The sequence below is a fragment of the Ochotona curzoniae genome, unplaced genomic scaffold (genome assembly GCF_017591425.1).
Source record: "Ochotona curzoniae isolate NIBS_2020 unplaced genomic scaffold, NIBS_Ocur_1.0 contig_4645, whole genome shotgun sequence".
NCBI lineage: Eukaryota > Metazoa > Chordata > Mammalia > Lagomorpha > Ochotonidae > Ochotona > Ochotona curzoniae.
The window spans coordinates 8,739-297,096 of NW_024466353.1; the positions used below are offsets into that span (position 1 = coordinate 8,739).

Here is a 288,358-nt window from a genome sequence, read left to right on the forward strand (position 1 = left end):
GACTGGACCACTGGACTCAAAATTTCAGCCTCAGGGAAAATTACAGGATTTGTGGTCTGACTTTGAAATGTATACACTGGGACTAAACTGCCTCAATTGCTGATGCCGGTTCAGTGGTTGGCATGTTCAGCTGCACATGGAGGACATGTCAGCCGGTTCATTTTGGGCTGCAGAGGACACTGAGTGCCATGCCAGAGGGTAGAAAGCAGAATAAGTTGGACAACTCTTCATGGCCAAGCTTTGGCAGCAAATGTCTTGGGTGTTGTTAGCCTTTAGTCCTTGAAAAGAAGTTTTCAACCTTGGAACCATGAAACCAACAATGTCCCGCCCACCTTCTGACATGCCTTGACCCTCTCCACCCTAATTAGTAGTCCTCATAGGCATACATCCTTCTCAACTATGTAAATAACATCCAAAATAAGTAATTAAAAATAAGATAAAGAAAAAAGTGCCCTAGCACTTGTGCATGCATATTTACTGTCACCACCTCTTCCTGTTGAATTGATTTCACAATCATTACATAATGCTCTTCTTTGTTTCTTAACAACTTTTGCGTTACAGCCTGTTTAATCGGACATTAGGATGGCTACTTTTCTGTTTCCCTTAATGTGGGGTATATATACTTCCAGGCTTTTACTTTCAATCTGTGTGTATCTTAGTTGGTGAGATGATGTTTCTTGTAGGGAGCATATAGATGAGTGATATTTTTGTTTTTCATTTCTTGTTTTTTAATTCAGCCAACCAGTCTGTCTTTCAGTTGGAGAATTAGGAGCGGGATGTTCAAGGTGGTCATTAATGAGTAGCAACTGGGTCCTGCTGTTTTTCCACAAATATTTCATTTATTTTTGCCTTCCTTTGTGTTTTTACAAGGCTTTCTGCTTTCACTATCTGTTCTGTATCTATGCGTAAAACTTTGAGTTTCTTAGCAGTAGCCAAAATTCATGTGTGTATATACGTGTACATGCATGACACTGAATGTAATTTGTACATAGAAATGAATCCTATACTGGGAGCAGTTGCCTTTGGGAAATACAACTGTGATAAACTAGTGGAAAGAGGGAAAGACATGAACACAGATACTGTATTCTCCTTCTGCAACCTTTATTCCCCACGCGACTGGGTAAGCTTAAGTCTCCAATTTCTCATCTATTTCATGGGTTTGCTAATTTGATCTATTCCATCAGCCTTTTGGAATCAGATGATTGGGAGTAATTTTAGAACTATGAGAGACGCCCAATCATGCGGTTACGATGATGCTCACACTGCTAACTGTGTTCGTTGTTTCCCCTGGTTCTCAGTGCACTCAATGCGTGCATTTGGTAATTGAATACGGCATGTACTAACAAGCCTGCTTTGGTTTGAAAAAACTGATCTGTGCTTAGAATTCTCTGGAAGAAATCTTGGTGCTTTCTAATGTCTGTCGGTCTCTCTCTCTCTCTCTCTCTCTCTCTCTCTCTCTCTCTCTCTCTCTCTCTCTCTCTCTCTCTCTCTCTCTCTCAGGGAGAAAGAGATTTTCCATCCATTAGCTTACTCCCCAAATGGCAGAAATGGCTAGAACACCATCTGCATCCCCAACATGGGAGCAGGGTCCCAAGTATTCAAACGGTTTTCTGCTGCTTTCCAAGCTGAATTAGCAGGAGGCTGGATTGGTAGGGTAGTGGAGCAGCCAGGAATTGCAGCAGTATCAATATGGGCTGTGGAGTGGCAGACAGTGACCCAACCCTCTGTTCCACAATGCTGGCCCTCTAACTTATGTGTTTGAAAGGAGGAAAAAAATCCTCTGAGTGTTCTCCTGAAATCCATGTCTGTGTCCCCTGTAGCAGTAAATTTTCTCCAAGAAAGTGAAAACCATGAATCCTCTTACTCCAGCACGTATGGACCTGTGGGCAGGACTAGAGGGGTTGAGTGAATCTGAGAAGCAGCTAAGTCCTGCCTGATGTGACCTGCGGTGAGCCCCCATTAGCTGGAGCTCTGCTTTACTTGCTGGCTTAAGTGTGGACAGCAGATCCTACAGAAGTGTCACTTTGAGGCAGGATGGCAAAGTTCTCTGTGGGGTGGAAAACTGGGCACATTTGTGAGGATTCAGAAATGTGTTTTCGTTCCTGCAATGATTTTGTAAAACCCTGTGCTTTTAGCACAGCAGTGTCCCAGTGGCCCGCCTTCCATCTGCTTCCTTTTCAGATGCAGTTGCACACATATGAGGACACTTTGCTTAATAAAGATGCAAGCATACGGAAGGTTGGTACCATCCCTCCCTCATGGGGGCCTGTGGGATTGGCTGGCTCTCTCCCCGTCACAGGTCATTGGGGTATCTGCACCAATGTGGAAAGATATGACTCTCTTGTGATGTCACAGGCTTCCCTTTTTAGACCTTCACAAGCGTGTTCTGAGTGATGACTGCTGGTGGCTTCTCCATCTGGGAGAAGTTGGCACGTTTCCTGCCTAAAGTTTGGTGGTGTTCAGACATAGATGCAGCCAGTATTAGATGCGTGCCAGGCTACCGGTCACTCGCTAGAAATGGAGGTAGAAATTTAATGGAGAACTACACAAATACACAGTCGTTGTTTTGGGAAAGATTATATCCCGCAGGTTATTGACTACCTAATTTGATTGGCTGCTGAACAGCCGGATAGATGAATGGCAACATTCTGTTCTTCCCTGTATCCTATGACCTTTTTCTACCTGGTCACAAAAAGTGCTGGCTGCAGAGTTGCTGGGTGTAGTGGCTCAGAGACAGAGGAAGAACACAGCCCAAGGCAGGGATGTAAAGAAAGAGTGTCATTAGTATTCTTCCCTTCCCTGTGTATTATGTTTCCATGTCAACCTTGACCAGGGTACTGAATATGGTACTACTTCACCTCTTCACCATGGTATTCTCTGAGTAATGCTGTTAAGATAGCAGTGGCTAAACAGGTTCTCCCAAATGTGGGTCTTTGCACCTTGCTCCATCCTTGCCAGCCCTCATTAAGCATTGACTAAGCACTTCTCTTGTCTCCGGTACTGCTGGTCTTAGGGTGAAATTACACCTCCAGCCTTCATTGTCTGGACCTTTTGCTCAAACATTACAAAATGGCGATTTTTACAAAGGTGTCAGTTGTGTAGGTGGCAAATGAGGCGATGGCAGTACCCACTCAAAGGCAGAGGAGGCCACTCTGTCCAGCTCCACTCTTTGTTACATCAGAATCACATGGCCCTGTGCGCCAGTATCTTCTAATCCTGGAAGATGAATTAGAAATCTAGATTTTTAGTGAAAATCTCTAATTTTTAAGATACCTAGCTATATCTATCTACCTACCTATTTGTATATCTGAAAGGTAGAATTAGGGGGAGAGACAGAAATCTTCCACCTGCTTGTTCACTGCCTAGTTGGTAGACATGGCCAAATCCAAACCCTTGCACCATCTCCCACTGCTTTCCCAGGCGCTTCAGCAGAGAGATACGTTGGCAATGGAGCAGCTGGGACTTGAACTAGTGTCTCCATGGGATATTTGTGATTTTACCTGCTGTGCTCTTGCTGGCTCTACTTCTACTTTTTTTTTTAAGTGGGGAGGACACTTTTCTTATGACCTCTTGGAGTCTCTACTCTGTATCACCTGGACAACAGCAACTGTTTTATTACCTTTTTGTCTTTAAAAAGGATTTTTCTTCCTATTGTCTAGTGTCCCCACACAGTCCTGGGCACACATGGTGCTTGCTGATGGCTGGATGATGAGCACTCGCTGGTGACTTCACACAGAATGTCAGCTGCGCCCCTAATGCAACTTCGCTACTGTCTCTATTTTCCAGAAATGGAATCCAGCTGTCTGTTAGCGGAGAGACTAGCAGTATCATCTCGGGAGGAGGAAAGTCTTTGCATGCCGAGCTTGTTCTCGCTCAGTTTGCACAGGTAGGTAGTACCAGTAGAAATTGCTGTCCAGGTCATCTGCCTCCCCCACCAGGCAGCAGTGTAGTGTTCAGTGGAGGTCCACAGCTTGCTGATTGCTTTAGAATCCATGTCTGTAGACTCGTAGCCTGAGGGAAAGGTTTGTGTTCAAGCTATGGCTGAAAGCTACAGCCAGGCTCTACTGTGGGTTTATGGAAGTGTGTGCTCTATGAATTGGAACTTCAAAAAAAAAAAAAATCTGTATATTCTTGGTTGTTCATAGGATCAACCATGTACATTGAGCCTCAATCTGAGGTCTCCATTACTCAGTTACTACACATCCTCTTAATGAAAAACCACAAAACAGAATCAACAACAGGAAGAAAAAAATTTGCAATGCTATGAAGTTAAATACCTGCTACTGAATGACTAATGTACCGCTAAAGAAATGAAAAAGAAAATCAAGAACCTTCTTGAAGAAAGTGATGCTACTATATGATCTATGAGTCATTGAAGAATTTAGTGAGAAGTGTTTTGAAGAAATGAAACTAAAAACAAAAACATCAAAATCCATGAGTTTCTGCTGATCTTTCTTAGATGTGTCTCCTATAGGCAACAAATAGATGGGCTTTGTGTTTTTAATAGTCTACTAAAATGTGATGTTTGAGGAGTTTAATCCATTTACATGCAGGGTAAATATAAATAAGTGGTAATTTGGTTCTGTCATTTAGAAATATGTGTTCATATTTTACTGGAATGTTCTTCGCATTTGCCTTTGGTTTTGGTGGGTGCTATTCCTCTTCTCTATCAAGAGAACATCTTTAAATATTCTTTGTAGGGCAAGTTTGGAAGAGGCATATTCTTTTAACTTTACTGTGGAAGAATTTTATTTCATTTTCAAAGACCAAGGGAAGCTTTGCTGGGTATGTTATCCTGGACTGGCAATTTTTTGCTTTTAGATTCTGGAATATGTTGCTGCACTTCTCTTCTGGCCTGTAGCATTTCCTGTGGGAGATCAGCTGTACATTTAATTGCCACTCCTCTGTGTCAGTTGATATTTTTTTTTCACAAGCCCATTTAACGGTCTTCCTCAAGCTCATGTTTGATTGATGAGAACTTGGTTATCATATGTCATGGTGCAAACTGCTTTACCCAACCCTGTTGGGAGTTCTGTGCCCCTCCTGGATGTTGTTTCCAAATTCTTTCTCCAGATTAGGAAGGGGGTTTTAAAAAATGATTTCATTAAATACATGTTTAAACCCAGCTTCTCTTTATGCACTTTCTGGAACTCCCATAACTTACATTTGGCCTTTTAATAGTGTCTTTTCAATTCTTGAATTTTTTTTTAGCTTGACCTAACTCTGTTTCCAGCTTTTTGATTGTTTCCCCGTTGTGACAAGAAATGTCTTCCAATTCTGAGATTCCTTCTTCTGCATGCTTCATTCTATTATTGAGACTTTCCACTGAATTTTTAATTTGTTCTGTTGTGTCCTTCAGCATTGCTATTTCCTGTGAGACATATTGCTTAAATTCCTGCATGTGCTTCTCATTGTTGATAAGAAGCTTTAAAACAAGTATTTTGAATTCTGTAACCCCTATTTTCTCGATGTCTTCCTCTGTTAACTCTGAGGTTGGCAAAGGCTTTTGCTCCTTTGCAAGGGAGTCTTCTGTAATATTCATTGTGCCTTTGTCACATCTATTGTTCTTGGTAATTACACATCTGGCTAGCAGATTCTTCTCCTTGGGGCAGGTTTCTAAGCTGTGTCTCAAAAACAGGTCTGTAGTTCAATTTTACTCATTGTAGTTGGTAACCGGTTCTTTGCTTGCAGTTACTTGTGCTACTCTGTCCAACGAGTTTCAGAGTTTGGCTCTTATGTTAGTCTTCCACCATAGTCTCCATAGCCCCAGCTCCTGGCTCAGCACCCTACTTCCTACGATCCTGTGCTGAGGATGCATTGTTATCTGTACAATGGTTTTCCCACTTCTTGTTCACACAGTTCTCAGGATTAGGAGACACCAGGCATCCTAAATAGCTAGATTATTGTTGGTGCTGGGCTTGCCAGAACCTGTTGGTCATTAGGTCTGAGAGCCACACGGACCTGTTTTGGACCTGTATGATGCCAAAATCAGTATTTTCCCCATGGGACTAATGCAATGTATTGAACTCAGTAAGTTCTCTCCCAGCTCAGTGTATGTGTGGCTTACTGTTGTCCCTACATTCTCAATGCCTTTGCCACACTGTACAAAATGGTGCCTGAAGTGTCACTGCTGGAATTCTTGATCTGCTGGCCATTAGATCTGGGGGCTACCCATACGTATTTTGGGTAGATCCTGCTGGATGCCACATCATTGCAATTCATTGAGCCCAAAATGAATTCACTCTCAGCATAGTGCATACACAGTCCTGCCCCATAGCCTTTGCCTCCTTATACAAGATCATGGTGATTCAGCTCTAAGGGGCACACTGGGCTGTGACATCCATCCTGTTTCCACACTGCCTGTTTGAGATCTGCTCTTCTGTTTGAGATCTCTGCTCCTGGTTAAATCAAACAGACCAGCAGGACAGGCAATTCTTTGTCTGGGTTTCCCTCCTGAGTTCCTGGTGATTTTCCCTTGCCATGTGGGGTTGCTGGTGGAGTTTTGGCCAGTGGCACAGCTCAGATCCCTGCTGCCTGAATGCTACTAGGATGTCTGGTCACTGCAACACCACCTCTTTGCTTCTGCTGCTTTCCTGTGTCCATCAGTCTCCAGATGCCCCTCTGCTGTCATTCTGTCCTCTCCTGTTTCCTGGAATGTGCCCTCTCTGCTTCACCCTGGCTAATGTGTCTCCGTCTGTTCAGACATGTCCTTACGCTGTTCTGCCATCTCAATTCTTCCAGAAACTTCAAAGTGGCAGCAGTGAGTTAGGACTTTTAAAACCATTTTCTCTTTTGCAGATTCAGTAATTATTGTTACAACACTAGAGAAAAGAGTCAAAAGCCTTTTGGGGGATGAAACCTTGCTCTTTCCCGTCCCAGGGACCCATTCATCTTGCTCTTTTGCATTTTCTGCTCCCGTTACTTGTTATCTTAGGAAATGCTTTATTTAGCAGGTTACTTTTTGTTGGTGTAATGGTCTCTCCACATCTGTGGATAATAGATATATAGGACTGTCCTCTTATTGACAGCTGTGACAGACCTTGAAAGGAGAGGAAGGATGCCTTGTGGGCAAAAGCTGTTGTGAGCCAGGGATGCGGAGGTAACATATGTTGTCTCTCTCTCTGCTGCTGTCTCAGGAAGCCCTGGACACTGCCGAGCCCCATGCTTCTGTGACATTTTGTTTCCACTGCTCATCATTTCACTGTGTTTCTGAAAGCAAGCCAGACTCACAGACTGTGGCAAATCTGTCACGGGCTGTGTGTTTTTATCCTCAGTCCTCTGAGATAATGAAGTCAAGATGCCCACTCAAAGTTTTGGATTTCCAAATGAGGGGTCATCAGCCAGCCAAAGCTTTTGCTCTGAAGTTTATTCCTGGAGGAGTTCAAAGTTTGCTTTCCAGTTGGCATCTGGAAATAAGATTCTTAGAGTCCTTGATTTGACAGATAGGAAGAGGAAGGGTGAACACAATAGACACGCGAGGGTCTTCAGTTTACGGAAAGTGTGTAGTGTGAGAATACAGGGCATGGGGTTTGTTTTTTGACTTCACAGTAGATGTATTTTAATTCCATTTTCCACAAACTTTTTGAAGGAAGATCTCAGACTGAGAAAAGTGTGGGCGGATGTGCTTTGTGAATCATCTGGGAGTCTGCAGGGTGTGGGAGGGAGACGAGAAAGCAGTCTATTTCAATGGATGGGGCACCACCCACTTTTCTTCCCTCTCAGTCTTCAACTGCCCCTGTTATCAACACCTGGTTCATAACAGTTTTTAGCTCCCACTTACCAACGTTATCCATTAGATAAATTAGTTTTCCTTAAGATGAAGTAAGTGGTTGGGGCCAACCTAGGCAGAAAAGACGGATGGCTTTTTTTTTTTTTTTAGAATTCAGGAGGATTCTGCAAGGCTCCTCAGAGGTACTCAGTGAAGAAAATCCCAATTAGAAAAATCCCTGAGCTCTGTTTTCATAACAGAGAGAATTCTTTGTGAGGGTGACAGGGGTATGGGCCTCTTGGGAAGAAGAGGAGCAGCAGTGCAGTTTAATCAGCTGGTCATCTCAGGGCATGAGGATGGCTCCGGAGAGGCTGCTGTTCGTAGGAGAGACCAAACGAGAGAGAGGCAGTCACAGCTGCACCTGAAGAGCTGCTACTACATGCCGTGTGTGTACTGGCAGATCTAACATCTGTGGATGATGGCCTCCCACCCGTTTGCCGAGTCCAAATGCTTCCCAGTGCTGGAGACCCAAGTGAACCCTCCCAGGCAAAGAGGAGGCTCTCCCCCAACCTTTCCAAAGTTGATCCTTTTCTAGCTTAGTCTGTACAGAGAAGTCTTTACTGCCCAAGTTTGGCAACAGCAGCTTCTGCTGCACTCCAGGAGCTACTATGCTGAGGCACCAAAATCAGGGATCTTCATGCTCTCATCCTCCAATCAGATTAAGAGCCATACAGAACAACGTTTCCATGCATTAAAGTGTGGGAGGCAGGAAGGGAGCTGCCATAGGCCGAAATTTTCCTGTAGTTAACTATCCTGACTTAGCACAGTAGGGGGCAGGAAGGGCCAAGTGCATGGGGCCATTTCCATCTGTCAGTGAAGTTGATTGGCTCAGGAGGCAGGAGGGGAAGGGCACAGGCAAGGAGCCTCTGGACCGGTTTCATGCATTAAGTTTACTTAAATGGCTTGGGAGGAGGTAGGAAGGGCAAGGTTCAGAAACACTGTTTCTGTGCTGTCAGTTACCCGGAGAAGCAGGTGTGGCTGCACCCCATCACAGATTATTGCGTGAAAGTCTGATTCCTGTGCCAGGTGTTGAGATGCAGTGGGGTAAGTCTTGGGAACGTATGTATCCTACGCCAGAGTACTTGTTGGAGTCCCAGGTACTTTACTTCTAATCTTGCTTCCTGCCAGTGTGTCTGGGAGCAGGGATGACAGCTCAGGTTTTTGGGCCAGTGGAGGATTCCTGGGTGGAATTCGGGCACCATGTTTCAGATTGTCCGGCCTCAGCCGTTGAAAGCATTTGAAGAACGAGTTGGTGGGTGCAAGATCTTTGTCTCTCGATCGGTGTCTGTCTCATCTTCTGCCCTTTAAGTATGTGAAAGTTGATATATTAAATCATACTCCTCAGAATAGTTTTATCATCTAAGGATCAGAGTGCAGGAAAAAGGGAACTTCATAAGTAGCTATTTCCAGCTTTATTAGAAAAGAAACGTGTAAGAAGACATCTTAATCTATCCATCTTCTTTGATCTTAACTGCCTTTTAGAAACTTCACAGAACAAAAAGAAACAGATTCCCTCGATCTCTGGAGCTAGGTGGGTCACAGCCCAGGTCTGCTGTGGGTGGCAGGGACCCAGGTACCTGACCCATCACTTGTTGGCTGCTGGGGTATACCTTAGCAGAGCACTAGAACTGGCAACAAAGCTGGTCCTTGAACCTAGGCACTCTGCTTTGGGACACCCTGATCCAACCAATAATGGAACAGCTAGACCAAAAGCTCCAGTCCTTTCTCTGTTTGTGGATTGATGAACTACTCCTGAACTTCCATCAGCCACTAAAGTGAAGCTAAAGAAAAACTCAAATTCTGGAATATAAATTTCACATATTTGCTAATGTAAATTATGTCCTTAAATGTTACTTTTTCAGGATGATAACCCACAAGGTTAATTCTATGGCACTCTCTTGTTTCATTCTTTTTTGTGGGGGTGAGTGTGGGTGGGGGGAAGCTCAGTGTTCGCTTTTTTCACAAATCCAAGACACCTAATACAGCAGGGGAGGCCTTTATTTCAGTGAAGGAGATAATGTGGGGCAGAAAGAGAGAGCAGAGCAGAGAGAGAACAAAGGGGAGAGGCTTGTTTTCTGGCCTTGGGGTGAGGGGAGAGGGGATTGGTAGATGGGGCTGTATGTGACTACCAAGGATACATGCCTGGGGGGGGGGGAGGGGTTGACAGAGCACAGTTTAAGCCTGAAGGTTACTAAGCTTAGTTAGGCTAGTGGGCCTTAAGGGGGTTGAGATCTAGGAGGTTTATGGTAGTGCTGCGTAACCAGGTATTCAAGGGGACGGAGACCTAGGAGATGTCTGTCAGGCAGTACTGGCTAAGCAGGCATTCAAGGTGGCACTGAGTCCTGGATGGTGGGTTCCATCCTCCTTACACTGTGTGGCTGCAGCTGGGGAAATTCAGGCCGGATCAGACCTGTAGCTTGGGATTCTTGCTCTGTCACCTTGTCTGATTTGATTCTGAAGCACCTCTCATGATTAAAGGAAGGAATACTCAGGAATCCACCGGAGAAGAAGCAAATGAAACCCAATTTTAGGCACTTAAGACACCCTTGTTAAATTTCAATAATCAACCAGTAAGATAATGAGTCTTGCGATTTGATACCTCTTTTGATAGGAATTAGAAATCCAATAATAGTGACAACCCTGGGGTTGTCCAGCATTTTATTTTGCTTCTGTGATTTGCTCTGATTTTAGTATCGGTGTGATGGTCTTTGCTTTCTGACTTTCCTTGTAGGAATTCCAATGTGGCATGGAAGAGAAGCTGAATCTGTGCTGAATAATGCTGAGCAAAGAATCTCTTGAGAAAAATTTCATCAGACTCGCAGAGATTTTGAAGAAATTCCAGCTGGAATATTCCTGTTTCCGAAAAGAATTTCTTTCCAGGTAATGGTCATGTATAAATCAGGGACATACAGTTTTGTGTCATGACCTGTGGACAATTATATCGTGGCATTCAGCTCACTATTTACATAAGTATGCATATTGATCTGGTAATTTTTCAGAAAAGACATTGTGTTTGAAATGTTCAACTTATAAAAATATAGGAAATTGAGTTAGATGTTCAAAGTTGCAGTTGGTGGACTTTGTAAAGACCAGGAACATGAGTTATTTTTCCCTAGGGCAGAAATTTGGTATGTGGACTTCTATCTAGAAGGGGCCTTTAAGGGACTGCGTGGTTTGGACATGATTTGGCTTCTACTCCCATTGAGTTCCCAGAATCCTGTGCTCATAGTACTAAGAAGGTAGAAGCTTCATCTAATTGAGGTAGTGGAACATTTGGGAAGTGGTTATGTTGGATTAGATGCTAAATAAAGGTGGGAGCCCAGTGACCATGGTGGCAAGAGAGCGACATGATACCTTGTGAGGAACTCCCAGCCACAAGCTGATGAGCACTGGAGGTCAAGGCAACGGAACCGCTCCATCTTGGACTGTGGGCTCCAGATCCATGAGCCACAGCAAGCTGATTCTTGCTAGATTCTTGTTAGGCATTCTGTCATAACAGATACCTGACAGAAGCAGGAAAGTGGTACTGGAAGTGGGGGCCTAACTATGCACAGGACCTGGAATGTGGGGGAGGTTTTGAAAGCACACACCGGAAAAGGTTATGTGAGTGTGAGGAGCACTTAGAGAAGGCCTGGAATGCTGGGAGTGGAGCATTACGGGTATATCTGAAGAGGCTTTAAAAGCATAAAATCCTGATGTGCAGAACAGGCCATATGGACAAGGTTTGAAGTGGAAATGTGGATTGTCTTGGGAGTTGAGCCAAAAGCCGTCCTTGTCTCACCATGGCAAAGAAGCTGACTTTATTACGTTCATGTCTGCGACTTTGTGGGAGCTCAGGTTGAAAAATAATGACTATGTTGCTTGAGTGGTGGTGATTTGAAAAATAGCCAAGCATCCAGATGGGGGCATGTAGCTTGTCCACTTTTGGTCCATTTTACATTGAGAACTAGCAGCAGGAAAGAAAGATTGGGAATCAATTGGCAGGCTGTCCAGGGAAGGAATGAGGAACAAGCAGTGTGAGCAGGATTGGAACCTTATAGTAGAGAAACTGCTTCCTAAAGAGATGAGTACAGTTAGCAGATGGCTGCATGCTAATTGGCAAGACAGTGGGATGAAGATCACAGTCAAGGAGGCAGCCCTCCCAGTGTAGCAAGGAGCCTGAAAGGGAGGTGCCGTGGCACGAGCTTAGCTGGCCAAGACCACCTTAGCAGGGTTTGCTGCCTTGTGTTGGATCAGTAAGTGAGGCAGGTGGGCCCAGCAATGGCTGGCGCAGGCAGGCGACCTTGGTGGCAGCTTGCATGCAGTGCTGGTTTGCAGACGTGCAGGATCCAAGAATTATTGCATCCTTGCAGCTTCCACCTGGGTTTCAAAGACAAGCCTGGGAAGCCAGGCCACATTGTGCCACAGCATTGTGCCACATGGGGCCCCAATGGGACTACCCCTAGTGAAGTGATGGGAGTGAAAGTGGTTGGAGACTCAAGGATGGTTCAGCAAAAACAGCAAAAGGCAGTCGGCCAGGAGAAGCCAGTGCACAGCCTCAGAAAGCAGCAGGGTACAGAGACAGGCCTGCACATAACTTTCTGAGGATGTCTTGGACAAGCTGGCAGCCCAGACAGGGACCTGCCCAAGGGCTAGAGCCATTAAGCAGAACCCCTTTGGGGAAGTTCCCCCACTGGAGCAGTGTCCAGCTGCAGAGCTGACTCTAGCCCTGAAGAACTGAAGCCAGAATAGGCTATCTAAGCCCATAGGAGCCTACCCAACCGAGATGTCAGCCATGGAGCCTTAGGGTTTAATGCCTGCCCCACTGGGTTTCCATGTTGCTTTGGTTGGATTACTTCTTTCCACTTGTTTGCTGTTCCAGTTTGGAAGTGGGAAAATATATGTACTGTGAGTCTGTTCTGCTCTAGTGTGCTGGAAAGTGTGGAACTTGGGTTTGTGTAGACTCACCGATCAAAGAGTTTGCCTCGAGTCTCACACGAGACTTTGGAATTAAGACCAGACTGAGATAACACCTTGGGATTATTAAAGACAAAATGAGTGTTGATTTTGCCTGAAGAGGGTATGCACTTTGGCGAGCCATGGTCAGAATGCTATTGCTTGACAAGTCTGTGCCTCTGAAAATGATGCACAAGTCCAACCCCAAGACACATGTTAATGGTACCAAGAGGTGAGGCCTATTTGGGAAGCAATTGCCTTGGTCTACCCCATTAGAGGGAACCCGTGCTTGAGTCCTGGTGGCTTTACAAGGGATGACATGGTCCTATGCTCCCTCTTGCCACCTGGTGTTCTGTGCTGCTCTGGGACTTTGCTCAGAAGGAATGCCATCACAGGAGGCAGAACCTGTTGGGCTGCTTGGTCTTGGGCTGGAAACTTGCAAAACTGAGTCTGAATAAACCTCTTTCTTGCATCAGTAGTTTCTTAGGTGTTCTGTTGCAGTGATGAAAAGCTGGCCACTGAACAGCTCCTCAAGTGACCTCATAATTTCACAGAGGATGGAGACCTAAGGAGCACACTGAGCTGCTCAGAGCATGCAAGCTAGTAATGGGAGATTAGAACTAGAGACTGGGTTTGTGGATCTCTAGGCCCTCAGGGCTTTGTGTCACATGTCTGCATGCAATGCATGACACTGGGCAACAGAATTTCAATTAAATGAAGTAGGAGTATATAAAAGAATAAATGTGAAGTAGCCTGTCACCACAGTTCTTACGGTGTGGAAGCTCTTGAAGCCTTCACACTCACTGAACCACATCCTAAATAAGGATAGTTGATGCCAGTTTGATTGCTGTTTACATAGTTATTGATACCATGTAAAACTTATGCTTTTTAAATGAACATGGTTGTGTATCACTCAAACACGGTACCCCCAAAAATGTAGCTAGGGACTAAGGTAAGCTAAAATTCCCTCAAACATCAGCAAACGGGGTACCTAGAGGCAAATAGCAGAAGGAACTCTCCAGAAAATGAGTTTCTGCTATCCCTGAACAGCAGGGCGCCCAGACTTCCCCATAGTGGTATGATGCGTGGGCTAAGTGGATATGCAGCTTCCTGCCACAGATACCATCTCCACCAAAGGGAACAATGAAATTCTTTTGAGCAGCAATGAACTATTTGGAGAGAGGCCTGCCTTATCGCCCCTTCTAAGTGAGTGAATTTTTCTACAAGACAGATAGCAGGTTAAATGGTAATAGGTGTCATTTGTTAGTGCATGCGGTATAGAGATAACTGTACCAGATGTAGTGCTAAGCATTTGGCTGGTGTTTAGAGAGGCTCAATAGCTTGCCCAACGCCACCCAACCGGGAGTAAGTGACAGCTGGGATTCAGACCTAGAAGTGTCTGACTTTGAAGCCTGTGCTGTTTCATTTATTCCTCCCCCTCCCCTTAACAGATGGGATCTAACATCAGAGATTGTAATCTGGGGAGCCTAACATTGGGTAAAACACTTCTTATCAACTTTAAGATAGCTATAGCTCTGACTTCTAGACCCAATTGAAAACACTTGGATTTTAACTACAAGGGAGAAAATGAGCAGAATCTTTTGTGGGGGATGAGAAGATGAGAATTCCATGTTTCCATGAGGTAGGGAATGTTCATTAGAGGTGAGTTTGCAGGGCTGTTGGCCAGGGTGGAGAATGTTTCCAGTGTGCTGTGGGACACGTGGAAAGGATGGGAAGGTCAAGGAGAAGCAAGCAAAGCCTGCTCTCAGATGACGTGGGGAGGAAAGTCAGTTATGAACTGTCCATCTGAGTGCCTGCCATTGGCCAAGCTTTCCTTGCACCTTCCACCACCCTCACCCGCACCCAAGTGCTAGGCAGTTACAGGAAAGAAGGCAGAACTGCCTGTCTCTAGGAATTAAACACTAGTGATGGACATAAGCAATGAGCAAATAATCTATTTCATGCCACATAGTGGGTAGTGATATGGAGCAAATGAAAGGATGAGAAGACAGAGGACATGAAAGTCTCCTTTTAGGAAGAGTGGCCAGGGGTGTCCTGTGTGAAGGGGAATAGAGTGGAAGGCTGAGTGACCTGAGATGTGAGTGGGTGTTGGTTGGCCGTGCGACTGTATATGCTGTTTTTCCCACAGAATCCCTGGGACCGGGGGGGGGGGTGGGTTAGGAGGAGATTGCTTTGGGCACATGGTTTTAGTAGTCTGAGAGCATGGCATTGGCACACACTCAGCTTCTGGCGACAGCTGCACGTTGCTATCAGTTGGCGAAAAGTAGATGGGTAAGCAGGTGTATCTGGAAGACAGGAGAGAGGGGCCAGTGTTGTCATGTTTCGGGTTAAGCTACCTCCTGTCATGCTGCTGGCGTTCCATATGTGTGCCAGTTTGAGTCTTGGCTGCTCTATTTCCAATCAGTGTCTTGCTAATGTGCCTGAAACGGCATCACATGACCCAAGTATTCAGGACCCTGCCAACTAAGTTGCAAATGTGGGTGGTGTTCTGGCTCCTAGGTTTAGCCTAGCCCAGTTCAGGCTACCGTGGCCATTTTGAAGTGAAAAGATTCATCATGTAAAAGCAACTGCCTATAAGGTTATCAGCAATTTTCTTAACAAGACCCTGGCAGGTCTGGAAGCAATGTGGTAGTAAATTTACAGTACTGAAAGTAGAACCTGATTATCCCTGGGAAAAAAATGGCATTGAAACAGAGAGAAAAGGCTTGGCAAGGAAACAGAGGCTGTGGGATTTTCTCTTCACTAGATCTACCTTTCAAAAACTGCTAGTGAGAGTTGTTCAAGTGAAAACAAAATGTTGCTCAGCAGCAAGATAAAGCACGTGGAAATGTAAAACGTACCGATCAAGATAGACAGGCAAATATGGAATATTGTGATGGTATAATAGTGGTAGGTAAGTGGTAATTCTACTATACAAGTAATAAGAGAAAGTATTGTAGATGACTAGCTGTAAACACATTAATTCATATTTATCATAAAAAGATGTAAACTGTGACATCAGTAACAAAGTGTATACAGGAAAGAACAAGTATCAAGCTTATGCTTATGGTTGAAATTAAGTTGTTTCTGGCTTAAAATAGACTATAGTATCCATAAAATATTTTACATAAGCCCCATGATATCACAAAATGCTTCCAAAAATACACATGACACAGGGAAAGGAATGACAACATTGCAATAATAAAGAATCCACAAGGGATACAAGACAGTAAAAGAGGGGAGGGAATCAATTTTGGCAGCAGGAGTGCTTCCGTATGCATAACTGTGCTAAATGTAAATGGATTTAACTCTGCAAACAAGAGATGTGAAGTGACTGAAAGTGTTTAGGAAAGTAATCTAGTACATACTCTGTATAGGAGGCTGGCTTTAGATTTAAGGATATACATACAGATGCTGAAAAAGATGGAAAAAGGTGCTCTGCAAAAATGGTAACCAAGAGTTAAGATTAACTATCCATAACAGACAAGATTTGAGTCAAAAGTTGTTAGACACAGACATGTTTTAAAAGCTTAGTTCACCAGAGACAAAACAATTACAGCATATAAAGGAAACATTGGCAAAACTGCAATACACAGGAGTATTTTAATAGGATGCTTCAGTGTTCCATTTTCATTAATAAATTGAGCATATAGACACGTCAGTGAGGAAATGGACTTAAACAACAGCTCAGACTGCATGGACATAACAGATACCTACTGATCATTCTACCTCTCTGAAGCAGAATACACGTGTCTCTCATTTACACTTGGAACCTAGTCTAACACAAGTTGGACACAGAGCAGCACTAACAAGTCTAAGATGTTTGGAATCCTATTGAATATGTCTCCTACACAGTGCACAAAACTTCAAGGAAAGCTAGAACATTAACAAATATCTGAAAAAAATGATACTTCTGAACAGCCTAGAGATCAAGGAAGAAATCAAAATGAGAAATATAAAGTATCTTGAAACAAATGAAAACAGAGACTGCAGGACAATGAGTCCTAAGAGGGAAGTTAATAGTGGTAAGCACATCCAAGCAACAAGAGCTAGAGAAGAGCTTAAGGACAAGAAAGCAGAAGGAATGGGATAACAAAGGTTACAGCAGAAATAAACAAAAAGAAGCAAAACTCAGGATTTTTTTTTTTTGGTGGTGATGGTTTGGTTTTGGTTTTAAGAAACCAAACTTCTAAATTAAAACAAAAAGAGCAGACTCAATCAATGGACAGATTAGGAAGTAGACTTTCAGCGCTGTGATTCAGTTGTTGCTTGGGCTTTACTTTCTCAGCAAGGTGTCTTTGAGGAAATTCTCCACTCCCAGATGTGGTCTGTGGGCTCCGCACCCTGGAAATACAGCAGCAGGTAGCATAAAAATGTGAAGAGATTCCGCAAGAATGACTGCTCCGTGTCTGTGCACTGCACGGCCTTCCTGCACTACAGGCCGTCACATTGTGTGGGAAGTGGCAGACTAGGATCTAAGGTGAACAAAAGGTAAGCTGTGGGGACACATCGTGGAGCACATAGACCCTTCAAGCCCCCTGCACCTTCAAGGCCTTTGTTGAGCACATTGATCATGAGCACAAAAGATGCTTCTACAAGAGTTGCTGGGATAAGTCCAAGAAGATGGGCTTCAACAAGTAGGTCAGGAAGTGGCAGGGCGATGTTGACAAGCAGCTGGAGAAGCATTTCAGCAGCATGTCACCAGGTCACCTGGATCATCACCCACACCTGCTGCAAAGCAGAAGGCCTATGTAATGGAGACCCAGGTGAATGGGAGCATCGTGGCTGGAAAACTAGCCCAGGTCTGGTGACCAGCTGGAGCAGCAGATCACTGTGATTCAAATGTTTGGACAGGATGAGGTGAACAATGTCATTGGGATGACCAAGAACAAAGGCTACAAAGGGATCAGCAACTGTTGGCACACCAAGAAGCTTCCCAGCAAGACCCACTGAGGGCCACACAAGGTTGTCTGTACTGGGGAGTGGCACACTGCATGTCTGGTCTTCTCTGGGAGCAGGCAGGACAGAGTGCTACCATCACCATGCAGAGATCAACAAAAATCTCCAAGATTGGGCAAACCTGTCTGATAAGGGGTAGCTGGGTGATGAACAATGTCTCCACTGGCTGGCACCTGTCCAGCAAGAGCATCGATCATGTGGGTGGGTGGCTTTGTCCCTTACTTGAAGTAACCAATGACTTGGTCATGCTAAAAGGCTGTATGGTGGGAGCTAAGAAGTGGCTACTCACCTTGCACAATTGTGTGCTCATGCAGACCAAAGGGTGGGCTCTGGAGAAGGTTGACCTGAAGTTCATCAACATCACCTCCAAGTTTGGCCATAGCTGCTTCCAGGCTAGAGGAGAAGGTGTTCCTGGGACCACTTATGAAAGGATCACCCAGGAAGGAGTGTCACGTGCAGCTGATGACATTGCAGTCAAAGTGAGTTTCCTTGGAGCGTGCTTGGCACAATGCACATCGCATACAGGCATGCCTGGGTTCAAGTCCAGGCTCTGCGTCTGGTTCTAGTTCCTTGTTTTGGCACAGCTTGGAAGCTGGCAATGTCCCTCTCCAAGCATGTGGAAGATCTGTCTTATTTCTGTGCTCCTGGCCCAGTCCTGGTTTTTGTGGGCTTTTGGAAAGTGAACCAGCAATCAGAACAATCAGTCTCTCCCTCCCTGCTTCACTTTGTTCTTTGCCTTTTATATGAAAAACAAAAATAAATGAAAAAAGATACAGTAACTGAACCATAGAAATATTGAGGGATTGCAATGAAAGACTGTTAAGAATGATTGCGTGCCAACCAAATTCATAATTTATAAGAAATAAGTTCTTCGAGACCTCTAACTTCTAAGACAATCTTGGAAAAATAGAAAATCTGATAGTCATGTAACTATTTTCTTTTTAAAGATTCTTTTATTTTTGTTGGAAATGCAGATATACAGAGAGAAGGAACGACAGAGAAAGATCTCTGCTGGTCCACTCCCAAAGTGGCTGCAACAGCTGGAACTGAGCTGGTTGGGAGCCAGGAACCTCCCCCAGGTCACCCACACGGGTGCAGGGTCCCAAGGCCTTGGCCTATCCTCTACTGCTTTCCCAGGCCACAAGCAGGGAACTGAAGGGAAATGGAGCAGCTGGGACCTGAACTGGCACCCACATGGGATTCCGGGTTTGCAAGGTAAATATTTAGTCACTAGGCCATCAGGTCAGGCCCTAGATCTGTAACTTAAAAAGACTTCATGAAACATCTTCCAACAAACGTCCAGGACCCAATGATTTTCCTGATGAATTCTATTTTTATTAAAAAATAAGAGTGAAATCCTTTTAAGACTGTTTGAAAAATGAAAAGGAGGGAATACTTCTAAATTCATTTTATGAGGCCAGGATTAGTCTAATAACAGTGAAAATACAAGAAAGATCTCCAGGCCCATTTCTCTGATGAATATACTTAAACATGTGAAATCCTCAAGAAAAACATGAACAAAATAAATTCAATAACATGTTAAAAGGCTGTCATCCCATGAGCAGGTGGGATCTATTGCAATGAAAGATGGTTCAACATGTACAAGTTACATAATGTGATATAGCACATTAACAGATTGAAAAACCTCACGTGAACCTGATTTTCTGCATTGGATACTTTGAGGTAAAAACAAAGAGTTGAAGGATGCTAACTCAACATAAGGAAAATCAGAAATAAAAATCCCAGAGCTTATGTCTTACTTGACCATGAGAAATCTTAAAGTGTTTTGTTGAAGATCAAGAATAAAGCAGAAATGTTCATCTAGCCAGTTCTTTTCAACATAGCACTAGAGGTCTCAGCAAGAATATTTAAAGCAAAATGCAAATTGGAAAAGAGAAAGTGAGATTGCCTACTTCCCAATAACAGTCTTACATGTAAAAAGCCCTAATGATGCCATTGAAAACTTGATATAAACAAACTCAGGCAAGTTGCAGATTAGAATGTGAACATATAAGGATCACTTTCATTTGTGTACAAAGCCAATGAGCTATCTCAAAAAAAGCAATCTCACTTTTAGAATAGAGGAATAAAAGACCCAGATACTGGAAACTACAAAATATTGGTAAGAGAAATGAAAGAAAACACAAAAAATGGAAAGTTTTCTTTGTTCCTGCAGTGGATGACTTAAATTGTTCTAATGTCCATACTGCCTAGTCAGCCATAGATTCAGTGTAATGCCCAGCAAAACACCTTGTGACGATGAAAGCGAGAAAAATGTCTGACGTTCATACAAAAGAATCCTGCATAGCCAAAATAATCCTGAGAAAAATAAGCATGGAGGAATTATGTTTCCTGTTGGTATCAGTGTCACAGCATTACAGTAATGCCACCGATGTGGACTGGCATAGGGACAGGCATGGAGCTCAGTGAACAGAATAGAAATTTGTCTCAGGCTCAAACAAATGCATTCAAGGGGTCTTCCAGAGAGGGACCAAAAGTCCCTTTTCTAGGATTTGGAAAAGATATACAAAATCACTAATTATTCAGGAATTGCAAACTTAAAACCACACTTAGATACCATCTCCCTCCCATTAGGGTGGCTATTACAAGAAAAACAAAGGGCACGTTAAATGTTGGCGGGAAAGTAGACAGATCGTGAACATTGTATGCTGTTGATGGGATTATAATAAGGTGAAGGCGCTGGGGCAAACAGTAGGGGGCGTTCCTCAAAATATTAAAAAAATCCATCAGTTTCGCTTCTGAGTATCTGTCCAAAAAGAATGAAAACCAGAATCTTAAAGAGAGAGTAGCATTCCTGTGTTCTTGGCAGGATTAGTCTCAGTAACTGAGGTGTGCAAACAAATTGTCTATAGGGCAAAGATAATGAAAATGTGATGTGTTCGTAGGATGGAATGTTACACAGCTTTAGGAGACGTAATGCCGTGTGTCACAGCATGGAAGGATGCAGGAATGTTGTATTAAGTGGTAAGACAGGTTTTGCTCTCATGGCACCTAAACCCATGGAAGAGTGGAGCAGTGGTTGCAAGGGAAATTGGGAAGGTGGTGGAGGAGTTGCTATTTAATGGGTTTAGAATTTCAGTTACCGAAATGAGTGTAAATGTACCATACAATGTTCTACCTGCAGCTAACAGAACGGTACTGTACGTGAAACATTTAAGAGGGTGGCTCCCTGGTTAGATGTTCTTAACCCAAGTAAACAAAGTTATTGCAGACTCCTTAGTATGTGTGTGCTGGCTTTGTTTTGTTTACAGTCTTATTTGCTTGTTCCCTATCCTAGCAAAGCAGTCCGTGAGCCCGTGCTTGACTTTGATATGGGGCATGCCATCTGATGTGGCTTGATTTATGCCAATGTACCACGGGAAGTATGAGAAAGTCCTAGACCTCAGGGTACTGTCCTCCTGTTTTGAAATTTCTAAAACTCATTGTCCTTTTGAGCTGAGGTACTTTAAGTCAAATTGTTTTCAGATAATGATTGGTATGTTGCTGTGTGGCACAGTTAAATAGCCTCATCAGGGTGACAGAAAGCAGGTGCGTTTTCGTGTATTTGGCAGATGGGTATTGGAGGAGTGTGAGGAGTAACATGTTAAGATCGGAGGTGGGGAAGGGCTGTGGTGGCAAGACTCCCTGCCGGTGTTCATCTGTGTGTGGGGGCGGTGCTTCCTGTGCGCATGCATCGTGACTGACAACCACATAAGGAGAAAGGCTACAGTCCTGGAACAAAGTTCTTCTTCCTCCTCTTTCTCACTCTTTTTCTCCTTTTCAGATTTACTTTTTTTTTTTTTTTGAAAGGTAGATCTCTAGAGGGAGAGAGAGCTTCTGTCAACTGGTTCACGCCTCACATGGTCACAGCAGCTAGGGCTGGGCCAGGCCAAAACCAGGAGCCTGGAGCTCCATTCTGGTTGGCTACATGGAGGAGAGGGGCTTGAGTACCTGGGCCACCAGCTGCTGCCTTCCCAGCAGTCTGAGCATACAGCTGGATCAGAAGTAGTTCAGCTGGGACTTGAACTGGCTCTCCGATGTGTGATGCTGGAACTGCAAACAGCAGCTTAACTTGCTGCACCACAGCACTGGTCCCTTCTCTGTTTATTTTACTTTATTTCTTCTAAAATTGACCCAGGTGTGTAGCTACTGTGCCTGTCATCCTGACCTCACTGTAGAACCATCCTCTAGGCTGGAGCCAGCACTAGGAAGTATGATGGTAGCTTGTGGGGAGCTGAGCACACCACCGTAAAACAGGAAGCAAAATGTCCTTTTGGCTAAGTGATCAGTATGATGGCGCTGCTTGAAATTCTGCTCTTACCAAGTCTATAGCGACTTTCACTTTTTTCTGTCCTCTCTGAGGAAGTATAGATGCTTGAAGTTCTCACAGTTTCCCAGAGTGACTCTTAGTTGAAATGTCACTGACAGCTTGTGGTTTGCACTTTTTTTTTTTTAATCTTCAGGCAGAAATGACTAGAAGCCATGCAGCAAGTGCAAGAAGATGCTGCTGGACAGGAAGCTGTTCAACAATGGGAGGACACAGGGGAACAGGTGGGTCAACCCTTCACTGCCTTAGATTCGGGGGGAGTCTTCCGGGTGCCTCAATCAGGGGTAAAAAAATGGAGGAGGAACAAGGAAAAAAAAATAGGAAAGAAGAAAAAAAAAAAAGAGGAACTGTGCAGCCCGGTCCCTAGCGACCAGCAGTGAGCGGAGGAAGAAAACGGGGAGTTATAAAAGAGGGGGGTGGTGACAGGCTGCTGCTGACAGAGGCCACAGTGCAGAAAGAGGCAACTTGACATATGAGGACTTGGTGGCTGTGGAAAGAGCTCCGGCACCCCGAGCCCGTGCAAGCACAGAATTGCAGAAGTCGAGTGGAGGCTTATCACTTCCCTGAGAAGGAAAGCACATTTTTAGTTTCGTGTGCATAATAAGAGCGAGCGCTCCGTCGCTGCTGTCCTCCGTGGCTACAAGGCTGAAATCAGACTTTAACTGTGTGCGTCCAGGTGGAGGATGGAGATCGGGCAGCCCCGGCTGCCGGGAGACAGACGCAATCTTTGCAGCGTAAATTAGAGGAAGCTGCTTCAGAGCAACGGAACCGTCAAGCTATAAATACCAACTTACGAACCCTTGCCAGATACGGGAGCAGAAGAGGAGAGCACTGAGAAGTGAGTAGCAGGAATGGGCTCCTGCCCCAGCTCAGCCCACCCTGAGGTGGAGCAAAGGGACTCTTGTTTTTCTAGCTCCCAGCAGCTGTGTTATTGCTGAATGTAGGACAGTGCACGCTGTCTTGGGGGGTGAGCTCTGCCCCGGGGGCTAATATGTGGATTTCACCCTTTCTCTTCCTTTCTGCTTGATTCGTTTGAGTTGGATTTATCTATGATCAGGGCTTCTTTAAATTAAACTCCTGGGGTGGTAAAAAAATAAGCCAAATCAGCCTTGTCCACGTGACGTAACTGAACTTCCAAATTGTTTACATAATTTATCTTGATTTTTATGAACTACTTTTTAACCCCTCATATGGGAAAAAAAAAAAAAACACTGCCCTAATCCTCATTTTCTTTGACAGTTTTAGGAGACAAGTATTGCCTTAGTGTGTATCAAAATACTAATGATGTAAGACAATATTTTGACATTGTGACATCTTTACAGACATGTTTTGCATTTTAAAAATTGCAGTATTTGGCATTTGTCTGCGTTACCTAAGAGGGCAGAAGGGTTTGTGCGAGAAGACAGTTGTCAAGATAAAAATGTCAGCTTATTTATAAGCCTGTTTTAGAAATACAATAGGGTAGAAATGGCTGATGGAAGCATTTATCAGAGCTACTTTGGCTCAGGCAGCTTCTTGTTCTGGGGGAATCTAAGTTCTTTTCATAGAAGGTTATTTGAGTTATCAGCTAAATGTGAGCTTTCAGGTAAGCTAGAGATGAACATTTCCAGGCTCAGGCTTGCTTTGCATTTATCCTACCCTTTGTACTATTCTATGGAAAGCTGTGTAAGGCTGGAAGGAATTGTCTAGTTTCAATATAGCAGACATGATTTGAACTTTTAAAAATTATTTTCTAGACCTCCACAAACCACTAACGTTTCAGAAAATCTTGAGTTGGGATTTGTCCTGTTAGTGTAAGGCAGGCTTTAGACGATGTGTCTTCCATGGTGTTTCATTGCTGCTCGGAGCGAATTGGAGAAGGTTCGTTTGTGCTTAGAGCAATTTGCACTGCGATATGAGTAGTTGTTGCTCCAGATTTGGTGTGAAGCACGCTGGCCTTTGACACTGCATGTGGAGGACGGATCCTGGGCTTCACTTGTATTTATCTTTTGGTCCACGCGATATTGAACCACATGGTTTTGTAAACTACTAAGATTGTGTCTTACCCCTCCCCCGTGGTTTCCATGTAGTGCTTGGCTCACCGAGTCACTTTGGAAACCCATTCCAAAGTGTGCGTTCTTGATGATATGAGCTCCTAGTTGTCTCCCCAGATCCTCTGTAGGGAATGACTGGTTCAAATGGTTACTACAAGCAGAGCAGCAAAACTGCCCTGTGTTGAATGCCTGTGAAGTTGGTTTTTCTACCTGAATAACGTGGGAGGACACTTGCTTTCTCTCTTTGGTTGCTACCAGCCTGCCTGGATTTGTGCCATCCCTAACTTGTAAGTACCTTTTGCTATGCAAAGACGGATGTACGTGAGGGTTTTGCTGCTAAGGCCATCTGCTTGTGAAGATGGAGAAGAGGGAAGTTTAGGTAGCCTCCTCTTGCCACTGCGTGACACAACAGTTATTGCAGCTAAGCTATGAAGAAATGTCAATAAGGCAGGGCAGTTATCACACAAACCCACCACACGCATCTTGCTGAAACCTCTGCCACCCCGTGTTGTTTCAGTTCTGAGTCAGACATTTGAGTTCTGAGTCAGAAAACAACAATATTTAAATGCATTTGGGCTCTTCTGGAACTCTCTGGCTCGTTGAATAAATGCATGAAGTGTTTAAGACAATTGCTTTCTGATTCATCAGAGACTCATCAGCAAATTGTGCGGGGTTGCAGTTGGTTTGTCCAAATGTTCAGGACAGTGGCAACATGCATGATGTTCACAAACTGAAGCGAGGGAGTTGTTCATGACATTGGGCCAGAAATCCCAAACTTGGTGACGGGGAAGTGATTTTGTAATATTCTAGGTTGTCAGTTGCCACCAGGACTCGGCTGAGGGGTGAGGAATGCTTCCTTCTCAGAAATGTGCCTTTAGGAGAGTTAAAGTTCTTGAAGGGTTACATAGATATTTTCTTTCATCTGTTCCTTGATTTCTTCTAAGAGTCTTGTTATTGTGAGCACTACGTAACTTTAAATAGCTATTTGCTTGAATTGTTTTTTTAAAACATTTTTTATTTGCAAGGCAGAGTGGCAGAGAAGAGAGGGAGAGAAAGGGAAAACAAAATTGAATGAGTGGGGGGAGAGAGAGATCGTCCATTTGTTGGTTTACTGCCAAAAGGGCCACAAGAGTCAGACCTGAGCCAATCTGAAGCCAGGAGCCAAGAGCTTCTGCCAGGTCTCCCATGTACATGCAGGATCCCAAGGACTTGAACCATTCTTTGCTGCCTTCCTAGGCCACAAGCAACAAGCTGGATGGAAAGATCAGCAACCAGGACACAAACTGGCGACTATATGGGATGCTGGCGCCATAGGCAGAGCTTAACTGTAATGCATCATACAGACATATTTTGAAAAGTTTCTCACATGTAAGCTATATGTGTAACTTATTAGGCTGAAATTCATCTTCAGGAAGCCAGACTGATCCAGTCACCCATTGTTCACTGTTCGACAACCCTAGTTAATGTAAAACCGTCAGTGAACCACTCACTCAATACACAGTGAAGGATTTCCTTTTAGGAACCATAAATATTGTCTTGATGAGATCTTAAGATGCTGCTCTGTATCATTATTCCTTATTTGTTAGTGTGTGCACATGAACTTCACAGCCTGAAAAGGCACTCTAAGCTAGGCGATCTCCCTAAAACTCTCCCAACCTGGACTTGTCAGCCTGGGAAGCGCAGGGTATGGGAGATGAAATGGCTTTGGGGATAGATGCAGGATGTGAACCGTGTGTCCTGACCTGAGCATGCAGTGAACGCGAGGAAGATGAGCCAAGGGGAGCAGCATGGGACATGTGAGGATGACAGGAGTTGGGGGAAGGCTAAGGAGAAAACCAAAGCCAACTGGGTTCTAGAGCTCCTGTGGGGTGAAGAGTACAGACCTGTCTAAACGGCACATGCAGACATGGGTGAGATAATCTGGGAATGATCAGAGTTGAAGCGTAAGGGGTTTGAAATTAACCTAACCTGGGTTCTCATTCAGAGGTTGTAAAAATAATAGCTGGGGAAGGGGGAATCGCTTTATCACTGTTTTCAGTTTCTTCTTGCACTGAATGCCATTTTGTGAATTATAAACCAGAACCAATACAAAATGGTAACTAGTTCATGGGCACAGGTGGTAAACATGTTCTGCCAGAGGCTGTTTCTGTATTGCAATGTTCCTTAGTTGTGATTGGTTAGTGAGGATGGACAGGCTGGAGTCATGGGGGAAGTTCAGCAGAATTTTCTTGGGGATTGGATTAGGACTGGTGGGAATGCAACAGGAAAGGCCCAGGCTGCTTTGCTTTTTGAGAAAATGTAAACAAATGTTTGCACCTGGCCTTTCCTCACCTGGGAAACTCCACCCCAACCGCATGGAGCACTTGGCAGGTGGCAGGCCACATACCCTTTCCTGCGTTCCCCTTGGCAGCCCCCTTTCCTCCGCGCTTCACAGTCCTGTCCCAATGTGTGTGTCTCCAGCATTTCCACTTTGCTTTTCTAGCACTTTGTGGCATTTTTAAGAGCATATCTGGCTGACCTACGTTGTCTCCCTCGAAATAATTTACTGATACTCTGATGTAAAATTCACTGTATTCTAATGTTAAACATGCAAGGGTTTTTTTCCAAATGTTCATGGTAAATGTGCATTGTGATAAAACTGGGCAGATTTCCAAACTTTTGGGACCAAGACACGTTTTTTTTTTTTGTCATTTGAGAGACAGGTTTATCCTGTAAGTTTTAAAAACAAAATCATATCAAGGTACGAACCAAAAGTAGTAATTCTCCAACAGTCATTTTTATCAACCGAATGCATGATTTGTCCTTTTTCCAAGATGAAATTCTGTATATAAGCATGTTTCTATTTAGTATTTTATTCTCTATAAACTTACATTTCAATTCCTTTTGAACATGAACCTTGGGAGGAGGAAGCATTCTGGTTTTGATTGTCCAGTGATTTTTTTTTTCCTCCTAACACTGTATTTCATCAGCCAGGTGCTATTTTTGTTCTTTGCACATTTTTGGCGATTTTTTTTCCCTACACTTCCTAACCAGTGAGATAAGCACACATCAAAATCCAGAACTTGTGTTACCCTAGAAAGTTTTCCTGAGTTACTTCCAATTCGAGGCTCCCCTCCGTCGCCATCACACGGGAGAGCTGCCGGTTTAGTCGGTCACGTTGACTGTACTGGAACACATTTCCACAGTATGTTGCTTCTTTTGTCTGTTTTCTTTGGCTTAGCTCAGTGTTTTTGAGTTCATCTATGTTGTTTTCATCAGTAGGGTTTTTGAAATATGAATTGTCTTCTTATATGTATATTCCACAATTTCATTTTTTTTATTCTCTTATTGGATACCTAAAGTACTTGTATCTTTGGTTACAAGGGAACCTGAGAAAGCTCACAGAAAAACAGAATTAAAACAACATTATGTTGCAGAAAAATTTTGAAATCTCTATAATCCAAAAAGTTTTTAAAGAAGTTTGATGCTAGTAGGTGAGTAGTGGCACTGGTTGTTGTATTGGCGTCGTCTATGGCTGTGTCCAAGCTGTTCCATTTTGGAATTAGCTTCCTGCTAATGGCCTGGGAAAAGCAGCACAAGATGGCTCAATGGTCTGGTCCCTGCTGCCTGAGTGGCAGACTTGAGAGAAACTCCTGTTTCCTGACTCTGGCCTGGCCAAGCCCATGTCCTTGTGGCCCTCTGAAAAGTGAACCAGTGGATGAAAACCTCTCTCTGTCCCTCCAACTCCAAATTCAAGTTAAAAAAAATCTTTAGAAAAAGTTTGTGAAAAATGTGTATAAGGATAAAATCACATGTGCAGTTCACAAATTATTTGTACCGAAATAAACTTTAATTCCATTTTTGATGAAATTTTGAAAATACCTTCTTTGTTTTTAAAATAAATATGTAGGAGTAGATTTTTTAGATCAGGGCATAGTTGTGGTTCTATGTTTTTAAGAAACTGACAAACAATTTCTGTAATGTTCATAGCATTTTGACACCCAATAGTGTAAGAGTTCATTGTTCCAGCATTTGATGGGACTGGTCTACTTCAGCCTTGCCACTAAGTATTTCATTGTGGCTTTAATTTGTATTTTTTAGGTGGCTACTGATATTGGAAGTTTTCCTGTAGGGATGTGTATCTTCTTTGTGAAGTGTTGAAGTCTTTTGCCTGTTTTAAAATTGTTTATTATTGAATATAAGCACTTTGACAGGCATACTCTTAAATGTTGTGCATATTTTCTGTTAGTCTGGTTTTGAGTGAACTGCTTTTAATACACAACTTTCTAGAACATTATTTTTTGGTAATACTGGTGTTATAGAAGTTGTGATTCAATGCCTGCTGTCATTGATCATTAATATTGCCACAGCTCTCGTAATATCATAGTTCTGATTTTTAATAGCCAATGAATTGTGAGCCTTTGCCGGAAAGTCTCCTTGGGTGGTCATTTAGCAAGTTGTTTCCTCTGCAAGAAATCTGTAGCGCAGGTGACAGCAGGGACTGATACAGTGGTCATTGTTTAATTCACTTCTGTAGGAAGCCGGACAAGCCTGGAGATGTTGCGGGCTCAACTCCAAACACACAGAAGAGAATGCAAAGGTGAATGCAAAGTGGGTTCATGGGCCAGGCCAGCTCCTTTGTCTGTATGGAAAACAGGGAAATAGTTGCCCAGGACAGCTGGTAGAGTAAGCTTTTCAATTTGAATGGCTTGAGGTGGACTGTGGCTAAAACCCAAGACCGCCTGAAGGGCGAAAGATGGGCAGTGATGGGGCAATGCATTGTTTTTCTCAAGGACAGCGGTGGTTTGGCAGTTCTCAGCCAGTATTCTGTGTTTGTGTTTGGAGTTACGTGGCCTTCACAAGTGGATGATAACCACTTCTAAAATCTTGGGTTGCTGTTCTTCAGATACAGGTTAACTTCAGATACAGGTTAAAAGGAGGCCTGATACCATGAACACAGAACATCTGTAATAGTTGGACCTTTGTAAGAATCTTAAGTATTGTTGGGAAAAATATTTTTAACTTCAAAAGCTTAGAAATTTAAAAATACATTTTCTTGACTTTGTCAAGTCTAGTTGGGTTTTTTTAAAAGATTTTATTTTTATTATTTTTTCTTTTTTTTTAAAGATTTATTTTATTATTATTATTATTTTTTTATTGGAAAGGCAGATATACAGAGAGGAGAGGCAGAGAGGAAGATCTTCCGTCCGATGATTCACTCCCCAAGTGAGCCCAGCGGCCGATGCTATGCCGATCCGAAGCCAGGAGACTCTTCCAGGTCTCCCACGCGGGTGCAGGGTCCCAAAGCCTTGGGCCGTCCTGGACTGCTTCCCCAGGCCACAGGCAGGGAGCTGGATGGGAAGCAGGGCTGCCGGGATTAGAACTGGCGCCCACATGGGATCCTGGCGTGCAAGGCGAGGACCCTAACCACTTGCGCCCGGGTTTTTTTTTGTTGTTGTTGTTGTTGTTTAAAATTCTTATAAAAAAAAGGATGCTTCCATGGATAATTGAAGCTTTTCACTGAAGACATTTTTATTTTTAAATTAGAGAATTTCTTTCCACATGTATGGGCGTTATTTTCATGGCTCAAAATGCTTCAGGTCGTTGAGGTAGAAAACTCTGCTCTAGAAAGTTCAGAGGTTCCAGATTCCCATGTGTTGTGTACAGCAGAGTGTGTGCTGTCCATCCTTGTTCACTGTCAGTGAGAAAAGCAGCTAAGTGGTAGCTGTGAACATGCTTCCCTCCAACAGAGACCCCTCCCACCCCCACCGTGTAAGTTCTGTTTTTAAGCTCCTGTGGGCTGAGAAAGCCATCAGACGGGTGAGAATGAGGTCTATATTCAAAGCCCCATCGGAGTCTAAGTGTGAGGCTCGCCTCGTGCATTAAAGGCCTGGGTGTTGGCATCCATTTTTGTCTTTGAGAAGTTGGGAGCTTGTTTTCTCATCCTTGGCCATATTGCACAGGGTGGGCTGTCAAGTAACAGTACTACAGAATGCTAAGAGTTACATGGGCACTCACTCCCATTTCCACCGTTCCAGAGATGGGATTTTGGAAATTATTGGGAAACAGATTTTAGTTAATACTATGCTGAACTGAACGGTGTCTCGGCTGATTGATTTACATAATCGTTTCAATTCTTGGGACCCCTGAATCTCATGATCTTACCTCATGTGGGTTTCTAGGTTTTCAAGGCAATTGGGAAGAATTTTACTGAAGAGAGATTTTCACATCAGTGGGAGGGTGAACTGCATGACCTCTCAGGTGTATTTTTACTTTGAGATTGAATAATGTGGCCACTCATTTCTACAAGACAGTTCACTTGAATGCATCCAGATTAGTTCTAAAAATCCGAGGGAAAGGGTAGTTGCTTAGCTCTTGCAGGGTTTTCCCATCTTAATTTGAGAATGCCAATGATGATAAGTGTCATCATTTACCTTCTCATGTTTTGAAACATGTTTTCATGTTTCAAATTCATTTTTAGTTTATAAGACTTATTGACTTACTTGAATACAAGCCTGCTCTCTCTGGTTCACTTTCCAAATCGGTCCAGGTTTCCCACCTGAGTAGCAGAAACCCAAATCCCTGAGCTGTTCTCCTGCATCCTGGACTCTGTAGCCAGCCAGCCAGTAGGTGGGGTCAGGAGCAGAAGGCAGGTGGTGAGCTCAGGTGGTCTGTTGTGGTACATGGCCATCTTTGTGTCTTAGTCACTAGACGAAACACCTGTTCCAAGACCCCTAATGTAAAGATTTAGAAAATCTTACTAAAGAATGTAATAAGTTGAAGGATGCAGGAAAACCTGTTCCTACTGAGCTGCTTGTAAACTCTCTTTGTAGCAACAACTGAGTCACTTCGAAAGAGGTTACTTGAAGGGCCCCGATGCCATGGCTTGCTGTTTCAGGTAATAGCTCTCTGTGATCTGGGCTTACGGGGGCTGTGGGCATGCTGGCCAATCAGAGCTGAACTCACAAGCTGATTGATACGATTTTCTGATTTCGATCCCTCCCTTCAATAACCATTGGTAGAAGAAGATGCTTTGCAGGCTAGTTCTCTTAGAGGCTGAAAGCACTTAGCAAAACAAAAGAGGAAGAACTGATAGGAGTGGGTGGATCCTGATAGCATCTTCCAAGGAGAAGCTGTTTCTGAATTTGCTCAATCAGCAAAGATCCTGGTTTGTAAATCTTAGGTATCTCCTTTCCCATTGCAGGAATGCATCCTTCAATGTAGGGATATCAGATCCTCTTGAATAGGTGTGAATGGTTCCTGTGCCTTTTCTCCTGCTTGGTCTTATTTGAGTTAAACTTTTAATTCTTTGCTGTCTGGATGCTTCAGGATAGCTGTGGCAGAGTTGACTATATGTCTTTCCCCTATGGGGCTTGCTGAATCCCCTCTTTGTTCGTAAACAAGGAACATATGGAGATAGCCAAGTTGGCGCTGGAGGAGAGAGATGGAGAAGGGAAAGAAGGAGAGGTGGTACTTGCATGTGTCTGTTTCCAGGATATAATGCAGACACATCAGTTTAAGCAGGGAAAAAAAACACTATTCATGTGAAAGATTAAGCTAGGCAGTGAGCCTAGAAAGTCTCCTGCAGCAGCTGGAGTTGGAGGAGCTTCCATATCTGAAGATAGAGAAATCATCTCCAAAAGACCAGTTAACTTTCCCTATGAATAATATTGTCAGCCTCTAGGATTAAGGTCGTTGTTAGGCTAGTATAAACTTCTTGTAGCCACCATTTCGACCATTCTGTTACATCTCCAGCAACTTTCTTTGGCCCCTGTGTAAAGATGTCAACGACCAGGCCCTTCAGTTTCTTCTTCCTACTCTTTGAAACTCATTTTCAGATTGAGTAATGGAGAAAGTAGGAGGTTACTGAAAAAAAGTTCTTGGAAAAGTGAAATTCAAAGGTAAGCTTATTTTACTGCAGAACAAGTTGATCTAGTTTTCTTTTTCCATAATATACACTTTTCATGAACTTTTTTGACGACCTGTGTAGTGGGCTGTTTGCCACGATCTGTGCTCCTTGAAAGTGGAGGACAAGATCAAAAAGAGCTCAATGTGTATGGAGTCTCCGCTTGTCTCTCAAGTGTAAGGTTTCGTATCTCAGACTCTCTGATCCTTTGGTGTTTATCCTGTGCCCCCGTTTTTTCATGCAGAGCTTTTTAGATGAGAGAGTTCCTTGCTGTGCCCATTCGTCCTGGACAGATACTGTTCAACCGAGTCTTCAAGAACAACTGGTAAGTATAAGCTTTTGGAAATTCTTCTGGTCGGGATTGTGGGTGAATTTCTATGCCACAGTAGAACTCTAAGGCCAGTATGTATGAGGGAACATCAGAGCATTTGTGGGAAGGACCTGTGTAGGGCTGTCTGTAATAAGCTAATCCTCTACCCGCAGTGCTGAAATCCTATATAGGTGCAGGGATGGAAGGTCTGTCTCTCCTTTTTGTAAATCTGCCTTTCCAATAAAAACAAATAAAATTTTTAAAAAGTTTGTAGAAAAATGGAAGTTACAGGCAGTGATTTTGTGCAATAGGACTTTAAATGCATCCGTATTCACTTTGAAAAATATATATTTATTTGAAAGGCAAAATGACAAAAAGAGAGGAGGAGGGACAGAATGAGAGCCCTTCCATCCACTGACTCACTCCCCATGTGACCACAAGGTCAGGACTGGACCAGACTGAAGCCAGGAGCCCAGAGCTGCTTCTGGGTCTCCCACCTGAGTGCAGTCCTCCCACCCCCCGAGACTTGAGCATATTTCTGTTGCTTTCCTAGGTGCATTAGCAGGACACTTCATTGAAAGTAGAGCAGTTGGGACTAGAACCAGTGCCCATATGGGATGCTGGCAGTGCAGGCAGTAACTTTACCTGCTGGTTCAAAGCACCAGTACTGCAGTCTTTTTGTAATACAGATTTGCAAAAAGTCTTTGAAGATCTCTTCTGTTGGAAACATTGGGATGCTAAACCACACTGTTTTTCTTTGGAAAATTATCAACTGAAGCCATGGATCAAGCATACACATGTGCATATACACACAAGGCCCTGGCTGGTCCTAAGAATAGCAGTTGTTAAAGCTTAATGAGTGTAGCATGAAGAGTTATGTAGCTATAAACTGCCCTTCACCCATCACTTTTTTTCAAGGCCTTGGTTTGTATCAATGTGTTCATTATTTGGAATTTACAATGTTCGTGTTCTATTAGATGATTGAACTGTGATTTGAAAAATTTTTCTTCTAGCTACTTATATGGGATACTTTTGATTAAAGGCATGAATGCCTTTTTACCTGATGCCATGTCTTCCTGACCTTTCTCACCTCTTCCTGGCATCTGATTTGACAGCATATTGTTTTATGCTGTTGGGGATGCAGGAGTAGCTTATGAAATGTGTTGTGTGACCCTGCTTTAGACAACTAACAATACTTGGTTTTCTGTTCAGAAGCATTGTTGCCACAAACTGCATAGCAACCCAGAAGAAAGAAGCCATCTGACACCCCTGACCTTGAAGTCCACGAACTGGTGTACTCCTCTGTTGGGTAAGCCTGGAAGCCTTTTGCACCTGCTCAGGCATAGCTGGGGGTCGGTTCTTTTTGCAATGGGAAGTAATGAACATGTGCATAAGAATTGAATGGTTGAGTTCAGCCAATCCATAGTTGAATAGATATTGGATGTCTGTATATGGATATATAGCTATATATTTATATATATATGGATACTTTGTGCAAGGCACAAAATTCTGTGTATAGCCAAAAGATTCCTGAATTGACTGAAAGATGGGTTAGATTTGGAAAAGTAAAAAGCATGAGAGAGTATTCCAGTGAATATCTGAGAATGATATGAGCAAAAAAACAAAAGAACAAGAAAGAACGCAAGAATGCAGATCCTCAAGTGTTTGATGAATCCTCAAAGCTGGAGGAGTCATTCCAGAAATAAGATTTTAGGTTTTGATAGCATGGAATGCAAGCTTGGAGAAGGCAAAACTGATTGTGGGTCAAACTGTGGATGGTTACTCAGCGCCATCGTCAGGGTCTTGATAGTTCTTAGCACAACATGGTTGTGGCTGAAAGCCAAAGTGAGTGAGTGGTTCTGGAGGGATAAAAGAAATGCAGTGTTGTGACTTGTAGGTTGTTTAGCAAGGGAAGAGCCAGCACTGCTGACCGAGTGTCCGCTTGTATTAGAGGGTGGATTAGTGTTTTATGGGGACTGTTTCATTCACAGTTCCCGAGAGATAACCAACCACGATGACATACAAGAGTGCTTGCTGTATATCAGGCCTGGTCCCATGTTCTTAACCTAAGCATGAACTCATTCAATCCTTATCACACAAGGTAGATGCTGATGTGATCCCCGCCTCCTTTAGTTTATTTGAAAGGCAGAGAAGGATACCATGCACATGATGGTTTACTACCCAAATGCCCACAAAAGCCTGGGCTGGGCCAGGCTGAGTTCCAGTCTCCCACATGAGAGAGAGAGGGGCCCACGGACTTGAGCCTCCCTTGAGTCTGCTACCTCCAAGGTGGGCGTTAGTAGGTTGCTGGTGTTGGGATCAGAGCCAGGACTCCAATCCAGGCACACTAATGCTGTGGGCATCCCAAATGATGTCTTAACTCCCACACCAGTTCTCCTCTTAAAGATGAGCAAACAGGAAATGTGAGTTAATCATTTGCCTGAGATCACATGTTGCTTTCTGATAAGGAGATCTCAAGAGTGGCCCAGCATTCCAAGACCACCAAACCAGTGGTGACAGAGCCAGGATTAGAACCCAGACATTGGAATGAATTCTGAAGCTTATGGTTTATTTCCATTTTTAACTCCACTGCTTCCTCTCCTCAGCAATGCACAAAGTAAGATGGTGTCTTGGACAGAATGGTTTGTCCCTTCCATCTGTGACCCACAGCACTCCCTCGGGTTCTAGCGTGTGCCTTCAGGAGCCTGTGGTGCCATCCTGTAACGGGCTGCGCAGTGAGCAGGCTGCACATGGATTGTCAATTCTGCTGGTTGTTGAATGAGTTTCCGTTTTCTCCTGCCTTTTTTTCTTTCCTCATCCCTGTGTGAACCGACATGAAGGGGATTCAGATGAAAAGGTTAAAAGAACTGGGTTGACTTCTGCTTTGTCAGAAAGGGTCCAATCTTCCATGAGGGCAGTTATGCTTTCACACGGTTTGAACTGGAAATTGTGTCTTTGCTCTCTGCAGATGCCTTGTGTCTGGATGGTGTTGCGACGGCCCGGAGAGAGGGATTGCAAGCGTTTCTGTGTGTAGCCCACCCAACCCCTGCTTTATGTAAAAGGCTCGAATGTAAAGAAGTCCAAGATGGTGCTTTGGGCGTGACGGGATGGCTTAAGTGAGTACAAGAACCGATTTTCTCCTAGCTCCCTGTCAGGAGGAATTTGAGGAGCTCTGTTGGAGCTGCGTTAGACAGCCCACAGTGCCACAACTGCATGCTGCTTAGTTAGCGTCGTTCTGATCAGACTGCTATTCCTCTGACAGTGAAGATGAACTACCCCCTGCAATGTGTCCTCTTCATTTACTCTCAAAATGCCTGAGTTTTTTGTGGCAGGAATTAGACATGTCAACAAGAATGTGTGAGGGCTGTTCACCCCAGGGAGGGCTCCTTGTGGGACTCAAAGCCAGGAAGCCAGATGTGTTAAAGTTGCAGATCCCTTGTGTTCAGTTTTGGCTAGATATTATCTGTCTGTTGGATGGAGGGGAGAGCTGCCCTTTTCTCTGTGTTAGACCGTGATAGAATTGGGAGTGGAGGTAGAGGTGGGGCCAAGAGCTATATCACACGTGACTCCTTTTGCAAGGTGGGTCTTGTGGAAGCCATGATGGTGTGCACACCACACACCGGAGTGCCTACAGTCGTCCAGTTGAAGCTTCCTGCTAACGAAGGCGCTAGAATGTAGCAGGGAGTGACTCCTATCTGTGTTCCTGCCATCCATGTGGGAGGCATGGATTAAGATCCTGGCTCTCAGTTTTAGTCTGACCCAGGCCTGGCTTCTGCAGGCCTTTATTTCTATTTCTCTTTTTCTGCTTTTCGGATAAATTTAAAATTTATAAAGTTTGTGGAAAAGTGGAAAGAAAAGATAATGCTTATTTTGGTGCTAAAATGTTTTTGAAATGCTTGCATTTTTTATTTTTCAAAATAACCACTTTTCATGAACTCTCTGAAGATTCTCCATGTGCCTAGATTGCAAAGTGTGTGTGTGTGTGTGTGTGTGTGTGTGAGAGAGAGAGAGAGAGAGAGAGAGAGAGAGAGAGAGAGAGAGAAAATCAGCATCTCTAAGTTGAATTTCCAGCAAACTTTTTCAAGTGCTCTTATAGTCTGGTAGCTGTTGAGTCTTGCAGTTTGGTCCTGTATTAAGCAACTCTGCTCTGTGTTGCCAGGTGCCCACTCTCCACAAGTGGTCCAGCCCCAGGAACAGATCTTTCAGGCCGTGTCAGGATGAATGATGACAGAAGCATGGGAGTAAGTGTTGACTACTTTTCAGTTTCATTCTCAGTGTCTTTTCATCACTCGTGTCTTTGTGCTCTGTGCTGGGTATTCTTTTTCATTAAAGCATTCGCTCTATACTTAGCAAGGGTGAATCTGACAGCAAAACAAAACAAAACAACAAAAAACAAACAACAACAAAAAACCCAACAAACCCAGATGCATGAGAAATACAGTCTTGGAAACCAGGAAATTGAAATCCAATCCTATGGAAAACTTTAATTCCCTTATCTAGTGTAATTGTTGGATCAAAGGACAATAACTAAAAGGTTGTTTTCTTTTTCAAAGCTCAAAGCAAGTTTGGTTTTTTGGGTCTGTTTTTGTGGGTTTTGCTTGTTTGTGTTATTGTTGTTAGGTTTTTTATTTGAAAAGCAGAGTGACAGATTTTTATCTGTTGGTTTACTCTCCCAAATGGCCTTACAGCATCAGGGCTAAGTCAGGCTGAAGACGGGGCCAGGAACACCACTGAAGAATTCCATGTGGGTAGAGGGAACCCAAGTCCTTGAGCCACCATCCAATGCCTCCTAGGCACATTAGCAGGAGTCTGGATTGAAAGCATTGAGAACCAAGACTCGAACCAGGGCTTCTGATACGGGACATGGGTGCCCTAAGCAGTGGCTGAAGTTGATTCATGTATGAAAGTGCCTGCCTCAAGAACACAATTGTTTTTGTCTTGACATTTTGGTACATGAGAAGGTATTGGCAAGCTGCCCTCTCTGCTGAGCGCTCTGGGTACCACACTGCTGTGGACTTGGGCCAAATCACATCCTGTGCGATTGTGGAACTGGGATCCCCATATACTTCCTTCCTCTGTTTTTTATGAGTATGCAACCTATGTACATTTGGAAGGTACAATGCAATTGATCATTGGATCAGTACATGTGCATGGCATATCCTGATGCTAATGGGATGTTAGCATTTCTATTTTCTGTTTTCTTTGTTTCCCATTTACAATCTCCTGTCTTCTTGTTCTTCACGCACTCGGTGGATAACACATTACTGTAAACTACAGTCCCCTCACTGTGCTGTGGGACAGTGGGATTTACAGCTTTGGGATCCATGACCTAACATCATCACGAATCACTTTTGTACATTCGAGCTGAGCTTGTTTTTCTCTAGCTGGCTTATTTTACTTAACACAATGGAAATCAGTTTCATTCGTGTCTCTGGATTTTACTCCTTTTTTAAAAATTGCTGAATATGACTCTGATGTTTGTATAAAGAGACTTCGAAACATTTGAGAAAAATGGAATTAAAAGTTCAGTTAAGGTGCTGGTGACATAGCATTGTGGCTTGAGCAGCCTCATGCAACAGGTGCATCCCACATGGGCACCAGTTCCTGTGCTGGCTGCTCCACTTCCAATCCAGCTCCACCAAAGCAGCAGCAGATGACCCAAGAGCTTTGGTCCAAGCCACCACGTGAGAGACCTGCATGAGGCTCTTGACTTTGGTCTGGCCCAGCCCTGGACCTTGCAGCTGTGTGGTGAGTGAACCAGTGGTGATTTTCAAAATAATTAGACTTAAATCAAACTCAGTTGGGTTTTTTTATGCAAAAATCTTTGAAATTCATGCATAATATCTTGAGAATATACATTTTTGGTGAACTTTTTGAAGATTCTGCTTTTTTTTTTTTTAACCTGTTCATTAATCAGTGAAGACTTGGTTGATGCCATATGTTGGCTGTTGTGAATTGTTGTAATGGAAAGGGAACACAGTTGTCCTTTTCTTAGGCTGCCTTTGTTTCCTCTGGATGTACAGAAGAGCCAGGTTACCTGGTAGATCTGGTTGCTGGTTTGCTCAGAAACTTGTGTGCGACCCTCCCTAATGGCTGTGAGATTTTCCTATCTCCATCCACAGTGTGTTAGGGTTCCCTTGTCTCCATATTTTTGTTAGAACTTACTACTTTTTGGTGATACTGTTTCAACTGGAAGAGCGTGTCAGCTTCCTGTGGTTTTCATTTGCATTTACTGGGCATGACAAGGATATTGAGTTGTTTTTTTTTTTAATTCTCATAACTTAATTGGCAGCTTGACTTTCTTCTTTGAGAACCAAAATGACTTCTCAGCTCCTGTGTTCGTTTCTTAACCAGGCTGTACGGATTTTTCTTTTTTGTGTTGAGCTTTCAAAATACTTGATACATCCTGGGTCTTAATCCTTTGTCAGATGTCTGGCTTACAGATATTTTCTCCCATTCTTCCAGTTGTCTTTATTCTGTTCCTTTTTTTCTTTTCCTTACGCTAATTGGAAACATCCGAGTTTAATATAATTTAGTTTGTCTAATTTTACTTTTGTTACCTGTATTCTGGGGGGTCTTTAAAAAAAATCATTGTGGTTAAATTGTGTTGTTTCACCAAGGTTGATATTGCTGATAAAATGATAACCCATTAGCTTTAATGGTGTGAATTTTCATAAAGCTCTTGAATGGCACTAAGTAAACCAGAATTCATCTTGTTAAAAAAAAAAAATTCTTTGCCTTGTCTCAAAGTGTTTACCCTAAGTTTTTCTAGCAGCTTCTTGTTTTCGGTCTTCCGTTGAAGACACTGGTCTGTTTCGAGTTGATTTGTGCATGAGAACAGCTCCAGGGTTTTCTGAGTGAGGTCCCCTGTTTTCGCATCACTTTGTATTGCTTATCTTGGTGACTTCGGTAGAGACTCGCATGGCTGTGGATGTGTGAATTTGTTTTGGGGATCTCCGTTCTATTCCGCTGACCCATGCACTTGCCTGCATGCCGTCACAGTGGGCTAGCTCTGTAATACACTTTAAAGAATGCTTTTCTTGTTCTTTTTGTTGAAGATTGTTTTGACTTTTTGGGTTCTTTTATACTTGCATATTAATTTTAGGTTCCTTTCCCCCCTAGTTCCTGAAAAATGTCTTCAATATTTTATTAAATTTTGCTTTGAATCTGTACATTTGGTTTGGGTGATATGAACATTTTTAACATTATTTGTCCAACCCACGAATTCAGTGTTTGTATTTACTTTCCTCTGGTCCAATTTATTTCATCATTGGTGTTTTGTTGTTGTTATTTAAAGATTTATTTATTTTTATTGGAAAGGCAGATATACAGAGAGGAGGAGAAACAGAGAGATCTTCTGTCTGATGGTTCACTCCCCAAGTGGCTGCAATGGCTGGAGCTGAACCAATCTGAAGCCAAGAGCCAGGAGCCTCTTCCAAGTCTCTCACGTCAGTGCAGGGTCTCAAGGCTTTGGGCCATCCTCAACTGCTTTCTCAGGCTACAAGCAGGGAGCTAGATGGGAAGTGGGGCTGCCAGGATTAGAACCAGCACCCATGTGGGATCCTGGCGCATTTAAGGTGAGGATTTTAGGCACTAGGCTACTGTGCTGGGCCCTTCATCATTGTTTTGTAATTTCCAGTGAAGGTGTATTTACACCTTATGTTAAATTTATTTCTAGGTATTTAATTTCTTTTCAGTGGGATTACTGTTATTCCTCTCTTAGCAAGTTTGTTACTGATGTATAAACATGCTACCAATTTGTCAGTTTATTTGTGGCATCTTTGTTCAATTTGCTGAGCAATTTTCAGTCTTTCGCTGTAGTAATTCGGGTTTGGTACATACACACATGCCAATTGCAAACTGGCAATTTTGACTTCCTTCTTTATTATTTTGTGCTATCTTTTCCTTGCCTAATTGCCCTCAGCAAAACTTTTCTACAGATTGAGAAAGAATGGACTTCCTTTTTAGTTGTGAACCTCACAGATAAGGTTTGCTTTTGTATGTCTTCCTCATTCAGTCTGTTGCTGCATATGAATTGAGTGTTTTGGGATGAGTGGATGTTGAGCGCTATTGAATACCTTTTCTGCATCTGTCACACTGATCCCGCAGTTTTAGGCCTCATTATGCCCATGTGATGTGCTTTGTGTTCGATTTGTATTTGTTGAAGCTTTGGGACGAATGCCAGTTGATCTTTTGGATGTGCTGTTGGAGCTAATGGCCTCTGGCATTTTGTTGGGAGTCGTCCTGTCTTTGAGGGAGATTGGTCTGTTTTTGTCCTTGTGTGATCTTGGAACCAGGGTAGTGTACCTCAGGAAATGAATTTGGGAGACTTCCCACTTCAGTATTTATTCCTGACTCATTCTTGTTATTTATTATCATCTGGCTTAGTTTTGTTGTGTCTTTATGATTCAGTTCTCATGGGGTTGTACTCCAAACTTCCCCATTTCTGTGCTTTCCATTTGGTAGATGTACAGTTTCTCTTTATACTTTCTAATGATCCTTTTTCATTTCTGTGGTATCAGTTGTAACATATCCCTTTTCAAAAATGATCCACTTACTCTTACTTGAAAGACAGGGATACGGAGAGACAAGGAGACACTAGACGGAGGGAGGGAGATAGAGATTTTCCAACCTCTGGTTCACTCCCCAAATGGCTGCAGTGGCTGGAATTGGGCAGGTCCAAAGGTAGGAGCCAGGAACTTCATCTGGGTCTCCCACATGTGAGTGCAGGGACCCAAGACTTGGAGCATATTCTCCTGGTTACCCAGGCTACCATAGGGATCTGGATTGGAAGTAGAGCAGCCAGGACTTGAACCAGCACCCATTTGGGATGCCAGTACTACAGGCAGAGGCTTAACCTAGTCCACTACGATACTAGCCCCAATATCTACTTTTATTGTGAAGATTTATTTATTCATTTATTTATTTAAAAGTCAGAGCTCCTTGAGGTGTTGGCTCACTCCCCAGATGGCTTCAATGGCCAGGAGTGGGCCAGACTGAAGACAGGACCAGGAGTTGCATCCAGGTCTCCCATCTGAGTTCATGGGTCCCAGCAACTGGATCATCTGCTGCTGCTTTCCTAAGTACACCCTCAGGGAGCTGGATGGGAAGTGGAGCAGCTGGGAATTGAACCCCCGTCCACATGGTATGTCAGCATTGCAGGCAGCTACTTTACTGGCCATGCCACTGTTCCAGCATCGAACATGTCCTTTTTTTGTATCTAACTTGTTTTAGTCTTCTCTCTTTTAAATTTCTCTTGGTCAGTGTATCTAAAGTTTCATTGATTTATATTTTCCAAAAAATTGTTCATCAAACTAGTCTTTTCACTTCAGTGGATTTCTTCTAACTTTGACTTGTTAGCTCTTACTTCTCCGTGTCCTTCAGATGCACTGCTGTCAATTAGATGCAGTTCTGTCTGTTTTTAACGTAGGAACTTACTGTACACACTTTCCCTTCATATCAATCTTATTTCATCTGCATGAATTTGCCTATGTAATGTTTCCATTCTCATTTGTCTCCAGAAGTATCAAAATTCTCCCCCGATCCTGCATTGTTTACCCTCTGTATGTTTGTGTGATCCCTGTGTAAGTTCTTGCACTTTAATTTTCCAGTTTTATTCCATTTTGTTCAGATAAAGATACATGATGTGATTTTTGAAAAATTAAGATGTGTGGCCTAATACATGATCTATCCTAGAAAATCTCCCATGAGATCACGAAAAGAAGGTATGATCTGCAGTGGAGTAGGATGTTCTGTAAGCGTTGCATCCGTTTTGTAGTATACTTTAATTCCTGATGTTCTTTCTGGGATATATTTTTTTTTTGGCTTTGTTTAGTGGTGAGGAACCTGGGAGATGAAAGTGGAATGGTGAAGTCCGTTACTGCTGTTGCATTGGACTCTGTCCCTGCTATGTCATTTTGAAAAAAAAAAAAAAAGAAATTGCATGTTCTGGCAGTAGGTGCTTATATAGTTATTATTGTTAAATCTTTGTTGAGCTAATCCTGTAGTCATCAAATGACCTTGTCTTCTTGTTCTGTTTTTGCCTCAAAGTGTATTTTGTTTGATGTAAGTTTAGCCACCCTTGCATGTTATTCATTCCCTTTGCATGGGATGTCTTTTTCTATCCTTTCAATGTCTATGTGTCTTTGCTGGTGAGGTGACCTCTTGAAGCCAGCATATTGTTAGGTCATTTTAAAAAAATCTGTTCAGCCTATATGTATCTTTTAATTGGTGGAATTTAATCCATTTAATTTTTAAGTATTTGTTGAGAAATAATGACTTAGTCCAGTCCTATTCTTTATTTCATTGCTTGCTTTTCATAGCCTATGTTCTTATTTTTCATATTCATTCTTGTTTGAAATCCTGTGCTGACAATGATTCTTTCTGTTTGTATGTATCTGTTCTTCCAGTTGGTTTTGTCCTTTTATGTGTCTTTACGACCCGCTTCAGTATCTTAGGTAAAGCCTAAAGCTGACTGGATGGTGAATAATTCCCTTGCCAAGTCTTTAGTTCTGCTTTATTTATGTCTGGGGAGGCTGTGGCAGAGGGGAGGCCGCGTTCTGCCCAGCACATGTTCGCTGTCCTTTTGGTGAGTCCAGGTTGCAGGCTGGCCTCTGAGACCATCTCCATAGGAAGAGGCTCAGGATACAGGATACCTGGACCCTGAGTCCCTATCATCTAGGGTAGGGGAGGTTCACTTGGCCCCTGGCTGGTTCAAGACAGCCACTTTGGTCCTCATACTCGGTGAGGTCTGGCAGGTGACTGGACCTGGAGGAGATGGGAGGGCTCAGGCTTCATCCCTCAGAATGTGCTCTCTGCCACGCCCTGCCCTTGCTGGAGTCAGTGCCTGCTCACTGTGTGGCCCAGCTGGGCTGTAGGTGTGCAGTATTCCAGGCCAGGGTGGGGAAGACACAGATCCCTGGTGACAGGCGCCTTGGCTGGGCTCAGCTGCCCTCGTTGGCACCTGTCAGGGGCCAGTGATGGCCACAGACTCTCAGGAACTAGCCTGGATCCCACAGTACCACCAAAGGCCTCATCTCCATGATGTGGAGTGGTCACCCAACTCTTTGCTGGATGTTGGAGGGGCTTTGCAGCCAGTGGAACAATGGTCCCCTGGCCTGCAGTTCTGTTGGAGCCCAAGGGTGCAAGGGACTCCTTGGGTGCTGTCCTTGCCTTGTGCTCAGCCCTATGGGAGCAGCTGGCCTGTGCCATGTGGACTTGTTCTTTGGACATCTAGTCCCATCTACATGTATTTTTTTTTAATATATTTGTTAACATTGCTGTTGATATTGTGTTTTGAAACCTACCCATTTAAAACAAGAAAATAAAAGGGCTTTGGTATTATTGATTGGTAGACAGTTTTTTTTTTCCAGAACTTGAAATATGTTACTCCATTCCTTCCTGCCTTGAAAGATTTCTGCTGAGGAACTTTTCATTATCCTAATGTGATTCCTTAGATGTGACTTGTGCTTTTCTCTTACATTCTTTAACATCCTCTGTGATGTGCTTTGGAGGGGTCACCTGCCTTGTGTCTCTGTGAGGGTCATTTCTGCTCAGGCCTGTTGGAGTCCTTAGCATCCCCTGCACTTGGATGTCCAGTTTAACCTAGATGGGGGAACTTAACAGCTATTTTTTGTTTTAAACAACTCTTCTTTGCACATCCCAAATTCAAGTATTTGCTCATTTAGGGAATCTCACTGGTCTCTGAATATCTTCATTCTTACTGATCCGTGTGGCTGGAAATCTTACAAGCCCTTTCTCCAGGTTCAGCTAAGCTTTTTTCTGTTTGATCTCATTGATGAGGTTTCCCATTGGATCTTTGATGTGTTGCGTTCTTTCCTAAAATTTGCTTGTCTCTTAAGCTCTTTATTTCTTTGTTGAATTTCTTATTAATATTGTGCAGTTTTCTGACTTTTCTTAATGTCTATATGGATTTTTTTGTGTACCATTCAGTTTCCTTATAATCATTGCTTGGACTTCTTTGTTGAGGATTTTGTCAATTTTCTTGCTAGGACTGTCACTACAGCATGACTACTTTCCTTTGGGAGTGTGCCATCATTGTACTTCATACTTACTGTGTCTTAACGTTGATCTTTGATGATTTGGAGTTGTCCGGGTCACTCTGTAAAGATGAGCTTGGTGGTGGGTGCCTGAAACTGGCTGAGGGTGTCAGTTTGGTGGTGGAGTGTTCGCACGTCTCCTCCTGCTGTGGTCGGTGGCAGTGATGGCAGGCTGGCAGCAGTCTTCCCCATCCTAACAGGAATGTGTGGACCTTGGTGGCAACCTCCTAGGAGGTTCTGATGTTGCAGGTGGACCAGCTCTCAGTGTGCAGTAGCTGGAATCATGACTGTGTCAACCCAAAGTAATGGGGGTGTCATGCATAGCCTTAGCTGTAGTGAGGGCGTGACTGGGGTTATGGTAACACCAACCGATGGAGTCCTGCAGTACCAGCCCCATGTTGTTGTTTTATTATTATTTTAAAATTTTATTATAGATGATGTTTATGTAGTTGATCAGGGTGGGAAGGGTCAAGGATCAGGAGATAGTGGGTGAGACCACTGTTTACATATTTTCTTTTTCTTTCCATATATGGGGGGAAGGGGCACACAGAGGAGCAACCACGGCCAGCCTCCCAACCACCACACTACCTGGGATGGGGAACTGCCACCCGATGTTATCCCAGGTTCCCCGATGTGGAGCATTTTCTGAGGGTTCTGTTCGTGTGTTTTCTGTAGTTCTGAGATGTTGCAGCTCCAAGATCTTCCTTCCAAGGTTGATTGGCTGTCCTAGTCCACCTCCAAGTCTCCGTTGGCCCAGACATTTGCTGGCAAGCTTCACTGGGGTAGCTGATTCAATTTGCTCTGCCCTCCATCCTTAACAAATCAATGTGTGCTGTGGCTCCACCCAGCCCAGCCTAGCCCTGCCCAACTTATGCTTGCCCCTCATGCAGCACAGTGAGGAGCTGCAGCCTAGGCAAAGCAACCCCTAATAATCCCATTGGACCAGTTCCCCAACTCTGACTCCTGTGCCTGCCGTCATGGACAGTGGGCTGATCTGGTCTGCCCCACATTCCATTGAGACCTTGTATACATCATTGGGCATTTATGCCTAACTCAACACAACGAATTCCACCCTCCAGTACACACTCATGCCAGTGGGTGCCACCACCTGTCCGGCCAGTCCCTCCCCCAGTTCTGGTTCTTATGCTCACCAGTGGGAGTTGCAGCCCATCAAAGAGGAGCCCACACTACACACACTCTCCCCATCTCAGATCTTGCAATCTTGGATAGAATTTGCCCCCGAGTTCTAGCACTTGCCAGCAGATGCTGTGGCAAAGCCCAACCCGCCTGCCCTAATTATGGCTCATGCCTATACCTTTGGATACAATCGGCTATCCCAGTCTGGCTTTCCCCCTAACCCAGTTCACATATAGGCCAACAGGTATTGTATCCCTGCCCAGCCTGATCTGCTTGTCAATATGAGCCATGGCCTAACAATGGGGTCCCTACTACTCCCCTCCCAGGCTCAGCCCACTGCCCTGGTCTCGTGTGTGCTGATGGATGCTGCAGCCCAGTCTGGTGTGGCCTGTCTCAACTTGGCATTTGCTGGCAGGTATTGTAGCCTGGTCTGACAGTCTGCCCCCATACCAGCTCGCACTGGTTGGCAGCTCCAAGTTTCAACACAATGTCTTAACACCAGTAGAACTTTTATTCATCCAAGCAATTGCTTTGTTCAAGCTATGTTGCATGGTATTGGGAGAGAGGGGGAAAGGAGCAGGTAGTTTCGGGGCTACATGTAGTAGTATTAAATCTGGAGCCTATACCTTATTGAGTTCAGAATAGTTCAGGGGTAGGGCCACTGCCCATGCTGCAATGGGCTGCCTGCCTCTGAAATGGATTTATGGTCCAGCCATAGCTGAGGCTAAGAGATCCAGCCACAGATCTCTGCCTGGTCCTGGGGAAGGTACAGAACCACGATTCATTGTCACAGACCTGTGGACCAACCCTGTAACCATTAGGAATGACTCAACATTACATTTTATCAGTCTGGCATTGAGTTCTAAGGTATGATTTTGTGTGTACTTTTTTGTTCTGCTTTCCATACGTTCTGATCACGGTTGGGGGAGTGTTGGTACAGGCAATGCCCCAGCTGCCCATGCTGTCATTTGGCTGGGTTGCATTTAGTTATTCATTGATTGGGCCCTGCTTGGTTTGAGGTGCATGCAAGGCTTGTGCAAAGCTGGCAATGAAATAGTTAAAGCAAGTCTCTCCCAGGGGCCGTAGGCCTCTACCTGATGTTGGTGCCCTGCTGGTGAGCTCTGGCCTGGAATGCAGGCCTTTGAGTTTTAGCTGATCCAAGATATTATTGCTATGGGACCAGCCCTGTGCTCCAAGACACTCTGCTGAGCCCGGTTTCCTGCTCTGCTTCTCAAAACCTGGAACCTCTGCTCTCAGAGGCCATGGGAGTTACTGGAAGCCAGTCCCTGGGCTGTCTGCTGAGGCAGGATTCTGAGGCTCAGCTGGTTGGTACGAGTTTGGGGCCAGGGACCATGGTACGCTGTGTGTTGGCGGATTTTGCAAATTCAAGCCTGACACAATCTCATGATTCAAGTCTGGGATTTGGGTTTCATTGCCTGTCTCGCCCCTAAGGAGAGTCACTGAATTTCTCACAAAGCTGTCTTGCTCAGAGCTGGAGTAGGGGTGATGTGAAGAACAGTTGTGTTCCTGTCATCTCTGCTGTTATCTTTCATACTTAAACCAGGCTCTGCAGTCTCTCACCAGAGAGCTGATGTCTTGGTGGGGAGATGGTCCCTGGAGTGCTGTACACAGCCATCGTCAGCTGTTCTCCCCCCACAGGGGCTTGATGGAGCGTGCTGCCTTTGCTGTGTGAAAGGCAGGCTGGTTTGGGACTTTGGTTCACTGATGTCTGTGAAAGCCTCCAATACCATTGATCTTGCAAGAATTGAGGCCAAGGCTTAGGTCATGTTTGATGGTAGAGTTTTGTTAAGTACCACAACCCATGGCCAGACCTCAAGATTTCTCTTGGCTGAAATTGAATGCTAATGTTTTTTAAAAGATTTATTTTGCAAGGCAGATTTACAGAGAAGGAAAAAGATCAGCTTTGCATCTGCTGCTTTGTTCCTCAAATGGCTGCAGAGGCTGGAGGTAAGCCAATATGAAGCCAGGAGCTTATTCCTAGTCTCCCACATGGTTGCAAGGGCCTCAGGAATTTGACTATTCTCTACCGCTCCCCCAGAGCATGAGCAGGAAGCTGGGTCCCCTATGGGATGAAGGTGCTGCAGGCAGAGAATTAGCCCACGGTACCACCACACTGACCCCTCTAATGTTACTTCTTTACTATAAAAGGTAATAAGTCATTGCCTGAGAAGCGGTTGGGCCCTTCCCTAGTTGGCAGCCCGAGCCTGAGCTCTTAGTTTCATCAACCAGTTGGAACAAACAGCTGTGTTTTAGGATCTTGGAATTGGCCATTGCTTTCCTTTACTTAGTACAGTCCACATTTGAGTTTAAATTGTTCATTTAAGTAGTTTAGAATGGTTTTACATAATTGAGCACCCATCACGATAGTCAATTTTAGAACTTTTTGATCACTCCAAAAGAAACTCTGTCTCTCTGCAGTCTTTTCCTAATCCACCCACCCCCATCTTCCCTTGCATCTTGCCCCTCTGCCAGCCCCTGGACAACAGCACTAATTCTTTCTACTCTGTAGATGAACCCATTCTGCGTGTCTTGTGTAAATGAAAGAAGATGAATATAAGTCCTTTGATGCCTGGATTCTTTCAGTTGGCATAAGATTGTGAAATTTCATCCATGTCATTACACGTTATAGAGAATGTCATTCACTGTTAGGAGTGAGTAATACTCCCTTGTATGGAACTACGGCATGTTATTTATGCATTTGAGTCAGCTTTTTGGCTATTGTAAACAATAATGCTTGGAGCATTTAATGTAGAAGTTTTCATGAAAACAGGTTTCTAGTTGTTTTGGATATATACCTAGAAGTAACAGTTCTGTGCCCTAAGATGAGACTAACATTTTGAGGAACTGCAAAAGTAAATTTCCTGTATAGCTTCACCCTTTGATAACCTCCCCCCATTCCTGTGTAGCCTCATCCTTTGATATCCCCACCCTCATTCCTCCACAAGGCTCCTTGACCTAGCTTCTCTTGGATTCACAGTCTCTGTGAATGCCAAATGTGGTCACGTGGTGACTCTGATTTGCATTTCTCAGATGTTGGGCATCTTTGCGTGTGTGTGTTGGCCATTTGGGTATCTTTTTTGGGATCCCTTGCCCATTTTTTAAAAATGGACTTAAATTTCTTATTACTGAGTTACATAAGTTCTTACCCTTCCAGTGTTTGGATCTGATGGTTATTTTGTGTCCGTTAGCACCTGTCTTACAGAGTAGCTAAAATGGAGAAAGAAAAAGGAAGTGGATGTGTTTTGCTGTTCCTTCATCGTTTTCATACAGTTGTAATAAGGGAAGTTGGACCTGGAAGCTTACAGGATGTTCAGTTATTAGTAATTTCCCCTTTCTGCGGCACCGATTTCACTCAGCAGGGTCGGAAGAAACGGGCCTGGGTTGTGCAGCAGGCTCTGCATATTCGGGAGTGCATTTCCCCTGTCCTACCACTGATCCCCTCCACTGTTTGAGTGATAAGAGCTCTGATGGCTTTATGCATGAGCTGCCTCAAGTTGGAGCAGTTAAGTACCTTGCCCATCACCACTCAGCTATGAAGTAGCAAACCCGAGATTCCCATTCCAGTTTATCTGGCTTCAAAGGGTATGGCCCCTTCGGTATGGGTCAGTCCCTCTCAGTATGCTGCTGCTAGATATTTCATTCCCAAGAATCAGAGTTCCCTTCTGAGTGTTTTGTCTCTCTTCGCTTCTTGCCTTGCACATCTACAAGGATCTCCTCATCCATTCTCATTAGAATATGTGGCTGAATTGCTTGGTCCATGGTCTTGACGGCCATTCAGGAGGCTGTGCAGGAGCTGTAGCTATTGCGGTAGAGAGGCCCATCGGTCAGTCCTAGGGAAACAGGCAGGCCCCCTCCTGTCCGCTCCTGCTCTCCTTTCAGTGTCTTCCCTCATCCACTGGCTGGTCTTTGTGGCTAATGTTACCACGTCTCAGCCTGACTTTTGCTAGTGTGTGCTTCACTGAACTTTCTGTGTCATCATTGTCCCCTAAGCAAATCCCCACGTAATTCCCTTCATCCCCCTACCTTGAGTCCTGAGCAAGTAGAAAGCTCACTTTAGAACACTTTTCTATAGAGAAGGCTAGTGTTGTGGCTCAGCGAGGTAAGCTGCTGTCTGTGATGATGGCATTCTGTATTAGTGCTGGTTCGAATCCTGCCTGCTCCACTCTAGCTCACTTCGGACGCACCTGGCAAAAGAACAGATGGTAACCGGAGTACTTGAGCCCCTCCCACCCAAGTGGAGATCCAAGCTGGCGTAAGGGTCCCCTGGCTTAGCCTGCCCCATCCTGTCGCCTTTGTGACCATTTGCTGGAGGTTGGAAGAGTGAGCCAGTGGAGGCAAGATCATTTCCCATCTCCTTGTCCCCTTTCTGTTGCTCCGCCTTTCAAATAAGTACATCTTTAAAAAAAAAAAAGTATATATTTTTCTAAGAATTTTCTTTAAGGTGGATAAGTATCAGATATTAAAACAAACTGTAATGATACTTCAAAAGTTTCTTGGAAAATGGAATTAAAAGGAAAGTTTATTTCAGTGCGGCTTTTTAAAAAGCCATTTATTTCCTGCTACACATTTTCCAGGAATTTTGGATGATCCTTCATATAAAACTAAAAAATATATGCAATTCACATTCATCCCAATGGACTTCAGCATGAGATTTTTGCTTAACCCTTTTTTGGTGGGTTTGGGGTGTATAACCTTTTAATAAACATTTTGACCTCATATTTGAGTCTCCCTAATGCAGCCATTACCTACGTTTCCTCCTTTATGGTTATCAGCCAAACCCGGGAACGTAGAATGTTGGACTGTATCCCACAAACCTGTCCGTGCTGTTTCCCCACCCAGAACTCTCCTTGTCCATTCATCAGACTTCTGGTAGACCGTCAGGGCCCAGGTCAAAAAACAACTGTTCCACTAAACTCTTTTTGTCATATCAGAAAATGTTGACAGTCCAGTATCTCCAGTTGAGCAGAAAGGATCAAAGATGAGGAGCTGGGAAAACAGTTTTCCCTGGCTTGGTCTCTGTGATTCTTCCAAAGGAGCTCCTCACTTCTCAGCTATTTGATTCGAGCGTCCTGAGTTCACTCCCCGCTTCGAATGACACTGTCCTCCTTTGCTGTCTTTTATGTCCCGGTGCACCATGTTTATTTGTGCACTGGGTCATGACCTGGCAGAGTGTCTTTAGCCAGGGTGCCTTCAGGACCTTGCATTGTTTTGGTGTCCCGGATAGCTGTCCATTCATATTTTCAGAACCGGCAGGACTTACTTAAAACATTTAGAGAAAATAGTGAGTGAAAAACTATTCAGAAAACTGCTTTCCAACACGTGTCTCTGGAGTGGTGTTCTTAAGGACTTCAGATTTGTTATTTTTAAAGTTAACAGGGACAGGGGAGTTCAGATGGAGTTCACGTTCTCTGAGGTTTGTCCATTTTTTAAACCATGTTTTGCTGAGTGCATTTCTGTGAGGTGCAGTACATTTCACGCGTGTATACGGTGTAAGCAGCATTTCCAGTTCTTCTATTATTTTGAAGCTAGCAGCTCATCTCTTCTGCTTCTTTGGATACTCTGGCAGCATACTGCACATTCGGGCAAGCTGTGGTCATTTCACTAGGCTGCAGGGCATGAGGGCCTCCTCTCCTGGCTTGGCTGCCCTTCACGCAGCTCCCTCTAGGGCGTGGCTCCCACTCTCCCCACTCCCTAGGGAGCACTTTTCTAAGTTCAGACATGATTTTTTTTTTCAACTTCCACACAGGAGAGAGAACATGCAGTACTTGGCTTTGTGTGAATGGCTGGATGTATTTTATATTTATAAAGGGAGTGATACTCTGGCATCCTTTTCAGAATGCACAGTACAAGCTAATAATGAAGTATTTATAAGAAGCTTTTAATATCCCTTTTGAAAGTTTGTTTTTACTTATAAGGCCAACAGTGACAGAACCCAAGTACCTGAGTAGTTAAGCTGTGACCTGCTGCCTCCCAGGGGGCACATTATCAGCAAGCTGGATCCCAAGGGGGTCTGGGACTTGAACCCAGGCACTCCAAAGTGGGATACGGACATCTTAATTCTTGAGAGAAGACGGGGACTCTTAACAAGATGATTTTCTCCAAAAAGGACATCTCATAATCACATAATTTGGAGCCCAGCTCGGGATGTTCTTTATAAGTTCTTAATTGATAAATTTGGGATATTTTGGTACAGAGATGAAAGAAACAGTATGTTATTTCAGGTCACCATCTTTTACACACTCATACTGAAATATTGATGGAGGCAGTGTTTTGATACCTGAAATTTCCTTCAAAATTGCATGGTGAAAGAATATAGATGAAACAATCGGCATGATTGGTGCCCAAAGAGGATCATGCTTTTCTTTGTATTTTTGTGTTCCTTGAAGTCCTCCCTGCCTCAGTAGCGTCTTTGAGTGTTTAGTTACGTGGTAGAGTCTTGGGAATCAAGAAGTAGACTTAAAGACGGTTGATATTTCTTGATCACTTTGTGAACTTGAACAAGTGGCCTAATTTTGAATGTTAGAATCCCCATGGAAGAGATGCTACTTTACAGGGTTCTACCGAGGATTTGAATATGCACATACTCGTCTTGTGTTATTTACATACATATACATAAGTGGCCTAAGCAGGGCATGGAAACAAAGCCAGTGGGCTACATTTAGAGAAGCGTCTGCCTGGACATTGGTGATGAAAGGAAGGCCTCTCTTTTCATGGGGCTCCTTCCTCTTTCTCGTGGGTCCTGTGGATGCTTAGCCTTTGAAAAATTGTGGGATCAGAAAACTGGTTTCACCTCTCGTATCTCTGCAGTTCTCTTTGTCTGCTATCCACACTGCCCACCCTGCCTGGCACAACTGACTTTCCCGGAACACACAGCCTGGCCTTCTAGTGATGTTTCTTCCATGGGACAGAAAAGGACTGTACTCTCCTGTTCCAGAATATTCAGGGAGATCATCTGAATATTCTGGTGTGGTGTTGGTGGGCTCCTTGTCTTGTGGTTGCTAATGTGACTTCTACTGTCTAAGCCACAGAAATAATCTTGCAGGACTGGAAGTTGGAGGGCCCAGCAGGAGAGTCCTTCACTGGTTTGGGTATGGGTCCACTTGGAGCAGTCCCTCCCCAGTACCCCTGCTTTTTCCTAGTCACGGTCAACCTCCCCTCTCCCCCGCCACCCCAGCCATTAAAGGGCATGCAAAGACTTCTCCAAACTTGGATGTGTGTAGGTCCTCGTTTGTGTCCCAAAATACTCTAAAATTCAGGTTCATGATCCTTTTCAGGCATGCTTGTTTTCCTTTCTCTCTCACTGCAGTTTCAGAAGTGACTGCACCAAAATGCTTTGTGACACACATACAATGCCTGGATCACAGTAAACTGCAAAACCCAGCAGCTGGTGCCATGGTACTACCCAGAACCAGAATAGGCAGTGTGAAGCTGAGCCGCAACCTTGAGCAGGTTGCTCCAAGTGTCCCATGTCGCCAGTGCTAGGTGTCTGGCCTCCCTTTGTGTTCTGTTTCATGTTACTGCATGTTGTCTAAGATTCATTACTACCAGGATGAAGAGATTTATTGCAGCAAAGAGCAGGATCAACTTAAAAAGATCTCTCTAGAGTTCCTGGCCAGTGTCTGTCCTGTTCTTTCCAGCTGTGTGCAGATACAGCGTGAAGAGTCCTGGGGAATAAGTAGCATTGCCACTTGCAAAGCTGGGACATGGAGGAGCTGAGTGTGACCCATGGATGGGAGGGTGTGGTGAGCTGTTAGACAGACATGTAGAAGTGCTTACAAGGAAATGCAGTTTTGTTTCGGTTTCAGGCGAGCTAATCTTTTCAAGGTCAGCTGAACATTCCCACTCTTTGGAATGAACCCAGCGTGTGGCCTGAAGTCACTCTAGATGGACTCTAATTTTTCTCTTGCTATCAGAAAATGATACTGATTTATTTCACTAGCATTGGGTGACACCGGAAATAAATGCAATCAGAGGTTATAGTACAGGCTGGTGGCATAGCACAGCAAGGTAATGATCCACCTGCAGTGCTGTTTCGTAGTAGAATGGTTAAAGGTTTCTGGTTTCTGGTCATAGACTATGTAGTTAAAGCAGCAATACATTTAGAATAGCAAAGATAAAGTGGCCCTGGGATTTTGTGCAGGCCAATTAATTGCCATTCTCGACATCTTAAACATTACTTCTCACTGTGCTCGGTGTTGTTCTGTGTGTGGGAAAGAGTGGCCTGCGTTGGCGAGCTCAGCCCGTGGGAGGTTCTGTCCGGCTTGACTGAGTACCGTGGCTACTCCACCCTCCATCCGGCTCTTTCTGCCAAAGGCAAATGGGCTGGATCGTGGATTTTCATAGAAGGCTATGCAGGTGAATATTTGAATGGCTTGGGCAGGAGGCACATTTCTCCTGTTCTGTGCTATCAACCTGTGTTAGAATTCATCTACTCCAGCCCATCTTGTAAGTTGAATGAATACTTTTTTTCTTCTTTGTTCTTACTCAGCTTCTTGAATTTCCCTGTTTTTTTTTTTTTTAAAAAATACCTGTAAGGTTATCCCTTTGATAGTCTGGGTGAGTTCCATAGTTTCTCTGCAAGGGTGCCGTGTGCCTGGATTGCTGGTTACTAACGCGGTGACTGTCAGCCTGGGAGAAGGGACAGGACTGCAAAGTGTTGGCTGAGCCACTGCAACTCCTTCTCCATACTCACAAGACACCTTGGGCCAGGGGAGCTGTTTACCAACTTGCATGAACTATCAATCTAAATTGGACATGAAGTTTGAAAAACACTTCTTGCCCCTGGTGGTTTTCATAAAGGAGGAATAAAAGGAGCCACAAGTCCAAATGTACAGAGTCAGGGGAATTAGTGTGCTGCGCTGTGACTGCTCTGTGAGCAGAGATTTAGAGACTGGTGATTTGGTAGATATCTTGTTGCGTATCTTAGAACTGTTTAATAAAAATGTAGCAATGTGTGGCTACTGGGTAGATGCGATTTCTTCAAAATCACACACCTTTCTTTGTTGAATCAATAAATAGATTGAGCAAAAGCTTCTATTGAAATGATCACTCGTAAGGCATGGGGAAACACAACATGGTAAACCAAATTCTTCTAGCAGAGTGAAAGTAAATTATTTTTGCTGTGGTTGTTACTTTGACTTCAAAGAACATGGTGATTTGACTGTTTGATAACATGAAATTTGCAAAAATCTGTGTTCCCTTTTCATTCTAGAGAAGAGTTTAATAGGACAATATTACCTTGTGTTTTTTATTTCTTAATAAGTATCCTTGGCCCTGGCAGATAGAAAAGGAATGCTTTTCTGACAAAAGTTCACTTTTTATAAAAGTGTAATAAAATCATTTTAATTTACATGGGGAATTTTTCTGTTGTGGACTATTACATGTACCTTATTTTTTTTTATTAAGTAACTCATTTTGATATTTTTGCCATACTCAATGAAACTGAAGCAGTCCTATTTTCCTTCCATTTTTATAACTTTGTTATGTAAATATTGAAATATAAGTAAATAAATATAATTTCTAACCTAGTAATCATGAAAGATTTAGGCTACTGTAGTTGTATTGAAAACTACAAAACCAGCAAAATCTTATTTAAACTCTAGCTTTCTGTGGCAAATATTTTCTTGGATAGCTATTTTTTTTAAAGAGATTTGAAGAATGTGTGTCCCTCCATTCACTGATTCACATCCCACATGCCCAGATGGTCAAAACCAGGACCTGGGAACTCCGTCTGGGTCTCCCATCCGGGTCGCAGAAACCCAAACACCTGAGCCAGCATCGCTGCCTGTCAGGGGCCCCAAGAGCAGCAAGCTGAAATTGAGAGAGGAGACAGGAAGTCCAGGCATCCCTGGAGTTCCTAAATGCTGTGCATGACACAGAGCATCCCTCTATAGAAACGTGTTGTTGGTTGTGGTGGTTAACCATAAATTCTATGTTTCACTATGGAATATTTCACTGTCTTCATTTTTTGGTTACCTGCTAATGATTTCAATGTTTCTCAAGTAAATGATGAGAATTATTTATAAGAAGGTTTTTAGGAGGGGATTATGTTCCCACTTTTTTTGTTGTTGTTGTTGGTTTTTACGTAAGTGTGCTCACAGGGTTTCCAGCGAGTCTTCTCCAACATGTGCCCTGGCAGGCTGGAGCACAGGTGTGTTAAGCTCCCTTTGAATGCCAAGTAATGGGTGCTGCCTTAGCTGTAATCCCTCAGATCTTTGAGATGTGGATTAAGTTTCAGATGCATGATTTATCTAGATAGAACCAACAGTCATTTTGAGGCGAGAAGCTTCTGGTTGAATAACACTCTCATGAATAGAAATACAGGTTTTTATTCCCATGTGTAGAATGTTCTGGCTAAAGAAATCCTAGGTTCGTGAAATAAATCTCGATCTGCCCTTTGAGTTTAGAATTTGTTTTGCTCAGGAATTTATCAGATTTCCCTTTGAATAGCAAATGTGTAAATACACGTACATTTGGATACCTTTTGTAAGTACAGCTCTGGAAGGTTGTCCAGCAGAGTGCCCTATACCATCCCCACGCGTATCCTCCCCAGGAGAGAAAAGTAAACAGTGTCAAAATGTTTGATTAAACTAACCTTTTGAGACAGAAAAATGTCAAATGCTGGATCTTAAATCTCCTTGTTTTCTTTTTTTTCCCCCTCAAGGAGCATGGTGCTGGACACTCGCCCCCTGAGAATCCGCCACAGCCCAGGTCTGCTGTCCGCGTTTCCCAGGGATGGGTGTGCCTGCTTCGCAGGGCTTTACGGGAATCCTCCAGACCTGACATTAGTCTAAGATATTTCTTCCACTTTTTGGACAGGGAACATCCCACACGACCATCGCCCAGACAGAATTCATCTGCAGACAGTGCAGTGACTTCAAGTGGTGAGTGGACTTGGCAGAGGTCTAAAAATGGGGTGTTGGACATGTATGTTTAGGGATTCACTGTGTTGATGGAAAAATAGGATGCTTTTTAAAAATATTGTTATTTTCCATGGAGCAGTTTTGTAGGAATAGGGATTCCCTCTTCCTCCTCTGCTTGCTCCAATCACATCCCCCACAACCATTTTTCGCCATATTATTACAATAGTATAGTCCTAACTATTAAAAGCACCCATTTCTTAAATTTTTAGGCATTCAACATGTTTCTACTATCATTTATCTGTGCGTTCCAAGAGATGTTATCTGGTTGTAATAAATTCTGAATCAGTATTGAAAAAAAAAAAAACAGGGTGTTAGAACTTTAAGCTTCATGTTCTGACTGCTGGGTTACATGCAAATGAGAAGTTAAGCAAACACTCCTTTTGTGTATTATTCAGTATTCGTTTCTTCCTGTCGACAGACTCTGGATCAGAAATTGTGACTATGGCTTCTGGGGAGCTTGACTGTAAATCCATCTGTGAGAAAGAAGAGAATGTGAGGTCGGCGTGCACCAGCGTGGAGACGCCAGGTGAGCGTGGCGGCCTTCACGGGCAGTTTCCACCCAGGGCGTGAAGCAAACCTCGAAGGTAGCACAGCCACTCTCGTCAGGAGCGTGGTGATATTATTTAATCATATCTTATAAAATTCTCATCCAAGAAACCTGAAGACATAGTCTACATCAAAGAAATACAAGTGATAACCATGGCCTTCCTGTCTGAGGATGTTAAAATTCATTTTCCGTTTTGTAGCTAGGAGTTACAATGTGCTGAGAGTAAAATGAGACTTAGCACAACTTGGAGAACAGGAAATTCTTTGGGTACTAATTAGACCCTGTTAGGTTGGAAGGATGAACAACTTGGGAGACCAGAGAGTCAGCCACGTGATGTTTTATCCGACTGTGATAGCACAGTGGTTACTCTTGACTCTTGCCAACAAGACATCACAACAGTGGACACTCCCTGGAGTCAGAAATTCTGACTCCTACGGCCTCCCCCTCCCAATCAAGGAAAATACATCCTGGTGTTGGAACTTGACATTTATATTTGAGATGCGTGAGAAGTTGGAGTATACATAATGTTGCTGAAATGAAATCATTCCATGGGCTAAGTGAAGAACATGTTGATATTTCACTCTGTACCGTGGCAAGAAAGGGTTTTAATTAAAATGACTTGAAGATGCCATGTTTCACCTGTCATGCAGATTAAAGAGGGAAAAATGCTCCTGTGTTGCTTTAGGGAATGTCAAGTTTCACAATCAACATGGAAGGAAATTTTGAAATATCTACAGCTTTGGTAAATGGACATATTCTTTGATAGAGCAACTTCATGAGAATTTGTCTTTGTATATATATTCACATACAGGATGATACTGTGGCATTGTCTGCAATAAGAAAACAATAATTATGGTTTAGCTATCGCCTAAAAATGTATATGGAATACCCAAGTTAAAAGATACTGCTCTGTAGGCATAAAGAATGTATAGAACTTGTTTTTCCTCTTATATATCAAGCAAGATGAAAAATAGCAAAGGAATTTTTTAATGCATAGAATGTTATATGCAGTTTGCACAGTTGTGTGAAAGAAAGAGGAAGCAAGGTTTTGCATATGTGTAAAATATGTCTGGAAGGCTAGGAAAAAATCAGCACGATCAGTGCAGAGGGAAATTGTTTCTGGCAGATGTAGATGGAAAGGGAATTTTTCCCTGTTAGATGTTTCCTGCTTTTTAATGCATGGACTATATGAACCTATCATCTGTGTTCAGACTTCAAGAAAACTAAGGGAAAATTTCTTCAGAGGAAAAATTGTGCCACTGAAGAAATCAATTCCCATTTTATTCATATTTCCACATGAATTTTAACAGCATAATACATGTTTTAAACATGTGGTTTCGTAAAAGCGAGGCAAAACCTGTTGGTATTTGTGCTTGTACTGAGCTAACTACAAGACAAAGTACTGCGCTGGCTCAGAGGAGAAGAGTCAGTCATATTCCAGTAGAAATACGGTATGCAAAAGGAAAGGGAAGTTAGAAAAAGAACCTTCACAAAGGTGCACCTTTTTAGCCGTGTGACATTTGACTTAGATGTTTTATTTAGACGGATATCCTATTTTGGTATAGCTTTGCATATGCAAGTGTTAAAAATACTTGTCAAGGTAAAAAAAAAACAACGGAATTACTAATTGTCCATCCTTCCTTTATCCAGTTTCTATTGTTTTACCACTAATATACTTGATTAAAAAAAAAAATCAGCTGTGTAAGAAATGATAAGTGACAGCGTACTGTTTGAACCCACTTACACAGATGGGCATTCAGAACTCTCACAAGGACCTTGGCTCCTTACAGCCTGACCTGCTCCATCCCTAATCCCAGATCCCAGGGCACATTATGTTGATAATGTCCATGGTTTTGTCTTCTGTGTCAAAGCCTTGGTTACTAGTTTGCTACCCTCACTATAGCATTCTCTTTTGCCTGTTAATGTTCCCACAAAGCAACGTGTCTTTGCCTTTCTCTTACAGCCACCAGTCAAGCTCAAGAAAATACTGCCTCGCAGGATGTTCTAAGTACAGAAAAATCCACATTAAATCTGGTAAGGAAGAAGATACACATGGCAACAATAAAAAGCAATGATGCATTGTAATGCTAGATCTGTCTTAAAGTCTGCAAAGTATGCTTAAAATTTATCTCATCTTCTCCTTTAAAATGCCACGAAGCTGCTAGATGTTAAGTGAATCACTATTCTGTAGGACATGGGTGAGAAACTTATTTTCTTCCTGCCAAAAACCCTTTGGATATTAAAAATAAGATTCGCAGGCCACTCAAAATTGTCAAAATTTAGCCTGCTGTAGATTGTGGAATTTCAGGTCCTATTGATAGCTAGCATGGCAGACAGATCATATGATTTTTGTGGGCCTTATCTAGCCTTCAGGTTGGATGTCCATGGCTCCTGCATAGACAAAAACAAACCGAGGCCAAAGTATCCCGTTACCTGCTGAGGCTCACACAGTGAAGTTGGCTGTATGGCCTCCTGGCTCTACCTTGATTTTTTTCATTCACTTAACTCATTTCATAAAAGGTCTGTTGGAAGCAAGCCAAGTATATCCCAATTGAAGGTCTCAAACAAATGAATGCATTAAGAAAATTAAATACAACACTGATTTTTTTTAAAAGTATTTCTCATCAGGTAAAGAAATAGATAATTGCTCAAGAATGTGATTAGGGATAGAAAAGAAAAATTGCTTGAGATGGAAGACTGGAAAAAGATGCCATGCAAGAGGCAGCACGTGAGTGGCACTGAATCTAGTAGACTTGCATAACAAAGCTCTATAAAAAATTAAAACTCTGAACACCTCCAGAAAAGATTCCTGGTCATACTTGACAATAGGATGGTCACGTGTGGTGGGTAAGGAGTTAATTTGGAGGGTCAGGGGTAGTTCACTGATCAGGAATGGGAGATAGCCGACTGGAAAGGGCGTCTGTGGACAGATTCTCCCAGCAGCGGGGCTGTGGAGGCACACAGGAAGGGGAAATGACACGACTCAGAAAGGTCATGGCATTGAAGAAGGATGCAAGAAAACCTGAATATGGAAATGTTGATGAGCATGACCCAGTACATTTCCTGTGTTGGGTGTGTGGCCTGTCATGGAAATCAGTTGTCTCAAAGTGACGTGGCATGGTGTCTAGTTAGACTTCTGTAATGGAAAATGTCTCTTGCTGTGCGGGTTTCTCTGTGAATCTGAGAATGATGTGGACTTATTTTCAAAAAGCATACTTCACGTTTCCCTACTCAATTTCCCCGCGAAGCACAGTTTAGCCCTTTGCTATGATGATCTTTGTTACACAGACAGTCCTAGGGCAGGTGGCCTTAAGGCATGTTGGCAACCACAGTCTTTGCACCTACTTTGTCACAGTTCCCCCAGATACCCTTAGAGGTGTCTCTTGATCGCCCTTCCTTTACCTCCTGTGCCATCCAGTCCTACCTTCTAACATCTGCAGCTGCTCCTGTCTACACAGACTTAGCATGTTCCTCAAGTCCCACTGTCTCTCCCCCTCCTGCCGAGAACACTGATGTACCTATCTCATTTATTTGGTGATCCATTCTAGTTTGTTCAATGGTAAGCTGCACCGAACAGCTACATCACTTCTCTTGTACTGATGCTCTTTCGGCCTGAACTAGATTAGCAACTGCCTTGGAACAAGCCTTGCCTTTCTTAACCCCTGCTACAGTTCCTTGAATACTCAGAGTGTCTGTGACCTCATAGGGATAAGGGTGGGGGGGGGTGCTACAGGAATTTGGGAAATGATAGGTTATGAAGAATTTCCATTCTATGCACAGTAATAAGATCTTTTTATGATTTTAGGAAGCCAAAGAGGAACCCCAAACAATAGAAGAGCATAAAGAATGTGCTACAGGAGGTAAGAAATGTTCCCAACCCTCATGGGAACTTCTGCTCTGTTCCGATATTGCTGCAGGTGAAGCTGGGCAGAACTACTCCCCCTGCAGATGCTGCACTCCCAGATAAGATCAGCCAACAGGATTGCACTTGTCTCCTGCAAAAAAGCTACATTCCCATTGCATTTGAGTACACTGCTCTGATTTAATGCCAGATGATCTGAAGTAACTGAGGAGTAAGAAAGCCAATGTTCATAGTCCATTTTAAGCTCTGCTTTGAATCCTGGATTCCATCTAGGAAGTGAAGAATTCAGTATTTCTACAGTAAGCACTAAGAATTTTCAGACTTTTGGGGTCCCTCCGATTCCAGATTGTGAAAGTTACTTAATATCAACTCTCAGTTCTCCCATCTGCAAAGTGGGAATGATGAGCTGAAAGTACACGTTGCTGAAATAAACGCTAGGTCACAATGCTGAATTCTTCAATTGTGTGATTTTATTGAGTCTTCCAAATGCTATGTGAGTCAGTTTCCAAGTCAGCGAAGTACAGACAATAACAGTATCTGCACATACAACTGCCACGAGGAATGAATACATGATAATGTATAGAACATGTGCTTGGGGCACATGCTCTTGACCCCGAGGCTTTATGATACACTAATGAAGATGCATCTTGGGACACTCTTATCCCATGGCAGTGTCTGGTTTTAATTCCTGCCTCTACTCCCAATTCCAGTTTCCCTCTAATGTGCATACTGAAAAGAAGCAGGAGATGATGGTTGCATCCCTGCTCCTCACGTGGGAGATCTGAATTGAGTTTCTGGCTTCTGGTGTTGGCTAGGTTCAGCTCCAACTATCGTGGGCTTTGAGGCAGTGAATTAGGAGATGGACAAACCTATTCTGTCTGCCTGCCTGTTTCTCTCACTGGGACTCCAGCAGAGGTAATAAATGACTGGGTATTTTCTCTTTTTTTAAGATTTATTTTTATTATTTTTTCATTGGAAAGGCGGATATACAGAGAGGAGAGACAGAGAGGAAGATCTTCCGTCCAATGATTCACTCCCCAAGTGAGCGCAACGGCCGATGCTATGCCGATCCAAAGCCAGGAGCCTCTTCCGGGTCTCCCACGTGGGTGCAGGGTCCCAAAGCTTTGGGCCATCCTCGACTGCTTTCCCGGGCCACAGGCAGGGAGCTGGAAGCGAAGCGGGGCTGCCGGGATAGAACCGGCGCCCATATGGGATCCCGGGCGTGCAAGGAGAGGACCTTAACCACTTGCACCACTGTGCCGGGCCCATGACTGGGTATTTTCCACAAAGTTTTTGGAGACTGTATAAAAAGCATTAAAATGCACACAGAACAAATTGCAAACTGGGCTGGTCTTTGATCCTGAGACATCTTAGGGTCTCAAAAAACGATTACCAACTCAGGTGTGAACTGATGATTTTAATGTCTTTGTAATTTCAATGACTTAATATTAAATTGCAATTTCAATAAACACATTAGCTGGCTATCACCTGATTTAAAATAAATGCCTTTGTTCAGTGGAGATAACACAACATATTTTTTAAAATACACATTTAGATATTATTAAAAAAAATAAGGCTGACTTTAGAAAGATTGTTTCTGCTGGTCCATTCCCCAAATAGCTACAATGCCAGGCAGGCACTAGGTTGCAACCAGGAGCCTGGAAATCCATTCGGATCCCCCACATGGGTGGCAGGGTCCCAAGTACTTGTAGCATCTCACTGCCTTCTCAGGTACATTAGCAGAGAGCTGGATTGGAAGTGGAGCAACCAGGACTCAATCGGTGACCCTGTGAGATGCTGGCACTGTAGGCGACAGTTTAACTTGTTGTACAGCTCCAGCCCATGGGTATTAAGTCTCCTTCACTGTGTTGTCTTGTAATAGATGCTGCGGTTTCCCCTCTTCCTGGAGCCACTGTGAAATCAGTTAATTTCAGACAAAGCGACAAGTAAGCTTTTCTTCACGTTGCATGTTAACCCCTCCATGTTACGGTCGAACTGCGTCTGATAAAAGGTCTTTGTTTTATTCCACAGTACTTCTGCTACTGAGAAGGAAGTGGAGGTGAGTTTAAACCAAGCGTCATTTTCTTAAAAAACAAAAACCACCACCACAAAAACTACCACCGCGTGCATGCGCACACACACACACACACACACACACACACACACACACACACACACACACTTAAAAAAATAAAGTGTTTTGGACTCAGTTGCTGATGCAGGCACGTGCTAGGTACAAGCTCTCCTGTGTCTGCACGGTCTGCTTGGGAACCGCTAAGTGCAGGGAAGGCCCTTGCGTTATGACGGTGGGAGGGGAAGTCTGCGTGCAGCTCTCTGTTAACCCCACGTTATCTTGATGACAGGCAGAATTTCTCCGAGTCTCGCTGGGGTTCAAGTGTGACTGGTTCACCCTGGAGAAGAGGGTGAAGCTGGAGGAGCGGGCTCGGGACTTGGCAGAAGAAAATCTCAAGAACGAAATCACCAACTGCTTGAAGCTGCTGGAGGTGAGAGTCGGACACCGGGTCATGTCTTTAATCTTGCTTTCGTAAGAGCAGGTGGCTTTTACCTGTCTGATCACAGCCAATGCCGGGTACCAAGCCCTGTCTGACTCACATGCAAATTGCTGGAAGGTTGAGAATTCAGGATTATGCTGAAGTGTTTCATCAATAGAGAGAAGTAACACTCCAGCATAGAACCGTCTTTTTCAGGAGGGGACTGAGTCATCTGCTTTCTTTCTGGATTTTCAAATAGATTTTAGGCGGAAGAGCAGTCCTGCCAAAAAGCTAAGCAACAGGAGTTAGGCATCAGTTTTTGTAGAAGACTCTGCAAAATCTATCTCCATGTACGATTAACTTATGAAAAAAAGAACCGTGGCTGCCTGAAGTGTTGTCAGGTGACATCAGGTCCTCCCCGAAGGGGCTGAGGAGCAGCAGGTGCACAAGACTGTGACAACGGGGATTATTTTTGCACGTTGTGAAGTTCTCAAAAATCAGATGTATTGGAACATTAAGCGGCTTGATTGAATGAAGGAAATCAAACATTTTCATTGTCATGTAAAATGGGTATGGATTATTTTTTTATCTGAAAAGTAGTGTTAGAGAGAGGTAGAGACAGGCGGCTCAATCTTCTATTCGCTGGTTCACTCCCCAGATGGCCAAAGTGGCTGGGGCTGGGCCAGGCTGAAGCCAGAAGCCAGGAATTCCACGTGAGCTACCCACATGGTACAGGAGCTCGAGTTGATGCCATCCCCCGTTGCTTTCCCACACACACTAACAGAGCTGGATTGGAACTGGAGTAGCCAGGACTTGAACTGGTGCTGAAGTAAAATGCCAGAGTCGCAGGTGGTAGCTCCACCCTCTGCACTACAATGCTGCCTGCTCTTCTTTTTGGTTATTGGTTTGTCTACCTGCTGAGTTTTGGGCTGTGTTTCTATTTCTACAAATTACAGTTGAGACTTTGATGAAGGTTTATTTCAGTCTAGATTGCTGGGGAGTTGTATCATAATCAGGTCTATCAATTCGCAAACATGTTATAGTTTATTTGTATCTCTTAATGTCTTTTAACAGTGCTTTGTACTTTTTAACGTTTAAGTTTTTCACTTCATTGATGAGGTTTATTCCTAAGTGTCTGTTTTGTTCTTAAAGATTTATTTATTTTTATTGGAAAGGTAGATCTACAGAAAGAAGGACAGACAGACACAGAGAAAGCTCTTCTATATGCTGGTTCACTCCCCAAATGGCTGCTGTAGCCAGAGCTGCGCTGATCCAAAGCCAGGAGCCAGGAGCTTCTTATGGGTCTCCCATGTGGGTGCAGGGAACCAAGGTTTTGGGCCGTCTTTGACTGCTTTCCCAGGCCACAGGCAGGGAGCTGGATGGGAAGTGGCGCCGCCAGGATTAGAACCAGCGCCCATATGGGATGCTGGCATTTGAAGGAGAAAGATTATCCAATAGAACCATTGTGCTGGGCCTCGTGTTTGTCTTTCTGTTGTTACTGTAGATGGAGCTGTTTTTCCTACTTTGTCAGAAATTACATATAAAATGCAACTGAATATCTGAATATTGGTGTATTGGTGTTAACTGTGCACCCTTCAAATTTGCTCCACATATGTATTCTATGTTTGGGGTGTTTTGTTTTGTTTTGTTACCAAAGTAACATCTCTAGTGTTCAGTCTATCGAGATGATTTTACTTTCTTCTATTTCTTTCTTTTTTTTTTTTTTAGTTTTGAATTCCTTTGTATTTTTCTCACCTAGAACTTGAGCATACTGAATAAACAGGGGTGGGAGCAGGCACCCTGGTTCGTCCCTGATCTGGGAGGAAAAGCGCTCAGCCTTTCAACACGGTGTGATTTTGCTACGACTTCTTCACAAGTGACCTTTATTCTATTTCCTTTTGTTCCTAGATATTTTTTTGGGGGGGAGAGATAATTTTTTTAAATGAGGAAAGGATGCTGAGTTTTGTAAAATGTTACTTCTACATCACTGGAGAGAGTCCTGTAATTTTAGTCCTCCTTTCTCAATGTGGTAGATGAGACAACTTCAGAAAGTTCATGACTAATACTATGAAAAAGCCCTTATGAATGGATTTCCAAAAAAATTTTGTACCAAAATATCTTTTAATTCTATTTTCCACCAACTTTTTCAAGTTCTTTGTATAGCATGGCTAAGCAGAAGCTATTCCTGGAATGTTAGGATGGTCAGATAGAAATAGTAGGAGAAAACTTGATGAAGTTCATGGAGAAATGGAGGGAAAAGGTGAGCTTAGTGGGACCAGCACAGTGGCTCAGCAAGCTGCCTACAAGCACCAGAATCCCAAAGGGGCACCAGTTCATGTCCCAGCTACTCTACTTCCCATCCAGCTCCCTGCCTGTGGCCTGGGAAAGCAGTGGAGGACGGCCCAAAGCCTTGGGCCCCTGCACCTATGTGGGAGACTCAGAAGAAGCTGTTAGGTTTGAATTAGCTCAGCTTCAGCTGTTGTGGCTTTTGGGGGAGTGAACCAGAGGCTGGACAGTCTCTTTGTCTCTGCATGTCTCTGTTAATATGTCTTCCACATAAGAACAAATAGATCTTTTAAACAAAAAGGTAAGCTCATAAGGCTGGCACTGTGGTAGAGTGAGTGGGTTAAACTTTTGCTTGAGATATTGGCAATTGGAGTGAAGATTCAAGTTTTAGCTTCTGACCCAGCTCCCTGCTGATACACCTGGGAATGCAGTGGAAGGCGGCCCAAGTGCTTGGAGCCTGGATTGAGTTCTGGGCTCCTGGCTTTAGCCCGGACCCAGGCAAACCACTGCAGCTAGCTGGAATGTGAGCGAGCAGATGCAAGATGGATTTCTCTGTTTCTCCCTTCCTGTCACTCTATCTTAAAAAAAAAAATCTTTTATAGACACAAGCAATGTTACTTTTGTGCAAAAAATATGAAAATCATGCAAAGGCTTTTTTGTAATAAGTATTTCCACTAAGTGTTTGAAGTTCAGATTGTGTTTGTTTTGTTGTGCTACAAGCCCATGGCACTGGCTGTATTTCCACAAAGGGGATAATGGTTTCTGTTTGATCAGGGTACAGTCTATCAGAAATGACAACGTTTTAATTGTTCCAAAATTATGCGATGCAATTTACAATCAGTGATGCCTCATGATTTTATTGGCAGTACTTTTTCTTAACAACGTACAAAATAATGGGTACAAAATAACATATTTTGCCGTGCTTTAGATTTGTGTGTTAGAAATTTGCTCATAGCCACGTGGCTAATGAACTTGTTCACTGTTTCAGATCTATCCTAGTGAGAAGGATGGTTCTAGAAAAAAAGAATGCAGGTTCAAAATGAATATTCATAAGGCAAAAAAAGGCCTATCTATCCACACCTATCAATAGGATGGCGAGTGTCATAACCACAGCCGATTCTAATTCTAGTCTGCTTTGCTACTTCCTCAAAAATCCCACCCTGTGAATTCCATTGTCATAGAAGAAACTGGATTACCAGTGTTATAAGCTTGCTATCATTCCAGTGAATTATAGCTCACTGTAAAAATGATACAAGAAACACTATAAGGTACATGAGGGAGTGGTGATTTTGGAAAGTATAACGAATTGATGACTAGCATTTGTGAGCATGAGGTAGCTGATAAAGATATTAATATTTCAGTATGAGGTTTTATTGCTCTGTTCTCCTTTTCACCGTCCGTTACGATCACCGAGATTGGGTTGTCATGCACAGGTGCATATGACATTGATGTTGGAATCACTTCAGGAATGTGTGCCTTGAATAGCTTACGATACTTGCTTCTCTGTGCAGTCTTTAACGCTGCTGTGTGAAGAGGACAACCAGGCCCAGGAAATCATCAAGAAGCTGGAGAAGAATATCACGTTTCTTAGCCAGTGCAGCACACGAGTGGCCAGTAGGGCTGAGATGTTGGGAGCCATTAATCAGGTAAGCACGCTCCATGTTTCTGTCGCAATGAAATTACCAAAAGGATCTGTTCGCCCTAAGATGATGGATTATATTTCCAAGAATGACTTTCAAAGACCCCAATACATACAACTTTAATAAGGAACAATGGGGGATATACAGATATTAAGAAAACATATTTGTAGGCTGATATCCATGACACTATGGGCACTCCAAATGTCCAATAGTGGATGAATGCTTAAAATCTTTGTAGCACGTCAACCAAACCTTAGCCATCAGAGGAATGCAGCATTGGCATATGCTGGAGTGTGGATGAACATGATGATGAGCAAGAGAGGCTGAGGCTACCTACTGGGATTCATTCATTTGAAGCTTTGGGTAAAGGTGTGGACTCAGGGAGCAGACTGGAGGCTGCCACCAGCTGGGGCAGGGGACATTGTGGAGTGGCTGCTTGATGAGTGGGGGGCATTCGTGGTAATGTGGTGAGGTACACTGGCAGTGCGTTAATGGCCTTGGATTTACAGTATGAAATTAAAGTGTGCATTAGCATGGAACAGGAAAAGCAGCATGTATACTTTATCAGAGTCCAATTAGAACTTGTTTCGGAGATGTCAAGGAAAATTGGAATCATTGTGGTAGATGTGATCATTGGTATTGAGGCTCTTTAACATTACTCCTATTTTTTCAACAAAAATTGTAATTGAAATATTTAGGAAGAGCACAATCCCCCCTTTTAAGTGGAATTGCATTTTTTTTTCTTAAATTGCAAAAAAGGTGAAGTGATGTAATTTACTTGGCCAAACATGGACGGTTCCTGACGCTGACTAGCAGGTAGATGCAGGATCATTCTGTGCTTTGGGTACTAGGAAATTTTCATGAAATTTCTAAAAAATTAAAAACAGTATTATTTGTAATACCCGTGCAAACATTATGAAGACAATGTCAGTTCTACTAGTCTGTTAGGACTTTGCCTCCACTGGGCACATTAGCTTCTGCCTGGAGTTGACCATTTTTCACTGTTGTTTGATCATTTTCTATGTGTGGATCTGTAGTTCATCTCGACCTCTTGCTGGGAGTCGAGGTCTCACGAGACAGTGACGCTCATACGTGTTCTGCGCTTGGCTTCTTGGAGATGGAGGCGTGTCCTGATCTCGAGTGGGGGTGGTTCAGGTCTCCATCTCTCCCCGTCCGTTTGTTGGCTTGTTTCTTCCACTCGGGCGGGAGGTAAGCTGCTGGAGACGTCAGGAGGCTGCGGTGCCTTTATTCTTAAGCCGAGTCGTGAGTTTGGCTACGTTAGCGGCCCAGGGGACACATGATTTCCCTTGGGATTTGCTCAGCCAGCTTTCACTGATTGCCTCAGTCACTAAGTTTGAGCCTTTGTTTATAACCTTTTTTCACTTTCTAGAATCTTGTAGGATGTTCTCTCTTCCCTGTCGCCCAGCTTTAATAGTTCTATGGGCCATGTCACAGCTTTTGGAGTGGCACATTATGGTTAATAAGTTCTGATAATATTCCTGGAGAGTTTTTCCTAGCCTATGTAATTTTTTTCAAATGCTTTTAATAGTTCTTTAAATTCTGTTCTTTGGATGGTCACTCTTCTGAGCTGAACCTTTCTGATCTCAGTGGTCTGTTTATGTTGTTGCTCTAACTTCAGGGCACTGAGCCCAGTTTTATCTGGAAACGCTTTGAATTTCCAACACTTTTAACATCCAAAAGTTACATAGTGCTGCCTGTGTGTTGTGTGTTCCTTTCTGCCTGAGGATATTTCACTCGGGTACAGGAGTGTTCGATTCCCCAGAGAGGAACCTCCCAGCTGCCCACTCTGCAGGAAGAACCAGGCAGGCAGGGCCTGGGGGCTGGCAGGATGAGGGAGGCGGAGACCCAGGAGTCGAGACGTGTACAGCTTGTGTGCAACGCTTTGCTTTTATTTGTGGGTTTCAGTATGGCGCATGTGGCAACAGATGTTCTAATCATCTGCCACTAAAATAGTGAAGAGGGAAGGTATCTGGTGATGAGAGTAAGGGAGAATATCTGCATTTTGAACAGACTTTTCACTATTTCTGTTGTTATATAGTAGGCACATCAACCTGAGACCCACATGCTGTTCCCTCTGAGGCCCCTGGGGCTTTCTGTAAGTGCAGCACTAGCTTGCTTCTGACCTATTCTAACCCACCTGCCCCCTTTAAGGATGTAACTTCTCCCTGTCTCATTTATTCCTAGTGCTTATACTGTCCAACTTTGAAAAGCTTGTTGCCATGACACTGTCTGTCTTCTGTTCTCTATGCCCTCATTGCTTCATGTCCTTTTTAAAAATAGTTTATTCTCATGTTACTGGAATTTACGGATGGAGTGAAGGTAAGTTTCATGTATTCAGTCTATTGACTCTGAATGCTGAGAATTGTATTTTCAATGTAGCTTTGTGTTTTTCCTATAGGAAAGCCGCGTTAGTAAAGCTGTTGAAGTGATGATTCAGCATGTGGAAAACCTAAAGCGAATGTACGCCAAAGAGCACACCGAATTAGAAGAACTGAAGCAGGTTCTTCTTCAAAACGAAAGGTCCTTCGACCCTCTGGAAGACGAAGGTACTCAAAGCTTTCAGATTACGTGTTAGTGATGTTTCCTCATCCGTGCGCTCTCATTAAATGTCACCGTCTCTTAGAGTAGGCCCCTTAGGTCAAGGTCAAGAACTCATTTCTTTGTATCATCAGAAAACAGATTGGGAGATACGAACACAGTCTGTTAAATCAATTTGGATTGCTGCAATGAGAGAATATAATTAATCCAACTGACCGAGCTGACCTTAGTGTTTGTCTATTTAAGGGATGTTAGAATTGCTTTTTCCCCCAACATCCTAGTGAGGTGTAGTAACTACAGAGAAATAATCTCACGCATGAGTTTTAAAGACCCCGAAGGTGGCAAGACTCTGGCTCACTATGCTGACTGAAGGGTTGGGAAGACACGTGATGCCATGGAACATTGCATAGTTTGTGTCTGTAGTATAATAATTGTATCTGAAGGAGAATGAGTTTTGTGACAGTACCTGTCAGCCCTGGTTGATCCTAGTTACAGCACTCATCCATGTGGTGCCCATCACCTGCTAGGTAGGCATGCGGACATCTGTGCTGACACAAGCATTAGGTGCTTTCTGTCCTTCCCTTTGTAAAGAATTTTGGCCATCGCTTTCACATGCATCTCATGAGTCATCTCTACAATGTGCTTCCTTTCAGAAGGCTGCCAAATTAAAAAGCGTTCAGCATCTCTCAACTGCAAGGTAATGACCAGCTTACTAAGTATATGTCAAATGTTTGTAAGCAAAAGGAGTTTGAAAGGGGGAACCTGCCTTCAAATCCCACCACGGTGATGTTCACTCATGCACATGTAGGTATGGTTACACTGCGCATGTGTAAGAATGCTTTTATGCTTCCTGATCCATTTGTATAACAAGCTGGGTTGACAACATAAGGAGAGCCAGCATGTACTGACAAGATTTTGTCTGTCCCATGCAGCCACGGTGGGTTGTGAAGCAGCCTCGTGGTAGAGCACCTATGGCTTCTGCCTCACAGTCCCTGAGCCATTGTGACTGACCCAGGTTCTGAGGATTTGGCGTCTTGTCAAGTCACAGACCAAGGAGGAGGAAGCAGAGGGCACTCCGTGTTCTGGGAAGGATGTGTCATGGAAGGAAACACATTAGCCTTGGCATGTTCCTTCTTGGACGGCCATGGGACTGAAAACACAGGGTTAGCTGTTTCCACACAGCTAAAATTCAAGTTTACCAAGTAAGAGGGGAAAGGAAAATAGGGGGAGAACCAACAGTTTCTTCCACCCTTTGCAAATCAGGATTCCACAGCTATTGAAAATGTTCGAGAATTTTTATTATTCCATTCAAATCCCTATTTTTTTACAGATGATAAAAGGAAGAAGCATTTAAGTTATACAATAAGTTGTCATCAGATAGTAGAGTCAGGATTAAAAGCAGGTTCCTTGGGTAATGCTTGGTAGTCTTGATGTTTAGGTATGCCCTTTCATTTAATTTCATAGATGAGTTAAAGCTTGTTGACTTGTTAAATTTAAAGTATTTCAGTTCTTACCTCGTATCTATTTAAGCTTTAAAAACCGTGCAGTTACATAAAACTTGCCTTTGGAATCTCAAGGCTGACAAAAGACTGCAGGGATGCATAAAAATAGCTTTAACTGCATTAAAGGGGAAAAAGAGAAACCATTCCAGTAAAAGCTATAGATGAACTATTAGCTCTTCTTGAGCTAATGGAAAGCTCTGTAGGTATAAGGCAACAGTAGCCAAAAGAGAAAGGCAAGAAAAATAAGGCATTTAATATCAGAAAGAGGACTATGGGCAAAAGTCAAGGTGACTCAACATAAAAAGTGCAAGTCACACTGCTAGAAGCTACGCTATTAATACCCTAACATTTTTTTTCAAATTTAAAATTGTTCTAAAATGCTAAAAAAAAAAAAATGGGATAGGGGGGAGAAGCTTGAGGTCAAGAAAAATCTAACCAAGAAATCTTACATTTCTTACTTGACAGCCAAACTTAAAATAGTCTATTGAGGTCGGTAGTCCAGAAATTGGTTTAAAGAAAAAGTCTTAGAAGGCAGTTTGGTTAGACAAAGATGTTTTACAAATATGCTTGTGGTGTAACTCAGCAGTGGTCCAGGGTGCAGGCTCTGTGTGTGAGGATATCCCTTCAGGGTTGCCTAGCAGGGACTCTGAGTTCACCTTTGCCTCTTTCTGCAGCCATCTTCCCTGCGAAGAGTCACCATTGCCTCTCTACCCAGAAACATTGGAAATACAGGAACGGTAAGACAGCTCCCAAGTGTTCTTAGCACAAAACTCATCCTCAGGGCAGCCTCACTCACTCCATGTTTATCATCCTGTACCTTTAAGGCGGCCGGCGTGGAGAACAATGACCGTTTCAGCAGGAGATCCAGTAGTTGGTAAGGCATTATTTTTTTTAACATTCTTTGGGGACTTTATAATTAGGCTCAATGAGTGCCTCAGATGAGCGAGCCAGTCATTTTGTGTGGAGTATGTGAAGCAAATCATACACCACATATTTTACTTACTCCGTAATCTTTAAAGCCTTAAAGCTTACGGAGTAAAGAGGTGACTTTGCGGGGAGGAGAGGTTGTAAGTTTCATATGGATTCAAACTACAAGTATATTTTGTTTGACTATTTAGGCGCATTTTGGGGTCAAAACAGAGCGAACACCGCCCCTCACTACATCGGTTTGTTAGCACCTATTCCTGGGCAGACGCTGAAGATGAAAAGGGTCCGCCAAAGTAAGTGATGCTTGGGCTGTTCATCTTTTTAAGGATTTATTTATTTGGAAGACAGAATCTCACACACATACACACACACAGATGGGTCTGTCATCCGGTGGTTCACTCCCCACACAGCCACCGTAGCCAAAGCTGTGCCAGGCCCCTATTCCTGGTCTCCCACATAGGTGGCAAGGGCCCGACTAAGCACCTGAACCACGTACACTGCATGGGATTCCAGCCCAGCAAGTGCTGACTTAACATGCTGTGCCACAATGCCAGCCCTCCACAGTATTCACTAACCCAGTGACAGGAGGAGACCAGCACTGCATCGCTGAAAAGATGTGTGAATACAGTTGTTTTTGTAGCTTTCAGGTTTAAATTTGCAGAGACGGTGGCCCGTAACAGCTTACAAAAGAGGCTTGTATTCTATTTTGGCCACGAGGAAGGAACGGGGCCCCAAGCAGGGGAGCCCATGGACTTGGCATCTTCTGCATTTCTCAGGGTGTTCTCCAGATGCATAGTTTTGTGCCAGAAAAACCACACCATTTTTTATTGTTGTGTGGGTTTTCCTAGTGCCTCAAGGGCACTGCCCTCTCCCCCCACTCCCCCCCCACACACACACACCCAGAAAACTCACATGATTTGCTAGCTGCCAAAATGGAAAGATGACTCCAGCACAATGCTGAGGGCAAAAAGGCAGGGCATAATGCAGTGCTGTTTCTAAATCCTTGGATGACACTGCATACACCGCTTGACCTCAGGTAAGTTCGGCACAATGCCTTTACGTGTGCACATGCGCATGGAGTGTGGAGTGTGATAAAAGAGGAACAGGACCAAATGGCTTCCCTCAAACTATATATGTTTGTATTACATGAAACAACTCTCAGAATTTAGTTTCATGTAATACAAACTCTTTAAGCTTAATCCGGCTAAGTAAATTTCTGAGCTGGGTGGGGAAAGAATCATACAAAAATTATATTCTAGGTTTTGCTTTTTGTTTAAATGAAGTCTGCAAGCAACCGACTCAAATTTATAAAAAGGTAGCTGATCCTGGTTTTAGAGTCTTCAGTTTGAAAGGCAAGAAAACTCAAACACTGGCGCCACAGTTCCCTTTGGCAACTGTTGTACATGATTTGGGATTTTGAAATTCATTTATGTGACAGGGAACAGCTTAGCTACATCACAGCGCCAGCTCCAGGTAATCAATGTTTGCAACTAGAGATAAGATCGCTTCTATTTATCAACTATCTGAGAGCAATTTATTTACAGAACTAAAGACGATGCTGAACCATTACCTGGGGAAGAAACGGTGGAGAAGACAAGGAAATCAAGTGTGTCTGAGAAGAAAAGTAACTCCCCCAAGTGGGAGGTCTCTTCCATGTGAGTTGCGTCCTTGCTCAGCGGCACCCGGCTCAAATTCCAGCTTCTAGCAAGCTGTGTGATTTGGGTGCTCCACATTGGACAGATGAACCCATTTCATCCCCCTTGAAACAGGATAGAACATACGTTCTTCTGTTACACATACTCTATGCCAGACAGTGATTATTTTCAAAGACTTTTTACACAGTCCTGTAATACCGTGGGCGGCTCTGAAAGAAATACAGGTTGTTTTCCTATAGTTAAAGTATACCAGGAAAACATGACATGGTGCATGATTATATACACAGCACCATACCCAGTTGACTAAGTATTAACAAATGCATGCGCTCGGTTGTACCCAAAGTCTAAATCACATGATTTTTAGAGCATTCATTCTAATGAGGGTAGCTAGGCATGGTACCCCAACCCAGGGGGTTAAGTGTAAGGCAATAGTGGTGGGACTTACGGAATGTTGCTGATGTCAGTTACCATACCACGTGCTGTGTTTCCCTTGTAGTTCTGACATCGTAGCTTCCTGGGCAGCGTACCTCAAGACCTCCTTCCAGAAGGTACGCAAAACCCTCTGGCTCTCTGCCGCCTTCATCGTGTTGTTCGCAGCTCTGATGAGCTTCCTCCTGGGCCCGTTCTTCCCCAAGTCCGTGGACGCTGCTCCCACCCACAACGGGGACTCCTGGCACTCTCTGGAACACATCCTGTGGCCATTCACTGGACTGCGACACGATGCGCCACCTCCAGTGTGAGTGCAGCGTGTCTACCTATCTGTATGACTATTTTAAAGTTTCAGTATCTGAACTGTGCTAATCAGTAACTTTTACCTGGGACAATATCCAAATGTGGAGATTGTCAGAATCACTAAGATACTCTACATTCCCTGCTCTGCTGATTAGTGCAGCTAGAAGAGAACAGCGGCAGGCGAAAGCCTGGATGGTGTTTCAGTGAGCTTTTGGGGGAGGAAATAGTATATTATTCTGCTAGATTTTATTGAAATAAAGAAGCATTGAGATGCAGTGACCTTGTTGCAATTCTCTATAAGCCCCACTTTCAGTAGGAAACATGCTATTCATTTGCTTTATTGAAGACATACCTGATTTGTTCGCCCCACATTTGGTTCTTGAATCAAGGTTGCATGTGGCGATTAAGAGTAGCTAAGCACTCTAGTCGAGAACAGCATGTGACACACGGCGTCAACCAAGAGGCACGGGGGATCCCTAACCACCTCCATCGCTTCTTTGGAAGCAAAATCCTTAACCATGTGAAACACAGTGGAGTGGAACTCGGTGTTGTCTTTGAGGGCTTCGGAGAAGGACTCGCTGTCTTCGTCCACCTTGAGTCTCTGGGCTCTCTCCCCGCTGAAGAGCAGAAGGTCCCACTTGGGACTTTCAGCAGCTGCCTCTCTAAGATATTCTTTCACCTGCATGAAAATCAGACAAATCCATCACCAGGGTTCCTCCTCTTTCACAGAGCTTCAGCCCTTCCGGTTCAACTCTAGCACTGGACGACTACGTTTATAAACAGTCTTAAGTCTTGTACTTTTTAACCAAGATGCTACTTTTCTATCTAATTTTTGGAGGCTAGCACCAAGGATGTATCGACCTTGTACCTGTTATGTACCTTGCAGGTAGGGGCTAACTCAAGTGAAAATTCCAAATTCATCCATCAGCGAGTTATTTCTTTACTGTTCTTTTTAGTTGGAGGGGTCACAGTGTACATTTCATTTTGGATACTGTACCTTAAACACAACCTTTGTAGAATTGCACAGCATATTCCACCTGCTCCAACCAAAGGCAAAGGCGGGACTCAGCAGGGCTATCTGTCGGTAAGCTTTCATTTCTACTACAGGAACCTGTCAACGGAGAGACAGCATCAACCCCAGTGTTTAACAAGCGTCTGCCAAACCACTGCTAACGTTGGGTTCTTCTCTAACAAAACTCTCCAGGACCACATTACCTGCTCCTCCCTTCTCTGCTCCTCCCTCCTCGCAGATGCAGGCTGCACCCTTGCATGCTCTCCAGCAGCTGTGCTGTTCTCCCTGCACATGCCCATTTGGATCCACTCCTCGGCCAGAGGCTTTGCGTACAGCCTACCTTCTCGTAACCTTAGCACTCTTGTTAACTCTGCCCCCCACCCCCCGCCAGCACTTCTGCTTTCCTTTAACCATGGTGTGCTTTGTCTTCCTAGCAACATCACTGCCTTTTTGGTTTTGTTTTCCCTCTACTACAGTGGAAGCTCCACACAGGTAGGCACCGGTGTTTCACTCACTACTAACATCCCGCTCATCCAACTGGTGCCTTGTATATAGGTGTTTAACAAAATATTTCTTTCTGCAGTCTTCTGTAAGCCTGACAGGCCCTGCAGAATAACAGGCAAGTTCAGATACTGAAACCAGGCGGTCTGTGGTTGCCATGCATAGGTTACTGTTGCCTTGGCTACAAGGTTACCTCCCAATGCCCTATAAAGGTCTGTCTCTATGGCTTGTTATTTTCTAGTCTACTGCCAACAAAGTGCAAGAACATTACTGGGAGAAGCTGTAAGTAGAAGTTACTTTGTGTTTCACACATTGACTAGCCAGGTGTAGACCAGGAATTTGCTGATTCTAGAAGAATTTACATTGGGGAACTGCTGCTGTCCTCAAGAAACTCAATTTTAACATAGAAAGGACTCTATTTAACACCCTATGGGCAACGCAAGAAACCTAGAGGCTGGGCCAAGTCCAAGGAAGTCGACTTCCTGTGGGGGTGACCCTTGCAGGCGTTCAGTTTTGCCTGACTTGGGAAGACGCCAAATTACCTGGTCTTCTAGGAAATCTTAGAAATATCCCTTCTCCAAATATACAAACTGAGAAGCTGCTCAGACTACCTTGGCACCACACTGGCCAGGTGCGGAAGTGCCCCCCGACCTTGTCCATAGGGCGAGATCTTTCAGGTCTGTGTTCTCCATGAAGTAGGTTCAACTTCAGAGAACCTTGGATTCCTGACTTTTCACTTACTCTTTCCTACCAATGCTCCCTGTAAGAGCACATAGAATCGAATGTGGGGTGCACCTGAACAGTCACATAAAATAGTTGCTAACATTCTACACGCCTATATTGAATTTAGACATTTTCTTACCTTATTGTTCATGACAACATAAAAATGAGAGTATTCAGAAGGGAAGATATTCACTCCAGCTTCTTTCAAAGCGTTAATGAAAGGAATAGGAGTCATCCATTTCCCTTCCAAAACCGAGAGGTGCTTCCTGTCTTTCAGTTTGATGGATGCTAACATGCAGAGGTTTTCCTGGTGTAAAAAAGAGAAGAAGTTATGAATTAAAGCAGTACACTACACTATACTCTACATCCATCATTGAGGTGGGTACTTTTTTCAAACCCTTTCACTGGACATGAAGAACACAGGGCAGGAGCTGCCAGGCTGCTCTGACAGCCCCACGCATGGGCCCAGGGCTCCTGTGCTTCAGCTGGGAGTGAAACAGAAGGTCTTCCGTCTCTTCCTGTTGTCCAGGCCTGTTAGAAGCTGACAGTCGTGGCTGTACAGTAAAGATGCTGATGCAAATAATCTAGTTTTAGAATTCGGCAAAGTAGCCATTGGAAGGTGTACAGAATGTGTGTATCATTTGCAGGATATTTTACTGATAATCAGACATATCTATATGTAATCAGTATGAAAATTAGCTAATTTTCATTTCTTAGACCAAGTATTCAAAACTGGATGTGCATTTCATGGCTCCAGTGTATTACCTTGGGCTACTCACTTGCAGGCAGCTCCATGCCCCAGGGAACCTGCACTCCCCTGAAGCCTGATCTGTTAAGGGACTCTGGTTCCTGGTGTTTCCTCCTTCCTATTGATAAACAAGCAAGTAAGCAAGTATTGGTGTCCTCCTGTGAGGGCTGTGGGGACACAGGCAACTTAGCAGACACAGCACCGCCTGGGTCCATGAGCCCCACCAGGCCCCAGCCCTAGAATCCCCTGAGCAGCCTTAGGGGGCCACTCAGCCTGCCAACGATAGAAAAATGCAAGAGTCAATTACAAACATTTGTAGGGTCTGTGTCACATGGAGGATGCTGTGCCCCCATCTCCAAGTCTGGTAATATTCTAGCCAGCTCTCACACTCAGAGTTCCAGGCTCCCTTTTCAGAAACGGTTATACCTTTTATCATAAAATTCACCCACTTTAAATATATTAACCCTGTGATTTTGAGTAACTTCACTAAGTGGTACATGTGTCACCAGATGCCAACTGGAGAACATGTCATTCCCCCCTAGTAAGAACCGCTACACCCCATTGACAGTCAACCTCCAGTCCCACATTGATCCTGACAGCCAGGATCACCCTCTATCCCTGCACATGTAACCCCATGGAGGCCCTTTCAGGAAGGCACCAACCTCCACTGAATGACAGGGATCAGGAAGCCCTTGAGCAAGGCTTCCGAAATTCCTGATGCTCCTGCTGTAACAAGGCTTGTTGAGCCCCTCACTGATCTACCCCTAGTAACTCTGGGGTACAACTTTGAGCCTCTCTACTTCTATCTATTTATTCAAGTAGTCTTCTAAAAATGATAGCTCAAAGTACATTTTTATATGCAGCCACAAAGGCTTGCATTTCAATAGATAAATCGACAGTGATTGATGCATGAAATGAAAATGTTAAGAGTTGCCCCTTTGGGACTCCTGGATAGCTACTCACCTTGATTTTTATTTGAACCTCCGTGAACACAGTAGTCACGGTGAGAAGTACCGTGTTTGATTCAAGTGGTCTCAGCTCCCAGGACTGGTACGGCATGTTAATGTGAGTGTCTTGGATCAAGGTAACGGGGCCAAAAGTGTCCAGGCTGAATGTCACAAGTCTTTCTTTCCGTTTGTACGAGATATTGCTGATGCCATCTGTTGTCCAGTATTTACCTTCATCAAGAGTGAAGTGCCGTTAGTGATGGAATCACCCAAACACTTGCAATGTGTACAAAACGAACTCCTCTCTTTAGAAGCTCAACAAACAGCTTGGCTGCTTTTGCCCTCCCCACAGGATCCAGTCCAAGCTGCTCAGCATGCAGGACGACCTTCAGGATGAAGCTTCCACTCTCTCTCGGCTTCATCGCTTGCCATTTCACATACCTGTTTCCAGCCCTAGTTTAGTTCCTCCCTTTCCACCCCTCCCCGCATCAACACCCCGCACCTCTGGGCCTCTGCACGTGGAGTCCTCTCTTCCTGGTAGGCTCTGCCCTGTTTTTTCAGAAAAATCCCACTGGCCATGGCTTTCGGACAATATCAACTTAACTCACCTGTCTTAAGGACGTCATTATTTTTAGTTAAGTTTACTTAGTTATGCAGTAGTCACACCACAATCGACTTATGGAACATTCTGAGGTGGTTTTTAAAAACTTCCACCGCATCTGAAAGGCAGTGCAGCACAGGGTAGCAGTGCAGCTGCTGCCCGTGGACTGCCCATCTGCAACAGCCGTGGCTGGGCCAGGCCAGAGGCCAGGAAACTCCATCCTGGTGCTCTAGGGAGGAGGCAGGCACTGAGGTCCTTGCTGGCCTCCAGGGAATACACGGAGAAGGCGCTGGTTTGGAAGCCAGACTCTTTGCCCATAGAACACAGGCCTTCTAAGGGGCAACTTCACTGTAGCACCAAGTACCTATACCTCAGCTATTGGACATTTTTATTCCCCCAATAAAATCTACTCAGTTTTTATCTTTAATTGGAAAGACAGATTTACAGAGAGAGGGAGAGACAGCAAGATCCTCTGTCCACTTGTCCACTCCCCAAGTGGCCGCAACAGCAAGAATTAAGCTGAGCTGAGCCAGGAGCTTCCTCTGGGTCTCCCACATGGGTGCAGGGTCCCAAGGCTTTGGGCCATCCTCGAATGCTTCCCAGGCTACAGGCAGGGAGCTGGATGGGAAATGGAGCAGCGAAGATATGAAGAAGTGCCCACAAGGGATCCTGGCACATGCAAGGTTAGGACTTTAGCCACTAGGCCACCGTGCTGGGCCCAAATCTATCGACAGAAAATTCTCACTCCCCTCTCTAGTCTCAGATAACCATTAGCAACCTCTCCATGCCCTGTCTGGGCTTTTGCGATAAATGCAATTACATAATACATGATTTTTTATGTATCTTACAGCTCAAATTTTAAAAAGCCAATTTAGAAGTACGTAAGGGATTGACATAAGCATTTCACTATAGCTATGTGACGGTCTAATAAGTTTAAACAAAATTCAACCATGCTAGTCAATTAGGGTAATGTATATTAAAATAACAAGATCCTGTCCACACCCACTACGGATGGGTATAATTACAATCACATAACAGATGTGGGCCAGGAAACTTACTCACGGCAGACGTCTAAGATGATGCAGCCACTTTGAAAACTGCTTTGGTAGCTCCTTCAACTATTATATATAAACTTACCAAGATAAGTAGTAAGTCCCTGTCCAGGAGTATGTGTGTTGACACGGCACCTTGTCTGCAGCTTTTCTGTCTCCGCGAGCCCTGTAGAGGATCCCCCCTTTGCAGACGCCTTCCTGGCCGGTGAGGATGGACCCCAACAGCATCCGCAGCTCCTCCCCCCACCCCATCGTGTTAACGTGTACACTCAAGTATTACTGACTACAGTAAACTCTCCAGGGAAGGCCTTGCGCAGTGGTCTACTGGCCCCTTGGAACACCTGCAGGCTTCATCCGAGTGCTGATTCCAGCCCTGGCTGCTCTGCTTGACATCGGGCTCTCTGCTGCTGCACCAGGCAGGAAGCAGATGGCTCGTGTGCTTGAGCCCTGGGCACACCCACAAACCACCCGGCTGCAGCTCCTGGCTCTAGCCTGACCCGAGCGTTTAGGGAGTAAACCAGTGGTGGAAACTTGCTCCTGCTCTCTCTCTCCTTCAACTACATGGAAATAAACATTTCATTCAAAAAACTACCAATTCCCACTATTTTCTGGCCAACAGTTTCCCCATAGTTTTAACATCATTGGAAATGTACATTATTCCTAAATTGTGCACAAATTGTACCTCCCTGGATTGTGCAGGGTAACTTACCTTGTCTACTTCTAATCAAGTGATGAATTTTCGATGTAATGAACACTTAAGAACAATGACTAATACAGTGACACCTTTAAAAAGCAGTATCCAAACAGAAATTACAGAACTATATCATTAATATATGAACTATTTGAAATATACACAATCTTGTAGCCCTATCTATAGAAGTAGAAATGTGGAGCACTGAGTTATTTGTAAAGAAGCATAAACTACTTTTGGCAGAAGTTCCTCAGTTTTTCTGAAAGTAGCTGAAAGTCGATGAAGAAAGAGCCCCTTGTCTTAGTTCTCCAGCCAGTCTCTGTCCTTCCCCCAGACCTGGAAATCCCTTTACAAAGGGATGAATGTGAAACAATTTGAAAAATACCACCTCGCAGCATTTATTTAGAATCCTCAAAACTACGTAACTCAGCCATCACATGAAGGCCTTTCTGTATTCAGCCGGCCAGACTGGCGAGAGGACACCACAGAGGTGCCCAGGCTGGTGCCTTCTCCTGCAGAAACTGGAATGAAGCCACTGAACAGCTGCGTTTGTGGATGGGCATTGTGGTACAATGAATTAAGCTGCTGCCTGCAATGCCACAATCTCACACAAGCGCCGGTTCAAGTCCCAACTGCTCTACTTCTGATCCCGTTCCCCGAGACCTGTAAAGAGAGCAGCTGAACAGGGCCCCAACCCTTGGGCCCTCGCACCCAAGTGGGGCACCCAAATGAAGCCCCTAGATCCCAGCTTCAGCCTAGCAGCTACAGTCATCTAGAGAATAAACCAGCAAGTGAAATGAGTGTGTGTGTGTATGCGTGTGTGTGTGACTCTGCCTTTGAATTAATTTTTTCAAAATAGCTGCGTTTGGGGCTGAAGCAAATCGAGACACACAGTGCACAGGAACCTTTGCAGCACGTGGAGGTGTGTCCCAGTGCAGGGTCTGCACAAAGCCAGTAAGAAGCAATGGCTCTGCTGCACTGGCCAGGGCAGTTCCACCATGTGGAGGGACTGGGTCTGTGGTGAAGTCTCGGTGGCACCCACTCTCGTGGATGCCAGTGACTGTCATGACAGGAGAGCTGTGCACATGCTGCTGGCCTTGAGTCCACCCCTGACTCTCACTTGAGGGCAGAAACTGGCACCGTCTATTTCTAAGCCTCTGCCATAGCAAGGGGGTACATTTCATGGGCCGAGCCACGCTGCGTGCTTGCCATTGACCTCACATATTCACTGCTGGCACAAATGATGTGATTTCCCAGTGACAATCACTCACAACCAGCCATTGTTAGGCCAACGGGTATGTGCCACCCTCCCCCTGTGCCATTGCTGTGACACATGACCAACATAGAACTAGCCTGAGCCCAAATGTACCACCCCTCTGCCTACCTGCTGCATTATTGAAGAGGCACCCAGCAAGCTCAGTGTTTCTAACGCCATCACTCAAACTGCTCCAGTATCACGCAGCATATGCACATGCTATGCTTACACACCCCTCAACCCTGGGTCTCGGAATCAGAAGAGCTCTCTGATCCCACAGTTGTAAGGCAACTTCCTGAAAGACAGGATTTCACATCGCTACGCCGTACCACCCCAGTGTAACCAAAGCCAACATGGCCTAGCAAACCAACATACTAAGATGCATCCTTGGGGAGAAGTTATTATAAAATCCGCCTGAGAAAAGTGCAAGAGAACACTGCTATGTCCAATGTGCACATCTCATGACGGGAAAATGAAAGGTACCAGAACAACTAGGAGCAGAATTCCAAACCAAAGGAGATTGAGGAAACATTTGATTACAAAAGTGAAAGAAAAATTATAAGGAAATCCCACGATACAAGAATATGCAGACTGAGGGAATTAGGAAATGATTCAGGACATGAATGAAAAATTCAAAGAGATAAAGAGCCTGAAAAGAGAGCCAAGCAAAAGTCTTAGAAATGAGTAATGCAATCACGGATTCAAAATACGCTGATGAGACAGTGACCATCAGGAAAGATGGAGGAGATTCCTGCATCCCAGAGAGGAAAACCTGGAGATGTGACTGCTGCCTCAGTCACTGACTCTCTCCCTGCCACCCACATGATGCACCTGCATGGTACCCATACGCATGTGAGGAATGACGCAATGAGTGAAGCACTGTTCCGCTTCCCCCATGTCTCTAGACCTCTCAAATGCATAAACACAAGACAAAGAAACCACAGCTAAAAGCCTTGAAATCATATAGAGCAAACAGGAGCACAGGATAACTGAAGTTGGGAAAGACGTAATCTCCCGGGTAAACACACCCCTACGCCCACACCACGTAAGGATGATCTCTAAGACTTTAGGATAGCACGGAACGAACAAGAAGCTGCTTTGGGGGGGATACCTGAAGGAGAAGAATCAAGGCACAGAACACCTGTTTCATGACACAAGGGCTGCGTACCAGCCAGATGGACCACATACACACAGGGACAGGACCTCAGGGAGACAGAGAAAGTCCCCAGCAGACCTCTTCAAATCAAGCCATGAAAGCGTAACAACAGATTCAAGCCACAGCAGATAACTCAACTCACACTCTATAAGCCACAAGGGAAAAGAATGGCGTCAGTTATGAAAGAAAAAAAGTCTACCAAGATTAGCAAAGCTATCCTTCAAAACCAGGGAGAAATAGATTTTTTTTTCCCCCAAGAAAATCAAATCAACCCTCCCCCTCCCCGCAACCAAAACATAGCAAAACGGCAATAGTGAAAAATACAAAAACAAACAGAAGGAATTCAGCACCACCAAACTGGTCTTTCAAAAGATGCTCAGGAGAGTTGTACACCCAGAGGTAAAATAAAGGTCGCCACTGCCATGGAGTGGGCGTGTGCCACACCAGTCAGGCTGCTTGTAACGCCCACATCCCACACTGCAGTGGCTCCCTGGAGTCCAGGCTGGTCTGCTCCTGCTCTAGCTTCCTGCTAAGGCCCATCCCAGAAGGCTGCAGGTGATGGCTCACGTATCTGTGTCCCTGCCACCCATATGGGAGACACAGATGGGAGTTCTAGGCTCCTGACTCCGGCCTGGCCCAGCCCTGGCTCTCGCAGGCATTTGGGGAATAAATCATGAATGGAACATGAGTGTCTATATATCTGTTTCTCTATCTTTCAAATAAAAATGAAGACAAATTCTAAAAAGATAACTAGAGACCATCAAAGTATAAAACACATTAGGAAACAGCCAAGTATAAAACCCTGTAGGGCACTGGTGCAATGGCTCAACTGGCTAATCCTCTGCCTTCTAGCATCAACATCCTATATTATCACCAGATCATGTAATAGCTGCTCCATTTCCCATCTGGCTCCCTAAGTTCCACTTCCCATTCAGTTTCCTGCCTGTGGCCTAGGCAAGCAGCAGAGGGTGGCCCAAAGCCTTGGGCCCTGGCACCCATGTGGACACACGAACAAACCTCCTGGCTCATGTCTTTGGATCAGCTCAGCTTCAGCCACTGCAGCCATCTGGGAAGTAAATCAGCAGATAGAAGACCTTGGTCTCTCCTTTTCTCTTTAATTCTGCATTTCCAATAAAAATTTTAAAAAGCAATAAAAAGAAGTTTTAAATGTTATAACCTGTCCATTCAACAAACCAACAAACCACAACGGTGAAAAACTGAAGAGGAAGATAGCATTGCAAGTAGTTTAACTTGATAGGTCCAGCTAAGTCTTTAACCATACAATAAAGAACTTGATTGTAATTAAAACAGACTGAAAATAAATTAAAATGACAACCTGGTTACAAGTAACTAACTTCACCCAGCAGAGACACAGATAAAAAGTTAAAGAACGGCACATCATAGTTCTTGCAAATAAAAGCCAAAACTAAGAAGTAATTGCACTTAACAATTAGCAAAAATAGACAAAGATAAAAACTATTTGCAAAAAGGAAAGTTCCACCCATGGTGCCAGTATCCCATACAGGTACTTGTTCCAATTCCAACCCAGCCCCTTGCCTTTGGCCTGGGACAGCAGCAGAGGCTGGGCCAAGTCCTTGGACCCCTGCACCTCCACAAGAGACCAGGAGAAGCTCTGGCCTAACTCCAGCGGTTGTGGCCATTGGAGGGAGTGAATCAGTGAATGGAAGAACTTGGTTCAGTTCTCTCTCTCTCCCTCTCCCTTCTGTCTTTCCAATAAAATAAACAAATCTTTAAAAAAAATGCAAAGGTCATTAGTTAATGCTCAAAGGACTACTTCAGCAAGAAGATATTTCAGCTCTAAGTATATATGTATCTAATACCAAATCACTCACTGTAATGAAACATGCTCAGATCTCGGGAAAGAAAGGGATGCCAATGCAATAGAGGAGGACTTCAACTTCCTCCTATCAACAGAGTTCATCTTAGCACAATTATGAACAAAGAAACAGAGTTAGACTGTGCTCCAGACCAAATAAACCTAAGACACATTTACTTTACCTCTCACACAGAGCTGCAGAAAAGGTTACTTTCAGTACATAATCAAGCAGGAAATCGACAACAAAAGAAACTTTAGGAATTACTCAAATACATTAAGAGTGAACAACTGTCTTTTCAATGAACAGGTCATTGAAACTAAAAGGGAAATTATTTCTTGAAATCAATGAAAATGCAAATGGTATATACTCAAATTTACTAGCACTGAGAGGGAAGTTTAAAATAGTAAGTGCCTGCATAAAAATAACAGGTATCAAAGAACTCAATGGTGCATCTCAAGGACCTAGAGAAGACGACAAAGTTAGGAGGATAGAAAGTTTTAGAGTAACTAAGTGAAAGACCAAAAAAACATTCACCAACCTGTAAGCAAAACTAACCTGTAAGCAAAACTAACCAAGAAAAAGACTCGAAATCAGAAATGAAATCTCAAGATACACAAAAGATTATTAATGACTATGAAGAAATGGCCAACATGATAAATAAATGGCCAACATGATGGAAAACTTAGATAAGGGTACATTCGCAGATACAAATAACCCGCCAAAACTGAGCGACAGGAAAAAAACTTAGGAGGTCGTTAGTAAGTAAGGAGATTTGACCAGTAACAGTCTCCCAACAAAGGTAGGCTCAGTGCTGGACGACATCATTGCTCAATTACATATTCCTTTAAAACATGCATTTCCTTAGTTATTTATTCATTTATTTGAAAGAGCTACAGAGAGGGAGAGATGGAACAGGTCAGGCTGAAGTCAGGAGCCATCATCAGGGAACCAGGTCAGAGCAGGGCAGAGAAGATACACAGCAGCACTCAGGGGACCCTAGTGTCTCAGGCTGCAGCCTAAGCTGCCATGCTGCCACCTACCCTGCCCTTGAAACATTCTTCTGGGAAAAAACATTAGTAGCGTGAAAGAAACAGAAACAGAAACAGAAACAGAAAGAGAGAGAGAGAGAGAGAGAGAGAGAGAGAGAGAGAGAGGTGGGATGATTGATTCTATCCATTGGTTCACTTCCATGTGGCTCTAACAGCCATGTTGTAGTAGGCTGAAGATTCAGAAAGTCCATCAGGGCTTCCCACACGGCAGTCAGGGACTTGAGTATGTGGGCCATTTCCTGCCACCTGCCCAAGCATGTGAGCAGGGAGCTGCACTGGAAGTGGAGCAGCGGGAACGTAGACTGGTGATCCGACATGAGCTGCCACGTAACATTCATCATTTAAACCCACTCACTGCACACTATGTGGCTCCCCCACCTACTATCTAAGGAAGAATTAACACCAAACTATTAAAATGAATCACAGGAAGGACACCTCCAAATCTCATTCCATGTGGCCACATTTTCCTGATGCCATAACCAAAGATACAACAGACAAACCAATCTTCCTTATGAACACATATGCAAACATCCCATTCTAACAGTAGAAAATCAAAATCAACAATGTATCAAAAGACCATTCACCATAATCAAGTAGGATTTATCCCAAGGATGCAATGATGGTTCAATATAAGGAAAATAATTTTTAAAAATACCCTATCAATATAAAGAAACATAAAGTCCAATGATCATACCAACAGATAAAGTATTTGGTAAAATTCAATATCGTTCGATGGGCTAAAAGCCATATAAAAATTGGGTGGAGACAAACATGTAGCAGCATAAAGGCCACAGACGGCAAACCCACAACCAACATCAAAATTAACTGAAAGAAACAAAAAGCTTTCTCTCCCCTTTAGGATCTGGACCTGGACAAGGATCCTTCTCTCACTGCTCTTATTAACCATAATGGAGCGAGACTGACTCAGAAAAATCAGGCAAAATATAAAATCAGGCAAGATATAAAAGCCTGTACTGATGAATGAGCTCAGTAAAGGCAAAGTGTACAAAAATCAAAACAGTAGCCATAAATAAAACTCTATCATTCGCAGACAGCGTTACATGAAGCGAAATACACTAGGCACAATAGAGACAGATACCCCATTCCCATCAATGTGTGCAAGCTAAGGAAAGGCTCGTTCCCACCCGGCAGTCATTCCTCAAGGCCAGAGGAGGTGCTGGGCAGGGGATGGCAGGGGAAGGTTCTGGTGTTCGCAGCAAAGAGCTGACTACAGCCCCCAGGGACGCACAATGCATGCCACGGAGCGCTTCAGGGCAGGAGCAGTAAGAAAAACAAGCGGATGAGAATGCTAAGCACCGAACTTGATCAATACATTCTGTACTCATGCGTGGTGGGGTCACACTGGGTGTCTTCAACATGTGCAAGGGATACATTAACCCACTCGAAATTCAGCGAGCCTGCGGCTAAGAGGGCGTGTTTATTAATGATTAATCACTAGCCTACATTTACTGATACTGAGGATTGTTAGTATTTAATACTTTGAAAGAACAGTAATTTTCCACACTTCAAGAATCAAAAGCACAGAACATGTGGTGGCCAGTTATTGTCGTTCTCAGGTTTCTGTTTGTCCACTCCCCACTCCTAGGACTTGTTGGCAATTTGTTCCAGATGAGAAACATCAGCATAATCAAATAGGAATTGTTCATCTTACAAAGGTAGGCTCTTTTTGATCTACTAAACTACCTTGATATTTTCATTCATTCCCTTTTAAAAATCAAAACGCACTGACGTAACTATAAACTAAGGGCTCACAGTTCAGCAAATATAAACAGTTCAGGCACTACTACTTATAAAAAACAAAACCTAAACTCCAACATATCGATAATTTCTATCAGCAACAACAAAAAATCCTACCGTTGGCATGGGAAATGTATAACACAAGAAATTCTTTACATACTGCACTTGTTTAAAGTTGAAGATTTATCGTTAGTATTCTCATTTTTATTACATAGTTTATGAGATAGTTAAGGCATCACCATACCTTCAGCATCCCACCTTGCAACCTCAGGATCCTCAAAAAAAACCACGTTTTTGTGAACTTCAATTGTGACCTCTATGGGTGGAAAAGAGACTTCCGTCTCATTGTCATCCTCGGTCTCTGGAGGATAGGTGAATCTCTGCAGTCCTTCTTTGAGTAGCTTTAAAAAATAACCAAAACAATACCAAGGTAGAAAATGGACAGGCAATTGCTAAAAATATAGTTACTTTTAATAAGCACTGAAGTTTGATTCAATTGATCTATAGATTAACTAAATGTCAACAAAATGAAAAGAGAAATGATTGATGAAGGGGGGGAAATCATTACAGTTCTGTGTAATTACTCAACTTCCTACTGATCAACTCTACACTGGGAACTTTAAGCTTATCCTCCCTACAAAGCCTGTGTGAGTATGCAACACAGAAGATAACTAAGAGAAATCAGGTAATTTTCCAAATATTTCAAAATTAACTTCAAGGAGGCGAGAGAACTCAGTAACCTACTCATCAGACCCCAACGTTACAGGCTCCATGCGACATCGCAAAGATCAATGTTCCAAAAGCTCACATTTTAAACACCTGGTTCTCAATGATTGGATTATTAGAAAGTATGCTTTTCATTTTTTATTCATTAGTCTAAGGAAATCTAATGATGCAATCATAAGATTAATGTTACAGACTACAGCAAACAGACAGTGTAGACACTAACACGTACAAAATTCAACTCCATTTCACAACCTATTCACCTCCATCTGGAATAAACATCCTAGAATTGACCTGGAAACATATAAGGGCATAGAAAAGGAAGCCCGGAAACCTGCTGAGAAAAGCAGGAATGAACGGGTGGGGGTACTGACAGCAAGCACAGTCCCCCGGGATAAGTAAGACTTGCACATTATTACAAGTAGCACAGAAAGGTCTAGAAAAGTGAGCCAGATTAGAAGTGCTGGAAAATAATAATAATGACTGGATGGGGCACAATTCTAGACGTAAGAAGTTACTGAACACTGCCTTGGCGTGGGGAGAAGAACTATCACTTTTTTTCTTGCAAGGGAGAAAAATACAGGTGCAAAGGAGATGTTCGGGGACTTATAGGAGAGCAGGGAGTGATGGTCTCAGCTTATCCCCCCAAAAATGACTAAGTAGAGGGCTTTGGATGGATCCTGGAAACCTCCAGCTCAGCTGCGACCTGCTGATGGTGGTTTTAAAAGGCCACGTTACCAGAGGCATGGCTTTCTTGGACAACCCTTCCCCACACAGCATTCCTGAAATATGGAAGACTGTTCAGAGTCTCAGGTAGCTATAAACCAGACTACCTCCCCTGCACTTGCTCCAATAAATGTATTCTTTCCTGGGGCGGGGGGGAGCCAAGATTAGCAACATTACCTTCACAGAGGTGAACGCTAGTTGGCAAACTAAGTGAAAAACGTCCTGCTGGGGGCAGGCATTTGGCCCAGTGGTTACGACACTGGTTAGGATGCTCATGTACCACACTGGAAGCTGAGATGGGATTCCCAGCTCTAGTCCTGACTCCCGTTTCCTGGTTAACCTCTAGCCCTCTAGAGGGAGCGGGTGACTGCTCAAATAATTGGGTTCTTGGATTGCCAAGGTCCAGCTCCCTGCAAGCGTTCTGAAAGTCAAACAGCTTGAGAGCTTGCTCTCACCATGCCCCAAAATATTTTGGTGAGGCCAGGCCAAAGCCAGGAGCCAGGAGCTTCTTGCAGGTCTCCACGTAAATGCAGGGACCCAAAGACTTGGGCCATCTTCTGCTGCTTTCCTGGGTACATTAGCAGGAAGTGGAGCTGCCAGAATTCAAACTGGTGCCCATAAGGGATTCTAGTATTGTAGACAAAGGCTTAACCCATTATGCTATAACGTTGCTTCACCATACTCCCCTCCCCCACAAAATTTTAAAAATGACTTTCTGTGGAGAAAGCTCAGGTGCCCATATAACCATAAAATAGATAAATAGTGTATCTGTGGGAATAAATTGCTTGAGAAAGAACTGAAGAGGAGACAGCAAAGACAGCATGGAGAGAGGCTAGGGGGATGTGAACAGGGATGGGATAGAGGGAAGGAGAGAGAGAGAGAAGATAAAGGGAAAGCAGGCTTGACCCACAGTATGTGAGTATACTGAACAGTATGTGAGTATGCTGTAGGACACGAGTTACTCCAAAGGTAAAGTTCAAATAAAGTCAACAGCAAGCCAAGAGGACTGAGATGCTCTGTGACAGGTGATCTGCCAAGGGCTATTGTCAGTGTTGTCACCCAGCTGTGCTCCGTGCACTGGCTGTGCTGGTACCACCTGGACCACTGCTTCTCAGACTAAGCTCAGACTAAGGGACCGAGACCAGTGCTAACACAGACTGCGCCTTCTCATCCAGTGGTCTGAAGCCACACTCAGGGATTTGCATTTCTCCAAACCCCAGATGATGCCAGGGGAGAATGATGCTGTCTGCTCCAGGGACCACGCTCAGGCAATTTCTGTTCTACATCAGAGCACACGGCCCCTGGTCCTCGGCAGATACAAGCTGCCACTGTTTTTGCACATCACTTAGCTGGATCTTGGCTGTCTTCATTCATGTAGTAGCCTACTGACTAGGGTCCTTGCCCTGCATGCATGTGAGATGCCATATGGACACTGGTTCCTGTCCTGGAGGCCCCCCTTCCCATCCAGCTCCCTGCTTGTGCCCTGAGAAAGCAGATAAGGACGGCCTTGGGACCCTGTACCAGTGTGGGAGATTGGAGGAAGCTACTGGCTTCGGATCAGCACAACTCTGGTCACTGAGGCTGCTTGGGGAGTGAATCATTGGATGGAAGATCTTCCTCTCCATCTCTCCTCCTCTCTGTGTATGACATTGCAATAAAAATAAAATACATCTTAAAAAAAAAAAAAGAAAAACAAGAGTGAGGGACTTGTGATTATTGTTGAGGAACTAAACCATTGTAACAATACAGGGCAAAACAGTGGAGGAAGGTGAAAGGGGAAATTCCTGAGCCCAAGGAACGGTATCATAAAAAATAAGCAACTAAAAAAAAAAATAGAGTTGGAATATCAAAAAAAGTTCATTACATATTAGAGACTTGAAATACAGTCAAACGAGAAACTTATTTTGAGGTGTCTATTCAAGAAGCAACCTACCTCCACGATCATCCAGCCCTTCACTGGTCTGCACTGCGGAGGAAGCTGCAAGATCTCCAAGTTGTACACGCCGCCCAGGGTTGTGAACTGCAGCAGGTCCACCTCCTTGTCTTCGAAGAGCTCAGGCTTGTCCGGCGCATTCTTGATCAGCATCAACTGCACTAAAGTTAATGACAGGAAGACAGTTTCCAAATGGGTCACTGTGCTTTCTTGGGCGAGAAATGAAAACAAATCCTCAAACTGGTTCTTGCTCAGCTAGCCACTAAAACTTGTCACCAAGCTAAGCTTAGAGGTGGGAATAGCCACATTGAATGGGAGGTAGGCTGTAGGGGACGACTTCATTTTATTCCATAGTAACATTTTAGAAATTTGCAAAAAAAAAAATTGTTTAAACATGCTTAGTTGCCAAATTAAAGTTAAACTTTATAGAACTACAAATGCAACTGAAGTATGACAAGGAAAACACAGATATTGAAAATGTAAGCGGATTCCACCTGCCAGACAAAACTAGGCCCTTGCTCACAGAAAGACAAAGACGGAGGCTTCAAAGTGTAGATACTGGATCGGATCATGTGGGGTGCACAGGATTCTAGGAGGGTGTCTATGATGTCATGGTTCTCAGACACAGTACAAATGAAGTGCTGAAATGGCAGTTCACAGGGCCACCCAACCTTCAGGGAAAGTTACATGAGCTCAGAAGGTATGAGTCAAGAAAGGAAACTCAGACCAGTCTTTCTCGTGCGTGTATGTGTGTGTGTGTGTGTGTGTGTGTGTGTGTGTGTGTAAGTAAGAGGCAGAATATGCTAATTATCATCTCAGTCCTCAGTCTCATCCACAAAATGAGACCGACGGTGTCCTACAGATATCACAGAAGTGAGTTATGTCAGGAGCTCAGAGCTGGGCCGAAGTCGGTGAAAGCTTGGGAAAGTTACTGCTGTAACTTTTTTCACCCCGCCAAGCCGCCCTGGGATAGAGAAGTAACTCCAGGAGATCAGGTGCTCAAAGGGATGGATGGAGCCAAGGAAAATGAAAGGCAGTAACATCCTTTACTCCTTGTGCATAGTCCAGAAATTGCAGTCTGTTTTTTAAAAAGTATTTAATTCATAAATCATTTACCTGAAAACAAAGTAGGGAGAAAAAAAGCTGTGTGAAACTTTAAATAATTATTTTTGGGAAGTTCCCATGTAGAAAAACTTGGCATCATCCAGAGAGTTTCCTTATCTGACTTCAGTGTCATGTTTTTAGCAGAAAATTGACCTGGTAAGGACTACTGTTTTATTATTAAGATTTAATCTCCTGGGTGACTGCTAAAACAATGAAAAAGTAGCAGACAGAAGGCTCTTACTAAACATGCCACGAAGTACGCGGATAGATCCCTTGGAAGTTACAAGGAAACAACAATCCTGACTAGGTTAATGGGCAACAGGTATCGAAATCTCCAACTGGAAGAGTGATAAAGGAGGCGGCGTTCACCCTGACATGTCCACATTTTATCCAAGACTTTCCCAGGACAAGATGAAATGCAAAAATTTGGGATTACTCGAAGTGCTGAGAAAGTCTTAACAGTGCAAGCATGCCCATGAAAACTTACTAAAATATTGTAATAAGACACTGAAAGAAATCATATCGTCCTTCCTTTGGGATGTAAATAACATTCCATTATTGGATAGAATTAAAAAAAAAAACAAATGCAGTTACCAATGTGGTGTTAGTTCAATGATGAATATTATTCATTTATGTAGAATATGTAGTGTTTGGTGTTTTGCTGTAGTAACTAGGAAGAAAAATTACCTTTCCATAAAATATTTATGGAACATGATACATAGATCCATAGATCCATAGATCTATTAAAAATCCAGACAGTGAGAATGACAGAGAGCGATAGGTTAAGCTTGGTTATTCCGACGCAGGACAATGAGGACTTCTCTGAGTTGTTCTTGACAAACCTGTCTACTTTCACAAAAACAGGACAATCACGTGAAGTGTCAAATAGGCACTTCAGAATACCTGCTGAAATCTTCCTACTTAGTAGCTCTATCTTCGGTTCCCGTTTTGGAGCCTCAGGTTCCTCCTTGACGGAAACCTACAAGCAAACACACGGACAGGCAGGTGTGACAGCTTTCGGGGGGGGGGGCAGCACGCAACCCCTCCCTTCCCGCTCCAGCGCATCTGGTGCCCGCTGCCCTCCACGCTGGGACCCCACAGCACCATTTTCTCTGGCACAAAGGCAGCGATTTGAAAAGCAATTCAAGAGCGAGCACATTTCCACAGGACATAGATCCTCTGCTGAAAATCCTCAAGTGCAAAATGCAGAAGTAGGAAGCAATGCAAGTGGTAATATCATGTGTATTTCCATTTTAGCCAATGAGCAAATCTGTTTAAATGTGATAAGAAGCTCTCTGGTTATTCTAAAGTCATTCTCTTCTGGGTAAAGATGCTGTGCTCTAAATAATACACAAGACATAATAGAAGGTACCATCTCATTCTACTCTATCACAGTCAAAATAACACCACATTGAGAACAGGGGTTAAAAATGTCTCAACTCACTCACCACCATGCTGCCCTGTCTACCTTTTAACAACATCAACTTCTCCTCCAACCCTTTCCATCATGGACTGAAAGCTCTCACGTATTCATTGAAATAATACGCTTACAAATCCCAAGTTGTACTGGCATTGCCAGAACTAGGAATTAAAAAAAAAAAAAAAGAATGAAAAACATAAGGTTCTTAAGGAAATCTCAAGCCTGTTAAGAAGGCAAACAAGAGGATGCCAAGCACACAAAATGGTCAGCTGTGTTTAGGCAAGGCATGCTGGGAGGAGACACAGGCACTGCGCATGTCACTCTGAACCTTTCCTGGGGTAAAGGATGCCCATAAAAGGCCGTTAATAGGAAACTATCATGAGGAAATTTGCATAGTCTAGAACTGTGGTGGCCAGAGGTGAATGGATTGCTGGAAGCCCAGGGCAGACAGGATCGGGGCCCAACACAAAACAGTAGCAACTGGGGCCACTGCATGACACACACACACACAACTGACTGTAACAAGAAAACTAACCCAACTCTGCTGGTGACTGGATGCAGAGCATGGCAGCGGATGGCCAAAAGCTGATTTTTCAGGAATCTGACTTAAATGAGAAGTAAGTGATAATTAGGAAAAGGAGCAGAAAGCAGAGGTATTGGAAGGGGAAATGGAAGTAATTTGCTTGCATGCATGTTGAATTGGCCATGAACAACCAGGCAGCTGCTGTGCTATTATTTATAAGTCATACTTCTTTGTTTGTAGGATGGATTAGTATCATTAAAAATACCACAGGAATCAGATCAATACAGAAATCAGGCTGAGCCCAACAAGATTGCCTAGTGGCTAAATGCTCGCCTTGAACGCACCAGGATCCCATTTGAGCATCCCTTTATGTCCTGGCTGCTCCACTTCCCATCCAGCTCCCTGCTTGTGCCTGGGGGGTGGGGTGGGGGTAGTCGAGGACAGTCCAAAGCCTTGGGACCCTGCGCCTGCATGGGAGAACGGAAAAGCCTCCTGGCTGCGGGCTTCACATTGGCTCAGCTCTGACCTTTGCGGCCACAGAAAATCTGTCTCTCTCTCTGTAAATCTGCCTTTCCAATAAAAGTAAATAAATCTCAAAAATAAATAAATAAAAAAGAAATCGGGTTAAGTGCGATCTTCAAGAAGTGAGAGCTCATGTAGGAATTTTGACCAAACGGATCCGGTAGGTATCTGATCCAGCAGGAGTGTCACGAGCGCAGACTGTCTCAAAACTCTCCTGACCACTACAGTCCTTCAGCATCCCAACTCGGGAGTTGCTCAGTATCAATAACAAAGCGAGCAACCTCATACCTAAATCACTGCCTTTACATTGCTAAAAAATATATTTTATGTCGTCTTTTATCTGAATTGGTTCATTCTAGAAGTTAAACTACCTGATGAGGGTAGGAGTGGACTGGTTTGCATTCTGGTGCAAGCTCCCTAACCTTGACAATGCCTTCCTGGGGTGGCTGTTTGGGGCTGCGGCAGTCACGGCATGTACTTTGCCACAAAGGAGACCCAAAAGCCTAAGCAGCCACCTCCCCGACTCAGGCCCTCTGGCCTCTCCTCCCTGTGACCACAGAGTGTTCTCTCAAGTTCTGTTTCCTACCTACACACTAGCAAGCCAGCCACCACATCTGGAGCCCTGGGGGCTTTTTCTGGGGCCATTCACCTCCCTGAACACATGAGCCCCCTCCTCTACATTGCCACATCTGTTACTCTTCTCTCTCTCCTGCCAAGAGGACGTTTAAGCTTCTACCACTTAGCCTTTTTTTTTTTCTGGTTTTGTGTGGCTCTGGTAACACACACACACACACACACAATTGCCTGTCTTTCTCCTATTAATAGTATCTGGCTGGTTTACTTTAGCACACTCGAGTATTAAGTTTTCAGGGAAAAAGTTTGAATTCTCTCATAGCAGCTGTGCCATCACGAACACACTTTTGTTCACAACAGTCTCGTTTGTTGACACAATCCTCCACAGTTCTTTACATCATAAAGCTGCTTTCATTTGCAGGCAACAAAGCTAAACACCTGTTCCTTTATTCCCGTTTTCATCATGTTTATATTTGATAAAGTCCTCTTATAATTTTCATCTAAAATTGGCTGGTTCCATCCACTTTTTTCTTTTACATATGCTTCAAGAGTGTTTAAGCTTCAAAAACGGCAAAACTGCTATTTCTATTACACTAAATTCACAAATTCATAATAACAAGCACTTTCTCAAGCAGGTTTTCTTGGAAATATTAACAAGGATGTGAAACTGACAAAGTAGAGGAAGTAAAAGTTTTCAATAATGTTTTGACTCAATCTCAGATCGGCTTATCATGTGGAACAACTTCATGGGACACGAGCAAAGCATTTGAAAGATGCTCAGTTATTATAACATGGGCATGCTTTTAAAACGCATGCAACCTGCATTTGACATAAAGACATCACCTTGCCTATGAGTAGGTAGGTCGGTGAAAAGAGATACAGGTTCCAAAAACAGATGTAGGAGTCACTTGAGAATTCAGCAAACAGCATTTCAGATGAATGCAAACAGCCCAGGTTCACATGCTAAGTATTTTAAGACAGCGGGCTACAATCTGCAATCGAATAAATTTATATTCATTCTCCCCCACTTTCTACTAAAATAAATTCCAGATGGATAAAACATTTTACTGCAAAAATATTACAAAATCAATAAAAAGCCATAAAAAATCATAAAATTGTTTGAATATAGGAGCTTGAGGACAATGATTCATGAAGCAGGTGATCTTGACTCGGCCATATGCAAAATGTCAGCATGAACGTGTTTCGAATTTGATTCGATGTGAATTTTATCAGTTATCTAAAAAGGGGCCACACAAAAGAAGTTCAGAGATGAATTCCATTTTCATCATCAAAACATAATTTACAGCATTCTCGAAGATGTAATACTTGCTGCATTTGGGACCAACACTGAATAGCTATCCTGACAGGACGGCTGGGCGTTTGGCGCAGTGCTCAAGGCTCTGCTTGGGGCGCCCACATCAGGGTGCAGCGCCTGGGCTCCAGTTCCCGCTCTGCCCTCAGCTCGTGTTTTCTGCTAACCTGAGCCATGGCGGGCAGCAGGTCATGGCTCAAGTAGTTGGGTCGCTGCCGCTCGGGTGGGGGACCCAACTCCTAGCTCTGACTTAGCCTGCCTCTAGCTGCTGCAGCCATTTAAGGCAGGAAAGCAGGTTCCTCTCATCTCTGTTTCTTAAATAATAAAAAATGATTAGCTTTGAGTCTGTTGACATCTTGTTATTTCCAGTGGCTTTAAATGCCATCTCCCGGGCAATGATTCCCACATAAACACCAGCGAGATGCTCCGGGCCCACACAGGGCAGCCCCCACCTGCCCATGCACATGGCAGGTGCACTGGGGGTTCCTCTCTATTCCAGACTCACATCTGTCTAGCTCAGATTTCCATCTGTGTGTTCCAAACGTGCATGATATTCCTGTTCACCTCCAAGTCACAACTGGTTCACTTTGTGTCTATCACAGATATAACATCATCTTCCCAGCTTCTCAAAAGAAAATTCAGCAAGATTTGTTTGTTTTGCCTCCAAACATATCTTTCCTCAGCTTTTTTTTTTTAAGATTTTTTTTTTAATTGGAAAGGCAGATAAGACAGAGAGGAAGACAAGACAGAAAGGAAGAACTACCATCCAATGATTCACCCCCTAAGTTGCCACAACGGCCAGAGCTGAGCCAATCTGAAGCCAAGAGCCCAGAGCCTCTTCCGGGTCTCCCATGAGGGGGCAGGGTCCCAAGACTTTGGGCTGTGCTTGACTGCTTTCCCAGGCCACAAGCAGGGAGCTGGATGAGAAGTGGGGCAGCCAGGATTAGAACCAGCACCCATATGGGATCCTGGTGTGTGCAAGGTGAGGACTTTAGCCACTGGACTACTGTGCTGGACCCTCTTCTGCTCTTAAAAAAAAAACATATTTTGCCTTTATTTGGAAGGCAGGCATGTGTGCGCGCGCGCGCACACACACACACACACACACACACACACACACACACACACAATTTTCCATCTGCCGGTTTATTCTTTCCCCAGGTAGCCAGTACTGAGTCAGCCCAAAGCCAGGAAGCAAGAATTCAGACGAGCTGGGTTTCCCAAGTGGGCAGCAGGGTCCCAGCTGGCTGAGCCATCATTGCTGCCACCCACAGAGCACATGAGCAGGAAGCTAGAATGTAAAGCGAAGCCATGACTCAGCCTTAGGCACCCTAATGGGGGATGAAGGGGTCCCCAGCCACAATGTAACTGCTGGGCCAACCTAACCCCTCCCCCCACGGGGCCAACATAGTGGAAGAGCAGGTACTTCATTTCCAAATTAGCTCCCTGCTAAGTATCTGGGCAAAGCAGCGGAAGATGGTCCACATACCTGGAGCCCTGTTACCCATACGGGAGAGCTAGGACTGCTGGCTCCTGGCTACAGACTGGCCCTGCCCAAGTCATTAGGGCCCCCTGGGGAGTCTGACCCAGCACAGGAGATCTCTGCAAACAAACAAAACATCGCCTCCTGAGAGTTAGGTAAGTAGATACTGCGCCTTCAACTGCGATGCCTCGCCACCTGTCCTCTCCCAGGAGCCAGCATCACACCATGCCACTCTCCGCTGCCACCTGTACTTCCCTTAGCAGCCAAAGCTCTCGCCTGGCCCTGACAAGCCCTGGCTTCTGCCATCTCCCACTCCATCAGACCGCTCTCCTCTCCGGTAAACCTCAGTCCCCTGGCTTTCTGCCTGACATCATTTCTGTCTCACCACCGTCGCTGTCAGCATTCCTAAAGACTGTTTTTTACCTTAATCATTATACACCTGATTCCTTCTTGTCATCTGGGTCCAAGCTTAAATAATATCTCGTCAGGCAAGCTCAACCTGACTGCTTAATCAAAAGTTATCAGCAGATGCTATCTTTATGGCACAGCCAGCTAAGCCTCTGCCTGTGGTGCCAGCATCACATATGGACACCAGTTTGGCTGCTCTGCTTCCCATCCAGCTCCCTGCTTATGACCTGGGAAAGCAGTGGAGGATGGCTCAAGTCCTTGAGACCCTGTACCTGACCTGTATGGGAGACCTGGAAGAAGCTCCTGGCTGCAGACTGGCTCAAGTTCCAGCCATGGTGGCCAACTGGGGAGTGACCCAGCACACAAAAGATCTTTTTTCTCCTGTCTCTCTGTAACTCCTTTCTAATAGTAATAAATCTTTAAAAAAAAAAAAAAAGCTATCAGTTTAATTGTTTAACTCTATGCATGGCATTTATTTTAAGTGGCTTCTGTTTTTGCTTTTTTTTTTTTTTTTTTTTTTGGTTTACTGATGTTTCTCCTGACTTGTATTCAAAACAGGACAACAAGAACCTTACTCGTCCCTGCACCCCTACACCCCTACAGCCTGAGGACCGGCACGGCCCTATCACACAGCGACAGCATCTGTACATATCTGCCGAGGAAGGAAATAAGAGCGCGCGGAGGCTGGGTAAGGCCGGTGCATTGGAAGGAGCTGCGCTGTTGGGAGGTCTTGCACGACCGCATAGCTCCAGTTTTCAAGTGGCCAGAGCGACACCAGCAAGCACCCACATCCCAGCGCTCTCTCCTGTGACCATGCCTCCCCCTCTTCACCAGAGGAAATTGTTTTTTCCTTCTTAAGTGCCTCTATGTCAAAGATAGCTCAAATTTTACTGCACAAGTAGCATGTCAAGATGTTCACCTTGGTTTGTGTTTTATGTTTTGGATTTCATCAGTCCCCGAACATCATCTGTCATTGCGTGGATCCAAACGTGTGCCTGGGTTTTGCTCTCCGCTGCTCCATGCAGCTCCTGCTAATGCAGTGCCTCAAGTGCAGCAGGCTAAGGCTCCCGCAGCTGGGTTCGTGGGGGCCGTGTGGGAAATCCCTTCCCAGTTCCCTGCTCCCAGCTGTGGGCTCCTGACTGTCCCAAGTATTCAGGGAGCAAACCAATGCTTGAACTATAGAGGACCCATTTCTCTCTCTCTTGGCCAAACTATTTCTTTTCAATTGAAAGACCCATGTCCCCTTAAAACATGAGCATATTTCTGAAAGTCATTTCAGAAACACATATTATAGAAGATTTTTACTCTTATGAAAAACGATTTTTCAAAAGTGCACTCGACTTAAAACTAGCTTTCCCAAAACGTTTTGCATGATATAGTCATTGGGAAGACATTCAATCTATATTATTAATGATACAGGCTTAAATGAACTAATATGTGGTATTAAAGAGCCCTCTACTGGCCATGGTCTTAATAGACTTGTGTGAAAAAGAACTGTATCAATGTCTAATGCAAGATATTTAATTTTTAAATACTTGTTATTGTGATTGTCTCACATATTAAGTTAGGCAATTTCCACGCAAAATCATTATTATTATTATTATTATTATTATTATTATTATTAAAAGTCGAGAAAATACAGTAGTATTAATAAACATGCCAATCTGAAGGGAAGGTGCTTGTGGATGGGTCCCGCCAGCCCAGTGAGCGACACGGACTGCCATCCTGGCACCAGGCCACAGTCTAGCCGGGTCCCAGCTGTGGCAGCACCAGTGTACATGTGCCAATGGGTGCCAATACCAGCCCCTCTCCAGCTACCTGCTTCTCCAATGAATACACAAAGCTCTCTAAGATCCTAATTTAGTGAAGTGCCAAAGTTCAACTACAGCAGACTGGGAATATTGACAGAACAAACCCCCGGACAGCAGTGGCATACACACTGTGAGCATCCAACAGCAAACACTGCCCAGGCAGGTGGCGTACCAAGCCAGAGAACAAGCCCCCACAGAGCCTGAAATTGAAAAGCATGTCTCATTTCTGGCTAGAAGTCACCAACAAAGGAACTAAAAATTATATAAATCCGCGGTGACTAAACCTGACTCTGAATGAATCCTGGGGCATTTGAAGAAATCAAAAGGGAAACTTAAAAAAATGTTTGGGACTAGTAACAAACACGTAAAATCTCAGGGGCTACAGCAAAAGCAGTGCTGAGAAGGAAGTTTATACCAATGACTGCCTGCACAGAAGTATCCAGTGAGCAAACCTAGTGACGGTCTCAAAGAAGAAAAAAAAAAGAAAAACAACAAATCAAGCCCAAAGTTAGTAAAGAAATAAAAACCAGAACAGAAGTACACTACAAAAACAACAACAACAAAAAAACCCAAGTGAGTATTTGGTCTTTTTCAAAGATAATTTAACCTTCCACTACACTGAGAAAATAAGATTCAAATTCAGAGATCAAAAAAAAAAATAGATTACAACTAACATTGCAGAAATATAAAGAATCATTAGGAACAACTATTTGCCAACCCATTGAGAACCTGCCAAAAATAAAATTTCCGATGAGGAAATGACCAGAGCCAGACAGCCTTGCTGCTGAATCCGAAGAGGCTTTTATGGAAGAACTAACACTCAAGTATTCCACAAAAATCAAAAAGAAGACTTCCACACCTGTCCTACCCAACTAGAGTGATCCCATACCAAAACCAGACAGGGTTCCAACAAGGAGAAAAAGACGGACCACTACTCCTGGTACTTAGCCCCACGTGCCATCAGGACTACACAGTGTGTTACTGCAAGGATATTCAAAACGGAAATCTTTGGTCATGTATGTTCTTAGAATTGGTATTTAATAATTACTGTTTTAACCTCAAATTTGTACTTTTAATTCTTAGTCCTTTGCTGTGTCTGAACACACTGAATTTCACGTGTTAGACAATTCTGAGGAAACCTTAAATGTCTGGTCCCTCCTAAAAGTTTGCAGCTGAACAAATAAGCTACTGAATTCTGAGAAAGCATTAAATCCTCAAGGGGATATTTCTAACATACTAATTACCTTGAAAATTATGGCAATGGATAAAGAATAAACCAATTAAACGTGTGAGATTATTTAATTGCTCAAACGCGTTCTATCAAACGATGTCAAGTTTTCAGAAAGGAGTGCAATATTTTAAGAAAATTTAAAATTCTTTCTTCAGAACCGACACTTGGATGTAAGTTGGACCTTCGGTCTGAGACAGACAAATCTACTGTCAGTTTCCACATAGTTGCCTTGAGTGGGCAATACACAAAAATCAAATGGCTTCCGAGATTTTTCAGCAAAAGCACCTAATATAAAGTGATTGTTATCTGTCACGGGTTTTGGGATGCCAGAACAATTGGCTCAGCCATAAAAAGTGACATTCACTGAGCATTCAGACGAGGTGGGCGTTCGGCCCAGGGGTTGGGATCCTGCCCTGGGTGCCTGCATCCTGCACCAGAACACCTGGGTTCGAGTCCCAGCTCTCTCCAGTTTCAGCTTCCTCATAACATACCCTGGGGTGGACACAGCGTGCACCAAAGGATGGCTCCATCCCTAACAACCCTGCTGCCTGCCTGGGGGACCTGGACCAAGTTCCCAGCTTGTGGCTTCAGCCTCGTACAGTCCTAGCTCTCGGGGGCATTTGGGAAGCTCTTTGTCTCCCTCTTTCTGCCTTTAAGGAAAAGAATATATACATAACATACAATATTATATACATTCTATATATTATAATACATAATATAATATATATATCAGGCACTAGCAAGAAAGTGGCTTTCAGGTGACTTTTAGTAATTCAGGAATACTGAGCCTGCATCAAGCAAATCTTACAATACTGTGACATAAATATACATTTAAATGCATCCTACCACGTGCACTTCAGGAACGGGTTCTCCTTGTTCCTCAACTCTTATTTCTTCTTCGTTAACTAAATTACTTTCACTTTCCGGCTCTTTAGCCTCTTGTTGGTCCTCTTGGCTGCTGCTTTCTTCCACATTCTTCAGTTCCTCTCTGACAGGCTCAGCCGCAGGCGCGGCGTTGGGTTCTTGGTCACCGTCTCCGGCTGCAGGTGGCGTGGGCAGCGGACGCAGTGGAGTCACGTGATCATAGTGCGTGTGGAGGAGGCGCAGAGCAATGCCACTTGCTGCCAATATCCTTGGAATTTCAAAACCAACCTTGGTTTCAGAGAATCTGACAGTTCTGTACCTGTTGGGTGAGTAATAATTTTAACGCAAGGGATGAGACCCTGGGAACCTCTGGATCTAAGTTCTCCCTAGAGCGGGATTTGTCCCACCTGGATTCTGCTCCAGTTTTGCACCCTGTCCGTCCTGAGTTCTCTTGCCCTTGAGATGGATAACTCTGCTCTCTCTTCCGTTTCCAGCAGTTCCTCTGTGGGGTCTCTTCCTCCCCATCCCGTAAACACCGCTTTTACTCAGCACCCTGCCCCAAGGTCCTCTTCTCTCCTCCCTCTGCACACGCCCTCAGCAGCCTTCTCCAACCCCTGAGCTTTAATTCCCTCCAAGAGGAATCCCGGGTGAGGTCCAGACATGCCTCCCCCTTCCAGCTGTGTGATCAGATGCAACTGGCTGATGCTCAAAAGCCTTTCTACCTCCTTAAAACCTAGAAGCCACTGACTGATATGCTGTCGGCTCCCAAGAACTCTCCACCCCAGATCAGCCTCAAGGCCTCAGGCAGTGAACACTCCCACCCCAAGTTCTACAATCTCTACCAAGTCAAGCTCTCCAAGTCATCATCCTTAAAACTTGCACCACCACCACCACCTGACCACCACCACCACCACCAACTGACCACCACCTGACCCCCACCACCACTACCAGCACCACCACCTGACCCCCACCACCACCACCACTACCACCACCACCACCTGACCCCCACCACCACCATGGCCAGAATGCAACCGACCCTGCCCTGCCTCCACAGTTGCTTAACAGGTATGCAGCACCACCCAGGCCTCTTCTTGTACTGGGGTATAAGTACAAACTTCACTTGTCTTACCTTAAAACTACACAAATTCATTGCCCTTTCTGTACATATTACAGCACAGCAGGTTCACCTGTTGTCTAAAGTTAGGTGTAACCCAGAATATTATTTTGGTAGACAGAAAATGGGAAAAGAATGTGTTCCTTTTTTTTTCTAAATAGACAATAGAGTCCAAATATTTTTCAACATCATTTAACTAGTCTTTTCAGAGATAGGATCACAATCTAAAGTTCTTTTTATTTCCCCAAACTCACTGACACTCTGGCTCAGCTCCTTTGAGTTGTCTAAGGTCAAACAGCAATTGAAAGACTATGATTTTATCATTTGTCACTATCATTCCTTCCAGAAATATTTTCTTGAAAATGATTGGGAGATGGTCACTTAAACATCTCAAATATAACGAATATGAAAAACCAGTTACTTTTAGTGTATTGTAAAGTCTGCATACATATATATGTATCTATACCCACCCATATATGTATTTTATATATACATATATTAGATGTTGTTCCAGATTGCAGTGTGGAAAGCACCTACCATTTCTCCTCTCACTGTGACAGGAATAGGGGTTAAATTAAGACACTGGGGAGACTCTGTATTAAGCCTTATCTTTGTACTAGCCACCACACCAGGACTTTCGCATGTATTAATGTTCAATCCTCGATCACACTGCATTAAGTAACATTGTCGTCATTCTTGTAATGATATACTGAAGCTTGTGAAGGCTGAGTGACCCTGGCCTGATGCAATGGCTAAATCTTCGTCTTCGCCACGGTTCAGGTTCCAGGTGCTCCACTTCCCTTCCAGCTCCCTGCCTGTGGTCTGAAAAAGTGTAGTAGCCAATGGCCCAAAGCCTTGGGAGCCTGCACCCACATGGGAGACCCGGAAGCAGCTCCTGGCTCCTAGCTTCGGATTAGCTCAGCCCCAGCCATTGTGGCCATTTGGGGCGTGAACCAGCGAATGGAAGATCTTTCTTTCTCTCCTCTAATAAATCTGATTTGTCTTTCCAATCAACATAAATGACTCTAAAAAAATTTTTTTTAAGAACCCACTACGTGACCGACCTGAAGTCAGTCAATGATAAGCCATTCGAGCCCTGACCAGCTGACTCCCTAACCTGGGTTTCCCAAGAACACCACGCTGCCAAGCAACAGGCACCTGCCTGGAAACGCGTGATGCGAACGTCTGTCTACAGGAAACCGTCCCCAGGTGGTACCTTGGGTTCTTCTTGAGGTTTGCCCATATGTACAGCGTGATGTTTTCACCGCGGATGATCCTCTCCATGTTTCCACTGTCCAGATCTGCTAAAGTGCTAGCATTCTGTTAGAAAAAATAAGAGGGAGAGAACAGTTGGAAGGCCAGGAGCTTGATACATTATACACTTGAGAGAAGTTACTGAATTACAAGTTGTATTCCTTCCAAGGATCACCTTAAAGGAAAACTTGGGTTTAAGAGGGTCAACCATAATAGCCAAGAATTTAGCTCTCCAAAGCATAGAGATTTGTACCGTTTCATCTTTTTCTTTTTAAGACTTATTCTTTTAATTGGAATGTGAGATACACAGAGAGAAGAAGAGAGAGAGAGAGAAAGATCTTCCATCCAATGATTCACTCCCCAATTGGCCACAATGGCAAAAGCTAAGACAATCTGAAGCCAGGAGCCAGAAGCCTCCTCTGGGTTTCCCATTTCTGTGCAGGGTCCCAAAGCTTTGGACTATACTTGACTGCTTTCCCAGGCCACAGGCAGGGAGCTGGGTAAGAAGTGGGGCCGCCAGCATTAGAACCAGTACCCTTAATGGGATCCCTGCGTGAGCAAAACAAGGACTTTAGCTGCTAGGCTACCGCACTGGGCCCTGGACTATTTCCTCTAAAAATGTCTAAGGATTAAAGCTGTTCCTACCTTCCTTTATATTATTATTACATCTTCTTTAATCTTCACATCAGAATCATGACTTTTCATGTCTCTCCACTGCATCTTATTAAAATAAAATGTGTCCATACTGTAAAACTTAGCCTATCTCTGAATACAACAAGTTCAGGAAGCAAAACAGGCAGTCCACAGGATTCAGCCAAGTTATGTGGTTGATTTACTGTTTCAACACGTGAACATGAACATAGAACCTATTTGGTTTTTTTTAATATTTTTTATTTTTATTGGAAAGGCGGACATACAGAGAGGAGAGACAGAGAGGAAGATCTTCCGTCCGATGATTCACTCCCCAAGTGAGCGCAACGGTCGATGCTATGCCGATCCGAAGCCAGGAGCCTCTTCCGGGTCTCCCATGAGGGGGCAGGGTCCCAAAACCTTGGGCCGTCCTTGACTGCTTTCCCAGGCCACAGGCAGGGAGCTGGATGGGAAGCGGGGCTGCTGGGATTAGAACCGGCGCCCATATGGGATCCCGGGGCGTGCAAGGCGAGGACTTTAACCACTGCGCCACTGCACTGGGCCCAGAACCTATTTGTTTTTATTGGAAAGTCAGATTTACAGAGAGACAGATTTCCCATCTGCTGGTCCACTCCCCAAGTGGCTGCAATGGCCGGGGCTGAGCCGATCTGAAGCCAAGAGCCTCCTGCGGGTCTCCCACACGAGTGAAGGGTCCCAAGGTTTGGGCCATCCTTTACTGCTTTCCCACGCCAGAAGCTAGATGGGAAGTGGAGCACCTAGGACACAACCGGCGCCCACATGGGACCCTGGTGATTGCTATTAACTCTGAGGTGTCCAGGAGAGTCATGGATGCAGTTGTTTCTTCCTGGTTTTGTTTCAGCTGCTCCTCTAGATTCTTCACTTTTCCTTCTGGGAAGATCCACGAGCTTACTCAGATTCGTACCGGCCCCTTTCAAGTAGGAAGGCAGCACAGACTGGGTTTCATCCGTCATCAGGGCGCTCGTGTCACCTCACTGTCATCACCTGGTGAAGGTGTCTGACCACTATATGATCTCACTGCCAAGTACCTTTTCCCCAAGCAATTAGTAATCTGAGGATGAACACTCTGACACCGTATTGATGATGTGCTCCTCAACTTCCCACCTTGTCATTTAGGTAATCACTAAGCCTTCTGATGTGAAGCAATGATTGCAATACAGAGTGAAAAAAAAATGGTAATCTTGGGGCTGGCATGGTGGTATTGTGAGCTAATCCTCCAACTGCTGGTGCCAGCCTTGCGCATGGGTGTCAGTTCATGACCCATCTGCTCCACTTCTGATCCAGTTCTCTGCTTATGGCCTGGAAAGGCAGCAGAGAATGGCCCAAGGTCTTGGGTCCTTGTGCCCACAAGGGAAATCAGCACGCAGCCGCTGGCTCTCAGCTTCAGCTCAGCTCAGCTCTAGTGACCGCAGTCATTTGGGGAGTGACCCAGCACATGGAAGACCTAGCTGTCTTTCTCTGTAAAACCTGTACTCCATGTAAAAATAAATCAATCTCCTGATAGTTTATTAGCTGACATTCCTCTGCAGATTGGTGTCCCTGCAATCCACCTTTTCCCTTCCTTTGTGATAGATGAGAACTCCCTATTCACTGCGTTAGGACTGAGAGTCACTGTTCTTTAATGTACTCAAATTAATCCAGATTTGCTAGTGTGACCTCATAAAGCTAGTGTCCATCCCTCTGACGTGACCCTATTAGTCTCTGTGCAATCCCTTCATTTCCAGCCCAGACCATGATCCGGCCTCAGCTCTCACTTTTCTGGCCTCTGATCTGGAATTGGCCATTTACTCCCATTAGTCCTTGTTCCTCTTTATGGAATAAACAGAAATCCGATTCCTACGGATCTTTGCATTTCAAATTTAACATCGCAGTATTTTTAAAGACTTTTATAGTTTTGTCTCTTAAAATTAAAATCTTAATAAGGCTCCTTGTTTTGTTCGTCCTACAACGTATACTAAGTAACTACAAAGCTTTCATACACTAATAACGTGGGTGAAGCCTACTTTGCAGTACTTTTATAACTAGAACATCTCTCTTGTTTAAAGATTTTTATCTATCTCTTTGAAAAGTTGAGTTAGAGAAGTAGACAGAGAGAGATCCTCTATCCACTGGCGTGCTTCCCAAATGGCCTCAAAGGCTGGACCAGGCCACGCCAGGAGTGGACTTTCACTCAGGACTTGCCCACGGGCAGCAAGGACCCAGGGGTTTGAACTTTGTCCCACTGCTTTCTCGGGTGCGTTAGCAGGTAGTGGGTTAAGAAAGGGAACAGTCAGGGCTGAAACTGGCACCATTCTGTAGCCAGTGTCACGGACCGTGCCACAATGCCAGCCCCATTTAGAACATATTCCAAGGCTACACAATACAGCGTGCTCTGGGCCACGAGAAACATCCAAAAACATCCAAAAGCCATCTATGAATGCAGATCAGTTTCAAAATAAGATCAACTTAAATATATCTGAACTATTAAAGATATTCACAGGAAGTTAGGAAAAAATGTGAGTGCAGGCTAGATATTAGAAGAAACTATAGAACTAGTTATTATATATAATTTTGATTTTATACTTCTTGGTATCTGAACATTACAACTGAGGTATTTCAGATGGATCACTTTCAATGATACAAGGAAAAAAACGTAGATAAAACAATGAACTGATTTTTGTAGATCAGCTCTATTGCCTCAAAGCTAAGGACTGTAAAATCTAGATTGAATTATTATGAGTATTCTCAGTAGTAATCTTTTAACCTCACATCTCAATACAGTTTTTCAAAACAGAACGTTGGAGGGAAAAGCTAGTAATTTCAATCTTGTGACACTGGATTTGTCCAGAGTGATTATATAGACTTTATAACTTTGTTTCAAAAATGACCTTGGCATGTATTAGTACATAATGTTTTATATTGGGGGAAAAAAAAAAAACACAAAGTTGTTAGCTCTGGATAAATATATACATACATTCCTTAAATTCTAGCTTTTCCAATATTATTATTACTGGATTATTACATGGATAAAGTCAATCTTAACAGTTAATAACACGGGCAAAGCCTCACTCACGCGGAGCAGTATTTCCGTGGCCACGTTGAACTTGAGCTGCAGGAGTTCCTGCAGCTGCAGAATGGACCCCTGGTACTGCTTCACACTTTTCTCCTCCAACTCGTACAGGGGAGTCTCCGATAAAATCAACTTCAACTTCTCAATTAACTGTAAAAGAAAAGAATGCTGACCTTAAAGTCAACCAAAACCAGAAAAAGTAAAAAGAGGACCTAGTCTATCATTTCTGAATTAACATTTTATATTTAAGAAAACAACCTTGTCCTGCATTGATTTTGTATCTTAAGAGCACAGAAAAAAAAAAATTCCTCCAAAACCCCCCACATAAATATTCCTAACTATGTACAATACAGCGTTTGTTAGCAAGTTGGTGTCTGTGTCACAACTCATTACCTGATACGATCTTGTCTATTACATAAATAAGGAATGTGAGGCATCACATCCTTAGGGAACAGAGAGCAAGTGCAGGAATTTAATTGTGAGCACTCAAATTCTAGATAACACACAGGAAACTGTCCACTAAGAGAGGCAATAGAGCAGCAGATGTCACATGAACTAACACGAGAACACTACTCTTAAACCCTACCTGTCTCTCACCGATCATGTGAGCGTGGCAAAGTTAACCAATATCCCTGGGCCACAGCTTCCTCACTTATAAGCCGACATTAACAGTGTCAACTTAGAGTTGCTATGAGAACTCGGCAAGATTAACGGCTACTTTGTTAAATGAAACGGAAAGGTTTGAAATTAGGATTCGGTATGGGATCATATCTTTCTGCTTTGGTTTCTTATGGCTCTGATGACTTTCTTGGGGGTTTTACTGTTTCTTTTGCTATTTTTCCCTACTGTGTAGTATTCCATATTTCACTTTTTTTTTTTTTAACAAAAGTCTGTCCCATCAGTGGTGTCAGTTGCCAGAATCAAAACAAAGTCACTCCTGGCAACCGTAGAAAAACGTAAAACTGAGTTTTTAGGCATGACTACCTGCTATTCTCTAGTGATAAAAATCCAATATACCCAAATATTCTGAGTATTGTTTGCATATTCAGAGAAATTCAGGCATGAGGAAGTTTTTACAGACAAAATTGAGACATTGCACAAGATACTTTTAAGGGCCAATGTGATGGCTCAATTGGTTAATCCTCTCCAGGAGCCAGGATCCCACATGGGCACCGGTTTGTGTCCCAGTGGCTCCACTTCCCATCCAGCTCCCCACTTGTGCCCTGGGAAAGCAGTGACGGAAGAAGCAATCGAGCAGGGCCCAAAGCCTGGGGACCCTGTATGCAAGTGGGAAACCTGGAAGAAGCTCCTGGCTCCTGGTTTTGGATCAGCTCAGCTCCAGCCATTGTGGTCACTCGGGGAATGAAACAGCCAGTAAATGGAAGATTTTTCTTTCTGGTTTTCCTTCTCTCTGTAAATATGCCTTTCCAATAAAAAATAAATACATTTTTGAAAAAATACTTTTATACCATTTCTTTTATTCACAATGTTCAGTAGCAGGTGGGGAGATCAATCTGGGATTGAAAGAGTTGCTGGCCAATGCTCACACAGAGGTACTTTTTGTCTGAGCAGCATATCAGAAGTGACACCTGACCCAAAGATTCCTCCTCATCTTATACAAGTACTTCCATAAGGGCACCTGCCAGCAAGCTGCCTTTTAACCTGAGACGGAGCTCTCCCTTGCTAGTACTCACTGTGGGCCAGTAAAAAAATGTTTGGGAAAGTCAGCTGAAGAGAGGAGAGAAGAAGAGATCTTCAATGCAATGATTCACTCCCCAAGTGGTTGCAATGGCCAGAGCTGAACTAATCCGAAGCCAGGAGTCTCTTCCAGGTCTCCCACATGGGTGCAGGGTCCCAAGGTTTTGGGCCATGCTCTGTTGCTCTCCCAGGCCACAAGCAGGGAGCTGGATGGGAAGCTGGGCTGATTAGAACTGCTGCCCATATGGGATCCTGGCGTGTGCAAGGTGAGGACTTTAGCCACTAAGCTACTGCGCTGGGCCTTCAATTTCATTTTAAAAACTTTCTCACACCTGAATTTCTCTGAATTTATCCATTAATTGCTATTGAGTTCATATTCCTCATTGTAGTGTCTTTGTGTATCTCCCGTTGAACACTATGTCAACTTCAGCACTACTTCCCCCTGCTGAGCAGCAGGTTCCTGAACTGGGATGGCCAGCAGGCAGAACACTGCCTTGGGCAGCTCAATGGCTCCAGCTGTGAGAGGTTCTTGGCAATGCTGGGGTGCAGGAAAATATGCCCCAAACAATGGCTTTTTGGTTTGTTTCATTGGTTGGTCATTTTACTTTGGTTTTGATTTGTGGCTGGGGAAGACCCCTTCTGCACAAGTGAATTTTTCCCTGTTATAGGGAGATAGGACAGATAATCTTTGAGTGTCACAGCCATACTGGTTCAGCTTACCACCTCATGGTCCTTTGTGTAGTGTTAGCATTTTGTTTTGTTAAGATCTATTTGAAAAGCAGGGTTTGACAAGGGGGTGTTTCATCCTCTAGTTCACATTCAAAATGACCACAGCAGCGGGGGCTGGGCCAGGCCAGTGCCAGGAGCCAGGAGCTTCTTTCAGGTCTCCCACATGGGTAGCGTCGACCTAAGCGCGTCGGCCATCTTCTGCTGCCACTAGCAGGCAGCGGGATCTGGAGTTGCCAGGACACAAACTGGCACCGTTATGGGATGCTAGCCTTGCAGGTGGTGGCTTCACTTGCTATGCCACCATGTTGACCTCTGCTGTGTTCCTTTAAACGAATGAGGACATGGCCAGTGTTGTGGCAAGTGCGGTAATCCACTGCCTGCAACACTGGCTTCCCACTTGGGTATTGATTTGAGTCTCAGTTGTTCCACTTCTAGTCTAGCTCCAGGCTAATGTGCTTAGATGACCCAAGCGCTTGGATCCTTGCACACATGTGAGAGACCTGACTTTGCCTTGATCCAGTCCCAGCTTTTGCAGCCAGTATGAGCCAGCAGATGGAAGATTTTTCTGTCCTTATGCTCTAACTCTTGGAAATTAAAAAATATATATACATATTTTTAAAAATGCTAAAACATTAGGGTTAGCTGAATCTTTGTGAAGCCAATAGCTTTTTGACTTTCTCAGTTCGTAGACTATTTTATAGTCCTAGGATTTTATCTTACCTTTTTGTGAACTGGGCAATAGATTTGAAAATCATTAAAAATTATGCTCTTTAAAAAAAAAAGGTTGCTTATTTTTAAAAATGGAGAGAGAATACACACACTGCCCTATGGTTCACTCCCCAGTGCCACCACACCATACTTGAGGCTGGGCCAGGCTACACTCCAAGTCTGCCAGGTGTGTGCAGGGAGCTGCTACCTGCTGCCTCCAGGCTGAGCAGCAGCAGGGAGCTCGAATGGGAGCAGAGCCAGGAGAGAGCTGGACATTCCAGAGTCACACGTGAGCATCCCAGCTGCCGCCTTCACCACTGCCCAGGATTGCACTGAAAAACGCAAGCTGACGAGGTTAGCTCATCCAACTTGGGACTTCTTTACCTTGGCACCCCCCACAGCCTAACAGATCAGCTACTTAGCACCTTGTAGACATTACACATCATGGGTACTGAATTACTGAGTAGTGGATAATTCCAGTTGAGGGGAAAAATAATCCATTCCTCCCACCACTAACTCATTTAAATTCACAAAGCAGATGCAGTTCACCTGAATTAGACACTGGATGTGCTGACAGTACCTAAGGGATTTTCAAAAAGTTATATAAAAGTACTTCTGAAGCTAAACAAATAGATTAATATTACCAATGACCTCCATAGCCATGGATCCAAAGCAGTGAGGCTATTAACTGACAGCTAACATATGTACACTCTTTCATTTTACAGTCAATACCAGGCGCGTCGCAGCATTTACACACAGGTCACGCCTGAGTACTTACACTCAGTACTAGTTTGCTCTTCTCGATCACTTGCTCGAAGTTCTCGTTGGTCTCCTCTTTCCACAAGCTGATGAAGGTGTTGAGTTCCTGGGATACTGAAGGGTCAGGACTGCCATCGCACTGAATGTAGTGCTTCCACTAGGGGAGGACAACGGGCGAATCTTCAGTGCAAAGCTCAAAGGCTCACATTCCAGTTCTCGGATGGAGAAATTCCCACCATGGTATGCCTGGTTTAGACAAAAGCTCTCGATGACTTTTTAAAGAGTCACTTGATATAAGCCGAACGCAGCTCGGTCAACAGATTCTTAACCAACCAACTAGTTTCCAACCTTAACCATTCAGAGAAATGGAAAGTTGGCCTTAATGTTTCATTTAAGATCTAGGCTGGTCTTGTTTTTGCAAAAGAGCTTATCTTCAAAAAGCTGATGGACATGTAATTGAACATAGATTCCGATGTTTATAAAAGATTTGTTTTATTTGAAGTGTAGAGTCATGGAGAGAATTGGAGAGATACAAAGACAGAAGGAGAGAGAGAGAGGGGGAGGGAGGGAGAGAGAGAGAGAAACAGAGAGAGAGAGACAGAGAGAGCGAGCTTTTCCAGCCACCTGTCCATTACCCAAGTAACCTCAGTGGCATTAGTTGGGCCAGGCCAAAGCCAAGAGCCTAAAACTATCCATAACTCCTACAAGGATGCAGGAGCCCAAGTGGCTCGCTCATCTCCTGTTGCTTTTCCCAGGCATTTAACATTCCCATTTATATGGGAAGTGGAGTAGGGAAGGCTTAAACCAACATCCATTTGGAATATCAGCACAGCAGAGAGCATCTTAACACACTATGCCACTATGCCAAACCCCTCAGAACTCTCAAAACTGTTCAGTAAGCTTTTTTTTTTTTTCTTGCACTTTATGGTACAATTCCACAGGGTCTGGGATTTCCCTACCCCATGTTAATTCCCATCCCCCCACTGATTTTCCCCATATTATTACAATAGTATATCCTTCATAAGCAGTCATAAGTCCATCAGTCTGTCAAAACCTTTTTATGGCAAATATTAAAAGGATAGGGACTAGCACAGTGGCACAGCACACTAATTTTCTGTCTGCAATTTCAGCATCCCATAAGGGTGTTAGTTCATGTCCTGGCTATTCCACTTCTGATTTAGCCCCTTGCTTATAACCTGGCAAAGCAGCAGAGGATTGCCCAGGGCCTTGGGCCATTGAAGCCATGAGAAGCTGGGAGGAAGCCTTTGGGTTTGGATCGGATCAGCTCTGGCCATTGCAGCTATTTGGGGAGCAAACCAACAGATGGAAGGCATTTCTGTCTCTCTTTTCTGCAAAAATCCAGCCTTTCAGGGCCCAGCACAGCTGCCTAGCAGCTAAAGTCCTCGCCTTGAACATTGTGGGATCCCATATGGGCACCAGTTCTAATCCCGGCAGTCCTACTTCCCATCCAGCTCCCTGCCTGTGGCCTGGGAAAGCAGTCAAGAATAGCCCAAAGCCTTGGAACCCTACACCCATGTGGGAGACTCATAAGAAGCTCCTGGCTCCAGATTGGCTCAGCTCCAACTGCTGCAGCCACTTGGGGAGTGAATCAGTGGACAGATCTTCCTCTCTGTCTCTCCTCCTCTCTGTATATCTAATAAAGATAAATCTTAAAAAAAAAAAAAAATGAAGTCATCCTCTGAACACCTGGAACAAGTCTGGATTCATCACAAATATCTTTTTAAAAATTGGCCTTTCAAATTAAAAAAAAATTTAAAGACAAAGGATAAATATCTTTTCAAAAATGTATTTATCTTTCTATAGACACACACTCGTGCACATGCACACACAGCTCCCTAGATGGGATTAGGCTGAAGCTGTGCGTGGGAGTACTACCCAGGGAACACATGCGAAAGGGACTTTAGGAGATTATGCAACATCTGAAGCTGAAACATACTCCATGCAAAGCTAAATCTGGGCCCCCGAGCAGTAGCCATGCATGGGTGCTGATTCATATCCTGGCTGCTCCACTTCCATTCCAGCTCCCTGCTTCTGGCCTGGGAAAGCAGTAGAGGACAACCTCAAGTCGTGGGACCCTGCACCTGCGTGGGAAACCCGTAAGAAGTTCCAGGTTCCTGGCTTCAGACCAGCTCAGCTCAGCTCAACTCCAGTCATTGCGGCTACTTGGGGAGTGAACCAGCAGACGAAAGACCTTTTTTTTCTGCTTTCCTCCTCTCTATACATCTGACTTTGCAGTTAAAATCTTTAAAAAAAAAAAAAAAAAAAGCTAACACCACATTAGAACAGACCAACAGCAGAAGTGAGGCAACGGAAGAACGAACCCCTGGGCTCACACACACAGTCGGAGGAAAGGAAGAAACCTAACCAGGGGAAGCAGAACAGCTCAGGTGGATTCCAGAAGGACTAACGGCACTCAGAGGGACTTGGGCAGCTCAAAGGGCTCGAAAGCAAATTCAAAAAGGGGACAGACAGAAAATTCCCCAAACCTGAAGAAAACCTCAACTATCCAAACACAACAAGTCAGAAGTCACCAAATACAACTCAGCCCAGTCCTTTCCTCCAAGCGCTCTCCGATGTCAAGAGTCTCAAAGTTGCAAGAAACCTTACAAGTTAGGAGGGGGAAGCCTTCCCCTTCCTGAATAAAGACAAATCCTGCCCACCGATCATGCCATACCCGGCCAAACTGTCCTGTAGAGCTGAAGGAGAGAGGCATTCTCAGAGAAACAGCAGCTGGGAGAACATCAAGTTACAGAGATGCTGCAGGGAATCTGCAAACCAGGAGATGACCACCCGTAAGAAGAAAACATCAGAAAGAGGAAACGTGCGGATAGAGGAGCCGTGCAGGTCGATTCTACATGCTCTCCTTCAGTATGCAGACAAGGCATGTCCACATAGCATTCAGATCTTTAGGAAGGAGCGTAAAGAATGAAACATAACTAGAGTAATATGCCGAGACAGGCAGTGTGGAAACGTGCAAGTTGCATCATTAGAACTTCAAAGCGCAGGGAGGAACGGAGTGCAGCTATGGGGGCTTAGTGCCGTTTTGTCTCTTTGCACCTTTTCCCACCTTTATAGGTAATGTTAAGCTGCTATCATTTCAATGCAGCTGACACTTCTGTAAGTCTCATAGTAACTGTAACAAGTGTAGAGCCTTACCAAAAGCAGAAAATTAAGAAAGCAACCACACTACAGAAAATGTAACCACACAGGAAAACTTCAGTGCGAAAAGCCAAAATTAAACAAGCATCAAAACACAGGTAGTAAGGCCCTAGCTTCCAAAACCATGTTGCATGAGAATGGATTATTCTCCAATGAAAAGCATAGGATGCCTAAAAAAGAATTCAAGACCCAAATACGTGCCTCTTAGAGGATACTCTATCATTAAAGACTCTTTCCGAATGAGAATGCAAGGATGAATCAGATATCCCATGCTGAGAACGGCATTGTGGCATAGCTAGTAAAGCTGCTACCTGTTTGGGTGGCGGTACAAGGCCCCCTGGCTCCATTCCTGAACCAACTCCAAAGCAGTGGAGGACGGCTCCTGAGTTTGGCGTGATGCCACCCAGGTAGGACAGCTGGAGGAAGCTCCCGGCTTGGGCCTGGCACAGCACTGTTGCAGCCATCCGAGGGGTGCACCAAGATCAAACATCCCCTTTGCTCCCTCTCTTAGTAAGTCTTGACTTTCAAATAAAGCCATTTTCAATAGCTACAAAATGAACCCCCCAAAATTAACAAAATTAAACAAAATACCCGGAAATGTTTAGTCAAAGAGCCGAAAGATCTCTGTACTTACAACTATAAAATGCTGACACAAGATATCGAAGAGGACCCTGAAAAACTGAAGACATCTCAAGTCTACGGACTGGAAGAACCAATATCATCAAATGTCCACATTATCCGTAATGATCTAGAGTCCATGTAACCCCCATGGGAAACAGAATCCATGACATGTCACAGAACGCCAAATTAAATATTGTCAAAACACTGCACAAAAGCACAGATGACCCCACCTAGCCAGAGCAAGCTTGAGCAAAAAGAACAAGGCTGTAGAATATACTCCAAGCCTAGAATTTAAAATAGTATGGCATTGTCCTGGGACAGTAGTCTAGTGGCTAAAAGTCCTCGCCTTGCACACACTGGGACCCCATAAGGGTGCCAATTCTAATCCCATTGGCCTCACTTCCCATTCAGCTCCCTGCTTGTGGCCTGGGAAAGCAGGCCTGTCTGTCTTTCCTCCATATATCTCACTTTCCAATAAAAATTGTAAAAATATATAGCATGGCATTATCGTAAAAAAAAAAAGTGCACGCACAGAACAAAGAAATCAGGCAGACATAAGAAACAAGTCTATGAATCTGCAGCCAACTGGTCTTTTGAAAATATCTTCATTTTATTGGAAGGCAGGCAGAACAAGCAGGGGGAAAGCAGGGAGGATGGAAAAGGAAATGGACAGAGGGGCATCTTCTACCCAGTGTGTAATTCCCCAAACACCTACAACAGGCAGAGCCAAACCAAGTCAGAGCCAGGAGCCAGAGACTCAACATAGGTCTCCCACATGGATGACAGGGATCCAAATGTCTGACCCTGCTCTCTTAGGGTGAACATTAGCAGGAAGCTGGATCAGAAGCCTAGAAGAGTGATACGTGGTGTGGGCATTCCAAGTGGCATTCTAACTGCTGTGCCAAGTATCTACCCGAGACTTCTGGCCCTCAACAGTGGTGACAGAAACACACACTGCAGGGCCAGTGTCGTGGTGCAGGTAGTTAAGCTGCTGCCTGCGATGCTGGCATCCCATGTGGGCACAAGTTCAACCCCAGTTGCTCCACCTGCAATCCAGCTCCCTGCTAATGTGTCGGGGAGAGCAGCAGCAGACGGCCCAAGTGCTGGGGCCCTGCTACACATATGGGAGTCCTGGATGGAGTTCTGGGCTGCTGGCCTCAGCCTGGCACAGCTTGGCTACTGCGCTCATTTAGGCAGTGCATCAGCAGATGGGAGATGTCTCTAGCTCCGTCTCTCCTCCTGTCTCCTCTTTCCTCTCCATAACTCTGCCTTTCAAATAAACAAATCTTTAAAACAAACAAACAAACAAAAAAAACCTCACATTTTGGAGGAATGACAGTTTTCTAGAAAATTATCATGACAAAATTGGATACTCTCAAGCAGAATGAAACTAGGCATAATTAGACCCTCACACTTAGAACATTCAAAAAGCACATTAGAAAGGTTAAAATGCTAAATGTAAGACATAAAACTACGAAACAACTTCAAGAAACCATGAGCAAAATATGTGAGAGGACTGACATATTGGTATTATCGAGTTAAGCCCCCACTTGTGACTTCTGCAGCCCTTATGAGTGCTGGCTAAAGCCCAGGCTGTGCCACTTCTAACCTGGCTCCTTGCTAACGTGCCTGGGAAAGCAGCAGAGCGTGGCCTGAGTGCTTGGGTTGCTTCGCCTGTGTGAGAGAACTAGGAGCTGTTCTGAGGTTTGCTCTGGGAGGTGGGCCACGACAGATTAGGCTGTAGCATCCAATGGCAAAGGCCAAGATGGGGGATGGGCTGTGCCAAGCTGAGTCAGAGAAACCACTGGCATGTACAGATCTGTGAATGGAAACAGGCCAGGTTGGAGGGGTGAGGGGACGCCTTGACTGGGTGGTGATTCCCACTCGTGGGCGCAAGAGTAGAAATGGGGATAGCAATCTGGGTGGGACATGGCTGCAGTGTCCCTCAGCATAGGTATGGACTGGATCTGGGGCGAGGCAGACCAGGCTAGACCCCAATACCTGCTGGTGCTCACAAAGGCAGGGAAGGGATAGCATGGGCTGGGCTAGGTCTCATTATCTACTGAACCAAGCAAGAGCTATGTCTGGTGTGGGCCAGGTGTGGTTGGGCTATAGCACCCAACAGTGAGAACAGAAATGGGTGCGGGCCACTTAGGCAAGGCCAATGTCCCTGCCAGGATGGAGGTGGATGAAGTCAGTCTGGGCCCAAGAACCCCCTGGTGTGCACAAGATCTGCCAATGAGAGGAGACCTGAGAGAGGAGCTTGAGGAACTCCTCTGTCAGGACATAGTCACTGCAGGTGAGTGCAAGAACTAAGGCTGGGCGTAGCCCAGACAAAGCCAGGTTGTAGTGCCCACCAGCGTATGTGTGGGTCAGGTCTGGGGGCAGGCCAAGCTGGGCCAGTTCATAATACCCACTGGCAGATCTGAGAAGCAGGATGGGGTGCAGGGCAGGCCAGGTTGGGCCGCAACACCAGATGGTTCACATCAGGGCTAGGACTAAGGGGTGGCCGGGCTGAGCTAGGCTGCAGCACCCACCAGCATGAACTGCAATTGGGGTCAGACCGGGCTGGACCAGGCTGCCGCACCTGCTGGCAAAGAGCTAGGTAAGGCAGGCCATACCGGATTGTGCCGCAGCACCTACCAGCACACGTGAGACCCAGGGGTTTAGGGTGCTTAGCAGGAAGCTGGATGGGAAGTGGAACAGCCAGGGCAGGAACATGAGTTGCCAGTACTTGAAGGCAGAGGATTAGCTTGTTGAGCCATCACACCAGCCCTGAACTAATCTTTCACAAACAAGTTAACAACTGTAGCTGGAAAAGGACAGTCTCTTCAATAAATGGCACTTGGAAAATTGGATCTCCATGTGTGGAGGTATGCAACAAGATCTCTATTTTATATCTTATTCCAAAAATAACTCAAAATGGATCAAGGATCTAAATCTAAGACCTAATACCATCAAATCACTAGAGGAAAATACCAGGGAAACTGCAAGACATTGGAATAGGCAGAGATTCTTGCAAAAGACCCACGAAGCACAGGCAAGTAAAGCAAAACATAGACAAATGGGATTACATCAAGTTAAGAAGCTTCTGCACAACAAAGCCCTTAACAGAAACACTGCAAACTACTAGCTGATAACACATTAATCTAGAAACTAAACCAAACGATCCAGCTTTAACAACCAGGCAAACACTAGGAGAGAGGTTTCAAAGGATGACATTCAAATGGCCTACAGACACGAGAGAATGCTCAGAATCGCCACTCCTCAGGGACATGCCCATCAAGACCACAGTGCAATTCCACCTCATCCTAGAACGGGTATCATAAAGAAACCACAAAATAATGTTGGGGGAAAGGACTATAGTCTGGTGCTGGTGGCAATGTGAACTAGTGCAACCATTATGGCAAGCAGCTCAGAAATCTGAAAACGCATCTACCGTATAACCCAGCCATCCCACTCCTGAGGATCTAACTAAAATGAGATCAACATATGAGAGTTACCTGTGCCTCCCTGTTAACAGCAGCTCAATTCACAATAGCTAACATGTGAGGTCAACCCAAGTGTCCCAACAGATGACTAGACAAAGAAAATGTGGCGTGTGTGCACTATGGAATCCCATTCAGCCATAAAAAAGAATGAAATACTGTCTTCTGCAACAAAAAAACACAATTGGAAACCATTATGCTTATTGAAATAAGCTAGCCTTAGAAAGACAAATGTCATATGCTTATACTGACCTGTGGTAACTAATACATAGTCTAAATATATATACAAGTACAATAGACATTCTGAGATGTGATTACTGTACACAGCCCTTGTCTAGTCTCACGGAGCAGTGGATTTTCTTCCATACCTGTTATTTGCTGAATTGTTTACCCAATCAAGTACTAAGCCTACCATTATGAGGCATGTCACTGTAAAAAAAATGTTTTTAATCAAGGAGGAGGGGGGCCAGTGTAACAGCTCAACTGGCTAACCCTACTCCTGCAAGCACCAGTGGGCACTGGTTCATACCCTGACTGTTCCAGTTCCCACCCAGCTTGTTGCTTTCGGCCTAGGAACTCAGGAGAGGATGACCCAGCACCCTTGGGATCCTGCATGGGAGATTCATTTTCTGGCTTCAGCTCCAGCTGTTGCAACCATCTGGGGTGTGAATCAGTAGATTTACTATGTAAATCTGCCTTTCCAATAAAAATAAATCTTTTTAAAAAGAAAGTGAACAGATCTAGAGACATTTGTAAAAGATGAAATGCAGATCAAAATCAGCAGAACACCCCTTCTAGCTAGGCTAGCTATTATCACAGACAAAAGTTGACAAGTGCTGGCAAGGATGTGGAGTGAAGGAGAATTTTATACGCGGCTGCTAGAAATGCTAATTGGTACACAGCCACTGGGCACGGGAGAACCAGCATGGAGATCCCCCAGAAATTAGCCAGGGAGGGAAGGACATACAGCATAATGGTTAAGTCACATTCCGGGCTGGCATGCTAGCTCTGAGCCCTGGCTCTTCCGAGTCCAGCTGTGTGATAAAGCACAGCTGGCGGTCAGTGGCGATAACTCAAGCACTTGGGTCCCTGCGACCTGCACGGTGACCTTGGATTGCATTCCAGGCTGTGGGCATTGGCCTGGTCCGGCTTTGCAGCCATCTGGAAAGTGAACCAGTGAATGGATGATCTCTTTGAAATAAAAAATCCTAATATAGGACTAAGATAATCCAGTACTCCAACTATTAGTTATACAACAAGAGCAGTAAAAATCTGTCTGTAGTAGACATTTATATCCCTGTAGTACTATTTACAACAGGCAAGAATGGAAATACTTGTGTCTTAAAAACCCTCAATAAAATGTGATATATAACACATATGTAATGGAATACTATTCAGCAAAAAAAAAAAAGCCTTGTCATTTACACCACATTGATGGAACTTAAAGTTATTAAATGAAGTCAGTCAGGAACACACACAGCCACCACACGCTCTCACCTAAGCCTGGAGTCTATTGGAAGCAGGAGATCCAAGGCACAGGGAATAGGGAAAGGCAGATACCAAATCAAATCACAGAAGAGTTACAATCTGTTGGCACAGCAGGGTAGCTATTGACAACAAAGGACAACACAAGCAGAGGAAGTAACTACAGAGGACTTGGAAAGTTTCAATCACAAGCAAGTGCTAACTGTCAGAGGTGATGACAATGTGGACTCTGACACATCGCGATGTATGTGGATGTCAGGACATCACTTGGTACCCCATAACAGTGCCATTTGTACATGGCACTGAGAAACTTAAGACACAGGTGAGCATCAGCCTCACGGTAAAGATGCTACAGTGGTCAGAGGCTCACAACCCACTTCAAGTGCCTAGGTTCAAGTCCCAACCCGCCCTGGAGCTCAGCTTTCTGGGAGCGGCCAATGATGGCTCAAGGATGCAGGTCCCCGACACCCCAGGTGGGAGACACGGGTTGAGTTCTGGCTTCCTGGCTTCAGCCAAGCCCTGCCTTGACTACTGAGGGCAAGATGGAGCAAACAAGTACCTGGGGGTTCTTTGTTTCTTTCAAATAAATGAATAATTTGCAAACCAAAAACATACGCATCAAGGGCACTGCTATATACACTAACATACATCTGATCTCTCCCTCAGACTTCTGCTGATGGAGGGTCTTGCCTCGATGCTGACGACTGCTACAGTTGGGGGCAGCTGCAGAACTGTCTTAAAACAGCACAACAATGAGATCAGCCACGTGAATGGATTCTCCATTTGATGAAGACTTCTCCACAGCATGCAGTCCTGTTTCCCAGCATATCAACCATAGCACTTCTTTCAAGACTGAAATCAGTCCTCTTGAATCACACTAACTCTGCTTTACTACGTGTTATGTGACCATCTGAATCCATTGTCATTTTAACAAACTACAGAGCTCCACTATTTAATTCCCTTGAAGTCATTTATGATCTGGAACCAATTTTTATCAAACTGCTATTAACATTATTTGGGCCTGGACTCAGGAATCCGAAATAATTTCAGCGACATCCAAAATGGTAAACCCTTTCGCAAGATTTGGTCATCTACTTTGCCCAGCAGAAGGAATCACTAGTTGAAAGCCATAAAATGACTCTGGAGTTGAAATCACTCCTTGATGTCTGGGTTATCACATGGATGTCATCTTAGAAGGCATGAAAGCAGCATTCATTCCACCGTGCAAGCCCCACCTGGGCCCTGGCGTGATCAGGTACAATAGGAAAAGCACCTTTTGCTGCTCAGCAGGTTTCAACTATGTTGTAAATAGACAATGCCCTCTGTTAGCCAAGCTTTGGTCCAGGCCGAGTCGATTTAGAACAACTCCTAAGCATGTTAGGATTTTTAGAACTGATTTCAACTAAAGCCCAGGTGTCCTGGCCTCCCACAGCGGTCACCATGACCCTGAGAGCACTGAGGCCAGCTGTTACCTTCTTCCCTGTTAGCAAAGCCCCGGATGGCATGTTCCATCCACAGATTAAGACACCCATGAATATCCGTTCAGAGGGCCACCTCCAGACAAACCAGCTACATCTTCATTTGTTTCAGCTCCACACCAACCCTGGTGGCATCCCCTTGCACTGTTTAAGAAGGCCAAGTCCCTTATGCCAATTACGTTAAGCAGAACTTAAGCAAAAACAAACGAAATCAAACCAAACTCAATTTACAAATTCAGCCATAACCCAAACCACACTCTGAGAACTCCAGCCAGCAGTATTATCAGACAGCATTTATTGAAAAAGAGGCGACATGGAGAAATAACTTCATTGGCTACAGCTGTCAATAATTTCTCAATGCATTAGCTGGCTACCAGGCCACCTGCAACTCACCTAAGCCCAGTGACTGGGATTCAACTCTACAACGGTTTGGTTGAGTCCAGTTCAGGCACCCAGTCCAAACCCCTGGCACTTCAGCCCAAATCTATCACTGAGTAAAAAGAAACTCATCAATCCCTAGGGTATCAGCACAGCTCTCCATCACCTTCACCCTGGATTTCAGTCTCAATAAGGCACCCACAGATTCCGGTGTCCCACAACAGTCTCATGTTTGAGTCCTTACATCAGCCAAACAGTGACTGTTCCGCGGAAGGCAAGTGGCCGCAGGTAGACACGGAAGAGGTTCAATGTCAGAGTGCAGCACACCGGAGATAGACTATCACAGCTGCTGGGATGATTCTAGAACTTTGCATCCTCTTCCTCAGTGTATCCACAAACCAACCATAACAAATCAAGTAACAAAATTACACCTGGATAATCCCTTCCTGTTCAGCTACTAAGTAATCTAAGACACCTTAACCAGGTTCAATTTCAAACAGGGAAGGAGAGTAAGTGTCTAGTCTGGTTACAACATTGTCCTGCTAAATGGAAAAGGAGGGCCTACACAAGGAAAAAGAAATTTCCCCACATTCAGACAGCCCTCCATCTTGGACGCTTCCTCGGCCTGGCAACCAGCGGCTCTGGACAACATTCTATGTTCCCCTTCATGCCCCGTGCACTCATATCAAGGGAGGTTAAAACAAAACCGACCCTGACTCACCTGCACCATGATGGCCCGGAATGACAACTGGAGCTCGAGCTTAAAGAATAACATCTACTGAGCTGGACCAACGTGGAAGAAGCCAAGTGGACGCCAAGAGGCCCGACTTGAATCTTTCTGCAGACAGGGGGACGGCCCTACCGTCACAGCTTTCTTTACTTCAGATAAATTTCAAATTATCTAAATGTCGGCAGTCTCCCAGTGCAGCCTGGATTCTTTGAACCAAATAACTGAGTTCAGGGTGGACTGAAACACCTTCCTGATGGCTCTGAGCTTAAGGTCTTATCAAAGCCTAAAGGGGGCGAAGGAAGCCGACCCCCACTGAGCCCAGGGACTCACCATTTATGAAACACACTTGCTGCTTCTTGGCAGTCTCTTACAAACCTCTCCATGCTAACTTAGAAAAATGTAGCCTGTATCTGGTTCCTGTTGAAGGTTTTACACCCTCCTTTGGTAATATGCCTCACCAGTAACCAATTTTATCCAAATTAAATTTTCCTCTTTATAGTCATTGCAATTCTAAATTGTCACTGGTAACGTTGAGCAACTTGTTTAAAAATACTAAGAGTACTGGGAATTTTTTTTTTTTTCACGAAACTGGCAGCAAAACCAAACAGAGGAGCCCCAGAGCACAGACCCAGGCCAGCTTCCTGCACGCCACACAGCCACCACGGACCACAGCACAAACCGACCCTGGCCCCGACCCCCACCACGGGCTCTTGAGCAGAGCAGTCTAACCGTGCCTGGAGCTGGAGAGCGGGTATTCCAGGCGCCCGACACCCAGCCCAACACACGGTTCCCTGTCTTCTGGTCACTGCACTTACACACCGACCCCAGGCTGGGCTTGTCTGGTCTAACCCCAATGTGGCACCTGACACCTTCGAACAGAACCTGGTTCTGTTGCCGCTGAACCCCTTCCAGCTTCTGGCCAGCCCTGCAGAACTCAAATCCAAGCCCCCAAACTTGCTCAAACAGACTCGGCACAAAAACCCAAATTGCAGAAGCTTTCAGAATCCAAGAGAGAAGCCACCCGCCCGCAGGCCAGAGAGCATAGCGGACCGGTGGGGGCTCCCGGCCGGGTTACCTGACATCCCGTCGCCCAGAGAGCACCTTGCGGACCAACCTAGAACTGTTGCCAAGTGGAAAACACCACAGCCCAAGGAAGTCCAGTTTCCTTGAGCAAAGGAAAACAAGACCAAATCACGGAGGAGCTGAGGAGCTCCAGCCACGGGGCTTATCACGCAGTCGTTACAAAAAACCAGAGCGAGAGGCCCAAAGAGCAACTTAATTGGTTAGGGTCCAATCAACCCGTCAAGTGCGCACAGCCTTGCTCGGTTGGCAGGATACTGGCTCTCCCACAGCCAACCAGAGCTCAGTTACTCTGATTAGACCCATATTGACTGGGCCTGTGGGGCCCAGCTGGAATCTATGTCCTCTGGCGAATGCTAGAGAGAGAGAGAGAGAGAGAGAGAGAGAGACAGTGAGTGAGTGAGTGTGTGTGTGTGTGTTTGTGTGTGTGCACTAGACATAGCTTCTTCCTTCTAACCTCATCACCTGCTGGCTTCCATCGTTTCCTCTGCAGCCTCTTCACAAGACAGAGCGGGTTCCCGGCCGAGGGGAATGCAGCCAGCCGCGGGCTTGCTGTTGGCAGGAAGGCTGTCTTGCTGAGTGTGTGTGTGTGTGTTCGCTAGAGTGGCATTGCAGGTTTCCTCTGCTTGGCACCAAAGACCGATCCCCCTACTGGCACGTGCTTCTCACCGAGCTGAACCTCTGCCTGCGTTTGTTTTAAAGCGAGAAACGGGTGTGACTCTTCCTTTGGGTTATTAATTGGCCTGATTTCAGCCTCTCAGGAAGTCAGGTGGCCCTAGCAAAGGGAGATAGCTAGGTCGTGGCCAGCAACCGAAGCTCATACAGAAGCTATCAGTAAAGTCTGTCGTGACCAGGACAGTTAGTGGCACCCTTAGACAATTACAACACTAACGTCAAAGGTTGTGGGTTACCATAACCAGCATGTCAGTAGCAGAAGAGTCTGAAATACTGTGAAAACTGCTAAAATGCAACACAAAGTAAGCACAAAACTGTTAGGAAAAAAATGTTGCCAGCGTTCAGTTTCTGTGAAGCACAACAGAACAAGAGGCAATAACATGAGGCAGGCCTGCAGAGACTCCCAACACCTGAGTCCAGAGTCAAGAGACCCGAAGATTTCAACGGACAATGAAAGCAACAAACGGAAACTTTTTTGAATACTCTGGTTTCTCTTCAGATCGTATAAATCTTTCGCCTTTTACTAAAGATTTAAAGAGGTTATGATACCAAAATGCGTATCAGGGCACAGCTCCCTCATGTGGTCGCACATGAGATAGCACCACCAACAGCCCCCTTCATCCAAACCCCGCTCCCTTCCCCACTCCCTCCCCGCCAAAATAAAGGGAAAAAAAAAAACCAGAATCACTCTTACCCGAGAGAGCAGTCTCATCTCCCGTTTCAATCTCTCTGCTTCAGGAAAGCACTCCTCTAATAAAGAGAGTTCTTCCAGTTCTTCCGTTCTCCTTTGTAGATCCTGTTACATAAGGATAGATGCATTGATCTGCTCCACTCCATGCTTCATCAAGAAAACTATTTCCTTGTTGAAGGAAAGGAGCTAGCTGAAGCAGTGACAATTACGGATACTAAATCTTAATGTTCACTATTTCTTTTTAAAAATATTCTGTGTCGGGCCCGGCGGCGGCATAGCCTAGCAGCTAAAGTCCTCGCCTTGAACGCACCAGGATCCCATATGGGCACCGGTTCTAATCCCGGCAGCTCCACTTCCCATCCAGCTCCCTGCTTGTGGCCTGGGAAAGCAGTCAAGGATGGCCCAAAGCTTTGGGAGCCTGCACCCGTGTGGGAGACCCGGAAGAGGTTCCTGGTTCCCGGCTTCGGATCAGCACAGCACCAGCTGCTGTGCTCACTTGGGGAGTGAATCATCGGACAGAAGATTTTCGTCTCTGTCTCTCCTCCTCTCTGTATATCTGACATGTAATAAAAAATAAGTAAATCTTTAAAAAAATAAAATAAAAATAAAATATTCTGTGTCAACAAAGTATGCAAACAACATACACTGGGTTTTTGTTTTACCGGAAGGCAAAGTTAGAGAGAGGAGGCATCCAGACAGACAGAGACAGAGAGAGAGAGAGAGAGAGAGAGACACACACACACGTGTCTCCCATCCACCTGCTAACTGCCTAAATGGCTGCAGTGCCTGGGACCAAGCCAGGGTGAAGCCAGGAACCTGGAGTGCCTGGCAAGTCCTCCCTACAGGTACAGGGGCACCAGAACCTGGGCCACCTCCCACTGCGTCTCCAGGCACAGCAGCAGGAAGAAGGATCAAAGTGCAGCAGCCAGTACCGGAACTCCTGGCCACAGGGCATGTTGCCATGCAAGCAGTGGCTTAACCTGCTGTACAACAATAGCGGGCCAAACACGTCTTGACAAGTAAACAATCAGTACTATAAACGGTTCAACTATTTGATTATTCTGGCAGATATTCTCTCAAAAAAAAAAAAAAAAGAATGTATCACTTCCAAGATACAACTCAAAATATGTCTTTACCAATGATAAAATTGAAGCTTTCAGGTAAGTTCAAGTTATAGAAAACATCTGTCTGCCACGATGAGTTTCCCAATCCTGAAGGAATTTCTGATTTGATTAGCGATCACACTGCCGTCTACGGTTTTTCTGATGACGAGCAGTGAGCTGCATCAGCTGCTCTGAGTAAATGATTTAGGAACCAAATTTTTCCAGACAAGCCATGCAAAATATTGCAAAAATCATGCATGGATACAACTTATCTTCAGAGTAAAGACAAGGCTAACGCTTTTAACATAACAAGGAATGGGGTCTTGACGCCGTGGCATAGCAGGCTGAGGTCCCATATGCGTATCAGTTCAGTCCCGGCTGCTCCAATCCAGCTCCCTGCTTATGACTTGCTAAGTTTTTGTATAGTATCATAGAACATCCACAATTATCATCAATCATCAAGTGCCATGATCCTCCCTATAGAACACCGTAACGGTAACACTGAAACAAACAGTACAACACTGAAATGTTTCCAGTATTTAAAACTTGAGATTTGGGCCCGGCGCGGTGGCGCAGTGGTTAAGGTCCTTGCCTTGCACGCCCGGGATCCCATATGGGCGCCGGTTCTAATCCCGGCAGCCCTGCTTCCCTTCCAGCTCCCTGCCTGTGGCCCGGGAAAGCAGTCGAGGACAGCCCAAAGCTTTGGGACCCTGCACCTGCGTGGGAGACCCAGAAGAGGCTCCTGGCTTTGCGCTCACTTGGGGAGTGAATCATTGGATGGAAGATCTTCCTCTCTGTCTCTCCTCTCTGTATATCCGCCTTTCCAATAAAAAAATAATAATAAAAATTAAAAAAATAAAAAATAAAACTTGAGCTTCAATGGGATAAGGGTTATCAAAATATTCCCCTCCTCCTTTTTTTTTTAACCATCTGTGTATCTGTGTGAAGCCACAGTATACATTTCAAACACATTTGCACTTCACGGAATACTGGAATTGATATGGAATTCAACTGTCTTAAGTCAAATAGTACGTACATTTTTTAAAAACATAAGCTATCATTAATATTCCTAATTTTAAAAAAGTCTTAAATGCTTCTTTCTAGTGTTCATTAAAGCTTAGTGGCATCAATGTTTATTTCATGTCTTAGTAAGTGTTTTAAAGCCTATCATTTTTTAAAAAAGATTTATTTTTATTGTTTTTTCATTGGAAAGGCGGATATACAGAGAGGAGAGACAGAGAGGAAGATCTTCCGTCCGATGATTCACTCCCCAAGTGAGCGCAACGGGCTGATACTATGCCGATCCGAAGCCAGGAGCCTCTTCCCGGTCTCCCACGTGGGTGCAGGTTCCCAAAGCTTTGGGCCGTCCTCGACTGCTTTCCCGGGCCACAGGCAGGGAGCTGGAAGGGAAGCAGGGCTGCAGGGATTAGAACCGGCGCCCATATGGGATCCCGGGCGTGCAAGGCGAGGACCTTTAACCACTTGCGCCACCGCGCCGGGCCCAAAGCCTATCATTTTTAATTGCTAACATGGTAAATACTGATAAATGTGACATAAGCAAAAAATTCCTGAGGGTTTACATTTTTAGGACTTATTTATTTAAAAGGCTGGGTTACATAGAGAAAAGATCTTTTCAGCTGCTGGTTCACTCCCCAAATGCCAGCAACAGCCGGAGCTGTGCCAGGTGGAAGCCAGTAACCCGGCATTCCACCCGGATCCCCTGTGTTTTGACTATCTTCCACTACTTTCCTGGGCACCTCAACATGCACCAGGATCAGAAGCAGAGCATCTGGGACCCAACCAGCTCTCATAGGGATCCTGGTGTCACAGACAATAGCTTAACCTGCTATTCTACAATCCCCACCCATGATGTCTTCAAATTTTAATATTGTAATGAGTTTTGTCCTGTGAACCAAACATTTTTGAGTCAATAATCTGAAACTCTGGTTTTTAAAAAAAAAAATGGACTGGGATTATTTTACATTCTGCCTTCCAAATAAAATGAAAGTGCATTATCAATGCGTACTTACTTTTTCCTCAAGTCGACGCCATTTCTCCTTCTCAATTCGCTGTATTTCAAGTCTTTCCTGTTCTTCTCTCTCACGTCTCAGACGGGCTTCCTCTAAAAAAAAACAGACGAGAGAAATTCTCAATGGTTAAGGCACTACGTCTTCAAATATTAAAATTATCTCCCCATGCTTTTAAGGTGTAGTTCTGGCGGGATAGTTTGTGGACGTCATCAGCTTAGTAATGTGGTGGAAATGCACAGCGGGCTGACGCTGTGATACAGCGGGTGGAACTGCAGCCTAGGGCACCCACATCCCATCTGGGCCCCAGTTCAAGTCCCGCCTGCTCCAGGAGGCCATGTGAGGAGTGAACCAGTAGTAGATGGAGGACATCTCTCCCTGTATCTCTCTATGACTCATCTTTCAAATAAATGAAAAATAAACAAAAGAGTGGTCACTTTTCCTTCCCGTAAAAAAAAGCAAGACATCCAAATTTTAACTTTAAAAACGGTCCCATGGTGCCATTTTTCCTCTCCAGAAAGCTTATTATGATCCAAGAATGACTTTAATTAATAAAATATGATATCTTTGCCATGGCTAACTATAGGGAAGTCACGTCTTCCAATAATTTCCATAACCTGGTTCAATTATATCATTAGAGGCAGCTACCATACATTTAACCTAATGAAACGTTGTTACATGTCCTGATATTATATTCTAATTGCTAATCCCTAAAAAAGATTTATATATGGCTACGCATTTTTTAAAAAAATGGAATTTGAAAGAAAATTTTTCAAGAACCTAAACCTGAATCTAAAGATATCCTTTATGTTATTAGCTAAAACCCATATGGAATAAAATTCAGATTTTTAAAATCATTTTTTGCTATGTTTAACCAATATTTTTATTAGTGCTGAATTGATTTTTACAAACAAGTGCAACTGATATTTTAACTGGTAAATAGATTTTACTGAGTTGTACAAAATCAAGGTGCATATATTTCTTTTTAAAAGAGATTTATTTTGTTCAAAGGGCAGATCAGATTTACAGAGAGAAGCAAAGACCATCCGCTGGTTCACTCCTCATATGGCCACAGCGGCCAGAGCTGAGCCGATCTGGAGCCAGGAGCCAGAAACTCTTCCTGGGTCTCCCATGTGAGGGCAGGGTCCCTAGGTGTTTGGCCCATCTCTGTGCTTTCCCAGGTCAGAAGGAGGGACTTGGATGGGAAGAGGAGCAGCCGGGACACAAACCAGCACTCTTATGGAATGCCTCACTTGACAGTGGAAGATGAGCCAACTGAGCCATCACGCCAATCCTGGTGTGTATTTCTTGCCAGTGTATATTTCTCATATTCCATGGGTTTGCATTTCAGCACTCTGCTACTCAACCAGTGGCCCTAATTTCATCCACAAATAAAAATACTTCAAGATAGAGGCCAGAATCATCAAATAAAAACACAAGATGCTCAGTTGAGTATAAATTTCAAATAAAGAACATTATAACCAAATACTGCATGGGATGTATTATCCCAAATTAGCAATGGTTTGTCTGAAACCCGTATTTATCTGAGTGCCTGTGTGTTTTGTGTGACAACCAACCTTGCTTCAAGGTATAGCTAAATGGGATTGGTGTGTCCTAACAGATCTTTTGGGTATCCTTGTGAACAGTAATTATGTATTAGTTCTAAAATCAAAGAACTTGAGGGCAAAAAAAAAAAAAATCACCTGGTTTCCAAAACTACCAATTTATGGTTAACAGTACCTGTTTACAAAGACAGTCCGTGTCTTACCCTCCTCTTTCAAGCGTCTCTCCTCCTCCTCCTGCAGCTGCCTCAGTCGTTCAGCCTTGCTGATTTTCTTTTTCTTATTGCCAGCCTTAACAAAAGCCACAATCCAGGAGGGGCGAATTAACATGTACCCACGCCACTTAGAAACACAGCTCCTCAAACAGCAATTACAAAGAGCACCTTTGCTTCCACACAACGAACCGTTCATGCCTTCGCTCAACAAAGAACACCGCCTCTTACTGCAGAGCCTTGACTCAGGCACGGAAAGGCAAAGCTCCAAGCAAATAACTAAACATGGACACAAAGTTGTTCATGGGCAGGGGTGACTGTGATAAGCATAGGCAGTTTACTTAATCCCCTCATCCCTCATCTCCACATTTTCAAATGGTGCTAAAACAAAACAAAAACCAAAAAAAAACCTTATCCCGTGTCATAAAGTAAAAAAGAATTTGAAAACTTTGCATCTACAAAAATGGAAAGCATTTTCATGGCTAACAGGCATACATAGTTATTCTGCAAGTTTATTGCAGCACGGAGAACCGGGATCCAGGAACAGGTATATGGAGATCATTTTTAAGGTTGCAGTATTTGAGGAGATGACTGAGCGGGCTGTACATCGCGTGGCTGCAGAGATGAGATGCCGTCACGTCCCTGTCTTCCAGGCTCTTCCATGTAATTTAGATTCCTCTCCCTGCTTTGACGAGAGCATATCAGCCCCTTGGTAAAATCAGTGCCTGAATTGAGAAGTGGGGCAGCTGGTTCCCAAAAGGTCCCCGTCACCCAGACTAACAAGGTAATGCATTACCCTACAGATAAGCTCTTGATATTTCGCCTTATCTGAACGGCTTCTTTTTCCAAGAACCTCAAGCAAAAAAGTAGCTACTGCCTACACACAGCCCCAGACTGACTGGAGCCCCATCTGCTACGATGACAATCCCCTAACGGCTATGAGATTGCTGACCAACCAGCAGAGGGCCAGGAGCACTTTGGGCCAGCCAGGAACTGGGGACAGGAGTGAGCACGCCTCTCTGTCCCAATTAACCTTCACCTCTAACTCCGTGGTGACACACGAGTTAAGACACAGCTGCCCGGCTCCTTGCTCTGTGCTTTCCAACAAGCATTGCCTTTCCTTGCCACCTCCATGTTAGCAACCGGCTCTGTCATCAAGTGTGCTGCTGTCCCAATCCTGGAGGCCCATGGCATGTCTTCCACCCAGGTCTGGAGACCCTTCTGCACCCAAATCTTATTTATTTGATAAAGAAAGAGCATTGCATGTAAAACTTTGTCCTCAAGCAGACCGAGTGCATCACTTTGGTATGGAAAAGGGAAGCGCACAGGATAGGAAACAAATTCAGTGGGCCCCTGGACACATTCCAAGAAGAAAGAGAACAGGAAAGAGACTGGAGCCCATGCTAGAATCTGGAAGTTATTGTCAGAGAAATGGAAAATTCCAAAGTTTTTAAGAAGGGCTGTGGCCATTAAGAATATAATTTGGGGGCTAGTACCATGGCATTGTACATTAAGCCTCCACCTGTGGCACCAGCATCCCATATGGGCACTGGTTCAAGTCCTGACTGTGTCACTTCTGATCTAGCTCCTTGTTAATGGTCTGGGGAAGCAGGGGTAAGATGGTCCAAGCCCTTGGGCCCCTGTCCCTGTACTCAAGCCCAGCTCCAGCCTCTGTAACCCTTGGGGAGTGAACCAGCACAAGGACCATCTCTTCCTGTCTCTGCCTTCTCTAACTCAGCCTTTAAAATAGATAAACAAACCTTTAAAAAAAAAAAAAAGAATGCAAAATCAGATTTCTGAATGCAAATAGCTTGGCAACTAATTTTTAAATTTTTCTTAATTTTACTTTTGATGATGTTTACACAGTTGGTTAGGGTGGAAAGGGTCAAGGACCAGGGCAAAGCGGGTGAAATCACTATTTCCACATCTCCCTTATCTTTTCCTATATCGGGGGAAGGGGGATGGGGAAAAAGGGTATTGCAGACTAGACTGAATTAACATTTTAACATAGCACAAAAACAAAAGTATGAGCTAACCCGCTTAAAGTCATATTAACTTAGGGTGCACTTTTAAGCATAAAAACAAAACAAAACAAAAGATCCCTGCTTCATTATTCCTAGATTGAATAAAAATATCTAGATACAAGTAAAAACCAAAGGCTATCGTAAAATCTTCCTAAATCTAGAAAGTTCTTTGTCAAACTAGAAACAGGTCCTGTTACTGTAAAAAGCTATTCTTTCAATCGAATCAAATCAATGTTTATAAAAGTCCAGTAAAAACTGTAGAAACTATAATGAAACGAACTGGAACAATACTTTTAAATCCTATCCACACAATATAAATGTTTCAAGCACTTTGGGAAAAACAATTTCTACGTACCTTTTTTGCTTTGGCACCCTAGAAGTTGAAGACAAAGGTATTGATAAGTTTTTTAGAAGAACTTAGATAAGGTTAATGAAAATATGTCATCATTGCATAACATGTTAAAATGAACAGAATCTGGGTAAAATGCACAGGAAATGTTCTGTACTTCTCCATGGATCTCACATTCTTCCAGGGCTGGTGTTCGTCACAGTCCTTTACCACATCTCTTGAGATGTTTTTAGGGTTCGAATCCCTGCTCTGCTTCCAGTCCCAACTTCCTGCTACCGCCCCCCCTGCCCCGCCCTTGGAGGCTGCAGGTCATGGCTCACGGCTTGAGTCCCGCCACCCATTTGGCAGACCTGGGTGGATTCCCTGACTCACAGTTTGGCCCAGGCTCAGGTGTTGTGAGCATCTGGGGAAGGGAGGGAACCCAGAGAGGGACAGGTTTGTCTCTGCCTTCTTTTATAAGTAAATTCTATAGAATTCCTCATGGCTATCAATGTGCATGTTTATTGAAAAACCCTGGCATTAAACAGAATACTAGTCAAGAAAATACTAGCTGAAAGGGTTTCAAGGAACAATAAATAGCCACTTATTCATACTAATGTCAACTTTACAAGTGTGGGAACAGTTTCACAAAGAAATATCTTTCCTATAAAATTAGACTGATTTTTACTGGAGGGGAATTACTTACATAAAGTATGACAAAACAACTATTCTGCCTCATCCATCATTTATTCTAGAAAGCAGAGAATTTAAATATAGGTGTATCACTGCACTTTTCATTATACGTTTTATTGGAAGGGCAGAGAGAGTGAAAGAAATTTCTCAACTGCAGACCCAACTTCAAAATGACCGCAAGAGTCGTTCTGGCCAGGCCAAAGCCAGGAGCCAGCAGCTCAGTGTAAGTCTTCAGCGTACATGTCAGGGGCCCAGCTACTAGAGGCCTGACCTGCTGCCTCCCAGGCGGCAGCAGCAGGAAGCCGGAATGAATGCTGCATGTGGGTCTGGAACCCAGACGCTGTAACACACATCACAGGTGTAGCACGTGACAGCCCAACCACCACATCAAAGGCGGAGCCCCGTGAGTATTTCTCAATAACATTACTTATAACTTCCTGATGGTGGCTACATGGTCATCAACTGGTAGGAAATCATGTGACTGTACATTTCTGAAAGCTACACATGGGAAATACTGGTTTAAACTAGATAACCATCACTGTAACATCAGATGGTATCATTTTGAAAAGTAAGGATAGGTCACTAATTCATTCTGCAGCTACTTGGTCATGATTTCTACACAAGGCACCCTGAAGTGTTAGAGATAAGAGGAATGACACAAATTACTCTCTTAACTTTTACAAATGGGTTTCCTTCCATTTTCTATTAATACTCATCAACATACTTGTATTTTAAAATCAGTTGCAGAGTATGTAAAGAGCACAGCCTGGCCCTCCTGTCCAGTGGACACGCATTTTTGCAACTGAATCCACTCACTTGTTTTATCTGAATGGCACACCGACAGTGGAGAAGAGACACAAAGGGGCATAAACATTGCGTTGAAGGGGAACTCAGCAGCTGGAACGTCCTTTGGGTCCACAGAACAGACATGGGGTCGTTGACGATTCTCCATGAGATCAAAAGAAAAGTCTGTTTCCAGTCTTCCTTCCCACAGTAGGAGTGTAATCACCAGTGGACAGGGAATTTCAGTAAGACCAAAGGCAACACTGTTTATTGGAACAACTTAGCCCGGGGACTTCAACTGTGGTCTAGATATAGACCTAAGATTTATGTCCTAGATTCCTACCTCCCACCTAAAAAAACACAGACACCACCAACACGGCCTACAAAGTGATAAGGCTTATTTAGAAGGTGGGGAATTCCCAGACATGCTCGGTCCATGCTGAAGGACAGAGGGGGCCAGGAAAGGAAAGGTGGGGGAAGGGAGAGATACTTACTTCCCATGGGTCAGCTGCATCCGCGGAAAGAGAGAGCAGGCACTTGCCACTTACCAGGCTTCTTATATGAGCTTGGAAAAGGGTGTGGTTACATGATCCCACCCCCAGGTCACAGGTAAGAGGAAGTACTTTCATGTGACTGACAGACAGGCAGATGGGGTTCCATGGGTCCGGGGTGTTTGTGGTTTCTTACTAAACTAGCTACCTACTATCCCCTATCAGTTCTAAGGCCTCCCGCAGCAGCAAGTCAGAGCACCTGTGTCTGGAGTATTTTTGCAGCCCCAACTTCACCTCTCTAGTACTTTGAATATGAAGCAGGTGCAAGGCATTCCTCCCCCTCAGTAGCCACGAAACAGTCACACTAAGATACAGCTGGGCACCTGCTAGGACTCGCACATCCCAGGTGTGCTTACTTTCAGGCCCGCACCGCCATCCAGGACGTGTACACACGCTGAACTGCATCCCTCTAAAATTCAGACGCTAAGCCCTAACCTCTGGTATCTCAGAATTGTATCTGACCGAGAAGACCTCATTGCTCATCTACAGAAAGCAGAGATCCTTCTGCAATGCAATAGCTCGTTAATCCGTTAGGCCTGGTGGGTGTCCTCATAAAAAATAAAAAAAAAAAAAAAAGAAAAGAAAGAAACAAAGAAAAGAAAATCATGCCTGGACACACTGGGTAAACACCAAGCTTCACCCTCTCTGGGTCCTGAGACTGTGGTGCACACTAGTAAGGCTAGTCTACTTGTGGTACTCCCTGGCCAGGCAGCCCTCAGAACCTAACACAGCCGACTCCCAGAATATGCCATCTCTGGTAAGTGTTCTGGGAATATGCCATGGTCACACTTGAGGAAACGTTGCCAGACAGATCCAAGAAAGAAGAACCCTCAGCACCAGCTCCCCACCTTATCGGCACTTCTGAACTGGCTTAAGGCTTATCTGCACACTGTCAGCAGTGCCCTCCCTCGGGGTTCAGAACGAGTGGAAAGGCACAGCTCTTTCCGCGTCTGCCCTTGCAGTACCCATCTCACTACTCCTAAATTTTAGAGACTTGTACTCTTCACAAAGCTACACTGTATCATTCCTCTAATGTCTCCCATAACAGGCTGGTCATATTCATCTTTGTATCCTCAGCTTCGAGCACAGCATCAAGCAAAAAAAATGCACCGTTTTTCCTTAATGAATTAGATTATGCACGAAGTAGTGACATTCTCCACTGCCCCTGGCTTTGCCCTTCCAAGTGGTCTTGAACGAAATTACATTCACTCAAGGAGATTCACAGTTCTGTGGTGGCCCATCTCTGGAGAAAAGAGAACAGCTGAGGAATGAAGACAGAGGAGAGAGAAAGAAAACTCAGCTGTAGAGTATTTCATTAATGCAGGCCGAAGACCCCGGATCACAGAACAACAATTCATTCTGCCATAAAACAACTTTTCAAAGTAGAGTACCCCGCAAGGTCTTTGGCACGGAGAGGGGACGCCCACCGCAACTGGTCACTAGGTGGGGCCAAGGCTGACCACGTGCGAGGTGCGGTCACTGCGCGGCAGCTTCGGCCGTCTCCCCGTTGGGACTCCGGGGGGACAGGGATGTCCACCCCGGGGCATGAGTCTGTCCCTCAGCCTTTCAGCCAGCTACAACAACAGGGGCTCTCACGACACCCGTCCACTCCGCTCAGGTCCGGGCGTGCCCCTGGCCCGGTCTCCCTCGTCTTCCCCGCTCACCATGAGGCGGAGAGCGCCGCGTCCGCAGTGGCCACGGTGGGAGCTGGGTGCGAAGACAGAAGCTCCCGGGTCGTCGTGACGACAGGCCACGCCCACAGCGGTCTGCGCAGTCGCGCCGGGGCTCTTCCGGCGGGCGCTCCGCCCCTTGGGCTGACAGGTGCGTCCACGCCCTGCAGCTGGGCGGACGGACGGGCGGACGGAGTGGAAGTGGACCGAGGCCTTCGCGGCTGCGGAGAGCCGGACAGTGCGTGAGTGGCTCCGAGCGGGGCAGGGCGCCCTCGCTGCCTTCCCGGTGTGTGCATGTCGGGAACTGCCGTGTGATTGGCTTGCACCCAGGGGCTGACAGCTCGGCCGGCTGCCCGGGCCCCCTCGGGTTAGGCCAGAAGAGGCAGGAACCCGGGTGTCCGTGTAGATAAGGCGGGGTGCAGCCGGCTCTGAGGCCGGTGACCTTCGGACTGCTCGGGGTTCTGTGGACTCTGTGTACGGATGTGTGTGCCCCGCTGTTCCCAAGGGCAGCCCCAGCACCGATGGTGAAGGAAGCAATTCCTGGACCAGATCTTGCCTCCAGAGGGAGCAAGCCGCCCACCGTGGGCCCGGGTTACAGACAGCGCGCAGCAGCCAGCAGCCTCCTCCGTGGTCCGGAGCCCCGCTGGGTTCTCTCCATGTAGCCGCAGGGAACCCGGGCCTCGTTGCTGAGTGGCAGGGTTTCACAGTGCTCCCTCCCTTCCGACGCCGTGACTTGACGTGCTGTGATCCCCCAAGGAGTCGTCTCTGGGCTAAAGGGCTACTAACTTGTGCAATAGGACAGTTGCACCAACAAGGCCATTGTTGTTTGTTGTTTGGACTCGTATGTATTTTTTTTACAGCATGTATTTAGAATCCAGGACGATGGCTTAGTAGCTAAATCTTTGCCTTGCATTCACCGGGATCCCATATGGGTGCCGGTTTGTATGCTGGCCGCTCCACTTCCCATCCAGCCCCCTGCTTGTGGCCTGGGAAAGCAGTGGAGGATGACTCCAAAGTCTTGGGATCCTGTACCCACGTCAGAGACCTGGAGGAAGCTCCTGGCTCTGGCCATTGTGGCCACTTGGGGAGTGACTCAGTTTATGGAAGATCTTTCTATCTCCTTCTCCCTATAAATATGCCTTACATAAAAATAAATCTTTAAAACAAAGGTGTATTTGAAAGGCAGAACTATACAAAGGATATAGAACTTCCATTGACTGTTCGCAAATGGCCACAAGCTGGGGCCGGGCCGGTCTGAAGCGAAGAGCCAGGAGCTTCTTCCAGGTCTCTCACATGGCTTGAGGCTGCTTTCCCAGGCACATTAACAGGGAGTCGGATTGGAAATGGAGTAAATGGGACATGAACTGGCATCCATACGGCAGGCCAGCACTGTAGGCAGCAGCGGCTTAGTCCGTTATGATGTAACGCTGGCCCCGGTGTTTCATAATATAAAACTTGTCAACACAGACTAGGATTGGTGGGGATAAGGAGGTGTGAGAATAACCCCAAGCTAGCCAAAGATGCTGGGTCTCCAGGAGAGAGGACTTTGTAATCAAACCGCCTGTCGGGATGAAGGAATTGCTGTGGATGTGTCAGAACTAGGCAGTGTTCTAGGGGGCACGCTGTTACAAAAACTACCAGGGAGCTTCATTTTCCTCCAGTACTCCTTGAACAGGTATGACAGGCATAGTTATCTGTCCCTTCTAAAAATATATACCAGTTTCTTTTCGGCTCACTGGTATAACCTGGCTCTTGGGCCTAGGAGCAAGCAGTCTGCAGTGTTAGGGGAGAAGTCTCGGCCACTTACCTCCGATCACGCTCTCCACATCTGCCAAGTGTCCTGGAAGAGCTTGAGTGGAGATGCCTAAACTTAAGTTTATTTGGGGCAGTTTGAGTCGTCTCACTGCAGCACAACATGAGGTCATATGGAATCCAGCAATTTCGCCAGTTTTCCTTCTGTTCCAGTTATCATCTGACCTTAGTGGGAAAGCAGAACTTTCGGCACCAGGACCACTAGTAAAGTGACAACTCTCCTTTAATCCAGCACTGGAGCTAGTTTTCAGTCCAGAGTCGCTGGTTAAAAACAACAAACAACCACCACCACCACCAACAACAACAGAGGGAAATTGCACCTGACTGTAACCTCCTGCACAAATTCCAAACTCTCACAAAAGCTGGGGACGTCTCTCAGCCTCTCACTCACTTAGCTCTTGACTTAGCGCAGTAACCGCTGCCACTTCAGGCAGCGTTAACGAACAGCCCTGGGTCCCCGCTGCTGTTATTCTCCAAAATAGAGACAATCTTAACATACATGTGACATAAACATATCTCAAGCTGAAGGTACAACTGTACATCACAGATAGACCCAACACTGACCACCAGTTTAGCCTAACGTATCCTAACCTTGTACACACTTCTGATTTCTCAAGCGTAAAACCATAGAACACAAGCCCTCCTATGTAATAAAGTGCAGAGTATCTGAAAAAGGGGAGGTTTTATTAATTTAGAAGCAGTGTCACTTTCTATGTGATCTTTTTCCACTAGGAAGGAGTCAGAAAAGCATATTTATGAACTCCAGCAAGAAAAGGTCATCCCGTAGCCACTATACTGGCAACATTTGCCTTTTGGGTATAAGCATTATGACAAAACTTCATGGTTTTCATGATTTCAAAAAAAATATATTTACTTTAGCTGCTAGGCTACCCAGGCCCTCGTGTAGTATTTTTCAAGACTACAGAACTATGGTTAGCCAAAAGGAAGCCAGGAAATTTCAAACATTACAGAACTGCTAATGCAGGAGTCAAAAGGCGTTTCTGGGAGAAGGATAGAGCAGGATCCCACCATGAAAGCTGAGCCCCTGGACATGGAGAGCAGCTACCCTCTGCAATGTCTGAGCAGTGAACAGGACTCACCAGCTGGATCCCTGCTGCCAAGGTGCCGCCTCGTTCAGCTCCCCACAGTGTGCCTGGGCACCCCCGGTCTCAATCTTGATCGGTCCTTTCTTTGTCCTGACCATGTGGTGATGAAAAGCCTTCTTCCCTGATGTGCAAGCAGGCTGGGACCTGCAGAGGGCACCCACTTGCTACCCTTGTGTTTCAACCTGTTCCTGCAAGCTAAGCTGGGCTCTAGTGAGAGTAAAGCAGCAACTAGCCTTCTCCTAGCCTCTCTTCTTGTGTGCACTGGCCAGAAATCAGCTGTCACAATCCCCTCATGACGCTGCAGTTGAATTCTCCAGGGGAGCCTACTTCTAACCCGCAGAAAGGGAAAGCAGCCTGGATTGCTCAGCTCACAGCAGGTTGGCTGCCCCTTTCCTTAGGCTAGTGCTTGCTGCTGTCAAAACTAAATGTGTCATTCAGAACACAGCTCATGGTGGGGAAAGCCACAGAGCAGGTCCCCAGGGAGTCAGTGCCATCGTGGTAGATGGGGAAGGAGCGGCAGCTGGAGGGGACACAGCAGCTTCCGAGACTTCTATTTCTTAAATGGTGGGTACTCAGATGTGTATGTTTGACATATTTCAAGCACCATTTTTCTTATGTATTGTAAATATCATAAAAACTTTAAAGTGAAGTATATGAATAGCATTGATATATTCTATTTTTTCAAATTATAAGAGATTTTGCCCAAATGCCCCCAAAGATGTGGGGTTTAGGAGGCTGCAGGGAAGTCAAAATTGAGAATCTACATTTTTTTCCTGTAGGGCGAGGCCAAAATTAACAGCAATGAAGGGAAGGACACTATTCAGCATCACTATTTTTCATTGATACGGTGCTGTAATTTTCAGCTACAACTTCTGCCGCTTAACTGTAAAATAACCATAAAAACAGACTGAAAGGGCCACAATGCACATTGCTTCCAGGTCATCCTTCAGAATCAGTCAGTCCTAAAGCCACCAGGTGAGGTCAGGCAAGACAGGCACCTGGGAAAGGGGGAGGAGGAGATGAAAGGTTGGCAAGACGGTAGCCCTGCCAGGGGTGATTGGGGCCAAGTGGCATGAAGGTAGGGCTGGGGACGGCAATAACCGAGCACCAGGGAGGAGCAAGCAGGCACACAAGTGGGAAATTGGGGTAGCGGGAAGGGTAGAGTTTGGAGAGGCAGTGATAAATGTGGTCTAGTGCTAGGCAGCAGGGCCGAGTGGTGACCCCGACAGGAATCTGACTACACAGGAAAAGGTGATGATGAATCACTGCTGATGATGGAATCAGAGTCCTCGTTATTGGACAAAAGTGTCAACACTGTGGGCAGAGAGGAGACGAAAATAAACCCCATGAGGTTGGAACACATTAGGTGTCAGATTATAAACTGCCAGATGGCCCTCCATCCCTACCTGTACATATGTGTGCAGCACGGTCTGCTTAGCGAACCTGGGAAGAGTGGACATGCAAAGTTAATAAGCATTTCTGGAGTCCAGATCTTGGCTTCTAAAATATTCCATCCAGATTGTAGTTTCTAAGCACAGCATCAAGAATTTTAGGATTTAATTCCAAATAATCATGCAAAGTAGTAGAAATGATCTTCTAGGTTTAAGCTGTCAAGGTGTCTTAAGCAGCCTTTTCCCATCAAGTGCATCAGCAAGTTTGACCCAGTGCCCAGGATGCTGCTGCCCAAGATGGCTCACTAGCCCCTGGCCATCTGCCTGCACCCGCTGCCTGACTTGGACTGACTTGGACTGTCTGTGTAGTCTTTTGCCGCCTCTTGAATGTCTTCCAGACTTGACCAGGCCTCTTTCCGACACCTTCTAAATAGATCTGGCCTTCTCTCACGAGCAGGTAAACAGCTGATAAGCAAGCGGGTTCAGTAAGATTAGGTCACTTATAAAATGAGGCAGCTGGCAGTAACAGGGTCAGATTTACTGATTTGTGGTTATACAAGGAGATGAGCTGAGAATGCACTTTCCAATCTCGAATCCTTCATAGGATCTGTTAGAATTCCTAACTCTGCATTTCTGTCTCCCTTACAAGTCAGTTCTCTAACAGAACTCGCTCACTCCCAGCTATAACCGGCATCTGAAACACACAAGCAGTCTACAAACATTGAAAGTAGAAGAAATTGCCACTTCCCCATATGCTTTTTTCTTTAATTTTTAACTACAAAGCAGTTATTTGAAAACAATGTATCTTCTTCAGGTATGTGGTACATGAAGAAAGTGGAAAGCTCCCAGGGTAAATGAACATGGCCAATTCTCTGAGAGGAGAAGTACTGAATCTTTATAAAAACGTAAGTAGTAACTGCGCTGCCAATTTTACAAATCCTATGTAAGACATGAATCATTTAGACATATATAACTTCTTTTTTTTTAAGCTGCTGTACCTTGGACGAGACTATCCAAAAGGAGCAGACTACTTTAAAAGGCGTCTGAAGAATGTTTTCCTTAAAAACAAGGATGTGAATGACCCAGAGAAGATCAGAGAACTTATTGCACGGGGAGAATTTGTAATGAAAGAGCTGGAAGCCTTATACTTCCTTAGGAAATACAGAGCTATGAAACAACGCTACTATTCAGATACCGACAAAACTGACTGACAGTTGCTATCATAATTGGCTAGAAGTGTGAAACAGTTCTGACTTAAGACAGTCATACACAGGTTATATCAAAAAATACCACCCTATTGTAGCTGCATTTCAATTTCTGCTCAAACCAAAACCCTGATCATCAGTTTACCCAATTTTTATTCTAAAATAGCAGTTAATCGTGCTACCAATTACAAGTTAATGAATATCCAGTTTTGAAAGATGTAATACACTTTAATGTGACTTAAGATTTTACCCAGCTATTCTGCCCATTTCCCCATTTTACTGACAAGATATTGCTTTTTAATGTATACTTTCTAAGTAAAATAACTTCTTTTACATTTACTCCTAATTTTATTTTTGACCCATTTTCATAAATTAACAGTACGAAGTTCATGCTAAAGATCTAAATGTAGTTATAGAAATAATAGGATGTACAGAGTGAGACTATTTCTGACCCTCCAACTGTTGGTGACAGGCATTAGAGACATAGGTACTCAGTTAACTCCAGAATAAACTCTGCTGCCTGCTCCCTTGGGGTCTAAAACCAAACCAGCAGGTGTGCCTCCAGCAGTAAGTGCTGGCCCCTTGTGCCGACATCTACTTCTCAATGAGTGAACAGGCAGTGGGTCGAGACCCAACATGGTTTTACACTACACATTAAACCTCTACATAATGTTCACAACAACTTTTATAATAAAGAGTATTTTTGCACTTACAACCTGGTGTACTCTAGTGCCTGTGGTTTGTAAAGTATTCCATTATCGATTGTGAAGCAAATGTCTCAAGTTTCCATCAAGAAATACACACTCTCATAGTCACCATAACTATTTTTATTACATTACAATAATTAGGAGCAGTACAGTTCATGACAAAAATATTACAAATTTCAGATCACTTCACAGCACATACTCCTATAAACATTTAAAAGTTAATTTTAATTAAAAGAGTGGTCATTTTAAAATTTGATGTTTGATATGACCAACATTCCTAGGTCAGCGCAACCAAAGGATGGAAAATGACTGGATCACACTGCATATGTCCCACAAAAAAAAAAAAGCACAATGTACAAAATGTGCATGTTTCAGTTTACACTATACAAAAATAGTTAAAATACATTCCAGGTAAACATGTGACATTAAGAAATAGTACTAGTAAGAAATTGGCACGCAAAGGAAAAATGCAAAAGTATTTTCAACATGAAAACACAAGACAGTGGACCTGGAAACTTGTGATGAACGTCACGTAACCGGTCAGCTCTGGGGGTGGTGGGCCCTCTGGGATCGCTGTTTCTGCAGGTTGGAACTTTTGTTTTTATAAAGTCCTTCTAAATTGCCTATCATCATCCCAAACAGGTACTGCAAACTATTTAACTAAAACACGAATCTTAATCTAGTTATTATGCCTCAAAAACTAGCATGAATATATCTTCTAAGAAATAATATCCACTTTCTGACAGATTTACAGTTGCCAGTTGTTTATTGTCCAGTTTCTCAATGCAGGATTCATGCTACCCAATAGTAGCCAGAAAATCACTAAATGTAAATTCAGTTTTAAATCAATTGTTTGATTTTAAGAAACACTGCAAAGTAATGACCAAGAAATTATTATATGACAAAATGGGAATTATTTCAGACAGTTCTTATTGTCTCAAAAAAAAAAAAAATCCTTAGGTGTATATGTATTCTTTCAGGGGAAAAATGGTTACCAGGGAAAAAAGAGAAAGTCACTGGAATACAAATGAGATGAATTTGTGCAAATGATAACTTAAACATGCCTTAGAAAGTTTATACACACAAATATTTTAGGACAAAATTGTGCACTCGTGGCAAAAGTTTTAACAACTCAAGAGTTAGAGTCTAAATTCCTATGCAGTGTGACTCAGTTAACACAGAGCTTAGAATCCCTAATGGGGAATATTCCACCCAAATTACGCTACATGTCAGCTAAGTTCCTCCACAAACATATTAATACTAAGACTATGTAATTTAGCACTTTTTCCAACAAGGATTTATCTTTAAAGCTATTATAATTAAGTAACATTTACATTAATTCCTAGAATTTTCACCCTCTCTGAAATCTTTAAGAAAACCTTTTGTTAAGCTATTCAAAATTTACCTAACAAAAGATTATTACCACTACCTTAAAAAAATGTGCCCAGCTATATCAAACTCAGGAGTTTTAAATTTACTGCCCCCTCTGTCATGCCCTACAGTTGCTAAGTGTGGTCATGTGTCTGTAGATTTAAGAGGTACTTGTTCAGTCACAGAACTCTGCCTAGACAATACTCCCAAACTCTGTACTTTAGCACTGCACTTCAGAAATTGTATTTTTACACAAAAGTTTCCTTTTCTGTGAACTGACCAGATAAAACTTTTAGAAGTCAATCTTTAATTTTTAAAAGTCTATTTTAACTACAAAGAACATTACACACTTTTGAATTTTAATATTAGTATGACAGAATGTAATACTATAATTGTCTCAATAAATCAGTTATGCCAAATAAAGATCAAAGTTTACCCTTTGAAACAATGTAAAGTGATCTATATATGAAGTAACTTGATCAGTCACAATGGAATCATAGCAAAACAATTATTTTAGAACTGGGAGAAGCCCTCTCTGAGGAGCGGAGCTCCACACTGGTTACCTGCAGGTCCTGTGCGGGGCCTGACACGGCCTTTGGGAGCACGGCAGCACGGCTGAGCAGTGGACAGGATGTCCCTCCTGGAGGATGCTTACACCTCATCATTGTTGTCTGTACGCTAGCTGCCATCGGATAGACACTCACTGTATTCACAGAATAAATGAGTTCTCATAAACAGCAACGTGCATTAAATCCCAAAGTACTTTTCATTGTAATGGAATGTACGACTGGCAGCAAGGCTCGCCCTGGCTGCAGACTGCAGCACTACCTTTATTAAGTTCTCCTTCCACTGGACAGCACTGTCTGTTCAGACTTCGGCTGGTTTGGAAATTCCTCCTTACTGGGCTACAAAGAGATGATGGTCAAGGCTCTTGATTAAACTGCTACTGGTATCACCCACCTCGCAGGTCACATTCCATCACTGTATCTGTCAGATTAGTCAGAGCCCTGAGGAAATAAGATGTGGGGCATTCTGAACGTGACCTACTGGGAAAACATCATGGAGACATCCATAGCAGCAAAAACACAGGGAATCAGGAGAATGGGAGGATTGAAAGAAAGGTGCATCGTGTCATCTTGTGGAAGGATGGGCAGGTACAACGGCATGGGAGGGGAGTCCTGAAACTGGAGAATGAATATAAACACAAATATAAACTTCACCCTGTGCACAATTTTGCCCAAGACTGGCAATGAAGATGGTAACACAGGTAAAAACAAGTTGGAGATTGTGCAAAGCGGGACAAACAGGTGTAGGCTTACGTAAGCTTAACGTAAACCACACGGCTGTGGAGTTACAGGGAGCTTTGAGATGACTTCTTTTAACATGGAGACATGGACAACAAGTGATTAGTTCAAAATCTGGATTTGCGCAGGAAGCACACCTAACCCCTGAGTCCCCTTCCTCCTAGGCTGCTATTTTCATCTCCCTATGCCATCTCGCCTCAAACACTTTCAATAACACTTTAGATGCATTGCAAGGACTTTTCAGTAACGCTTATACATCTGTTCTTTTAGTAATAGCTATTCAAAATTTGCATCAAGCATGGAAAGTGCTCATGATGCACTACTTTAACCAGTATTAAAAGAATTAACCAAACTAGACATTTCTGAAACTTTTGCTTCAATGTTTAAAAAGAAATTTGTTGACACATCCAACCTCAAAATCTGAACTTTCAAGTCAATACTTAAATTTCTTAAAAAGTTTACAAAAAAGAAACGATGCTTTTGACTCGTCCGTGGAACCACCACATGCTACAAATGCATCCTGTCGAGCTGAGCTATTCAGACACTCTCCGGGCCCCATGGTGAGCCACCCGCGCCAAGCAGCCCTGGGTCACTCGGTGCTCCAGTGCTCCGGAGGCCTGGGTGACACCTCCAGGTTCACACAGGGCCTGGCCTTCCAACCTGAGTCTCATCACCACCCACTTAGCCATAAAGAACCCTAGTAATCACTTCCAAAGACTAGTAAGTCCAAGAAAAGACGCAAATTTATGCTGAGAAAGAGCAATCTGACCCAAGGAGATTATATTTAATTCCTATGAGAATTTTTTATACATTTTAAAAGTTTTTCCGCTATTATAAAACTTTAATAGCATGTAAATACAGCCCCTAATTAGTTACTATAATCCCCATTTCATACTTGGCTTGCCTTAACAGGAAAAGCCATTAGGAATCTGAATAATTTACCTAATGTGGATAGTCAATGGCCTTAATTATTCCATTGTTTTGTATTTTTTTTTCCTTTTCTTCCTTTTTATAAAAAAAATATAGTATTTGGAGGAGAGAGACCATGACTAGTAGTGGGAAAGGAAACTTTTGCTAACAATGTCACTTCGCACTCGTGAGGATGGCAAACGGGAGGACATGATGCTCAGAAGACAAATCAATACAAAGTCCAGACATGCGTGTTCCCTCAGCGTCTCAGGAAAATGGCCAGAACTCTAAACTGAAGTTAGTCACTAATTAACCCATGTATGTGACTAGATAAAACATAAAACAGGGATGACGTCAAAGCTTCTTTAGGTTGTTTCACACCAATGTTCACAACTGATAAGGAAACAGGAAGGGGTCAGCGGCATGCACCACGCAGCCCGGGACGGCAGGCGTCCCAGGAACTCAGCTTTTGTTTCACAGGCATTGCTAGTTCATAAACTAAAATCAGGGAATACTGGCACTTAGAGGAAAAAAAAAAAAAGCTTCCACTGTCATTTAAAAATAAGCATTTAGGATAAAAGCTAACAGTTTGCATGGAGCAGAAAAAAATTAAGTAATGCTAAAACAAATGCTAATAATTTAGTGTAATGTACAAAAATTACCACTTTTACTTAAGTATGCCTTAAGAAAAAAGTACAAATTTTATTTACATAATTATACACTTTGTCTTTGACTTCTTTTTCTTCTTTTTACCATCTTTGCTCATCTTTTCTTTATGTTTTCGAATTTCTCGAACTAATGTATAGAAGGCATCGTCAACACCCTGAAATACAGAAGTGTTACAATGTGACTCTGGCTATGTGACCAATTTCAATATACAGATAACAGATGTCATTTACAAGAAACATTTTCTTGAAAAATAATAGACACCTTATGCTTCTCAAAGGGCAACTGAATTCACGTTTCACATATTAGATTTTTGGGATTCTTCAAAGGCTATTTTGACAACACTATAAACAAAATCAGGCAAGGACAATCAATATACAGAATTCCATATAAAAAATGACCTTTTCCCAGGAGCATTTCCCACTAACTCTTCCCACAGCGGCTGACCTCAGTCAGCTGTGCAGATGTATAGATGGGCGTGGTACACACATACACTTGTTTGTCTGTTTCTGGACTTTAAGTCATGCAACTATAAATTTTTTCCATGTGTGTGTTCAAAGTAACAGTATTTAGAGTCCTGATTTTACAGCTATGTAAATCAAGTAGACTTAAGTAACTTACTAAGGAATAACCAGTATCTGAACCTACCATTGTAGCATTCTAATTATATTGATCAGTTTTTAATTCATACACTTATCACTAAGAAAGGATCCCAAAATGGTTACTACTGCTTTGAACAAATCAAGTACTTCTAATTTGTAGAGATGAGAGCTAAAACATTTGAATGGTAAATTTAATTTTGGAAAGATCTTCTCATACTTATTGCTGCCTTGGCTTCTGTTTAATGGAATAGAGATTCAGAAGTTTGCCAGACAAAGCCAAACATTCCATCTTAAAAGAGTTTTCCGCCTTTGGCCCCTGAGGTCTACATCTGCTGATATTCAAAACAAGCTTTCTAAATCAGTTACAGCTAAAGTGATGTTTCATTCAGGGTAATTTAAAATAACAAATCTGAAAAATGGAACGGAACATATCTTAACACTGCAATATTTATTTTAGGCAAAATAAATAAACACAAAACTAGCAAGGTAAAGAAAAACAACATCCTCTCTGTATTCAAAGTCTCATTTCCAAGCCTAGACACTAGGGGGAGTCTCAGGAACAAATTACCAACAAACTGCTTAATCAGGACATTTTTTGGACACTGAATACTGAGTTGATATCATTACAAATGAATATCCTAAATTGTACAAATGTTATATGTATGTCATACATACTGTAACACGTATAAATACATCTGTTAAAGTCTGTTGAAAATAATTTTAAAATGTGATATGATTATTCCTTTAGTAACATCTTCAACAATTATCTTCAGAAATAATAACAAAATTAATCCAGGACATTTTCCTTCAAATGACATTAAGCTGATTTCCACATCCTTTCTGTCACTTAGGAACAGCATGACTAGCATTTGAAAAGTCACAAGACTGGGAATGGAAGCCTTGATCCACATTTAGACAGCCAATAACGTTAGAGAATATTAAAAAACAAAATATTGGACAATAAAAGTCTTGAATAAAGTCCCTAAAATGCACTCATTCATATTTTCCTCATTCTGATATCATTGCTGATACAATACAAACATATGCTTTTATTTCTTTCAAAGGAAAAAAAGTGTTAAGTTATCTACATAACTTTTTTTCATGGCTTATCTGTTGATTTCTCCCTTATATGCTTCCTTAGTACATATAGAGAAGGAAAATTCCAATAATACAACAATTATTGGATATACCATAAATATTTGACAAATCTGAACTATAAACCCTTACAATGGGATGGAGTCTTCAAAGAGGATGCAATGCAACTCTTCTACTCTTCATTAAAAAAAAAATCCCTTTGATACATATCCTTCCTAAGTGAACTGCTTCAACCACTACTACAAGGAAAAAATCCAAAAATGCTAAAAATTGGGAAAGAAAAAAAGAAAGAAAAGCCAGGAGATGGGCAGAGAAACTAGATACATTCAAAGCTAAGAACAGTATCAAGTATTTATAAGAAAATGAGACAAGATTTTCTAAGATTTCTTAGGCACATGCTGCACTATACTCTCCATGATTTTCCTAAAATGAAATAATTTCAGTGACAGAAAAAGTCACAATCTACACAATAGCGAATTATTCATGTCCAAACATACATGTAAAAGCAAGCAATGTCCCAGAAATCATTTTGTTTAAACCTGTAATTTTCACAGCTAAAACTTCTCTGTGTACATTTGTCATTGTTATAATTTTCTAGAGAATATTTTTATTTAACTTTAAACTGTTAAGTATTACCACATACACTTTTCGTATTAATGCTACTGCTGCCCACCAAAATTACAAGGATTCAGTGGGTCAATTATTTTACATTCATATTATAGTTACTGTAAAAATGTTTTTTGCAGAACTTTAAAATTTTTACATGTTTACATATTTTAAGTTACATAAAATTTTTATTTTATTCTAAACAATTCAACTAAATATGCATCTAATAATGAGATGACAGGAAATAGAAAAAAATTAAAACCACCCCTTAAATGTGGTCACGGTACTATTAGTTAAAAAGTTAACTTTTCAGGGTGGGCACAGTGGTCCAAGAAACAGGTTCAGCATATCGTTGGGATGCCTACATCCCACAATGGTGTGCCAATTTCAATTACAGCTCCTTCACTTTTGATCCAACTTCCTGCTAACAACCCTGAGAAGGCAGCAGAGAATCACCCAAATGCTTGGAGCTCGGCCATTCACATGGGACATGTGGCCTGAGTCCCTGGCTCTCAGCTTCACTTCTGGTCAGTCCTGGCCACTTGCAGTATCTGGAGAGTCAATCAGTACATGCAAATTTTTTCTCTCAAATAACCAAATATTAAACAAAAGGTTTATTTTCAAACTGCATTGTAATGCTGAATTTTACAACCTGTAAATTAAATTTTGCTTTACATAAATGACACTCAAAAACGAATTCATAAATTTCAATAAAAATTAATGCCAGTCATGCTTTGTTTCCCAAGATTATATTAATACTATACATGGTATTTTGGGGGTTGAATCTATCACTTGGATGTGCATTTTACACTTCTGGTACACCACCTTGTAGTCTGGTGAGCAAAAGAAGCTATAACCTAGCAATTTTGTGAAAATTACAATTTTAGTTCATTCACATTCTCGCAGTGTTATATATTACAAAAAATATGCACTTAAAAGCTAAAGTTTTGATGTGAACTTCTGAGCAAGACAGGATAACATGCGTCTGTGCAGAAAGGAAGCTGCAAGGTGCCATTCAGTGTATCTTCACCGGGGAGCCTCATTAAGCAATGATTATACAAAGATGAAAAACATGTATGGCTCCAACTCTTTAAGGTTTCATTTATCTAATTCAAAAAGGTCACGCAAAATGGATTTAAAAGGTAAATATATTTTGGTGAACAAAGTTAAAATTCATGTGTAGTTTTTATAATAAGAATTTTCCACGGTGACTCAATGAACTCTGCCTGCAAGTGGCAGCATTCCATACAGGTGCCACGTTCCTGTTCTGGCTGTTCCACTTCTCATCCAGCTCCCTGCTTGTGGCCTGAGAGGGTAGTAGAGGATGGACCAAAGCCTTGGGACCCTGGACCCATGTGGGAGACCCAGAAAAAGCTCCTGGCTTCAGACTGGCTCAGCTCCAGCACTGTGGCCATTTGGGGTGTGACCCAGCAGATGGAAGATCTCTGTCTTCCTTCTCTCTGTAAATCTACCTTTCCAATAAGAATAAATAAAATCTTAATTTAAAAAAAAAAGAAACGCAGATATATTGGGAAAATAGAGGGAAGAGTTGCCCAGTCTGAGGAGATCTTGGAGAACATAAGATTGGAGAATCATAAGGGAGTGTAAACTAGTAAGTCAGTCCAGCGATCAGAACACACAACTTCAAGTAAGTGCCAAGATTCAAGGGAAGGCAGGCAATACCTTGGCATTTATTGATATAAGGACAAAGAGAAAGTCAGGCAATTCCATTCAATGTGGAAATCCTAGAAATAAGTGCCCAGAGTTTGAAGAGGTAGAAAGAGGCTAAGGAATCCATATGACATGCTGTGGAACTTGCCATTTTATTCCACAGGGAAGTCAGTGACTAGATAGACTTAAAGGAAAGAGAATGGTATTTCTTTCAAGTATCTCTTCGTGGTGGCACAGTGAATGGCACTGGCACCAGGTCCACCACACCCAAGAGGGGTCAAAACAAACTGTTCCAGCAAGAAATGAAGCTGTGACGGAAGAGCTGGAAGGGAGCACCATAAAGTTTCCGGCTGCTTCCACACGGAGCATGAAAGGTGAGCAAGGAGTCTTCCTAGGACTCCAGGCTTTTGTCTGGGCAGAAATGTGCTATGGATGCCATTGTCTCGGAGAACACAGGTAGGTGAACAGCTACTCGCTTGTGCAAAGAGGGATTCCATCCCACCTTCTGGGCCATCTCATCTCAAAGCTCTATTATAACAACCTTTTTATCTCTCCCCAGAAAAATGAAAAATAAAACAAGAAAAAAAACAAAAAACAACAACAAAAAAAGCTGATTGGTTCAAAACTTGAGTCTGATTTCCTTTAAAAATAAAGACCAGCTCAATTGCTAGCTTACCTTACACTAATTGAAACACTAGACCTTATTCCAAATGTAGTTCACCACTGCTACCAAGATTATCTCAAAAATAACATCCATTGGGTTCAAAGTAAGCACACTGATTATGGGAATAAACTACAGATTCCATATCTTTGAATACTTCAAATTAGAAATGCACGCCTAAGCAGCTGCTACTTTGTCACCTTCATAAGATACCTACTTTCTGCCATAATTAATATGCTGAACTTACCAGATTACATTATAATGCATTTTTTAATTTTCACACAGCCAGGAGTCTTTTCTTCTTTGCTGATTTTTTTCAATCTGTATTGTCGGATCTCTCTCACCAATGTATAAAAAGCATCCTCCACTCTCTGCATTGTAAAACACAACTTCTTTAAAGTCTGTTTCGTTGATAAAACTAATTTACTGGGACAGCCATGTGCAAGAAGTCTGAAATTATGGGCTTGAGAAATTTTTTTTAAAAACAGATATTAAAAATTGAATTACAGATGCAGTTTTAAAATACGGGCTAGAATCCTGGTTTGCTAAGACAGCTGTTTTCTTAAAATCTAATCAGGATGTAGAAAAATTAAAATTAAAAAAAGGAACCCTAACTATATATCTATATGGAGATATATAGATATCTTTATCTATATATGTATCAAGTATTGTGATCATTCTGGTTATTCATAAAATTAAAGCTAAGTTTAAATTATTTATTTGCCTTTGAAAAATGGGTACTTTATTTACTACTGATTCTTCACCACACCCCAATGAATTGTGCAACGGGAATATACAAGCTGTTTTAAAAACTGAACTAGGGTCAGCACCGCTGTGTAGCAGCAGATGGAGGATCTCTCCTCCCCCGCCTCTCTGCAACTCCAAATTTCAAGTAAAATAACTTTTAAAATTAAAACAAAAAAATAGTTAAATCAATGTTCAATCATACTGGCTTTGTAATTTCTAAGATAAATACTTCAAAGAAGCTGTGCTTAAGGCTATAAGAAGTGACCTTCACAGTTGGCCTTAACAGGAAATTTTTAATCTTCTCCAGTCCAGAAAAGTTGGTAACAAAGAGGACAGAATACCTAATTACTCTGCCCATTTGTCTAGGAAAACAGACCATCTAGGCAAAAGCTGACATGAACAGGAGAAAAGCACAGAAATATGAGTCTATGTGCTGCATAAATTATCTTACAACATGGTCACATACGTGTTCTTTCTTATTTAATGATTTACTCTGGGAACTGGCATGTTTTAACTGTGGGATTGGTAAAATCAGTGTTTCTCAGGCATGAGCTTAATTTAGTTTCTGCCTGTAGAAAGCATCTACACACTTATTATCCATAAGAGGTAAGACAAGGACATCTCAATTCTTCAATGCATATTGATTTTCACAAATCTCAACAGCAAATTAACGACATTTAGGGGTGGGTGCTTGGCTTATGAGTTACTGTCCCACATAGGATTGCTTAGTTCAAGTCCAAGCTGCTTTACTTCCAATCGAGCTTCTTGTTACTGTGCACCCTGGGAGGCAGCAGGTGACAGCTTAGGCACTTCCCTGCCACCCATGTGAGCGATTTAGAGTACAAGCCAGCAAGTGGCCAATTGGTCTCTCTGCCTTAAAATGAAGAGGGGGGAAAAAGAGAACCACTTCAGAAGAGTTTAGTAATTTACCTAGGGGCAATTATTTGGCACAGTGAATACGGCACTCCTTGGGAAAGCTACTTCCCATGTGGATACCTAAGTTGGAGTTCTGGCTCTGCTTCCAGGTCAAGCTTCCTGCGAGTGTGCCTTCCAGGAGGCACCGGGGGGCTGAGGGCTCCAGCACTGGATCCCTGCAAAGGACATGGAAGACCCTGACTTAGGATTCTAGGCTCCAGTTTCTGGCCTGGTCCAGATCTATCTGTTTGGGGAGTGAACCAATAGACTAAAGAGCTCTCTCTGACTGCCCCTTCTGACCTTCAAATAAAAACATATTAGCTAATTCTAAAATTCAATATTTTTTTAAAGAAGTACTGGGGCTGGTGTTGTGGCAGTTAGTTAAACTGTAGCCTGCAATGTCAGTTTCCTATACCAGCACAGGTTCAAGGCTCAGATACTTCACTTCCAACCAGGCTCCCTGCCAATGTGCCTGCCTGGTAAAGCAGCAGCAGATGGCCCGAGTACTTGTGCCCCTGTCACCCACGTAGGAGACTCAGATGAAGCTCCTGGCTCTGGCCTGGCCTAGGCCCAGCCCTTACGGCCATTTGGGGAGTGAATCAGCAGATGGAAGGCAAGTCTCTATAACTGCCTGTCAAACAATTTTTTCTTAAAAAAAAAAAAAATTATTTTAAATAATATGGATTTTATATTAACGTATATCTTAAGCTACTATCACAAACCACGCAGTGGTATATTTTACTTAATACTATCTGAAAATAAATATCATCATAATCCAAGAAACTTTCTTATTGAGAATGGAAACAATCAACTGGCTAGCAAAGCCAAGTAGAAACAAAAATTTCCAAACACTTTTTAATGTCATTAAATATGTTGGGATTTTAAATTAGAATGCCATTTGAGGGCCTGGCATGGTAGCCTAGTGGCTAAAGTCCATGCCTTGCAAGCACCCAGAATTCTATATGGGTGCTGGTTCATGTCCTGACTGCTTCACTTCCCATCCAGCTTCCTGCTTGTGGCCTGGAAAAGCAGTCGAGGATGGCCCAAACCCTTGGGACCCTGCACTCACATGGGAGACCTGGAGGAAGAAGCTCATGGCTCCTGGCTTCGGATTTGTTCAGCTCTGACCACAACAGTCACTTGGGGAGTGAGCGGCAGGTAGAAGATCTTTCTATATCTCCTTTTTGACTTTTCAATTACAAATAAACAAATCTTAAAAAAAAAATGAGTTCAATTATATAAGATCAATTTAAAAAAAAAAACATACACAGAAAAACCAGGTAAAAGCTCGTATTTTCTTAAAATTTTTTAAAAAGTAAATTTTTTATTTCTGTTTTTAAAAAAAATTCACAAAGCCAATGTAGAAGACATGCCATAAGCAGGGGAAAAACACACATTGGTCCTATGTAATTTAGCACATGTGTATTTTGATTGTAACTTATTCCTAAAAATCAGGTTGGCTATGTTTACTGCAGGACGAGCAATCCCATCACCAAAACTGGAATACACGAATTTTGTTTGCAGCAATGCAGAGAGAATTGGAAGCCAATAATTTTAGAAGAAAAGATTTTTTTACCCCACCACCAAGAATTCACTTTATTATTAAGACCTCACTGAGAAACAGTTATTCCAGAGTGACTTTTCTTATTTCTACTAACAAATATTTAAACAAGATTTTAATCAGTTACTTGCCATTTTTCAAACTTAAATTAGTCATTTCTTCACCATTTGCTTTAAAGTCATCCCAACATCAAGAGAACATGAAAGCACTGCTACTTATCCTTGTTAATCCCTTTAAGCCACAGGCTCTGGCCCTTATTATTAAAAACTGCATCAACAGCACACCCATGGAAAAGCACAGTGGTTTTTTGTGCTTCAAAATGTGCACACCGTTTTAAGAGCAAGCATTTCCAAAGCAGCATTTAATAGCCACGATAGCTAGGCTAAGCTCTTAACTGGTACCACATACTTGGTTCATGAGAATATTGCTGACTGCCACAAATACTGATTTTAAAAATTAATTTGACATCCCAGATTTTCCAAACTATAGCCTAAAACAACTCCTGGGAGGGTGTGCCGTGTGAACAGTAGGTGCCTAGCAACTGTTTCTCTTTAACTCACAGAGAGCTGAAAGCGTAGGGTTACTCTCATGTACACAAACTCAACAACTCTAAGGCACTAAGGTTCCTTGATCACTGTGCCTTGTTCAAATAATTCCATGAGCTTTCTTTAGTGGAGGACTTGTAACAACTACATTTAAATATCTACCAATTAAGAGCAAAATAGGAAATCAATCATCATAAAGTTCATACAACTGGTTTTTACATAATGCTCAAACTGAGACCTCCAGGAAGCCAAAAAAGGGGAGGGTGGGGAGCAGGAGTAGCAGGCAGGAACTCTGCTTTGGTTAGCCACTCACTGCACTCTCCCATCTTTGATTTTTACAGAATGCAAACACACCAGTGATCCATGGTGCCAATGCTTCAGTTTCAACGGTCTTTCCTGAAACTGCCATGGACTTCTCAAAGGAACCAGAAAAATCTGTCTTACCACTTGCCCAGACACATGAGGAGTGGGCTGCAGCCCTTCCTACCTAGGAAGGTGGGGCCATGTATCATGTAGTAGCAGCAAGTAATCCCTTTTGCCATTCAAATGTGCACTGAATTAATTATAAAAAATGTATCATGTATTATGTTCTGGCCAGGCAATAAGCTTTTTATCACCACAAAGTCTCTGTGTTGGCAAAAACACATTCTGAAAACCTTTTCTGAAAAAGTACCAGAGTGGCGGCTAGCTTTGCAGCACAGCAAATAAAGCTGCTGCCTGAAAAACCAGCATCCTTAGGCCAATGGCAGCTGATGCTCTATCAGCTTCGCTTCTGATCCGCCTTCCTGCTAATGGCCTGGGGAAGACAGCAGACAAGTGTCTGTGCCCCAGGCACCAAGTGAGAGACCAGGATGGGGTTCCTGGCTCCTGGATTCAGCCTGGCCAGCCCTGGAAGACCAGCAAATGGAAATCTAGTAAAATCCAAGGCGAAAGCCAGGCAGTCAGGGTTCTGCAGCCACAGTTCAATTCTGTAATATGTACAAGCTAACAATTTAGCATTTTTAAAGGACTTTAAGAAACAAAATGGTCATATACAATAGGAAATACTTCTAAATCTGAAAATTTTAAATATTATGTGGCCCTTTACAGAAAAAAACCTTACAGAACTGACATAACTGAATGATTTCTTCCTAACCTTTTTGATGTTTTTGTTGTAGGATTCTGAACAAAGCCACAACTTAGAGCACAAGACTAGTTGCTGATAAAATACAAAGATATTTATACATTCTTATTTTGTTGAAGTAATAAAATATATTAAAATAACAAGTAATAAAATATTATGCAGAAATTTTTTAAAAACAGCTACCAAAGCTAGGGCTTCAAAGTTTCACAAAATCTGAGATATAAAATTTATATATTTCATTTTAATCACTATAATTACTTGAAATAGCTCTTTAAAGTCTCCAAACACATTAATATCACATTAACTTGCACAGAGGAAGACACTTAGACTGTTTAAAGGCATATTTCAAAGGAAATCAATCAGTTCATTTAATAAAAAGAAATCAATATAAAACAAATACCTAATAGCAACAGATACCATAAACACACTAAGGATATAAATGTGAGAAATGCTGATCACTAAGAGAGAGACATACTGTCATATTACAACCTTCTGTATTGTTAATTGGATGGCTCACAGAAATGGCTGCAAAGCCAATTCAATTTTCTCTCACACCTTCAAAAAAAATAAGGCCTCAAAACAGTATAAAACAAACAATGTATTTTAAAAGAAAGCCAGAGTAGTTTTCTGTCCTGAAGAGTGGAGGGGAGCGGAGAGCCCTGCAGAGGCCAGCAGGGTCCTGCAGCTACCACCTGGCCGCCTCTAGCCAGAACTCTGGTCCATGGGTCACAGCACCCCATCTGGAGTTCACTAGAAATGCAGAAACCAAAGCACCCAACCCAAACCCACTCACTGGGTTTTAACAAGTCTGGATCTTAACAAGCCTGTTAAACCACATGCACAGTAATGTGTAAGAAATACTGCTCTACTGCAGTTCTTTATATTAGACAATCTGTTTTCCTATCATGTGAAAAACAAACAAAAATATTCACAAGTCTAAAAAACAACTATTAAAAATTATAATAGGGGCCCGGCACTGTGATCTAGCTGCTAAAGTCCTCGCCTTGAATGCGCCCGGGATCCCATATGGGCGCCGGTTCTAGCCCGGCAGCCCCGCTTCCCATCCAGCTCCCTGTGTGTGGCCTGGGAAAGCAGTCGAGAATGGCCCAAAGCCTTGGGACCCTGCACCTGTGTGGGAGACCCAGAAGAAGTTTCTGGATCCCGACTTCGGATCAGTACAGCACCGGTCGTTGTGCTCACTTGGGGAGTGAATCATCGGACAGAAGATCTTCCTCTCTATCTCTCCTCCTCTCTGTATATCTGACATGTAATAAAAATAAATAAATCTTTTAAAAAGTTATAATAAAACTACAAAAAAAAATCACTAGCAGTCTAGGTGGCAGGCTTGCAAATGCTTACAATAAAATTCTTGCTATTTTCAAATCTGAAATTTTCATAAGAAAATATCAGGAGGGTGTGGGCTGCACAAGGATTAGCTGGCTAATCCTCCACCCCGAGCATGCGTCCCATATGGGCGCTGGTTCGTGTCCCGGCTGCTCCATTTCCCATTCGGCTCTCTGCTTGTGGCTTGGGAAGGCAGTCGAGTACGGCTCCCAAGTCCTTGTGACCTTCCACCCATGTGGGAGACCAGGATGAAGCTCCTGGCACCTAGCTTCAGCTCAGCTCAGCTCCAGCCATTACGGCTGTTTGGGAAGTAGACCACAGGATGGAAGACCTTTCTCTCTCTCTCTCTCTCTCTCTCTCTCCTTCTCTCCAAATTTGTCTTTCTAACAAAAATAAATCTTTTTAAAAATCTATCCGGGGGCCGGTGGTATGGTGTAGTGGATTAGACTGCTGCTGGCGATACCACAGTCCTGAACGAGAGGCAGTTCAAGTCCTAGCTGCTCCACTTCCCATCCAGCTGCCTGTGAATGCGTCTGGGAGAGTAGCAGCAGATGGGCCGAGGCCTGGAGCCCTGACCTCGCACTCGGGGGACCCAGACCGAGCTCCCGCTTCCAGCTTCCAGCCAGTTAAGCCCCAGCCACTGCAGCCATCTGGGAGGTGAGCCACCAGACAGAAGATCTCTCTCCATCCCTTCTATTAATGCTGCCTTTCAAATAAATAAATAAGCCTAAAAACAAAAAGTTATAGAAGAAAAATTTATAAATATGTTTTCTGAGTACCTTCTTTTCCAAAGGAAAAGATCAGTAAAAAGACAAAAAACAAATTTCTCCCAAGAATTTTGAACATGGAGATTTGAGTAAAATCTGAATCAATCTGATATAAAGTCTTCACTTTCAACCAAGTGTGAATAAACCTGCCATAAAGACATAGATGTATGATGGATAAACTGTAAAAATGCAATTTTAATTCCAAAACAAAGATCTAAATAGAAATGCATGGTTTAGTGTATCAAACTTATAAAACTAGGACAGGTACTTAACTTTCTACCAGGGAAGTAACTCATAAATATTAGTTGAGTAATTTACTTTTTTAAAACAAACATAGAACACTTCACAAGTTTGCCTGTCCCCACTGCACAAGGACTGTGCTGATCTGTGTACTGTTCCAATTTTAGTATATGTGCTGCCGAAGCAAGCACTACATTTACATCTTATCCTCTCACAACCTTCAACGAACATCTAGAATGTCTGTTTTTATAAATGTAACTATGTAATTTGCTGTTCATCACAAAAATTAAACTCTGCAAAATCAGCTTGATTGAGCTCACAGGTACACTTAATCAGAAAAAGCTCAAAAAGAAAGAAGACCAAAATCCACAGCACATAAATTAACCAAGTTCTTCATATATGCATGGCAATTTGTGTTTCTTCACAGAATGTTCTTTCTAAATTATAAACTATTCAAACAATTATTTCACTATATCTAGAGAAAAAGTTACTTTTAAAATGAGCATCCCTGGAATCACCACTGCCTTCAACGCCATTATGTCAGACAGATGGGCAACGGTTCAAGTCCCAGATGCTCCCCTTCCTACCCAGCTCCCTCCTAACGCACCAAGGGAAGTGAAAGAAGATGCTCCAGGACCGTGGGAGATCTGGATGATCTGGATGAAGCTCCTGGCTCCAGCCTCGCCCACCCCGGGCTTAATACATATATTAAAGGCACTTAAAAAAAATGCAGGCATTACTTTTGTTAGAACAATGCACTAAATGAATAACTGGCACTTTCTGTTTGCTTCATAAATAATTTCTTGCTTCAATGAGAAAAAAATTCCGCTAAAGTAAAATTTCTCCAAATGCAACAAAATTCCATCTAGAAAAAAAACGACATAATACTCTTCATAATACAAACTCAAAACCTGATCCCTGCTGTTTATGGACATGAATGAATGAATCCCGATGCATAGATCAAAGTGAAAAGTACTAGCAGGACAGTACATTCAGAGGCACTGCCTTCTCAAGAAAAGAATCCTGTTTCATATCCTACCTTAACATGCTGGAGAGAAAGACTGAAAAGAACAGTTACATTATCACATATATACACTCCACTAATAGCCTTCCCTTCCATCTTCCTAATGATATCAGATGATCAGTAAAAGATCACGTAGAATATAGATGTGTATTTGTTCAGCTTTACATACCTGTCTTGTCTTTGCAGATGTTTCGATAAAAGGAATCCCATAACTTCTTGCTAAGTCCTGAGCCTGCTTTGTGTCTACTGTTCTAGAAGGCAAATCACATTTATTTCCTACTAGGACCATAGGTACATCTTCAGAGTCTTTAACTCTTTTAATTTGTTCTCTGGGGAAGAAAAAAAAGTTACAGAGGAGCATTAGTACGCAAAAATATCCCCAACGTTTCCCACAACTTTTGCTTTATAAATTTTGTTTCAAAGATGACTTTTAATAAAATTCCTAGCTTCTATCAAACCAAACCGCCCTTGCTCTTCCTCCTGGTCTTGTTTCCCTTCACACTGAACAGCCCTGATGCACGCCTAAAGATCAAGTGCCTAGAAATGTATAGCCAATCTAACCTAACAGCTTAATATTTAGACTGAAAGTGCTATCCCTAATTCAAATAACCATAATCCTAGAAATATACTCCATATGTGATTAAAAGTTTATGTTCAGAATCGAAAACATTCTTACAAACATGAATTATGCCATTAACATAACTTCACATTGTTTTCTCAAAAATGTAAGTGAATGACAGTAAAAAGATTTTTATTTTCATATGGCTAGCACCACTGATTTGGTTAAAAGTTGTGTTAACAATGCTAATTTTCAGTACATGACCTGTATAAACTTATGCATGGGGTAAAATTATATTCCTTCATAATTTTAACTGTGAAAAATTCAAAACCCATGGAGCACAGTAGACAGAGCCAGGATTGGTTCAATTTCCGAATACATTAACATGTCACTTGTTTACCACTCTATAGAAATATTACTGCCACCAGCCACTCAAATGTTTTTTCATCTTCTACTAAACCACAGGGTAAGCATGTTCTAATAAACATCATTAAAGATTAAGCTTCATAAGAAGGCTTCCATGACAGAACTAGGAAGTAGGATATTTAAGTTTTAAAAAAATGGTAAATCCACAGAAATGCAGAATAGATTTTACAGAATAATTTTTAAACTTTTTATGTGAATTTCTCAATTTTAAAAAGATGATATTGCTCTAATTCTCTACTCCTTAAAAATTATTTTTTGGGCCCAGCGTGATGGCGCAAGTGGTTAAAGTCCTTGCCTTGCACGCCCGGGATCCCATATGGGCGCTGGTTCTATCCCGGCAGGCCCGCTTTCCATCCAGCTCCCTGCTTGTGGCCTAGGAGAGCAGTCGAGGACGGCCCAAGGCCTTGGGACTCTGCACCCATGTGGGAGACCTGGAGAAAATTCCTTGCTCCTGGCTTTGGATTGGTGCAGCTCCGGCTGTTGTGGCTGCTTGGGAGTGAATCATAGACTGGGAGATCTTCCTCTCTGTCTCTCCTCCTCTCTTTGCAATAAAAATAAGTAAATCTTTTTTAAAAAATTATTTTTTTAAATGAATAAGGCCATTGTTCAGCCACATACGTTATTCTAAAAACCACGGAATACACTTGTCCCTATCTTCAAGTACGGTTTCCATTTTGTGATGTATCTGCAGAATTCAGGGGGTCCAGTCTGTCTCAGGCATGGTGGTGAGGACAGCAAGTCTGAGGCAGGCAGGTTTAGGTTCGGCTTCCATCCCAGCACCAATACCATCTCTAGAACCTGGAACAAGTGACTTAGCTACTCTAACTTGCAAGAACTTCATTTTATGTAAAATGGGAACTTTCAAAAATATTTTAAAATTCGAATCAGACAGTACAGACACAGTGGTGATCAATACTCAGTACATGAAAGCTATGATTATTCCTGGATGCAAATTTATTACATTCAATTAAACCCACCTATAATGGTGAATATCTTCAAATGATTTAGTATTATTTATGGCAAATACACAAAGAAAGCCCTCCCCAGTTCTCATGTACTGGTCCCTCATCGCACTGTACTCCTCTTGACCTGCTGTGTCGAGAATATCCAAGAGACAGGTTTCTCCATCAATTACTACTTGTTTCCTGTAGGAATCCTGAGAGGGGAGAAACACAGTCTGGATTATTACCACGCACCTTTCACTTATGAAAAGGTGTTTCACAAACTCAACAACAGAAAGACAAAAAAAAAGTAATTAACAAATGGGCAAAAGGCTTGAGTAGAGATTTCATTAAACAGGGTTAAATGGGAAGCAAGCACATGAGAGACAGCTCAACAGTATCAATCAGAAAAACACAAATGAAAGCATTAAGATACCAGATCACATCATTGGCATGGCTACTACTTAAAAAAAATAAAGTAAAATAAAATAAAGACTAGACAAATAACGGAGGTTTGGGCAAGGATGTGGAGAAATCAGAATCCTTGCGATTCACTGCTGGGAACATAAAATGCTGCTGTCCTGGGACGAAGTCTGGCAGCCTGGCAGAAAGGTAAACACTGAACTGCTATACAGTTCATAGAGTCCATTCTTACGTACACAATCAAAGGAAGTGAAGCAAGGACTCAAAGAGATCCGCGAGTACCAATGTCCACACCACCAGTTGCAGCAGCCTGAATGCACAACAGTCTGTGTCTACTGACAGCTCAGCGAACGCAGAAACGGCAGTGCAGATATACAACAGACCATTATTCAGTCATAAAGAAACTGATAAATGCTACTAGACAAACCTCAGAAACATAATGCTAAATACAGTAAGACAGGCGTCACATGACTCCATGTGGGATACCTAGAAACACTCAGAGACAAAAAAAAAAGAATAGAGGTTATCGGAAGAACTGGGGAATTCAATTGAATAGGTACGGGGTTTCAATCTGGGATGAGGGAAAAAGATCTGTGATGGTTCTGCTGACACTGGACTTCACGCCGATGAACTAGACCTGTAAAAATGGCTACAATGCGAAATGTTTTCATGTATATTTCATCACAAAAATTTTTAAAAGGTTCACTCCTTCCAAGAAATTAATTCCAGTGTATATCTTAAAAACAAAAAATGGCCTAAAAAATAATTACGACAAAAAGGGACAGACTTATCAACTCTATTACTTAAAAATGACACAGATAACAAGAGAAAATAAACTTGCCAACAACTGTTATAAATCTATTTTAAGCATTATTATTAGTCAATATCATTCAGTATCTCCACATTTGAAAACATGCGGTCGGTTCCCTAGCAAGAAGACAGAACCCATAACTCTCAAGGCGGAACTCACAGCTGCAAACTGAGAGGTCTCTGCTAGAAAGAAGAGGGGGCCAGCGTTGCCGGCCTAGCAGGGCAAGCCGCGGCCTGTGACACTCACACGCCATACCGGAGCTGGCTCGAGTCCCAGCTGCTCCACTCCTGATCCAGCTCCCCACTAATACATCTGGGAAGGCAGTGGAAGATGGAACAAGTGCTTAGGCCGCATACCACGTGGGAGACTTGATAACCAATTAAAAACACAGAGACCCTACTATGGAGGGTCCATTACTGATGAAGTAAAGAAAATGATCAGGAATTTACAACATTCATTAGTATTATTTCCTGCCTCTTAAAAATAGACACTTAAACACTACGTAATAAAATTTAAGAAGTAACATTGTTCTGCATATTCTTCACTCCCAGAAAATTTTTCAGCTATCTAAATAGTTTTTTTTTTTTTTAAAGATTTATTTTTTATTATTTTTTTTCATTGGAAAGGCGGATATACAGAGAGAGGAGAGACAGAGAGGAAGATCTTCCGTCCGATGATTCACTCCCCAAGTGAGCGCAACGGGCCGATACTATGCCGATCCGAAGCCAGGAGCCTCTTCCGGGTCTCCCACGCGGGTGCAGGTTCCCAAAGCTTTGGGCTGTCCTCGACTGCTTTCCCAGGCCACAGGCAGGGAGCTGGAAGGGAAGCGGGGCTGCCGGGATTAGAACCGGCGCCCATATGGGATCCCGGGCGTGCAAGGCGAGGACCTTTAACCACTTGCGCCACCGCGCCGGGCCCTCTAAATAGTTTTTTAAAAAGTATAAAAGAAATCTACTATCAAGAGTGCAGTACTTGACCCGGTGCGGTAGCCCGGCAGCTAGGGTCCTCGCCTTGCACACGCTGGGATCCCATATGTGCAACGGTTCTTGTCATTCTTGTCCCCTAGCTGGTGACCCCGCTTCCCATCCAGCTCCCTGCCTGTGGCCTGGGAGAGCGGTTGAGGACTGCCCAAAGCCTAGGGACCCTGCACTCGTGTGGGAGACCCAGAAGAGGCTCCAGACGCCTGGCTTTGGATCAGCACAGCTCAAGCTGTTGCAGCTGTTTGGGGAGTAAATCAAAGGACTGGAAATCTTCTCTGTCTCTTCTCCTCTCTGCATGTCTGTTTTCCCAATTCAAAAAAAAAAAGAGAGAGCAGTATAGGCAGAATTCAAACAGTTCTGGTAAAACAAAATGAGCAATCCTTTAGGAAAACAATTACGGACTTATCTGGAACCACAAAATGTTCACAGCCTTTGTTGTAGTAATGCCACTCACTTTGTTACTCTTCCAAAAGATCACTGGGATCCATTACAGAAGGTTGTGTTGCACACTGCTCAATCTAAGATATTCAAAGTTGTTGCAGATGCCAGTTCTCTAAGTCAGCTAGAAACATACATGATAGTCCAGTATGTCATCATCATAACAGGGAAGAAATAAGGAATTTGGGATTTAAACAGAAGTTGGAGAGAATTCACTTCTACCTACCTCCCTCGACCCTCTCTCAGTCTATAAAACAGTCACTGAGAATTTAACTGTCAGATACGATACCAGGCATTACAGTTTCTAACACCAAAGAAATGAGTCTAGCAGAACACGTAGCAGTATGGGCTGATGTCATGGTGCAGTGCGTCCAGCATTCCAAATCGATGCTTGTTGTGACTGGCAGCTCGCCTTCTGATCCACTTCCTGCCAACCTGCCTAGAAAAGCAGCAGGTGGAAAACCTTTCTCTACCTTTTCTCTGTATTTGTCACTCTGCCTTTTAAATATAAATAATCTAAGAAAAATGTGCATCTAAATAAATAACATATAAACCAAAATACAACACTACTTGCAGGAAAAAGTACAGTGGTGGCACACAGCATAGAATACCTTTGCTTCTATGAATTAAAAGAAAGAAGAGAGGAATTCCAGATGGAAGATGGCAAAGAAGATGAAGGGAATGCACAAAATGGCATTCACTACAGAAAATGAGTGGAACCAAGGACTTGCAGCTAAGAGTCACAGGCAATTAGCACAAAGTGAAGCCGGGTCATCAAGCAGAGGGAAGGTCCTGGTAGGCTCCAGGAGTTTGCAATTCAGCTACACTGAGGCACTGAAAGGTTTTCAAGTAAGACGGGTCAGAATTGTCGTGTTCAGTTTGCATTACAATGACACATGAGGGGCAAGCGACAAGACACGGCCCATTCACACCCACCCAGAGGCACAGGTCACCGGGCAGAGCACAGACTTTTGATTCCTTACGTGTAAAAGCGATAAAGATTAGGCTGGTGCTATGGCACAGCAGGTAAGGCAGGCTGGGTTGGAATCACAGAGGCACCACAGACAAAGCCAGCATCCTATATGGACACCAGCCTTAGTCCCACCTATCTCACTTCTAATCTAGTTTCCTGCTAACATGTCCAGGACAGCAGTGGAAGACGGCCCAAGTTCTAGGGTTCCCATCCATGTGAGAGACCAGGATGAAACTTTGGCTTAGCCCAACCTTGGCCACTGCAGCCTGCTGAGAGTGAACAAAAGATGGAAGATCTCCTTCTTTGACTCTCCCTATAACTATGCCTTCCAAATCAACAAAATACATCTATAACAGGAAAAACAAAAACAAAACCAAACAAAAAAACGGCAGGCACAGCACAGTAGCCTAGTGGCTAAAGACCTCACCTTGTATGAGTCAGGATCCCATATGGACACCAGTTCCTATCCCGACTGCTCCATTTTCCTTCCAGCTCCCTGCCTTTGGCCTGGGAAAGCAGGGCAGGATGGCCCGAAGCCTTGGGACCCTGCACCTGTGTGGGAGACTTCTTCCAGAGGTCCAGAAGAAGCTCATGGCTTTGAATTGGATCAACTGTGGCCCTTGTGGCTACTTGGAGAGTGAACCAGTGGATGGAAGCTCTTTCTCTGTCTCTTCTCTCTGTAAATCTGCCTTTCCAGTAAAAATGAACAAATCTTTAAAAAAAAAATTTAAAGGCAAATGGAAGAAAAAATAGAAAGGCTTGAGGGAATGAAGAAAGAATATAAGCTACTATGGGCCAAAAAGGTGGGACATAATCAAATGGTTATTACAATCTACATAAAGTGTATTTAATCCTTAGATTACTGCCTACTTACAGATGGAATAATTTTTGCAGTAATGGTCACTGTGTTTCTAAATAAATATAAGGAAGCTGGACAAGTTCCAGAAAAAGAGAGCTAAAACTGTTGTTACAAAAGATTTCTGTTCTTATTAGGGAGCAAAGGGGTTATAGGGACTTACTCTCATGACAGAATTTTCAATTAAAAATTAAAACATGAATTAAAAATAGTAAAGGGCATAACGCAGTAGCATAGTGACTAAAGTCCTCGCCTTGAACGTGCAGGATCCCATATGGGCGCCAGTTTTAATCCTGGCATCCCCGCTTCCCATCCAGCTCCTTGCTTGTGGCCCAGGAAAGCAGTCAAGGACGGCCCAAAGCCTTGGGACCCTGCACCCATGTGGGAGACCCGGAAGTGGCTTCTGGTTCCTGGCTTCAGATAGGTGCAGCTCCAGTAGTTGTGGCCACTTGGAGAGCAAATCAACGTCCAAGAGATCTTCCTCTCAGTCTCTCCTCCTCTCAGTATATCTGACTTTCTGATAAAAATAAAATAAATCTTTAAAAAAAAAAAAAAGAATTACAAAGAAAGAAAGAGAGACAGAAGCCGTCAGAGAGAGCACTCCTATCCAGGGGTTCACTTCCCAAACGGCCACAATGGCCCGATTTGGGCCCATCGAAGACAGGAGCCAAGAGCTTCTTTGGGCTTTCCCAGTGGTGAAGGGGCTTGGCCGGCAAATCCTCAACACCAGCCCTCCACTATTCTATTTAATCCAAAATTCTATCAGCACTATCCAATTTACTGAGATTTCAAAAGAGTGACATACGGCATACTATTAAATTATTTAAATCCTTGCCTTGTAAGCCTTGTGGCCCAGCAAAGCCCCATATGGGTACAGGTTCCCACATAGGTACTGGTTCATGTCCCAGCTGCTCCACTTCCCTTCCAGCTCCCTGCTTGTGACCTGGGAAAGCAGTCGATGATGGCCCCAAAGCCTTGGGACCCTGCACCCACGTGGGAGACTTGGAAGAAGCTCCGGGTTCCTGGCTTCAAACTGGCTCAGATCTGGCCATTGCAGCCACTTGGGGGGTGAATTAGTAGATTGAGGATCTTCCTCTCGTCTCTCCTCCTCTCTATAAATCTGTCTTTCCAATAAAAACAAATTAGAAAAAAAAACTTTAATAGTATGTAACACGTAACACCTTTTACTCTCTCCAACATTAACCTATACTTTTTTCCTAACCCCCACAATACATGCTTTAAAAAAAATGACTTGTCTGTTCGAAAGGCAGAGCAAGATAGAAAGACAACTCTTTCCACATGCCAGACCATGGGGCTAGGCCATGCTGCAGTCAGGAAGGTCATCGATGTCTCCTCGGGAGTTGCCATGGATCCAAGGGTGTGGGCGATTATTTGCTGCCTCCTGCATATATATTAGCAGAAAGGCAGACCAAGGCATGGTGGCCCAGGAGTGAGAACTCATATCAGGCATTTCTACAAGCAGCTTAGCCCACTTCACCACAACATCTGCTCCAGGACATTCCTATTAAAAAAGAAATTCACAAACAGGGAAAGTAAGTTTATTTTTAAACAAATGGAAACATAGCTGGTATAACATGCTGAGACATAGCTTCAGCAATTTTATGAGGATTTCTACAAGTATATGGAAGTTTTCTTAATCCTCTTAGACAACTTCATAAGCTGTAGATATATAATTGACATTACTTTCTCTATTATTAATATGTTGATTAATTTCATTTAAAAAAATCATACATGGTACAGCTGGCACAGAAGCCTAAAAGGGTTAAGCTATAATTCTGGCATCCCATAAGGGCTTTGGTTTGAGTAAACGCTGCTTCACTTTGGCCCCAGCTCCCTGCCAAGACTTTAGGAAAGCAGCGGGGAAGGCCTACGGCTTTGGGCTCCTCTTACTTCAGAGAGGAGGATGAAGCGTCCGGCTCTGGCCTACCTCAGCCAGCTGGGGAGTAAGCCAGGGGCGAGGAGCTCTCATTCATTCATATGCTCACTCTCTCTTCTCTCTCTCACTATGCCTTTACAATGAATAAATAAACGAATCTTTTTTAAAAAAAATTCATACATGGCACTGCAATACCATTTCCATACTCGTATACCCTAAACGTTCATCTGTAGCCACAGGAAGGTCCATAGTTCCAGGAAGGTCAAAGCACATGGAATTTAAACTTTGATACTTATTTCCAAACTTCTGATCTCTGTATGGAAAGGGTCCCGCAACAGCATGGTTCACTGGTTCAAGCCCCTGACACTCCATTTCTGACCAGCTCAGGCTAACACTGTCTTGGGCCCTTTATCCCTCACATGGGAAACCCAGATGGAATTCCTGCCTGCTGGTTTCCGCCTGGCACGGCCCCAGTCTTTACAGATATTAGGAGAGTGACCCAGTAGATTTTAGACTTCTCCCTCAGGCCAGGCTTTGATGACTCACTTGCTTAATCCTCCACATGCAACTGCCAAGACTTCATATAGGTGCAGGCTTCTGTCCTGGCTGCTCCACATCCCATCCATCTCCCTACCTGAGGCCTGTGAAAGCAGCAGAGCACAGCCCAAATCCTTGGGACTCTTATCCCATGTGGGAAACTAAGAAGAGGCTCCTGGCCCCTGGCTTCAGATCACTCAGCCACTGCAGCCATTTGGGAAGGGAACCATCAGATACAAGATCTCTGTCTCTCCTCTCTGTGTAAATAAATCTGCCTTTTCATTACAAATGAATACACCTTAAGAAAAAAAAAACTTATTTTCTCTACCTTTCAAATCAATAAAACAAATTTAAAACAAGAATCTTTATTAGTGACAGATATCAGTTATTTACAATAGAAATAATGACAGATTAACATTTTTACAATCACTATGTTAGTAAATAAGAATTCTCAGTGATACCGACTCTTACTAGGTACAAGTACAAGGTTACTTCAAAAAATTCACAAAAAGCAGAATTATAAGGTAAGTTTACTTGGGCACAAAAAAAAAAAAAAAAATGAAATCCATGCATTCAAAGTGTCTTCAGAAAACCAATGCAGAATGTGTACTATGAAAATTTGCAAGGCTTACATTTTTTTGCATTTGGAAAAATTGCATGTTTTTACTTTTTGAGGGATCATGTTGTATGTTAGAAATGGTGATACTTGAGATTTCAAGGTCTCTTTTATTAATTATAAAGACACTAGAGATGATGTTACAGAGAAACGACAGACATCATCACCTTAACAACAACAACAACAACAACAACCAGTGGGATCACCAACAACGACAAAGCAGTCACCTGGTCTCCTGATGTGATACAATGAGATGGAACACTTCTTTCCACACTGTTTAACCTGACTCAGATTACAAACAATCACTTCAACCTAAACTAGCGCACATTTTACAAAAATGGCTTGAATTCTTCAACAACGTCACTGTTACTGAAGACCAAAAACAATAAGCAAACGGCCCCAGAGAGATTTTTAAGATATGATAACTAATTTTTGATGCTGGAGCAGGAAAAACACCTGCTGAAATGACACTCTTGGGGGGCAGGAACTTGGCACACTTGGGGTACCCACAGCCCCTGGTCTGAGTGCCTGAACACCCTGGAAGGCAACAGCTGATGACTCCAGAGCCTGGGACCCCGCCAGCCAGGTGTTGAGAGTTGGTCTACAGTTCTGAGTTCCTGCCTGCAGCCTGGCTCAGCACTGACTGTTGTTGTCATCAGATCAACCTGCCAAACAGGAGATTTTTCTGTCTCTTCTGTCTCCTTTTTAAAATAAATAATAAATATAAGGACATTTTTGGAACAACTGATAAAATCTGAACATCAACTGTAAATCAGAAAAGCATTTTACCAATGGTGAATTTCTACATTTCAACACTGTACTGCAGGGGCCCGACATGGTTGTCTAGCTGCTAAAGTCCTCGCCTTGCACGTGCCAGGATCCTATAAGGGCACCGGCTCTAATCCTGGCAGCCCCACTTCCCATCCAGCTCCCTGCTTGTGGCCTGGGAAAGCAGGGGAGGACAGCCCAAAGCCCTGGGACCCTGCACCTGCCTGGGAGGCCCACAGGAAGCCGTTGGCTATGCAAGGCGAGGACTTTAGCCACTAGGCTACTGTGCCAGGCCTAATCTTCTCAAACATTTTATTTTTTTCCTTCCCATTTCCATTTCTTTTTATCACAATTCAGGTTACAATTATTCCCCAAGTCTTTAATATTATAAAACAATAAGGTAAATTTCACTCCTAAGCTATGAACCTCTAAAATAAGGAAAGTATACCCAGGATCACTGGCTAACAACCTGCACTAAGACTAGCGAGCTGCACAAGCACAGCCTGTCTGTCCCTCAAAGAGTCTCTAGCTCCTAGGAAGTGGCTCAAAGTGAGCAAGGAATAATGTTTTCAAAATTAAGCAAATATATCCATTAAAACCAGAATCACTTACCCTGTTACTTATTTCTATTATCAACTTTCACCTATAAGTTTTTCAAATTTTTTATTTATAAAAAATCCAAGGTAAAATAAAAAATGTCCAAAAAGTTATAATATTCAGGTCTACAAAAACATCTAAATAATCTCAGTGATTTAAATATAACATCTGAATTGTCAGTTTGTTCTAAAAAGTACGTGCCCCACAATCAACTGATATAGTCCTTTAAAAATCTATAAGATGTGAACTTTCTGCCATTCTGAACACGCCCTGCCTACCATGCCCTGAGGGCCCTCCTGTGTACACGCGTCCTGAGCCACAGTGCTGCAGCTCGGCCTGAGCCACAGTGCTGCAGCTCGGCACCTCCACACGGTGTCTGCCACCGAGTCCCCCAGGCTCTCCTACACCATCGCATTGCCTCTCAAATATGCCCACCTTATTTAATGAGGGAGGCCTTTCCAGTCTACCCAGTACTATACTGATGCTGACATAAATCAACAATTTAAGTCTTTAAAAATCCTGTTACATAGGACCCAGCCTAATGGCCTAGTGGCTAAATCCTCACCTTGTATGCACCAGGATCCCGTATGGGCTCCAGCGGCTGCTCTACTTTCCATCCAGCTCCCAGACTGAGGCCTGGGAGAGCAGTGGAGGATGGCTCAAGGCCTTAGGACCCTGCACCCTCTAGGATCCTGGCTCCGGATCGGCTTGGCTCTGGCCGTTACCGCAACTTGGGAAGCCAGCCAGTGGACAGAAGATCTTTCTCCCCTTCTCTCCTCTCTGTGTATCTGCCTTTCCAATAAAAATAAATTTTTTAAAAAAGGTAATTTAAAATTATCTTACTTAAAACAAGACCTTTAAGCAAAACTAATACATTTACAAAGTGATTATACTTGCAAATTAAACAAGAAAAATATGCAAACTTGAGATTTCATTGTTATTTCCTCTAAAAGCAAATTAAACAACCAGCAGAGGGCACTCACAAAAGCTGGGGGGTGGGAGGGTGGGGGTGGAGAACGAGCTGGTCACAAGCTCAGGGAGAACCAACTGTACACACTGCTCAGTGTGTCTCTAAGGACAGAATGCTCCACTACACCACTGCAGTACGCCAAGGGTTAGCAGTGTACAAGAAACATGCTGTGAAGTTATTTTATGCTTAAAAAAATCTAACAAACCAACGCTAGGCCTTGCATCTGATAGGAAGAGATGCATGCTGTGTCTCACACCTGTCAGGACTGCCCCACCTCAGCACTAGGGACTTTTTGGAGCAGGTCACTGTGCTGTGGGTCACTGTGCTGGCCTCTCCCCTGGTCCAGCAGCAGTCCTCTCTCCCCAGGTTGCAACTACCAAAAAACGTCTCCAGAGGTTGACAACTTCCCCCGAGTGGCAAAGTCACCACCCTTCATTGCTAAGTACAGACATCTATGTGCAAAACCAGGAAAAAGAACAGCTGATCCCATTACGTAACATTTTTCCTAGACCACTCAATACTGGCTTAATATTATTTCTCTCTATAATCTAGAGACCTTATGCTGAGAGTAAAATGGAAAGTAAAAGAGAAACCAATAACCCTTGGTAAATGAAACACCCGTAGTGGAGAACACTGGAGAACGGAATAAATCCAACTCCATCAGGAACACACTCGGGCTCGCAGAGGAGGAACCCTTGCACCAAAAGGCTACCACTGGAACCGCACTGCAAGGGTGACCTAACAAAAGCAGGCCTCTGAAAAAGTTGTTCTGACTTCATATTTTTTACTAGCACTTTATATCCACTAGATACTCAATCTTTTGCTAATTAATCAAGGGTTGTGTCTGTAATTATCTCTAATTTTGAAGATAAGTTTCATCTTGGGAAAAAAATCTCAGAAAAATGTTTTTATATCAAGCGATCTCAATAAAGGCATATATTTTGTTTGGGGACTTGCTTTCAATGAGGTGTTTCCTTGTCTCCTGAGACTCTTCAGCAGACTTCACTGAAGGAAAGGAGAGGATCTTTCCTGACAGAATTCAAGGCGATTCCCATGTGCAAATCTCAAATACAGACCCACTCGGCCTAGGGTTAAATTCCGTACCATGTCACACTAAGCTCAAATTTCAGTGTGTTGATGCATTTGAATTAGTCTCTACTACTAAATATTTCCTTAACTCTATAAAAACAGCTAATTTTTGGTACTAGGAAAATTTCTTTTACGTTGTTTTCAGAAAATATATGTTTAAATCTCATCATTTATCGGCTAACTATCCTTAGATGGTCAGAACCTTCTCAGAGATCATTTTTAACTACAAACCAAACAGACCACCACCCTCCTGATCTCTCTTTGCAAATTCTGCATCACTAAAACAACACCATATTACTTTACTTGGAATGCTTTTAAATTTCCATTGTTTAAAATGGCAAAGCTGATAAAGATTTTCACCGTGCAGTCCATGTCCTCTTTTTCTCTGACCCCACGTTCCACAGTGATCAAAACCCCATCAGAGCAGCGCAATGACCTGTCTCCTACTTAACTTCCCGAGTAAGAGGAGTCCACACTGTGGGATCTGATCAACCATTTACTTACAAACCACGCGGTTCTCTTGCCTTTCTTATGGTTGAACTGAATACGTCAATTCTGTCAGAGACTCACTCTGACTTGGGAGATAAGAGATAACCTCAGATACCTTTTTCCAGGAAGCTAACCTGCATCTAAGGGAATGTCAGTTTCAAAGTTCACAGTCACTGCTCCCCAGAGTCAAATCTTCTGGTTTGGCAGAAATCCTGGAGCTATGCTGTACGTTGATGAATATTTTGCACTTTCCTCCCAAAGAATGGATTACTATTGGTTTTATTCTTTCCCTATTGTACTTGCAAGAATCCTGAGCAAAAGGTTTCCTACCCTATTGTATCAAATGCAGGCATGTTTGACCTAATGTTACAGGTATTCATGATCTGATAAGACAGTGCAATGGAATTTCTTAGAATTTCAGAGACAAAAAGCCATTTTTTATGAAGTCATCTTCCTAATTCCCAAAATTTCTAGTCTATTTAAACTTCCTTTTACACTTGATTTAAATAAGAGTATACCAAGTAACCTGCCCACTGAAACAGAAAACCACTCTTCTTAAAGATAAAAACAAAACTATAAATCAACATTAAACTGATTTATCCAAAGAAAAAAAACAGAATAAATAAGTAAAATCACATAAGTGGTCACTTCAATCAATTATTTCCCTTTAAACTTGAAAGCCAAAGAATAATGATAGTTATGTTTAAATAAAATCTTTGGAAATAAGCATTATTTTATCCAATTTTTGGTGGTACCAAACAACTTGATATTTTCCTTCCGATTAATTATTTTAACCAACCCTCAAAGTTCTGAGCCGGATGAACATTTTCCCAAGGCGCCAAGGGCCAGGGAAGCACCCCAGCGCAAAGTGTTTCTTTGAGACGTTACACAGCACAGCACCTCAAAATACTGCATGTGACCTGTCTTAATTCCCACAGGTTTGGACTTAGTCAAAGACTTGGGAAATCTTCCAGAACTCATTTAAAAATTGGTACGGCAGATCCAGGACAAAAATGAAGAGATTGGGATTGATTAATCTGGGGTAAAGAGAACTAAGAAATACTCTAAAATACTTTACAGATGAAATGCATATTTGTTTCCCCATTCATGTTCAATTTTGCAACACAACTTAGATTATGCACAAAATTCGCTAACACTTAACATCCTGAAAATGAGCTAACAGTTAGTTAAGGAAAGTCCTCACCTTGCACGTGACAGGGTCCCATATGGGCACCAGTTCTAATCCCAGCAGCCCTGCTTCCCACCCACCTCCCTGCCTGTGGCCTGGGAAAGCAGTCAGGGTGGTCCAAAGCCTTGGGACCCTGCACCTGCATGGGAGACTTGAAAGAGGCTCCAAGCTCCTTGGCAAGGTGAGGCTCGAAATAATTTAATAGTATGCCATATGTTCCTCTTTTGAAATCTCAGTAAGTTGGGGAATGAATCAATGGACAGAAGATCTTCCTTTTTGTCTCTTCTTCTCTCTGACTTTGCAATAAAAATAAATCTTTAAAAAAAAAAGAGAGAGAGAGACAATATCCCCTTCTCCCCTCCAGCAGGTCTCTAGGATTAAATAAACCTTTCTTTTCCTGGGAATCCTGTGAGTGTAACGCTGCCAAAAGGCACCAAAACTACCACCTGACCTCTTGGGGTCTCCTCCGGGGCTTTAGGTCACCACTATGCTGTGGGCTTCTGCTCTGGCGAGGTTTCAGGGAACTAAAAAATGAATCAAAGTAATCCTGAACAGCTTATTAAACTGTAATAAGAAAGCAATGTTAACATTTCCTTCAGAAGTTGTCAAAAGGTCACAAGCAAAAGCAAGCACTGGCAGTGTTTCTTTTAGAACCCACATCTCGAGTGAAGAATGAGTTTTTTAAAATGCATCATCCCAGATGGGCATGCAACGCAGCAGGGCAGTCACTGCTTCCCACGCTCAGACAGTCCTGCCTCTGCTCCGATCAGGCCTGCCAAGAACCACTGTGGCCTGGGGTCCAGTCACTGCAACAGACACCCAGATGTAGCCCATGGCTCCTGCCTTCAGCCTGCACCAGCCCTGGCTGCTGCCAGGCACCTGGGGAGTGAACCAGCAAACATCTTTCAAACTCAACCGCTCTCCCCACCCCCAGACACCTCATCACCATGCCTGAAAAATAAATGAACGTTTAAAAGAAATGCACCAGCAACTGTAGGATCTACAGCAGTTCAATGCTGAGACAACAACATTCCTAAATTGTTTAAATCAACCATCAAATATCAGTGATCACAATTCATTAGTATAATTCGGTCGTCTTCTACATGTGGTGTCAAAACATCCACTTCAAAATTCACATTTTCTCTCAAGTACAGCTGAGATGCAAATTCACATTTTCACTCTCACAAAAACTGAAACACACACTTCTGGTAGGAACACCCATAAACTGAAACCGAGCAGACCCCACGAATCCTGATACTCTCTACGTCGTTCTACTCAAAAGTCTCAGTCATGGCAACAAAAACATTTCAAATAACTTACTAAACACCTGTTACTCTAATTACCTTGTAGTAAGTGTTCTCCCAAACGATCAGAAAAGCCAAAGGGTGGCCCTTGGTGGCCCTGGCCACCACAGATTCCAGCCCCATTTACCTCTATCGTAGGGTCATATTCGTCCACAAAGTGGTTCTGAATCAGCTGTATCGTCAAGGCACTCTTGCCTACGCCACCAGCTCCAACTACCACAAGTTTATATTCCGTCATTTTCAGCAGGCCTTATAATAAAAATAATGAAAATAGGACGAAATTAGGTTAGTATTCTATCAAATATTCTATGCCCATCATTCAAAATACTCACCTTTATATGCGATATTACAGGGTATTTTTGAAACTCAGTGATGAAGATTCAATGAGGAAAAATACACATCTCCAGTTGACTAGAGATGTGTATTTCACTGAATGCAAATACATGTGCATGTACTGATCTTCATCTACAAACTCCCGCACCAACATCTAAGAAAACTGCCCGCCAGCTTCATGGACAGCTCCTCTATCTCACATCCAGGCCATCCCTCTGAACAGGCGACTGTGCCAGCTAATGGCTCTCCAAAGAACATACCATGACTTCCCCAAGTACAAGTGCCTCGCACAGCCCTCTATACCCTGCAGACACACCCACACAGACTTGTTGACAGCCGTCTGCACTCCTACGGGCGCAGTCCTCCCAGCTCACTCGCCTCTGAGGGCTGAAGTGGGCTGTTCAGAGTGCTTCTGTCTGACAGCCAGCAGCTAGAGAAAGCCTTTTTCATCAGGCTTCACAGGCTAGTTCTCCACAGATATAACCCATCACACAGCGGCTGGAGGAACCACTCAAACAAAGCTGGACTGTCAGGAAGAAATAAAGAATTAGACACTGAAGCAGGTTAAGAAAGCATCTGATGGCAATTTCCAGCTGTAAAATATTTTCTGGGAAAAATAAGGTAACTACCAAGAGATATTTGGGAATATTAAGCGACCTGCCCAGTACAGGTGATCTAATCATCATCAACTATGATACAGAATCCTGCAGCAGTGCAGCCAACAGCCTGCTCACATGAGAAAAGCATACTTACACAAAATTCAGTAAAAAAAAAAAAGTTTAAGGCTGTAAGTGAATATTGCTCAGTAATTCAGGTGACTTACTCTCTTGACTTCTTTTACACATCCTAACAGGTGCAATAAACAATGACAATACATACCGTTTTATACATAACATAGAAAACAAAATCCAGGGATTGGCACCATGGCATAGCATGTTAAGTCTTCCACTGGTGGTGCCAGCATCCTATATGGACTCAAAATCTGTATTTGAGTCCCTGACTGCTCCATTTTCAATTCAGCTCCCTGCTAACAGCCTGGGAAAGCAGCGGGTAATGGCCCAAGTGTATGGGTCTCCACACCCATGTAAGAGACCCGGAAGAAGCCCTTGGCTGTTGGCTTTGGACCAGCCTAACTCCACTCACTGTAGCCATCTGAGGAGCGAACAAGAGGATAGAAGAATTTTGCTAACTATGCCTTTCAAATACAAATAAAATAAATCTTTACAAATATATTTTAATCTGTTATTTTCAACTTTTTTTTCAAGTGTCTTTTTCTCCTTTCCCTTATACAACAAATTATTACAAATAAGTGCAGAAGGGGACAGTAGATGCACAGTGATTTTTAAAATAGGGTAAGCAGTTTGAGTCACATGTACAGACCATTCTATTCACTAAACACCAAGAAACATCCAAACGGGCAGTACCCCCACCCACACCCTCCTCACCCTATTCCTGAACCTCCTGGAGCAGGTGCCAGACAAGGGCACTGTGTGGGTCCCACAGGTGGCCCCAGTGCAGCTCTATCTAGCACACAGCTGACAGCGGCGCCAACATCAGCCCCTGCCTGTCCAGGTCCAAGTGCAGACAACTGCAAAGGGGAGAGGAGAACTCCACCCAAACATTTTCTCTAGCTCCCTGCCTACCTCCACTCCCAAAGCAGTCTGCCCAAAATGCAGGTGAGGAGTCCGTCAGGGGCCCACGCTGTACTGGGACCCAAGAGGTCAAAGCCACCTTCCTACTAACCATAAGCGTCCCTGGCCCCAGGCTCCTCCACTGCCCAGTGTACAGCAGTTTTCCAGACCTGCAATCACGACCAACTGCACCGAGACGCAGCCAGGAGAGTCCAGATGTCTTCTATTAAGCCATATGATTAAAGGGAGCTACTGAAGTGTGAAACAGTGCCACTCTAATTCTTGGTTTTGTTCTGGAAAACAGTTTTCTTCAAAAAATTGACTCATGCTACCAAGTAATGAACTTATTTATTTGTCTAAATGAATTCAAATAGTTAGAAAAACATGCTCAGCTTCATGTCCAATATAGTAACTCCTGGTAAGACCTGCCACGAGCGTTTTTGATAGTCTCAGTTTTTTAAGAGCGTAAGATCAAAGACCTTGCCAGCCTGGGAGACACGGTGGACAGCGGATCACAGCTGAGCTGTGCACGCACGGGTGGATTCCCAGGCACACCTCTCAGTCTGTATGTTTACACAGTGGTTGTTGTGACAAGAACCCGGAGGGAAAAAAAAAAAAGATTCACATCTTTAACACCAAGAAACATTAGAACTAGGTAGGTAAGATCTTAGGCTAGAAGGGGCTTCTCACCCCAAATTACAACAGCTAGCAAGAAATGAAGGTGGGACTAGAACCCAAGGGGGAAAAAACACACTTTCATTTGTTGTAAAGCTGAACTGCCATCTAGCCTCTCTTTCAAAGGAAACCTGCTGGCAGCTGGCCACAGCGGCAGCATGGACAGCCACCCAGCACAGGCAGCGTCAGCTCTGGGGACCCGCGGCTGACATCAGCCATCGGGTTAATTCTGAGACAACCACAGCGAACACACTGGTTTCTTCTCACTGGTTTCTTGTCTAGCACCACCACCTAGCAGAAAACAGCTTCGTCTGGAACCCGCTGTCGGGAAGGCCAGCAGGGTCTAAGCTGGGGCCTTCAGCTCTCAGGGGCGCATGCCTCAGGAGTTGCTTTAGGGCTACAAGGAACTCCTCGGAGTCAGTTTTTGAAACCACCTTTTGGGAGTCCTGCGCTAACTCCTGGAATCGGGAGCAGACTGGCGAGGATAAAGGCAGTGGCGAGCATGGGGGCCCTTCCCACTGCAAGCACTGGGTCACCAGCCACCGCCGCCTGCACGCCACCAGCCAGGAAACCTCGCTGCACAAAGCCCCACGGGCCTCCTGGGACCAACTTTTTCCTTCTTCGCCGTAAGTCACCGGCTTTCCCGTGCAAGGGTGTGGGCCACCTGTTCTTGCACCACCGTCCCTTCCCACCTCCACCCCCTCCTTTGTGGCCGCGGCAATGTCACAGCCCATAGATGGGGGGAGGGGAGCGGCCAGCAAGTCGGGCGGCAGATGCGGGTGTGTCTGTGTGTGTGTGTGTGTGTGTGCACGTTTCCAAACACAATAACCTCCAACAGTGGTCTCTAAAGCACTTGCCTAGGTGCTTCCCAGCCCCCCATCTCCCCCTGTAGCGCACGCACACACACACACACACAGCTCCCCCTCCACGCCGGCCTCGGGACCTCGCTCCCTCACAACCCAGGAGAACAAGTTCAGCCCTGGAGATGGCGGGTGGGCAGCAGGAAGGGTGGCGGGGCGCGGGGGACAGACCCGGCGAGCCGCGGGGGAGGGGAGGCCGAGCGCGGCGGCGGCAGTCACCTCCACCGCCTCCGGCCGCGGCCCTGGCGAGGGAGGAGGAAGGAACGGGTTCCCCCGTCCAGGAAGCAACCCCGGCGGCGGCCGCCTCCAAAAGCCTCGCCCTCCTCCTCCTCCTCCTCATCTTCACCCGCGTCGCCCCCATTCCCCTCGTTCCTCGCCCTCCGCCCCGCGACACCCGCACCCCCACCCAGCCACCCCGCCCGCCGCCCGCCACCGCCGGGGGAGACTCCGCACCCCGCCCACCCGCCAGACTTCCCTTCCGGGACCCCCTTTCCTGCCCCCCTCAGCCCCTCTAATTCATTCACGGGCCGCCGGCCGCGCCCCAACACCCGGGCGACGGGCCGTCGGGACCCGGTTAGGGGCCCCCCGGGAGGCGGTGGTCCCGCCGCTCCCTACCTCTCTCTCTCCCCCGCACCTGGGAGCCGCCGAGCCTCAGGCGCCCGCCGCAGTCCTCAGGGCCCGCGCCAGTCCGAAATGGCGGGGGTGGGGCCGGGAATCCTGGCCGAAGCAGCCGCCACCGCTGCCGCCGCCGCCGTAGCCGCCGCAGCCGCCACCACCACCAGCAGCAGCCGCCGCCGCCACCACGGTCGCCGCCGCCACTAAGGAAATCGAGCTCCGAGCGCACCGATGAGGCCGGAGCCGCGCGGCCGCAGAGGGCAGAGCTCTCGATGCGCTCAAGGCTCGATTCCTCTTCAGACCGGCGCTGAGGAGGGAGCGGCTAAGAGGGCGGTGTGGGAAGAGGACGGCCGTGCGCGCCGCCGGGGAGGAGGAGAAGGAGGAGGAGGAGGAGGCCGGCTCGGGCCCGCCGAGGAGGAGCGGGAGGCCGGGCCTGCCTGAGGAAGGGCTGGCTGGGGCTGTGGAGGGTGGGCAGCCCGGCGGCTGAGGAGCGGCCTGGGCGGCGCCTCGGCGCGGAGGAGGGGCTGCGGGACCCACGCGGTGGCCGCCCCCGGGCTGCTGGCCCCAGGGCCCGCCCCACAGCAGCCGCAGGTTCGGACCCAGCCGGCCCTCGGGCGCTGTGCGACGCCCACCCCACAAGGCCCGCGGTCCTCCCGCGTCTTCCCGGAGAAGCACCCCCTCCTCCCCCTTAGATCTCGCCAATCCTCAGCGTCAGCCTGAGCTGGAACGCACCCTTTTTACGGTCCCTAAAACACGCCGTCACCAGATGAAGCAGGCGACCGGCGGTGGCTTGGGGAGAGGGGCGTGGGGGGAGAGGATGGCCGGGCCATTCCGTCAGCCCCCTGAGCTTGGAGATCGCGGCTGATTATTATTATCAGCCTGGACACCGGGGCTGGGAACCTAGCTCCGGGCCCAAACAAACGCCACCGGCCCTTTCTCGGTGTGGGAATCTGGTATGGCTTGTTGTTTCTCTGGGTACTTGGAAGCCATGGAGGGACCTCCGAGGTTCCCGCTCCCAAAGCACAAAATCAGAAGGCCAGTTCCTTTTAAGTGAGTGGATCCAAGGCACACAAAGTTGGGGCGATTGAACGTCTCAGCAGGCCCACAGCCTGCCAAGGCCTTGAGGAATGGGGCAGCCCAGCCAGCCCCTATAGCTAGTAGGACCCCACCCATTTGAGTCTTCCATTTCCTTCCCTCTCTCTAGCCCACACCACAAAGCACTAATTCGGCTATTTTAGATCCCGGCCATTATGTCTGTTAAGCAAGGCTTTACCTGAGCGATCGCTCTCTTCTCTCCACCCTGGTAAGGGCTGTGATCTGCGAGACTCTGATTCCAGCCTCCCCCTCCGAGCGCCAGGTGGGAGGCGGATGAATGAGACAGGTGGGGAAAGAGCATGCCTGCTGTATGTCAAGTGTTGGCAAAATGTTTTGCACATATCATCTTATTTAATCACCAAAACAACCTCCTGCGGTTGAATCCTTTTCATTTTCCTACATAGATCAAGTGAAGCTGGGAAGGATTCCTAAGAGCAGATCCTAACCCCGCAGTGACTCCTATGCCACTTAACATAAGAGCAGAACTCTTGTCCTAACATCTTTTCAGTTCACTTTGGATGAGTTTTTTGGCATAGAAGCACAAAGCCTCCTCCATCAGCTACTTTAGATCTGTCTTCAAGTCGCCCTTTATTTCTTTCGGAGAGGAGAGGGTGCCTGGTTCTCTCAAATACTTGCAGCAACTCTGAGACATGGAAGCTGGTGCCCGGAATTGTCTAGAACTCCGCTGTGAGTGCTGAGGACCTGGCTAAGGGAGACATTACCCACTGCCTCCCCGGGTCTGCATCGGATAGAAGCTAGAATCACCAAGTGGAGCTTGCCCAGGCACCCTGTCAGAGCACAGGTGTGTCCCAAGAGGCCCTTTGGTCACTAAGTCAAAGGTTGACAGCCAAACATCTTTGACCTTGAAGTCTTCCCAAGATCATCTTTCATAATGCAACTCCCCTCTAGCCTCCAAATCCTGCCTTTCTTCCTTCTTTATTTTTCTTGAGCACTAATGACATTCTAATGTACTATGTATTTTTTTTTTCTTATTATGCCTGGGTTACTCCCACTGGGACGTAACCTGCACAGATTTTTGCCTGTGTTGCTTAGTGTTACATGTGTAGAGCCTACACACAGCATACACACAGCAGTCTCTCACACAGTACAGACGTATGGAATTTCAAATCAATGAGCCTAGGTAGCCCTTTTGCAAACTCCGTGACTATTAGTCCTTCCCTACACAGTGTACCTTAAACCTGCATCAAGCTCTGTTTTCACCATTTACAAAACCTGCCTTTAAAAGGACTCAGGTCATCTTCTAAAAGCTACAGCCTATGGAGTTGAACAAAAAAAAAAAAATGTACTTGGTATATAATGGACACATGCATTTTTGTTAAGTAAATGAATTTTGAATGATTTGTATGTTGCATTATGGTCACTCCTTTTTTGAAGATTTATTTGAAAGAGTAATAAAGTGAGTGTGTATGTGTGTGTGTGTGTGGGGGGGAATCTTTCATCCACTAATTCACTCCTCAAATAGCAGCTACAACTTAAGGCTGGGTTAGACCAGTTCCAGGAGCCAGGAGCTTCTTCCAGGTTTCCTTCACTGATATCCCAGATGCATTAGCAGGGAGCTGGATCCAAAGTAGAGCATCTGGGACTTGAACCAGTGCCCATATGGGATGCTGGCATTGCAGGAGGCAGCTTAACCTTAACCTGCTATGCTACAGCACCAGCTCTGATGGTCATTCTTAAGTATAAACCAGAATGTAACATGCATTATAACTCTTGATTTCACTTATGGCAATAAATATGTTGTCCCTGTTGTGTTGCATAAATCTTTAAGTATTACATTAAAAGGAGGGGAGAGCAGTGTAATGCACTTTTATGCTAACTATCAGAGTTCTGGCACTAGCAGAAACCTAGTGCACCTGTGCAGTCTGTTATCCTTGAGGCCCGTGATTCCCAGCAGAAAACCTGCATCCAACCAAGGGTGCTTCCTCTAGCTTCTCCTCGCATGCCTTCTCCTTTTTCATCCTCACAGCAATTCACATACACGCTGTGTCCAGACTTTCTACCATTCAGTCCTGAGGGCCTTCTCAGAAGTGGCAGCCCCCCTGAAACATTCCTCAGTTTCCTTAACCTAGAACTTCTTTAGCACTCAAAGATGAATGCCTCGGGCATCACTCACAATGCTAATCAAAAATGTGCAAGGTCCTAGGCTCCTGCCCTGGATTCTCCATTCAGCTGGTGTAAAGTGGGCTAGGAATCTCTATGTCTAATAAAGCAGGTGATCCCAAACTGGTGCTAAGCTAAATGCTCTGATCAACAGCCATGCCCCTCCTGTCTTGGGGCATCATCTTGTCTTGCCTCTTCCCACCTGGCTGTTTCCCCCAGGGACAAGCATCCAATCCATGAACGGAAACAGCAGGGGGAAAAACAAAGATAGAAACCACGGGGATTCCAGGCCCACTCTAAGACAGAGCTGAAGCCGAGGCTGGCCACTGCTCAGCTCTGCTGGGAGGCCACACCCGTACAGGTGTATGACGCTTCTGGTCTGCGGCCTGAGGACCACGCTCACCGCTCATGAGACCGCTCTGCTGCAGATAGAGGCCCTAGTGAATGCTGAGAAGTGAAGGAAACAAGGACCCCTCTGAAAGCCACATCATCATCCCGGGAGTTGACAGTTGGATCGAGGAATCCACTGTACTTCTTGTGATCCCACAACGGGCAGTCACACCCGCCTCATCCCCTCATTTAACACCTGTGGCCTGTGACTCCAAATTTTGCCATTCCAATGAGCCAGAATCTGTCTGTTGCTTTTTCACAGTCTCAGGTTACCCTGCTCTCAGTACTCCATTGATCATGCCGACTCACACCCCAGCACTCCGAGGAAGATCTCACCATTCACTGTTCAACGGGAGGGGCCTCTGCGTGACACCGTTCTCCTGGTTGGTGGCTGGCCTTCTGTACGTCTGCCTAAAAGACCATTGTCTCTGTGTGCCAGCCCTGGTCTGGGACAGTTGTGTCTTGACAGAATAATGGGATACAGGGCAAGAGCACTTAGCAAGAGGAAATGCCTATGGATGCGTTCCTGGACTCGGCTTCCCAACAACCTTTTTTCTCCTGTGGGAAGTTTGTGGAAATGAATAGGTGCTATTTGGCTTACCAACACTTTATCTCCTCCAGACGCTGATTTCATTAGACATCATATTTCTCTGGTGCGTATCTGTTTTCTCCATAGCTCTCAGCACACAGTGCATCGGCTGTAAATAGTTGTTGAAGGGAATATAATTACAACGAAACTTCTGCTCCATCTTTTCCTAATCACTTTATTTGTGTTGAGCTGATTGCCTGGATCATTTCTAGCGGAATATCCTGCCATCATCTCAAAGGCCTGCCTATAACCAAATTCCCCGTCGCATTCCTCAAACCGGCCCCCTCTCGATTCTGTGATGCTATCTGAGTGGCGTCACAGACCTTCACAATATTTAGACCTGGGATAAACAAATCTTTTTTTTTTAAAGAGTATTTATTTATTTATTTGTTTTTTTTTTCTTTTTTGAAAGAACATTTCGATCTGAAAAATTAATGCCATCCACACTCAGATCTGAGATCGCGCCTTCTAATCACGCTTCCTCGCTATTTTGTTCCTCTCTGCCTCTTTGTCATTGCTTCCTTCAAGGCCACGTTTTCTGGAACAGCTTCTTCATACCTTGTCTGCCTCCTGGCTCTCTTTTCGATTCAGGCCATGTGTAATTGCCAAATTAGCCTTCTGTGAGCCTGTCTTTCATCATCATCAAACACCCTGTACCTACTCTGTCTAGGCAGCCCGCAGACAAGTTATCTAGTTTTAAAGTGCACAGCGTATAAACTGAGGACCTAATGAACACCTGACCATGATAAGTACGTTGGAAATTACAGGGGCAGATGCTCACCAGGCTCGCTAAACCTTCACTCAGGCTTAATCTTGCTTACAAATATTGACTAATGTCTTCCATCCAGCTGAATCCAGTCCAACCCCTGGGTGCCCAACCTTTAAGAACATTGTTCGTCTGGCATCATCCTGACTCTGTGACTTTGTTTCCCAATTTTTCAAGATGAATATTCTCCTCTCCTTCAGCAGATACCATCTCCATATCATGAACATAAATATAGTGGGTCTTCACTCCGTCTCCTGCCCAGCAGTTTGCTGTTTGTCTTTGCCAAAATTCCCACTGCTTGGACATCTAGTACAAGCCCTACCTGCTCTACAAAGGCTTTTTTGTGCTCTTTCTGATCTGCCTCTCTGTTCTTTCATGTGGCTTAATTGTGTCTCCCCAAGTAACGTGTAAAATCCTAGAGGCAAGAGCCCTATCTGAGGTATGGGAACCCCACCCACCCATGCAAGCCTAGTTCACTGCAATTACTCAATAACTACATGAATGCCCATAATGTACTTATCAGCAAGGTAAACACGATGAAAGCAATGTTTGAGGAAGATTACAAGGGCAGCTACAGGCTGCAAGATCAGGAGGAACAAAGACCTCGGGGAAGGCGTTTTGTGGATGGCCAGGACAGTACACTGAGGCAGTGAGCATGGTACACTCACTTGATTTATGAGTCCCACAAGCTACAGCAAACCTGTCACTCTGGGCAGACATAGGAACAACCTAACAGATACCACTTGGAACACTCCTGTGAGCCAATCTGTGTACGTGTATTTTAAGCAAGCAAATGCCTTGTCTGTCTGCTCATCTTCACTGCTCCAGCAGTACCCCAAGCCACCATGGTCGCCCCACATCTTGACTGCTCTGGCCATACTCAGTCACCAGGGTCCCCACCGTGGGGGAACAATTAGCTGCTAACAGGTCTCTTTGCTTCAGCTCTGACTCCTCTGAAATCCTTTTTCCATGGGGCAGCCAGGCTGCTTCTTTTAAAAATGCCTAATGGATCAGGTTCTCGTTGTGTTCCAAATAAAATTCAGAATCCTTTAAGGTATTTCATGATGTAGTTTTTGTCTGTTCCTGACTATACCACATACAACCCTCATCCTCACTGGGCTTCAGGAACCTCCGCTACCTTTGCGTTCTCCATACACAAACAGCTCCTTTTCCCTAGGGGCTGGGCTTGCTGCTTCCCCAGCATGCTTCCGTCTCATGTCACAGATTAATATTGCTGTGTCAGTGAAAGAGCCTTCCTACACTCAGGCAAAGTCAGAATGCCCCCCTGCATACCTGACCTTCTTTTAAAAAAATGTTACCTTGCTTATTTGAGAGGCAAAGACAGACAAAGACAAGTTATGAAGAAATCCTGGGCCGTGCAATGGTTCAGTGGTTAAATCCTCACCTTGCAAACACACGGATCCCATACAGGCACCAGTCATGTCCCGGCCACTCCATTTCTTGTCCAATTCCCTGCTTGTAGCCTAGGAAAGCTGTAGAGTAAAGGCCAAAGCCTTGGGACCCTATACTCATGTGAAAGACCTGGAGGAAGTTCCTGATTCCTGGCTTCAGATTGGCTCAGCTCTGGCCATTGAGGCCACTTGGGGAGTGAACCAGAGGATGGAAGATCTTTCTCTTTATCTGTCCTCCTTTCTGTATCTGGCTTTAAATTAAACAAACTAGAGGAGAAATCAATGAGAGGAGAGAGGGGACCTTGGGGAGGGGCACAGGTAACCCCAGAGCCTATTGAACTGCATCATAAAACAAAATAAAATAATCCTATGTAAAAGAGATCAAGCCTCAGCGAATCCAAACATTATCCTATATTACAGGCTTCAAGAGGAGCCTATCTTAGTTAATGTGATAAAGCAATAAGGTTGTTAATTATTCATTCATTCAGTGTTCACTGAGTACTTACTATATGATAGGCACTTTTTCAGTAGTTGAATGCATTGATGCTTGTAACAGGTTAAAAAAGCCTCAGATCTTTTAAAGTTGACATTCTAAAGCAGAGGTTCTCATAATTCTTAACTTCAGCATTCTTTTACATGTTCAAAAATGGTTTATTGCTTATTTATGCGTTCACTTTAAAAAGATCACATGTTATTTTAAATAACACAGTGAAAATAACTACGTGTTTCAAATTACTAAGGAATGGCCTTTTGGAAGCATCTTTCTTAAAGGATATTTTATTTTACTTTCTAATTGGAAAGACAGATATACAGAAAGAAGGAGACATAGAGAGAAAGATTTTCTGTTCACTGGTTCACTGTTCAAGTGGCCACAGTGACCAGAGCTGAGCCGATCCAAAGCCAGAAGCCAGGAGCTTCTTCTGGGTCTCCCATGGGGCTTTGGGCCATCCTTGACTGCTTTCCCAGGCCACAAGCAGAGAGCAGGATGGGAAGTGGAGCAGCCAGGACACAAACTAGAGCCCATATGGAATCCCAGTAGACACAAAGCAAGCATCTAACCACTAGGCAATCATGCCAGGCCCTTGAAAACATCTTTATGAGATAAAATTTGTATAACACACCATTCCCATGTAAAGTGCATGCTCCAGGGACTTTCAGTATGTTCACAGAGTTGTGAAGCCACCTGGGGCAGACCAGGTACCACTTGCCTTTCGTGCCTGACTTATTTCACAACAGGTAATGTTCTCCAGATTCACTCCTGGTACCCCATTATCTTTGTATGTGACTGAATGGTATACCACTGCCACATTTCCTTTATCCATTCATGAATGTCTAGGCTGACTTAGTTATTGTGAATTCAGTTGCAAGAAACATGGAAGCCCAGCTCCATAACCCCCTGGCTTTTCAGAAGTCCACACTTACGTTATCCCAAACTCATCTTGTAGCCCATCCACTGATATTCATGAAGTTGCTCTGTCCATGGTTCGTGTGACCTGGAAAGAGTCCCCTCCCCTTTGGCTTGTGTCTGAATCCCCTTCCCTGTTGGAGCTGCTCTTGCCAACCTGGCCTTTCTTCCCCTCACCTTGGGGCCTTTACACTTTCTGTTCCTCCTGCGGGGAAGCCTCTTGTCCCAGATAACCACATCATTTGCTTCCTCACCTCCTTTGATGCTTTGCCAAAATGTCACCTTCTCAGTAAGGTCTTCGCTGAGCACCTTATTTTTTTTTTTTTAACCAACTGCTATTCTAGAACGTTCTATTCACTTGATCTGCATTTCTTTTTCCTTAAAACACATTACCATCTGTTACACAATACGTTTCACTTATTTATTTGTTCACAGCCTGTCTTCCCTGAACTAGAAATCAAGCTGTACAACAGAGCTCGTGTCTGTTTTATTCACCAAGGGTTTCTTTCTCATCACATGAAAAAACAGATAAACACTCAATAATATTTGTTACATTAAAAAATTGTAAGAATCCTGGGCCAGTATATTGGCTCAATCAGCTAATCCTCCACCTCTAAGCACTGGCATCCCATATGGGTGCTTGTTTGTGTCCCAGCTGCTCCACTTGCAATGCAGCTCCCTGTTTGTGGCCTGGGAAAGCATAATGCCTTGGGCTCTCACCTGGGAGACTCAGAAGAAGCTCCTGGATCCTGGCTTTGTGCCAGTCCAGCTCCAGTCATTATAACCATTTGGGAAGTGAACCTGCAAAGGGAAGTTCCCTTTTTCTCTCCCTCTAACTCTGCCTTTCATGAAAAAAAAAAAAAAGTTAAAGATAGGTTTGACATAATAGATTTTGTCAATAGATAAAATTAGATATCGGAGTATGAATTCTTATGATCTTATATGAGAGAAAATACCTAACTTTCTTTGAAGCTGTTTTGCATATTTCTTGTTTTTGCTTTATAGTTCAGGAAAGATTGGTCTACAATCAGTTTTAGCAAAACAAAAAAGTAAAGCTCAATAACCAAATGAATTTCCAAAATGGAAATTTGTTGTGACATACTCTTAATATATTACGAAACCAAAGCATATATAACACAATTAATTTTTGAGTGTTTGAAAAATCAACGTTCAGGAAATAGAGCTAAGAAGGAGAAAAAGTCAGAATCTATGTCTACCCACAACCGAGGATGTGTGCCCGTGTGCAGGGGTGACGCCAGGCTGCCTTGTGTGTGCGCCGTACCCAGGCTGAGCGAATACCACTCTGACGGTGATACCATCCTTGAGGCTAACAGCTCTCAGCTAAGGAAGGTGCTGAGGCCTATTTAGCTATGATGCTGTCCACAAGTCATTTGTAATGAATGTTAAAGTACTTCATTCCTGAGTTCAATTTAAAATTTTCAATTCATGTTCAAGGTTAACCCAAGTATAAGCGTTCTGCAGTTAGCTTGTACTAGCATATGCTCTTCAACTTAGTATTATTTACAATTTGAAAGGCAGAAAAATAAGATAGATGCCAGTGTGTGACTCTTCCGGCACTGAGGGAATTACAATGAATAGCCAGAACTTAATTATTCATAATATGTAGCAAAACAGTGGCATCTATTCCTACAAGAAGGTTTTTGATTCCTGTTTTCACCACTCTTGTGATGCGTTTCTATTTCTGTAGCATGTCTGTTAACTTCACATTGATGAAAACTTACTATTTTCCCCTGGGGGGCGGAAAAAAGCCAAGATAGATATTTCATCACTTAGTATATATGTCCCCAAGTGCCCAAAACAGCCAAGACTAGGCCAAGCTACATCTGTGACTCAGAAACTCCCTAGGCCTCCCACCTGCAGGAACCCAAGTATCTGAACCATCACCTTCTCTCCCAGGATGCACAATAGAAAGCTGGAATCTGAAACAGCTACACCTCAAATCATGGTGCTCTGAAAAAGGCCTGCCTACCCATTGCCTTCCCAAGCAGGAGGTGTGCTCAGTTCTCATGGGAGTATATTATAAATGTGATTGTCCTCAGTCACGTATGTCTCAAAGAGAAAAGACTGATCATCATTATCTGGTTCTTTCTATAATAAAAGCCAGGATGCTTGCTTGCAAAAATAAAGAAAAAAGAAGAAGGAAAAGCTTTGAAGCTATTAATAGAAATAAACCATCAGACATCTTTTTCAGATATTTCTAGAACGAAGCCCTGCAGACCATTCATCATGAATCTGGCGTCATAGGTTAGAGGTAGGCTGTCGTAACGCATACGAGGTCACAGTCATGTATGAATTTATCCAATTGCAAATGGTGCCGTGTTATACACTGACACATGAACACACAAAACTCAATCCTCAAAGATAGACCGCTTCCCATTTTCTTTTAAACCTAAGCATTTACAAAGCACTAAGGCAGTTTGGGACTGATTTAGTTTTGCTACCGTGTTTATACAAAAATGGTTCCAGCGGTTACTCTGTTTCCTTGCGTGCTGTTTAGAATAGAGTCGCCAGCAACCTTGCCTCTGTATACAATCTCATTGGCGTGAATTAAGGAAAGATGGATAGCGTTGCTGTGGTACTCAGATCAAGTACTGTAACTGATAAGCAATGAAGATGTACGTCAGTAGACATGAATACAAATTCCCATTGGCAATACCGAAAAGCATATGTAGTTTTAAATGGAAGAATACTGTGACTCACTTGAGCCTTTGTGCTGGGTTCCTAACTGATGCAATGGTTATTTTTCTTCAAATACATCACATGTACTGTCTTAAGGATCCGATTGAACAGGGGCAACATGGAAGAATCTCCTGGCTCCTGGCTCCAAATGGGCTCAGCTTGCAACCACTGTGGTCAGGAGGTCATCACAGCCTGCTCTCCGATTTTCTCAGCAAGAAATACCTTTTGCTTCTAAAAAAGAAAAAAAAAAAAGATCTATTTTTATTGCAAAGTCAGATATACAGAGAGGAGGAGAGATAAAGAGGAGGATCTTCCATCCATTGTTTCACTCCCCAAGTTGCCACAATGGTTGGAGCTGAGCCAATCTGAAGCCAGGAATCAGGAGCCTCTTACAGGTCTCCCACACAGCTGCACAGTCCCAAAGCTTTGGGCTGTCCTAAACTGCTTTCCTAGGCCACAAGCAGGGAGCTGGATGGGAACCAGAGCCACCGGGATTAGAACCAGAGCTCATAGGGATCCTGGCACGTGCAAGGTGAGGACCTTAGCTGCTAGGCTACCGCGTGGGCTCCTTCTACACCTTTCAATTCTCAAGCTAGTTTATCCGTTCCTGGTATCTGCTCAAGCATTTGTGTGACCTCCATGTGCCTGATGCCAAACCCACAGGAGATTTACCCCTGCTGCTTGTGCATCTGCTGGGTTAGCAGGAGTCTTCTCGGGGACAAGGAACAGGCATATCCCGGGATATCCCTCAATTAACACGAAAATGTGGGAAGCAAGCAAGTAAAAGAAAGAAGAGGAAAGAGTCTCCTTGGCCAGATCAGCTGGGGCGAGAACCTTCTCTCGGCAGGGCTGGTGGCCATTCAGGCTACGGAGCCCCAGCCGACCACTCAGCCCGCCCCCTCCATCCTCTGCACTGGAGCCTCACGGTTGCCCTGTCCCCGTGTTCAGCAGTCACTGACTTAGCACCCTGCCATCGCTCCACTTTCCACCCCAGTCATGTTAACGACTGATGCTCCCTGCAGGTCTCACACAAATTCCTGGAAGGTGAACCTGGATAGGCGAGGCGGTTGGTTAGAGCTCGCATGCCAGCCTACCTCCGAGTAGAGCAGTTTATCTCAAACCCGAGGGATCAGGAGACATAATATGCAGACAATCTATCCGAGGGCTAGGCATTTTGCGTAGAGGTTAAGACGCACGCACGTGCCGTGGAGAGAGGAGGAGGGGGCTGGCTTCAAGTCTCAGCTCCCTTTCCAATTCCAGATTCCTGCCAACACACGCATGTCCTCCGAGGCAGCAGGTGATGGCTCAGGCCCTTAAGTCCCAGCTGCCCTCTTGGGAGGTCCCGACTGAATTTAGATCGGTCTAGCCTTGGCCTGGCCGTTACAGGCATTTGAGGAATGAAGCAGCAGATGGAAGCTCTCTGTCTGTCTCTCACTCTCCATCTGTGTCTCTCAATCAAAATGAAAAGAAATAAACATTTTTAAAAATCAGGAGAGAGGCCCAGTGTGGTAGCCTAGTGGATAAAGTCCTCACTTTGCATGCCCGGGATTCCATATGGGCACCGGTTCATGTCCCAGCTGTTCCACTTCCCATCCAGTTCCTTGTTTGTGGCCTGGGTAAGCAGTGGAATATGGCCCAAAGCCTTGGGACCCTACACCTGTGTGGGGGACACAGAAGAAGCTTCTGGCTCCTGGCTTTGGATCAGCTCAGTACCAGCCACTGCAGCTACTTGTGGAGTGAACCAGCGATGGAAGATCTTTCTCTCTCCTTCACTCCGTAAATCTTTCCAATTAAAAAAAAAAAAATCAGAGAACTCACTTTAGAGATGAGCCATCTTTAGCTGATTTTCTTTGAAGATGGCTGTGTGTCTATGAGCCAGTTTCCTCTCAGAGCATCTTTGTGACAGCTGTATGAATATTGTCTCCTGTATCCTGCTGCGTGTAAGCCCCAGAAGTCATAACCGTCCCCCATTCATCACTGCGGCTTCCACACTGAATACATCCTCAATAAAAACACACTGCTTACGTACTTACGTAAAAATACGTTATGTACTTGAGTACCTAGAGGGTAACTGAATAGAAACCTTGTCCCTCCCAACAAATGGTCTGATGTGTGACCCGCCCGGGTCTTTCATATTCAGAACAATCGTTACACAAAAAATAGAGTTGTACTGTCTTCATGTGGAATGCTGGGCGGAGGGGGACAAAGCCCCAGGCGGAGGTGGGGGGAGTTTGTCAGAATGCTTTTTGCTTCACGGTGACTTTCTATCGGGAAGTACGCCAGGATGAACTCTCGAGTCGCTCTACTTCGGTCTACCGAAACACTGGTTTACGAGTTCACGATCATGTACAGAAGCATATCCAGAGGTCATTATCTAGTGATGTTTTCGACGCAGTGGAAATGTGTTTCCGTGGTGGGGCAGCAAGGAGAAGGCAAGTTCCTTCCAGAGCTCAAAACCACGTTTCTAGTCTAATTCTGATCAGACCAGCCATCCAGAGGGGCCACCTGGAGATGGAGATGATATTTTCAGAAACAAAGATTTGCCAGCGAATTTTGTGAGGTTTTTTTTTTTTTTTTTCAGTCTGCATAATAATCTTTTCCCTTCTTGACCTCCTCTGGATCGTGCTGCTAGGTAGTAGCCGTAGGCTCATCTAAACAAAGCGTTTCACTTTTTTCCTGGTCTTTAACAGTGTCCCTTTTATTCTGTTTCTCGTGTTCTTTTTTCACTAAGTTCTACGTTTCTACTTTATGAGATCTCTTTCTTCTTCAAACACAAATGGCCCTTGGCTGTATTTTGTCAAACATACTTTTGATTTGTGTACATTTCTTTTAGCAATGGTTCTTTCCTGAAAAGGACACCAATAAAGAGAAGTCAACCAAAAATGGAAAATGCTCATGAAAAAATCTCATTTTACTCTCAAATCACTTATCAAATATGAATGCTTTCACCCCAAATGAAAATATTTGCTTTCCCCGCATGACTACCTCAGTGTGGGAAAAAGGAACACGACATTACTTGGTTAGATGCTTAGCTTGAATGTTCTCAGCACACACATTGCTGCTTGAGTTGAAAGACCCAGAGGAACGTATGTTGCCTGCCTGCACACAAATTTTCATGGATCGTAAATGGCACAAATCCATGTTGAAATTAGATGAATCCTACTTTAAGACATTAACAAATGAGAGAATTGAATATATTTCCTTTCTGTTGAAAGACATGTCAGGATGAATGCTTCGGATTTGAGCACGTGATCTATCAATTTTAACCTCCTGAGTTGACCTGAGAAATTATAGGAAGTGTCTATGGGCAATGAATTGTTATCCAGAAAATGTAGGCTGGCACGGTGAGTCTCTTCAATCTTATACATAATACATGCTCACCATAAGCGTCAATTTATATCCAGCAAGTCTTTGTTGCAAGGCATCCACATAACTTTACAAACCACTGTGCATTTTCCATAATGAAAACGTTAATAGTCCAAATGGCATTCTCCTTTATCACTACATGCTCTTGTTGTTGCAGATTAAGCAATGTGACTCATATTCATCAACTAATATAATCAAAGAGCCTTCCCGAGTTTCACTATCACACACTGTCGGGGCATGGCTCGTGCAGGAATCAGTGAGAGCTAACAATATGTTTATAGACAGTTACCCTATAGTTGAACATTCTTCTTGAAAAAAAAAAAAAAAAAAAAGGAAAAGAAATAACTGTTTCAGCGAGAGCAGGAGACCCAGCAACTAAGACTCTCTTTGGGGCAGCCATGTTCTATACCAGAGTACCTGAGTTCAAGCCTTGGCTCTGCTTCCGATCCAGCTGCCCGGGATGCAACGGAAGACGGTCCAAGTGCTTGCACCTGTCACCCCTATGGGAGACCAGGTAGAGTCCCAAGGTCCTGGCTTTGGCCCAGCCCAAGCTGTTGCAAGCATGGGAAGGAGTGAGCCACTGGATGTCACCTTGTCTCTGTCTGCCTTTCAAGTGAATAAACAAAAGCTTTAAAATGTTTTTGTGTTTGTTTTGGAAACGCGCTGTTCCACAGCATCATTCGCTTTCAGTTTAGGACATGACCCTCTGCTGCAGAGGAGCCCATTTTCATCTTTTCGATCTTCAGCCAGGGGCTTTTTCAGGTAGACCACAAATCACGTTGCAGCTGCATAGAATTGGAAGCACAGCTAGCCTGCGAACCTCTTCTTTACCTTTCTCGCTCACAAGTCTGGAATGGAAAGATGTGCTGAAAGATGTTGGTAACCTGATGTTTCATTTCTAGTTTGTTCCCCAATGCGAGAATTCTCTTTTAGACACTTAGAACAGTCTTCAGAAATTAGGTCTCCCTAGTAACTCCTTATGCCACAGGCTCCTGGCCTCCGGTGCGGGGGCTCCTAAGGGGAACTCCGTTTTTCCTCTTCGCCTTCTCTGCTTCGCTGTTCATGGTGTCCGAGCAGAACGGACAAAGCCCACACCAACAATAAACAGGAAGGTAAACACGAGAAGACAACCACGTTGCAGATACTTACCAGCGGCAGACTGAGAATACAAGCCTGACCCACTTCAACACCCATCATTTTTCTGAGAAGAATCACACGGCCACGAGATAGAAATACTTGTCTCATCACTCTTCCCGCCTTCCCGCAACCTGTGGGAAATCATCCGATGAAATCATTTATTCATTCAACAATATGAACTTAATGTTTACTAAGTACCAGTCACTCCCTCAGTTTCTACGGGATCCAGCAGTGAAAAATGAATACAGAGCCCAAAGCCGAGAGAGCAATCCCTGCCCGGTGTGGCTGAGTGCAGGGCAGGCTTGCCTGGCAGACTTGCTGGGTCAAGCTGATTCTGTGCTTTGATGTCTCCTCTTTTCTTCCACTCGCTGACCCCATTCCGGTGCAATCTTGTTTATTGCCTGATGTCACTAAGTATTTACTGAATTGAACAACCATCGCTCTGAGCTGTCACACAGGGGAGTCCCAAATTTAGGGAGCCACCAGGGGAGAGATGTTTGGTTAAGATACTTGTACCCTCCATCAGTGTACCTGTGTGTGACGTCTGCCTCTGCTCTGGACTCCACTTCCTGCTAATGAGCACCCTGGGAGGCAGAGGACAGTGGCTCCAGGACTTGGGTCCCTGCCATCCACCTGGGAGAGGCCGACTGTTCACCGGCCCCAGGCTGTCTGTGTAGTCTCTGCTTCTGTGAGCATGTGGGGAGTGAACCAGCAGGCGGAATCCGCTGTCTGTATGTCGTTGGCTTTCAAACAAAAGGAAATAATACATTTTTTAAAAAAAGATATTTTGGAAAAAAAAATAATGAACGAATAGGGATGGGGGATTTTACCAAGGGGCAGCCAGCTATGAGCAAAGTGAGAGCTGGTTTCACGACTCACAGGAATCTGTCGGAAAGTGTTTAGACTAAGTATTCTGAAGCGTACTCACCCTCATACCAAGTGTGAACCTGTCCACGTGGCTTCTCTCTCGTATTAAACTCACACTTCGGGATGACTCATTACATGCTTAAAAACCAAAATCATTGTTACAGTGGTTTGTATAAATCAGAAATGGACATGAGAGATTTCCTGCATAAAAATCTAGACATTTAAATATAGCACTCATTTAAGAACATCATGTAGCTTCTAAGGATAGCGATATCATAGAACACTTATTTTATAATGATTTCAAACACATTCTTCCATGAAAACAGTGCTTAAAAATAATCTGAGGGCCTGAGGCAGTAGCCTAGTGGTCAAATCTTGGCCTTCCATGTGCCAGGATTCCATTTGGGCACTGATTCATATCACAGCTATTCTACTTCCCTTCCAGCTCCCAGCTAGACCCCTGGGAAAGCACTAGAGGATGGCCCAAGGTCTCGTGACCCTGCACTGGTGTGGGAGACACAGAAGAAGCTCCTGGCTTTGGATCAGCTTAGTTCCAACAAGATGTTGTGTCCACTTGGGGAGTGAACCAACAGATGGAAGATCTTCTCTCTGTCTCTCCTTCTCCTGTAAATGACTTTCCAATAAAAATAAATAGATCTTGGGCCCGGCAGCGTGGCCTAGCGGCTAAAGTCCTCGCCTTGAACGCCCCTGGTCCCATATGGGCGCTGGTTCTAATCCCAGCAGCTCCACTTCCCATCCAGCTCCCTGCTTGTGGCCTGGGAAAGCAGTCAAGGACGGCCCAAAGCTTTGGGACCCTGCACCTGCGTCGGAGACCCGGAAGAGGCTCCTGGCTTCGGATCGGCATAGCATCGGCAGTTGCGCTCACTTGGGGAGTGAATCATCGGACGGAAGATCTTCCTCTCTGTCTCTCCTCCTCTCTGTATATCTGACTTTCCAATAAATAAATAAATCTTTAAAAAACATAAAAATAAATAGATCTTAAATAAATAAATAATGTAAAAAATCTGATTTTACTTTTTGAATAAGGAATAAATATTTCATCCAGGGTAGAAGAGGTCTTGGAGGTTATTCCTTGAGGTATTAATGGTTAAAAATGATAAGTCGTGAAACTCAAAGCTTTGCAGTATTTTTAAGTTTTAGCACTAAGATTACGAGTCCTAAAAGTAGAAATCACTTCATTGTTTACTAACATCTGGTTTTGGGGATCCAGCCTGTAACATGTGGGCTTTTGGGGGACACCCAAACTGACATCAGACCGCAGCAGGAGCCTCACAGCAGACCATCCCGAGAGTCTGTCTCGATTTAGCCCATCAAGGAGCCAAATATTACGTAGGCTTGGCCACAGGCCATAGCGAGTTCAGCCGTTTTCCTGTGAAGCCACTGTGCAGTCAGGTCTCACCACATCCTCACCCCACCAACCCACATCGCGCGCCCTCGTTGGCCTGGCCTGGGCCCGGCAGGTTGTCTTCTTAACTAGCTGCCAAAAGTGCTCTTGGATTGAGACTTCTCACCTTCGTCAAATAATAAGCATTTATTCACTGAAAGGAGCCACTCTACAAATGCTGCAATCTAGCGTTAATAGGATAGTAAATGCAGAGAATTTAGAACGCTGTGTGTGTGTGTGTGTGTATGTAAGCCAAGGGGCTGAGATGCACAGCGCTGTCCCTGGCGCCCTGAGAGCCTGCCCTGCGTGTTGATTGAAGACATCAGTGAAGATAAGGCCTGACAATACAGGTTTGATTAATTACTCATACCTACCCACTGCCGTTGCCAAGAGCCTCCAGGGAGAACGGAGCAGTTAGTCACCCAACACGTATTTATTGTGCACTCTTTGGGGCTAAGCATTGGGCTGACTGACAAGCAGACCCATGAGTGAGACAGGCAGCGCTACGGGCCTTCCAAAGTGTGCAGCAGCGAAATGGAAGCGCACAGCCGCACAGGAAGTGCTCGGGACAAAGTCCACGGGTGACCCCTAGGAAGACAGCAAAGCACAGGCTCTTTGCATTAAACGAAAACAGTAGAGCCAGTGACTTTTCCAGGTTCTGTGACTGCTGTCTGAGGGCTATACTGCTGTAATAATACAGGGGACATCGGTTGGGGGCGGGGGAGTGAGGAGAGTAGAATGGGAAATCCAGAAGAGGCTCCTGGCTCCTGGCTCCGTCCATTGCGCCCATTCGGAGAATGAACCAGCAGATACAAGGTCTTTCTGTTTTCCTTTCTCTTTGTCACTCTTTGTCACTTCAAATAAAAAGAACTAGATCTTAAAATCAGCTTGCTCTTCATAAGATTTCCATTTACAAAAGAAATGCTTTTTTCCCTGAAGATTTATTTATTTTCATTGCAAAGGCAAATATACAGAGAGGAGAGATAAAGAGGAAGATCTTCCATTCATTGATTCACTCCCCAAGTGGCTACAATGACTGGAGCTGCCCCAATCCAAAGCCAGGAGCCTGGAGCCTCTTCTGGGTCTCCCACGTGCGTACAGGGTCCCAAGACTTTGGGCCATCCTTAACTGCTGTCCCAGGCCACAAGCAGGGAGGAGGATGGGAAGTGGTGCCCATATAAGATCCTGGCACGTGCAAGGTGAAGACTTAAGCCGCTAGGCTACCGCATCAGGCCCAAAAGAAATGTTTTATTTTTAAACCAGCTTTAGATATTCAAAAGGTTTAAGATGTACATAAAAGTGATTTTACATGTGTGAGCTATCAAGCAAATGACTTAACCTACTTGAGCCATAGTCTCCTTATCCAGGAAATGGAAACTTGAGTTGCTTTCCTAGGCTGGCTACAAAATTCAATCATGGTTCTTTAAAAAAAATTTTTTTTTTTTTAGTATTTATTTTTCTTATTTGGAAGGCAGAGTACAGAGAAGGGGAAAGACATACGGCAGCAAGGACACAGCCCCACCTCTCAGGTTCCGAGGCCGTTAGGGCTCCCAGAGTCAGTGCTCAGGCTGTCCTGTCCTGCAGTTCTGAAGCCTAGCCTGTGCTTTTGTGTTTCCTACCCCATTCCTGCAATTCCTTCCAGCTACCCGGGAGCAACACCCACCAAGGTTGAAAAGCTACGCCAGTCCCTGTCTACATCCCCCTCCTCCCCGAACATCCCAAATTCTCCAACTCTAAAAGGTCAAGCTGCTGAAGGACTGGCCGGGCCTCTGCACCATCCTCCTCCTCCTGGCTGCTCCTCCGTGGATTTATTCATGTTTGATCAATCCGACGTAGCTGTGAATTAGCACTCCATTTCCTCCTGTTTCCATCCCTCTTTCCCAACATTCCCTTCACGGGGTCACACTGGCTGAGCCAAGCCAGATCAGAAACCCGCAGCTCCATCTGGATCTCCCACATGGATGGTAGGGGTTCAAGCCCTTGGCCAGCTTCTGCTCTCCCAAGCGAATTCACGTGGAGCTGCACTGGAAAGGGTGCAGCCGGGATTCCAGGGGGAAATCTGATATGGGACACCATGCAAACACTGACTTACCTGACCGCACCCAAATGCCCGCATTGGAAGTCAGAGTTCTTAAAGGTGGCCCTCCGTCTGTCTCACTGAGTTTGTTTCAAGTCTCTGTCATCCTTAGACGTACAGGACAGTCACTTACGGCTTTTCGCTCTCTGAGTCATCCGTCCAAGGGACACTTGGGCAGCAGCACCCACTCTCAGAAGTGGCTGGGATGCACTTTGTTCAAGATCAGAGTCATGCCAGTGGCATAAAAAGGAAACTCGTATCCTAGGAAACCTGGACTATGAGCACTTAAGTCATGGTCATTCTTCTAGACAATTACCATTCTTACCTGATTGGAAGACTCCAGAATGATAACCCTTCATACTCTCCTTTATGCATGTTGCACAGCCTACAGAATCCATCCAGAAACAAGCAAGAACAAATGACTCACAAATGGTGGGAATGGTTGATCCGCAAACTGAGGATAAAAAGAGATTTTTAAGAGAATCACCTGAAATCTCAGGGGATGCACACAAAAAGCGCATGGCTCGGTCACAATGTGTGTGCTACAATCGAACTAAGTGGATTTTTATAAACTTTTTGTTTGAAAGGAAGATCATCCTTTGATTCATGCTTTGGAAAAATATGATTATCTTTATAATGAACGTTTTGGGGAGGAGGGCACTATAATATGCCAAGCCCCACACCAAGTACTGCACGGGTAGTTTCTTCTATGATTCCTTCCATAATTCTTTAAGGTTGGTTGGCCGCACTGCCATAGCCACTGAGTGATGGTAAGCCTGGCAGCAAGTTTAATTCCACAACTTGTTGTTTTTTAACCCTTCTGTGTAGTGAGAGCAGGCAATGCCCCTCTTGGGAGCTGTGCTGCTTCTGGCAAGAAAGGGGAGCAACACACACCGGGAGCCTGCCTTCCTTCCGGGCCACAGGACAGAAGTTAGGCAGGCAGCAGGTGCCATCAGTGAAGTGTGCCTCTGAGCAAGGTTAAGAATCAGTCTGAGGGCCCGGCACGGTGGCGCAGTGGTCAAGGTCCTCGCCTTACACACCTGGGATCCCATATGGGCGCCGGTTCTAATCCTGGCAGCACCACTTCCCATCCAGCTCCCTGCCTGTGGCCCGGGAAAGCAGTCGAGGACGGCCCAAAGCTTTGGGATCCTGCACCCGCGTGGGAGACCCAGAAGAGGCTTCTGGCTTCGGATTGGCATAGCATCGGCCGTTGGGCTCACTTGGGGAGTGAATCATCGGACGGAAGATCTTCCTCTCTGTCTCTCCTCTCTGTATATCTGCCTTTCTAATAAAAAAATAAATAAAAATAAATCTTAAAAAAAAAAAAAGAATCAGCCTGCAAGGACTCGCTGAGGTTGTATCCCATAGCGAAGTTTGGGTTGTTGTTACATGGAATTGAGTCCACAAACCTATAATTCTTCAACATCCCAATAGTTTCTTTTCCCCTCCTCTCTCTTTCCTCACTCTCCCTTGTTCTCATTCTCCCTTTCTTTTTACACTTAAATGAAGAGTATGGTTAAGATGTCTGCGACACCCACAGCCCATATCGCATGCCAGATTCAAGGTGCGGCTCTGCTGCTTGCGTCAGCTTTCTGCTAAAGTCGGGGGTCCCTGTCATTCTTATGGGGGACTGCCACGCTGGGTTCCAAGACTCTGGCTTTGACCTGGTCCAGCTGGTGCAGGCATTTGGGGATTAACACAATGAACTGAATTTATCTCTCTCTACTTTTCAAATAAATAAACAATGTTAAAAATAATACAGCTCGATTTTTTTGATCCCTGCTGCCCACCGCTTTTCTGGAATTCAAATTAGAGTCTGTTTGTTCATCACGAGAAGAAAGGAATTACTTTTTTTTTTCCTGTTACACAAAAGAAGAAAAAATATTTGCTGAAATTTGAGGTCAAGCTCCAAAATCCGTTTAAGAAAACATCTTTTTCTTAAGGTGGTTTCAGTGTCCAAAACAGGCCTGCACTCAAACACCTACTGAAGCTTGTAAACATTAATCAATTCCTATTAAACAATCCGGAGTTATGTAAAAGAAGTAAAGTATTCCGGAAGTAAACATATTCCATTTTCCTGTTCAATATTTGCATATTAACAGAAGTTCATTTAGGAACTACATTTTATTTTGCCAAGCCCACAATAGTTGAAAAATGATTAAAAATATTTTGTAAAATCTCATATCTCAAGGGATTCATCCATCTTCCCCAAATTGTTACAACATATGTTTTACTTCCACACCTAAATATCTAATTTGGGCCAATTTCTAGAATTAAAAACGAAGCCTTTAAGGCAAGAGGGGAACAAGTGACCAAACTGTAAATCCCAAGCAATGTGTCTCTTGGATTTGAAGGTTTGTCTGCAGCCTTTGTTTTCTCTTAGAGGAGCTTTTTTTTTTTTAATTAATTAATTAATAATAATTTTAAAACCCAGCATACAGAAAAAAAAAACAAAAATGCATCACACAATATTACAGCTCCAACCATGTTCCAAGTACTGGATGAGTTTCTTTCAATACTAGATTCTCGTTTTTGTCATTTTTGCAAGCGTACAATGAACAGAGGAATTCAGAAGTTGAAGAAAATGGAGAAGTAGAAAAAAAACAGTTCAAGGTCTCCTTTGCAGACTCCCATCCAGCCACGGGGCCACTGACGAGGCCACGGGCTCTCCGTAGCACAGACTGCCGTCCCGTGACCTCAGCCACTCTTGGCTCTTGGCCACGCATGTGACTCAGCTCTTTCATGTTGGCTTCTCACTACCTGCTTATTTTTTTTCCAAATATTGCTACTCATGACGCTCACTCACTTTCTCTTTGCCTCCTGGCTTTGCTTACTCATGGCTTCTGTTTCCTGTCTCCCGGCCCTCCACTTCTGCAATTACCCAGGGCTGACCCTCCCTGCTGTTTCATCCTCAAAAGTCGAGACAGAGGACAGCGAGGGCAGTCCTTTTGTGTCAGGTTTCATGTAGCCCATGTCAGCCTCTCTCTCAACAGCACGGTCCCGTGACAACAACATGGCTCTCGGGAATCTCTCCCGAAAAATGGCTCTGGCATTTTTCAGACGACAGCCATGGAGCGGGCTCGGTGCTTGCAAGGCCTGCTGCACACATCTTATGACTTAACTGGGAATGAAACCAACCCATAGCATTTACACAGGAAAAACTCCATCATCATCATCCTCACCTCTATTTAAACTTGACAATTCTTTTCTTCCCAAAGTGTCACTCGAGCTTAAATAGTCTTGTTCGTAGCGAATGGCTTAGGACAGGAGAAAAACTGGAATGAGAGATGTCATTGCATGATGCAGCAGGTCTCATGGCACGGCATGATGCCCTGTCCCAGGGCACTCGGAAGCAGGGAAAGGAAGACACACAGGCGGGCGGTACAGGTGCCCATCAGAGCATCCGGCAGCTGATCTGTTCTATATCCCTCTGGTGCACAGCAGCTTCTACTACCAGGAAGTGTCCCAGAGCTTAACCAAAAGATGGAAAACTGTTGCTAAAGATATAGGGGCCTTCAGGACACCCATGCAGAACGTGTATTACGAAAAAAGGTGCACGGATTTCAAGTTCTTTTTGTCTCAAAACGCCATGTTTAACACCATTGCTTCATTTTCAAAATTGGAAGTCCCTTCTGCTCAAATTCTAGCTTATCTTCTTTCTCGTCATGGCAAAAATACATAAGTAAATCAGTCCTTTAGAATATGTTAATAAATAATATGTATTTATAAATAATAAATATAATTTATAAATATTGCAATATATTTTAATAATATTTATTTATAATGTATATTATAACAGGATGATAACAGCTTTTCTAGTCATGTGTGGACTTAAAGAAATGCAGTGGGCCCAGTGTGGTACCTGGCAGCTAACGTCCCTGCCTTGCAAGTACCGTCATCCCATGTGGGTGCCAGTTCTAATCCAGTGGCCCTGCTTCTCATCCAGCTCCCTGCTTGTGATCTGGGAAAGCAGTCAAAGATGGCCAAGAGCCTTGGGACCCTGTACCCGTGCGGGAGACCTGGAAGAGGCTCCTGGCTCCTAGCTTCAGATTGGCTCAGCTCTGGCCATTGTGGTCACTTGGGGAGTGAATCAGCGGATGGAAGATCTTCCTCTTTGTCTCTCCTTCTCTCTGTATATCTGAATTTCCCATAAAATAAATAAGTTTTTGAAAAATAAAAACTCAGTCTACAAGGTTATTGAGATTATTGTAACCAAGTAAATGTTAGCTCCTGTACACATGAAATACTGAAACATAAAACTTGACTTATTTACATTACTCATTTAAGGAAGGTTTTTTCAGAAACTGTATGAGTAAATCTTAACTGAGATTTCATATACAATGTTCGCTATAGAAATATTTACACTGTATTATAGATACTCAATTTTGGTTTTGTTGTGTAAATTAAGTGTTGTGAATTTTTCACTATATAATCAAGAAATTAAGAAGATAAGGAATAGCCATTTATTATTATTTATTATTCATACAGATTCTCTAATAAGTAATTTACTTTTAATAAGTCAGGATTTCATGAAAGATATGCTAAATGTTTTTAAACATAATGCTATCATTTAAAAACTATGAATCACCAGGTCCAATTTTCTAGAATTTTAGTTGATGTCCTGAGTCCATCGATACACCTATCAAATGCAGAGCAGGTACCTGATATCGCATCATGGCCAGTGCTGGGGTCATGGACATGGTCCTGCAAACTCTCAACTCTTTGCCTCCAACCAGGTGGTGAAAGAGCCCACAGCATCAGGTGCTGAGCTGTTATTCAAACGGGAAGTTGAACTTGGCACTAGGAAAGAATGAAGTAATTATCCAAACCAGAAAAGCTTGAGAAACTAAGCAGAAAAGAATTTACAAAAATGTAATGCTATATAAGAAGACTAGACACTGCATAGAAAGAAGCAAAATTTGTGTAATATTTTAAACATCAACCTTGTAGTAGAGGAATCAATTAGAAAATGTACATAAGGGGCCTGACACAGTAGCCTAGTGGCTTATATGCGCCAGGATCGCATATGGGCACCGGTTGGTATTCTAGCTACCCCTCTCCCCTTCTAGCTCCCCGCTTGTGGTCTGGGAAAGCAATCAAGGATGGCCTAAGGCCTTGGGACCTGCGTGGGAGGCCCAGAAGGCGCTCCTGGCTCCTAGCTTCAGATTGGCTCAGCTCTGGCCATCGCAGCAACTTTGGTAGTGAATCAGTGGATGGCAGATCTTCTCTCTGTCTCTTCTTCTTCTCTGTAAATTTGACTTTCCAATAAAAATAAATTTTAAAAAAGTACATTAGAGGTTTCTAAATGACAGAAACCTCAGTTACTCATTTCCCTAAGTGTTCGATGAATTATGCTAACAAATGTGAAGAGTGTGCTTACTGCCATTTTTCTTCTATGTTGAGATTTTAGCTTCCACGATGGTTCATGCTAAGGCACAGCCTTAAAGTATGTAAGGCAGATGGCAGATGGGAACCAGTACCCTGGTCTAACTTAGCTATTTGCCATCACTCTTGCAAAAGAGCTCATCATTATATTAGGCATCTCACATTCCTTCTGTTCTTTCTCAACAGCCCTACAAGATGCAAGAGCTATTTATTGTTCCATTGTCAAGAAAGTTTAGGAGGTTAACAAATTACCTCAAAACTGGTATTGTGAAACAGCGGAGGCACTTATGTCTTAGGTTCTCCGTGGGCAGGACTGTGGTTGGGAGAGCTTGGCCATAGGTTGTGCCTCCGGACCCTGCAGCTGGAGGAACTCCTTCCAAAATGGCTCCCTCACATGCTGCCCCTTGGTGGTACCGGCTATTGGCACATGGCCTTGGCAGACTTTCCATGAGACTACTTCAGTGTCTTTACAAGCTGGCAATGCAAAAAAACCAAGACAGACAGCTCAGCCCTTTCTCGGAACTGACTCCAGCGGTCTCAGCATCATCTCCCTGTTCAGTCTGAAGTGCCTACCTGAGGGTGCGAGCCACAGAGTTGCTGGCTGCCATCCTGCAGGTTGTAGGCTGATGACCAAAAGGATAATGTATTAGCTGGGACTCTCTCAGTTCTCAAGTAAGAGAAGCACCACCCAAATTTTCTCAGGCAAACGACAATCTGGTTCACATAATCAAACTGACATTCCGGCTGGGATGCAGGTGTGCCTTAGCTAGTCAAGCAACCGGAATCCAAGAGCGCTCCATCCAGCCCACACAGCCATGCTTTCCTGCTCTGCCACCTGCCAGTGGTGTTTTCAAATGGTCTGCCTCTCCAAAGCCATCAGAGAATCGACTTCTTTCCCCTGATTCCAATTACAAAGGAGCAGGAGAGGGGCTCTCATTGGCTCAGCTGGAGTCATGAGGTCACCCTAACAGCCACTGATCTGGGAACTATGGTTCCTTGTTGCTACCAGAACTACCTGATTGGAGTTCGAGGCAGAGAAGTCTCCCAAAAAGGCGGTTCCAGTCCCAGGAGGAGGGAGACAAAAAATAACAACGGTCTACAGAAATTCAGGGTGTTAAGTTACTTAAGCACTGACGCCTTCAGTATGTTTTGTTTATTATTCTGCCTCTCTTTATTCTGCCTCAATTCGCTTTGATTTGGTTTACTATTCACTCACTTTTGTTCTCTATAAAGGAAACCTGTTAAACAAAAAGCTCTTTCAACCTTTCTTCAATAGTTACTTTAAAAACTACAGATCATGCATTATTTCCATCTGATACTAGTGTGATTTCCAGATGGTTGAGTTGAAATAAACAGTGAAAGTACTAAATAAAGCTGATACATGATTATTTTACTAGGAGAGTGAACAAACATCATATTTTTAGTTTTTAATTTGTAATCTACCTACATGTAAGCTTCCAAGTAAGAAGGTATTATTGGTACATGTAATTATGTACTCATATTTCAACCTATATTTATACACAGACATGCTCTAAAATAGATATGAGTATTTATAAATATACATACATGTGTGCTTATACACACATATTCAAAATAGAAGAGCAAAAGAGAGATAGACTCGCTGCTGACAACATATGATACAATATTAATGGACTAAAAACCACAGAATTCCTTAACTTTTTCCTTCTCCGTAGAGAACTTACAACTGGAAGGGGTAGACCAATCACTTCCAACTTGAAAGGGTCGATTAATCATTGTCAAAAGAATGTTGGAGCTGAGATACCCAAGAAGCTCACAGGGAGCATCCATTCCATCCTCCTACTCAAGTCGAAGACTTACCAAGCAGGGGCTGGCACTGAGGCATGGTAGGCTAAGCTTCCATTTATGGAGTCGGCATCCCATCTGGGTGCCAGTTCATGTCCCAGCTGCCCCACATCTGATCCAGCTCCCTGATAATGTGCCTGGGAAAGTAGCCAAAAGTGGCCCAAGTGCTTGTGCTCCTGCACCCACTGGGGAGACCCAGAGGAAGCTCCAATCTCTGGCTTTGGACTGTCCTAGTTCTGGTGACTGCCGGTCATTTAGGGAGCGAACCAACAGATGGAAAATCTGTTTCTGCTTCTCTCTCTGCCTTTCGAATAAAAATAAATCAATCGTAAAAGACTTATGAGGTTACTACGTAACTCACCAATGTGCATGAGGATTTAAGGTCAGGAATCTCGGAATAATCACCAGGTTTTTCAAGCATGCTATGATGACCAGCTGTTATTGCTGACTATAACTCATGGTTATTTCCTATCGTGGATGTGAATAAACCAGGGATGCACTCAAAGGCCATAGCCATAAATCACCTCTTTCATCTACTCACAGTGGCCGCATGCCTCAGAAGTGTGGCCCAGAGAGGCTGAGTACAAGCCAAGAGTCGGAGTCAGTCCATTTATTTTTCCAGGGGAGAGGCAGTATTGTGTGCATCTCGCAAACGCTAGCCAGCAGACCCCAGAAGGCGTGTAGAGCCATTTCCTTGAGCCAGATTTGCCACATTCCTCTTTTAGGAAACCTTCAGAAGATAACTTTCTCAGACATTTTACACACGTTGTGAAAAAACCACAGGACACTTACGGGACAACTTTTTGTTTCTCAGACAAATCAGTATCCAGGCATGCCCAGAGGCACACAGGGACCTGATAGCCAGCTCATCCAAGCTAGCAGAGGATGTCAAGCGTCACGTCAGAGCATGGAAAGCAGAACAGGTTGGACAACTCTGCTGGCCAAGCTTTGCAGCAAGTGTCTGAGTGTGGGGATCCACTAAGGTGGACTTGGTCAGCCAGTAGACATGGGAAAGATTTTCTGAATCCAGCCATGTCTCAGAACTATCCAAACCACTCAAGTACTACCCTAGGAACATTCTTTGCCACATCAAGGTCTCCAATGGATCATAAAGTTGCCATCTCCATCCCTGGAAGCTGATGCAGCTTCACTGGAGGAAGCAGCCCCCTCCTCTACCCCCACCCAGCAGACACAGGAGAAAAAAGAAATGAAACGTTTGTCCCATCCACTTTCCTCCAGATCTTGACACCCCCCACCCTAACCAGAGGTCCACATGGACATACATCCTCTCATCAATTACACAATATTGAACATCAAAAAAAAAAAAATAGTATCCAAGAAAAACAAAAGGGAGGCCGCCATTGTGGTGCAGTCAGCTAAGCTACCGCCAGCAGCATTGTTTTCCTCTATCAGATCGCCAAGGAGTCTTGGCTGCTTCACTTCTAATCCAGCTGCCTGCCGATGTTGCTGGGAAAACAGCTGAGGAAAATAAATAAAGTACTTGGGCCCCCATAGCCCATGAGAGAGATCTTGTCGGAGTTCTGGCTTTGACCTGTCCCAGCCTTGGCCATTTAGCCATTTGGGGAGTGAACCAACAGACGGAAAATCTCTCTCTCTCTGTAACTCTGAATTTCAAACAAATAAAGTAGTTCTCAAAAGAAATAAACGTGTTTTTTAATTTAAATGTAAATAAGAGTAAACATAAAAAGGCAAAGTTAATTTATGGCATACTTTAGTTAAAACGTGTATTTAAATATATATGTATAATCTTAACCTGTAATTAATGTAGTAACACTTGCAATATGTTTTATCTTTCACCATATATGGTCAAGACCATGTATTATCTTAATCCACTGAATCAGCTCATAGACTAATACTCAGGAGAAGAAAACCTTTATCTTTGTCGTTATTGTTTTGAACCTTCTGTCACTTGCACCAAAAAACAAAACAAAACAAAAATGCAAAATAATTATTTTGGGTAAAGATTTAACTTTCTAAAGGTTATAAGAATTAAAAGAAAAAAATATCTGTTCTAATGTCTAGCACATAGTATGCACTTAATACAAGAGTTTTAGGAAATTACAAATCCACTCAACTCTGTATATGTCTAATTAACTTGTTGCTCTTCTTCCAGCTCAGCTTTCTGGCTGGTTTCTGGGCTGATTGTAGAGGATTACAAATATCTTCATCACATTTGCATCTCTCTCATGCAAATCGCTGCACTGCCAGTACAGTCCTGTCGGAGTGCCGGAGGGCGGGGGAAGTCTCTGCTAGAGTTCTCAGATAAATGTGTAGACGCGTGCCAGGAGAGCACTTGGGGTGCTACTCCAGAATTTCTAACACAACAAGAGACAAAACCATGATCGCACATCTCAACCAAGCAGATCCAATAATCCTATCATTTTGTAAAGTAGGGAAGTAAAACCATGAAAGAATTCATTTCACAGTGTTCTCAGAGCCCCAGGAGAATGAAAAACAGGAAAAAAAAATAGAGAGTACTCAACTGTTTTTTCAGGTTATTTTTCTCATAGTAGAAAAACGTGAAGATTTTTCAGGAATCCTGTTTTTTAAAACAAAAATGCAAATTATGCAGTGATATCAGAAAACCTTTATTACCAGGATGTGCTAATTAAAGGTAGGTGTCAATGTAAATTCAAGCTCTATAAAATGGCAATGCACTCTGCTTGCACATGCCACATGTTTTGTGCACGTGCTGTCATTTATTGTTCTTTAAATGAACGATAAAAAGAATTTTGAAGAGTGGGAGTAAGTCAGACAGATACAAGAATTAATCTGGAAAGCTTCCAATGAACAGAGCTTGAACCATCTGAACACCAAAACAAACAACAATATTGCATTATAGATCAAAGAATAAAGAAAATCTCTCTGAATCCATACTGATACAAATAAATGTTTGAATAATAAACTGGGAATACAAGACAAATCTTTTCTCTAAGGAATTACAAATAACAAACACAGGTATTATCAGGAGATCAGCATAGGCCACCTACCCTTGAGAATGGACTAAACCTAGTAAGTTGCTTTCAAGGTTTGGGAAGAAGGACTGGTATTTGGCCCAGGGGCCAAAGTATCAATGAAGATGCCTGTGTCCTATGTCAGAGTCACTGGATTCAACTCCTAACTCTATGCCTGGATCCCCGTTTCCTGCTAGTACAGACCGGGAGGCAGTGGATGAAGGGTCAAGTGATGGTCTCCCTGCCCATCCTATGGAAGACCTGAATTCAGTGCCTGACTCCCATTTTGGGACTGATTGGCCCACTGGTGGGCATTTCAGGAGTGAACAACTGGACGGGAGTCCTTTCTCTTTCTTTGTTTCTCAATAAAAATAACAATAACAAAAATTCCTAAAGCAAAAAGCAATGGTTTGGTAAGGAAGAGGAGTACTAAGCAATGATCAAGGTTAACATCACCAGTGAGAAGTCACGTTGATACAAAGCAGCAAGAATGGCACTTTACTTCTGCGGGATGCTTCCCAAACAAATCACCGACCATCACTTTTCCAAATTGTCAAGGCTGTAGTAGACGTGAAAAGCCTGAGGCCCTGTCACAGGGAGGAAGAGACTCACAAGACACCGCAGTTGAGCATCACGTGCGAGCTGGACTGGATCTGCAACAAAGAACAGGCAGCTTTCTCAGGTGCGTCGGCAAGCAGCTGGATCAGAAGCAGAGCAGCCAGGACTTGAACCATCTTCTAATATGAAATACTGGCAGTGGCTTACCACACTGCAAGACAACACCAGCCCCCGTGTGTGTATATTTATTTCTATGTGCAAAAAATACTTTTAAAAATCGGTAGAAGGCTGAATTAAAAGGCAAGTTGATTTTGGTGCAAAAAGCTTTTGAAATCTACGCATGTTTTTTTTTTTTTCGCAGAGCACATTTTCCATGAACTTTTCAAAGATTTTTGGTATTGCCACCACTGCACAGTGGAGGAAATCAAGGCTGAGAAATGCTAACTGTCCTGAGGTCAGTCAATCTGTTCGAAGTGTTTCTCAAAACTGGGCAATTTGGCACCAGATACATAATCTTAACCACTAAGTTCTATTGTATCACAATAAAGCAAATGACAGTATATCTAAATAAAGAAGGACCAGGGGAGGAAATGAGATTGAAACCTAACATAAGAAATGTGCCCACACGCTAAAGGCATAGGGCAGGTGTTTGGGGCTAACTGACTTCAGACTGTGACATCATCACAGACACTCTTATCATTTAAAAAAAATGATCTCTCACAGATATTTTATTTCCATCCGTACACAAACATGGCTTAATATGCATGTAAAAGAAATGAATAAAACAAATCCCTGATCTTAATCTCTTTTCATCCATGAAAGTCTTCTGCACCTTCAGAACAAAACTCAAGTTGCCAATGTCACCCGACTCCTTCTTTCTCACCTTGCAATCTTCCCTCTTTCCACTGTGAGTAAACATTTGTGACTACAAGTCAACTGAAATGGCTTGTATTGAGGCCATCAGTTAATTCCACTGGGCTGAAGTTCTTATGGGTCACTTTTCTATCACTTGATCTTTTGCCTACTTGTTGAAACTTTTTTTTTTTCGTTGAGGCTTCCTCGACATAACAGGCTCCTGGGTTTACTGTACCACAAAAGTTGTTTTGTCCAGCTTTCCTTTATTTCTTGGTCCTCGCTTCTGCTTTGGTGATCTCACACAGTCATCTGGATTCGGATGCCTGCCTTGTCCAAGTCTGAATTTCCCCCTGAGCTCCAGGTTCACACATCCAATTATCTACTTGACGTCTTTTCTTGAATAATTAAGAAGCATCTCCAACTTGACAGGTTCACAGTGGAACTCCTCAGTCTTGGCCTCCTGCCTTCCCTGTTCTGCTGCCCAAATGTCCTCTTCCTCTTCACCTTAGTAAATGTCCCCATCACACACCAAAGGGATAACAAACGGTACTCACCTTCAAATTTGTTCTCAAGTCTGACACTCATTCCACAGACAAGACCTTTCAGTGTCACCTTCAAAACAGTCCACAATGAGAAAATCTGACCAAATCTCCCTGATCTCTCACCCAGATCATTGCAACAGTCCTGTAATTGGTCTTGGGACTTCCTTTCATAGTCTTCGCAAAGCATACACTATATCATATGCTGACTTTAACAGCTGTCTCATTCCTACATAATTTCCTGTGGTACAAAAGACCTACCTTATGTGTCTCTTGCCTCTCTCTATGATGTCATTTCCGACCATTTCCTCCTCTGACTATCTACTTCTCCTTGTATTATTTGTTTCTCCCTTCCAAGACTATTTTCCCTCTGTCTTGGATGACGAAGTAAGACCCATTTACTTACTGTCTTGTCTCAACTCTGTAACGCTTTCTCGGTCTTCTTGGTTGGGTATCCAGTTCCATGATCATTCATTCTTTGGTCTGAGCTTGATTTTATCTCAAAATGTTTATATTTGCTGTGCCTTCTTCCAGAAAGTAGTTTCTCCTACAAGTTCTTATAAAGAGCTCCATTTTACCATTTGTCTCAGCTCAAATTCCTTCAGTAACCACTTGCAATGCAGAAGTCACTTCCTGTTCTCCACTGCCACTATGTCTTCCCCTACTTTCACTGTCTTTGGCTTGCTTAGTGTTATTTATAATTATTTCATGTGATTATTTGTGTGGTTTGTTTCTGTGTCCCAAAGCTAAGACGTCACCTCTGGTGTATATTTGACATACAATAAAGAATCTAATGGATAAAACTGTAAGGGTAGTTTATTATATGTCAATTACTCTATTAGGTAATAGGAAACAATATTGAATAGAATAATACTACCTGTTTATAACCTTTCAGTCTACTTGGGAAGAAAAATAATGCAACCCCAAACAGTCATAATATAAGATGATACGTAGATCTAACTATGAAATAAGTTGAGTCATAAAACCAGGTAGTGAGCATATGGGCACTCACTATGGGCATTCTTTAGATTCTGGGAAGGATATGAAGAATTCTAGTTGGGGTTCAGTGCCCAGAACATGAGGTTGTTTGGCAAAAGGTGAAGCAGAAAAGGCAACTGGAAGTCTGGTTGTGGAGGACCATTTGTGTCTTGCTTAGGAGTTGGTCTTTCAGCTGTGTAGTCATGTCGCTCAATGGCCTCTCCTCCTTGGGCACTACTTCATCCACACCCTCCTTAGCCTTCAGCTGGGCTTTTACAATATGTGTATTCGATTAAATCAGAGCGAACTGAGTCAGATACGAAGGATGCACTTACATTTATCATGAATTTACATAATTCTTCCTGTTTTAATGCCAGATGACTTTGAGGCTTTTGCATACAAACAGAAATTGCTTTTTGGATTTCCAGTAAAGAATAGCTTCAAAATGGTATCTTTCTTTCTAGTTCTTAGGGTCTCACTTTGAATTTTTTGTTTCTTCAAAATAGGCAAGGAACACATGCAACTTTAGCAAATAGACAATGAAAAATCAATTCATTTTGTTTCTTGGTATATAATATTCAATGAAATGTTGCATATAAAATTCTGCAGTAAGCACTAGGGAGTTTCATAAATGATCTAATTACAGTTAATTCTGCTTCAAAGGTTTTAACAGTCACAATGCCCACATTTTATGAAATGCAAATGTAATTCTTTGGAATTTATGCTTTGTCAGCTGGAAATACACTTGTTACACTTTGTGAGTTTTCCCTTCTTGATAACGAGATAACTACTTGCAAAGGTGTAATGGTTGATGAGATCGTAGGTTTGAGCATATTAAATGTTTATCATCGACAGTGATAAAGTAACAGAACATGAGAAGTCTTCTATTTCCCACAGCTTCCTCTAAAATACAAGCTCCCCACCCCCAAGATCACACAAACATCACGTTCCTTCCTGGGTTTGTGGTAACTAACACACAGAGTACACACATGCAATGACTGAATTTGACATTTTCAGCTCTGATTATTGTTTAAACCCCTCGGTGATACTCAGAGGAGGATGGGTAAATACTATTTGTTGAATTCTTTATTTAGTGGCAGATGAAGCTTGCGATTATAAAGAAAATTACAGATAAGTCACTCTAAAAAAAGAACAGTCAGAAAAGGAAAAGAGAGGATGGGTGGGCAGGGAGATGCGTCCTCATGTTCTTAGACTTCCCTGCAGGAAATACGTGGAGTCCGTTCCCCTTACATAAACAAGTGCAGACAAAACCCACACATAGTTATAGACCAGACCACTTACACCTTTGAAGCAAATGTGATTTCATGGTTTGCTTTTTCATTCCTTCACTTTTCTTCCAGGATGTGTTTTCATTTGGATGATTTTTAAGATATGGGAAACTTTCCAAAAATTAACCTTTAAAGGCTAACTCTATAAAATATCTATCTGGTCACTAGAATCCTATCTGTTTTGCTTAATTTTCACATGCTTAAGATTTTTGCCAAATGCTTGGAATAAAATATATTAAATTTATTTGAATCAGTGAGTACACAGGTAAACACAACTACGATATGATATGATACAATAATACTAATAGTCACCTATTTAAATACTAACATTAAAAACTCTCCGAGCACTAAATCATAGACATCATGCATATATCAAATTACCTTTTCATTATATTACATGATGCGTATTGTACTTTGGGAAATTCTCATTACAAAATCAGGGGTTTTATATTTGATTTATATTTTAATAGCTTTAGTGCGGAGGAGGAAGCATGAAGCACTATTTAGCATATCAATCATTATATTAGACTGTTGGTATTTGGTAAACAGAAATCTCTACTGATACATGTCTCTGCGTCAGGTGTACAACAACAATGGCTATTCATTGAAGAGTTGGGGACCAGAGTAGAGCTCTAAGACCAAGTCTGCAGCATGTGGATTGGAGAGCTGAGGCTCTTCCCCTTCCTCTTCCACTTTGCATGATGATCTATCCTTTGCGGCTCACACTGCTGGCCTAGCCAACGGTCCTTGCTCCAGTGTCTGTTTTGTTTTACTTAGACATCCTTCCACACCTGAGTCTCCAGGTCCTGCCCATTGACCACCAGGCCTGAGGCAATCACGAGTTTGCTTTACCGCCTGTTTGCAGCAAAATTTGCACAAGGGGGATGTTGTCGGGAGGACTTCGGGGAAAGGTTTAACTATTCTGCATGGCACAGGGAAAGGGACAGTGCCTGATCCATATTTGGTGGAGCAGCTATACGCCATGTTGGCGCACCTGTTTCCAGGATTCTCTGCTGCCAGTCTAGCATTCCTTTTATTTATTATTATTATTATTATTGTTATTATTGGAAAGGCGGATATACAGAGAAGAAAGACAGAGAGGAAGATCTTCCGTCCGATGATTCACTCCCCAAGTGAGCGCAACGGCCAATGCTATGCCGATCCAAAGTCAGGAGACTCTTCCGGGTCTCCCACATGGGTGCAAGGTCCCAAAGCTTTGGGCCGTCCTTGACTGCTTTCCCGGGCCACAGGCAGGGAGCTGGATGGGAAGCGGGGCTGCCGGGATAGAACCGGCGCCCATATGGGATCCCGGGCGTGCAAGGCGAGGACCTTAACCACTTGCGCCACCGCGCCAGGCCCCAGTCTAGCATTTCTGCTGTCGGGCACCCCTGGGAGGCAGCAGGAGATGATTCAAGCTTTGGGTTGCTACCCACCCAAGTCTGGGAGAGTCGACTTCTGCCCTCATTTTGGACGGAGGGTCTCTCTCTCTATTTCTGCCTTCTTTGATTTTCAAATGAAAAGGAAATGAATATAGAAAAAAAAAAGAAAGAAAAAAGAAAGAAAGAGGCTGTGTGTTTTGGAGACAGGAGCGGTTGCAGTGCAGTGGATACCTGATGCAGTTACCATCTGCTCAGTCCAATGGCAACGGCCAAGCTGACCTGCCAGAAAGCAACAGCGAGATGGCCGGGAAGCATGCTCCGACACAGTCATTTGCAGCCTGCCTGCCTTCTTTGTAAGCTATGTTGCACGGCTTTTTATCAAGAATAAAAATCTTTGAGAGCTAAACATATCTGAATGGCAGTTGTTGGAATATAATTCACCAGGTCATTTGACTTTCAGTTTGAATCTGGTCTGGAAGCAGAGAACTTAATGTGTGTGTCTTAAATAATTAACATTAAACTGTTCTCTTAGCTTTTTTTTTTTTTTTTCTTTTTTCAATTGGGACTAAAAAAAATCTATGTGTTTGTATTAGGAAGGAAAGGAACACAGTTCCTTAACTAGAAGGGATACTTGACAATCGTGTCTGGAATAGCCCACTAACAACTGATTATTTGCATTAGAACTTTGATAGCCTGATTATTTCATCTCCACAAAGCTTGTAAATCTAAAGGAATGTGTTCAGTTGGGGCCTCCCTGCAGCACGATCACATGATGGGCTCGCAAACACATCGGCGCCACTTAATAGGTTGGTGGTTAATACGCTGTCTAAGTAAGCAGAACATGTGACTGAGGATCAATTTCACATCATCACAACTCAAGATTTCTTTGTTCATTTCCAATTCTTTGGGGATGCTTTACAAACTTAGGTCAAGTGACAGAGAAGCTGAGAAATGCTTTTATGAGCATTACTAATGAAAGGAACTATTTTAAAGGGTAAGATTTAAAAACAAAAAAAGACAATCTGATCCTTCCTGCTTTCATTGATGGAGGGCAAACAGAAAAATGCTTTTCTCAGACCAATCAGGCTATCCTTGTATTTCACCCCGTATGGAGCATCATGAAGAAGCAGCTCTGGTTCACTGTACCTAGTACCTGGTTTAGCAACTAGTACAGACAATGTCCTCAATTGTCACTTATTGAATATCCAATTGAATGGTTGCAGTAATTTTCTCCAGGATCAACCTATTGGTTTGCTCCCACATAGAAAAATAATCCTAAGAGTTACAGATAATTCAGCACTGTATGTTAGGTACTATTCAGATACAAAGGTTAGCAAAAATAGGGCTGCTGGTCTTACAAAGAATTACAAAACTAATCAAGATAGGAACAGATCACTATAGGATCCCCCAAAGAGAAAGTAATTAATTGTCCAGAAGATTAATGAATTAATTAAGCTGCATCTCCACTAAGATCTCAGTTTTGAGTGACATCATTGTGGCATTGCAAGTGAAACCACTGCCTGCAACACCAACAACCAATTTGGGCATCAGTTTGTCTTGCAGCGGCTCCACTTCCACCAGCTCCTTGTTGGTACCTGGGAAAAGCAGTGGAATACGGCCCAAGTATTTGGGGGCATACTACCCAAGCAGGAGACTTGGATGAGGCTCTTGACCCTTAGACTTCAGCCTGGCTTAGCACTGGCTGTTGTAGCTACCTGTGGCCAGAGATGTGTGTGTGTGTGTGTGTGTGTGTGTGTGTGTGTGTTTGTGTGTGTGTGTGTGTCCCTGTCTTCTCTATAACTCTGGCATTCAAAATAAATAAATAGATAAGCACATATTTTTCAAAAGGGATCTTAGCCTTACAGCCAATGAACACCCCCCTAAAGCCCTACTGCGCGCCCGTGGTTGGCATTTCATTGGCAGAGGGGAAATGGGAAGCTTACACAGGCCCGGGGAAGGTTGGATGGGCAGAAGGCGCCAAGGTTTGCTCTATCAGGAGTCCAAGCGACCTCGGGTGGACTGGGAGAGGAGATGGGTAGCAGCAAGGGAAACTCAGAACTGGAGTGCAGCCTCAGCATTTCCAAGAGAGGGACACACACCACGGGCACTGTGTTACAGGAAGCGTCATGCAAAAAGTGACTTCATGGAGAGAGAGATTAGAAAGCAGAGGTGCCACTCCAGGGATGGAAGGCTGACTTTTGGGGCTACAGATGTTGAGGGGTGGAGAAGGGGGAAAAAAAGGAGAAAAATCTTGGCCCTGGAGATATGTAAAAGTCAGCAAAACATCACAGGTGACAGATTAGCTGTGGAGGCAGAGAGGGGGGCATTGTTTCTAGGTTTACAGTGCAAACATCCAAGGAAATGTATATATGATTTCTTCCATAAAAAATATCTTTACTATGATGGCTAAATCACCACCGAGCAACATTATAATTGTACTGTATTGGGCCCAGCGCAATAGCCTAGTGGCTAAACTCCTCACCTTGCATGTGCCGGGATCCCATATGGGCGCTGGCTCTAATCCTGGCAGCCTCATTTCCCAACCAGCACCCTGCTTGCAACTGGAAAAGCAATCGAGTACTGCCCAAAGTCTTAGGACTCTGCACCTGCCTGGGAGACCCAGAGGAAACTCCAGGCTCCTGGCTTAGGATCAGCTCAGCTCTGGCTGTTGCAGCTGCTTGGGGAGTGAATCATCAGATGGAAGCTCTTGTTCTCTGTCTCGCCTCCTCTCTGTGTATCTGCCTTTCAATAAATAAATTAATATATTAATGATTTGTCAATAATAATAGACAATTGACATGCAGAATTGAAGATGTTCACTAAATTCACAATGTAAATGATTTTAAACAGAATAATTTTTGAAATTCAGCATATAGTACTATTTGTTGTTATTACTCTTTCTGTTTTTTTTCCATAATGATATAGTAGTTAGCTGAAGTGCACGGCAGCCACAAGTAAGAAGCCAAAGCATACATGATAGTTTAAATTGGAGCTATACATCTTGGTTTGTAATTCTTCCCTTTGGTTTTCAATTCTTATCTTGAATTTTCTGACTTCATCGTCACATACTTAGACCTAAAGTCATATCAATGAGCATGACTTTGTAAAAGAAACGGAAATAGCTAAGTCATCTGTTTTCACTTTAATGCTGAGTTGGTCTAGACGGGATGAATTCAGTTCAGCAGAGCATTTGGCCGGTAGCCATTATGCCCCGAGCAGTGTGATATTTCAGTGGAGAAGATGCTACTCCGCTATTTTTCACTGTTAACAATAATGATTTTTTTTTTTTTTTGGTTCCTTGGAGGAGTTTGCGTCTTTTTGCCAATAGAAAAAAAAACACCATAAAGTGTGGTATATTACACTCTTATGCCTTTATATTTCTTTTTTTTTTTTAAGATTTTTTTTTTTTTATTGCGAAGTCAGATATACACAGAGGAGGAGAGACAGAGAGGAAGATCTTCCATCCAATGATTCACTCCCCAAGTGAGCGCAACGGCCGGAGCTGAGCCAATCTGAAGCCAGGAGCCAGGAATCTCTTCTGGATCTCCCACGCGGGTGCAGGGTTCCAAGGCTTTAGGCCATGCTCGACCACCTTTCCAGATCACAAGCAGGGAGCTGACTGGGAAGCAGGGTAGCTGGGATTAGAACCATCACACTTATGGAATGCCAGTGTATGCATGGCGAGGATTTTAGCTGCTAGGCTACCTTGTCAGGCCCCTATATTTTTTGCTGACTCATCACAGTGTTTAAGTTTGTTTTAAAATGTGGGGCTGGTAAGATGGCTCAGTTGGCTAACCCTCCATGTCAGAGCACCAACATCCCATTCAGGTGTCGGTTCTTGACCTGGCTGCTCCATTTCTCATCCAGCTCTCTCCAAGTGGCCTGGGAAAGCAGTGGAGCATTGTCCAGGTCCTTGGGCCCCTGGAGCCGTGTGGGAGACCCAGAAGAAGCTCCAGCCTCCTGGCTTCGGATCAGCTCAGTTTGGGTCATTGCAGCCATTTAGGAGTGAACTAGACTCTCCTTTCTTTTTATTTCTTCTTCTTTTTTTCCCCCAGACTCTTCTTCTTTCTAAATCTACTTTCCAATAAGAATAAATACATCTTTAAAAAAATTTCCTAAATAAAAAAATTGGTTTTTAAAACTCATTTAAGAGGGAATGAAAGAAAACAAGGTTCCTATCTGCTGACTTACCTCTCAATGTCTGCCACAGCCCAGGCTGGTCCAAGGTCAGGGACAGTAACTCAATCCAGAGTCCCTCGGGGTGACAGGAAATGACCTAAGCCATCATGCTGTCCCCAGGGTCTGGAGTCAGGAGCTGGACTGAGAATCTAACAGACGTCCTGCAACGGGGACTCCACGGTGGGACATGTGGTGTCTGAACGCCCACGCCAAACACTTACTCCCCATAATATATATTTGATGTAGGTAGAGTTCATAGAATGAAGTCCTTTAAAATAAAACTGAATCTTCTCATGATGAAAAACAGTATACATATTATTAGGCACACAAAATACAGAAACAGCTAATGGGATTATTAAGACAATCACCTATAAGGCCCAGTGCGGTAGTCTAGTGGCCAAAGTCCTTGTCTGGCACACACCAGGATCCCATATAGGCGCCACCCCACTCCTGGCCATGAGAACTCCTTGGGGAGTGAACCAGCAGAATGAACATTTCTTCCTGCTGTTCAAATAAGAACCACTGAAGTATTGCTGTGTCCTGCATTTGCTGTCAATCACAGCGTGAGATGCATCCTACTGATCACTAACTTTGGTTACTCGGGTCGGTGCCTTTCTAGCCTTCTCCACTGTGATAACATGGACATATGCTGTTCTTGAGTAAAGTTTGATAAGTGTTTAAACTCTGATTTCTTCTGTATGCCTACATATTATTTGGCTTTCCACTCTGTAAGACAGCTTTCATGTATGAACATGTGTATGTCAGTATGGGACCGTGGATTTTCATTGAACTTTTACATTGCTCAATTTCATCTGACTTAGTTAAAACCATCACCGTCATGATTTATTTGCATGTTGAATTGTCCAACATTGGCCAGTAGGGAATCTTTCCAGCCATCTCCTGTGTCCCTTTGATGCACTGCCACCATTCTTTGAGGAAATTCTGACCTTCCAGGGCAGTAAGATATTCTAGACTCGTGTTTAATTTCTCTGCCAGAGCCTTGGAATCAACTCCCCCCATGTCAACCTGCAGTAAGAATCTCCAGTTCTATTTAGTGGAGAAGGTTCTGATTATACAACCACACAGAGAAGCATTTGTGAAGCAAGACTCTAAGAAGGGTGATTTCAAACTCTTTTTAAATACACAGTTTCTTTTTAAAGATACATTTACTTATTTGAAAGGCAATGACATGTCTTTCCTTATTTGAAAGGAAAGACAGTGAGATTGCTTCATCTTGCCTCCCCTGAACAGCTGCAACGGCCTAGGCCGTGCCACAGCCAGGAGCCAGAACCTCCAACCAGGCATCCATCTGTACATGGCCACCACCCACCACCTTGCACACTGCACACTGGCAGGAAAAGAATAGATGAGGAGCATGGAGTAGCCAGTATTCAAACTAGCACTTCCATTTAGGATGTGGACTAATCGTGCTATGGTTTAACTCACTGTACTACAAAGCCTGCCCTCCTTTGTATTCTTTCTACTCCTTGGCAACAAAAAGGTAAAATAAATATTTAAATAATAAATAAACATTTTATGCTAAATTATGGACCACTTGCAATGTGACCATGCACAAAGTAAATACTAGGCAATTTTTTATGACTTATTTATTTTTATTGGAAAGGCAGATATACAGACAGGAAAAGAAGAGCTTCCATCCACTGATTCACTCTCCAAGTGGCCGCAGGCAGAACTGAGCCAAACTGAAGCCAGGAGCATGGAGCTTCCTCCGAGTCTCCCAGGCGAGTGCAGGGTCCCAAGGCATTGGGCTGTCCTTCATTGCTTTCCCAGGTTACAGGCAGGGAGCTGGTGGAAAGTGGAGCCGCCGGGACATAAACTGGAGCCTATATGAGATTCCAGTGCATGCAAGGTAAGGAATTTAGCTGCTAGACTATGATGCCAGGCCATACCAAGCAATTCTTATGGAGACTATTTCAAGCAATCACAGAAATTTTTATACTTCTTTTGATCAACTGCTCTCCATCCCAGGTCCTAGCAACTGTTTATCTGTTTTCTGCTCTTATATTTATGCTTTTTGCAAAATGCCTTATAAATTAAATCATATAGGGTACAGCTATTCCCTCCTTAATATCAAGTATTGAAGTTCCTCCATCGTATTGCATATGTTGGTAGTTTGTTTCTTTTTATTGTTGAGTAATATTCCATAGTGTATACTACATTTTTGCATTCACCAGTGGAAAACATTAGGGTATTGGCTATTAGGATATGATTTTTCTGTTCTCTTGAGTAAATATCTAAGAGTGACATCACCAGATGATGTAGGGTGCTTAGCTTTAGAAAGTAAAACCTCATACTTCATAAAGTATAAACAATCCTTAACTTTTTACAGTAAAATAGTATTGTATAAGTTCATACTGTCAAATTGTTTTTGCTGCATTTCCCCAGAATTCTCAATACTCTGTGTCACTGATAACACTTGGCATTGTCATATAAAAATGTTAGATACTGTAAAAGATGTATAGTGGTATCTCATTTATAGCTTCCTGATGTTGGCCATTTTTCTGTGCGACATGCATGCTTTGTAAAAACAAGTTATATTTCATGTACTGTTTGTAACTTTTAATCTTCCACTGAACAGTGTGTCATTGATATTGTTCCAAAACATGATAGGTTACTTTGTTTAAATTCTGAATAAAGGACTGGCTAATGAAATGTGAAAAATTGAGGAGTAGCTCTGTAATATAATGCAAGTTTCCCTAATAAAAATGAATCTAAATCTTACATTCTGGGGCTCAAAGGAGACTTGTCCCCAGGTCTTTTGCATGACTCACCTTCCCTCTCAGAATAGCCTATAGATTAGTACTGGTACTCAGTACTCAATTTCCCACACCCCTTGTGGTCTGCTAAGGTGGCCGTGGGTTGCTCATGAAACTGGCACAGTAATCTCTTCTGCCGTTCAGGATTCAGTGCCTTTCTGCCCTCCTCCTCCTCTCCAGCTCAGCTCTTGCTCTTGCATCCCTCTCCTTGAGAGAAAAGTGTCCAGTCTAATCCTCCCGAAGCAGGGTAGAAACCCGCCCCCCGCCATTGTGCTCCCCCTAAAGAACAATCTCAGAGAGCGTCTAACATGACCACCGTGCCTGTTTTCCCAGAAGCCCTTGGATTCTCCAGTGCTCACTTCTTGCCTTGTTCCCATTTGATCAATGTGCTAGTTTTCCAAGAGCACCCCCAGGCCTCTGCCACTGTTGAGGTTAGCAAGAATTTCTTTCCAAATTTTTGTTTCGGAACATCCATGGGGTCTTCCCTTTAGCTGTGTAGATTTTTCCAGAGCAGGACACAGAACCTACTTTATGGCTTTAGGTGTCTCATTTACGGGGATACTAGACAGTAACCAGTGCTTACATGAAATCAGAAAATGACTTCGAAGTGTTGGCTTTCTAAAGCCCCCTGCCTTGGGTTTGCTGCCTTTCATCAAAATGCTGGAGACAGCAGAAGCTTCTTCAAGCTGCCCAGCCTCTATACTCTTTTCTCCAGAGGTAGTGGGGAGAGCAATCCCGCCAAAGCCAGGCTCTCGGACCTCTGTCCCCAAGGAGCTCTGACTCCACGGCAAAACACATCCACCCCAGAACACAAACAGGTGCACTCTTTCCTAGGGCTGAAGGAATTCACCTTCTCCTCTCTGCTCCAAGAGGAAAGTTTACAGGGAGCCAGCATCTCCACTAAGCCATTCCTCCTGCATGTTGCTAGAGCCCTTCTTCGGCTGTTGATCAGATTCCCAAAAGTTTCTCTCCGCTTAACCCCTGACCCCACTTGGTCCCGGCTGGTGATGTTTCCATTGTCCAGAGTAGGAGCTTTTTCCTCTCCTTATGGATGAGCTTGATAAGGACAAGCTTATCAACTAATGTCTGGTCCCATCTGTGGGGGCAGGGAGGGGCGGTCGCCTGGAATGTCAGAAAGATCTAAGTCTTTCTCTTCTTTTTAACGTTTTTTTTCTGAACTTCTCAGCTCCATCATACCTTCATTATCTATCACTGGGCAACAAATTATCTCAAAGTTTGGCCTCATAAAACACAATGTCCTTTTATTATCTCATGGTGTCTGAATCTGAGTGACCTGGCTGGATCATTCTGGGTCTGGCCTCAAGTTGCAGTTACCATACTAGCCAGCTCTGCGGCCTCTGAAGACTTGGCCAGGACTATAAACTATGTATGTTCAAGTTTGTAATTCCGTGTCCAACATGCTCACCGCATCCTTTTCTGATCTTTAGTGGGCACAGAAACAAATCCATAATTATCATATAAAGCTTTCCTCAAAGTCTGAACAGTTACAAAAAAAAAAAAAACTAACAAATATTTCATGATGAATTTAGCAAATCAAGCGAGCAGGGTCTTTTAGAGACTTTCATCTTATCTTCCACTCTGCCGGTCCATCCCTTCTAGTTACCAGCCTATCCCCGCTAGCAAAGGCCACTGCTGAGCCCAAACAGAAGGCCCTATTGCCTGGACTCCCATGGTCTTTATCCTTTAGTCAGAACAGACAGAGCTCTTGCCTCCTGCCCTCCAAGACGTCACACCCACACTTTTTCTGCTTCAGGAACTATTTGCCCCCCAACCATGAATGTTCCAGAAAGGGTCTTTCCTTAGGAAAAAAATTGCTTCCAAACAAAAACAGTTATTACTGGTCACTATTAAACTAGAGGACTTAAAAAAAAAACAGGTATAGTAACGCAATAGTCATATCTATGATGTAAAAACTGGAAGCCGTTCCTTTAAATTACTACCACTTTCAACTAAAAAAAAAAATTGTGTGTGGTTTTAAGTCAATCCAACACACAGGCTCTTCAACACTGAGGTGTGGATTCCAAGCTAACTTCCAGTCACATGGCCTAACACTGACTTATTGCCCTGGCTTGTGATGCAAATGCAAGTGGCACCTAGGGGCCAATGTTGTAGCATAGTAAGTTAAGCTACCACCTGCAACTCTGGTATCCCATATAACTATCTTTTAAGTCCTAGATGCTACATTTTCTATTCAGCTCCCTGCCAATTCACCCGAGTCAGCAGTGGACGATGACTCAACTGCTTGGTCCTCTGGACATGATCTAGAAGAAGTGCCAGACTCCTACTTCTGGCTTGGCTATGGCACAGTCCCTGCTGTTGCAGTTAAGTGAGCAGTGAACCAGCAGATGGAAGATTTCTCTATAACTCTGCCTCTCCCCTCTTTCTTCTTCCTTACTGCTGCAAAAGGAATGGCATCTGGAACTTTCAAAGGGGACAAAGCTATCTTTCAAATTTGTAGTACACACACTTTACATGGGACAGCAGTAGAGGATGGCAGAGGAGTCTCCTGGGAAGGTCACACTCATGATGTGTAAGCACACCATCTCTAGGACCAACCCAATGTTTTTGCAGTTGAGTCTGGTTGGTCTTGTGTAGTCAATATGCGGTAACAGGTCACATTCCCCCTAAAACATTGACTAGCAGGTGGATTTTGATATCACCCAAGTTCTCTGACCTTCAGTGTATCTAGAACTCCCAATTCCACGGATCTTTCAGGAAGCAATCATATTTCCTCTCCAAGTTCAGGGCAAACCCAGGCCATTCTTCTGTTTGATGGTCCCAACCAAAACCAACAGGAGACACTAAAACAGCCTTATCTGCACATTTTGGTGAATTTGCTTTGTAAGTGGAAAAGTTCTGCCCTGTAGCTAAGATGAAAATCATACTAGGAATTGATAAGATTGCTAGAAACATGCAAGAAGATACATTCATGCGAAGGGAATTGTTTGATAAGACACTCAAGAGGGTCACCACAGTTCCTCTTAAAGGCAAGGGGTGAAAAAAATCCCCTTGACTAGACTTTATCCAATACCACACCAAACATCTCAGGCATTCATGAGAACTTGCTCTGGGAGCCAGTGCAAAGAAAAGGCATATTCATTTGCAGCACCCACGTAGCTGGAACGGCCCACCACGCAGGTTGCAGAGTTCACATAGCTGGCCCAAGTCCCTGGAGTAAAGAATTACTAGCAATGACTGGGATAGCACATCTCCCTTCATATAACTGCTAACATTGAAGTATTAAAATGTTCACTCAGTCCATTTTTGAACCCAATAAAATCCTTGCTATGAAGATTAATAAGATGGTCTCCCTGTCCTGAAGAACAGATAGCTGGTCAAAGAAAGTAAACACACAGGTACAATTTCCTGTGATAACTCAGTAACATCGGATTACGGCTAACCTGGCATGCTTCCCTCCCAAAAGAGCATTTCATATAAGATAAAGAATTTTAGAGCATTTTATATAATATAAATAACTGTGGCTTTAATCATTTCTATAATGCTCCAGTGGTCATGGAAACATTTGGATGTTGATTCCTGTAAAACCCACCACCAGTCCTCATGGATGGACATGATTACTCTGGTGTCTATTAGTCATCTTTTTTTTATAATGATATAATGAATTACCTGAGACGGGATACTCTGTAAAGAGCCTTATTTGGGTTTGCAGTTCTGAACACACAAGGTCAAAACAGCATGAGCCAGCTTCCTGCACACCCTGCCGCTCTGCTCTGGGTTGCACCACATCATGATGGAAGAATCTGTTAGAGCGAATCTCTCTCCCTCTCCTTATAAAGCCATCAGGATTCCACCACGTGAGCCCCCTCTTAATCGAATCATTCGCCAGCATTATCAGCTCTGAACACCAAGATGAAGTAAGGTTCTGCCTTCTGGGCAGCACTAACGTATGACTTGGGGAATGAAACTCGTGCGTGTGTTTGAGAGACAAACCATGTTCAAACCATGGCATGGTGCCCTTTGACCCCTTAAGACATAGACTCTCATCAAGATTATATGACATTCCTTCAAAGCTGTGTAGCTGGTAGGAGGTAGACTTACCAGTCAATATCGTAGATATTTATACTCCAAGTTCAGTTACAACATACTCAAAGATGTGTAAGCATCTTTGATACAATGGGAGGCCCCACAATGCAGGGATAGGCAATCCAGTATTTTCATTTCCTAAGTTTTCTGTAAAGATTCATTTATTTTTTTATTGGAAAGTCAGACAGACATAGAGGAGGAGAGACTCAGAGGAAGATCATCCGTCTGATGGTTCACTCCCCAAGTGGCAGCAATGGCCGGAGCTGATCCAATCTGAAGCCAGGAGCCAGGAGTTTCTTCCAGGTCTCCCATGTGGGTGTAGGATTCCAAGACTTTGGACTGTCCTCGACTGCTTTCCCAGGCCACAAGCAGGGAACCGGTTCGAATCGGGGCAGTCAGAATTAGAACTAGCACCTCACAGGTGTGCAAGGTGAGGCCTTTACTCGCTAGACTACCACGCTTGGCCTCATTTCCAAAATTTTTAAACGCCTTTTTTTTTTTGGGAGCAAGAAACACTACCTTACAAAGTGATTACACAAAGTTACCTAGTTGTTCTCCAGCTCCACCAAAGAAAGGAAGATTAAAATCATAACAGAGAGATTAGGTTAGAAATAAGGCTTGAGTTACCTGACATTGTGATAATTTATACACACTAAAGATGCCATGGCTGAAAATACCTAAAAACAAGACACATTATCTTCTGCCTCCTGAGATTTTTCAACATAGTTCCGTTTAAAGGTCAAAGTGTAGATCTGGCGATTGCAAAATCCCCCATGATCATATCAACCAAGGAAAATCGCAGTGAAAACATTTTTATCCTTACTGGAAGAAAATATTGCATGCCAAGCTTGCAGGTGAATAGCAGACAAAATGAATCTTATTTTGTGCAAGCATTTAGAGTAGAGATGTCTAAAACAGAGACACTTAGCTTAAACGTTTTTATTCACTCTAGAATAGTGGCTTGGTGCGAATGAGCCTGACTCCTGTACATTTTTATAACCAACAATGTCCCTAAAGAAAACAACTTCAAACCAACAAGAAAGTGCTCAAATGTGAACATTTCACTAGCAGGTCTGATCATTAAACATGCATCCATCTAACAAACCCACTATATTTAGACCGCAAAGCTACCAGGGGGAACGCAGGAAGAGGTAACAATACCATTTGCATCTGGGCCACGTGCAGTGACTTTGGTGAGATAAGGTTTTAGTCGCCACATAACAACACATCTGTGCCATGAATGCACAGTTCTCCCATCCAAGTACTAACCCATGAATGCACAGTTCTAACTATCACTGTGCAGGATCCATCCTTTAAGTATTAGCCCAAATCCATGTCCAACCAGCCCTCCCTACAGTTTGTACAACTTTCGCCAAAACCGTGGAGACAATCCTGAGCAATCACATGCTTTACATACACACAATTTACAGATTAAGTCACCGAAAAGGCATGGAAGGAATCTGATGGAAGAATCCATAAAATGCTCCAGATGATGCTCCAGATGATTCACTCCTCTGAACACCGACAGCCACCTAGTATTTGTTGGCTAGCGAAAGGTGCTATGCCAGAGTTACCAAGGAGACACATGACTCCTGTCTCTAGAAGGGACACACACACACACACACACACACACACACACACACACACACACACACACATTCACGCACATGGGCTAAGCAAGACAGATCTGCCAAGGTGCCCATAGCAGAGGTCAGGAGTGCTAAAGCGGCTCCATACCCCTGAGCTTTGTCCTGGTAATTCCCAACCAGCCCTTCCTGGAATTGTCTCTTGGAACCATCTCATACATTGACACGTCTCATCCCTAGAGCTCACTGCTGGCTTCACTCAGACTCGTGAGTTTAGGCAGACCTCACCACCTACCTATGTCAGAGAACCCTGAGCAAACACAGCGGCAACAGAAGAACTAAGAACCCAGGCTCTCCACTGTTGGTGTCACTGTGGGTGACTGAGCCAGTGGCTGGGGCTCGGTCTGTCTCCTCCAATACACAAACTTAAATATCACCTAAATAACTTGGACTATCTGACTTTGAAGCCTGGCTCTGCTCTTTATCCCAAACCTGGGCAGCTGATAGGAATAGAGTGTCTGGGTGCCTCAGTTTCCTATGATTTGAAGTGGAATTGTGTTTGTACTTAACAATAGAGTTGTCACAGGCATTACATGAATTGTACTGTTTCCAGATCACTTAGCAATGTCCCCAGAGTGCAGTTTCTGCGTCTTATAAAGGTGACCTCCCCCTGTTTCCTCTTACTATTATTTCAGTAAATGCAGTCAAAAGGCCTTGTGATCTTACCAGGTCCAAGTTGCCAGGTGCAAAGAGCACAAGAAGAGCCACAACTATGCATTGGAGGGTGGAAGGTAAAGAATATCTCATTAAGTAATCAGACTCCTGGGCCCAGCACAGTAGCCTAGTGGCTAAAGTCCTAACCTTGCACCAGGATCCCATATAGGCTCAAGCTTGTATCCTGGGTGTTCCACTTCCCATCCAGCTCCCTGCTTGTGGCCTGGAAAAGCAGTAGAGACAGCCCGAAGCCTTGTGACCACACTGTACCCATGTGGGAGACCTGGAAGAGGCTCCTGGCTCCTGGCTTTAGCTCAGCTCAGCTCCAGCTGTTGTGGCTACTTGGGGAATGAACCAGCAGATGGAAGATCTTTCCTACTGTCTCTGCTTCACTCTGTAAATCTGACTATCCAATAAAGAAATAAAGAAATGTTTATGAAACAGAAAAGAATTCAGACTCCCAGGGGGTCAGCACTGCGTCACAATAGGTTAAGCTACTGCCTGCAATGCTGGCAATCTTCATATGAATACCAGTTTCAATCCTGGCTTCTCAGCTTCAGATCCAGCTCCCTGCTAATATGCTGGGAAAGTGGTGGAAGATGGTCCAAATGCTGGATCCCTCCCACTCATGTGGGAGACCCAGATGGAGTTCCTGGCTCCTGGCTTCAGCCTGCCTGGCCCAGCCCTGGCCATTACAGTGTCTATTGGGAAGGGGGCTTAAACCAGCAGATGAAAGATCTCTTTCTCTCCCTCTCTCCTTCTGTCATTCTGCCTTTCAAATACATAAAACAAATCTTAAAAAGAATGCAGGCTGTCTGAAGCACTGGGTTCAGGGAGCTGGCTGTGTCATAGTGATCCTAAAAGGTTAAAGAGGACAGGGTTGTAGATGAACTTGAATAGCGCGGTAGGGAGTTTGTCATCTCTTGTGGCATCCTAGTCTAGCCGTGTACTAGAAAGAATTTCCTTCCCCATCACAGTAGGGAGATGGGCAGCAAGCTGAAAAATGGGGTGGGCAGAACTACATATTGAGGGAAGTTGCCATCTCTAGGTGAGAGGTAATGAGACCAAATGGTGACTACGTGAGTTCCATTGTGGGAGAAGATATTAACCTGGAACACAGGAGAGACGGGAAGGGAAACTAAGGAGAGCAAAATATAGAACAATTGTTTGCATGTCTGATCTATCAAGCACATACAAGGTATTTTGTCAACATGACCTCACTTAACTGGTGCAATATCTGGGCTGGGTACTTATGGGTACCTGATTAATTCAGATGAAGAAACTCAGAAGTTAAAGCAATGAGCCTGAGGTCAGGAGTCTAGAAAGAGGCGTGACAGGCATTCAATCCAAGTGGATCTGATTTCAAGGTCTGGTATTTTTTGTTCTGATTCTACGCAGGCAGGGATTGAGAGAAGGAAAAGAGCTAAGTACGCTGAAAAAACGCTCTGGGGCTGGAAATGCAGGAGTCTTGATGACCAAGTGTCAAGTGTGTGATGATTCATTTTGCTTGGAGGTTGAAAGCTTTACATTGTTCTGGGGGTGTGGTGATGTTTATCAAGCCATTGGAAAGTCAAGCATCCAATTAGCAAACTCTGGATGGAAAGCATATTTTGGAGACAAGGTTAGTCCTTGAAAGCACTCAAGTGGATAAGCTCTTGAAAAGAGAGCCCAAGAAAGTATGGACGTCTAGGACGATCTTTAGTGGCATCTCATTTAATGATTTGGTTCCACATTACTGGCACTACAATACGGTATGACTGTCTTAACTGTAGCACTGAATGCCTCCTCCCTGGTTGCATCTTGTTTCATGGGGAGGAGGGAGAGAAGAGCCTGAGATGTAGTGAGGTCAAACAGTCATAAACAGCGGATTCAGATGCCTCTCAAGGAAGAGAATTTCAGCTGCCAGCAGTGTCTACAAATGTGAGAGGAAAGACCAAAGGATTTGTGTTTTGGGCGGTCATTGGGGGCCTGATGGTGAAGACTTTGAAACAAGTTGAGCGTTTGGAAATAAAAGGGAAAAAAAATGAAACAGTCAACCAGACAGGACATTGTAGGAGGACACTGTGACCCTAGAGGGTCAGCGAGCACGGGATTACAGTTGGTTGAATAATATTTGCATGAGAACACCGAATGGATACCTTTTGTATAGCTGACTGGATATCATCTGTATGAGAGCAGTTGAGCGGACTGCATGTGAATGAGAACACTTGGTAGACTATACAAACCAAAAGGAGTTCCAAAGCAAAGCAAAGAAACTGTTACTGGGTTTTGTTGATGAGCTCAATATTTCCTCCCTTATCCCATATGACCCTCAGTGTATAAAGTCTGACGCTACTAATAAACTTCAGCTTTGACCATCAGTCAGGATCCACGCGTGTCATTATCGGCTCTGTGCACCAAGTCCATCGCTGCGGGACAGCGACGGGACATGATAATAGAGATGGGGAAATGGGACACAATTGTAAGTCAAGGTGAAGGGTGAGGGGAGGGCTATGGAAGGATGCCTGATGTGGAACAATGCTGCAGATGAGGCTGGGCATGGCCAAGCAGGGTCTTTAAAGGGCCTTTGTGGTGCAGGGTGGGGTGGAAAGAGAAACTTAGATGGCCCAGCCTCTGTTTCCTCCCCGGAGCAGATGCAAATGGTGAGCTGCTGCAGGTGAAGGGCCTGGCTAGCAAGAGAGCAAGTCAAGTCCTCTGTCCTTCCCCTTTCCTGCCACTGGGCACATGAATCAGTGGATCCTGTACTTCTTGAGTCTTCCCTTTACCCTCAATGGTTGTTTTTGCTGGCATCATGGGTGTGACACATGGCACGTTTCCAATTCTTTGAAGAGTTTTGGGTTTCTCTGGTCACTCATAAAGCACATCTAATATTTCAGAAAGAAACGGTAGCAAACTGATGAGCAATGAATTAAGTAATATACAATGACTACCCGGCATAAAAACGCTGGGAAATGAACCTAAATGAGATTTACATTATGATTCTCTGAGAGCAATATTTCAATGCTCTCGTTAAACTGGCTCTCGGATGGCCATGACATTCTGTAAGCACTATCCTTAGAAAATGAAAAGCCCGTTTCTACTTTTCAAAATTGTTCCTCACACTTCATTTACTCTATTTTCAGATAAGACAAAACACCTTGGAGTATGGTAACAATAAAACCACTATTGAGGATAGCTGTGCTAGAAACATTCCCAGTTCTTCCAAACTGCAGCCAGCAACTGTGCTTTAACGGGGAGACACGGAGAGCGGTGCAGAGAGACTCCAGGACTTCCCTGGTTGGTTCGTAGCTGCGCTCATTCAATTCCTACAGCACCCTAGGGAGCACGAGGAAGGGCTGAGAGTTTGGCAGCCGTTTTAGCTGAAAACTTGGGAGCCACAGAGATGTGGACGAAATGAAGCCTTCAAGTGTGGCACGTTTTTGATGCGATGCGGTTCAAAGAACTGTCTGTGAGCACTTTGTCCTGTTAACGACACTTTTCCGTCTAAAGAGCTAAGACAGTTTTGGCCGATAAACAATTCCATGGGCAGACAGAGTATGAGCATAGGATTAAAGGAATGAGAGCAGAGGGACCCATCTCAGCACAGGCCGGAGGTGAGCGTCTTGTCTCTCACCTCTTCAGAAAGCTTTCCCCTAGGGCAAGGTCATGCCTTTTTAAATTTCTCTTATATTTTATCTACTTATTTTCATTTTATTTGAAAGGCAGAGGGACAGAAAGGAAAGCAAGTGAGCTTCCATCCGTTGGTTCACTTCCCACGTCAAAGTCAATTACAATCAATACCACGCGAATCTACAGGGTTGAGGTTGTGCTGCTGAGACAGACTGTTGGTGTTGAATTACACAGCAGAGACATGTGAAGACAGCTCACATTCCATTTGTCTCCATGATTCTTTTGCTTTTCTAGAGGATAAATTCTCTGGCTCTCTATCATTCTCTTTTCCAGCTAGGATTTTTTTTTCACTATTTATTTAACCATCATTTATTATTTTGTTCTGCTAATACTTTTAAGAGAGTCTTGCAAAAACACATTCAAGAGTTTTTCAACATTTTTAAAAAATTCTTATAACTCCACAAATATTCATGAACTGTTCCTAGGCTGGAGTGTAGAAAGACAGCATATACTCTATAGATTGTCTAGGATGATGGTTTGTCAACCACAGCATGTTCTTTCTTTCTAGTCACGGTCATGGTAGAATTTTCCTACCACTGTTCTCTATTCAAAGTGCTGAGAATATTTGCTTGGGTAGCAAAGCACAATGTCATCTGACTTGCTATTAAGTCAATCATAAGTAGAAATGTAAATAAGACCACTTAAATTACATGATGTCACTCAGCTGTAAGATATTCTCATTCAGGGTCTGGCGTGATAGCGTAGCAGTTAAAGTCCTTGCCTTGAACACACCGGGATCCCTTATGGACGCCAGTTCTAATCCTGGCGGCTTTACTTCCCATCCAGCCCAAAGCTTTGGGACCCTGCACCTGTGTGGGAGACCCGAAGAGGCTCCTGGCTTCAAATTGGCTCAGCTCCCACCGTGGTGGCTGCTTGGGGAGTGAATCATTGGACGGAAGATCTTCTCTGTCTCTCATCCTCTCTGTATATCTGCCTTTCCAATAAAAATAAATAAATCTTAAAAAAAAGATATTCTTATTCAAACCATGTTCATTTTGTTCATTTTCATTGTTTTAGATCAGCAATACAAAAGAATAATATTTTTTTAAATCCTGACTTCTGAGAAAACACATACAGATACAAACGTAGGTTCTGTTAGATGCAAGTAGAGGTGCTATAAAACAAACTTCTATTGCTGAATATGTTTGGGGGTCTTCTTGCTATATTATAGTCTGATAAATTTTATTTAACTTGGTTTTTTTCAATTAAAAGCAGAATATGTTTTTTAAAAACAAATCTATACAATTAACACACAAGGTACTCAAATCAGCATGTCAGAGAAAATGGCCTAATTTCTTTTTTTTTTTTTTAAAGATTTATTTATTTATTGGAAAGTCAGATATACAGAGAGGAGGAGAGACAGAGAGGAAGATCTTCCGTCCAATGATTCACTCCCCAAGTGAGCGCAACGGCCGATGCTGTGCAGATCCGAAGCCAGGATCCAGGAACTTCTTCCGGGTCTCCCACATGGGTGCAGGGTCCCAAAGCTTTGGGCTGTCCTCGACTGCTTTCCCGGGCCACAGGCAGGGAGCTGGAATTGAAGTGGAGCAGCTGGGACTAGAACCAGCACCCATATGGGATCCCGATACGCGCTCAAGGCAAGGACTTTAGCCGCTAGGCCACGCCGCCAGGCCCAAAAAATGACCTAATTTCAAATGGCATTTGTCTCATAACGTTGACTGGCATCTTTGACTTCTCAAACTTTCTTTACTTTTCCACTCTCAGTCAGCAACAATTTATAGAAAGCAGTTGTTAGTTCACACAATGGCAAGCCTATAGCAATAAAATCTATCCCCGATGTATATATGGTTCTTTTGGTATGGTTGCACTGCCTCACACAGTGCCTTACATGCTGAAAACACTGTTTGGTATTTGGCCAATGATGCAATTTCTCCAGGTCCCAGCTGTAATTCACAGGTGTGATTGCTGTTGATTAGCAGCTAAGTCCAGTGGGACTAACGCAGATGAACACAAACGATAAAGCCTTCGAACCACCAAGTGCTTTAGGCCTTGCTGCTCCTGGGTAAGGGTGAATAAACATTTAAGACCTAGGGGCTGCGTGAAATATATGCTGGGATGCTTATTATTATTATTTACCAAAAGAAGAAATAGGGCTGGAAATGAAATGGGATGCCCTTTTAGCTATGGCCTCCTTTCTTATGGGGGATGGGTGACCTGAGACTTCATGTTTTAAAAGGATATTTCTGCCTCCTTTGAGACTTTTCTGTGATCTTTTCAGTTGGGGAAAACTGCTGTCTCCTAGGCTACAGGGTCTGCAGAAGCTGCCTGGGGAAGTTAGCCCCGTGGGCGTGGGCATTATGCGTCTTTTCTATAATTTTTCGGGGATATGTAGCTTGCCCACAAAAATATGCCTGTGGGCTGACTGTTGGCAGTTAAGATTTTTCATGAGAGGATATATTTAGACACGTGTATGTCTAAAAGAGCAGCACATAGGTAAGTTATTTTTTTAAAAAACTGGGTGACGAAACACGTTGGTTGTTATGGTCACCTTTTGAATGTGTTTGGCTATAGCTAAATACCAACTTTTAAATTTGTTTTTTAAAATAACATTTGTGAAACAAGCATTTGGGTTAGCCCTGCACTGGCTCACATCATCATGAAAAACAAGTAACTCAAATCTTTCGTTTGGAAAATTGGTGACACTGAGTTAGACATTTTGAAAATTCGAATCATTGGAGTACCAGGTCTTTCCATTGCCTCTGCAATAATAACTTATGCCAGTACACACTGTTTTTAAGCCCTTGGGTCCAAATTTTGGTGGACGATAGTGACTTGCGATTCTTACTATGCATATATAAATATATATTTTCTTCTTTAGTTCAGTTAGTTTAATAAGAGAATAGAGAAAGCTTAGCCTCCCTAGCTTTGTGACCTAACTTCTCTTAGCCTCAGGCCTTTATTTGCAAACCAGGGGTATTTATAGCTACTTTGCAGGATTGTTTTAGGGTTAGAGAGCTGCAAAGTGCTCGGTAAATACCACACAATGAATATGAATGTCGGCGGCTAAATCCCAGCTGGAGTTTCCTTGCCAGCAAGTGATGGCAGCAATCCTCAATTACAGAAAAGTCAAAGAGCTGAAAAGCCCTCATCTTTGCAGAAGTGACATCTGAACTATCCAAAGATGGCAAGCAGTTAGTGAGGGGGTGGGGATGAGACGAAAGTCCGGTTGCAGCAGAGGCTTGGTTTAGTGTGGTGCTGTTCTTTGCCGCAGTGAAAGCCATATGGGAGGATCACCCATTCCAAAGCTGCATTCACGCTCAGTAGTGGCGCATATTGCTCTCAGCACAAAGTTCAAGTTGGATATGGTTATGATGACTAAAGTTTCCTTTGTCTGGCCTTGAGAAAGAGCTTAGGAGAAACCTGGTGTAAGACTAACACGGGAAAATCATCAGACAGCACCAGCACTGATCTGTTATTGGCTCTGTTCTCAAGCTTTGCAAACGGCACTGGCTCACCTTCCAAGCACGTAGGAAGCTGAGCGCTAGGCTCAGGGCTTTTGCAGACATGATCTCATCCCACCCAGCCGGCAGAGCTGGGAAGCGAACGCCGGGATCTCCACTGAAGCAAGCTCAGGGTGTCCGGCAGAGCCAGCCAAGAGTCTGGGTTTTGTTCACCTCCGACCACACTAGGTTACATGTCACATGTGTGTCACATCACAGTGATTTCTCTACTGTTGTTCTGAAATGTCAGAAGTGAGGTTGAAGGGAACCCTGAGGGAGGTGGCGCTGTGCATGGGGGAATGGAGATATGATTCCCATTGCTAAAGAAGGCCTGGATACGGGGACCCCACCGATCACCCAACAACAAAGATCTGAGATGAGTGTCCAAAGCAATGTGGACCAAGACGGGGGAATCTCCTGTGGAGCCCCAGAACCTTGTGTTTGCCATTTTTTCTCTATCCAGGAGAGTTCATTATTAGGGGAACGAGGGGGTCATTGGGAGTCATTGATTTCCATGATATGCATGTTTGAGATAAGCAGCTGCTGAAACCTGCTCTCCTCCAGCAAGCCTTCCAGGACTACACCCAGGGTAGACAGCACAGCGGCAAGCTCCTGGGACTTCCTCTCCATCGCCACTCCTCAGATCTGTTGGGGCTTTCTTCCTACACACAGCCACTCCTGCTTTGCCACTCGGAGTTGCCAGGAGCACCGTCTACACCTGCTTTATGGCTGCAGAGTGTGATCTGGCTTACTTGTCTGCCTTCCCTAGGAAATCAGAACTGGCAAGGCAGCATTTGCACACTCGGGCTTCCCTTTCAAGGGGGTGGGGGAGGGAGGGTACAGAACTGGAAGGAGCCAGACCAGCACTGTCACTGAAGCTTCTAGGTAGTCTCTGAATGGCCCTTGCCCTCTGAGTTAGCAAGGTCACCCCTAGCATGTCTAGGTCGTTTTTATTAGCAGCAGATTTCAATATTCTCCTTCCAAAACCCTAGCTTCCCAAGCTTATGGTACCCAGCTCTAGCAATGCGTCCACTGACCCACAGAGCTTTTAGAGCACTGAGGAGAAGACAAAACAAACAAAAAAAAGCAGAGTATTGACTTAGCTGAGCATGAGAGTTAGAGTGAGCTGGGCCTACAGCTAAAGCTCATTTTACCATATTACCAAAGGAATGCACGTTCGTTACACCGGCTTCGGAACGCAGTAAGCCTTTAACATGATTCATGGACATACCAGCAGAACATTTGCTTCTTTGCTGGTTGGTGCGGGGGCTCTCTCCTTCCAATACCTTCTCCTCCCATTATTGGACAAATGGACAAAAGGGAAAAAGGACCAAAAAGTTTCCACTTTTTCTCTTTTCAGAACTGCCTCATTGAGAGTTTTATACAGCAGGGCTTTAGGGACCATGTCTTATGATCAAAAGCGACTGAAAGCTTAAGTTTGTCCAGCCCTTGGCCTATGACGACTCCCCATGTAACGACTGTGAAAAATGTCTTAGAGGAACATGATGAGACATGAAGTCTTCCCAAGACACACTCTGCATGCTGCCGTTGTTGTAAAGCAGAGCCTACAAGACCGTTCACTCCTTTGTTTAGTGCAAGAGCATTTGTTGAGCACCTTTTGTATGCAATGACATAAGGTAGATGTTAGACGAGAGAGAAAGAGAGAGAAAGAGAGAGAGAGCGAAACTATGGTTCCCAACCTCACAGGCTTTTTAAAAAACAAAAGAATTTTGATATTTAGGTCATTTCCTACTAAAAATAATACTGTGATGAAATCCCTGTGGTTGAATTTTCTTGCACGTTTATAAATATTCCTTGGGGAGGCATTTTTAGAAGGACACTATTAAGGTGTCAGCTCGATGAGCTTTTTGGATTTATAAAATAACCAGACACATCATGAGGCCCATCAGCATTGAATGGTTTTTTAATTGACTATCTATAAGAGTTGGCGGTTCCAAAGCTTCAAAGTCTAAGCAGGCAGGAGTTAGAGGAAAGGGACACTGAGCCGACTCCAAAGCCAAAGAAATACGAAGCACAATCAAATGAAGCAGCCCCAAAGTGGGTGTTGCAAGCCCTGGTCTGAAAACAAATCCAATCAAGGCTGTCAGTTCAGTGACCACCTTTGGTCTCAACTGATTAAACCCGTCTCAGGCTTACATAGGGCTGAGAGCCGCAGCCCTGTCTGCATCACCGACCAAGGATCCAGCGTCCCCTTCGCCTATGCTGTGATCCCTAGAAGCGACAGCGAGATGAAGATACAACCTGAAAAGGACATGCAGAGGTCAATGCCTCAAATCATGAGGGCTGCCGTTATTCCCTGAGAGGCTAAGGAGCTTCCTGTTCCAGGAAGATTCAAGGAGGCTTTTGGGAGTTCTCGTATTTTGTGTTAGGAAATCTGCGTATGTGCATGTAGGATTCTTGGCACTTTCAATGTCTGTACTGTGACCTATGACAGCTGACAAATCAGGTTTTAGTTACAGTTTCAGGTGCTTACTGGACTTAGACAGGAGCTTTAAGGGGAATTGTTACAAGTTCATTGGCTTGTCCCATTCTGATAAGAGTGCTTTCATGTTAGTTGATTTTATTACATTTATGGCTTATCATCCAGGAAGGTTTGTCTTTAATATCAGACAATTATTATATTAGAAAGAAAATGTTTTAACTTTATAAAGCCTTTCAGATATTCAACTGAATTCATTTATTTGAAAATGAGAACATGAATTAATAGTTCCTAAATATGATCATTAACCTTTACTGTACTTTAAACCATTATTTTCCTATTTTGTTTGAAAGACAGAGTTATAGAAAGGGACAGAGAGACAAAGAGATATATTCTATCTGATGGTTCATTTTCCAAAAGTCGACAACATCCCAGATTGAGGCAGGCCAAAGACAGGACCCTGGAGTCCAATTTGAGTCTCCCACATGGGTGCCAGGTATTCAAGTCCTGGCAGCATCACCGGCCGTATCCCAGGCTGTGCTTTAGCAGGAAGCTGGAGCAGAATCAGAGCCAGGATTTGAACCTACACCCTGCTAGGGGACACAGGTGCTCCAGGCACGGCGCCATACCTGCCCCTGGACCCAGCATAATATTTGTAAGCTGAATTTAACATTTTATTGAAGGATTTCTGTAGAACTTGTGACTTTCATTTTAGAAATTCCTAATCTCGTCTACAAAATCCTCCCTCAAAAAATGCTTTTAATATACAAATAATATAAATGCATAATGTCAGGCTTTTGATGACTAATGAGTGCCTATATTTAAGGTTTTGAATTATCTCTCCCTAACTAACCACATGTAGTCAACTCTTCAATATAGTTTTAACCTTTTATCCTGATCTTGCTGTGTCTTATCTTTGGAAAGTCAGATATATAGAGAGGAGGAGAGACAGACAGGAAGATCTTCTGTCCGATGATTCATTCCCCAAGTGACCACAATGGCCGGAGCTAAGCCGATCCGAAGCTAGGAGCCTGGAGCTTCCTCTGGGTCTCCCGTGCAGGTACAGGGTCCCAAGGCTGTGGCCCATCCTCGACTGCTTTCCCAGGCCACATGCAGGGAGCTGGAACTGAAGTGGGACAGGTGGGACATGGATTGGTGCCCTTATGTCATCCCTGGACATGCAAGGCAAGAATTTAGCCACTTGGTTACTGTGCCAGGCTCTGTGTCTTACCTTATTTTACTGAAAAATCTAGGACTTGGCACATCTTCCAATACTATTGTGAGCTGGTTGGCATCATAGTTACAGGTGAAGAGAAATAAATTCCTTAAAGATACATAGGAAAAAGTAGAAGAGGGTTGTATCCTTTTTCCTCAGTAAGAATATATCTACATGCTTTAGACATCTGAGGGTTTAAAAGAAATGTGCTGACTGGAAAATTTTTGTACTACTAGGAGGAAAAAAGAATCTAGATGACCTTGTGAGAAAAACTACACCGCTAATTGAAGTTAGTGAAACAGGCCATTTTAGAAACGGTTTAACGATCTGAGCTACTGAACATGAAGGAGATGGAGGTGAATTGTCTAAACAAACAAGTTCTGCAAAGTTGGTTTATGTATAGAAGAACAAGTTGTAATTTTTCTAGTTATTACTGTTTTCCCCTCCCCCAAGCCAAAACAAATAAAGCTGATTTTACAGAAAATTCTCCCATTGACCCACCAAGTGCAGGAGATGGTTTCAGAACACAGGAACAAACATTCTTGAACTGTATGCTAAACACCTTTTCTTTCCATTACAGATAATGCCAAGACAATATTAGCTTGTACTGCAGCAAAACCGTAGGTAAAAATTAGGGGAAAAAAATAGACCCAAGATTGCATATCAAATAGTATCTCTTTTGCTTTGGAGACCGAAACTGAAAGGCATAAAAAGCAATTGCTCTTGGCTTGCTCTTGGCTAGACTATAAAAAAGTGCTGAGAAAATCATAGGGCGAATGCCCAGGGAAAGGGAGAGAGAATAAACAGCTCTCCTGCTTAGTCAAATCCTAGGCAAACATCAGAGGTCAAACTCAGCCCCTTAATTCTTCCTGCTACTGCCTGTACCACTTGGTCCCAGGATTGCAGCTTTTTGGGGTCCTCACTTGGACAGTCCCTTCTTGGAACCAGGCTGCTTATCTCTCAAGCTGCTCAACAAATGCATCATTCAAGGCTTTTGTTTCTGCTGCAGGTAAATTGCTCACCAGAAGAGGTAGACTGTATGAAGGTGTTAGCAGGTACCCCTGGTCAAACAGCACGTTTACTTCATAATCTGATGTCCCACATAATCATAATTTCATTTAAATAAATCACCTGAACAGTGGAACTCTCCAGAACATTTTAAAGGTAAGGTTGGGGAGAGCAGATTTTGAGTGATCTAAAAACTGCATCTGGGGAAGACACTGCCATTGCATCTGACGCTAAGCACGATAAAGATGAGGCAATAGGTGATGAGATAGAGAATAACAGGTGCTTGTGCGGTTGCGACAGAATAGACGGCTATTCTTGGGGCTCCTCTCCAGCGAGGCCAAACTCAACCTGTGGGTCTGAGTAGCACTGAACTCGCTAAGTGAAGACCAGGCAAGCTTTTAGATGAAGTTGGGTACATTCACCTAAAGATAATCTTGGTCCATGTGAAATGAATATCGGTCTTTCCTCTTCTCTAGAGGTTCCCGAAAACTCAAGACAATTCAGATTAAACCCTGACACCTTCCATTACTGTTTTCTTAGATTTTAACCTTTTAGAGAAATTAGAAATAGATGTACTCTACTCTGTTAATTTACAAGTCTTCTTTCATTAGTTCTTTTATAGTCACTCATCAGCTATTTAGTAAGCATCTATTCTTTGTTAGAAAATAGAGCAAAGAACCCAACAGACAAAAATCCTCATCCATATAGAGTATGCCTCATTAAAATGTGCAAGGCACAGCCCCACTGTTGAGTCCACGTAAGGAAAAACCACACACCAGAATGCCCATCAAAAACAGGTCAGCTGGCCTCTCTGATTCAACATAGGACTTTGAGCACCTCTCCAGAAGATGGAAAGAAGAGCAGGTTGATCAACACTATGGGCCAAATTCTCCACCAAGCATCTCAGGTTATGGACATAGTGGAACAGACATAGATAGCTGGCCAGTATGGCAAGTGACAGTTCACACCTGGATCCACAAAGCCAACTCCATCTTAGAACAACTGAGACTACTCAAGTAACACCCTCAGGACGCTCTTCCCTTCCATCACAGTCCTTGGGATGGTATTGGGGGACCGTCTCTATCCCCTGGGGCTGAAGTGACCTGGCAGCATAGAGCAGTGCAACATCTGATTCTCACCTCCCACTCCCCGACATCCACCACAGTCACAGGAGTGAGGGCGGGGTCATTTCCCTCCTCTCTCCATCCTTCCCCATTTTACTCAAGATCCACATGAGTCTGCAGTCCCCTCACCTATGTGACATTTATAAATAAATCAATTTAAATGCATGAGTTTTCACATTTTAGCATCCCTGCAATTGTAAAATGACTTGCTCAACCCCATTGTACATCAGTAACTGGCAGAATTTTTTTTTTCTGATATCTGGCATGAGTGTCCCAAGCACTTAAGCTACTGCTACAATAGATTTTTAAAAAAATTCTTTGTGACACAAAAATGTTGTATAAGAAAAACCATCTTTGAAATAAGTACACAGTCAGATAATGAGGAGTGTACAACAACAACAACAAAACGAAAACATAGAAGCAGGATAGAAAATACAGGAGATTGGGGAGGTGGGGAAGGAGTTGTAATTCCAGATGGAAAGATCCCATTGAGAAGGTAACACTGTGCACAGATTCTCAAGGGACGAAGCTATGTCATATTTTATAAAGAATTGCAAGTGAGAAGGTCCTGGGAAGATGGTAGCAGGGTGAGTAGAGAGCTGACCAAAGGAGATGAAGTCAGGGCAGCAGTGAAGGGCCCCAGCATGGTGATTTGCCACTGGTGGAGATAATGGAGTTGATTTGAGGGGTAAAATATCAAAGGGGCACCATGGGACTTACTTTGGAAGCCCAAATTAGAGCTGTAAAGATGGGATCCATCTAACCAAGCTGGGTCTGAGTCTGCAGTGTCTCTAAGCAATCCCAAGGTTGGAGCCCCAGGGAGGGCTCCTGCGTCACAAGTAGACCAACCAGGCCTCCAGGGTGACCTCCCAGTTCCTCATTAGCAAGGGGCACGCCACAGCTTAAATCCTTAATCCTGGCCAATTCATTGAAAAGGCCCCGTGGGAACACACTCCGCCACACCACGGACACTGTGACGTCAGCTGTTCTGTTGGGAGCTGGGCTTGGATTTTTTTCTTCTGTTCTAGATTTTCTTTTTAGTTCTGCAACGAGCACGTTTTTGCACAAGACCCACATATTTGCCGTTCCTTGGGAGTTTACAGATAATTATGCTGATTTTCTTCCTAATAAAATCAGAGTTTAATAGTTCACAAAATTAGAGAGATGATCAGCTCTAATGAAACATTTCCTACAACACCTCAGAGAATAGCAGAAAACCCATATGCGTTCATTTGTCTATTTCTTTTCCCAGATTTTTTTTTTTAAGTCTATTAGGTCAAAATAGAAAGGAAGGCATTCAGCAGCAAATGCAATTACGAAGGAAAGAATGAGAGGAATATTCTGATTATCCTGATATCCTAGGAAAAGATCCAAAGGCAGAATCTCCTCTGTAATGTATCAGAAACAACTACACTGCTTAGAATCATTGCAATAGGTCTTAAAGGTAGCTTACACTACATCAATAATACTTTTAGCTATTTTAACAAGTTTGGCAGACTTAACAATAAAAAGCAATCTAATTTCTAGAAGACAGAGTGTTTCTAACAGAGTGGGCCATGAGACCACATGGTGACAGACACACCTGTGCCTTCAAAAAATCTAATAGGGCCCTGCGCCATGGCCTGGTGGCTAAGGCCCTCGCATTGCACGTATCGGGATCCCACATGGGCGATGGTTCGTGTCCCGGCTGCTCCACTTCCCATCCAGCTCCCTGCCTGTGACCTGGGAAAGCAGTCAAGGACAGCCCAAAGCCTTGGGACCCTGCACCCCTATGGGAGACCTAGAAGAAACTCCTGGCTTTGGATTAGCTCGGTTCCAGCTGTTGTGACCACTTGGGAAGTGAATCATTGGACAGAAGCTCTTCTTCTCTGTCTCTCCTCCTCTCTATATCTGACTTTCTAATACAAATAGATAAACCTTTAAAAAATAATAAAAGAAAAATAAATAAATAAATAAAAGAAAGTCTAATACACAGTAAGGCTGATGAAGAGCCTCAAGTAAGGCAAATCTGTCGACAGAATTAAATTCTGTACACTATGGGAAAATAGTGACACATGACTTTTCTTCTTTTAAAGTTTCTCTTTACCAACTTGTAAGGCAGAGCAACAGCAGCAGTGGCAGAAAGAGAAGGACGGAGAGAGGGGAAGGGTGAAGAAGAGAAACAGAGAGAAAAAGGAGAGAATCTTCTTCCATTTGCTGTTTTCACTCCCCAAATGCCTGCAACTGCCCAAGCGACGAGTCGAGAAATCATTCTGGCCTGGGCCTGTGGGTGGCAGGGGTCCAAGCACTTGAGACATCATCTGCTGCCTCGTAGGATGAATTAAAAGGAAGGTGGATGAGTAGCAGAACAGCAAGGACTCCAATCAGTTCTAACACAGGGTGTGCATGTCACAGGGGGCGACTTGGCTCCACAGCACCAGCCCCCATGATTTTTCTTAAAATCCACTGTGAACGACAGGAACTTCCCCTTCCTGGGGGCCAGGCTTATGGTACTGTAATTCCATTTTATAAGTAGAAGGTGATTTCAAATATGGCTGTGAGAGGAGTAGAACACCTCATTTGTATAATTAAATCTTCCCAAGCCTAACCCCAGCATGATCAGCCACAGTAGCACAAGCACTGCAGTCACTTTGCAAGTCAGCCCTGAATCACAGCTCCAAGGAGTACAGTAGCTCTTTGAAGATCTTTTTGTAAAGGTATGACTGCACACACGATTAGACTAAAGAACACCAGTCCTGTCTTCGTCCAGGAAACTTGTGATTTTCTTCCTGGAGAATTCAAACTTACTAGTTCCTGGGAACAAAATTTCCAACTGGACGCAGTTCCTCTTAAGCCACATGACAGTAATTCTTTTTCTCTTGTGCTGCAAGGTGGAGCGCCAGCTGCCTTCAGCACTGACTGAGGGCTTATCTATCTGCTAAGTAGGAAGGCAGACATTAGCCTGTATGTCTGAGGGGCCAAAGGAAAAAAAAATGGGGAGTTGACATAAGCAGGAAGTAGAATTCATTAGAAGCATGCCTTGAAAGCAGCCCAGCATTTACACATCAAAAGTCCTGCCTTGTGTCCCACAACTTTGCCTTTGACAGCCCAGAAAAACATCTCTGGCCCAGGGCCCAGGCAGCCCATTGGTCCAATAGCGTTGTGGTATACAGCTCCAGGAGTTAATTTCATGACCCAGGAAAGTCCTTTACCTAGAAAGAAGAGGGAGAGAGGAGAAGAAACGGGAGGAAGAAGTAGGCTCCACACCCACATAAGCTCCTGTCTAAACGCACACTGGACTCTTGGTTTTGGGCTGGACTGCCCCACCGGCTTGTTTATCACCAGTCTCTGCAATGCATCTGAAATTCTTCGCTTATGGGGACAAGGACTTCTATTCCAGCTATCTCAGGCAACACTTCTGGGTTCTCAGGGTGAAGAATTGGAGAACTCTTACCCTGCAGCCTCACGCTCTTTCCCTCTGGAATTGCAGTTTTCTTTATGATCTTTGTTGGCCAATAGTTACTCACTAAAACAAAAGAAAACCCTGCAATACTAAAAAAACACTCTGAAACGATCCACACTCAGGGAGAAGCATTGTCTGCCTGCTTCCCTGGTTTTTCACTAACAGGGACCTTCAGAAAATGTCCCTGAGTGGACGGGTGCTTGTCCTAATGGTCAGATGCAAGCTGGGAGGCCTGCATCCTACATCCTATTGTTTAAGTCCCTGCTCCGCTGCTGATTCTAGTTTCCTGCTAACGTGCATCCTGGGCGGTAACAGGCAGGTGGCTCAAGAACTTTGATACTTGCCACTTTCTTGGAAGACCTGGACTTGAGTTTTTGGCTTGCTTGGTACAGCTACAGCTTACCACAGGCTTTCAGGGAGTAAATTGGTAGATGGGAAACCCTTCTGATTATCTGTCTCTCTGTGTCTATCAAAATAAAACAAAGCACCCCTGAAAAGGCTGTCAAGTTCAGAATTTTGAAAGCATTAATTAGATAAGATTGAATGGGCATGAACAGGTGCCCATATGGGATCCTGGCAAGTGCAAGGCAAGGATCCAGTTCCTAGGTTATTGCGCCAGGCCTGGCTGCTCCACTTCCCATCCAGCTCCCTGCTTACGGCCTGGGAAAGCAGCAGAGGATGGCCCAAAGCCTAGGACTCCTGTACCCATGTGGGCGGCCTAAGAAGCTCCTGCTTTCTGGCTTTGCCTCAGCTCAACTCTTGTTGTTGCAGACATCTGGGGAGTGAACCAGCGGATGGCAGATCTCTTTATTTCTTCTCTTTTTAAATTTGCCTTTCAAATAAAAATTAATCTTTTGAACAAAGGACAAGCATATCACTTGATCCTATCTTCTGTTAAGACAAGGGCAGGTCCGATTCTCGTGCTGTTACTCAGATGGCTAGGGTGTGAGCTGGTAAAGGTAAGCACAGGCTTCTCTCTTCTCTACGAGCACATTTAGTGAGCACACTCGTCTAGGGATAGATTTCTTTTCTGACTATTTTTTTCCTGGTTGTTGTTATTTCTAGTATCTACAATTAAATAAAGCGAACTGCTTGCCACATCCAACATTTTCCGGAGTTTTTTGTCTGCTTTAAGCCAAATATAGCAAGATTCCCAAAACACCAGGTTCCTATAATGGTTCCACTGTTTTCCTTCTAAACAGCCGTGTGTGTGTTTGTGCATACCCGTGTGTGTCGACGTGAATGTGTGTATACTTTTCCACATCATTATTTATCTGTTCCAAGGCAATAAACTGAGAAAAATAAGAGGAGGACCAAATTTAGATGATCTGACAAACTCAAAATCTGAAAACAAAACTAAACCAATTTTGGTACTCCATCTTTTAGCTCACTCTCCAAATGCTGCAGCTATACACAAAGTTTAAAAAAAAAATGAACATAAAATGTGTCTTCCCCTAAAAATATGATGCATTCACAAATGTAGTCTGACAACACAGAGTGGTGCAATACCTTCTGGCCTCTGTCTCTGCCACCGACACATCTCTCTCACACCTCCGCCCTGCCCTGCCCCCTCCAGCCCTACCAGAGGGCCACAAGGCTCTGCAGTCCCCATCTCCTCATCTATGCTATGGGGGGGGGGGAGGAACCCAGAAATTTTCAGTATATGATAATTTTTTTTTCTTTAAAAAGGATTTGTTATTGGGCCTGACGGCGTGGCCTAGTGGCTAAAGTCCTCGCCTTGAACACGCTGGGATCCCATACGGATGCCGGTTCTAATCCTGGCAGCACCACTTCCCATCCAGCTCCCTGCTTGTGGTCTGGGAAAGCAGTCGAGGACAGCCCAAAGCTTTGGGACCCTGCACCCGCGTGGGAGAGCTGGAAGAAGTTCCTGGTTCCCGGCTTCGGATCTGCACAGCACCGCTGTTGTCGCTCACTTGGGGAGTGAATCATCGGATGGAAGATCTTCCCCTCTGTCTCTCCTCCTCTCTGTATATCTGACTTTGTAATAAAAAATAAAAATAAATCTTTTTTTTTTTTTAAAAAAAAAAGATCTGTTATTTATTTTTGTTTGAAAGGCAGATTTTGCAAAGAAGGGACAAAGAGGGAAGACCTTCTATCCGCTGGTTCACTCCCCAAATGGCCATTATGGCAGAAACTGAGCTGATATGAAGCTGGGAGAAAGGAGCTTCTTTGAGTCTTCTTTGGGGTTCAGCGTCCCAAGGCTTTGGGCCACCCTCTACCGCTTTCCCAGTCCATAAGCAGCGAGCTGGATCAGAAATTGAGCAGCTAGGACAGAAACTAGTACTCATACAGGATGCTGGTGTCACAGAACAGAGGCTGGCTGTGCCACTGCACTAGTTCTCATATTTTCCTCTTTAAAAAAAGTTTACAAACAATGCATACTGTGAAAACATGTAGAGTCCAAAATATCTCACACTGAGGTCTACCTATCTTTTCATCTTATTTCCATGAATTTTCATGAATTTTTGGAAGCTCCCCTGGATACAAGAAGGACATGTGATGAAGCAGGTCCTCTCTGTCCCACCTCACTGCTGCTCTACCTGGCCAACTTCCAGGTTCACATGAGCACATCTGGCTGACATCACTCAGACTGGCATGTTTTGAAACATGGGCCTTCATTCCACCTCTCTCATCCAGTCTGTGAAGAGAACAAACATCTTTTAAAAACAGCAACTTCTCCAACTGGTTTCATTTCCGGAATTCATCCATCCCCAAACAACCCCCGCATGGGAGCCCCAGAAAAAGTTTCTGGTTCCTGGCTTTGGATTGGCTCAGCTCCAGCGTTGTGGCCACTTGGGGAGTGAATCAGCAGATGGAAGATCTTTCTCTTAATCTCTCCTTCTCTGTAAATATCACTTCCCAATAAAAATAAATAAATCTTTAAAAATTTGTTAAGAAGATGATCACCAAGGGCCAGGCACTTGATATGCATAAACACCCAGTTCCCTGTCTATGTAGTACACTTATACTGTATATGGGAAAATTGAGACTAAGGTCACGAAGTCTGCAATGTTTGCATCAGAATTTGAAAGCAACCTCTATTTGGTCCCAAAGTCCATTTTCTAAATTCTTTCCTTTATGCAACTCTGAAAAAAAATAATTCAGATTTAGACAATCTTTTCTGGAGTCAGATGGGTTTTGATTATAGTTGTACATAGCACCCTCTCAATCCAGGAACACAGCAATATCTGCCACTGGTGGTTATAGAATGTTCCTCCCTCCCAACCCTCTTCCAGAGCCACAAGACCAAAACCCAACACTGCAAACTGGGCTAGTAAAATACACATGCCTCATGTTGACGTCTGCTCCAGCTCATGTTTTTATAGTAAGATTTTATTTTGGAAGTCACAATTTATTTGTAAGTCAAAGCAATGGGTGGGAGAGGGAAAGGTGTGGGGAGAGGGAAAAGAACAGAGAAAGGGAGAAAGAGAGAGGGAGAGAGAGACTGACTCCATCTGTTGGTTCATTCCCTGAATGACTGCAACAACTAGGGATGCGCCAGGCTGATGTCAGGAGCCTGGAACTCTATCCGGGTCTCCACTTCGGTGCAGGAGCCTAAGGACTTGAGCCATCTTCTACTGTCTTTGCAAGTGCATTATCAGAAAGCTAATAGACATGGAAATGGAACGCTGGGATTTGAACCCGTGCTCACACAAAACATTACAATTACGGACAGTGGTTTAAGCCGATGTGCCACAGTGTCAACCTCATGATTATTTTTTTTTTTTGTAATCACAAATAAGCACTAGTGGAAAAGGAGAGAGAAAATTATGAGATGTTGAATTGTTGCTTATGTATAGAAATTATTTAGTGAAACCTGTTCTGGTTTAGTTACTATTTGAGTCTATTCCCACCATTTAAGAGGAACAAGGTACAAACTTGTTTTGTATGAATTTTGCCTTCCTGTCTGTGGAAATTGCCATATTTGCCAACCAAATTTCTGCGAAGAATATTTTCTTGGTTATTGTTGCATCCAACTATCACTTTCCTTAGAGCATAAAAAGTAATCTGAAACACTGCTAATATGGGAGTATGAAAATATTAATTACAAAACAAATTAAAGAAATCTTAGAGGTAGTAAATTAAAAAAAAAAAGCGTAGGGCCTAGCATTGTGGTACAGCACGTGAAACTGCCATGTGTGACATCAGCACCCTACTCCGAGCAAAGGTTCCAGTCCAACTTCCTGCTAATGTGCCTGGAAGGCACGAGAAGATGGTTCAAGGGCTTGGAGTCCTGCCACCACTGGCAAATGCAGACAGAATTACTGGTTCCTGGCTTCTGCTGGACCCAGCCCTGGTCATTGCAGCTATCTGGGAAGTAAGCAAGCAGAGGGAAGATCTCTTTCTGTCCTTTTGCCTTTCAAACAAATAAATATTACAAAGAAAAATAGGAAGAAAAGACACCCAGACTATCTCCCGGTGTTTTACATCTAACACCTTCTACTGTAGTATAGAAGGTTTGCAAAAGGAATAGGAATCTCAGAAGAAATTCTCTTGTTAAAATTTATTTATTAGAAAGGCAGAGTTACAGAAAGGGAGAGATACAGAGAATGAGAGAGATTATCCATCACCTGGCTGACCCTGCAAAGGTCCCAGTGACTGGAGCTGGGCCAGGCTGACGCTAGGAGCCATGCGCTTCTAACAAGTTTTCCACACAGGTGGCAGGGGCCCAAACACGTAGGCTATCCTATGTTGCTTTTCTAGGCATATTAGAAAGGAGCTAGATGAGAAATGAAGCAGCCACCCATACGGGTCAAGTACATTCATGCTGTGATTCTTAGGAGGTTTGTATGCAGATGCCTGCTTTGTCCCCAGGAGAATACTAATGTTACATAAGCTCTGTAGCTCTGACAGTTCACAGTAACACAGCCCTTTGTGATCGCTTTGTCTCCCTCGAACACCACATTCTTCTGTCTAGAGAAGGCAGTGTTCCGGCAAAAAAAATCTGTGGAAGACAGATTTACTGCACTTAAAACACCATCGCGTTTGTGAAAATCTCAAAGTTAGTTTTCTTCGGAAGTACCAAACAGACTCAATTTATTTTTGTAATAATGATTCTCTAAGACACTGTGCAAAAATTAAGCCACCACCAGCAACTCCTGCATCTCCTGTGGCCCTGGATCCTGTCTCAGTGCTCCACTTCTGATCCAGCAATCCCCCTTCCCCCCAACACCTTACGGCCTGGCAAAGCAGCAAAGGCTAGCTAGCCCAAGTGCTGCAACAACCCTGCACAGGTGGAAAATCTAGAAGAAGCTCCTGGCTCCCAGTTTTAAACCAGCCCAGGTCTGGCCACTCCCGCCTTTTGGGGAGTGGATGGAAAATTCCTGTCTCCCCCTGTCTTCCTGTGACTTAGGAAACACAGCAGAAGATGGCCCATGCAATTGGTCCTGGTCATCCACATGAGACACCAAGCTGAATCTCCTGGCTCCTGGCTCTAACCTGGTCCAGCACTGTTGGCAGCCACTTGGGAAGTGAAGCAGCGGATGGAATCTCCTTCTGTCTCTTCTTTCTCTGTAACTCTGCCTTTTAAAGAAAGAAAGGAACATGACAGACTTGCAGAGCTAATCAAATATCTGGCTGCTTATTTTCTGACTATACTGCTAGATATTCACAAAATCTAAGAAAAAAAAATATATATATAAAAATAAAGGAATGAGGCCCCGGGTTCCTACAGCGCTCCAACCAGCAAGGGCAAGGTGCCAAGTGGGATACAAACTGCACAGTACAGGATGGGCAGAGCTGGCTTTTCAGGCTTTCACCTGGCATAGCCTGGCCCCTGGGCCTCGGGTTCCATGGCTCCCAGATGAAAAAATCCCCATCCGGCCTGCGGAGGCAGCTGTGGCCTTGACCTCATGCTCCAGGTATCTGCTTCTTCTCTCAGGATAAGAAACCACCCCTAAGAGAGCTGGCCAGTTCCAGGGACTCCTTGGCCAGGCTCTCCAGCCCCACAAGAACTGCTAGGGGTACCAGTGGAAGAAGAGGGTACCAGCTTTGATGAGGACCCTGTACCCCAGACAAGATGTGATCCTCAGATTTCACACGGATGTGCCTATTCCCAGCTTCTGTCTCTCCTTCTCTCTGTAAATCCGCCTTTCCAATAAAAATAAATCAATCTCAGGAAAAAGAAAAACACCAAGTTCATGGAAAATGGATAGTAGGAGAAAACCATGCAAGGATGTCAACATTTTCACACCAAAATAAGTTAATCGTTTCATTCTGTTTTTCCATGAACTTTCCGGAAGGCTCACACCTAATTCAACCTAGCTTCACCCAAACTTCAGTTATCTTACATGTTGGAGAGGAGGCTCAGAGAGGTTAATCAAATAACCCTCCCAAAGTTACACAGCTGCCACGAGGTCAATCTCAGCTTCCAACACATATCTGTTTTGACTTTCAAGCTCCAAAGTAGCTCACATTCAAGGGAATCACCTGAGAAACCCTGCTGAAGACATCTCCAAGCTAAGGGAGAGCTTCGGATGCAGCACTGAAGCGGGCAGGTGAGAGTGAGTAGAGCAAGGAATGACAATGCTATCTACTGTTTCACCAGATGTTTGGTATTCTGGGTTTGGTTTTTGTATTTTTTTGCTCTGGACACCAAGAAGCACATTTGGGAGGGGAATCTGCATATTTAACAAGGAGGATAGACAATATAGTAGCAAGAAAGAGTCAGTATTTACACAACGAGCTTCTGTTTAGGGCTATGTAATCCATAACACCAGCTATGATGTGAAGGGGATGTGGGTTTGCAACCAAGAGTAGCCCTGCTGAAGATCAGCTGAGCTGACACATGACTGGTAATCAGTAAAAAAAACCAAAACTACACAACGATGATCACATCTTATTTATAAAAAAGCTTAATGAACCAAGGTGGATGTGTGCCATATAGTTTTTATTCCAATTGTAATTCTGTACACATTAATTAGTTGAGCAATAACAAGACATGAAGTAGTGTCTTTTTCCCTCTCTTACATTACTCAGTTCTGCTTTATTTAGCACCCCTGGGGTTATCTGAAGCTATCCTAATTATTTTAATTCCAATATTTGTTTCTTAACTATATTCTTCATTAGAATATAATATCTGTGGCTGTTGTCTAGTTCACTGGTATATACCCAATGTTTAGATGTGGGCCAGGCCCAGTATAGGAGATTACTGTGAATGTGTTCAAGAAGCCAGTGAGTAAGAAAATGAAATGCACAGAGCTGCATTTGTCTAAATGTGTGTTTTTGAACCTGGTGTTAGAAGAAAAAAATAACCTGCATCTGAAAAAACTTCATGATTTGAATTTTCAGTTATTGTCTTTAAAAAAGATTGTCCTTAAAAGTATGTATGAGTCCTAAATATAAAATATAAATCTATTACACGTAAAAGCTAATATGATTGAGATCTTAGTAGGTGACTTAATGATTCCTGTAAAATCAACAGGAACCAAAACATTGTATTTTTATCTGCGTTTTTCTAGAGAATGAAGTCCAGGTAAAGGGAAATACAGTACTAATCATGTTTTCCAGGAAGAAAGTGGTGAGATTTGGTATCAAAGTTAAGATTTGACTCGAGCCTGTGTATTCTACTGTCTAATATACATCCATATTACATATCCTTTTATATGATATATCTTGTATACACATGGCAATAATCACTACATATATAGAAAATATTTTCATAATTAGAAAATTATTTGAGAGGGAGAGACACAGATAGAGAAAGAAAACTGTCCCTCCCTCCCCCTGCTCCCTCATGCTGGTCCATTCTCCAAAAGCCTATAACAGTTGGGAGTGGGGCCCAGGCCAGGAACCAGGAACTCAATTTAGGTAGCAAGAACCCAATGGTGGGAACCATTAGTGCTGTTTCACAGTGTGTTCATAGGATATGGGAGGCAGGAAACAAGCCCAAGCTCTCTTGACAGGATGTGAGCATTTTAACCAGAGACTTGCAGAGTAGGGCAAACACCTGCAGAAAACACACTTTTGCAAACCCTTGTTTAAACTGTGACCTCCTAGATGCTTATTCATCCTAAGAGACAACACTAAACTTTCAGATGAAAAACACACCTTTGATGTGGGCGAGAGGCTATTAACTTTTTCACTCCAGGTTCTTGTCATGCACAAACATGCCAAACACTGACATAAAGAAGGGGTACAACATAGTAACAATTTCATTCAAACAGTGACAAAATGGACACACTCACAGGGACATAAGTTGTACTACACAGAGAAACAGCTGTCATGGATGGGCAGTGGGTCGGAAGATTTGCCCAAAGGAGAAGGGTTAGGGAGAGAAGATAGAACACTCGTCAGACCCCAGCCGTGGTGTGTGCGTTGTTGGTCTCCTTTAGAAGGTCAGGGCGGTGCTTCTCTAGGTGTGAGGTCACCTTCACAGATGCCCTGTGGAGCTCCCTGTCATATGTTCACAATGTGCTCCTCACAACACAACCAGGATGAGGCAGGTGCAGTATCTGGTTGCAACTAAGGTACTTGGGCCATCGCCACCCATGTGGGAGCCCCAGGGTGAGTTCACATCTCTTGGCTTCCGCCTGGCCCAGCCCTGGTTCTTACAATAAAAAATAAAAAATATACATATATGCATATATTTAAATTTATGTGAGGAAATTGAGAGCTATGAGGGTTAAGGAATACAGATCAAAAGTCACCCCACATGTAGCAGAACAGGACTAAAATGTCCACCTGTCCGTGTCCTTTCCTGCCATAACCCACCACAACACTTAGTGGGTACACAGGCTTCTGCAAAGCCTACTGGAGGCACAAAATTGCCTATGGAGGTGCTGGAATTAAACAGCTCTTCCTTCTCATCTACAGACGTTAACATTTTTCATCATCATCATCTTTTTTTCTATAAGGGATCAATGAAAGATTATATAAATCTTTCTCTTCTTTCACATTTTTACTTTCTCTGCTTTCACACTTAATGTCCTATCATTATAAACACAATGTATCTAGTTGACTCACATCCTTTTAAACCTTCAATATCCTAAATTCCACCCAGACCCTGGAACCCTGCAGTTTACTCCAGTGTGTGTATGTTTGGGGAAGGGGGGGTCGACTTTACAAACAAAAGACTGCAGTGTCCCAGAAGTGTCCCAGAAGAGAAAACAACTCTGCTGACGGTCCCAAGGATCTAAGCAAACACAGGCCAACAACTCTATTCATACTTTAAATATAATACTAAACAGAGGGAGACAACAGAGGCTGTGAAACTTTATAAACACCATATTCAACCAGCAATTTTAATCATTTTCTTTACTGTTACAAAAATTAACTCTTTTCAGTAAAGTTATAAAAATTACCCTGGATAAATGATGTAATTAACTCTTTTCTGTTGATGCTAAATCAAATACTTTCTAGTTGCTGCCAGAAACACATTATGATCAGTAGAGTCAGCCAATAAAATTGAGTGTGAAATGTCTTTAACCCCTTCTCAAGATGCACAAGCCAGTGCTGATGGATATGCGTAAGAGAAGCCCAATGTGAGCCATCTGACACAGAGAGATTTGCTTGCTCATATAACCGAGGTCTCAGGAAGGAAGTGTGGGGCCTGTTTCTAAGAACACTGGGAGCCAGGGACACCAAGTTCTAGCTCATTCCCACGTTTCTCCTGTGTTCACCACATCCTCTCTGACGGGGAATGAGACTGCCCAGCAGAGGCCAACAACCACAGAGACAACTACAAGGGGGAGAGATCTTCCTCCCTCTTGTAGCAGAAGCCAGTTAGTAAAACCAGCAGAAAGTTCTCTTTAGGGTGGCTCGGGCCACTGGCTAATCGCTGCGCAAACCACTGTGGCTTGGGAGGTTCATGTAACCCAACTGACCCAGGTCTGCAGCCAGTGAGCCAAACTGAAAGGAACATGTAGCTTCCATTTGGATCAGTTGGTCAGAGCAGGAAAAGGAGCAGCTTATTAGAGAGAGGATTGTTTTCCAAGAGAAATGTACGGAAAGGTCAATAAATGTTCAGGGTTTCCTCTGTTAACTATTAATTACACATCCTTCAAGCCTGTAAGATCAAAGGTAGAAACACAGGAAAATCTTCATGAATCTGTGTAGTGCAGCCCAATATTGTCACATTCTTCTTTTTAAAGTCATTTATTTGAGAGACAGAGATACACAAAGAGAGAGCCCCCAGCTACTGATTTATTTCTCAAATGCTCACAATGGCTGGGACTGAGCCAGCTGGGAATTCAGTCCAGGTTCTCCTCCTGATTGTTCCTGGGACCAAGTTAATCGAGCCATCACTGCTGTCTCTCAGGTTCTGTGCTAACAGGAAGTTGGAGGCAGATGGATTGAGATGTGACTATCGCCTGCTAGGCCAACCCTGGGCTCCTGCCTAGCATGCGCTTTAAATGGATGACTGACTGATCTAAAATAGATACATACATCAGCTCTTTGCTTAGTGGGGAATTTCATATCTGATCATTATAAACGTGAACATACACATAACAGAATAGTTTATATTTGAAAAAAGTGGCTTTGCATTTTAGTATTATTGAAGAACAATCTGGAAGGCTTCCCAGTGTAAGCTGGGGCCTGCCAGGGCCTGCAAAAAACCCTCCCCTCCACGGTAAGACCAAGGTTGCATGGTGGGACCAGGAAAGACAGATGGTTTCTGACTTTGCCCTGACACCTTATTCCCTGTGTTGTTTACTCAGAAGCCAGGTGCCACGTTATGGCTTTTCAAGCATCCCTCTGCAGGTAACAGGAAAGCTCACATCTCTTGGCATCAGCCACTGCCAGTTTGCTAGCTTGGGAATGGGTCACCACAAGCCCCAGAGAAGCCTCGGTAGAGCATCATACTCAGGGAAGCATGGTGTGAATCCCATGAGCAGGTACAGCTTCCACGGCTCAGCCAGGCTCTTCCCTCTTTTCTGGCCCATTGGTCACTGTGAGAAGTAAGAAGGTTGTTTTAAGCCACTACATTTTGGAATAGCTGTTGGATGGCAACAAATAGGTGACCTGTAAGCACACAAGACAAGTAAAATTAGCAACTATACCTGAGTAAATTTAACTACAACCTTTTCTTTTTAAATAAGACAACCTTAAATGTCAAATGAGAAGTGGGCATCCGACACTGCTTGGGACGCTTGCATGCCAAATCAGAGCGCCTGGGTTAGAGCCCCATCTCCACACCAGACCTCAGCTTCCTCCTAAGACACGCTCCGGGAGGCAGCAGGCGATGGCTGAAGTACATGGATCCAGCCCTCCTTTTGGGAAAACTTTTGGATTGAGTTCCCGCTCCTGGTTGGGGCCTGGCACAGCCCTGGCTGTTTACATGTCTTAGAAAAGATCTCTTTTTCCCTCTGCCTCTCCAATCAATAAAAATAAAAGTCAAGTGACATCCTGTGACCCTGGATGGAACCTGTTTTCTGCTTCTTCTTCCTGATGACTATTTTGAGAAGTGTCTCTGCGAGGTGTTCCATTGCTAATAATTAGACCATTGTCTTCAGCCAATGGGACCTTTGTCGCCGAGAGGACTAGATGCAGGAAGGTCTCAGGCAAGAGCTGAGGTCAGCAGCTCAGAGCAGCTGGCGGCCACTCACCTCCACACCTCACCCAGTGAGGCTTCCCATTTAGGCACAAAGCAGACGTAAGCCACAAGAAAACACGTGTAATAAAAGTGCTGCTGTTCCTATATTTTAAAAACTTTTGTTGACTTTCCCACTTGTTGAGAAAATGCCTGCTTCTGAAATATTTTTAGCTGTACAAACTCCCTATTAATTGCTAAAGGAAGGGGTTTTGGAACCACTTATGCTAATATTTGCTTTTCTCAATACCCACTGTTTCTTCTGTGTGTTCACAGAGCTTTGAAAACCGTAGTGGAGGAAGAACGGGAAATATCCTTTTTTTTTTTTTTTAAGAACTCCTTTCGGGATAAACTTCAATTTGGTCTAGACATCCTAGTAACAGTGACAAGGAATTATTTTAATGTCAAAAAGTAGAGATTTAATTGAACAAATACGAAAATATGATCCCTTTGTTAGCTAAATGTTTTTCAAAAATCTTACGAAGTTAAAAAGCATGGCCATTTAGAAAGTAGATTTGTGGTTGCCTAGCACTGGGAGAGGGATTGCTTCTGAGTCCAAGGCTTCTTTTTGGGGTGATAAAAATGTTCTAAAGTGGAACTACATAGATGATTGCCAGCTTTGTCAATCCACAAAATCTGGCCAAAGCATGCACTTCACAAGGGGTGAATTTTAAGCTTAACATTGTATCTCAACAAGGTCATTTGAAAAATGACGAGGACCTTGAAGATACTATGCTGGAGAGTCAGAAGTGTGAAAAAAGGCACAGAGCGCCCGCCTGGGCTCCAGCGTCCCCTTCTCAGCCTCCACAGGGGTGTGTGTGCAGAGTACAAAATTTAAGACACCCCAATGCTACCTTTAAAAAACTCGCTAACAAAAAATACAACCCAGAGACTCTTGTAAGCCTAAAAGTTTGCTTCAATCCATGCTCACTCAAGCAATAAATCGGATAGACTTTGAACTTGCTGTCACAAGCAGAGGTGAAGAGCTACAGTCATTTGCAGTTCCTATCAGACACATCTCTTATGCAAAACCGAAAGTCTAACAGAGTGAAAAAGGCCTGTTTTTAATAGACGCACTGTAACCACAAGGAAGTCTATGAGGTATTTCTGTATTAATTCTTTCAAAGAATTGCAAATAAAGCATGCCTGTTTTAGATTATCTTAAATATGTAATAATTAGTCTAAAAATGTTTTCAGTCGTTTTTTTAATGTCTAGCCATCTAGCAAAAATCACACTAATCTAATTTTATTTACTGTTGGCAATCTAAATTATTTTTGAGGAGGGAGGTTATTTCTTAAGTGAAAAGCTAAAATAATTAGACACCCTAACCACAACACTGTTTGTTTATGCATTAGTAAAGCAACCTGTCATTATTACATATCAGACTCAAGTTGATTCAAAAGACAATAAAAATACAGTATTTATAATGCAAGAAGCTACAAAATAAAGACTATTTGAGATTTGATTTACTTCATGTGCTGGAAAAGGAGACGCCACAGGGACAAAAACCAGATAGGTGCTAGTCAGGAGCTGCTGGAATTTACGGGAAGAGGTGCCCACATCCCACCCTGGAAAGGGCCCTGGTTCAAGATCAGCTACTCGGCTTCTGATTCAGCGTCATGCTAATGTGCTCCCTGGGAGGTAACAGATGGCTGCTTAGGTGCTTGTTTCCCACCTAGGAAACCTGGCTTCAGCCCTGGGCTCTTGGCCCTGCCCTACTGTGAGCTCCTGGGGGCACTGACCCTGTGGATAAAAGCTCTCTCTTCCTCTGTCTGTCTCCATCTCTCCTCTTTTCAAGCATGAAATAAATGAAAATAAAATGCATGAAAATAAATGTTGGCCAAATAAATGTTGGCTTTGTATGTTTAAAAGGGAATGAATTACAATGTATATAAATCATACTTCAAAATCTGTTAAATATTTAAGTATGCTTATAAGTATTAGATTTAACTGTTCAGATCAAAGAGCTAGCTGTTAAACTGAATTATGTAAACTGCAGAAAGCTGTGCCATCAAAACAAGGGAGTGGAGATGTGTGTGTGTGTGTGTGTGTGTGTGTGGGTGTGTGTGCACACATAATATATATATGTCTAAAAGCTTGCTTCATCCTGTGCTTGCTCGTACAATACATTTGCTAGACTTTGAACTTGCTGTCAGAACTAGAGGTTAAGTATAAACTGCAAGTCTTATAAGTGGAAAGAGCATGATTTATACATATACCATAAGTATGTATATTTATATAATTTGTATATATATGTAAACATATATTTATATACATATAAAGATAATCTGTGAAAGAGAGAATGAGAAATACAGATAGAGAGCAGACTCATCCACCGGCTCACTCCCCACGTGGCTGTACCAGCCAGGCCTCGGCCAGGCTGCAGCTGGGCTCTGGGAAGTCCATCTGGGTGTCCCACATGGGTGGTACATACCCAGTGACTGGAACCATCCCTGCTGGGTCCCATGATGTTCAGTTGCAGAAACTTGGAACTGGGAGAGGAGCCGGAGGAACTGGAACCTGGGCACTTTGATGCAGGCATCCCGAGCCACATCTCAGAAGGCAGGTCAGATACTCATCCAAAGTCTACAGATGTTACTGAAGACTTAAATTTTCATTGCACAAGCTTTGGTGGGAAACAGCCATATCACCAAGGAAAACACTTTTGGGTTTAAAAAAAATATATATATATATATATTTATACTATAATTTATGTATTATTTATAATTTATATAGTTTATATGACCATATATACATTATAGATGTAATTCATATAAATGACAGAATTACAGAGAGAGAAGGAGAGGCAGACAGAGTGAGATATCATCCATCTACTGATTTTCTGTCCCAGTGGTTGCAGGTGCAGGGTCCCAAGGCTTTGGGCAATTCTCTACTGCTTTACCAGGTCATACACAGGGAGCTAAATGGGATGTGGAGCAGCTGAGACACAAACCAGTGTCCACATGGTATCTTGGTACTTACAACGTATGGATTAAGCCATTGAACTATTGCATGGGGCCCCATGGGGGTGTTTTTTAAATGTATCTTTTTTTTTTTTCTATTTCAGCCATGTCCATTATTCTTAAATGCTTTGGAAAGAATTGTTTTCTTTCACATGTACTCACTAAGTAGATACATATAAAGGAACCTCAAATATTCATACTAAATAAATTAAATATAAACTGATTTCTGTACAAAAATTATGGAAGGTTTGTTTTCATAATGCACATTCTCTGAAAGCATTTTAAAGATCTCTCCTCTGTGTGTATATTATCAGTAACAGTTATTACATGAAATATTTGTCCAGAATAGTCTTTTTTTCTTCTTTTTAAAAGACTTCTTCACTTATCTGAAAGACAGAGTTAGTTATAGAAGGAGAGCCAGGAAGAGGGAAAATGAGATCTTCCTTCTGTTGGCTTATTTCCCAAATGCCTGCAATGGCTGGGGTTGGACAAGGCCAGAGCGAGGAGCCAGTTTTGTCCCAGATTCTCCCAAGGGTGCAGGGGCCCAAGCATGTGAGCCATCCTCCTCCATTGCTTGCCCAGGCACACAGTAGGCAGCTGTCATTTGAATGGGTGCTCATACAGGAGGCCACTGTCTTAGCCAATAGCTGAAACCCCTGTGTGACAGCGTTGGCCCAAGAGAATAGACTTTTCATGGTCTACTTCTTCACATGTGAAAACCAGAATTCATCAACTCACTGCGTTATTATTGCGGTGAAAATGGAACAGAGTTACATGTATACAAATGACTAGCACGCAGAAGTAGCACGTAATTATTAGAATGAGTAGTCATTCAGACAAGAAAACAGTACGCTATGATGCGGTGATCTCCTCTTTCTACGCACAGTAAAGAAACATCTACAGCAAGAAAGCTAGATCACATTATTTCCAAAAGCCATACAAGTTGGACAATGCTGCAGGAAAGAAACACTTGGGGAAAGGCAGCCTTGTTTTGGTGTCAAAATACGGGAGACTCCTCTCGAGAAGACATCTAGCAATCTCGGCTTTAAAATCGGGCAAAACCAATGCCTTGCTGCCTTCTCTGTGCGCAGCCTCATCTGGTCTTCACGGGGCTTCCAGTTGATGCCGGGGTTTGGTGGAGGATTTGCTGAGACCCAGCAATGAGTGACAGGTGGAGTGTGACAGTGCAGTAGCCACAGCTTCACCGCCACATCCTTAACTGAGTTAATGTTCACCAGAGGAGGGTGATGGGTCAATGGAATAGTAAATCTCCATGGATTTGTCTGGATGAAAAGGTTAACTCTTTAGACTACAACTAGCACCAATGCAAGTGATCAAAAATTCCTGGTTACTTTATCTCCCACTTGATTATTAATCATCTATTATATCCTGCTGTAATTCCCTTATTGCTTTTATTAAAACCACCACTCAGTGGCTGTGCTTCCCTGAAGGGCTACCCATGCCCAGTCTTCTATCTTTATAGGTGTCTGAGCAGTCTTCAAAAAGTTCAAGGAAAATATTTTCATGTATTAGAAAAACCTCCATAAAGGTTTCAAATTTGGGAGCACCACAATGGAACTAAACTTCATTTTCTCACAAACTTTTAAAAGTATCCTAGTATATGGCATATAGACATGAACTTCTTCATCAGAAAAATTAATGATCATGTTTATTTTGTTTCTGACTATAATTTCAATTGTTTGGAGGAAAGTGCCAATACTGTTGTCTGCATTTTTTTTTTTTACTGTGTCTACTTTAACGTTATGCATGTAAGAGATTCTCAAAAGCTGCTTCAGGAGGACAGAATTGATTTATTAGTATCCATTAAAGAGTATGCTAAGATATTATAGTATCTGATACTGTATTTATCTGAGAAGTACATTTATCTTAAGAATTTATAAGGAAGGGCTTCAACCCTTATTAATAAAAAATTGACTTATTCTTTATCCTTGGAAGTGATGGTCATTTATCTTTTTTAAAAATGACAAATGCAAAAGTATTTCCATGTACGAAAGCAGGGTTTGGAGGCATACCTTGTGTAAGTGCCAATGAATTTTTAAAACGACATTTGATTGTACTTCCAATGGTGCTCAATGTCCTTTCCCATCAGCCTAATGTGCTTGCCCCCATTCTGCAGGGTTGCTAAGTCTCCCCATTGCTTGGCTATTGGGACCCAGCATTTCTTTCCACTCAGCCAATGAGAAGCACGTCCATGGCAGCAAAGCCGCCTCTGTTGCCTCTGCTGGGGCAGTGGGTTACCCCATGACTGTGATTATGACTGCCACTGTCCAGTCATGACCACAGAAAAGTCCAACTCCTCCACCATGCATGACAGTTCCACACGAGACCCTACCCCTGCCCCTGGCATCAGAGTCAGAATGCCAGTACAGGTGGCCATAGCTTCCTGATCGTGACCAGTTGTGTAGCCCAATTCTGAGGCATGGCTTTGTGGGATGTCCTTCAGACCTGACCTCAAGGCCGTTTCAGTGGTTCTTCAACCATTTAATGTCCCACAACAAATCTTTTCCTGCTGAAACCAGCTTGAGTACATGCTAATCTCTGCAAATGAACCCTGACTGATGCAGAAATGAAATGGATTGCAGTCATCTATGAACAGAAATGAAATGGATAGAGGCATTTATTAATGCAATCATTAAAATGATGCATGCATGAGCTAGCTGAAAGGAATGGGTCTCCATGATAATTGGTTGGATACTATTTATACTCTAATGTAGTCTAAGGAGAGGTCAGATGGAACATTGCTTGAGGACAGAACCAATTGAGACCTCTACATTTATCACATTTTCCTTTTGATGAACTATTCAAAAGCTGTTTTAGGTGTGATTCAGTAAAAATTGAGAGGGGAATAAATAAACACATACACATTTTTTTTTAATCGCCTCTCGGCCTTTTCTCTAAAATCAAGTGTAAAAAACAGTTTTGAGAGGCATTTTTCTAAGATATGTTAAGTGAACTATGATCTGCTGATTTTATTCGGCTATGGGAAATCTTCAGTCAAGTTTGTTGTGTTAGGATCTTTTCCCCTAAAAAACATGCCCCACCCCAAGAAAATATATGAGTAAGGTATTTGAGAATGCTAGATTAAAAGGGAGTTTACCTCCCCCCCATGAAAAGTTTTGCTTTCTGAGAATACAAAATTACACATAGGGTATATATCTAAAATATTACTTTGTAATCACATGTTTAATTGATGCTTGCCAGAAAATTTTGAAAACACCCAAAATGTAAACTATAATGGTGATGATGATCTCTTTGGAAAAATATTTTTCTTGCAGATACTTACAGCCATTATAGCAACATTTATAACACTTTAACTTAAAATAGTCAAAAGAAAGTCTTACACTATCATCTAGGCAGCCCACTTATGTCATTGTTAAGATGTCAGTCATTCAAAAGTGCTATTTTAAAAGAGTGGGTATGCTCCTACAGTGTATTAACTGAAGTATGACATACAAAAACCATGACGTCATTTTCCTAACATATGTAGGGTTGGTGAAGCCCATGTTAGAAACTGCCATTCAGTCTGAAGTTTCCTATTTTAAAAAGAATGTGGAGAAACAAGAAAAGGCACAGAACAGAGCACAAAGAGTTTTAAAACCCAAGAAAATAGGACACAAAAACATTAGAGAACTGGTTTAATTTAGTCTAAAGAAGGCTAAATAAGCATTCTTACCATATAATAGCACTTCCAGTTGTAAATATAAAGCAGACAAGTTACACCTAGAAGCCCTAACCATCCAGACAGTGGCAGCATAGAATGAAACAAATCGGAATAGAAGGGTTTATAGTGACAACCACATGAACGAGAACTGGTCTGTCTTTGCATTCCAGAATAGCCAGATCAGCTGAAAGAATGCCCACAGTGTGAAAAGCCCAAAATGGAACTTGGGCAGAATGATAGAATCCCTGTGGCATCTATGCAGAGCTAGATGAGCATTTGACTACCCTGTTTTAAGAAAAAACATCCCAGCTATTACTGATGAAGGGGGAACCAGCACACTTTATTCATTGCAGGCACATTTTCAGGAACAGAATAACACCTCCCGTAGCTATCCAGCTAGCTGTATTAGCAGGTTGCAGCAAGTTTTATGAATAATTGCATAATGCATACTTAGCAAGTACTGGCAGATTTAAATCTCCAGTCGTAACACTCTTTAAAGCTCGCTTGCATGGTAACAGGAAAGAAAAAATTATCAGCAGTTGACTGAGTTCCTGTCTGCTGTGTGTTAGCATCACATCTTGCCACCATTTCTGTGGTTTTTTTTTTTAAACATTATATATATATATATATATATATATACTCACATAGGTATATATTATTTCTAATAATATGTATATATTAGTTCTAATAGTATGTATATATTATTGGAAAGTCAGATTTACAGAAAGAAACAGAGAGAGAAAGATCTTCCATCTGCCAGTCCACTCCCCAATTGGCCACAGCAGCTCAGAGTAGAGGCAATCATTAGCCAGAAACTTCTTCCAGGTCTCCCATGCAGGTACAGGGTCCTAAGGCCTTGGCGCATCCTCTACTGCTTTCCCAGGCCATTTTCAAGGATCTGGATGGGAAGTGGAGCAACCTGAACACGAACAGGCATCCATATGGGATCCTGGCATTTGGAGGTGGAGGAGGATTAGTCAACTGAGCCATTGCCTTGGGCTCATAGTTTTAGCATTTTGAAGAATTCTGGTTATCAGGCTGGTCTTCAGAACAAACCAAACTAACATAGGATTTAAGAAGAAAAAAAAAAAACCAACAACAACAAAAAACAACCAACCAACCAAACAAACAAACAAAATAGATGGCTGTTAGCAAATGCCCACTACTTCTTTTAGAAGCACATCTAGGAGATAGCATTGCGGCTCAGCACATTAACCTGTTGCTTACAATGTCAGCATCCTTTATTGAAACATCGGTTAGAATCCTGGCTGCTCTGCTTCAGGACCAGTTCCCTGTTAACGTGCCAGGGACAATAGCAGAGGTTGGTCCAAGTGCTTGGACCCCTGCCATCCACATGAGAGATCTGGTTGGAGTTCCTGGCTCCTACTTTGGCCTTCCCCAAACTTGGGCTGTTGCAGACATTTGGGGGCTGATCCAGTAGATGGAAAGAATCTCTCTCTCCTGAGCCTCTCCCTCTTTGTCACTCTTCCCTTAAAACATATAAAACAGATAGGAGCAGGAGTTTGGCACAACAGGTAAGATGCTACTGGGGACATGTACATCTCATGGTGGAGTGCCTAAGTTTTCATTTCAGTTGTGTTTCCCAACCCAGCTTTCAGCTAAAGTGCACCAGGGGGCCCAGCATTATCGTATAGCTGCTAAAGCCATTGCCTGTGATACTGGTATCCCATAACGACACTACTTTGAATCCTAGCTACTCCACTTCTGATCTAGCTCCTTGCTAATGTTCCTGGAAAATGTAGCAGAAGATGGCCCAAGTGATTGGGTCCCTACATCTGCGTGGGAGACCTGAAAGAAGGTCCTGGCTCTTTGACATAACTATGGCCCAGCCCTAACCATGGCAGCCATTTGGGGGATGAATCAGAGGCTGGAGGCCCTCCTTCTCCGAATCTCCCTCCTTCTCTCTGCAACTTTACCTTTCAGGTAATATAAATCTTTAAAATAAACAAGTAAAAGGGCATTCTGAGAGGCAGCAGGTTTCTATCATGCACCTGGGAGACCCAGGCTGTGTTCTGGGCTCCTGGTTTTGGTCTGACCCAGTCCTGGCTGTTGTGGCCATAAGGGGATGAATCACTGATTAAAAGATCTCTCCGTATCATTTTTTTTTAAATAAAATGAGTATGAATAAAATAAAAATTACATATTCTGATAGTTAAATGAGGACTTTCAGTTAAAAAAAAATCCAAAGAAACTAAAGAGTAACAACAATGTACCTGACACTAGAACAATGCCTTAATGAATCAGAAGAGAGCCCTAGTGATTTTCTGGAAGATTTGAGAACTTAGGAGGGTCATGGGGGGCGGGGGGGGGGACAAGATGCGAGAGAGTAGCAAAATGGTGTCTGGGGGGGGGCGGTTCTGGGTATTTTCCCAAGTGACACATTACCCTGATGCCAGGAAAATAGGCTACAAAACAGAAGTGCGGAGAAAGTTCTTAGTTCAAATTGATATAGAGTGTGTGGTTATCCAATGATCTTGAAAAACTCCTAGGATTCTGTCTGAGTAAACAGATAAAACCAGAGGTTTCAAACTTCTTCATGGCAGAAACCTGTGACTTTTTGGTGTTCTGACGGCCTTGCTCTGGACAGCTCCTCAGCACCTCCCCCCTTCTCTCTCTCTCTCTCTCTCTCTCTCTCTCTCTCTCTCTCTCTCACACGCACATACACATTCCCAGCTGAAAGATTCTCATGGACTGTGAATCACACAGCTCTGACTATTCCACTATTGCTTGCTTTGAACAGCAGAGGATTCTATTTCCTGGATGCAGTGGTTCGTGCAGAATGGCCATGCAGCTGGCCTGGACCTTGAAGGTTAGCACAGCTTCTGGGAATTGAAAGGCACTTCCTCTGCTGGGATTCCCCCAGTTAACAAGGACATGAAAACTTGGAACTAGGAGAAGGCCACTGTTCTTGCCACCAGGTGAGAGCAGCAAGGTGAGGCTGCTGGAGCAGAACTTGGCTAGAGAGATGAGAGACAAACAAGCCAGATGTCAATACTCAACTGGACCCAGCAATAGCAGACGACAAGTTAATCCTTGGAGTTCAGAGTGGCAGTGAGCAAGTGAGCAAGTAAGTGTATTCTCTGTTGTTAGTCTGTGCTCTAACTCCTACACTCTGCTTTTACAGAACGAGAAACACATCATGATGGTTAAAAGTAAAACAAGAAGTGAGTAAACCCACCAGATATCAGCGAGTCCATAAGAAAATGGTTATCTGTGGATGTTTTTGTTTTCTTTTGTAAGCACTGGACTTGGGGAGAGGTTTTATTGTGTAGGCTTTATTGCTTTAGTGCCAGGGCTTGGGGCGAGACACCCCAACGTGTCAGGACCAGCTGACTCCCATGGCTGTGGAACTCAGGTAAGATGGGGAAGAGACATCTGAGTCTCACCAGGTTTTAGATTTCTCATCTGTTAAAAAGAAATAATAGTGGTCCTTACACATAAAAGTACCGTAAGGCTTACATGAGATTGTATATGTGATATGTCATTGCAGATTCAATTTCAACTACAGAGTAAGCATTCAATAAATCTCTGTTGGTTTTCTATAAATTGCAAACACAATCGTTATAACTAAGATTTGTGGGAAGATGAAAGTGTTGAAGGCACACAGGTGCATTTCAAACCACTGAATGTTCTCTACCCATATGAATAGAAATTGTTAAAACAACAGTTCTCAACACATGGTAAAACAGTCCTTTCAAAATAAATTCTAACTATAGTCATCAAATACATGCAGAGCAATACGATGAGAGATATTTCTAAAAGTTAAGATCTCAGATGACAATGTTTCGTTATCCGTCTTCCCACCCCCTAAGGTTCTGACACTACCATGCCATCTTTGCTGATCCTAGCACGATTCCACAGAGGAAATATTCGAGTTCTTCTTTGTTTATGACACTAATTAATTGATTTGAAACCCAGAGCTGGGCCTGGCACCGTGGCTCCGAGGCTAAATCCTCAGCATGACAGTGTTTAATTCCCACCCTCTTGGTGCCACTAAGTCATGATTTGAGGACTTAGACAATATCTATACCCAGCAGACATGTTCAGTTCAAACCATAGCAAGCTTCTGGTCCGTTTTCTAGGGAGATCAGTTGGAGTTTACAAAGAAGAGGATGGAAGGAAACTACAGGACTTCTTACCCTCTCCCCACTACCACCACCCCTCTCTCTGCTTCTGGCAAGTTCTCCCTTAGTATTTGTATCACTTGTGGCCCATGTCCATGTGGGCAGCTGCAACTGCTTGAGTTCTGCTGCCACACGCTGTCATTCCAGTCACTGCAGCCTTGAGGGTAGCGGCCCTGCTTCTCCTGATTGCAGGGCTGACTGCTTCGGATTTGTCTTTTCAAGTTGCCTAACGTCTCTTTTCAAAATGCTCCCATAATTCAACACCTCCTGTTAAACTTTCTGGCACCAAGTTTGTTTTGCCTCTTCTGAGTCTCCCACTTGGGTGCAGAGTCCCAAGGCTTTGGGCTGTCCTCTACTGCCTTCCCAGGCCACAAGCAGGGAGCTGGATGGGAAGTGGAGAAGTCAGATATACAGAGAGGAGAGACAGAGAGGAAGATCTTTCGTCTGATGATTCACTCCCCAAGTGAGCGCAACGGTCAATGCTGTGCCGATCCGAAGCCAGGATCCAGGAACCTCTTCCAGGTCTCCCACACGGGTGCAGGCTCCCAAAGCTTTGGGCCATCCTCGACTGCTTTCTCAGGCCACAAGCAGGGAGCTGCATGGGAAGTGGAGCTGCTGGGATTAGAACCGGCTCCCATATGGGATCCTGGCGTGTTCAGGGCAAAGACTTTAGCCACTAGGCCATGGAGCCGGGCCCTCAATTCCAGTTTTAATGAAACTTAAAAATTCTATCATTTTCATTTTACTTTAAAAGCAGAGAGAGAGAGAGAGAGAGAGAGCCCAAGAGAAAGAAAGCTAGCTTTCACCTGTTGGTTCACCCCACATTCCCACAGCAGCTTGCAGTGGTCCAGGCTGCAGCAGTTTCCCTCACAGGTGGCTGGATGCACGCAGTGGAGCCATCACCTGCAGCCTCTCAGCATATGCAGGAGTGGAAAGTTGAAATCAGAAGCAGAACAGGCACCCGAAGCCAGGTTCTTGGTAAGGTGTGTGTGCATCCCACGCCATGACTTAACTGCTGCTGTACAGCGCTAGGCTCGGCAACATGATAGATCCGATATTTTACAGGGAAACTGCTACAGCCTGTCCCTTTACCTCTGCCAGCTAAATCTCTGGCTTCTCATGTTCCAGAACCTCAACCTGCTGATAACGCTTGCTCACACACCCACTCACGTGTATTCATGCACACTCGTCATACACACACACACACACACACACACACACACACACACACACACACACACACATCCTGCTGCTGTTCTAACTCTGCCGGCTCTGCTGTGCTCTCTCCAGATTACCTCGCAGCTCCAGGCTGTCTCCTCCAGTCAGCTGTTTGGAAAACCCGCCTGTGCTGCCTCCAGCTTGCACAGAGCCAGGATCGTAGCTACAGGATTTTATTAGCATACCCTCTTGATGAGTCTCTCACCTAGCTGGCACTCCAAGAGCCCTGCCCACACCTTCCTTGTTTAATTCTGTTTCTGTATTTTCTGTCCAGGGATGGTGGTGGAAGTGGATTGATCCCCATGGGCTCTGGAAGCCCAAATTAGGACTCAGTGAGTCATTCCTGAGTTCCTTCTCCTTTATCCCCACATCCAATCGGCCAACAAGTCCTAACTACTGTTAATATTTGCAGGTAATTTGGCAGAGGTAGAAAGACAGAAAGACAGAAAGAGAGAGAGAGAATGCTGTTCTGTTTCATTCCTTAAATGTCTACAATGGCCAGCACTGGGCTGGGCCAAAGCCAGGAGCTGGGAGCTCGTGCCAGGTCTCCTGTTTGGGTGGCAGGAATCCAATCATTTGAGTCATTACCTGTTGCCTTCCGCCATCTGCATCAGCAAGGAGCTGCAGTTAGAAAGAGGAGATGAGTTCCAAACCTATGCACTGGTACAGGCTAAGTAAGGGTCACCCTTGGACGGCTCACCTGCCAGGCCAAGCGATCATCCCAGTCCTAACTACTTGATCTCAAAAATTTCTCGAATAGCTTATTATCACACTCCACCGTCACCACCTCAGTCTTGTATATCTGTGGCCTTTGTGTTATATGGTGAGAAATATATTTTGTATTATGACCAACAAAATGCATTACAATCTATTATGCATTAAAATCCAAAAGGCATTAAAAAAACAAAACTCTCACTTTGATAAAGGTGCAAAGAAAAACGCAAGCAAGAGGGAATTTAGTCAGGATTTTGATCAAATAAACACTGACATTTTTTTCTTATTTCCATTCATTTTCCTGGTAATAAACTCTGCGTTTGCTTAAAAATTAAGTAAATGTACTTGACTATGAAGAATATTTAAACTCATTGTAGTGTGTATATTTTACAGGTTCAAAATGCTCAGAGAATGCATACATAAGTTCATCAACCGGGAGATTTACAAGTAACATCTCTGCTGCCCACATGAGATACTTTGCTGTTTTCTTCTCAAGTCCATCTCTATTCAAATGCAGAGTGTGAGTCACTGCAATCATTTCAACATTCATTCAGGGGTCGTGACCCACACTTTGAAAGCCGCTGTTTCGTAACAAACACCTGAATTACTGCCACTGTGTCCCCGTGTGCCTTGGGGACTCCAAGCTGGCTTTCCTGGAGCTACTTTTCTAAACAGATTTGACTGTTTCTCTTCCCTCCTAAGCGGAATCAATGTCCAGGACCAAAGGCGCACAGCTTGTGTTTCTCAGCATGGGATCGAATTCCTCCAGGGGCTGGCTCAATTTCACGTTTCACCTGCCTCTCTAACCAACATCCCCACTCTGTCCTCTACACCAATATATCGCCCCCCACCCCATCTTTCCCTCACATACTGACTTTCTGTCTCCACCCAGTCACCTTCACGGTTCCTTCCACATCTGACTTTGGCCTTCAAGGTCCAACGGACAGGGTCATTATTTCTGCCTTCCTCTCCTTCTGTCTCTGTTCCTGTCTTTTGATGGACTGGTAGACAGCCTGCTCCCTCCTCCGGGTGCCCACTCCATACTTTCAGATGTTCTCTTAGGGGCTGTGTGTACATATTAATTAGTACCTGTGTGTCACTTGGTTGAACATGAGCCTCTTTAATATGAGGGCAGAGTCCTTGGCGCTATTAAAAGATAATGAGAGGGCCTGGTGTAGTAGCTTAGCAGCTAAAGTCCTCGCCTTGAACATGCCAGGATCCCATTTGGGCGACGGTTCTAATCCCCGTGGCCCTGCTTCCCATCCAGCTCCCTGCTTGTGGCCTGGGAAGGCAGTCGAGGATGGCCCAAAACCTTGGGACCCTGTACCCGCGTGGGAGACCTGGAGAAGGCTCCTGGTTCCTGGTTTCGGCTTGGCTCAGCTCCGCTCCAGCCATTGCAGCTGTTTGAGGAGTGAATCAGGAGAGAAAAGATATTTCCCACTCCGTCTCTCCTTCTCTCTGTAAATCCTTTTTTTTTCTTTTAAAGAGAGATAAATCATTGGATAGAAGGTCTTTCTGTCTCTTCTCTCTGTATATCTAACTTTACAATAACAATAAATAAATCTAAAAAGTTAATGAGAGGAGCAAGGCTAATAGCTAAATAAGCTAATCCTTCCCCTTCAAGCACCAGGATCTCCTATGGGTGCCGATTCATGTCCCAGATGCTCCATTTCCCATCCAGCTCCCTGCTCATGACCTGGGAAGGCAGTGGAAGATGGCTCGAGTCCTTGGAACCCTGTACTCAAGTAGGAGACCCAGAAGAGACTCCTGGCTCCTGGCTTCAGATCAGCTCAGCTCTGGCCATTGCAGCCATTTGGGAAGTGAATCAGGGGAGAAAAGATATTTCCCACTCTGTCTCTCCTTCTCTCTGTAAATCTTTTTTTTTTTTCTTTTAAAGAGAGATAACTGGGCAAGTGTGCGGCACACCAGTTGAGACACTGGTTTGGGACATCATGTCCTAAACTGAGTGCCTTATGCAAGCCCCAGTTTTGTTTCTGATTTAAGCTTCTGGCTGTTGAGCACTTGAGTCCCTGACCCCAAGTGGGAGGCTTGCTCTGAGTTCCACATGAGCCAGGCTGCTGCAGATATTTAGGGAGTAAATCAGTGGATGGAAGATTCTGCCTGTCTCTACCTTTCAAAGTTAATTTAAAAAAAAAATATGTATCAAATGAGAGCAAGCAAGGGATAATGACAGTAAAGCCCTTGGAAGAGAAAGCTGGCAGACTCAACATAAATCCCTCTTCCTCTTTCCCTTGCAACTTAACCACATAATACTAAACAAACACGCCTTGCTGTCCAATCAACCTGCAACTCCACATTCTAGGTTTTGTATATTAGCAATTTACATAGTACTTTACATTTGACAAAGTCTTTGAACACCAGTGGAGCAGATTGTGAACAGGCAATTTGCCATTGCAGAAACCAAGAAAGTATCCAGAGAGGCTGGGCTATAATCTCGGTCCAGGCCAGGCCTGACTCCAGAACTGACAATAGGTCACTGTCTTATGAACTGTCCCAGGCCACGAACACCTTGCAGGAACCTTCGTGACAGTGGAGCTGCAGGGTTCAGGTAGTTAGTGTAAGAAACACCAGCACTGAAAGGACTAGGTGGGCAGAGGGGCTGCAGAGTGCCCGACAAGCGACCGTGTGACCTGTAGGTGGGTGGCTGGGGGGAAATCCCATGTCACGATGAAGAAACTGGATGAGACTCTTCAGTGCACCTAACACCATCCTACTGAGCTGGGGCCTACTGGGCTTCAATCCTCTACCAAGGAACTGGTTTCTCTTGGGTCTGTAATACACAGATCCCATGGTACAAACATACACAGCCTGGACTCTAATGACCAAAGGATAAGGCAGGCAAAGGGCAAGCACAGACAGCCTCGTTGGAAATTGCACTAGATTGCCAGCTAACTGAGCATCACCTCACTCTGACATGGTACCTCCTGCTTTCAGTCCCCCACACATTTCACCAAGGAACACAGAATCTAGCGTTACTCCACGTCCTGAACCAGGACTGACGGCTTCGTAAGACACTACTGTGAACCGGGGGCAATGAGAACATGAGCTTAAGTTGGGTTTTCCTGAACAGTCCTCCTTCCGTGAGGACACTCGACACATGCTACCTGGCATCTGTGTGTTTAACCTGCCTGGGCATTCACCATCTACAGGATGACAGCGAGCGTGCCTTTTGCCTTCCTGGTGCCAAGCGGCTGAACGCGAAAGGTCGTCAGCAAGGGACACACGGAGGCAATGTTCCAGTGGATATGCGATTCTCAGAATCCGGTTCCTTTACAGTAAACGGGAGTTGCTCCCAAGAAATCACCAAGGATGAAGTCACGGAGCCTGCTGCCCAACACAGAACACCAGCAGTCAGCAGCCGCTATCACCACCTTCCTTGTGTGTTAAGCTTTGACCAGGGGTGGAGTGGGGCAGGACTCTAGGGCAACTGGTTCGTAAGGCCACCTCGGAAGGACCCTGGACCTGGCAGTGAGGGAACAACAACGCAGGTGTGGCAGCTGGGAAACACAACTCTCCTGCAGGCATGTTTGCCCTTACAGAGACCTCAGGAGCTAGGTTCCTAAATACAGGGCCAAAAGGCGCTGAGAAAAACCTCAGTTCTGTGAGCTGCAGTCCTCCGTCGTGCACAACTCTTCCTGGGGTTGGCAGGAGGGCAAGCATATCTAAGGACAGCTCCTGGGCACATGGTGGGGCTCCTCAGCCCCTGCTGGGCTTTTGCAAATTCATTCAACTGGGAGTTATCTTGGTTAAGAATTCGTTGTGGTTCTGAGGAAGCTCTTTGGAGAGCCGCAAGTGGCCGGCTGCGGTCGGGGCAGGCAGGTGAAATTCCCCCACCCTCTCCAGCCACGCCTCGCCTTGCCTCGCCCAAGCTGCGCCCAGCAGAGCCTCGCCTAGAAAACAAAACAATAAGAAAAAAAAAAAAAACAGGTGGGTGGGACGGGATTTAAGAGAGGAAGGATGCAGCCGCTGCAAATTTGGGTCTCCTCTGCCATGACGTCATGCATTTCCTGCTTTCGCATTGCAGTGTGCGGTTCGCGGGGCCGGGCAGCCCGCAGCTCAAACGTCCGCCACTATCTTTGCATTTATTTTCCACGAATACACTGTCGCCTGGCCCCAGAGGTCCGCCCACCCTCAACCTCCCCTCTCTCCCCCCGCCCTCAAATTCCACGACTCTAGCTTTTCCAGGAAGCTTTATGCTCCCCTCCCCCAAGGCCCCTGGCTCTTTTCGGGAACCCGAATTCCCCCGGCTTTGTCTGAAGCAAAAAAAAAAAAAAAAAAAGCGATCGAAGCGACAGCGCTTCCTCCCCCTCTCCGGGAAGCCACCACTGGAAGGCGGCCCCACAGGCCGCAGGCGAGCGGAGGGCGCCCCGCCACCTCCCGCGCGCAGGCCGCGCGTCGCGCCGCAGCCGCCGCCCAGCCGAGCCCGAGGAGACTCCCAAGGGCTCTTTAAATACGATCTATAAATACTACGGCGGCTCGGCGCGCACGTCACGGCGCCTCAGGCCTCCCATTGGCCAGCGCAGCCGCACTCATTTGCATGTCCCGCTTGCCCAACTGGGCGGTGACCTCCGCGGGCGCACGCGCGCTCACGCCGCTGCCTCTCCCCCCCACCCCGGGCTCGCGGGCGCGCGCGCGAGCTCGGCGATGTCGACAGGCCTGTCAGGGAGGGACGCCGGGTGTCCTGTCAGGGAGGGACGCCGGGTGTCCTGTCGGGGAGGGACGCCGGGTGTCCTGTCGGGGAGGGACGCCGGGTGTCCTCTCAGGGCGATCGGGGTCTCTCACTGCTCTGTGAGGAAAGCAGAAGAGGCTCCAGGGTCACAGCCCAGGACAAGGCCGGGCAGGTGCACGGAGGCTACGGTTCAATGAGTGCCAACTCGGGGTGTTCAAAAACACCAAGCTATGTGTGTGGCAGCTAGTGAGACCGCGTGGGCTCGAAAACGAAACAGGGCGGGCTCGGAACATGCCAGGGGTTACGGCGCTTCCTGATGTAAACCTTAAAAGAGACCCCCCCAAAACACAGCGTCTGGGCCACGGCGAGCGGTCGCGCGGAAACTTCCCCGGTTTTCGGGGCGCGCCGGGGTTCGCTCGGCCCCGGTCCGCGGGCGGCAGGGGAGGCCCGCGCGTCGGCGCTGGGGGAGCAGCAGCCTCGGCTTGTGGGACAAGGAACCGTCCTTGGCCACGAATCTGTTCTCGCTCCAGGATGCGGACTGAGACCAGGGGACTCTCCTGCCTTCAAGCCCCCCACAACCTCTCGCAAGGTCGCGGCCTGAAGGCGCGCGCCCTGGACTGGCTCTCAGCCTTTCAGCGACAGTTGGCTAGAAGCAGAGTCGGAACAGATCGTTCCTCAACAGCGAGCCGCGCGCTACCCCAGTTAAATCCTTGGGGGGCTAAGCGTGTGTTAAAACCCGAGATCTTCCTTCGGTCAAATGAACATTTCCTACAGGTTCCAAGTCCTTTCACAGCGGCCGGTGGAGCCCACCTGCTGTGTCCCACACGTCTCAGAGCGAGCGTTGGATGGTAGCAGACGAGCTCCGCCTGCTGGCAGATGCTTCCCGGGCCGAGTGTCCGGAGCCTTGCAGAATATTCCTTAACAATCTCCCTCAAGTCACTATTTTCAGGGTATACAGCCTTCAACAGCTCTCTTGTTTTCATAGCTATACAAGCCAGTTTTTACTTTAATACTGATATTAAAAGATGATCTTGTCTTGCAGTCGTTATTCTCTGGATTAACAGCTATTCATGCAAGGGAAAGATGCTTTGAAATCAGAACATTTTCTCCCAATAGTTTTAGTTCTAGGCTGATTTGAACACAGGCTTGAAATGGTCTTCTCCAGTCATTCCCTTCTCAGCTTCTCCCTGTTTTGATCCCGTGGTTTAATTTCTCAGCCCAAGAATACAAGTATTTATCACTGCTGCCTTATTAGTGATTGCCTATTTTTCTTTTCTCTATAAAAAAATGTATTTCTGGACCCAGTGCGGGGTGTAGGGATTAAGTCGCTGCCTGCAGGCATCAGTTTGAGTCCCAGCTGCTCCACTTCAGATCTGACGCCCTGCTAATGTGTCCAGGAAAGCTATGGAGGATGAATGAAGTGCTTGGGCCCCTGCATCCATGTGGGAGACCCCAAGGGAAGCTCCTGGTTCTTGCTGACCCAGCCCCAGCCATGACAGCCATTTGGGGAAGGAATCAGTAGATGGAAGATCTCCAACTGCCTTTCATATATATATATATATATATTAAAGATTGCCAGTCCACTTGTTGAAGTTGTCTAAAAGTGTCTGTGTAAGGTGAAAACCGCACATGTAGGCTCCCATCTCCATTGGAAAAAGCAGCATTCAAAGCTTGACTGCTGGTTCAGCTCTGAGTCAGCGGAGGTAAAAGGACAACTGGTAAACCACCAAGTGCTGGAGGAGGCCCATGTGGTCAATGCTAATGAGGGTGTTTCCTCCGTTTTCCACAGTAAGCACTCCACCTCTTTTTCAGAAACCAACAGAGGAGAATCATGAATTATTCTGCTGTTTTCTGTTCCCTCTGTCACAGAGGCAGAAATGGAAAGAAGAGCTTGTTACGATGCAGGAAAATAAGACAGGTTCTGGGTCTCTGCCTGGTCCAGGGAGCGTCTGTTCTTGGGGTAGCCTGGGTGGACAGTTGGGCCTCTCCTAAGCACCCAACACTCCTGCTGTGCTGCTCTGCCTCTCCCCTTCCCCATTGGTGGAAGGCCAAAACCCCAGTACTTTATAGAGTGTCATTGTATTAATGATAAGTAAATGCAGAAATACAGAGAGAGAAAAAGAGACTAAGAGAAAGATCTTCTGTCCACTGCTTCACTCCCCAGGTGGCCACAATGGCTTGAGCTGAGCCAATCTGAAGCCAGGAGCTTCTTCTGGGTCTCCCATCTGGGTTCAGGGTCCCAAGGCTTTGGGCCATCCACAACAGCTTTCCTACGCCACATGCAGGGAGTTGGATGGGAAGTGGAACAGCCCAGACATGAACTGGCACCCATATGGGATCCCAGGCATGCAAAGTGAGGACTTTAGCTACTAGGTTATCACACTGGCCCTTCTGTAGAAATCTAACAAAACACATATAGACTCTGCATGCTGAAGGCTGCATGAGAGGAGGGTATTGCAACACTGTGGGTTGCGGCACTGCTTTAGAAACCTGCACCCCAAATCTGAGTGCTAGGTATCAAGTCCTATCTAGCTTCCTGCTCATGTGTGCCCTGGGAGGCAGATTGCCTTAAGTTCTTGGGTTCCTGCCATCCATGGGAGAGACCTAGGTAGAGTTCCTGGCTTATGGCTTCAGTTTGGTCCTGCCATGGATGTTGCAGGTATTTGGGAAGTGAATCAACAAATGAAAGTTACTTCTCTTTAGCTTGCTGTATTACTCTATATTTCAAATAAAAATGTTTTCAAAAATCTCCCATTGTTCTGATGAAAACAGTCATTGGAGAAGTAAATTGGAAGACTCAACACAGGCTACATTATCAATATATTATCAACTGGGTTTCACACAATTTCTACAAAAAATTCCTAGGAAATTTCTTATACATGTGTAATAAGCAAGAGTAAGAGCTATTTTGAAAAAGTAGAATACATTGAGAGGAAATACCTACTTGATTTTAAGATGTATTTGGTCATTATGATAATTCAAATTATGTAATGTTAGTGAAAGGAAAGACCCGAAGAACAGAATGGGAAGCCCAGAAATTGTTCCATATAAATAAGTCCGACCAACCCTTTATAAAGATGCAAAATCATTTTGATGAAGGAAAAAAAACATCCTTTTGAATGATTGTGCTGGGGCAACTGAACATCCCCAAGCAAAACAAATACGATTCTAGATCGGTCTAAAATTTTGAGCTCAAAAATTGCTCAAAATGGATGAGAGAGTTAAATGAGGAGCATTAAGCTTGAACAACTCAAATATTTACAGAAGAGTTCTTAGAAGACATGAAAAGCATCATCCCCTAAAAGAAAAGTTGATTAAATTGGAACACATCAAACTTAAAAACATTTACTCCATGACAGACTCTATAAAGATGATGAAATGACAAGCTGTAGAATGTGAGAAAATGTTTGTGTATGATGTATTCAAAAAAGGCCTAGTATCTAGAATACATAGCAGTTAAAAAGTCAACAGATGAATCAATTAGAAAACAGACAAAGACATGAAGAAATATTTCACCAAAAAGGATGTACAAATGACAAACACGTGAATAATTTTTCAACATCATTTGTCACTGGGGAAAGGCAAATTAAAATAAGAATGTGATATCCTTTCGCAATTGTAAAGATACCTAAAAAATTAGCTAACGTCAAGTGCTGGCTAACATGCATACTACTTGCTGGTGGGAGGGTTAAAGTGACAAAATTGTTCTGAAGACAGTATGGAAGTTCATAAACATGCAAGTACCACACAGTCTAGCCCTTGCTTATGCTCATCCCTTACTTATGAGACAAAAAAAAAATCACATAAACACCTGTATGTAATCCTGTACATAACACCTGTACACTTCTAAAATGAATGTTTTTTTGAAAAGATCAATCTATCTGTCTATCTATCTATTATCTATCTATCTATCTATCTATCTATCTATCTATCTATCTATCTATTATCTATCTATCTATCTATCTATCTATCTATCTATCTTTATGGGAAAGTCAGATTTACAGAGTGAAGGAGAGACAGAGAAAGATCCTCTGTCCACTGAGCTGAGCCAATCTGAAGCCAGATGGCAGTCGAGAGTCCTCCAGGTCTGACACACAGGTGCAGGGTCCCAAGGCGTTGGGCCATCCTGGACTGCTTTACCAGGCAACAGGGAGGGAGCTGGATGGGAAGTGGAGCAGCCGGGATGTGAACCAGTGCCCATATGGGATCCCAGTGCGTGCAAGGTGAGGACTTCAATAGCCTACCACATTGGGCCCAAAATGAATGCTCTAAAAATAAATTTAAACACATTTTTTCTAGGAAGCACACAAGTATGGCTCATATACAGTGAATATATATGATACTAGTGTCAGTATGCACATGATATATACTGTTGTATATGAACACATACAAATGACCCACTTTGTCATTATTTTAATGTGTGAAATTAGGCTAAATTTATCTTTTATGGAGATGAGGGTTGAAGTTGATGTTTCCATAGAAAGCATCTTCCCCACATGGTAATTACTGGACCACTTGGTCACTTTCATCTGTTTAAGTGTGATGTAACAGTGACTGCTATGGTGCTGTAGTGTACGCACCCTTCTAATTCAGTGACACAGAGAACAGAGGACTTGTGAAGACTTTAGAGCTGGTCCCGGTCCTATCTTTGACCTAATTCCCACCCAACCTGGTCTTCTCGACTCTTAGCCTGACTCTCCTGTGCCTTCTTTCACAAATTTCCCCCTTCATAGATTTTTCCCTCCCATTTTTTTTTTAATCCTCACAAATGTACTAAAATTAATTTGTGAGGGGCCTGGAGCAGTGGCCTAGCAGCTAAAGTCTTCACCTTGAAAGCACCTGGATCCCATATAGGTGCTGTTCTAATCCCGGCAGTCCTACTTCCCATCCAGCTCCCTGCTTGTGGCCTGGGAAAGCAGTCGAGGATGGCCTTGGCTTCCTGCACCCTACTGGGAGACCTGGAAGAAGTTCCTGGCTCCTGGCTCTGGATCGGCACAGCAGTTGCGGTCACTTGGAGAACAAGCTACAGAAGGAAAGTGAGATCCAAACTCAGCTTGGAAGGCAGCCTTACATCTTTCCTGTCTTTCCCCAGCCCTACTCAGTTCTCCTGGTTTCCCCTCAATGTTCCTTTCTTTGTCCTGAAATTTGCTTCTTTGGTGACCACCGATATAAAGCACAGATTTAATCATGGTTTTGATTTGATGATGGGACACATTGAAACATAGCTGTTTCCTTCTCTTCAGGTTTGTGTTATTTTAATGAATTATCCTAATGTGTATTATACAGGCACACACATACACACACTTGACACCAAGGTTGGTTTTCTTTAAACAAGATCCTCACTTGTCTTCATTAAAGAATGGACATAGTCCTGGGGGGTTCTAGGATGCTAGGCCCTCACTCTTGTGTTAGATATTAAGCAAAATACAGCAGAAGCAAAGCAATCATTGGTCTATTTTGAATGGAAATGACAGCAGTTCCAGCTTTTTCCCCTGCACACACCCCAGGAAGGAGAACACAGAAGCAGCTTTTACATTCCTCTCCTGAAGAGTTTTCCTTCAGCTCAGAATAACCCCAAACAAGCGAAACCTTTATGTTTGGCAGTGAGTGGGTGTGGAGGAGAGGAGAACGTTGCAAAGGATGGAGAACATTGGGCTCTTCTTAGAAATAAGGTGTGTGATTTTAGAGTCTCTGTAAGCTGTTTACCCAGGGAAAGGATGTAGAAAATGTACCCGTTACAGCCATTCCTGGCATCTCCAAATTTGACTTTAGTTTCTAAGGTGAACAACCTGTGTAAATAAATAAGATGACCTCAGATTTCTGTATGAAGTGTTTTTTTCCCTCTTTTTTTAAAAAAATAAACCCATCGTTGGCACTGCTGTTTGGGTCAACCTTGTCAGTAGATATTTCCTGAAGGGGTGAAGCTTCCCCAGCCCTGGCTGCTAAATGCCTGCCCAATAGCCCAAGTGGGCATGTCTTCCTTCCAGTAAAGACAAGACAGGATCTTTTGATATGTTGATATTCGTTGATTTTTAAAATTTATTGATTGGATCCATTCGAGTATATTTACCATGATATGCCCACATTCCCAACTCTATCATAGCATGTAGTATGTGACACCAGCATCCCATATGGAAACACTAATTTGACTCCCAGCTGCTCTGCTTCTGATCTACCACCTGCTAACATGCCTGGGAGAGAAGCAGCAGATGGCCATAGTTCTTGGACCCCAACATTCATATAGGATGCCCCAATGGATTCCTAGTATCTGGCCTTGGCCTGGCCCAGCCCTGATTATTATGGCCATTTGGGATGCAAGATCTTTCTGTCTTTCTGCCTTTCAAATAAATGCAATAAAATCTTTTAAAAATGAAGCAATTAAGGAAATGCCCAAGTGTGATGAGGGAGTTCACCTGGGGGAGAGGATCTGACTGAAGCTGGAAGTGCAGAACAGTTTAAGGAAGAAGTTATGCCTGAGGGACCCTTTGAGGGGCAGTGCCATGTGGTGTGTCCAAGGGGCCAGGCACGGTGGTGAGGAAACATGACACCTGCTGAGCTAAAACTGGGATATCCAGAGATGGACGTCAGCAGAGAGGGGCTCAGATTCAATCCGGCGAGGTAAGCAAGGCTTAGCACACAAGGACCTGAACTCTAGGAGAGGTTGAGAGTTTTATGCTGAGAGCCACAGAAAACTGTTGCAAGATTTGAAGCACTCAATGCTATAGCATCAGATGTAAACAGAGAAAGTACAAATAAGCCTGGTGTCTACGAGCATGGAGGATGACTCCGGTGGTCCTGCATTTTGTTCGTCGGGCACACTTGCCCTTGACCCAGTGCAGGTCACAAAACCTGGGTGCTCATGCTGAGCCCCTTCCGACTCGTCCTCTTCTGCTCTCACAGGACAGGCCATAACCCCGATCTCAGCTACCACAGACCTTCATTCTCCTGGCCTGCTGGCTAGCTCCATGTTGGGCATGTGACCCAAGTTAGCTACCTCTACATCCTTTGTAGGATTCTGTTCCAACTCTCAGGAAAGAGAGCGGGATGTCCATCTCTTGGAAAGGTCCAGGGCAAGCCAGCAAAGACAAACAACCTTTCCCATCACGTGGGGAAAGCATTTTGGAATTGGACCAATCCAGAAGCACATGCACTCCCAGATAAACCGGTGAGTCCATTGGTGCTATTATGGTTAGTTCACTCCTTCTTGATAATACACATTCATTTCCTTACTTAAAAAATTAAACTACTTTGAATTGAGTTTCTACAACTTGCAATTAAAGAGTCCAGAATGGTACTGGGGAAAGCACAGATTCAGGGAGACTATTTTGTAACTCATTGTGCAGGTACGTGTTAACAATGATTTGAACTAATGTGATCACCATGGATATAGAGAGAAGTCACATTCATTATGTCTATTCTGGAGAAACCAGTGTATTTAAGCAAGTTCCTGGAAAAATAAATTTAAAAATAAATTTATCTGGTACACAACAGTTGAAACCCATCCCATGCATTTTTTTTTTAAATATAAAACACATTTTCTGTGAAACTACCTTGCATATATGGATTTCAACTTTTTTTTTCATCAAAATCAGTTTTGCTTCTAATTCTATTTTTCTTGAACTCTGGAAGTATACTTGCACAACTGCCAGGACCAAGTACTTGATTAGATGTGGGAGTGAAGCGACAGGGAAGTACCATGGCTAGCATGGCTAGCATGTACCATTTTTTAAAAATTATTTATTTGTTTATTTATTTATTTAAAAGTAAGAGAGATAGAAAGAAAAAGGAACAGACAGAAATATCTTTCATCTGCTGGTTCATTTCCCATATGGCTGCAACAATGGATGTGGGTCAGGCTGAAGTGAGGAGCCAGGAGCTTCATCTGGGTCTCCCATGTGGATGTAGGGGGCCCAAGCACCTGACCTTCTTCCTCTGTTTTCCTAGGCCATTAGCAGCAAGCTAGATTGAAAATGAAGCAGCCAGGACTTGAACCCATGTCCATGTGGGATACTGGCATCATAGGTGGCTCTACCTGCTACACCACAATGGACAAGTACTCAAAGAAGAGGAGGCGCTGAGGAGGGAGGGGTGAAACAGATCTTTCACTGAATTTGGGTTTGGGATTTTGGAAAGATCTGTTAATAGTAACTATCACTTAGACTTAAAAACCATTGCCTTGGGGTCAGCATCATGGCACAGTTGGCTGTCTTTACCCGAGGCACTGGTATTCCTCATTGGTGCTGGTTTGCTACCCAGATGCTTCACTTTCAATCCAGCTCCTTATTTGTACCTTGGGAAAGCGGTAGGGGATGGCTCAAGTCCTTGGGCCCCCGCATGCATGTGGGAGACCTTCAGGAGGCTCTTGGCTTCAGATTGGCTCAGCTCTGGTTGTTGTGGCCATTTGGGACGTGAACCTGCAAGTGGAAATCTCTCCCTCCGTCTCTCCTCTCTGTAACTCTGCCTTTCAAATTAAAAAAAAAATTTTTTTGATCTTGTCTTATCTCTTACTATCATTCCTGCAAATTCAAGAAGACCTTACATTTTACTATTTTTAAATCAACTTTTTGGAAACATTATTTATAAAATATATATTTCATATGTACAAAGGTTTATGAATATACATGCACCAGTGTGACCATCCATACAATCAGGATACAGAACAATTCTATCACTAATTTTGTATTCCTTCTCAACCGATCCCCTGCAACCTTTGTCGAGCCTGAATCCAATTTTCTCTTTGCCACTGCAGAGTAAATTCTCTTTCTTTTACCTTTCGTACAGATGGGACCGTACAGTATGGATGCTGTGGGTCTGCATTCTTTTGCTCGAAATGCTGTTACTCAATTTCACTCATTTATTCCCTTGTATGGGTATACCATGATTTGTTAACCCACTCTCCTGTTAATGCATATTTGAGTTGTTTCCAGGTTTTGGCTTTTAGAATCAAAGCTGCTATAAACTTGTCACGGGCAAGTCTTTGTGTAGACACATGTTTTCATTTCTTTTGAGTAAATATATTGAAGTTAGACTGCTGGGTCATATGGCAAGTGTATGTTTGTTTAACTTTATAAGAAACTGCCAAATTGTTTTCCAAAGTGGCTGCACCTCCAGCAACGTGTGCCAGATCCAGTGGCTTCCACGTCCCTGTGAACACCGAGGATTGTATTTTAGCTTTAGCCACCCTGATACTTGGGCAGCAGTGTCTCACTGTGGTTTAATTTGCATTTTCCCCATGGCTAGTGACACTGAGCATTTTCGCAGGTGCTTATTTGCTATTTACTGACATTATTTGGAGAACAGTCAGTTAAAATCCCTTATCCATTTTTTTTTTAAAACAAGTGTCTAAATTTCGAAATACCTGCATGTTCATAGTAAGTTACAAAAATAGGAGAATCTCGGGTGTCATCCATCCAGTTTTCCAGGGGTAACATCTTGTATAACTGTGACACATGATCAAAACCAGGATATTGACATTGAGAGTATCATTTAACAGACTCTAATTTTCACCGTTGATAACAACAAACTTATTTTTTTTTTGCATGTGGATGTCCGTGTGTGGTTCTGTGTCATTTTATCCCATGCATACATCTGTGTGATCACCACTATCAGGCACACAACTCTTCGGTTATAAAAGAACGTGTCACCTCCTTCCTTCTCTCTGTCCCTGTCTGCTTGCACCTGTGCACCTACCTCTTCCCATCTCTGCACTTTCATCGGGGTGAGGATAACGCAGAAATAGAACCATATTGTAGGCCCTCCTTTGAGATTGGCGGTTACACTCGATTCCTGAGTTATTCAAGTTGTTTTCACATGTTGCTATGAGGACATAGGTTTTTATTCCTTTTGATAAATATCTAAAAGACTGATTACCGGGTTGACTGGCAAGTGGATGCTTATTATAATAAGAAACTGTCAAATAATTTCCCAGAATGGCTGTACCCTTTTAGATTCTCAGCAGAAACAGATAAACAAATAAGAAATCATTTCTCTATACCCTTGTAAGAATTAGATACTGTCATTTTTAAATATAAGTTTTAGCTGGTTTAATAGTAAGATTGTTGATATTTACAATCGGGATGTTTATCTTCCTTTCATTGATTTCCAAGACTTCTGCCAGGATTCTTATTATCTGAATATATCAATATCAAAATTCTATTGGGTGCCTGGTGGTGGATCAAGCCAGTCCTCCGCCCTGTGGCACCAGCATCCTATATGGGTACTGGTTCAAGTCCCAGGTGCTTCACTTGTGATCCAGTTCCCGACTCTTGCTCCTGGCAAAACAGTTAAGCTTGGCCGAAGTCTATGGACCCTGCATCTACATGGTGGACCCCGGAGAAGCTCCTGACTCCTGGCTTTGGATCAGCTCTGGCAGTTACGGCCATGTGGGGAGTGAGCCAGAGGATGTACAATCCCCCACTCTCTCTGTCTTTACTTTTTTCTGTAAATCTGCCTTTCAAATAAAAATAAATAAATCTTTAAAAAAGTCTATGGGAAAATGAAAATAAAATATAAACTTATTTTGGTATAAAATTTTTGAAGTTATTCACATTTTTAAAAAATTCATTGGAAAGGCAGATTTACAAAGAGAAGAAGAGACAAGGATCTTCTATCTACTGGTTCACTTCTCAAGTGGCCACAACAGCTGGAGCTGAGCCAATATGAAGCCAGGAGCTTCTTCTGGGTCTCTAACAAGGATGTAAGGTCCCAAGGCTTTGGGCCATCCTCTACTGCTCTTCCAGGTCACAGGCAGGGAGCTGGAAAAAAAGTGGAGCAGCAGGGACCTGAACTGGCTCCCAAATGGGATCCCGGTGCATACCAAGCAAGGATTTAGCCACTAAGTCATCATGCCAGGTCCTCATAATTTTTCTTAACATATTCCCATGAACTTCTTGAAAATTCTTTATGTGCACGAGTTTTTAATTCTTTTTGCACCAAAATAAATATACTGTTTAATTTCATTTTTTGGAATTTTCATTTTTAAAGTATCCTAGATTGAGACATGTTTTTAAAACACATGTCTAGGCCCAACACAATAGCTTAATGGTTAAAGTCCTTGCCTTGCATATGCTAGGATACCATATGGACACAGGTCCATATCCTAGCAGCTCCATTTTCTCCTGTACAGGTGCCTGCTTGTGGCCTGAGAAAGCAGTAGAGGATGGACCCTGCATCTGTGTGGGAGACCTGGGAAGATTTTCCTTTTACATTTCAGAAAGTTTTATATAATTTTTCTCACTATGTTTTAATAATGTCTATAGACCTTATAGTGATATCTCCTGCTTTATTTCTGATACTGATAATTTCTTTATTCCGTATTTCTCCCTTGAGTAACCTAGCAGAAAGTACATAACTTTTATTATTCTTTTCTAAATTCATAATGTTATTTCATTCACTTTTCCTATTGCTTAGAAAATTCTAGTTCACAGAAGTTTATTATTATTATTATTATTCCTTTTCTATTATATAGCTTTTCTTCTTTTTTTTTAAGATACTGGAACTGAAAACATTGCCACAGATTTTTTTTTGCTCTGTTTTATAATCAAGAGACATGCTTTTCTTCAACTACTCCTTTCTTGATAAGGCACAACTTCTTAGAAAATTTAAATAATAGGGTCAGCATTGTGGTATAATGGGCTAAACTGCTTCTTAAACATGAGTATTCTATAACACGCTCCCATACAAGTCCCAGCTACTCCTCTTTCAACCCAACTCTCTATTTAACACGCCTGGAAAAGCAGCAGAAGGTGGCCCAAGTCCTTGGGCCCCTGCATCCATGTGAGATGACTAGAGAAGGCTGCTGGTTCCTGGCTTTGGCCTGACCCAGACCCACTGTGAACATCTGAGGAATAAACAGACAGATGAAAGATATCTCTCTCTATCTCTCTCTTTCTGCATCCCCCCAACCCTCTATCCTCAATCCCAAACCAGGTATTTATAACTCTATCTTTAAAATAAATAATAACCTTAACATGGAAATAATATTCATATCTTGAAATAAAGACTAGCTTTTAGTATATTCACAAAGCAGTGCAAACACCATAATAATTTAACTCCAACACATTTCATCAATTTAAAATAAACTTTTCTTGAGCCACACATAAGCACAATCCATTTTGTTTCTCAACAGGTCTACCAGTCTAATAAGATAAACAGTAAAACAGCTGGTTAAGGTTATACTTGAAAAATAACCTTACTGGATGTTTTGCCATCAGAGGGCTCTTGACCACCTGTGACACTGTTAAAGCCACATATAGATGGGAACAGGTGCAATCCTACCTGGGAATGACTTTATAGGAAAGCCTTAAGACAAAGGGGCCATCGTTTTCCAAGACAAGAGATGTGAACATCATCAAGGAGTGAGAGGAAGAGGCCACTTCTAGCAGACAGGTGGGAGGAAAGCCTGCATTTGCACGCTGGGCACCCTCTATCTCCCTCCCTTCCTTACTCTGACCTGGTGAAGAAAGAGTGTACCAAGTACAAGCATTCGAGACAAGCCAAAAATGCTCCTCCAGGCACAGGGGAAGAACAAGAGGGAGAGAGGCTGCTTCCAGGCGAAACACATCAACCTTTCTGAATGCAGCCACATGCCAAAGCTAATCTCTTTGTTCCTCCTAAGTTACAGCACAACTGAGGAGCCCCTGAGCACTTCACTTGGCCTCACAAGGATTATAACAAAGTGTATCCTTAGCCCATTACACTGCACTTACAGAAAGCCAATGCTGCTCGCAAAAGGATCATCACATGTTAAAATGCCTGTCAACCTAAATGCAGCTGAGGGGCATAGACCCTCTTTGGCTAAGGCACCTCTGAGAAGGAAAGAAGGCATGAGACCCAGGAACCATCATAACTGACTCCCAGGAAGGGAGAGAGAGTGGCTGTTGGGAGGCAGGTTCTAAGGTGTCCACAAGGTCCACAAGGATGGGGCTATGGCTCTTGGAGCACATTCTTCCACCTCCAGCTTTAGGTCATGGCACAGGGGTTCTCTCTCTCTAGGGACTGTCCCTCCTTTGTCCACCTGCATACACCCTCCGACCACAGTGAGAGAAAGGCACAATCCCCTCTGAAGGGAAGACAGGTAGTCAGGGTTCTGCAGATCCTAAGCAATAGGAGCGTTAGAGAGACTGTTCTGGGACTGAGCGTCCAATGTTGAGCTCCCTGGTGATGCGGATTCAGATCTGTTGCACTGTTCCCAGGGTCTTTGGTGCCATGCATCTTTGCTCTGCCAGCCCCAACTCTGTCCTGAACTTTCTCGTGTAATCACCCTGCAACCCAGCCATGGAGTGGGGCTGACAGTCACCCTGACATCCGGCTGGCTGATGGTCGTGCTGACAGCCTTGTGCCAAGGTGGACTTTCCCCTCCCAAACTGGCATCTGGAGACTGAGATAATAAACATACTGGGGCTCTCACACTATCTTCTGAGATGCACCTCATGTGAGGAGGCTCTCTGTATGGCATCAGGTGCCAGAGGTTGTGTGTGACAAGTCCTGTACGTTACAGCAGTCTGGATGTACTCTGCATTTGCACAGTTCTTCCCCAGGAACATAGCGCTTCGTGGTTCATTACAAAGGACTCTGCACTCAGATGATCTCCTCTCACTCCCTTCTGCCTGTACTTCCATAGGTTCTTTCTGCTGTCTTTTCCATTTGGCTTTTTTTGCAATAAACTGACCAATGTGGGGACTAACTTGGGTTCACTTGGCCTGTCATTTGGTTAGAGGATAAACAGGCAGCCTCTCTCAGAGAGTTGGTCATCGTTAAATTGTCTCCAGGTAACTACTGTGCATTTCACATTACTACCCGGGAGTGGGAAGCATGCCCATTTGTCCACATCCTCATCAACACGTGTGACACTGTCACGCTAGTGTGCATTAAGTGACACCTCGTTGTGGCTTTAACTTGATTCCCCTGGAGAACAACCAGCAGCATGTGCATAAGCTGATTGGGGCAACGGACCCTGTATCGGCAAGCGCACGCAAGAATCAGGTCTGGGA

General features: G+C 43.9%; 4 protein-coding genes, 1 non-coding gene and 1 pseudogene across 16 annotated transcripts; 3 read left to right on the top strand and 3 right to left on the bottom strand.

The window, feature by feature from the left end:
- LOC121161126 overlaps positions 1-18,145 on the top strand; it is a 24,655-nt pseudogene extending 6,510 nt beyond the window's left edge.
- Positions 18,146-22,730: 4,585 nt separating this feature from the next.
- On the top strand, positions 22,731-74,652 carry IRAG2 (inositol 1,4,5-triphosphate receptor associated 2). 4 transcript variants are annotated; one of them, XM_040987427.1, is made up of 22 exons: positions 22,731-22,827; positions 30,835-30,899; positions 32,152-32,232; positions 33,430-33,526; positions 35,186-35,333; positions 36,377-36,458; positions 56,098-56,144; positions 56,253-56,317; positions 56,775-56,882; positions 58,867-58,937; positions 60,709-60,763; positions 62,648-62,711; positions 62,797-62,824; positions 63,129-63,269; positions 67,055-67,189; positions 69,603-69,750; positions 70,396-70,439; positions 71,919-71,981; positions 72,069-72,118; positions 72,363-72,464; positions 73,716-73,826; positions 74,323-74,652. In XM_040987427.1, the coding sequence occupies exons 6-22, from the start codon at positions 36,435-36,437 to the stop codon at positions 74,564-74,566; spliced, it is 1,500 nt and encodes a 499-aa protein (XP_040843361.1). In that variant the 5' UTR covers positions 22,731-22,827; positions 30,835-30,899; positions 32,152-32,232; positions 33,430-33,526; positions 35,186-35,333; positions 36,377-36,434; the 3' UTR covers positions 74,567-74,652. The 4 variants fall into 4 exon arrangements, with proteins under 4 accessions (XP_040843361.1, XP_040843362.1, XP_040843359.1 ...); XM_040987428.1 differs by lacking the exons at positions 22,731-22,827; positions 30,835-30,899 and adding an exon at positions 22,855-22,955; XM_040987425.1 differs by lacking the exons at positions 22,731-22,827; positions 30,835-30,899 and having other exon boundaries at positions 31,926-32,232.
- A 130-nt stretch (positions 74,653-74,782) lies between these two features.
- DNAI7 (dynein axonemal intermediate chain 7) lies at positions 74,783-137,294 on the bottom strand. Of its 4 annotated transcripts, none has more exons than XM_040987424.1 (16): positions 137,256-137,294; positions 133,592-133,609; positions 131,207-131,291; positions 129,442-129,533; positions 126,312-126,413; positions 112,522-112,659; positions 108,612-108,758; positions 104,853-104,956; positions 102,505-102,841; positions 93,279-93,354; positions 91,272-91,432; positions 88,134-88,290; positions 78,506-78,720; positions 76,934-77,101; positions 75,556-75,669; positions 74,783-75,237 (listed from the first exon to the last, which is right to left on the bottom strand). In XM_040987424.1, the coding sequence occupies exons 1-16, from the start codon at positions 137,256-137,258 to the stop codon at positions 74,962-74,964; spliced, it is 2,193 nt and encodes a 730-aa protein (XP_040843358.1). In that variant the 5' UTR covers positions 137,259-137,294; the 3' UTR covers positions 74,783-74,961. The 4 variants fall into 4 exon arrangements, with proteins under 4 accessions (XP_040843358.1, XP_040843356.1, XP_040843357.1 ...); XM_040987422.1 differs by lacking the exon at positions 137,256-137,294 and adding an exon at positions 135,535-135,796; XM_040987423.1 differs by lacking the exon at positions 137,256-137,294 and adding an exon at positions 135,074-135,287.
- Positions 137,295-137,410: 116 nt separating this feature from the next.
- ETFRF1 (electron transfer flavoprotein regulatory factor 1) lies at positions 137,411-143,487 on the top strand. 5 transcript variants are annotated; one of them, XM_040987436.1, is made up of 4 exons: positions 137,464-137,503; positions 140,959-141,154; positions 142,385-142,475; positions 142,560-143,487. In XM_040987436.1, the coding sequence occupies exons 3-4, from the start codon at positions 142,425-142,427 to the stop codon at positions 142,779-142,781; spliced, it is 273 nt and encodes a 90-aa protein (XP_040843370.1). In that variant the 5' UTR covers positions 137,464-137,503; positions 140,959-141,154; positions 142,385-142,424; the 3' UTR covers positions 142,782-143,487. The 5 variants fall into 5 exon arrangements, with proteins under 5 accessions (XP_040843365.1, XP_040843366.1, XP_040843370.1 ...); XM_040987431.1 differs by lacking the exon at positions 140,959-141,154 and having other exon boundaries at positions 137,411-137,503; XM_040987432.1 differs by lacking the exon at positions 140,959-141,154 and having other exon boundaries at positions 137,447-137,499.
- A 97-nt stretch (positions 143,488-143,584) lies between these two features.
- KRAS (KRAS proto-oncogene, GTPase) lies at positions 143,585-180,810 on the bottom strand. 2 transcript variants are annotated; one of them, XM_040987430.1, is made up of 7 exons: positions 180,611-180,810; positions 176,624-176,745; positions 162,596-162,774; positions 160,803-160,962; positions 152,623-152,738; position 151,380; positions 143,585-147,889 (listed from the first exon to the last, which is right to left on the bottom strand). In XM_040987430.1, the coding sequence occupies exons 2-7, from the start codon at positions 176,732-176,734 to the stop codon at positions 147,773-147,775; spliced, it is 684 nt and encodes a 227-aa protein (XP_040843364.1). In that variant the 5' UTR covers positions 176,735-176,745; positions 180,611-180,810; the 3' UTR covers positions 143,585-147,772. The 2 variants fall into 2 exon arrangements, with proteins under 2 accessions (XP_040843364.1, XP_040843363.1); XM_040987429.1 differs by lacking the exons at position 151,380; positions 152,623-152,738; positions 180,611-180,810 and having other exon boundaries at positions 176,624-176,906.
- On the bottom strand, positions 159,697-159,800 carry LOC121161163. The gene has a single exon (XR_005884646.1). It is a non-coding gene; the product is annotated as a U6 spliceosomal RNA (small nuclear RNA).
- Positions 180,811-288,358: the final 107,548 nt, after the last annotated feature.

Bases quoted from the DNA above. Each gene is read 5' to 3' on its own strand.
- IRAG2 (XM_040987425.1), top strand. From the start codon at position 32,146: ATGCAGAGCTTTTTAGATGAGAGAGTTCCTTGCTGTGCCCATTCGTCC. The intron at 56,145-56,252 runs GTCTGCTGTCCG...CTTTTTGGACAG, and splicing joins GAGAATCCGCCACAGCCCAG to GGAACATCCCACACGACCAT. The intron at 70,440-71,918 runs GTAATGACCAGC...CTCTTTCTGCAG, and splicing joins CAGCATCTCTCAACTGCAAG to CCATCTTCCCTGCGAAGAGT.
- DNAI7 (XM_040987420.1), bottom strand. From the start codon at position 131,411: ATGAACGGTTCGTTGTGTGGAAGCAAAGGTGCTCTTTGTAATTGCTGT. The intron at 104,957-108,611 runs GTGAGTGAGGCT...TTTTTCTAACAG, and splicing joins CCACGGAAATACTGCTCCGC to AATGCTAGCACTTTAGCAGA. The intron at 78,721-88,133 runs GTATGGTGATGC...CTCTTGATGAAG, and splicing joins TGCAAGGTGGGATGCTGAAG to GTAAATACTGGACAACAGAT.
- ETFRF1 (XM_040987431.1), top strand. From the start codon at position 142,425: ATGAACATGGCCAATTCTCTGAGAGGAGAAGTACTGAATCTTTATAAA. The intron at 142,476-142,559 runs GTAAGTAGTAAC...TTTTTTTTTAAG, and splicing joins TACTGAATCTTTATAAAAAC to CTGCTGTACCTTGGACGAGA.
- KRAS (XM_040987430.1), bottom strand. From the start codon at position 176,734: ATGACGGAATATAAACTTGTGGTAGTTGGAGCTGGTGGCGTAGGCAAG. The intron at 162,775-176,623 runs GTAAATGGGGCT...CTCCCCTCTCAG, and splicing joins AATATGACCCTACGATAGAG to GATTCCTACAGGAAACAAGT. The intron at 152,739-160,802 runs GTATGTAAAGCT...TTTACAATGCAG, and splicing joins CATCTGCAAAGACAAGACAG to AGAGTGGAGGATGCTTTTTA.